Source organism: Coturnix japonica, chromosome 3 (genome assembly GCF_001577835.2).
Source record: "Coturnix japonica isolate 7356 chromosome 3, Coturnix japonica 2.1, whole genome shotgun sequence".
NCBI classification, from domain to species: Eukaryota; Metazoa; Chordata; class Aves; order Galliformes; family Phasianidae; genus Coturnix; species Coturnix japonica.
The window spans coordinates 60,548,128-60,836,485 of NC_029518.1; the positions used below are offsets into that span (position 1 = coordinate 60,548,128).

Sequence of the window (288,358 nt, forward strand, 5' to 3'; positions counted from 1 at the left end):
TAAATGCATGTTATGTTTTCCATAGACTTGAGGGATTCAGGACCAGGTCATCTAATTGATATATGTAAGGTAGGGGAAATAAGAAAGAAAGAAAAGACTTAAATGTACGATGATAGTGAGCAACCCTTGCAGGCTACAGTTTTAACCTGTATTCTGAAACACAATGTTAATTGATCAACAGGCACACCTTTGGAGATTTTGTGCATAAGTAGCTCTGAGGATGCTCTGGGGTTTCCTTTTGTAGAGTAACACACTTCCTTTTAGCTGAGGAAGTAAATTACTGTAAAAGAAAAGGAAATAGCATTTCTGAATTTCTGTTTGTTTGCTTTCTCATGTGGAGAAAAATACGTTTAGCAATAGTTCTACATTATAAATGTAGCACAGATGGGATGAGTCGATTTCTTTCTCTTCATAGATTTTCTAAATTCTAGATTATCTAAATCTTCTTGAAAGAGAGGACTGAGTTTGAGAACAAGAGCTTCTAAGTTCCTCTGGGGCACGTTTTCCTCTCATTGCTAATAAAGACAATTCCTTTTCATAGTTCTTAACTGAGCCCTTCAGTTCTTTTAAGTTTATATTTGTCATATCCATCTTAATGTAAATTTCTCGTGCTGAGCAATGGCTCTGGAGATACATGATGGCTTTGTGAGGTATTGGATTAGAATTCTTATGTCTTAATTGTGTGCTTTTCACAATGATAATTTCTTCTGTCCTACAATTGATGCAGTATTTTATTGAACAGTCACACAGTTGGTTAGGGACGTGCCTTCTCAGTTCACTGAAGAAATTTTCAGTAGTTCAAAGATAACTAAAGAAGATCAATAAGTAAGTGTGTTTGATATTTTCAATCTGTATTTTCAAATGGATGTGAAGAGATGCATTTTCTAATTTCATAGCTCACTTCAATTTATGAAAGTTTCTGTCACTTGGAAGACATTGTAGACAAAAAAATCTCTGTGTCAAATGCTTTGGGCTGTGCCCTGAGTGAGTGAGGGAGAGAATCCCCCCTTCAGGATTCCGGCAGAGGAGTTCCGTATGGGCAGCTTTGTGGAAACAGAAGATGTTGTGACACCTCAGCTCTGGGTGAAAAGGGGGGTGGAGGGCTCACTGGCATTCTCCTGTGTCTTTCACAGTTTATTTTTACCAGCTCCTTACGTGCAGTCGCTTAGGAAGCCTCTGTAGCATGGAGCTCAGGAACATGCAAGTTCTTTGTGTGTGCCTTTCACAAGAGCTCGCAAAATGCAAAGGTCATTTGAACTGTGGGGGCATAGTGCCAGAAAGGCATTTGTGACTGCTAAAAGGAGAGTGTGGATCCATCTTGTACCCTTGTCTAGGTATCTGAAAGATGCTTGTCTGTATCCCACAACAGAATTTCAGGGAACAAATGAAACTCCAAGATTAAAATGGTGAGTAAAGACAAAAGAACAAGTTTATCCAGTCAAAATAAAAACCACAACAAAACAAACCCCACCAACTCATTGACTTCAGTCAAACCATATCTGCACTGCTCTCATCTCTCATGAAGAAAAGTTAGAGCACAGCTGTGTATTGGCAACCTAACCATTTTGTATGTGATTTTGAGCCAGGTGCATTTTGGAAACATGGGGGAAGTACGTGTTCTTGGAAAAGAGTTTATTTAGCCAGAATATTTGGCTGTAATAAATATATGTGAATAATGATTTTTTAACATGCATGTAGCTGCAGATAATAAATACAAGAATAAAGCTAATCACATTATTTAATCCCTACACCTTCATGTAATATAATGAACTTCTAACACTCAGCAGCTGCGTTTGGTGCACGCTTCTTGCAGGAGCTGGGCTGCTGCTCTGGCATTTCCTGTAGATCCCTCCTGCAGCAAAATGCATGATATCTCTTTCCTGTTTTCATATGCAGATGTAAACTGGTATTTGTATAACAACTCATTATGTGGTTACCTGTTTTGCATTTCGGTTGCAGGAAGGATATGATTCTTTTCTGCCAATATTTGTATAAGTTGCCTGGAGCATTAGTCTCTAGGACAAACTTAGTAGTGACAAAAATAGCTGTGGATATTGAATATTGGGTAGGAATTGATCAAAAAGGAGAGTAGATGAGTATGGGGATGACAAAATACAACTCATATCCATTTGGTGTTGTGTGAACGTGAGAACTAAGTGTAAATTCTTGCAGGAATTGAAGTGCACAGACAGCATAAGGAAAATGAGAATTGCAGCTGTCTATAGCCCTATTCTTTTTTATTTATCCTTTAGTCCTTCTCAGGAACCTACTTATTTTCCACTTCTCTTAACTCTCAAATTAGTGCAAGCTGTGCCATGCATACTTTGTTAATCTTGTTTATTCTGATCAAGTTACACCCTATGCTTGGCTTCATCATTCATGTCTTTAATGGCTTTATATGTCCTTGATAGGTAGTTTAGGTTCTTCCCTGAAGGTAATTGGAGAGAGTAGTTTTGTTAAGAGAAATGTTAGGCAGGAGATGATGAAAAACAAAGAATTCAATGAAAGCCTGTTAAAATGCTATATTTTTGCTAATGGCAAGAAATCTGAATCATCTCTGATACTGTTATTGAGAGCACCGAGTTCAGTGAAGCTGAGAAAAATCAAACCTAGAAAGCTGACACCTCGAATGGGAAAGTATTGCTTTCTTAAGCTGTCTGACAAATTAATACGACTGCAAAGAGATCTGGACACAAAAACAGCTCTTCCAAAGAAGTGACTAGCCTAGGTTTATGAACAATCAGAAGTAATGGCGAATTGCTTCCCCATTTAGTGACAGATAAACTCCTCCTGCATTCCTGTCTGACATAGGCTTGGATAGCTCTCAAGTGCTTGTTGCGGGGAAGAAAGGACCCAGCCATGAGCCTGGATGATGGCCCTCTAGTTACTCGTATCGCCTTCTAATGTTTCACTTGGGAGAAAGATGACTTGCTCTGGATGGAAAAAAAGAGCATCACAGGGCAGTTCTTACAAAGGTTCTCTCCGTGGTTTCATTGCCAGTGATGAGAAAGAAAAGCAGTTTTCACTGAGGTAGTTGTGAATGTAGCAAAAGAACTGAAGATAAATAAACATTCTCTGATGAGTATTTTCAACGAGGCTTTTAGATACGGAAATCAGTATTGCCAGTACCTTTCTGATATTAAGAGATTTCTTCCCTGTCTTATACAATTCTCTGTTCTTCTCAGAACTTTGAGAGAAAATCAAGCTGTGCTATTGTTCTGGCAAAATTATTCCTTGTTCTTTTTATCACTGAAGGAAAAAGGTCAGTGATCGTGTGTGTGCACTAGATCATGTCTTTACTTGCATGGTTTCAGAGCAGCTCCACAGGGAGGTGAGGCAGGTGCTGTGCATAGTCTGTGCTATGTTTGCTCTCCTGCTGTGCTCCCAGGCCCCTTGGGGGCTTCCTGCTCTGTGCTGAAGCTGTAGGGAAAAGGCTGCTGCCAGGAGGATTCATGGCAAATGCTGCTCTAGGAGGATGGAGGGGAACTGCACTGCTGACCCTCTGAGTTCAGGCTGATAGTTGTCAGCTGAAATGCCACAGCAACACCATGTGCCCTGCAGTACAACACCCTGCTGTACAATGTTATCAGGACCCTGGGGATCCTGCAGGCAGGTGTGCTTCTGGCTAAGTTGTGTTTTCCTGATGACAGTGCAAATGCTTGCAGGCTTGGCTGGCTGGCTTGTTCTTATTGACCATGCTGACTGAGGTGCCATGTGCATTATCACCACTCTGACTGCCTGCTGGAATCTTACAGCGAGCTCGGGGCAACTTCAGAAACATCCAGTGTGCAGCTAATTGCTAGTAAGGGAGGTAAAGTGGCATCGAGGAGCCTGGGAGCCTCCTATCTGTGCAAGCCAAGTTCTGGCAGCCGGAGAGTGGGGCTCAGCTGTGCCTGGGCTCAGAGCCAGTGCTGGGCCGGACACACACAGCCTGCGGCAGCAGTGGGGCTGGGGCAGCTCTCAGGGCCCACTCAGCCTCTCTTCTCCAGGTACTTCCTCTCCCTCTCCCTCTCTTGCTGTTTTGGTTTGTTTTTTGTTAGCTGAAATGGTGCTCAGTGGGGAGGGGAGGGAGGCAGCAGCCTGCTCAGGCAGCAGCAGGGCCACAGGGCTGCACTGCAGGCCTCAGGGGCTCTCAGAGGTGGGATTGCACTTGGGTATGTCAGGAGATGGGTGAAACAGAATCTGCCTGTGCTGCAGGGAAACAAAACCGATGGCTTTCCTCCGGTCTGGCCATTTGTTCTGGCCACAGAGGAGTAGGAGGGTGGCAGGGGCACTGTGTCTGCTGGCTGGCCATGCTGGGTAAAAATAGCCTGTCCTCATGAGCCCTCCCAGGTGCATGAAGGCAGGAGTGCGAGTAATCATCTGCTCATTGCATCAGCAGCTTTGCTGGGGCCAGGCTGTGCTTGCTGCTGGGACTAGAGTGGCCTTTAGCCTCTGCTTTGCACTCAGTTTTTGGCACATTAGCACATTAAGGCCTGATGTGCTCCTGTCTCACAGCAGTCAGTGCTGGAACAACAGCGTGACAACTGTCCATCGTGGCTGGGCTCCTGTGGGCTCCAGCAGCACCGGCAGCCCCTTCCTGCTCACACTCCTGACAGCTTTTGCAGTGCTGGGATCAGCCGACATTGAACCAGCTCGCCTGAGGAAATCCCATCTGAACCAGGGAGGTTTGCAGTGAAATCCAAACCGCTACTGAGCTGCAGTTCCCTTTTCTTCCCCAGCTGCAGAGAGGTCAGTTGGGAAATTCAATCCCCATCTTAGTCCTGGCCTTAGGGTGCTGGAAGGGCTGAGGGGTGTGGCTTGTGTTCAGAGCAGAATTTCTTCAGACTGGGTTTATGGTGACAGCAAAGTGGGTTGTTAGTGCTGGTTCAGGGTTCACCTTTACTCCTGAGCTGTGTTCTCTTTCCTTGCTGTGTGGGCATTTTTGTGGTTGCCTTGTGAAAGAAGTTGTAATAATTGACAGGAAAAGAGTTAAGCATCATCCCAGAACAGGAGGGGAAGTTGCAACAACCCTGGGCTGTGGTGCAGAAAGAATGCAATGATAAGCAGCAGTGCTTATCCCCCCCTCCCTTATCACACAGCAGGGACATGGCTTAATGGGCATGATGGTGAATGGTGATAAGTTGGCGGTTGGACTAGATGATTTTAGTGGTCTTTTCCAACCTTCATGATTCTACAATTCTATGACATCAAACTTCATGTAATTCTGCTGGGAAAGTGAGCAGCTATGAAGTGTTGTGAGAAAGGACCTTGTAAATATATGTAAACTCACACAGTTGGTCTTATCCAGACTATTATCAAATATGTCAAAGGCCAAGGAATAAAAGCTTAATAATAATGTACTGCATTCATTAAAGATAAATCTGAAGGATTTATTATGTCTTCCTCTGTCCAGTCTGCTCTGGGCTTATTTATTCCCTGGCTTTAGGGAGTCTGCAGATGCTGATGTCCAAACAGTACTGTTCCTTTTTGGTGGCTGAGGGGCCAGTTTTCCCAGAACTCCAAGGGGCACTACAGTACTCCTGACCCCACAGGAAGATTGATGGATACCTCACTCCCTGGGAGTCACTGAAAAAGCCTTACCACAGATTATTACACCAGTGCCCTATGCACCAACTTCTCTCTTGCTCTGTGCTGTGGATGAGGCAGGAACTGTCTGAGTTGGGACATTTCTCAAACATGGGTTGTCGTGCTGGGGTATTGTGATGCTCACCCTCACCTTTGTGCAGTGGCAAGTCTTCATTTAGCTGCCAGAGGTTATGTTGTGTCCTGTGCAGGTGTTTAAGAGGTGAGGATGCTGTCCAGCAGGATGCTGTGCACACTGCAGCTGGGACATGTTACCTATATACCATCTCAAATGCCCATAGGTGCCTGTCTCCACCAGTCCCTACCCCACAGATGGCAGCCCCCAGGGTGGCAGTGGTGGGAGCAGGGCTCATCGGACTGTCCACAGCGTTACGTATTGCTGAGGTGAACCCGAACTGCTGCTCCATCACCCTCCTTTCAGAGCAGTTCAGCCCCAACACGACGAGCGACGTGGCAGCTGGCATGCTCATCCCTCACACCTACCCAGGTGCGTGTGAGCTGGTGTGCCAGCATTTTGAGAAAAGTACCTTTTCTTTCACTCCCACCTGTCCTGTCTTCTTGCTGCCGCCTTTATACTTCTCCTATTTGTGTTTTCACCCTCGTGTGTTTGATTGTATTTGAGTGCAGACACACCAATCCACGTGCAGAAGCAGTGGTTCAAAGAGACCTTCACCTACCTTTTTGCTATCTGCAACTCAGCCGAGGCGTCAGAAGCTGGCATTCACCTGGTCTCTGGGTAAGAGCAGCCAAAGGGCAGCATTTGGCAGACATCTACTGTGTGCTGCAGCAGGTAGAGGTTTTTCTTTCTGAAGCTCAGCTTCATGCCTCTCATGGGGTAGCTGTCATGACCATATTCCCAAGAAGCTGCACTGCAGCTGCTCCACTAGGATATATTCTCAAGCAGAGTTCATGCACTGGTATGCATAGAGAAACCATGTGATACTAGCCTGCCCCAAACTATTTTTTATAATGGATATTTTATGTGTTATCACTAGCTGGTTGCTTGCAGCAGAGGTGATCACAGGAGGGGTAGGACTGCAGGATGCTCTGGCTTCAGCAAGTTGGTGTAGGAATGCAATGGGTGTAATCATAGTATTTTCTTCAGTTCTTGGCATCTGACAATTTTTAATCTGGACACTGAGCCTCTCTCTGGTTGATCCGCCCCAGGGTATAACACTCAGACCTTCTGCCTGTGTGCCAGGACATGCTGCAGAAGTGATTGCCCTTTGCAGAGCTGTGTAGTTCAAATAGGAACAGACTGCTGAATCCTTGGGTTTGTGCTAAGATTGCAGCAATGGGGCATAGCACTAGCAGCTATGTTTTGCAGCTTATTTTTCTTGTGTTCTTTCAGCTGGCAGATCTTTAAAAACCCTTCCGAAGCTGAGGTGCCTTTCTGGTCTGACGTTGTCCTGGGGTTTCGACCAATGTCTGCAGCAGAAATGCAGAAGTTCCCACAGCACAGCCATGGCCAGGCCTTTACAACACTAAAGTGTGACTGCCCCCGCTACCTGCTGTGGCTGGAGAAAAGGTTGGTTTGGGGTAGGATGGGTGAGCAGAAAAAAAGCCCAGGTGGGGAGGCTGGCGGGAGCTCAGTATGCATGGATGAAATTGGAGAAGGGAAAAAGCAGCAAGCTGGTGTGTACATTTAGCCCATGTAAGTACTCCTAAAATGAGTAAATGATAGTCTCCTCTTGAGAGAAAGTGATAGGCTGCAGGCTGATCTCAGGTTAAGTGAAGAGACGTGTACCCATGCTGTGGTACAAATTGCCAGCTGAGCTGATGTCTTGGATGCCTTTCATCTCACTGCAACATGGGACAATACTTCACATTCCATCAGCCAGCCTGGGAGGGAGTGCTGCAGAGCTGAGGGAGCTCTGTGCTGCCTGCTCTGTGCATACACTCTGTCATGTTCCATTGCTAACCAAGTTGGAGGTTGCTGCTGAAGCACAAGCAAGTTGTTAAACTCATTTAGTATCTGCCACATGGTATCTGGTCTTACCTTAATCGCTAGCATAGCCCTCTTATTCAACAAAGAATGTAGTCTAATGAGATGATTAAGCTTTTTTTTTTTTTTTTTTTTTTTTTTTTTCTCCCTGGTGATGAGAAACAAGGACATAATAACATGTAACTAATTCTCAAAACCCTGGTGATGTGAACAGTGTTTATAGACTCTTGGCAAGCTACAAGGAAGGATTTGCACTCACCTTGCTGGTCCAGCATTGGACTTCATGATTTTATCCCTGCCCATTCTCCATAACTCAGGAGTTTCAGCAGCTTTTTATTGGTGTATTTCTTATAGTGTGATGGCAGCATCCCAGTGACAAAGATTAGGTTAGGGTAGTATGGTTAGGTTGCAGTTGGACTTGATGATCTTTAAGATCTTTTCCAACCTGAGCAATTCTATGATTCTTATGAGTTTTCCTAGCACTTTGCTGAGCCAGGGCAGCTGCACCAGACCTCCTCAAATCCCACAGCATCCCCCTTGCACCTAGGCTCCCTGGTGTCAGAAGCTGAGTTGGGAATAGATGTGGAATATTGAAAATGTAACAATAATGACACTAGCATAACTGGCTGGCGATAAACCTGATGTTTTCAGCTTGACTGAGGTGTTAAAGCTTGGGATTCCTACAGGTGTGAGTTTCTGAGGACACGAGGATCTGTCTACCTACGGTCATATGCCAGACCATTCCATGTAACACTGTACCTTTTCCAGCCCAGCCAAGTTAAAAAGTATCTTTGATCAAGCCAAATAAGCCAGATCACAAACAGATACCCCATGGTTCTTTCTTTACTTTTTGTCCCTTCTGCTGTCCCACTTTGGTTTTGATCTGTATGTTAAAGACAATCTCATATACGTAAAGTGCCTAATAATTACATGTGGGTCTAAGTGGGTTCCTTTCTGTCTCAATTCTGAGTTTTTTTGTTTGTTTGCTTGTTTACAGGTTGAAAGCAAATGGTGTCCAGATACACACCAGAAAAGTCACAGACTTATGGGAGCTGCACAACAAGTATGATATTGTTGTCAACTGCACGGGCATCGGAGCCCGCCAGCTTGTGGGGGATGAGCAGCTGTTCCCTGTCAGGGGACAAGTGCTCAAGGTTCATGCTCCTTGGGTGAAAAACTTCATCCGGGATGGGGATGGCTTAACTTACATCTACCCGGGGATAGACAGTGTAACTCTTGGGGGAACCAGGGAAAAGGAGAACTGGTGTCTCTCCCCTGACCCTGACACTACCAAAGACATCTTTGACAGATGTTGCTCCCTTGAGCCCTCGCTACAACGAGCTCAGGATATCAGGGTGAAGGTGGGCCTGAGGCCATCCAGATCAGCTGTGAGACTGCAGAAAGAGGTTCTGAGCCAGGGAGGAGCAAAGCTGCTGGTGGTCCACAATTATGGGCATGGGGCAGGTGGCTTTTCAGTGCACAGAGGCACAGCCGAGGAGGCCGCTCACCTGGTGGGAGAATGCATTGCTGCTCTGCAGGGTTCCTCATCCAGGGCCAAGCTTTGAATCCCTGAACCTCCTTTTTATGACAGGCTAATGCAACATCTCCTTGTAGAACCTTTGGACTTTTATTTCATTTCTGGAGAGAAAGAAGTTAAAACAACTTGTGCCATGGCAGGCTCTTGGTGGTATCTCACCTGGCTTCCCGCAGCCACCTTGGAAAGGTACAATGGGTCCATCCCAGCATTAGCCCAGCTCTCCTTCCCCTCCATCTGGTATCATTTCTGCCCTGGTGATTTCTTCTAGCTTTGTGCCTGGGAGGATACAAGATACATAACTATCCTTCACATAGCAAAAATCACTGCTTCATTATAATACAAATAATGTAAATTAAGCATTTATTCATCCACATCTAAAGCATATTTGATGTACTAGATTCAGTAAAAACTAATTCTCTGCTGTTGTATTAGATCTACTCTAGTACTGTCCTTACTCTGCCACCTTGCTAACAAACTTTACAGTTTGTTCTTCAAAGCACAAAGTTTGTATCTTCAGCACTCACAGCTTTTCTTGCAACAAGTGATGTAAACAAACCAGCCACAAACCAAGAAATATCTTAGCACCAACTGCAGTTGTGTAAGGGAGAAACAAGCCATGTAAGTCTAGATAAACACTGGAAAGAGACATTTGAGCTTGCTGTCAAAGTACAAGATTAATATCTGACTGTTAGTGATTAAACTGCTCATTAGACTGGAAATGGCTTATTTAAGTGTTAGCATCCACTTTTGACTTGTTCTTTGTCCTCGAGATTACAAACCTAACCAAAATTCTTCAAGAAATAACATGTTTAAATTTGATAAATAAAGTTCTAATAGTAGAGCAAAGGTCATCTATGTGGTGTTTTCTTTCATAGACAAGGGGTTTTCTCTCATTCAAAGAGGCCTGATGGAGCCAAGAAGGGCCCTTGTGTAACCACCACATTCATAAGTGCCTGCCAACTTCTGCTACTGGCACAGAGAATGAGGACAGTTATCCTTCGCAAGGGACAGCTGTCGAAAAGGGAATCATCTAAATTAAACTGCAGGTCAGTTAGTGCTTGGGACCAACCTAAGGCAGCCCTGCCTTCAGCCATTTTGCTGCCTTCTTCTCAGCTCTGGCTGCCAATTTTATGCTTCCTCCCCCAATAATTTGTCTTTTTGAAAGGACAGAGCTGCTGCTTTTGGCAGCAGTGTTGATATTGTGCTTGTCAAAGCACGGCTTTGTCCTCAGATAACACAGTACAAAGAAATGCATGGCTGAAACCCGTGAGAATGGGTTATTTTTTCCTATTCTTGATTTTAATCTTAAAAAAATAACAAAGTTCGGCTTAAGCTTGTGCTACAAAAACTAATAATACTCATACCATGAATACATAGCACCACATTTTGAACTTCTGTAATTCCTAGTGTCATGTGATTACATGGGTTTTGTAAAGGGAGTTATTTCACCCAGTTCATGTGCCATTGCACTGCCTGGCTCATTAGGTGGTTTTGCAGCTCCTTGCACTTTACTACCTTGTATAAGACGGTCTTGTCAGCAATCTGAGCCACTCCATCACTTATCAGTATGCGGATTACTACAGGCCCTGCTTTCCCTGTAGGATGCTATTGGTGACTTTCCCCCTGTGTGAAAATGGCTGAGTAATCCTTTCATCACCTCTCTGTCCTGTGTCCAGGAGCTAACTCACAAGAGGATCTTCCCTCCTAGCTCATGCTAGATCAGCCTCTAGCAAGTCCTTGGTGGCAGTTTATGAAGATTTCCCAGAACACAAGCAGATTGTCTTGACTAGGAATGTCCTTGTATGCAGCCTCACTGATCTGTTCAAGGCTGTAAAGTGATGGTGAAGCTTTGTTGCTCCTCACTACAATGTTCTTCTGATTCTTCCTTTCATCCACACAGGCCTCAGAACTGTTCTATTACTGTGGTTTTTATCACTTGCTTTCTATGAGTATCAGACTTACTGCATTTCTCCAAGTCCCTCACAGCACTTAAAGGCAACCAGTGTCACATGCCATTGTCTTTTCTTTGGCTGTTTTAAGTAAAAGGTTATACACCATCCCTTAACAGCACAGTGATCTCTCATTAGTGTTCCTTCCCCCCCTACCCTCAGCGAATAACATCTGCTTCCCATGAATTTGTTACTGTTTCAGCTGTTCAGTCTAAGACCTCATCTAATGTCTCTTCAATCTAAGGCAGATGCTCTGCATTATCCCCTTAACAAATGGTTCTGTGGTTTTGCTAAGCTTGTTTTGTGCTGAGTGCAGATACAGTAATCTATTTAGCTGTTCTCTTAGGGTTTGCGTTTCCCCAGACCCCTTTAGTACCCTGACCACATGCTAGCTGCATACCTGGTCACCAGCAGCCCCTCTGGTGCAGCCCCTGCCACTAATAAGTGAGAGAAAGCTTTTGGTCCATTAGCAAACTATTTCTTCAAAACACTTTTTAGTCTCCCTGTCTGTTTCTGTTTTTAACCTGACAGATTTCATGTTCTTTTCCATTTCCTCATCTAAAAAGTTTTTATTTTGGTTCTTTCCCACTCAATTTTTAACAGGGTATTACAATAAGCCAGTAGTTAGTTGTATTTCTTCTGGAAAGTTTCTGATGTTTCTGTTGGGTCAATATTCATATAAAAAACAAGCATTTTAGTCTCATATCTTACTTTTTAGTCTTGAGGCAAACAGAATCACACATGCATCCAGCCCAATTGCTTCATTTTCTGTGCCCTTTTAAAAGGAGCTTTATTTGGGTTGGGTTGGGTTGGGTTGTACCTTGCCATTTCCTGCTTAATTGTGGTTATAAAGATGTTAAAATGGCACCTGCAAGGTGCCATCAACATCTGCTCTTGTCTGTTTACTCACTTTGTTCCACTCTGTAGTTTGAAACCCTTTTTGTCTTACTCTTTCCCACAGAGGCTTTCTTCCCTGCTAAGGTCTTACCACATACAAGGCTGACCATCTGAAGTTCATTGGGATGAGTTCTTCTCTGCTTGTTTAGTCCTTGGGGTCAGTCTCTGGTGACATCTCATCAGTCACCCCTGAGCATCTGCTCCTCAGCCAAGGTCCTTGCCAGAAGCAGAAGCAAAGATGTGGCCTGTGTGAACCCTTCAGCTCCAGCTGAGGATGAGCTGTCATCCCAGTGATTTGCAAAACTCCATTTTGATGCTAAGTCTGTGTGTTGAATCAGCTCTATCATATTCATCTGGAAATGCCATGTTACAGAAACACCCACACCTGGGAATATGTGTTAATAGAAGAAGGTCATTAAGCCTCCTGGACTTTCCATGGTGAGGAAGAGATGTGAAACTTAGCTGTCACCTGTGGAAAAGCATGAACTTCTTTCCTTACTCACATCAGCCCCAGGGCTCACTCAATGTGTGGTATAATGTCTCCTGCCTTTTCCTCATAACATCTTCCCCTCCGAGGGAAAGATTCTTTCTTCATCCACCTGAAATTCCTGGGAGTGATAATTAGGTTTCAGCCTGGCTCCAGGAACCATCCTTGTGCTGCTCCCAAGCCCCCGATTGTCCACACATAAGCTAAATGGACCATACTTGAGTATTGCCTTCCTACCCACACTTTCTAATTGACATCGAGTATCACTTCTGGCAGATGGCAACCAATCTGCCATGCTCATGATGAACTTCAAAGATGTAATTATGGCATAGGGAAGGAATAATTCTATTTTGAGACATTTTTTTAATCAATCCTTATGATGGCAGACAGCAGATGGGCTGTGTGATGGATTTCAGAAATTGAGCATGAAATAATAGTTTTCTGCAAGAGGGAGTTCTGTTAGTTTTCTTTGCAAAAACAAAGCCATAAAGACGTGGTGTCTTGATAAAGGCTTCTGCCTACATTGGAAACAAATTTGCCAGATTTCTGAAAAATACAGGAAAATTGGTGTGCATCATTCATTCTAATTCTTTCTTAAGTCGAATACAGCTGGAAATACACTTCAATGTGACACATTCAATATTATTTGGACTAAATGTAGTAATTAAAAGGAAAATCGTGGCCTTGAGCGAGATTCATATTGTTTTCACAGCCGTTGTAAATAGCGAATGCTGCACAATGGTTTATTCCGTCCTGCTCTATTCCCTCTTTTCCACCAGAGGGTGATGTTGGATCGAGCAGTTCGTGAGACGAAACCACTTGCTTCACAATGACTGAATAGTGTTGAACTCAGATAGTGGAAGTAGTGATGGCCTGAAGAACCTGTTTACTGTGGAGCATAATAATCAATTCTGTATCTTACAGAAGAGCTTAAAATGCTTTCCTCACCACGCAGTGCAGGACTGGCTCCAAGGGGACTGGGCCTCTCCTCCCTGTGTGGCCTGCAGCCTGATGAGTGGAGCAGTGGGACAACTAGTCTCCTTGAGCATGCAAAGAGTGGTGTTTGGGTTTCTTGTGCACAAGAAAAAGAGCTGTATCTCTGAAATGAATAATCTGGATAAGAAAAAAATAAAAGTAATTCTGACTTTGAGGTGTGATGTGAATGAAAAAGCCCCTCTTGACTTTTGAAGGAAAGGGTCTTAAGCATCTGAGGTCTAGGAAGTGACAGAGAGCTGGGATACCTTGCAGCACAGAGCTCTCAGTCACTCTGCCTCCTGTTTCTCATCAGTGCTGCAATGGGCCAAGCTTTGGGAACATGCTGGAAGCCTCAGGCTCCCAGGAGCACAGAGGTGAGGTGCTGGGGAGATGCGCTGATGATTGTTTCTGAGAATCCCCCTAAGACCCTTTATGTCTCTTGGCTGTGTTGTGAGTGTGCCTGCAAAACATCAGAATTCCAGCAATAATCACAGAAAAAAACCCTGCTATTGAGATTTGCAGAGGTGTAATTGCCTCAAACAGAAGGATAAATACCATTTTTTTCTGGCATTTAATGGGCCTCTTAAGTGAATGGCAATAAACTCTATGCGAACAGATGTTTTCCCTCTTTTTTTCGTTCCCTTGCAACTCATACATAATTATGCACTAAAATGTTCTTGTCTGGCTTCCTGAGAGCAATCTTACTGCAGTTCGTCATAGTGCTATAAGGCTGGGCAGTCCAGTGCAAGGACTGAGCAAGAAGCCCTTGGTTTCATGGGAGGCAACAGGCAAAAAGTGAAACACGGGAAGCTCTCTCTGAGCACCAGGCAGCGCTGCTGTGCTGTGCAGGTGACAGCACTGGTACAGGCTGCCCAGAGGCTGTGGGGTCTTCTCCTTGGGGATCTTCAGGAGCTGCCTGGATGTGGGCCCAGGCACCCTGCAGTGAGTGTCCCTGCTTAGGCAGACATTGGATCTGATGGACCCAGAGGTTCCTTCCCACCTCAGCCATACACTGATGCTGTAGGAAAATTTGTCTCTCCAGCTGCGGCACTGCAGGTCTCAGTGCTGGGTTTGTTCCTGCTTGCTGCAATGCCCTGGACTGCAGCCAGGAGGTTTCTACCTATTAACCCAGTGTGGCTTGGGGTAGCTAGTCTTCCTCAGCCTTGTGGGGCAGGTAGGAGCCCTGTTAAATGTTTCTCCCCGGGCAGTGCCAGCTGGATCACCCTTCAGAGGTACTAAATCTTCATAAACTTACCTCATCCTTCCCGGCATCCCTTCAAAGCTGACCTCTGCTTTCCATGTCCATGGATGCATATTTTTAAGCTGGCCTGCTGCTGCTCATGGACATTTTTGCACGCCTCCTCTCTGCAGAACCTCACTGCTTTTTACCCAACATATCCATCAGAGATGCTGCCAGCCTCTCCCAGCTTCTATTTTATCCTATTGCCTTTAATGAGGCATGAATGGTAGCAACACATGCCAGCGTATCAAACAACATCGCCAGACAGAAAAAGCACACAGCGCATCAGTCATGGCTCTTAATTTGTTTGTGGAACTGCTGCCTGGCTCTCTGCTGCTGAGCAGCCCCAGGGCTGCAGTCCTGCTTTCCCTGGGTGTGCATATGGGAGTCCCTTCACCATCAGGCTGTGATGTCCAGCACTGTCACCAGTGTATAACTTATACTGTCACCCAGTATAAACACTCTGGCATTTGCACATAGTGTAAGCCCATTAAAAACATGCCATAAATTCTTATATAGCTTCTCAAAGCCATAATTTCTACTCTGGCTCTGTTGTGTTGCAGAATTCTGACCATTATGGATTAATCCCTATTCCAAATTACATTTTTTTTTAATGAGAGATATTCATCCTCAAGCTCAGAAGTGCAAAAACGCCTGTAAAATGGATTGTATTGAAATAAATAAGTGAACAAATAAAAGGAGAGAGAAAGCTGCACCCAGAGTATCACCACTGTAATCCTTACAGCATACTGTAATATAATGTTTGTAATAGGAATTTGGGGTAATTTTTAAGCAAAGCCGGACATCTGATTGGCATTGAAGTATGGATACAGGGGTAATGCAGACAAGCTAATACCACAGAAATATTTCTGCAATAGCATGTGAACTGCATATGAGATATGCCAATGTGATTCCGCTGAGCTGAAATGTCTTTAAAAGAAAACAGCATTACCTGCTTTCAGTGTGTAGACTGGCGTCTGTTTGATGAGACTGTCAGACTTTGCTGCTGCTGCTGCAAAGCAGTTTTGCTCTCTCCGAATGATTACATGATTTAGTAACAGGCAGAAGGTAAAATCCCTGTTGTTCCTTTCTGGGAGTGAAATACCGATTGCTAGAGGCAATGGCCTCATTATGGATAGCACAAGGTGGAGACTTGAGTAAACAAAGGTAAAGGCTGGGGACAGCAGAGCTGCAGGAGATCTCTGAAGAGCCTCTCGGTTGCCTTCAGCATGAACATGAGCACACACACAGGTACTGATACCTGCAGGCAGGGATGCCCCAGAGCGTTACTCAGAGGTAAGCCTTGATCTCAAATCCCCTTTTTGAACCATTAGTTATCAAATATCCCTTTCATCATGTTTGAAATTCATGGCCATGTTGTTTGGCTCTCTGTTGTGAAGGAGGAGAAAGTGCTTCTGCCTGTGTCCCTGGCACAGAAATGCTTTTGCTGAGCTGTAAGTGGGATTCAGAGCACAGGGCTCTAAGTAGAGCTCCTGCAAAGGTCTGTCATCTTGTGCATGGATGACTACAACCAGCATTTCCAGCACAATCCAGGAGCGTAGGAGGGAGAAGAAGAAAAAAGGGCATCCTTCATTCCGTCCTGCAGATTTTGGCAAATGGCTCATACCAAATGATGTTGTTAAGCCAAGCAGAAAACAGCATTTTTATACATTCACTCACTTGATAGGAGGAACGTTTTATTTCCATTAGCAGCCCTTGGAGAACCCAGTGAATTCCCAGAGGTGTTTTTCCTGCCTGAAGTTTAGCTCTGCCTGGAGATTTGGGAACACAGACATCATGCCAAGCCAGAAAGCGGAGATGCAGGCTATGAGGCTGGGTGGGGGCAGAAGGTGGATGGCAGAAAGCACAAGGTTTGAGCTGAGAATGGCCATAAGGGAGATCAGCATTTAAGGACTGCTGCAGGGGAGTTGGCAAGGGAAAGCTGAAGGGATTTGTTTTCATCTTGCCTTTCTGGTGTTGTTCACAAGTCCACAGCCCTGGGGCCTCTCTGCTTTTCAGGTTTTCTTATCCCCAGCACAAAATAAACCTTTTCCCTCAGCTGGTTGCAGCTGGTTTCAGCCTCCCATCCCTTTGGAACCAGAAGAGCCTCACCTGGACTCGTTTGGATGAGCCCAATCAAAAAGATGCTGATGCTGACAGTGGTAGTCAGCCCAACAAGTACTTGCTTCACAAGGACCTTTAAGACTCTTTGGACTATGATGTGATCTGTTTGTTGTGTATGTAATGGAGAACTCACCAGCGTCAGCAGAGGTTCTGCTACACAACAATATCCCAGACTAGATCTAAGTTCTGAGCAAAAGACAGAACTGCAGCAATTAACTCCCACTACTGCTAAACTTCTCCCTTCCAGAAGTTTACTGCTCTGTTGCTCGGACAATTTGTAAGTTCCGGAGGAATGTTATATATTTAAAGACTTCTGATGAAACGAATTGAGCTGTGGAAATTTGTACTACATAGACAGAAAGTAAACAGAGCAGGGCTCGTGTTTGATTCCAGTTATAGATCATAGAATCATAGAATGCTTTAGGTTGGAAGGGACCTCAAAGATCATCTAGTTTTAACTTATGGGCAGGGTCACTAACTACTAAATTAGGGACTAGATTAGATCGCCCAGTGCCCTCCAACCTGGCCTTGAACAACCTCTCTGGGCAGACTTCTGCCACCCTCTCAATGAAAATTTACCTCCTAACATCCAATCAAAATCTCCCCTCTTTAAAACCATTTCCCCTTGTCCTATCACTACTCATGTAAATAAAGGCATAACGCTCCCTGCTTTCAGTAGGTATGCCACGCTCAAAGCTAACATTTCTCTTACTCCTTGCAATATATTCTCTGTTGGATCCAGCACAATGTATTTTCCCTTAAGACTATCCATCTTGTTGGGGGACAACAGGGAGGAGAGGCCTTTTGCTGCCTGTCCCCAAAAGTGTGTATTTTGCAGAAGCACTGGAACTTTGCTTGGCTCTGTTTCCTGACAACCATCACAGAAGGGTTGAGATCATTCCCCCAGTCAGACTGGAGCTGAGAACATTATGCTGGAATTTTAATTTCCTTCTCTTCTTAACAGGAATTGCTCACAGTCAGGTGCCTTTGCAGCTGATTCCTGGGGGAAGAAATTAGTTCATAACTCACTTGTCAAAACTGAGAGGATGCAGAGAGGTGCAAGTGATGAAGGTACCACCTTAATTCCCACTGATACTTGTGCTAGCCCAGATAAGGCTTCCTGTTGTTCCCAATATTTCCTCAGATCCTTCTCTACCATTGCACCCTTTTACACTGTCTCCAGAATCCCCATTTTGTTCTTGACTGACTTGCATTTAAAAGAGATGGGGGAGAGCAAGAAGAGATTCAATGGCTGGTTAAAATATAAAAACAAGAATAAAACATCAAGAGAATGTAATGTTCACAGAATGTTCTTTATCAGGGTGGCTTTCAGCAGCATCCTCCCAGAGCACATAAACCAGCACTGTGGGAAGGGAATCAGAGAACTGTAGAATCACCAAGGTTGGAAAAGAACTCCAGGACCATTTAGTCCAACCATCCACGTCCCACCAATATTTCCCCACTAAATCATGGCCTGTTAGTACATCTACAGGTGTGTTGAACACCCCCAGGGCAGCCTGTTCCAGTGCCTGATCACTCTTTTTCTCCTTACATCCAACCTGAACCTCCCTTGAGACTTGTGCAAGGCCAGCACTGCAGTCTGAGCTTGGTGGTGACGAGGGGCTAGATGTAGGGATGGAGCTTTCTGCCCGAGCTATACAACCACAGCAGAACAGCATCCAAACCTTTGTTAGATACAGAAAAGCCTCTTGTCTTCTGCTCAGATTTATTTATTAGAACACACCCTCTTCAAGCTTTCCCCAGTTTCTCAAGGTTTAAACTTTGACAGAGTTTTAAAGTGAGTCCGGGCTCTTCCCACTCTTCGAGCCTTGCTTTTCATACTCCTGCCCTTAAGACCTGCCCCACAGCCTTACCGCCCACCACCCCCTCTCCCGGCCCCACCGCCGCCCCTTCCCCCGACGAGCTTCGGTGCGCGGGGGGCAGCGCGGCCCCTCCCCGGCCAGCCCCGCTCGGGGCGGGGTTTCCCTACTTTTCAGGCCGGCCGCGGGCCCGACCCGCCGGCGGTATGAGCCCTGCGGCGGGGCAGCGATGCCCAAGGAGCGGCCGCTGTGGCGGGGGGCGGCCTTCCGTCTTTGCGTGCTGTCGGCCGCGCTGCTGCTGTGCCTGCAGCTGGCCGTGCGGCGCTCCTGGTGCCCGGAGGAGAGGCCCCGGCTGCCCGCCGTGCCGGCGTCGGGCCGGGCGGTCCCTCAGCCCCGCGACGCGGCGGTGGTGCCGGGGCGGCGGCGGGTGACCTACGTGAGGAGCGGGCGGCGGGGCGGCCGGCCCGGCTGCTGTCCTCCGGGCAGGAAGGTAGGGTAGGGCTGGAACGGGCGGGGGGACCACGGGCAGCCCCAGCTCGCAGGTGCCCCGCTTGGTTTCTGGCAGGAACGAGAGGGTTGGGATCTTTGTGGGGTGTTCTTGGCAGCCTTGCTGCTTCAGGGCTGGTGCTTTGTGGGAAGCTGGTACTGCCCTGTGGGAATCGCACTGCTTATCCCTTGGGTTAGATGGTCTTTGTGGTCTTTTCCACCCTTAAATGTTGTTGCTTCTATAAGGACTACTGGCCTTGCAGTGTGCTTTGATGTTGGCACCTGGGTCTTGCAGTATCAATTCTTCTGATTTTTGAGGCTGAGTTACTTGGTGTTTCCCCAACATCCAGATTTTGAGTGATTGTAACTCCAGGGAAGCTGTGGTGCCCCCTCCCTGGATGCACTTAAGGCCAAGTTAGATGGGCCCTGGGCAGCTGAGGCTGGGACTGGGTGGGCTTTGAGGTCCCTTCTAACCTGAGCCGTTCTGTGATTCTAATGATGGAATAATTTCAGCATTTGTATGAAAACCAATTGTGACCATGTGAATTCAGGTCGTTTTTAGAAAGCATGCACTAAGCATAGCACTGAACACAGGAGACCAAAGTAAAGCATACACTAAACCAACATTACTGTTTTCTTGAGGAAATCCTAAGTTGGGACCCAGCAATATGAGAGTGCTCACCATGTGGCTGTTTGTATCAGCATCCTTCCAGCCATGCAGAAAGACACCTGGCTAGGACACAGAGATTTGGGCTGGGGAAGAGGGGCGGAACCCCAAGAGCAAGGGCCAGCCAGCTCAGCTGTGCCAGGGTGAGGTTGCATTTCACCACAGTTTTTAGATGTTTTTCTGTCTGTTTGCAAAGCAACATCAGTTCATTTCTGAAGTCTACAGAGGCTTCCAGAAGTGTTTTCCCCCACTGGTGGTTTTGTTGCTGTTGGAATATATTGTGATGTGTAAGCCAGCAGGATGGCAGTAATAAAAAATCAGCAAGGGCCAGCTTTGCTCTGTTTCCTCAGTGCCATTTCATTACAGCTCTGCTTCCACTTACATCACTGGCATAAAACAAAAGACCGATGAATGGAATATTTCCATAGGTCTAGTTGAATATGTTATTTTCTTGCCATATAAAAGAAATTGCAGTGACGTGCGGGGAAATTATTGTTGACTACTTGGAATCGTGTTAAAGCTTTCTGAAGCAGAGCTGTAGCTAAGCAAACAGCACCAAAAGGGAGGAAAGCCATACCCAGGGTATGTGCAGGGTCACCAACCACCAGACCAGGCTGCCCAGAGCCACATCCAGCCTGGCCTTGAATGCCTCCAGGGATGGGGCATCCACAACCTCCTTGGGGCAACCTGTTCCAGTGTATCACCACACTCTGTGTGGAAAAGTTCCTCCTAATATCTAACCTAAACCTCCCCTGCCTCAGTTTATTATTCTTATGATTAAAAAATAATAAAACCTTATATTTGGAATTTGAAATAACAGCAAATTCTTATCACAGTGGTTGTGGTGAGAAGTTATGGTAGGCTCTTGTGTTTTGAAATGGGAGGGGAGGAGAACTTTTCAATGAGTCTGGTTTGGAGCAGTTGGATTTACTTGACTTTTGGACAGATTTATTTCTGTGTAGGCGGAAGAAAAAAAAAATGCTTTTACATGGTGCAGTGCAGTTATGCACAAAAAGCAAACAACAACAAAACCCATCAGCTATTAGTCTGGGCAGATGTTTTAGGTTCCTGTAGCTCTACTTGCTGAAGTCTCTACTTGCAGTCTCAGATGCTGTCTCTCTGATAAAAACTGAGGTCTGACTTCTTGCACTCTGACCAGCTTTAGCTAGATTTTGTATTCCAGAGTTCCTTGAATGTGCTCTTGGTTTAATGCTACTAACCCTGGGCTGTAGCCGTAGGTGTATTTTCTGAAAGGGTGCCTGCTGTGAGAATAGAAGCAAAGTACTAAATTTAGTTTTAAAGCTGTAGTATCAGCAGTAAATCTTTGCCTCTTGAAGCTATTGAAAGGTGGGGGAGTGCACTACATGTCTACCTATATACCCAAGTGAACCTGATGTCGTTTTGGATGCTCTTTCACATCTATGGGTATAAGAATATTTGCTTTAAGTGACTGAAACCTGAGAGTTAGGTTTTGCTGCCTTGGATCATGTTTTATTTGGGATCATAATGTGTTTTGAAACATGAAGCGTCATTGCCTAGAACAGAACAGTTGCATGAGGTTATAGTTCTATAGGTATTACTTGTGTGCATTTGTGGTTTTGTTCTTCTTAAATGTAGGCTAATTCATTTTTGTTTGTTGTTTTGCTTTTGTTTCCCTCTCTAAATAGGGATAGAGTAATAGTGCCTACTGCTTCTCTGTAGTAATGACTGCTATGGGCTTGTCTTTAATGCAGTAATATCTGCAGAGTGGTGGGGGAATAAGTGGTTTGTATGCTGTAACTAATATCGCAGGTTCGAAATGACTTCATGTGATTTAGCATTATGTTCATGCTAAAACTTTCCTTTAAAACTACATTTAATTTTTACTTTGAAAGTGGTAATGCTACTTTAGGTGGTATGTAGGGCTTCTGTAAAAAGTCATTTTGAATTCTACACATCTACAAAGCAAATGTATTAGGTGTTTTCATGGTCTACTTGTATGTATATTGTCTTCATGCTGACTTTGTTAAAGATCTATACAACTTTGGAAGCTGCTTGAATAGGGAATTACACTGCATCTTGATGAGCAAGAGCCACAATTCTTAAGGAAAACTTGAGAAGATTCAGAATGAGAAAACTCATTCCAAAGTCAAATAATGTCTGTCACAGAGTGGCTAATGTCTTAGATTTTACAATTTGAATCACAGCTGTGATTTGGTTGCAGAACAGTGGTGCAATGCTGAAGAGCTGGATATTATTTATTCTTTGCATCATTGTTAGTTCTGGACTCTTCCGAGCTGATGACCTCAAATGGAAGGAAAGAATGTGGAGAGGTACAGGAAGAACCTCTAAGGAAAGCCTGAAAGAGCCAGAAGTTGCTTTAAGCAGGAAAAAAAGTAGGTTATAAGAGGCGTGTGCTTAAACTTGTCCAACTGAAAAAGAATTTAGTATTTTGGAAGTGAATAACGACCAATTATTCTATAAGTCCACTGCAAGTGGGACGAGAAGTAACTGGTTTAATTTTCAGGCAAGATGTTAGGATAATATTTTAACTTTCCAGCTGGGTAAGCAAAGGAAAGGCTCGCAGAAAAAGCATGAAGTTTGGTGAGTAACAGCAAAGGTCTTATTTATGCTGCAAGGCACAGAAGTAGAGCTGAGTCTGTCTCCTGTGGTCCTTTACCTGCTCTGCAGTTAGAGAAGCAGTCTGGCAGGCAGAATGTGATTGTCCAAACTGGAATTTAGCCTGAACGACCATCTAATGTCAATATAATAAAAAGAGGTAATGGGGTCTTTTAAGACCGTAAGTGGTCATTGCTTTGGCTTAATCCCTCACTAGAGAGACCAGACTCCACCATAATTGTCCTGTACTGATTGAGTAGCCCCAGAGGAAGGAACATTACTCAACAACTTCTTTCCTCCAGTGCTTGGAGGTCTCTTACCAAAGATAAACTGACCTGAAGTTGCTTAGATTGAGTGATTAGCACGAAGTAGCAGTTTATGGCTTCGGGCTATTAGTACCCGGGGAACAGCTACAAGAGCCTTGGTTTTGGTTCAGCTGTTCAAGCTAATGGCACAGACTAAGACAGGTTATCGTGTTTGGAAGAAAACAGCGAACTTTCCTTGATAGCAGTTTTCAACACCAGACAATCGCATGTTGGGAGCCAGTTGCTGTTGCATGGGGGCAGCTGAGGGCACTGAAGGTACCTAAGCATGGAGACCCTTCCTGAAGTCATAAAAAAAAAGCCATGCTTGTGGCTTTTTCAGCTGCAAATGAAGTGTGTTTATAGTAGATCATAACAAGGAGATGGTCATCTTATTTATCACAGTGATGTCACTTGTGACGTAAAGGATCACAAGAATAACCTTGATTCCTACATGCTTTTTATTGCCTAGATTTGCCCTCCATGGATTTTTAACAAGCAGCTGGGGAATGTTATCTTTCAGAAAGTCATTAGAGCTTGATGAGATTTAATTATATCCAGTGATACAGATTTCTTTCAAATACTTACTCAATATTTTCTCTCTACTGTAAAGAGAACAACGTTTCCTAGAGAGCTGTTTCACAGGAAAGGTGTTTTTTGTTCTTTTTTTTTTAATAATTAATTTCACTGTTTAAGAACGTAACCCAGAGATAGAGGTAGAAATTTCTCCTGCTGATGTTTTTTTTTTGTTGTTACAGAACTGGCTGTTTTAACAGTTGCTCCAGCTTTTCCTTCAGCCAAGCATAATGTATAGGCCTGATGTAGAAAGTGAGACTGTCGTCACAACTGTGGTAGTGAGTGTAGGAAGGAAACCACACTGCCTCAATCCCACTTGCAGTTCTTAGCTCAATCTATTGATATGGGGTTGCTGTCTAGGAGGCAGGAACGTGGTAGCTGGGATAAGTAGAAGCCTCAAGATTGTTCCTATGCATTGCTGACCTTTAGCTTGTGTTTTCTCGTTTTTTCCTTTTTATGTGAAGAGCCTTCAGTCTGGAGCTTGTGAGGGCTTCATCCTAGTGTGTTGTCAACTCAGTCCATATTAGCTGACCAGGATGACCATAATAAAGATTTGTATATTTTTTTTCTTCTGTTTTTTACTATTGTAAAGTATGTATATATGCTGGAACCTGTTACGTTGCTTTACTCACTCTGATGCCGTTGGTGCTTATGTTTCTCTATGCAGAAGTGACAGGCTGTCCTGTTTTGAGTAAACAGACTTTGGAGTGTAATGGAAACTGTGTGCAAATCAACAGAAGCCCTGGGTGACACAAACAGATGCTGCAATTTTGAGTTCACTCTTGTGCTAATACCACAGCAGAAGATGGCTGCAACATTTCCAGCTGCTTATGCAGCCATGAATGGAAGATATTGGCTCCTATGAAATAGCCATGTGTGTTCCTCTCAACTGATCTTTTTCTGTCCTGTCTCTGCCACCTTTTCTACCAGATCTGCTGCTGGCTCAGGCTCCAGCTGCTCCTTGCTCAGACCCTGTTAGCAAATGCTAAATGATGGGGTGGCTTTGGTGACTACTGACCTCACAGAGTGCAGGTGACAAGTCCTGGACCTTAAAGCAATCTGGCTCTGCAGGAACATCTTGATGATTTTCTTTTCCTATAGTTTATGTCCTCCATGACACATTTGTAAATTTTCTCGTCTTTGTGTAAAGATAAACGTAGTAGTTCCAGCAACTGTTACCGTGTGTACAGAAGTCTCTTTTATTACTGATGTCTTCCCCATATGCTCTGCAGATGGGAAGAAAGTGGCTTTGCAGTGCTCTTTGAAATTCGGTAGCTGAGAGCTGTATTGTTTTTATGAAACCTGAATCTGAGAGACCCTTAGGAGAATCCATCTGCCTTAGATTTAGATGCAAAATCTCTCGTCATTAGGTTCTCACAGGCCCTGGATATGAGGTGCGACTTTAGATGCATTACTGTTTATCTTTCTGGAAATGACAAAATCCTGAATGGTTTCCTGTACTGATCTTGTGGTTCTTGCTGACTAGAGGAATGAGACGCTTTGCTCTTCTTGGGGTGTGAATAACAAAGCCTGCAAAGCTTCTTAAAGGGCCTTTGATGAGCCAGTTAGGCAACATATCTCTTAGGGATATCCCTCAAATAAGGGATGCTTAGTGCTTTTAGGGTTTATTTTGATGAAATAAGAGGTCATGTGCTGTTTGTTTGTTTGCTTTGTGACAGACTGGGAAAAATTAGCCTAGACAGAAATGAAAGCAAAGAAGAATGTGCTGGTGATGTAGTGGGCATAGAAGTGGCTGGGGAATGGGTGCAGTTGAAACAATGTTAGAGCCGTTGAGCACAGACGTCCTAGCATCAGATCCCTTTCTGCTTTAACCTCTTCCTGTCCATTCCCAGCCCTCTTCCTCATTCTTGTTGTGGCTTGCCAAATAATTAACTGGGAGCTTGAAAGCTGATGACCTTTATTTACCATCCTCTTTCATGTTTTACAAAGACAGTATTTGAAATTCCAGGGGGAAGAGGTGGCAATGTCTACCAACCGATACAGCATATAATTTTAACTATTATTTGCCACTTAAAGGCCTAAAATGATACAAAATGGTTGAGATCATTCCTGTAGAGTTAGCAGCACTTGTGGTGGGTAGAGGTCTTTAACTTTGTTAGTTCTGATGTGTCTCAGTTTGGACTTCGCTGATTTCTGTTCTGCAGCACTGGAAATTCCAAAGACTGTGAACTTTGTTTCATCTTGAATAGGGCAAAGTAGTCGTCTCTTGTTCATTTTCCCTCACTCTTTTTGAGAAAATTAAACAAGAAGCAATTATGTGTCAATTGGCTGCTGCTGAGTTGATATGTTTCTCTTTAGTTAGATGTCTTGATTAATGGTTTGATCTTGTAATTGTTATTCATTATGAAATCTGTGGGAACTCTGGGTACATCGGGAGTTCATGCTCAAACTGTGTAGCTGATTAGTGCTATGTTCTGTGTAGCGTTTAGAATTGGTGATAAGACATTGGAAAATACCCTTTGCTGAAAAGAAGACACATTTGCCCATGTGTCTTCTGTGAGCTTATGATGTGTGGGTCTAAACCTACTTATCTTGAACAAAAAATACATGAAAATCATCTGCTTTGAAAGAAGCTTGATTTCCTTCTTATAAATTGAGAAATAAATGTGAAATCTTACATTTAAACCCCTAGCAACCTGTAAGCCAGTTCTCATTCCTTTTCTTGGTAGAGGGAATTGATTGCCCAATGTGTGGCTGTGCTTTCTTTGAAAGACTTTTACTTAGACTACTCTCCATAGTCTAGAGCTAGAATCACATTAAAAACAAGCAAGAGAATATGTAGACATTTTAAGCTAGTGTGTATTTCATTCTAGGATGCTCTATCATCTTGTTTTATTAACTAACACATGCATAAAATAGGAAGCTGTTGAAGGCATAAGTGAGGTTAGGCTGTTAGTCTTCCCTAGCTGCCCAGCAAAACCCAGTATGATCAAGTGGATGGGTTGTCTGTTGAGGGACAGAAGCCTTTAGGACCCTGTCATATCTCTTTGTCTGTCTCTTTTAAGGTTTTATGCTGTGAAATCTAAATGCCTGCACAAGTCCTGCAGCCTTTCATTTTACTTGCTTGTAAGAATGAATATTTACTTACTCTACTGTATTACAGGTGTCCAATTCCAGCTTGTTCCCTCTCCTTCTCCCTAGGCCCAGAAGAGGAGTGGGTCCTATGTTTTGCTTATGGCCATGGTATCTCATATTTTCTGACTGAAATTCAGGGCTATATAGATCTACTGATCTTCCACTGGTGTGGATGCATTGCCACCACAGGCTGGTGGTGAAAGAATTTTCTGATGCTCCGAATTGCTCTTTAGGTTGGGAAGTGAGTGGATTGGTTCCTTAAAGACATTTGTACTCTGCTTGGAAGAGGAGGAAAGCTGTGCAAGTATGAAACGCTCTTATTCCTGTGGAATTGTTTTTCCTTTAAATCACTTTTCTTTTTTGGCCAGTCCTTAGCCTCAGGCAAAGCCTGCTGAAGCCAGTGCATAGGCTGCTCGAGACGTCCCAATCTTTACATCATGATTAGAGTGCTGGAATTTGCACAGAATAAACTCAGCTTATCTGGCTAGCTGAATGTTTACTGATAAAGTCTCTTTGTTGTGGGCGGTGTTTTGAATATTGAGATGAAGCCAGCTCAGGGGAAAATAGCTATTTTTTTTCCCACCTCTGTAGTATGGTTTATGGCACCTCTCATTTTCTAAACCAGAGAACTTCCTTTAAAGCTGTTAAGCATGCTGATTGAAACCCCCAGTTCTGACTCTGCTTAGCATAAGTCTGAATGTGACAAACAGTGGCCAGTGATTGCTATGTCTGTTCCTGGCTGTCCTTATCCTTAAGTGCTGGCACATAGGCACTGCAGATAATTCAGTTGATTAACTATTAGACTGTTAGAACTGCTTCAGCAGTGTTGAGAATTTGCCTCCATAAATTTCAGACCATCCTAGCTCCTGCTCTCATCTCCATCAGATGAGTTACCACTCTGTCAGCCACTGGATAGTGCAGGAATACATTAGAAGAGGCACTTTTGTAAGTGCCTATAGAATGACATTTCATCTAGTGCTCTGGATGCCTTTTGTGAGCCATGGGCCTGCTCCCTGCCTGCTGCCCGTGTGTTGCCGGAGCCTGGGTCTGCCATTGGGTTTACAGAGGGCTGGCAAGCTGCTTCCCAACACCTGTGCTCTGCTGAAGCCAGGGGTTCGAGTTGGATTCAGCAGAGCATTAGTCACTCAGTCTTCAATGCATCCAGCCCGGCCTTGTTAGTTTTGGAAAGGCCTCTGAACTTTCCCAAAGCCGTGTTTTAATTCTTTGAGCAGTATAAATTCTGTTACTTAATGGCGGTGCCAAGCATCTTTATTTCTTTGTTTTCTTTCTTTTCCTGATACGTGCTTTTTATATGAGGTACTTGTTTTGGTGGGAAAGGCCCAAAGTTAAAAGCAGAATGTGAAAGAGTGTGGAAGTGGGCTGTACCCTGGGGCACGTGCTGGCCTTGGTGCACTGTAGGAGATGTGGGCCTTGCCAGGCCTGGGGAATTCACAGGACACAGAAGTTGTGCTCTAGGTGCAAGCTTCAGGCCTGGGAAGTGAGCACTGGTGGTGGGCTGTCAAGTCAAGCTATGGGGTGACACTCAGAGCAAGCTGCCTGTGGACTCTGCCACCAGCAAGCAGAGTTAGCAGCACCCCATAGGAGGGGATAGTGCCCAGAAGGTGAGGGAAAGCCAGGTGCATCCTAGGGGATCCCTGTTCGGTATAATAAAACACACCCAACCTGACACACAAACACCTCTGGGTATTAAAATTCTTCACGCGCAAGTTGTGTCAAAACCTCATTTAAATTTAAGACATCTCCTTATTAATGCAGAAAGCGCTTCTGTCACATTGCCATTTTCCATCAGCAGGATTTAATTTTCTAAGTGGCCTTGCTGCAGGGGAGAACCTGCCTCTATTAATTAGATTGCTTGCTCATCATGGCGCAAGGCTTCTATTGCTCAGCATGATATTCCACGGTCAAATCTCAGGATAGAGCACATCAGTTTGATGGCACTGGGGCCCATCTGTGGGATGGACTCTGTATGTGGTCAACTTGTTGCACAGCATGCAGCTGGTACCTACAGGGAACAGAGCAATTCCTCTGTGACTGGCTAGCGAGACAGCTGTGTGCCTGCCTGTAGTGCTGTCAGAGATGCTTCTGCTTTAGACAAACTCCAAAATGTGTAAAAGAAATGAAGATAGAAATAGGGAATTCAAAAGATTTTCTATATGAATTTTTTGCAGTTCATTGTGGAGCTCTTGCAGTTCTTGAAAATTTCACTGTAGGATTTTTTTTTTGTGTGTCTGAGGGTCTGATCTGGGTTTCCTCATCTCTGATGTTAAATGTCTATGGGGTGGATTCATCTCAGCCAGTCCTCTGCACTGCCTTTGCAGTTAATGGAAAGAAATGGAGGTTTCCAGTGTGTGATTCATCTTTCTTATTTTAGGCATCTACTCTGTAGTGAGATGAATCACACCCCTAAAGAGCCTGTCTGCCTCATCTGTCTTGTCAAATAACAGCTTTCCAGCTGACTGTGGGAGTGTGGTCCCAGGCTGTCCTCGCAGTGTGAGTGTTCTTTCACTCCTGGCTCTTCCTTGGAGTCAACCAGCTAATTGCCTCCAAGAATGTGGGAGTTCATCAGGGAACATTCGCTGCTGCAAGAGCTATGCTGCCGTTAGCATAGCAAGCAATGTACCCAGTTTGGCTGCCCTCACCTTCAGCTGCTCTCCCACACATCTCAGCAGCCTTTGCTTTGCTGGGTACATATCTCCTTCAAATGCTGACACTGCTCAAGGAACACTTGAACTGAAAGCACCAAAACCCACAAAACTGTATGCTCAGGGGCTTCAGAGGTAGCCCAAAGAAGATGCCCCAATCCTGTCAGTCATGTCTAGGGGCAGTCGTCTCTAGCTTTCAGGAATGTGATCCTGTAAATACATGTCTGCTTTGTCATTATCTGACACTTGGTAATTTGAATCCTTGAGAACAACAACAGAAAAAATACTGCAAAATTTCACCCAAGAGCAAAAATTGTTCAGCTGTACCCTTCCAAAAGGGGCAAACATAGTGGTTTGCAAGATAAAGCCGGAACAGCTAGAGATGTATGGAGAAGTGTATGTCATTTGTTTCTATGGCTAGCAAATACTTATGGTTATTGATAGAGTTTATTGCCATGAGTGCTTTTCATTCATATTTGGGTCGCTCTTAGTTGCTGCTGTCTAGTCAGATGTTTTTATATTTTTCCCTCATTTAAGTACTGGTGCATGTACTGCCAACTCTTTTCTTTCTTCATTGGAAGCAACAGACTTCTATGCAGGGCACTGGGATTACAAACTTTTTGTTTATGGCTGGTATTTTCTGTTAAATAGGAAGGAGACTTAAAGAATGGAGAAATTAGTTACTACTGGTAATAAAACCAGGGAAAAATTCCTGACTAATTCTGTTTCAGTTCCCAATTCAAGCAGAAAGGAGGGAAAGGACTGGACTGTTTGAGTTACTGGACTGAAACTGTACAGTTGATCAGGGAAGAATTTCATTATTTATACTGCTGTGTTCGAGTTCTGGTTAACCTGTGTTCTGCAGGGAAAAGTAACCACTGATTTTGAGCAGGTAGGTCAAAAAGAAATGTCAGTCTGTACGTGTGAAATAAGTAGAAAAAAAAATCAGACCTTCAAGTGGATCTTCAGCTTTCTTAGTAAAGCAATGGCATCAACTTAATGTGGTTATCTCTTCTGAATGAAAATGTAAGCATCACTCTGGGTAACATCTTTTAGATATCCACTATACGTAAGGGAATGAGGAAGATGGTGTCTGATATTGCTTGTGATAAAGTCTTTCTGAAGACTGGTGTTTTTTCTTACAGTGCTAACCTCAGGTCGTGTGCTTGTAAATGAAACAACATATATAGAGAGATGCTTCAGGATATTTAGGAGGATATTTTTAAGTGGTATTGTAACTTTCCAGGAATAAGCCTTTTTTTCCCAAAGCAGCTGGTTCAGAGGAGCCTCATACCTTTTGTTTGCAGAGCTCATGGGAGCAAATGCTGTAGAAGAGGCTGAAAATCAGCTGAAAATCCATCAGCAAGGGTTACTGATGGAACAGGGAACAGCAGCTTCAGGAAGGCATTTGGTCAGCCCTGAGCATGGCTGTACTGCACTGTCAATATCAGCAGGTTACCCCCCTGCAGGAGACCTGTTTCAAGTGGTGCGCTCTGTTTTCAGCCCCATCCACCATCCCAAATCTTATTGTAGTGTAATGATCGAACTGCTTGGTGTGGGTGTTCAGCAGGTGTCAGAGCAGATCTCTCAGATGTATTCATTAACGAATGGAAATGGGCTTCTTCATTGCAAGGAGCCAGGGATCAAGGGGGGTGTTTTGAAGCTATTCAAAACCATTGCCATGAATTGGGAGCTCTGTTCTAATCAGTCACAGAAGTAGCATTTGTGTGGTGCTCATACATGTAAAGAAACTGATTTATTTTATTATTTATTTTGCATGTGTGTGTGTGTGTATGAAACTGACTTAGTAAGCCACTGGGCTTTTTTATCTTCCTTTTTGTGTGTTTGTTGGTAAGTTTTAGAGACCTACCATTGGGAAGGCAATTTGTCATCTTGAAAATTTTAAGCAGCTGAGAATAAGCCATAGTACTTCTCTGGTAAATGAACCTTACTTGTATGATTAATTAAAAGGGTTCTGTTTTGTTTCTTTTCCTTTTTCTTCTCTGTTCTCACACTGGCTACCCTGTAATTCTGCTTCCTAATGAGGTACTTCTCATACAAATAGATTGTGGAATAACGGGGCTCAGATGTTTAGGTGTCGGGGGTTTCTTTTGCTTGAAAACGATTGTCAGCCTTCATTTTCTTTTCAACTTTCGAGCCTGTTGAAACAGCAGCATTCCTGTCATTGCAAGCGTTATTCAGCCGTGTGAACTGTGACTCATTCTGAAAGATTACACACTTCTGCCTCCCGAGTGTGCACCTATCCTCCTGCTGTGCTAGTTGCTTGCAGGCTGCTGTCTGAAAGCAGTGTCTCAGGCAGGGTACATGCTGCTGCAGAGCTTTTCAGCTGCCTGGCATTTGGCATGGTGCTGTGCAGGATGTAGGAGCCCCTGGCTATTGCAGGCAGCAGGCTTCAGGGTGGGAGATGCTACTTCTGTCTATTTCTGGAAAAAAAAAAAATTATTAAATATCCTTTTCAACATCTTTTTACAGCAAAACATAACAATATAAAAAATAAAGAGCTCACCCTGAAGGAACAATAACCCTCATATGGACCTTCTGGCTGCCGTTCATTCCAGCCTGTTTACTTAGTCTAAAAAATTACTAGTTCATAGTATCAGCTCAAGGCAAACCCCATCGGGTCCAAGGTTCTCTTTTATCATTTCTGTTTTCTGGTTTTGCCTTCTCTTTTTCTTTTCTGTGTCCCACCCTGGTGTCTGAAGGTGCTTTTTGTCACTACCCAGGCTCACGGTTCCCAGTAGGGCCAACTGCTGCCTTCCATCCAGCACTACCCACCAGCCCAGGTCTTGGGCTGAGCTTCTTACCTCTGCCATTTGACTCCACTCAGGCTAGTGATTTGTTACTTTCTTTTTCCAGAGCTTCCTGTTCATTAAGGAAGCTCAGTTAATCACAACTGATTAAAGGAAAGCTTGATGTTACCTGCCTAGCCATAGCAGTGAGCTATCACACTCAAGGATGAAGAACTGTGAGAAATCAGTCTTAATGCAGTACAACTTAACACTGTGTTTGTATTTCTATCTACATGAGGGTAAAAGGTAACACATCTATACTTCCTAACAGGACAAAAGCAGGCAGAATTTGGAGAAGGTACTGCAGATGGGAGTGAGAGTTCTATTGCTATGAGAGTGCATGCCTAGAAGACCTTTTCTGTTCCACTTTGAGAAGGAACTGTTGTTTCATAAAGTGACAAGATCCCTAAGGTTCAGATCTGATGGGCCTCATGGGGGTGTACAGAGAGCATCCACTACAGCTAGTTCCTTGTTATTAAAACGAGGAGTTGTAGGGCTAAAGGGAGCCACACTGGCGTTTTTCTGGGAAAACAAAGAATTCTGGTGTACCTCATCAGTCAGGTGTTGGGTGCTTTATCACAGTAGTTCAAATGCTACTTTATTCTGGAATAACTTTCAATTGCAGACAAGTCCCTAGGAAACTTTTTATTTGAAATGAAATCTCCTTAATTTGTTGGCTCTTGCATTTTATGCTTGTACTGAGAAATTAATACTGTTCCTTTAAGGTATTTGTTTCATTTCATTTCTATATTTATTTTTGCTTTGCAGACTGTAAGGTGGCACATTGAACTGCAGCCATGGGCAAGTCCAACTCCTTCCTTGAACTATGAAGCCTTGAGGTTCCTGAAGTACATTAGCACTTCTCAAGTAGGTTTTTATTTCAGTTCTGTCTGATACAGTCTGTTCCTTTACAGTTAAGGAAGCTTACACCAAACTCTTTTTGCAATTGCTTTTGGATATAAAACTTATTTCTAAAGTTGCTCAACTTTGATCAACATGAATGTGAAGGTCAAAACTTAGGGTAGAAAGTGTCCATGTGAGTTCTTTGTAGAAACATCACTTCTGCATAGCAACATATGTGATACATGAATTTATTTCCTACAGTAAAAGCAGTAAAAGTACTGGAAGGCCACAGTTCTCACAGAGTGGTTGCTTTAGATATTCAGTAATTAGCCCTTGAATGCAGATGTAATCACACCATCAGTTAGGCTGAAAAGCAGCAAAACCCTCAGGTCACCAAAATGTCATTCATAAAAGAATTTCTTTGTCAGAGCAATGCTTTCAAAGCCGAGACAGTAGACTCACCTGAAACATGGCTGAAAATATTCTGCTCCACCCACAATTGGTACCTGCGAGGGCAGCAGGACAATATCTTACCCTCCAGCTTCTGATACCCCTGGCAAAATGGTCAGAAACATAAAGAGAACGTCTCTTCCTGGCACTGAGTGGACCAGGGACAAGAAAACACAGCAAGAGACCTGTGTAGAGCTGCTTGGTTTACAGTACAGAAGTTCAGGCTGATGAGGCATATTAAGCTGAAAACAGCCCTCATCTCATTGACTTAATGAACAGTGGCAGATGCTGCAAAATTCCACTAGTTGGGGCAAAACCTACAAGGACTTCAGTTAGCAGAGAATTGATTGATTCTGACACAGTAATCAAGAACTTTCATTCCCAGAGTAACTGACCCTGGGGACAAGTGTAAGTGAAAACAAAAAATAAAAAAAAAAGAGAAACTCTTGTTTCTGACCTGGCAGATGTTGAAGAATTAACAGCTGAAGGGCTGATAGGAACATTTCTGGAAATGGGATCCCACTTGCGTAGATGAGCGGAGGCACTTGTTATCTTTGTTTGCTTATCAAGTGTCAGCTAATTACTCTGCTGAAGTTCAGGTTCTTACCGTAGCACAGAGCAGATGACATCAGGAGATGCCATGTCAGCAAGTCAAGGTGTGACCACAGAAAGCTTTTTCTTGCCAGTATCTGGTGACCAGATAAACCACCTTATGTGTGCTGTTTTTTGTGTGATAGCTGTGAGTGGGAGCCCAGAACAAGACACAGAGCCATGCTGCAGCATTTGTAAGTCACTCAACAGATGGGTGATGGTACTAAAGATAGGGTTCAGGTCTTTTGATTTTGGGTTTCATTTTAATATCAAGAGCTGTTAAAATTGCTCCAAGTTCTGAGTGTTGAAATTGCTCATAATAACATGAGTCAATTAAGTGGCAGCATTGAAGGATCGTTTTATTTTTCCATAGAGAGTACATTTTTCTTTCGTGTCTTGAAATTAGTGCTTGTTGTCACAGTGCTGTTTATTCCTTGGTTGTTAAGTGACTGAAGGGAAAGGAGTAGTGGGGTGCAGTGCAAATCATCACTTAAAACTTAGTAAATCCTGAGAGCAGCATGAATAGATGCTTTATTAGCTTTTATGAATTTTCCATGAGAGTTTGGAGCTAAGCTGGAGTGGGGAGGTGGTGATGCAGCATGCAGTTCTGTGAATGTAGTGCTCCACATAATTAAGCGTCTTTAAAAAGTCAGACCTTTATTTACTTATTATGAAGCACATGGTGGAGACTGCCTACCGTAGCAAAGGTTGGATTTCAGCTGTCATTTTCACCCCTGCTCTTGTCTCTGCTGTCATAATTTCCACTTTTTGTTGTTTTTGTTTGGCTGGCTGACAGTGCTACCTCCCATCACTGCAGGCACAGTTAGTGCTGGGTTCAGAGAACAATTTCTGAGTCGTGATGGCCTGGCTGGGCTCCTTGCAGGATCTGTATCGCTTCTCCTTCTGCAGTACTTTCATTCTGACTCTTCTAGCATAAGCCAGCAGAGTACAGAAACATATGTTACGATTCATCTGTTAAGTTAAGCACTTGCTAAAATCCCTTTGTTATTGGATAGGGGCTGTTGCAAGGTCATGGTTAAATCTTATTGGGAGATCCAGGACCCTGCAGGTGTGGTGTACAGCATACATTGCAGTGATGCTGCAATCTGTTATTACTGTGTTGAACTGAGACAGGTTTTCAACATGATTCAGAATGCAGAACCTACAGAATGGTTTGAAAAGGGAAAAAAATAGACATTTTAATGCTGTAATAACATCTTGTCATGAAAACTGATTTCAGGGCATAATGCTAATGTTTAATTATTTGCTTTTTAAACTGCGTTGCTCTTTGGGGGATTATGTAATCCTTGAATTTCACCAAGCGGAACAGACAAACAAGGGAAAAAGCGTTCAAGTTTCCATAGCTGTGCATCAGATTGACAAGCAGATTTAAACAAAACTTCTCTCCACTCTTTACCCAGAAGGCAAATTTAGAAATTAAAAGGTAAGCCTTAAGATGAAACGTTCTTTGATTTCAACAGATTTCATGTGAGCACATGAACCTGAGCAGCCTGAGGGGCAACTCTGAAGCCATGAAGAGGCCCTGGTCAGTCTGTCTTGATGAGAGGTTTAGCCTTATCCACCGGCTCAGAAACAAGCAGTGCCGTCTCTATTCCCTGGGGTAAGTGCTCCATTTAACAGACAGCAGATCTTTCGGCGATGCATTCTAACATCAAAAAGCCTCAAAAATAAATGCAGCACAGGTTGCAGCAAAGCTGTCTGTTAAAATACTGGCTTTGTTCGGGTGTGTTTATTGTGTGCTGATGTGCTTCTGTAAACTCTTCTTAGGGAGAAACCTTTCTGCAAGGAGGGGCTTCATTTTCCTTCACTTTTCTGTCAGTATGAAACCAAATTGCCTAATGGCGAGTAGCAAGTGGTAGTTCCAGCAGAAGAAGATGGAAATTAGTGAGATAAACTGAGAAGCGTACAGCATCTTTCCTGAGCAGAAGTGACTTGCATAATTGCCAGGTACTTCAGCAGCATTACTTACAAAACTTCATTAACTACCCCTGGGATGAAACTGTACATTTCCATATGAGAGAATGTTTGCTGAGAGCTTCAGGGGTGATGTGTGCCGAAGTGATAATAATGAAAGCAGTCGTTGGCTTGATTTTAAAATGTTTACAGTGTGGATGTTGTTTACAGCACCTGAGATTGAAGTCATTGCTCTTGACAGAACTGCAGCCTGTTTCCCTGCCGTTAATACCTCTCCCTCCTGGAAGGATGAGGGAGTGGGTCAGGCCTCTGGTGCTTTGCACTGTGCCTCCATGCACCAGTAGGGCCATCAGCAGGACCTGTGGCCACAGTTATGCTGCCCCACACAGCTTTGCTGTCTTGTGAGCCAGCTCTAGCTTGGAGAATGCTGGAAGACTTCATCTCCCTTGAGCCAGCACAGGCTGAGTTGATGCTGAGCTATGAGGGTCAGACTCCTTAGAGAGTGAGGAGCTCTCAGCTCTTATTCAGCTATACCTGTTGAATATTGCTGGAGCAGATAACAGTGCCACACCCCTTAGTTTGAATCCTGTCTGAGGAGAGGGCACTCCTCTTGAGGAATTACTTTCTGAGTGTTTTTTATAATCCATTTCTAATGATGCTTCCTTGGTTTTAATGCAAAATACAGGTGTGTTTTTTTGTTTTTTTTGTTTTTTTTTCTCTCAGTTTTTCCCATTGCTGTGAAAGTTTAGAGAGATACTGTGTTATCCCATACATAGGATCATATTATACTTTCTCAGCTGCAGTACTGGCACATTGCCACAGGCTCCCTCTGGTATTGTGCAGGGAGGGGTGGGTGCATTTGGTTGGAAAATCAGGTAAGCTGAGCAACCTTCTGGAGGCAGCTGTAGCTTTCCTTTGAGTATAGAGGGAGTCTAATGTGACTGCTGACTTTAGATGTCTTGGCGAAGTACCCATTGTTCAGTGGAATTAACTTGAAGGGTAACATCTACATTACATGCTCATTAATATTGGACCTGAGCTCTGGTGCTAACGTGCTTTTATTGATATTTCTGATATTTTGAAGGACATTTTCGTTGTCAGCCAGATAGAAGGCACAGTTGATTTAATTTATTCTGGAAAATGCAGGTTTGACAGAAAACTGACCAGCACTAAGATAACTTGCTGATGGTTGTAAACAAACCTGAGCTAGTGAGTATATTCCAGTACTTTGTGTAGAGCTGCTCTTGATACAGTACCGATGCCAGACTTTCTGTAGCAGTAGTTCATTAGGCTTAGCAGAGATTGAAACCGATGCTGTCTGTCCCATAAATCATCAGGTACACATGTGCAGTAAATAACCAGCTGTGATGTCTCTTGTGAAGCAGCTCAAAAGTAAAGAAGAAATATTTGGGCTTAAGGAGGAGCAGTTTTTCAGCCTTCAAATTCTTTCCGCAGTCTTTAGAGCTTGTTACTGCATAAGTCTTCTGTCAGACTCGCTTCCTTTAGCTTTATGACAGGCAGAAAAATAATTCTGTTCTGAGCAAGACAAAAATCCCCTTTAAATGTTTTTGTTATCTCATACACTTCATAAAGAGCAAATGGGGAGCAGCTGCTCTCAACAAAGAACTTCCTTAGCAGAAGGGATGGATGGAGGACAAATGTGAAAGTTCAGTGTGAGTGTGGTTGGGAATCCTGAATTAAATCCATAAATCATTAGAAATTGAAGAAAACTTGCTGTTTAGACATTGCCTTCATGTATGCTGTAGAGGAGGTTGCTTGTGAATGGGAGTGAGCAGCATCTGTAATTTCTAGAGGTTTTTTCAGATGAGCATTAGTGGCTTCCAGTACTGGAAGGCAGCGGTGTTTGTGCTTGGGGGCGCAATTTCCTGGTGTGATATGTAATTGCAGCGTGCATTAGTGAGCTGTAGTTATTAGTGCTAAATCTGCTTAGATTAAGCTAAGTCCGTTACAAACACAACAGGCAGGCACTCGAGCTGGGATGATATAAATGAATAGGATATCAGAAACGTAACCATTGAGGTTTAAAGAGTCTTACTGCGGTGCCACTTGAAACCTATTTTAAGAGGCTCTTAATGTGTAGGGGCTTTAGGATCCAGGCAGGGGATGCTTCTTTTTGTTATGAGAACTTAGTTATCTGTCTGGCTTTGAATAAAATTAAAAAAAGAGAGAAAACAATAAGATCAGAAAGGGAAAGCCGGGCCCTAATATACATGCTCTGTCCTGTGGTCCCTTTGGGACCTGGAGCACCCCATGGGAACTGCCTGTGGGGACACAAGCTTTCCTGCTCCTCCTGCGTGGGATGCATTTTCTGCTGCTTTTAAGGCTCACCTTCGCCCCTGCTGCAAGGTCAGTCATCAACCCTTGTCTCTGGAGATGAGTTTTGTCTTCTGTTCTGCAGGAAAAACAGGTTTGTGTCCCTACCATTTTTGATTTATGTTACTGGAGAGAGCAGCTGGTCCCTCCTGATGGCCTCTGTTCTTCTGTCATGTTTCTTAAGGTCGTCGTCTTTTACTTATCTTTTTAAAGTAACACAAAGTCTTCCTTAGGAAGCCTCATTTCTTTACTTCTCTCGTGCTGTGTTCTCACTTGCTGAGATCACATATGAGCCTTGCATTTTTCAGATCTTCTGGAGATGACCTTATTTTGTCTTATAAACGTTTGTGATTGATTAGATATCTCTTCAGGCATAAGCTTGATCTGTTGTCACCGTGTTAGATGATATACCAGCACTTTCTTCACCCTCAAGTATTATTTGTTCTGTTTTACACCACTTTGCAGTCCACATGTGAATAACAATCTGCTCAAAGGCAGCCTGAGGTCTGCCTGCATCAGAAGCATCTGGCCCTCTGGATTGCACAAGCTGCAACTGTTAGAAGTGTGTCACAGATGCATGTGTCCATGGGTTGGTAATAGGCTCATTGCTCTAATGCTGTATTTGACCCAAACAATTTGTATTTTGTTCATTTTTCATCCAGCTTTTCATTCCAAAGGGATTACACTGGTCTTCATTCATCTGTGTCCCTTCTGTAGAATGTTGTATGCAAACAAATGTGCCAATTCACTCAGTTAACTTTGGAACATTTTTCCTAATGTATTTTGAATGTATTAGGAAAAAAATCTGCTCTTCTCCCTCCTACACATCTGTATAGGCTGGAATCATGTGAAATATGATTGTTCTTAAAAGCATGTTATGCCGTTCTTGCAGTCTTCATATCCTTCTGCTTGCCCAGAACTCCTAGAGGGGAAATGGTTCAGCGGAGAAGGCCATGCTATTAGTATGGATTGGAAATTCTCAATTAGTACGACTGGTTGAAGCACTGATTAAAAAACTTGATTACCTCTCCCTCACTACCTGTGTGTGTTTCCAGCAGCATGGTTTTGATTAAGTTTAAGGTTTAGCACATTATTTCCACCATGCTTGGTACAATCTTGTATGGGTAGCAGTGAAGAGGGCATCATATTTTACACAGTGGGGAGTGCCTGCAGGCCAGATATCTGATTACGATAGCAGTGATTTCTTGAATCCCATGTGAATCATTTTGCAGTAGGAAGAGGGAATATGGAATAGTCTCATAAAGCCTGTATTTTCCTTGCAGAGACAAAGGAATGCAGTGACAGGTTTTTTCTATACAGTGGGGCTGTTTGTCTTTCTTCTTCTTTGGGGATCTTTGTGAAATTAGCATTAATCTTTCTTTGAGTGTAAAAACACTTCTGCTGTTGGGAAGGAAGTAGTTTTAAATTCATGTTTTAATTTTCTTGTACATGAAGAAAGAGAGAAGTTTGTTTCTTGTGTCCTGTCCCAGCTGTTGGCCATTGTGGCATGTATAGGCATGGCAGAAAATAAGTCTGATTTTTTACAAAATGGTGTTGTAAATGTTTTAATTATATTTGCTCTTCCATTTCTGTTCCTTTAAATTTCTTTTATCTAAGTACTTATTCCAAATCTTCAGCACACATCATTGCAGTCCATCAGCTTTATTTTCTGATAATCTCCTCAGAATTAGGGTTAGACTGTGCACAGCATCATGGATAAATCCAAAGAAGCAGCATAACAGCTTCTCCACTTTGCTTCAGAAACTAACAAGCTGGATTTTTTTCTTCTTGCATGCCCATGAGTCCTCAGGATGTTCTACTCACTGGTGGGTCTTTTTGCAGCATTAATGATTGCATCTTTTTTGTTTTGTAGACTGGGCAATAATGACAACCAGTTCGAGATCAGCATGGCTAACAGTGGATGTGAGGTGCATCGCTTCGACCCCAGCATTAAGTCAGCACACATCCAGGAGGGTCAGCACCTCTGGTATCATCGCCTGTCCGTTGACTGGAGGGATCCCAACCCAGCCATTGCTGCACACAAACTTCACAGCAACACAAAGAAGCTGGGCACGATATTGAATGAATTTGGACATCAGAAGGTAAGGACTCAGGTGGTTTGGTTTTGACTGTTGTGAAAGCTGCAGAGCTTCATTCTAGAGCAGGGGGTTAGGCCAGATGGCCTGCAGAGGTCTCTTCCAACTTCAACCTTCCTGTGATTCCTATTCTCTCAGGAGCTCAGGTGCTTTCCCAGGTGATCTCCTGACAGTAGGTTTTCTTCAGAAATACCTGCAGTGCATTCCTTTCTGGAGTGTATTTTCTGTCTTGCTTTTTTCCTAACTCTGGTAACAGCCACTTTGTTTTTAAATTGCAAGCCATATGTTTAATACTTTCCTTCTCCTCCCTTGCTTTTTACTTCAGCTGGCTGGTGACACTGAGTGTTCATTTTTCCAGTCCTGTGGAAGTTCTGGTTATTGCCTGAGTAAGATTTCTAAACTACTCCTGCTGCGTAGTTTACAAAGAGAAGAAATATGTGTAACAACAATTAGAAATAGTAATGGATGGGCTGTTTACATTTGCAGGGTCACTGATCCTAATTACAGTCATCAACAAAAACATCCTGTTTTGAAATTGGCAGCACTCTGTTTTTTTAACATTTTTTATTTTTTAAAGGAACTGTAAATATACCAGAAATGTTGGGTTCTCAAATAACTATTGCCAAAAGACATTTGAGGAAGTTCCTGACATGCAGGATTAGGTTGCTTTCAAGAGAGATTTTCCCTCAGAGGATATACTAGTATGAATTGAAATGCTAATATACTTCGTTGCCTGCAGCTACTTCTTCATGTCTTTGTGGTTTTTTTTTGGTGGAGTTTTTTTGTTTTGCTTTTTTTGCTTCTAAATAGGCAGCCTAAGCTAGAGAGAGCTTTTCTGTAGGATTTCCAAAGCAGGCAAGCAGTGCAACATTTGTTTGGTTTGTTACTATAAAATTCAAGCTGTACTTTTCAGTTCATTTCTTGCTTTTCTTTAGCATTTTCTTTTGGTTCAGCTCTTCTGATTGAACCATTTTGAAGAGAAGAACAGAAAAAGCAGCTTTTTTTTCTGCTTCTTAGTCATTCTGTAATTGTACTAGGTTGTGCATTAGTGAAACATCTGGGGAGAGAGAGATGACTTTCCTTTGACGTATGCCTTACATTGATTGTTTTGATTGTAGAAGAATCAGTCACAAAGGAAATGATTAATGACCTGATCCAGAAAAAGCATGTGAATGTTGTGATATAGCAGACCTTGCTGGGAACAGCTGATTGTTTATCATGGACTGGTACAGAGTGTTTGTGAGACCTACTGTGAATTACAGGAGTGTAGTTATGAATTCTGAGCCTATAGCTTTTAGAGTGAAAACTGCCTGAAAGCACCCAGCTGGAGGGCATTCCAGAACCAGTGCACACAACATGTGGGATCGAGGTTTTCTGAACAGCAGAGTTTATTTTAGTGTGTTGGCATGTTGTGATCACCACACATGCCTCTTAGTCTGTGATCATTCAAGCTGCTCCCCTGTGCAAAGTTGTGGCATTAGTGAGGTCAGGAACTGACTTTCCCCAGCAAGTGTACAGCCATTACATACCTCACAGTCCTCTGACAGAGTCATAGGATTGTTTGAGTTGGAAGGGACCCTTAAAGGCCACGTAGTCCCACTCTCCTGTAATGAACAGGGGCATCTACAGCTAGATGAGGTTGCTCAGAGCCCTGTCCAACCTGGCCTTGAATATCTCCATTGAGGATAGGACTTCAGCCACCCCTCTGGGCAACCTGTTCCAGTACTTTACTGCCTTTAATGGAAAAAAAAAAATCTTGTATCCAACCTAAATCTCCCCTTCTTTAGCTTGAAACCATTTCCCCTTGTCCTATCGCAACAGACCTTCCTAAAGTCTTTCCTCTTTTTCTCTTATAGTCCCACTTTAGATACTGAAAGGCATCTTTAAAGTCTCCCCAGAACATTCTTTTCTTCAAGCTGAACAGCCTGACCTCATAGTGGAGGTGTTCTGTCCCTTGGATCATTTCTGTGGCCCTCCTCTAGATGTGCTCTAACAGTTCCACATATCTCCTGTTCTGAGGATTCTGCCTGTGCACACAGTTCTCCAGGTGAGGCCTCACCAGCACAGAGTAGAGAGGCAGGGTCACCTCCCTTGACCTGCTGGCCACGCTTCTTTTGATTCAGCCAAGGATATAGTTGGCTTTCTGGGCTGTGAGGGCACATTGCTGGTTCACATGCGACTTACCATCTTCCAGTTTCCCAAATTTCTTTTTGGCAGGGCTGCGCTCAATCTTTTCATCCCTCAGCTTGTATTGGTAGTGAGGGTTGCCATGACCCAGGTGCAAGAATTTGCAGTTTGCTTTGATGAACCACATGAGGTTCTCCTAGATCCACTGCTTGAGCTTTTCTAGATCTGTCTGGATGGCATCCCGTCCCTCAGACATGTCAGCCACACCACACAGCTTGGCATCATCTGCAAACTTGCTGAGGGTGTACTTGATCCCACTGTTGATGTCACTGGTGAAGGTACTAAAGAGCATCGATTTCAGCACTGACCCCTGTGGGACACCACTCATCACTGATCTCCATCCAGACATTGAGCCATTGACCACTATTCTCTGGGTACAATCTTGCAATCAGCTCCTCGTTCACTGAAGAGTCTACCCATCAAACTCATATCTTTCTGATTTAGAGAGAGGGATATTGTGGAGAACTAAGGCACCTTACCGAAGTCCAGATAGAATCTATCACTAGCTCTTCCTTTGTCCAGTAGTGCAGGTATGCCATCATAAGAGGCCACTAGGTTGGTCAGACAGGACCTGCCCTTGGTGAAGCTATGCTGGTTGTTTTACATCACCTCCCTGTCTTCCATGTGCCTCAGCTAGCTTCCAGGAGGATCTTTCCCAGCATAGAGGTGAAGCTAGGTCAGGAGTTCTCTGGGGCATCCTTTCTGCTTTTCTCAAAAAAAAATCTGATGGTGCCTTTTTGCCAGTTACCAGGGAATTGACTTGACCACAATGTATTTTCAGATAAAACTGAGAGTGGCTTGGCAGCTACATTAGCTAATTCTCTCAGGAGTCTTGGATGCATTTATTGGGACCCATAGACTTACAGATGTTCAGATTCCTCAGGTGGTTGCAAACCTGATCTTTGCTTACAGTGGGAGGGACATTGCTCTCCCAGTCCCCACCTTCTGACCCATCTGCTTGAGGGGTGTGTGAAGAGCAGTTGCCAGTGAAGACTGAGGCAAAAATGTTGAGTACCTCAGCCTTCTCCTTGTCCATTGCTAATCAGTCTGCCTTTATTGTTCACTGTAGTGGGAGTAGGCATTCTTGGGTTTTCCTTTTCTGGTTGATGTACCTGTAGAAGTCTTGTTCTTTGTGCCCCCTGCCAAGTCCATTTAGTGTTAGGCTGTGGCTGTCTAACCCTGTCCCTACACAGCCTAGCAGCATCCCTATACTCCTCCCAGGATACCTGTACCTACTTCACATTTGGGAAATACCCAAAGAATTCTACTTACATCATCCCACTTGGTTTGTCTCTGCTTGAAGGGCAGCCTGAGAGGCTGTTTGCATTAAGACACCAGTAAGCTCCAATTTATGACAAGGACATCAAAGTAAAAACCGTGTCATTCACATTTTCATTCTTCTAGTGAATATAACTGGAATGTTCCCATGATTAAATAAGTAAGCTAATTCAAAACAGTTTCTAGAATATTTTCCAAAGTACTTTTTTTTTTTTTTTTACTTAGTTAGAAATTTAAAACACGTTCTTCATTCCATTCTTTGTAATTTTAAAAATCCTTATGCCTACCCTCAAAGCTGCTCTGTTACCACATCAAGGCGGGAATTCCATGCAACGTCATTTGAAGTTAATGCCTACTTTTCTCCTTGCTTTTATTCTTTAAGATCTGGGATTTGATCCAAGACCCTCCAAGTGAATGAGAACATTTCCACTGATGTCAGGGACTTTGGATTGAGCTGTTGAAATGGGGGCAGACAAGACCTCCTGTAGTTCTTGACACTATAGTCTTGAAAAGAAACCGTGCATTTTGGGCAGTTTGAGGGGCTTGTCTTCAAGGACATCAAAGAGCTTCACAGGGTTATTTCCCCACTGTGGCTTGCATGAGAGCACAACTGCTGTTGTTTAGTTGATGCTGGGACCCCTTCAACAGAAGTGGAAACTGTTATCATGACAAGGAACACAAGCAGGTCTTTTGCTGTTAGAGTGGATTTGAGAAAGCATTAAAAGAACTTGATCTTTCTAAAACACTGTGTGACATAGCAGTCTTAGTCCTGAGTGGAATGTAAATAGCCTGGAGGTGGAGGAATCATCTAATACTATAATAAGATGAGATTGAAAAAGGAAACATGCAGTCAGAGTGTTTGGGGAACCTATGTGAAAGAGAGAAGTCTTTTAAGTGCTGGAATAATCTCTAAAGGCTGTAGAGAGTTCTGTTTCCTGGATGTAAATCTAGGCTGAAAATTTAATGGTATAGGATTTGAGATCAGTATTTTATTGGCTCTGGGAGTGATGTGAGGGTAAAGATTAAAGTAAAAAATTGATCTTTCTTTTGCTGCATATGGATGTATGGAATCTCTATAGTACACTGCTGATAAATAGTGAAGAAAAGCCACTGAATGCATACAATTTTGTTTCTTGTTTATGTAGAGTACAGCTACAACTGGCTCTTTCATATTCTCGCACAGACCCTTAGGGTAGGGGTGGTAAGGTACTGCTGTTCCCTTTGGATAGCTGATAGATGAATGGGGGGGCTCCCTTCATGAAGGATCCCTGGACGAGCTATTGTCCTGCTTCATTATCCTAGTTGTGGAATAAGTTTCTCTTTATATACAGTCTGAAATCCCCCAATTTCAATTTGTCTGCTGTCTCTTGTCCTTCCCTGCACTGCTGAAGAGCCTGTTGCTTTCTACTTGGGCACTTCCTCGTGGACTCTCAAGGCTGGTGACCATTCCCCTTGCTCAAAGCCGTCTCCTGCCAAAGTTGAACAAACCCCATTCCCCCAGCCTCTCCTCTCAGGGTAATTGCTCCTGTATACAACCATGCTTGGCTCTCTGTTGAGCTTACCTCAGTTTATCAGTGTCTGTATAGATGCATCCCATGCTGTTGGCCTTCTGCAGGGCCTTTCTGCAGAGCTGCTCACTAGCCAGCCAGGCAGATTTCCAGCCCATATTATCAAAGGGCCTCTTTCCTCGCTGGCTGTAGGACTTGGTTTGTCCTTGCTGAATTTCATTAGGTTTCTGTTGGCCCATCCCTTCAGCCTGCCTGGGTTCCTCTGGATAGCAGCTCTACCCTTGGCTGTGTGTACTGACTGATCCAGCCAATTTGGTGTTAGCCACAGACTTGGCAAGAATGAAGTTCAACTCCTCCAGATCACTGATAAAAGTGTCAACAAGACAAATTTCAGTATAGGCCCTGTGCTTGTAACTGACTTTCAGATAAATCCTCTGAGCCCAACCATCCGACCAGTTTCTTATTTATCTTGTAGAAGCAAAGGGAGTTCATTCTCTTTTGTTTCAGTCGTACATGTTCATTTGTACAAGCTCTTAAATCAGTAGTAGTTTGCCGTGCCTTTTTCTTGATCTCTGCTGGTTAGATTTTGTGCTGCTACCAGTAAGGTTGTGTTTAACTCCTTCCATTCGAGTCCTCTTGAACAAATTGTCTAAAAAAAGACCATATTGTGCCATTGCAGATTATTAAAAGAAATGCAGAGAGACCTTTGAGTCCCAGTTTTGATTTGGAGGCTTTAAGTTAAACTGGCTTCTGCATGAAGGATTGTGTGACAACCTGGCTGACAGGTGTATGTTTCATGTTTTAGAATGGGCTTAGTTTAAAGGTTTCAAAATCCTTCTCCCTTTTACCTGTTATTTAATACTCAACGCAACCTGAAAATTTTACACATTGCAGCCTTACTGATTAATGACCTCATCTCTTCCTATGCAAGTGATTTATCCCTTGCTTCATCTCCTGAAGCAGGTACTGCAGAGTCTACTTCACGCTGCACTTCCAGCTCTTTGAAAATTGGCATGGAAGAGCAAAGATTAAAGAAAATTGATTTACCATTTTAATTTTAAGTCACCCCTTCTGGTACTACATCAATAAATACAAAATAAAAGCTTGGGAAAAAAAGATTTATAACAAGTTAATTGAAAATTAACTCCCCAGATTGGGAAAAACCCACCTTCAAGTTTTGGAGCAACCCAATCCATGAAACTGCTAATTACTTTGTGCTCCTTGGGACTGCAGGGACCAGAGCAGTCTTCTGAGTTTTTGATTCTGCCCTGGGCTCAGGATGAGGAGCCAGGAGCTCAGAGCTGAGTTCTCTTGGCCTCTGCTACTGCAGTTGAAGATGGCCCCGCTGGGCTGGGAGCACAAGTTCACATCGATTCTCTGCTCCATTTAGTGTAGCGTCAGAGAAGGCCAAATGGGACCGGATCTCTTGAATCACTGCATCATGCAGATCCCTAAGTAAATGTTTGGAGTTCTATTTTGAAAGGGCTTCATTTGTTTTCTTTGCTGTACAGTTTTTCCAGAATCTCAGTTCTAGAATGAAGGAAAACATCCTTAATCTGATTTTTAGCTGTGCTATTTTCAGATATTTAGGTTTAAGTGGCCCTTTTTCTGCAGCTCCATTTTACTCCCTGGATGTATTTGAAGAACAGTCTTTGTTTAGTTAGGGTTATCACACCGGCCTCTAAGTCTCCTCTGACAGGAAAGAGCCAGTGTTTTTCATGCCATTTTGTTAGTGTATGGCTGCCTCCCTTGCAGAAGAGGAAAGGCACACATTAGCGCAGTACCCTTTTGCACCTAGCAGACAAAATATCATATGTGTAAGAGCTTATAATCTAAGTGAATGACCTGCTGAGGGGTGAAGAGGTGTGGAGTTTATCTCCACTAAATTAGTGGAGATGGCTGCTCTGGACAACTGTTGAGCTCCTCATGAAACTCAAGACAAATCCTTAGGGTGCAGATCATCTCATGCAAGAGCAGCTGCATAGAACAGGCTGAATGGTGTGAACTGCACATCCTGAATTGCCCATCAGAAGGCCGCCTTCTCTCTGTGGTCTCTAGATGCAGCTCGGACAGCTGCTTTGGGTTTGCTTATCTAAATCTGGGTGAGGTGTATCCTACCTTGAGTGGTTTGCCCCAGTATCACAGAGACACAGTGCAGCTGAGTCAGACAGTTCCCTTTTCCCATTCTTCTCTTTTTCTTAAATAACAACATTTCAGAATGTCATTTAAAAAAAGAGTGTAAGTGCTGAACTGTAAGAAAATTCCATTAGAGTCAAACACTGTAAGAAATTCTTCAGACCTGCAAGAATCACTTTCTCTCTCATCTGAGCCAGATTAAATTGCTGGAGCACCCAGAGGACAGAACGTAGTTCCCACTTTTCTGTCTAGCAGAGAATTATTCCAGCAGCTCTCAGCTGTGATAGCTGGAATTGTTTTTAGTTAAGAAAGCAATTTGCACTTTTGTATTTGCTATAGGATGGTGACTGCTGAAAGCCGGTTTACCAAGGCTGTGAACAGCATTGTTCTGGTGTAGTGACATACACAGCCTGTGTGTATCTGGGCTTGTTTTGTTTGTAGAAGGCAGTAAGAAAATACTAGCAGATGTGACCTGAGCAGTGCTGATAATGTGTGCATGTGTAAAGTGATCCAGGAGAAGCAGAGGGGGAAAGGAGTGGAGGCTTGCTACTGTGAAGTGGGAGCAGTGTGATGGGCAAGCAGATGTGGTAGGGCTGCAAAGGGGACTTCAGTAGGGCACAGAGAGTGAGTGTGTCCTTGAGAATCTAATCTATTGTTTCTTGTTTGTTCCAGTGCCAGTCTGGTATTTCTTTGTGGGACCTGAAAGACATGAATGAATGCTAGAGAGTTTAGGCTGGGCATATGGCAACAGGAAAAGCTGTAGAGTGTGAAAAGCTGTGGTGGTGATTTCTAACCCAGCTGTGCGCTCAGCATCTGTCTGAGAAGTCTTGAGATCCAGCCTTAAGAGTTCTGCAGATGGCTTACACCCTGATCTCTGTTCTCACTGTGCTGAAAGGAAGAGCCCCAGAGGCGATAACATCAGGCAAGCTAGCTAGAAAATGTAAAGTAGCACCTTTTTAAAGCCATGCCATTAAAGCAAAAGCTCAGCGTGCTGGTAAGCATGTCATCCAACAATAAGCATCTGTCTACAGCTCTGTAATCTGATTCACGAGTTCAGGTGAGACTTATTGTCCGTAACACACACATTCGGTCTCACTGAGGTTGTGTTTGTATATGCTTGACCCAGCTCACTGTCAGTGTAACGTGACTGATTTCCTTGGAGTTACACCAGAACTGCAGTTTGAGCCCTGTCTGTACACGTGAACTTTCTGTCTGCAGACACATCAGTGAATTAGGGGATATACTCCTGTTGCTGAAAAATAAGTGGCAATTGAATCGGTACAGCTGTTTCCAGCTGCATGAGGAGATTCTGCCTTCCACAATCTTATCAGGCTTGTCCCTGAGCAATCTATGAGCTCCTGGCACACTGTATCCTGGATGCATGTATTTTTTAATTTCAGTGATAATGAAATCAAGGTAGTAATTGCTCTCTGTTTGCCTAGTCAGATGTGTCTGCTGCTGCGCATGGTATTTTCATTGTAACTAGATTGAAGAGTTTGGCTGCAAGTAGAAATGCCCCTGACAACCTCATATTTCTGCAAGCAAAAGTCTTTGCTCGGTGATTTACTGCTCACCACCTCTCCCACCATCTGCATCATGTGCTAGAAATACATCATCTGCATTCCTGTACAGACCTCTTGCATTTCTTTTCACCTCTTTTAAATTCTCTCCACCAGACCTCAAGATATTGATAGGAGCAGTGGTGTTTCTAGGGAGCAGGTGCTGTTTAGTATGCAATTATCAGGCATGGAGAGATGATCTTTTAAATGCTAGCGTTGCCTGGATGAGATGCAACCCATAGCCTTTTCTTCCCCTAGGAAAAAGGCTAGTGCAGTGTCTGAATTGTAATGAAAAGTATTTCAGTGCTGAACAAATTATTCAGGTTTTCTTTTAAAAACAACAACAAACCAAACAAGAACCTGCAGCTCTCAAAGCATATTATTGTTGCTCCGGTAAAAGCCTGGCACTGCCAGCTCCTTTCTCCCACTGCTTTGCTCAGCAGACAGGTTGCCCTGCCCCAGCATCACAAGGGGTGCCAGCTGCGAGTCACTGGCAGAGCTCAGCCCCATGTTTGTGCTCCCAGCAGACTCGCTATGTTCATTTAGGTACAGTAACATCAGCTGGCACAGATTTAATACAGGCAAAGTGGAGAGCGTCTGCTCAAAGTGACAGTCTGCAACATGATGCTGACTTTATGAGAATTGAGAGCAGCCTCCTTACCGTAAGTAGCCTGGTCTTTCTCCACTACCCGTCTTTCTCATGATTTGCTGATTAACATTAGCAGATTGTTTAGACAAGCATCCTGTCCATAGCAGATAAATGTCCTCTAAAATATGTAACTTTTTTTTCCCCACATTTGTCCCAGATTCCTCCTAGTGGCCTGTTCTCCCTGCTCTGTCACTGCTTACAGCTTCTTTGGGACTGGACATCTTTTCTTTTCACCTTAGTGCCTGGACCCTTTCTGGTCTCAGTTTTGACCTAACATCAGTGTAAGGCATTCTGCCAGTTCTCAACATCTGAAATGCAAAGTTGAAAGCCTCAGCAACTTTCATCCCTCTCCACTACCCGGATGAAGGCTGATGCCCTTGGTGTAACAGTAGGACATTCAGCACATTCCTTTTTCTGCCCCTTGTGTTTTTAGGAATGTGCTGCTATCTTTTTGCTGCTGTTACAAGCAAACAGCAGGAGTGGACAGCCGGGCAAACTTAACTGTCCTCCTTAAGACAGAGGACTTTTTATAAAGGCAGGTAGTGAGTGATAGGACAAGAGGAAATGATTTTAAACTGGAAGAGGGTAGATTTTGACTAGGTATCAGGAAGAAATTCTTTACTGTGAGACACTGGAACAGGTTGTTGGTGAGGTTGGGGATGCACCCTCCCTGGAAGCATTCAAGGCCAGGCTGGATGGGGCTGTGAGCAACCTGGTCTAGAGGGAGGTGTCCCTGCCCATGGCAGGGGGTTGGAACTACATGATCTTAAGGGTCCCTTCCAACCCAAACCATTCTGTGATAATGTAGGAGAAGAGAGGTACACTGGCACTGTGGAGCTCTTGCTCCTCCTGGCAGTTACTTTCCAAGATGGCCGAGGCAGTGGTGAGATTGGAGGATCTGGCGTTACAGTATTTATTCCCCTGAGTACACATCCGTTCCCACAGGCCTCCAACAGTGTCTGGCACAGAACTTCAAAGGCTTGGGAATGAACAGGGGATGCTCCCTGTGGGGTGGGATGGACAGATGTGCTCCTTGCAAAGGGAGCTGTGTACTCAGCTGTGGCTGTGTGTGGAGCAGACATGCCTCCAGCCTGGGCTTCTGGCTGCTGGGGGAATCCTTGCAATATTCAGAATGCTTGTCTGTAAGCTTTGGTGGGCAGAACTCTTGCTGACGATCAGACCGGTAAATAATTTAAGATTTGGGCTTCTGGAGCTGCCTGGTGTGAATTCTCCACTTCAGCAATTGAGCTGTGGGATTGAGGGACTTGATGAGATAGCGTTTTGATCTTTTCAGGGTGGTGGAAGAGTTATGCTAATCAGAAAACGTAGTGGAGTACAGGGATCTACACTTGGTAACTGCTGCTGCTCTGTGCAGGCAAGGAGCTCCCTGCTGTGGGGTGTTACAAAGCATCCATGTCTTCATAGTGACCCGTTTGCTCTGGAGAGGCATCACTTAGAGCAAGTGGAGAGCTGCCTGTTGCCTAATCTGAAAGCTGTTGTCCATTTCATAGAATCCCAGAATCGTTAAAGATGGAAAAGGCCTCTAGTTCTTCTAGTCCAACCACCAACCCCCCCCCCTGATATGCCCACTAGCCATATCCTTCAGTGCCACATTTACAGGTTTTGAACATCTCCAAGGACAGTGACTCCACCACCTTCATGGGCAGCCTACGCCAATGCCTCACCACTCCTTCTGAGAAGTGTTTCCTAGTATCCAACCTGAGTCTTCCCTGGCACAACTTGTATCCATTTCCTTTCACCCTATTTCTGTTCCTGGGAGAAGAGGCCGACCCCCATCTCAATACAGCATCCTTTCAGGGAATTATGGAGAGCAATAAGATTTCCCCTGAGCCTCTTCCAAAAAAGAGATAGAGGAGCAAGGAGCTGAAGGTTTGTGACAGGATTGCCTACGTGTGGTGCTGGCCTGCTCTGTGCTGGGGTTTGTAATCCTGGTCTTTGGGTCACTGCCTAGAAGCCTTGGTCTTGCTAGGTAGCAAGCTGGACAAGATAAGCACAGTAGCTCTAGCTTTAAGGTCGCTATGGCTTAATGCTGTCTAAATCCAGCAGACTTGATTGAAAATCAGCTCAGGTTTTGGGATGTGTATATGTCAAGTCCAGAAAGTGGCTGCCAAGTAAGCTGATGTCTCTGGCTGTTATGGTGCCTGGTGTGAGTGAGGGTGGGAGTCTGCCGAGAATGAATTCCATGGTAAAAAAGGTGTTTGCAATGACTGAAAGGCCACAAATGAAATGTGGCAGCCTCTTGACCAAATGCAGCCAGGGAGAGAAGATTTCAGGCCATCCTGATGCCCTAAATCATGTGGCAGTTGGTTGTCCTCTGGTGAAGTGATGATTGAAAAATTCCTGTCAGCTAAAAGGCCCCTTCTCCGCCTGATCACTGAAGTCAGTGACATGGATTGGCTGGGCTGAGCTGGGCAGATGGGTTGTCTCATCTTCTGTGGTGAGTCTTCAGAGAGAAATTGCTTCTAGGTGGAGCAGGTGTGTGGGAAACATCCAGGCATCAGAAACTGTTGGAGGATGTGGAAAACAAAAGTGCCGGGTCATCCACAGGCTGTGGGAGCATGTCACCATGACATGGGACTGTGTCCTGAAGAGCTGCTGGGGCTCTGAGCACTCAGTGCTGTGAGTGATGGCTTTTGCTGGGCCCCCTGGGTACATCTGCTTGCCTGGGACCAGCACTGCTTGAGCAAGCTTTGCTGTATTGACAACTGGCCAACAGAGACATATAATTAAGTTTTTTGTGATACAATTTTGAAATGTATCCTCCAGGTGGATTTCAGTTTATGCAGTAAATATAAAGCGTCTGTTAATGTGCTGCCCCTGCTTTGCAGCAGTTTCATGAAGGCACATCGGTGAAATTGGGGAGAAAATGTTTCTCTTGAACTGCCAAGGCTGCAGAGGAGCAGCAAGGGCAGAGCCACAAAGCTCACCTTCACTCCCTGCAGGTGTTCATAGAATAACAGAACCTTTAGAGTTGGAAGGGACCTTTGAAGGTCATCTAGTCCAACTCCCCTGCAGTGAACAAAGACACCATAGCTAGGTCAGGTCAGAGCCTGAACCAGCCTCGCCTTGAAAGTCTCCAGGGACATAGCATCAACCACATCTCTAGGCAGTCTCTTCCAGTGCCTCACCACCCTCAACATAAAATATTTTTTCCTTTTATCCATCCTAAATCTGCCCTCTTTGAGCTTGAGGCCATTTCCCTTTGTTCTGTCACCACAGATCCTGCTGAAGAGCCTGTCACCTCCGTCAGCCTGCTGGTCACACTTCTTTTGGTGTAGCCCAGGATATAGTTGGCTTTCTGAGCTGTGAGGGCACATTAGTGGCTCATATCCAGCTTCTCATCCGTGGGTACTTCCAGGTCTTTTCCAGCTGGGCTGTGCTCAGTCCCTTCATCCCCCAGCTTGTATTGGTACTGAGCGTCGCCTTGACACAGATGCGAGACCTTGCATTTGGATTTGTTGACCCTCAAGAGGTTCACCTGGGCCCACTGCTCAAGCCTGTCTAGGTCCCTCTGAATAGCATCGTGTTCCTCTGGTGTTTTACCTGCTGAAAATACACACTTGTACTTAGTGAAAGGGGACCCTTTGCTGTTTCTTTGCTGGTATGGTCTTTAGTTGAGAGCTGTGATATAGAAGGATGGAGCAGTTTTGCACTCCCCTGCTCTGCTCTCTGCTGAGCTGCTGCTAGCAGTAATGTGGCCAAATTTCTTCCTTGACTGCTGCTCTTGATTGACTCTGCTCCACAGGGAGCTTCAAATGTGCCCGTGGGGCACCACAGAGCTGAGATCCTGCTAACCCTGGCGTTCCAGAAATGATGTAGGTCGACAGAGCTCTGGTTTCTACTTTGGGAAATGATGCACAGTCGTAACAAATCATTACCCTGAAAAGAAGAAATGAGTGCTCATACTGTATGTGGTAACTTCCACTAATTAAAACACATTCTTTTTCAGCTGTTTTATATGCTTGGCTGTGCATGAGGAAAGGCCTTTATTTTCCCTAAGTGTGACTGGTGCAATGCTGCGGTATATTTACAGGGGAGCTAAGTATTGAGAAAACATGATTAAAAAGACACGTTTTTCTGCTTCTCAGTGATAAGCTACTTAATTGCTCATGTTTTGGCAGACTGGCTTATATGAAACAGAGAAAGAGAACAAATGTCTTGTAGTCACTCTTGCAATTTGTTTCTGTCCCCCAGCTAACCTAATGGTGGTGAGTTATAGGAGACCCCTGCACCAAAAGTGGAGCCGGCTATTTCATTCTCTGAGCAGGAGAGAGGTACACAGCTCACTCCTGTGAGATCTGATATTGGCCTTTTCTTAAAGGAAAGAAATGTAGGTGGGGGAAGTATGACCCCAAAGGCTGCTAGCCTAACTCAGTCTCTTTCTGACAGTGACCCAGGACCCATTTCAGTTGGAAGATGACAAGCAAACCTCTTTGTCTTTGACAGAGCATCTGTGGCAAATAAAAGGATCCAGCCGTATTGCACAAAGCCTGCAGGCTGCTGAAGGCATCCCCATACCATAAGGCACCACAGGTCTTAGTTCTCTTTCTGGCATGTACCCCTGGGTTTCTCCTCAGAGCTGAATCTAACTGTGCTCCTGGGTGAGCTGGAGCTCTGCACTGAGGGATTTGTGTGGTAATCCTCTCACTAGCACTGTGCATCAACATGCCTTGGAGGTGGCAGTGCTTCTCTTACTAGGAGTGCGTTTCTTATTGCTGGGAGGAAATAAATACCTCTTCATAGAACTAACTAATGTTTGGTGTTAGCAGGATGTGTTTGTTAGGTGCTCAGATGCTCTGACATAAGCTATTTCAAGGCTCATTTTACCTCGTCCACAGCAGAAAATGGAGACTGTGGGATAATGAGGTGGGTACTGTGTCCTGAAGGCAGTCACAGGAGGTTGTGGTATACAGTCTATATTGATCTCTGACCACTTCAGTTCAAGGCAGCTCTCTCTGTCCTACAGACACATTGGTTAGCAGCTGCTTTTCGGGTCAGTTTTGTGAATGCAGCGCAGTGCACGCAGGGTGCCTGCTGATCCGCCCCAGAAGCTTGAGAGAGAAAGCAAACAAACCTGGGGGATGATGAGTGGAAACTGCCGTGAGAAAAAAGATGTCATACCATAAAGCCAGATCATGGGAAAACAACAGCAAACGATTAGAAAAATCTCTTCACAGCTCCTCCCCTGCTACTGCCCCACAAGAGGAGCTCTGAATACTTTGTTAGTCGAAGTTGCCAAAGTATCAGAGATAGAAATGTGTGGCTTCTGGAGTGTTGCAATTGCACCCACATAGGATCAAAAGTACCTTCCAAATTACATTGCTGGTAGAGCCGTGTGTTGCTATCTGAAAAATAAGTAACTGATTTAAATGCATAAAGGGAAACAAGTGAGCTCAACCATGAAGTAGGTCTCAGCTGACTTTCCCGAGCAGGATCATTTGCATTCAGCCTGCTGGTGAACCCAGAGGAGCACTACGGGAAGCCATTTCACTGCCCCACATGTGGGCATGCTGATGGGCTCTTAGTTGCAGTTAGGCAAGGAAGTACCAGAGCTAAGGCATGGCTGTGAGCACTCTGTGCTTCAGTAGATCAGAGCTGGGGCCTCCAGTTGTCTACCTGGAGAACAAGGGAAGGTTGAAGCAACCAGATATAGCAGTCCGGGTTTGGGATGCCATGGCTCCTCTTGTTTCCCTTTGCTGGATCGTGAGCTTGCAGCTGGGAGGCACCGAGCTCTTCTTCCATTGGTTTTCTCTGCCTGACCTGGCCTGTCCTTTGAGCCATTGGGGAGCACAGACTGCAGAGCTTTGGGCATCCAGGTGTGGCCACTGAATGTACTGTAGGCCCACGTGGGTTGCAGGACTTCTATCATAAAGCATGACCTGCTATGCATGAAGCCCACACAGTTACTGTCATTAACTTTTGCATTGTAAGATTAGGGTTAAGTTAGGTTTTGTGTCCAGCCCCAACGTCAGCCTGTTGCTCACTGGGTTGGTTCTGATGCAGACTGGGACTCACTGTAAAGTAGATTTGCCTTGCTTTGTTGTCCCCATTAGTGACAAAATCAGCCCGTTGTTTTAAGGTGGGAATTGGTTGATGGATGAACTAGGTGATCTTGAAGGATATTGATGTGCCTTTAGGGAGGAACCAGCAGCAGTTGTTTGGCCTGAGTTCTGTCTTCTTGTCCCCTGGTAGCCCCCCAGAGAAGCGCAGTAAGTGCAGCCTCTCATAACGGTGGTGTTTCTGTGTACAGCTGTGTTATTGTGCCCTTAAATCCAGGCTCTTCAGCGTCTGCCTCAGCTCACTAATGGCACTTCATCAGCTGTAATGGGGCCTGCCTGCTGACTTGGAACATTTCTGCCCATTTTTCTTTTTTTTTCTTCCTCTTTTTATGTTCTTTTTGACTCTAAGTAAAGTCTGCAGCTTTCATTTCAGACACGCTCTGAGTGTGAGCAGCTCAGGTGGAACTGGTGCAAGCAAACCACGCTCCCCAGGGAGTTGCACCTGCTCTGCCCTAGGGAGAAGTGCCCTTCGGTTTGTGTGCACCTCTGCAGCACGTTCCTTCAAACCAGGTGTGATATTTTGATGAAAAGCTCTTTTTATTAGTTGAAGATACAGCCCCTCCCCCAACTCATCTCTAAACAAAATCAACCTGTGCTTATGCTGAGCTGAAAGAAGTTGGTTTTCCGAATGTAACTGCAGAAATGGCTGTAGCATCAGCATCAAGTACAGAGCTTCTCAGACTAGGTGTCAGAGGCAAGAAGAGAAGGGCAGCGAGCAGGCAAGCATGGAGCTTCATGTACAGCCCTGTCTGTCTTAGCCCATGTGTCCTGAGATGATCAGCTTTAAGTACAAAGTATTGCCTTTAAATACATGAAAGCAGTGATGTGTATTGTAAAGCAGGAAAGCCTGGCTCTGGATCTTGCTGATAAAATTGTTCTCAGATAGAGCAGTGAGGCACTGGCACAGACTGCACAGGGAGATGGGGGAGTCACTGCCCCTGGAGGTGTTCATGGCTTGTGTGGATGGCACTGAAGGATGTGGTTAGTGGGCATGGTGAGGATGGGCTGGTTGGTTGGACTAGGTGATCTTAGTATTTCTAACCTTAATGATTCTATAATGGCAAAGCCAGTCATTTTCACACAGCAATGATGTTTCTGTTGCAGATTGATGTCCTCAAGGCAGACGTGGAGAGCGCGGAGTGGAAGATCTTGGAAAACCTGATCCTGGAGGATGTTGTTGAGCAGATCGGGCAGCTGGTCTTTGAGGTGCACATCCACTGGCCTGGTTTTGAGGTCAGCGGCAATGACAGCACTGTGGTGAGGTACTGGTACAGTCTGCTCCGAGAACTGGAGCTGAAGGACTTCAGGCTTTTCCATACCTACAAAGACTTATCAAAACCACAGATGCTTCTGAAAAAGGAAGCCTTCAATGCCAGTAGCTGTTACACACTGAGCTGGGTGAATACGAGATGGAAATAGCAGAAAGGAATCTACGATGTGAGCCATGTGTCCTGTAGCATTACTGATGAGGACCTTAGAGTCACTGGCTGAAGTTGCCAAATAGCGGTTGCTGATGAAACGGGCTGGCTTTTGTTTTTAAACGCTGTCAAAAGAGCTGAAAGTGGAACCTGATCGGGTGAGGTTCTGCAGCACCTTTTCTAGCACTGCCCGCTGGCTCCTTCTCATGGAGCTCCCTGGCCCTGCTTCTCTCCCTGCGAGGGGCACACAAACACTTGCAGAAGTGGTGGCTCTGGTCTTGGGGATGTGGAAACGTGTCCTGCCCTATACGTGGGCTCTGAGTGCTGGCATGCAAGCTGGGTGAAGGGTGCTCCCAATAACCCAGCTCAGCCATTCCCTGGGAAGCTAAGCAATGAGAGGGAGCTAAAAAGTATGCAGCAGGTGGTTAATTGTTTTGTTATGGATAATTTTGACATTAAACTTTGCATTGAAATACAAGATCACACCACTTTCATGTCTTCCTTGTTCTTTGCAGGGCTTGAAATGCCTGAATGAGTCAGATCTTGTGTATCTGTGTTGGCCATGGAGGCTGCAGACCTTGGGCTTCTTTGGAAGAGGCTTCAAATCCCCCTGCCATGATGATGAGGGCCAGCGTGGTGCAGGACTTGTGGGACTGGAGAGGGTTTGAATCTCTTCAGTAACAGGGACAGACTGGGCCTGCTGGTGCTCCCAGCTGTGCCTGTGTGCTACATGGAGCAGTGCAGGCGTGCACAGGCTCTGGGCATGGCTGCCTGATCACATTAAAGAGCTCTCTTGCACCATATTGGCTCAGGCCATCTGGGACCTTCCCAGACCATTCCTAGGCACAGAAACAGCCCGAGTCAAGGACAGCTTGGACACAGCCACCTTGCATTGGAAGCTCCCAGGGCTAGGAACATAGAGCCACAGGATGGCTGAGGTTGGCAGGGCCTCTTGGTCCATCTGGTCCAAGCCCTGCTCAATTAGGGACACCCAGAGCAGGACATGTCTGGTACTGCTTTGTTTTCTGGCATCAGTGTGCTTGGTCCTTTTTCTGCAGTGACACAGAACAATCCAAGGGAATGTATTAGGCATTAGCAAATACGTCTTCTGAAAGCAAAACTTTCAATAACTGTGGCAATTAAAGAAACTTTATGGAAAATGCAGGATAGATAAAAACCACTTATCATTCCTAAGGCAGTTATGTGATATTATGGGGAAAGGGAACAGCTCTCATTTTATGCTCTGTGCCTTTCTACTTAGCGCCTCTTAAAGCAGAGTTAGCACAGTCGTTCTTTCTGAGCTCTTGTGCATCCACGCATTGGCTTTTATTGGCTTCTTTGACCTAAAGGAGCAAAGCTTAATGAATCCATCTATTTCTTTATGACTGGGCTTTATGTAAAAGGAATGTGGTTTCTTCTGAGCTACGCTGCTGTGGGGCAAAGGCTGTCTGACTGCAGTTGTCACACAGTGAGGTCTGCAATGGCCCCAGAGAGGAGCCCGTGGCAGTGGAAGCTGGCAGTGTACATCACCTGGTCACACACCTGAAGAAAATGCACTCATTCTCTCTGGTGAATAATTCACAGCTGAGACCATCTGGTTTGTTCAGAGCCCAGGCTCTGGGAGCTCCATTAGCTGCTCTCTTGCCCTTGAAGGCACCCTCAGGGTTACTTGGTAAGAAGTCACTCCTGATTCCTTGCCACCTGTTAACACAATGTGACATTTAATTGCTGTCAGTAGAAACACGTTTCAGTGGTGGTGGAAGGTCAGAGCTGACCCACATCTACACTTCTCTCTCTGCAGCAACCAAAGAATATTCAGACTGTGAACATCCTTACTCTTTGCCTTGGATTTCCACTGTATGCTCATACTTTGCTGCAGTTGAAGGTAAGCTCTGTGCTCACAGCACACCTATAGTGCAAGTTGGTTGCTCTGTTTTTTTTCTCCTAGTGTTGCTTCCTAAGAGTTTGAACTCCACCAAACCTCACTTACACCACAGGGGAAGCGTTGGGGTGGTGAATTACAGCAATGGTGGTTGTGGGGTGATGGAGTGGTGGTGCTGGGGGGGCTCTGCAGCTCCCAGAGATGTGTCTGTTGGGGAGCCCAGCAGGGTTCATAGGGCTGAAATTGCTCCCCAGAGGATTTGTGGGTTGTTTTCTTCCTTTGCAAACCAGAGGGCACTCAGCTCAGTGTTGACGCCTCTCGGATTAGCCCAAGGACTGAGCCAGGCCCAGGAGACAAACCCAATACATCTGCAGTAACACCTGATTTTAGCAGCCCCCAGTGATGCAAAGCACTGTGAGTTAACAAAGGCCCAATGCTTCTACATTTAGAACGTTTTCAATATGTTCTGTGGCGTAACCAGGTAACAAGAGGCTCTGAGGTTGGAGTGCCAGGGTACCTCATGTCCACACTTGGGTGAGCATCATCTAAACTTGTTTGTAAGAGCTTTCAGCTCTGCAGGGAGTACACAGTGTAACTGCGCTGTCAGGTTTGCAAGGCTTTCCTGTTTAAACGAGCCTTTGAAGACCGTGCTGTTAAATGGTGAACATCTACCTCTAGCTAAAAATTGGCTTTTTCCAAGGCGATCTTGGAGTCTTCTGGATGCACAGTAATTCAGATGTTTGCTTCTTGCAATGAGGGCGAGGAATGTGCAGCCCTGTCTTCCTGGGGGCTGTTATAGGCTCTGTGTGAGACAGATGCCGCAACCATCTGCCTTGAGAGAGACCGCCTTCCCACCTACTGGCAAGCTGCACCAGGACACGTGGGACATTCCATCCTCTCACATATGAAAGAAGTCCATGAGGAAGGTGGCACGAGGCCAGAATCAGGTTTCCAAGGCAGAACTCCAGCAATGATGGCAATAGTCCACTTATCCACAAACCCCCGCAACTGTAATTGGTATTAAGTGGCAAGACACTGCCACATCATTTCCCCAAGTTAGAGATGCATGACCAACATTTGTAGCAGACCCATTTCTGGCATAATACGAAATGGGGAGGCAAAGAGGAGGACACCATTGGAGCTCATTAGCCAGGAGTCCTTTCCCAGGTGGCTGAAGGAAGCCTGGACTCATCCCATGCGGTCACCCGCTGCCTCTTCCAAGCACAGCAAAATCGCTGACACGACCAGCTCTGGAGTCCACGACTCTGCAGCTGACAGGGAGGAATTAATTATCCTCATCAAAATTCCCCCCGCGGGCTTCAATGCAGATGTGAGGAATTCCACATCGGATTAACAGGGTGACCAACAGCGAGGGACAAAGGAGTTCATCTATCTGCAAGTTCCCAGCGGAATTTTGATCTGAGGCTTGTTGCAAACATTTAATCCTAACTCATTGACTCCAGAATGTAGCGAGTCCATACTTCTTGGTTTTCTTCCCCACAGAAGAAGTTATTTTAGCCAGTTTTCTCCTCAAGCAGTAAGTTCCATTCAGTTCCAAGTTCACTCACAGAGGCCTAACTTCAACAAGTACTCTTTGAAAGAACGGTCTTGTTAATCGGTCCTTCCAGAACAGCAGATTTAAATTACAAATAAAGTCTTAGGGAAAAAAAGCCCTTCCAGTCTGAGATTCTTTGCATCTCAGCTACTACAGTGCCTTATCTCCCGCCCTACTGCTAATTATAGCCATTAATCCTTTGCTATTGTTTAATTGATGAGCAGCTGTTGACTTATAGCAAGCAACGGAGCGTAATTCAAAACTGTAATTAAAACTGATCAATGGCAAATTTGTTACATGCTTTTATTTCCATTAGGGGCTCAAAAGAAGAGCAGACGGTGTTAAAAGGATTTCCCCCTCCCCCCCCTTCCTTCCAACTTAAATTAGTTTTGTATGAATGGGGCAAGAAAATGAGCTTATCTGGATTCTGGTACGACTAAGTATTAAAATACCAAGCAATAAGAAATCTTTCATGTGGGCAGCGGTGGATGGAAGAAGTGAAGGAAGATAAACAAAGTTTCTTTATAAAATGGTTTATTAAAAATAAGTCTTTTAAAGAGGAGAAAGCGTGGCATGTATATACAGTAAATTGTCACAGACTGCATGGATCTTATAGTACAACCAGCCCACTTTGTTGTTTTGTTTGCTTTTTAACATCATGCTTACTGGAACTTAACAGTAAATGGGAAGAGAAAAAACACCTGGTACCTTACGTGGAAGCTGAGGGGTACTTGTAAGGATGACACTTGGTCATCAGCACGATGCAATTGTTAAACACAGGCAAACCAGGCACACCAAGGTTTTATGAATACAGGCTTCAGTTGATTACAGTCTAATTGAGGGCTCTGCACTTCTGATCAGTTCTTCATTTCTACTGTGAATTATCAGACATCATAGGCAACTGATTTTGTGTTCTAGAAAGGTAGAAGTATTTTAGGGAGAATAAAATGCCATCCAAGGAACATAAACAAATGCTCGACTTCCAGCTCTGTCACAGCAGGTACCAAAGATTTCTTCTTAGGAAGAAGATGACACAGTTGCTGGTTTTCTCCTTGAACTCCCCACCTCTCTGACAGCCAGAGCCACAAAAATAGTTTTTCTTAAATCTGTTTTATTTTACAAGAGTATTTTGTGCAGAAGGTGACAGGACAAACCAAGACTTGATGCTGTACGCTGCAGATCCTCACAGCCAGATGGTGCGTTTAGAACACTATCCTTTGAGTCAAGCATTCTGAAGGTTTTCCACTCTCAGAGCATATATACAGCCAGCCGCGAACAGCTGTATGACAACACGTCTACCTGTCCTTACAGCAGAATTCACTGCAACCTCAGATCTCAGGGCTTACAACTTCAGATCCTTGCAGCAGCTTCTTTAATCCCACAGTTTAATGAGACCATCCCAGCCGCACGTGATGACTTTGGAAGTTTCATGCGGATGCCAGACCGCGCCAATGCAGACTTTATCGTGTGCTTTTATTCTGCTGTAGAGTTTTGTGGTCTTCCAGTCCCAGATGTTAAGCTTTCCATCTGCGTCTCCAGATATCACGTAGCTGCAATAAAGGGATTAAAATAAAACTTGCATTCTAACACTTTATATTGAAAAATGGAATAGAGCTTCACCCAGTGAGCCTCCCCAACCTGACAGTCTGAAATCTTCTCTGCCAGAGAACTGGCATTCATGCTGTGCTCTGAGGCACACCTAGTCCTGCAGAAGGTGATGCATCAGCTGTGAGGTAAATGTGCTAACCAATGTGATTACACCCACACAGTGTTACCGGGACTGAAGAGAACACGTTGGGAAAAGATGAAAGTGCCAGAAGTTCATCTGCAAGTTATAGACATTCTCTCTGCTTTTTTCCTCCCGTTTTGCTGAGGTTATTCTCCACTTTTTATAGCAATGCATAGCTTATGTACATACAGTGGTAAACATATGGGCAGGTTACCAAGGAAACAGGATGAAAAAGATAGATCTCTGAACAGCTAAATGAGGATACAGCACACCAGACCTCTGAATAAGAAAAAGCAGGCAGATCTGAATTCCAGGTGTTCCAGACAGGTTCATATGGTGGGAACAGAGCCTGAAGGGCTCTGGGGAGGCTGCTGCTGACTGAATGCAAACAGTCAGATGCAGGTCTGTGCTGCACCAGGGCTGGGCAAAATAAGGGCAATCTCAGGATACTTAAACACAGCAAAGTAAGTCTTTAGAGAATGGGGAATCTGGACTACGCTGGCTGCTTTTTACCTGTTTCTTATAGCAATTGTTGAATATACTTAGTCCAGTCAAACAAGAAGAGCAAACTTTAATTTCTTCTGCTCATCTTAGAGAGCTCTGTCCTATTACTGAGTTAGTAGGATGGCTGTGCATCAATGAATGTTGCAGAGGATTGAAAAAGAAATCTGGTGTCTGTGCTTGTGAGTTTAAGATGAAGCCCTTTCCCACAAAACTCACCTCATATCAGGTGAAAAATCCACTTGACAAGCATAGCCAGCTACCATGTGACCTTTGAAGATCTTCTTTTTGTTCAATCTGAATCTGTTCTGAGCTCCAAATATCAGAATTTGGTTGTCCATTGACTGGCAAGCCAACCATTTCCCTAGAAGTGCAATGAAAGAGGAGTTGACAGAGTGCCACATACAAAGAAAGAGTCTTGGCTGGAAAGCTTGGGACACACACAAATTTTTATGCACTGTGTTAATTCAGATTTTCAATACAGAATCACAGAATCCTTAGAGTTGGAAGGGGCCTTTAAATGACATCCAGTCCAACTCCCCTGCAGTGAACAGGGACATCCATAGCTAGATCAGGTTCCCCAGGACCTGATCCATTTTGGCCTTTAAAGTCACCGGGGATGGGGCATCAACCACATCTCTGGGCAACCTGTTCCAGTGCCTTGCAATCCTCACAGTAACAATTTTTTCCTTATATCCAACCTAAATCTAATCTATCTTATCATGTAATAAAGTTTCTTGGTAGAAGCTGATATTACTTCACAGAATCACAAGGTCTGGAAGATGGCCAACCCAACTTCCACCTGTTATAACTGTCAGAAGGCAGAAAACTATACTTGACAAGATTTGGGATGCCTGTTCCTACAAAATGCACTGAGAACTCTAAAAAGCTCTGCCTGTTATGTTAACCGCACTAATGAATTGATCCCTTTTTAAGCTACTGAGTAAGTTTTTCTGGTGCAGATATTATAAACTCTCAATCACGTAATTCAGATGAAGGGAAAAACAAACAACAACAGGTAATCTATTTGATAACCTTTTTTGTGGGTACCCTAAGATGGTCACCTGGACTTCTTTACTAGGAGAGTGGTTAGGCCCTGGAACAGGCTGCCCAGGGAGGTTGTGGATGCCCCGTCCTTGGAGGTGTTCAAGACCAGGTTGGACGGGGNTGGATGCCCCGTCCTTGGAGGTGTTCAAGACCAGGTTGGACGGGGCCCTGGGCAACCTGATCTAGTAAATGTGTATGTTTGGTGGCCCTGCCAGGCAGGGGGGTTGGAACTATGTGATCCTTGAGGTCCCTTCCAACCCAGATCATTCTGTGTGATTCTGTGACTAAGGAGTTTCAGGATCCTTATATTTTTGAGACTTATTTAATTGTCTGTGTCATAATGGAATATGATAAAAAGGCTTTTCTACTTTTAATTTCACTCTGTATCTTGGCACCGCATTAATTCTTAACTGAGAATCCAGTGAAGGCAATGCATTACAGAATAGTTTACAACAGGCTTCTGCCCTGAACTCTACATATTATCATTGTCTTCCATATCTTATTTGAACAATGACAGAAAATGGGCTGGATTGTCCTTAAATCTGATCCAGCTTCTAGCTTGGAATTAGACAGTTTAGTTCAGCCTCCCAGAGAAATAAATAGTGTGCTTGCCCCAGTCATGTTATTCTCTTCTAGTTTTTATAAGGTCCGTTACAATCATCTGCATTCAGAAGGAAACTGAAAATTTCCTTCCATAAAATTTTCACGTTCACTGTCTTTCTCCAGAATCTTCCTTTTAATATTAAGGCTCTGCCTCGATTGTTAAGGATGAAATATTTACACTGCAAAGGAACTGTAATTTGATGCTGATAGCTGGCTGAATGCGCTGGCTACACAAGTTGATCAGCCACAGCTCAGCGAATTAGACTGTTAACTGCAAATCTATAACACTTCAATAACGTTGGCAATAAAGCTATTGAATTTTGGCCAACACACATAAAAGAGATTTTGTCCTATTAGAGGGATTTTTCACTTACTGCTGGAGGCGTTTAGCCCGTGTCCTCCTGCAGTCTGGTTGTTACCAAAGAACATAAACACCAAGGAAGCATTAACATACAGTAACACTGAGGTAACTCAGAGTTTCTCCTGAGCAAATGCTATTTGTGCTGCACTCGTTTTAAACTGATACAGCTATGCTGTAACAACCCTTCATTTTGACGTATTTGGTCTTCTCAAAACTATTAAATCCAGATTCGGTCTGATCTTGGAATAAAGGCACACACGTCTTTGGGAAGGTGGGGTTGTAGGGGCAGCAGGGAAGTACAAGATGGTAATATTACAGAGCTATCATCAGTGAGACATTTCATGTCAGCTCGGCCTGAGAAGGCAGTGAAGTTGTTAACCCACCATTTGGAGACAAAGTCACGGCTGGCATCGAATGCATACTTGGCTCAGCAATATACTTGAAGTCTACAGGAATGTCCCTGCAAAAGGAAGAAGTATGTGTTTTAGGAAGGCATGCAGACATTATTCCAAAGGGCTGCCTTGAGACAGCTGATTTACTAAGCTACTGAGAACACAGCAGTGCTGTCTAAAGAAGAATGTGGATAAGCTCAAAATTACGGGTGCTCACCTAGAGAACTCCAGCTGTGCAACCATTTATAGGATAACCTCTGGTAGCACGGAATTTACCCCAAACCAAATGACCCACAGCCTACAGCAGAATCCTGACTCCAATTGGGAAACTGTAACACAAAGATACTCTATTGCCTCCAGTCCCTTAAAAAAAACACCAACCGTAAAGAAAGCAGTTTTATTCTACTCCCTCTGACAATGCCATTTTCCTCCTGATCTCCCCAAATGGGATGCCAACCAATTCTTAATGTTCATAGCTGAACTCAGCTGTGAACTCCCCGGTCTCAATTCCATTTCATTTTATTAGAGGAGTACTCAAACAGCTTCATATCAGTTGCCCAAATCATTTCATTTGTTTATCCAATTAGAATTAGATGCAAGAGAAAATAACGTTTTGCACTGCTGAAAGTAAAACACAGAATATAACACCCATGTTAGCTTTACCATCACTGCTGTAAAGATACACTCACATCAAAAGCAAAGCAGGCAAATTTTAAAGCACTCCCGGTTAAGACTCCTGAACAAACTACCAGATCTTTAAGTCTGTCCTTGTGAAACCTATGAGCGTGCTCTGAACTCTCAGGGAAAGGACATTTACATTCTCCGAGGTGAAGCTGCTCACTGTAATGCAGTCTGACATGACGTCCCATTACCAGCTTTGGCCAAGTCAAAGTATTTACAAAACCCGCTCCAAAATTTCTCTGAACAATTGAAACCAAGCAATTAGTCCAGCTTTAATTACTGGCTTTTAAGGCCATATTCAGGTCATAATTACTTTGAAGGCAGCTTTGTTTCTGAAGGGTACTGAAGAAATACTGTGCTGAAGAACGTGAAGAAATACATTGAAATCACCCTAGATTTAGTAACAATTGTCCTTATGAACTTTAGAAAAAGAACATCGATTTGAGTTATGGTATGTAACAGTTTGATATGGAAAGCTGATGTGCTGAATATATTAGGAGTTATAATGCACTGCAGAAATCTGGAGATTGAAATCATGTACATATGCAGACTGGTTACCATAGATCAACTACAGGTTGGGTCCCCTATTGTCTGAACCCTTCTTCAGCATACAGGATGCTCAGTGCAGATTTTTGCTTCAGAAGAAAGAAAACGTGGTACTGTAACAATCAGGTTGCAATGTTCCCATAGCAGAACCTTTCTGCCTTTCCGTCTTTTCCCCACAGAGTGACTAAAATCCACCCACTCCGCTATTTATTTCAGCCATCAACACAGAGCTCACAGAAGAAGGGCAATCCAATCTCAAGGAAATAACAGATTTGTGCAAGTGACATCCTCCTCCCACTCACCAGAGAGGAGACGTTCCTTAGCAGACACAATACTGTAAATACTTTGAGGAGCTCGGTAAATACATGGGTCTAATTACAAAAAGCTGAACAGAGGCTCTCTGGGAGTCACATCTGGAGACAGTGTTCCATGCCTATAAGCCTAAACCTGGGCTCCCAGGCTTTGGTCATTACCACTGCTGCTACTGACAGTGACAGCAACAGATCACAGACACACTGTGGGTTTTGGGTGACATTCAAATAGCACAGACAGTGAAAAAAAAAAAACCCAATAAAAAAAGCTGGGAAGAAACTGATTAGTCACGGAGCTGTCAAACTTGTGTCTGTGTTGTGCAACAGCTTTCGTGAGTGAATGACAAAATGAAACAGATACTTGAAGATATGGAATTAATCATTTTAAAAAGAAGCCTGGAGTCTTAAGAGAAATCTTCAAGTCCTAAGCAGAAGGTCTTAAGATCTAGAATCTTGTGGGAAAGGTTTCAGAAATAGAAGATATTTGTTTTCTTCCCAGTTACATTAAAAATTGGAAGGCACTAAAAATGTTTGGTATGAGTTTTGTTGGAGAGACTTTCATTTTTGTCATTTATTGCACTCACACTATCAGCAAAGGCCCAAAAAGCGGACTACCAGAAAAGCAGAAACAAAGCTACACCAAGATTGTTATCTTGCATGGTGGCCAAATATTAAATAACATTGTGCGTATCAAAGCTCAAAGCATTCAAAAGCTAAAAGTGCCAGCATAATATAAGAAACTTTTTCTAAAAGGGCTTATTTATGGGCTCCTGTACCCCTGGGGAAAGGAGAGATTGGAACAAAGACTGCTAATAGAGTGCAGCATGTTTCAGGCTGACGTGGCTGTCTTGTGCTTTCTTTGGAGGAAGATAAAACTACAAAGTGTCTCAGGAATGAAGCCAGAACAGGTTGGTTAATGTTCAGCAGTGAGATAGGAAACAATTAAGTTTTAAAGATTAGAATAATTTCTCTAGAGATTTGAGAAATATACAGTGTCAAAATAAATTATTAATCATTAATAATATGTAAAGAATAAATACATTCTGATGACCATATAAAATCTGCATCAATAAAAGGAGGCTTTCACAGAATCATCAAGGATGGAAAAGGCCTAAAAGATCACCCAGTATAACCATTCACCTATTACCAATAGCTCCCACTAAACCATGTCCCTCAACACAACATCCAAACATTCCTTGAACACCCCCAGGGTCAGTGACTCCACCACCCCCCTGGGCAGTCCATTCCAGTGCCTGACCACCCTTTCTGAGAAGTAATATTTCCTAATGTCCAGCCTGAATCTCCCCTGCTGCAGCTTGAAGCCATTCCCTCTGGTCCTATCACTAATGACATGAGAGAAGAGGCTGACCCCCAGCTCAATACAACCTCCCTTCAGGAAGTTATAGAGAGTGTGTATAATTACATACACACTTAAAGAAATCTGAGTTCAGCTCTTCCTCAGCTAGCTATAAACTCAGTATGCTTCAGCATCCTATCTGCTGTGCACACTTTTAACAATATGCTGCCATATCAGTTTGTTCATAATATGCTTAAATTTAGTATTTTTAACTTACCATTCCCAGACTCTTAAACTTTTGTCGTCGGATGTACTCACAAATCTTCTATTTTCATCCACAAACACAATGGTGTTGACAGCCCCCAAATGTCTGTCATATTCCTGCACAATCTCACCACTCCGAATATCCCACTACAATTAAATAAGTCAGAGTAAGATGCTGGATTTTACTAAATACTGTATTATTATAATGCGAAGCTTTAAAATAATATCAGGCAAGAAGGCAAATCCTCTAGTAACAGTCTTTGAAAGTAGGAGGAAAAAGTAGGAGGAAAAAGCAACACGATCAACTGGTTCTAGAATTCTAATTGAGTAAGAAAATTTAAGTAAAATTAACAGTTTCTTGAGCTGTAGGCAGAGTGTTTACAGAGAGAAATCAGGAGAAAATAAGACATAAGATAGACATACCTGCACTATTTTCTTATCTGACATTCCTGCAACAAAGAGATTTTGTTTATCTTCATCAGGGTTGAACTTGACACAATAAGGAACCTTCCTGTTTGTGAATCTTGAAATACACTGCCCTGAAACAGACAAAGGTGTTCATAGTGGGTCAAGCCAGAAGTTCTAAGGGCTGATGAGTTTATTACATATATTGTTAGAGACATTCATGAATTTCTCACTTGAATGAGACTACTGCTACTGTTAAGCAAGCTGACGTCTCCTTCAATTATGGAAACTTTTTTCCAACACCCTTAGTTTCAAAGAATACCTGCAAAATTTACCCCGTATTACAGATTACATTTTGGTCTAAAGCATGATTTCATTGCTTTTTTATGTCTCTAGATGTAAATGTATATGTAAGCAATTTGTCACAGTGTGCACAGCTATAGGCCTACCTGTTTCAGTGTCCCACAGTTTAATATAGCGGTCATATGCAGCACTAAGAAATCGAGTGCCAGCGTTATTAAAACAGATGTCTCGAACGGCTTTCCCATGTCCTACAACACAGAAAAGATGCAATAAACCCTTTCATTTGTGCTTAGAATTACGGGGTTTTTAGGAAAACCTTTTTCCACTTAACTGCTATAATCTTCAGTAAGGCAAAGAGAAGAAGGAAATTGCTCACTGAAATTCTTCCTGAGTACCAGCAAACCTGATTTCTGCACAGTGATTCAAGTGACAAAGAACTCCTGACTCAAGTACCTCATGCAGACTGATGAGAATTAAAGCAAACAAACAAAAACAAACCACGAGCACATATAAACACTGGAGAGAGAAACAACCGTACTGCACAGAAACAATGTGCAAATCAATGTTGACAACTAAGGGAAAAAACAGGAGACACAAACACTACCTGGGATGCATTTGAAGGGGAAACATTTAAAATGAAAAACAAAACAATCAAAAATCATTGGAAATATGAGGGTTTCTGATGTTCATCTTGCTATCCTCACCCCAATGCTTCCAGCTGGTCATTGTAGCTCTCTTTAGTTAAAATACTGGCATAGAAACTATACACAAAAAACATATGTAACATATATAGAAAACATGTACATAAGTAAGTATGTGTATATATGTTTATCAGACTGCAAGAGGCTTTTGATAGATATTGAAATAGCGAGTAAACCTGGTTCATGTCAAAAACTTTCTGAGAACAGTCAAACTGTTTGGAATGAGTTTGATTATTTAGAGAACCTTTCCTGAGTATTTCTTTGCTACGCTGCTGTCTTCAGAAATATCAGATAAAATAACTTTGTTGTTGTTACTCAACATATATTCACTCCAAGTGCATTCTAGAAATGCCCCCATCTCAAAAGAAGAATCAGCTACTTCTGTGCTGCATTCAAGGCTGCTGTGAAGTTCATATATTTTTCTCTCAACCATCTGCTTTAAAAAACAACCTGTTGCATAAACAAAAACTGCACCAGAACCTAACAAAATAAGAAACAATTCCCATGTGTTTGCACTTGAAACTCAGCACACAGGAGACCACTTTGCTAAAGGGGGATTAGCAGAGCACGAGATGCCCTCCCTATAGAGGAGCTGCTGTTCTCAATATGAAGCAATTCAGTTTCATAATTTTGCCTTTGGAAAGAAGCTTTGCATGAAGTATTGATGAGCACAGCACACTGATACCTTGTTTTAAAGGGCTTAAAGAGTCATATGTTGACATTAAATTTCCTGGAATAATGCCAAAGGTTCACTAAAAAAGTTGCACCTTCCTCAATTCTCATTGCCAATATTATAATGAATACCATTGGCTTTGGTTGCTTACAGGTCCTCCCTAAGATAACACAATAAGGTAACCTGTAACACATCAATTCACACAGCTGTTTTATATGTATATTAAGAGCACAGTTTAAAAATAGCATGATTACCAATAAATGTCCGTAGACATCTTCGATCTCCGTATACTTCCCACAGCTTGAAAGAAAAAAGAACAAGAAGATGAGGGGAGAAAATATGTCAACAGTTAAAAAAAACCACACCCAATGATGCTGAAATTAAGTGCAAATAATTATTACGCCAGTTTAACTAACTACAAATTTAAGACATCTACTGATAAACTCCATATATCTATCCAGCCATTTACAAGAACTCCATCTTGTTAGAAAGAAAAACCCCAACACAGTACAATAAAAGATCTAATTTAAGTTTTTCAGTATCTAAGTCTTTGCTATTTAGGAAAATATTAATCAAACTATTAGTTTTCTAATGTGACATTGATGGACTAAAATGAGGTTAGTTTGAAGCCACAAATATTTCCAGTCAACTATTTGATGAAAAGCCTGTTGCTAGCTGCAAAACTAAGCTTCACAGCAAATTATAACAATAGCAGAGACAGTAACCTGAGCAACTCAAGACCTCCTAAATTCTATTACTAAGTGTTACTACACTGTTCTAACACCCACACCATCTTGTGTATTATTCTATCTTTGTTCCCAAGAACTTATAATTTAAAACTCAAGTGAGAAAATATAAGAAACAGTAACTTGGTAGAACTGCCAAGCATTTACATACTCTAAATGCAAAGTCTGTATTCAGTGCTAGAATAAAATACATAAATGAAAGTAGAAAAATAACTCACCTTAATTTTGCAATCCATAGAGCAAGACAGCAGCAGATGCCCAGACAGAGGAAACAACCTAACGGCACTAACTCCCTGTAAATAAAGACAATTAAACAGTAAGTGGAGCATCTATGTATTCTCTCAGTTCACTAGCCCTCCTCCTGTTTTTATAAAGTTTTATTGCATTGTAGCAACTTTATAAAATATACAGTATATCTAAAAGAAATATCCTACCATTCCACTTTAAAAACAGACGCATTTTTAACAATTGTTACAGCCAACAAATTGATTCACTTCAATATCTGTACATACATACACCCGAGAGCTTCTCCACAGTCCCTTCTCAACACTCACACCATTACTGTGGTAATCACATCAAATAAATTGTGGGTTAAGGTGACTGCTGTAATGGAATCCTTTCCTGCCAACTTATTCTCTTTGCTATATACTTTTTTCCAAACAAGTCCTGTTTTGTTTGTTTTAAATACAAGATGGCAGCAGTACCATCATGGCAGCAGTGCCATTGGTGTATTAATGTAGTCCCTGAGGCCACTTCCAACACAGGCATCCCCAGAAGCATTCACAGGTTCTGAAGCTGCAAATGCAGTAATCTCAAAAGTAATGAGTGCTACTTCTCTAGTAGAACAAAACAAAACAAAAACCCCAGCCAACCTGCCCTGCCTAGTACATATGCTTTAAATTGACAGGACTATGCAGGTTGACAGCCCTGGTTTTTTTTGGTGTTCCTGTTTGATTGTTCCAACTAGCAAACAGCCCTTTCAGGTGAGACATGTGGAAGTATTCCACAGAAAAAACTCTAGCCAGCTCCACTTATTACATATACTGGCTTGTAGCCACTGAACAGCGAATTCCCTGGGCATAGTATCCTCCCACCTGTCTGTATTTCAGGTCATCTTTATGAAGGACATCTAGAGAACTGCCAGGTACTCATAGATTGACATCTCTTCCTTCCATAACACATCAATTACTCTATTCTTATTCCATCTAGTTCCTCCCACTCTGGTTTGAGTTGCATTCTATATCCCTCCTTATCAGTACTTTCTTATATCCCGCAGCTTTGCTATCTTTCTCAGTCCTCCTTCCTTTTGTTTTTCTCATCCATTCCATTGTTTGTCTTGGTTATTTGAAGGAAAAAAAGCACAAAACCTATTTTATGCATCAATTTGTTCTGACAAGATAATAGGCAAATGAGTGACTAAAGCTTTGGAGAGAAGATGTTATTCTGGAAAACACTGATACCTGTAACTACAAGTTCTTTGATGCAGCAGTCACTAAAGAAAAATACAGACGTTTGACTCAACAAAAAAAGGCAAAAGCCACGTCTCCTTTCTTCGATCTTTTGGGTATCATTAAGGCGCTGCCCACTGCAGCACAGCATATTCCTTGACATAATACTGAAAATTAGAGATGGAAGAAGCAGCAAACTGAATCTGGCTTTATGAATCTGATCAGTGAAACAAGTTCTAACGTTACAAATATGTGTTTAGGTACACTGTCTGAAAAAGAAACGATGAATGTGAAGCAACATCAAGGAAAACTGAAAGCAAGTTAATAATCATGTTTAGGAATCCTGTTATGTATTACAATGACAAAACCTATTCAACTTTTCATTGGTTTGATGTGAAATAGCATTTAAGTACTTCTAGTCTACAAATGCATTTTCTGTTATCTCTAGAATTAGTCTTTCTCTTATTCACGTGGCAATTTAGTAAATAACTCAAAACCCCGCAAAGGTGAATGAAGAATATTCGTTCCTTCAAAAGATGTGGGGATGCTCATGAAAAAAGTTTATACAGATATCACAAACAATCATATCTGACCATGTGAACACCTTGTGCAGGTGTATAATGCTGCCAACTGTGTGCACGATGTCATAAACGAGAAAAAACCTCTGTTTCTTCTACCAATGATTCAGTTTTATATAAGTTCAGATTGAAAACAAAGTGCATTTTTATGAGGTACATTCCAAAACTTCCTACCTTTGTATGTCCAGACCATACATGGATTTGTTTCTTTGGAAGATAGCACTTCTCAGGTGGCATTGTGGAACGGAGATTAACTCCAACATCTTGAGGAACATGAAGGTAAGATCTCCCCTGATAGTCGTACATTTCTTTAACTAAAAAGGTAAATGGAGAATTCAGAGAATCTCAGAGATTGTATTTTAAGGGGTAATAATCTTAGGAAGATTCAACTAACACATATTTAAGGCTTTTTTCAACACAGCTGACTTGCTCTGAAGAAGGGTGGGAAGAGGGATGATAAGAAAATAAATCCATGTCATAGGATATGGATTCTGATGAGTTGTACTTAAATGAAGCCATTTCAGCAAATCTGATTGGAAGCTGATAATTTGAACAAAACAATCTCCCCCTTACCCAGCTTACCTCAAAATGCCACAGTGTTCCTGAAGACAATAGGGGTTTGCTCGCACTAACTCCACACAGTTTATAACCTGCACTCTAACTCTGGCATTTGCTTGCAATTTACATTCCACCGGGCTCTGTGCTTTAACAGTCATTTCAGTAGAATTGCAAATCAGAGAAAAAAAAGATCCTTCATCAATATGAACCAACTGCTCCACCAATAGCAGTCAGCAGCTAACATCTGTTCTTTAACTAGATTTCGCAGAAGTGCCTGGATGCTCACACATGCAGGGTGCATTGTCCTGTAAATTGATATTCCAAAGTAGACTCATCTGTTGACATTAAGATGTGCGCTGATTTAATTAATTTATGTTTCTTGGGTATTGATATGACTGTTTTGCTTGTACAAATGACCTTCTGCTCAGCATCAATGTCTGAAGGTGTCTACAGAGCAGTGTTTTTTTCTGGAAGGCTTCAGTTTGAGAAGATTAAAATTTATCTTGTAAGGACTTCGACTGTGAAACTTTAGGTGATGGTACACAGACAGGTGGAACTACCTGTGCCAAGTGTTGCCACGTAGGACAGTTTTGCATACAGACAGATGAAACAACAGTTTCCAAAAATCACTTAATTTTACTTACTTTATTTTCTCATGTTTTTCTTTGAGGTTATCGTATGCTATAGGCCTCAACAGGGTAATCATTTGATAAATAATTATTCATAGTATGATAGCAAGAATGTTCACATTAAGAATGGAGGAAGTACAGGGTCCAAGTGATTTTCTAAATGTTATGTCTGTAATTCAAAGCACTACTTGCTGATAAAAGTACCAAAAGACAAAACTGTGGTCATTCCGAAGCTCAGGCTAAACCAAGCACATAATCTCACCGTTTTTTTCCTTTCTATAATATGAAGAAGATATGCATACCTACTGAGATTAAAAAGAAATAAATAAAACCAGTACCCTGAAAGATGACATTTCCACGCTGCTCTTCACAGTATGATGTGGAATTGGTCCAAGCTTATCTCTTTCCTTGCCCTTTATGCTTATGCCTGTGAGTGCTATTATCTCCAAAACAGAAACATCAAGGTGCCTCAGCAGTTTTGCTGAGGCTGTCTGCCATCCTTACTAATTAACACAGCAGGCAAGAAAACACGGTGTGCAGGAAAATGAGAACAGGCAGGAAGATGCCATTACCGTGTAATATAGTCTTCTCCTCTCCAGGTTTATCATCTTCTAGTTTTCCTCTCTTCTGCCTCTTAGCTGTTATTTCATCCAACTCCTTCTGTTCTTCCTGGAAAAATAAAACATGATCTTGACTTTTAACAAAATAAACGTTCAGAACGATTTAACAAAATCCAAAACTGCATTACTGTTTATTTGCTATTAAGAATACACATATTGCTAAGTGAGATCAGAAATATTTCTAAGCATCAATAGAATACCTTTATCAAAAGCAGATTAGCTTGAAAAGCTAAGTACACTGAAAATAATTAAATATAATCATTTTATTTACAGACTATGGCTAAGCACCATGGACTCAATGTGAAGGACATTTATTGGTTGTGTTGTTGCTTTAAAGAAAAGAACAACAACAAAAAGACCAATCTCCCTTTTCCTTAAAATAAATATAAATTTACTTTCATTTCTTTCCAAGTTGCTCCTGTTTATAAGGATCTTTCGTCAGACTCTACATGTAACACACAGATATAATTCATTCTATTTCCAGTCTTTCAATACAATGGAATGCACAACATTCAGAACCCCCCTATTCACCGTTAGAACTGGGAATGTTTCTATCACCCTAAAGCACACCTTCTGGTTGAGACACACTGGATCTCTATTAAAACCACCACATAATATATTATTGCATCACGATGCACTAGCAGTTTGTGTTTACAGTCTTAAAGCAGTACTTACTTCTGAAGGTTTGGCTACTTCTTTTTCGTCAACGTACTTCGCCCATGGTCCCAGAAAACCATCAATGTTAGATGCATCATTCTCCTTGAATTTCTTCCTTTTTTCAATTTTCTTTTGTCCCGTTTCAAACACTGTTAAACCTAGAGAAAGAAACAATACACTGCTTAGCTGCTCATACAGATAACATGCCTCAGCATCATAGGTCTCATCACAACAATCTAAAACAAACACCACCACCACCACACAACAACACTATCACCATCACTCCATCCAACACACACAGGAAAATGGAGAACACACTTAGGGGCCAAAGCACTGCTGACTTATTAAATTATGAACACTGCTACATGTACAGTAACAGGAGAGCCACTAAAAACTAGTATTTCATCAAATATGTGCCCATGCATTTGTATCACTACGTCTGCAGACTGCACGAATGTATTGATTTTCATACTTTAAATAGTGCAGACTTGGAAAAATTAGAGCTCCTGACCCCCCCCCTCCCCACCTCTGTCAGTTTTAAACAAAATCCACAAGGAAGCAAAAAGAAAAATTAAAAAAAAAAACAACAAAAACCAACAAACAACCAAACATAAAAATCTCCTCAAATCTCAATTACAACTGCCTGCTGTAATTCAGTTAAAATTCAGTTATCTATTTCTGAACACCATCCTACTCTTTCATATAAATGCCAGCTTATCACAAATTCTGTGCCCTAAGAACTTCATCCATCAAAACCAGCGTGCATTTTTCACATAATGCTTTCCTACAGCATCAGTAATACTCCTCTAGGGAAAGGGAGACAGAAAGGATTTTTTGTAAACAAAGAAAATAGGCAACGTAGAACTTAATAAACAATAGCAATATATGAAAGACTGGTACAGTGCAGTCAGGAGTCTTCTTAAAATAAATGATAAAAACTGCAGTAACAAAAGAATCTATTTTACTTCTGAAACAATTTAGTCTTAGCCATTTCTATCTAATATAATTGCTATATCAAAATAAGTCTATTTTTGTCTGCTTTCTTTGGAAGGAATTAATGAGGTAACCTTCTACATATACCATGGACAAGAACAAATAAAGAATCTTTATATATATACATGCAAATAAGAAGTTAAAAAAACAAAAAAACAAAACACGAAGTCACTTTCATTGTTAAATATCTTTCATCAATGCATTTATTACAAGCCCCATGCCTCTGGTAGCCACTTCTTTCAGTGGAATGCTATGCCTTTACCATTTGGCAACTTTCCATTAGCTTCTTATTTCCAAACAGTTTAACTCCTCTTAGCAGAGATAACTTGCAATCCCCAAAAGGGCTGCTACAGGTGGCTCACAGAGCCATCAGTTGGCTACTGAGTAGCGTAATTTAAGTGGTTAGCTAGCATAACATACCAACATCCTAATGCAGAAATGCCATAACCTGGATCAAGACAGAATTGAAGAGGACCAAAAAGCTCTGTTCCATATGTGTGAATTGGTCCTATTTGTTCAAAGGCACCTGAGAGGTTCCAAAGATAGCATGATATATTTGCTGCTTCAGGAAAACATATTTCCCCTGTATCTCTGATGAGCAACACATCATCATTGGTAATTATCTCACAATTCCTTCCTCTGCCAATACCTACTCCATTTCTTAGTGAAGAAATATGGAAATAGCCATCAATTTATATAAGATTCTGAAATACCTTGATTTTTTTCAGCTTCTTCTACAGAGCCAATATACTTGGTAGCAACTTCAGGGTTGTCTATAGACGGGTCTAATGCATAACCTGAAACAAGAGAAACGAAATAAATGTTATTTTGGATCTTTGACTTTTGTACAATTGTTTGTATGTTCTCCCACCATGAAGTTATTTTTCCAGTTCACACTCAGGGAGCTCAGAATGAAGAAGGATAATATTTTGAAATCTCATTCACTACTCACTTGACTCCAGTACTGCAGTTTCTACAAGGTATTACCATAGAATGGCCTGTACTGGAAGGGATCTTTAAAGATTATCTAGTCTAAATCCCCTGCCATGAGGTCTCTGTGCATGCATTGTAACCAGAATGCTTAAATCTGTAGAACAGAGAATACACACAATAAACAACAGTTCACAATGCAAGAGTGAGGCCTCAGCATCTTTCTGGCCTCCCAAGAGGCCTCCAGCCCAGCACCCTGCTCCAAGCAAGGTCAACACTGAAACAGGTTTGCTACAATACAAAACATTACTTTCTGGAATGTCATAGCAGCTTTCTTTTGTTTTCTGGTGTAAAGGAAAGATTTAACTCCAAATTTACTGCCAGCAATGCATGATTTTAATTGGGTGCTGCTTTAGTTCAGGACAAAGGCAGTAAAGTTACACTGAAACCAGACAAAAGGAAAAGGACAGGGATACAAAAGAGGAATGGAAGAAAATGGAAGTTTTCTGGGGTTTTGTGCGTATTCTGTGTCCCCCTGCAGAAATGATTTCATCCTCACGTCAAGGCTGGGAAAGCTCGATCCTTCCACATGAAAGCAGTTGCTTTAACTAACATGGAACACACCAGAAGCAGCGGCAATAGCCCTTAATTTTTAAAAAAATTAAGCATTTACATAATAATTTCCTGATTACTGCTATTGAGTCTCGTTAAAAAGAAAAAAAAACAAAACCTGCTGAATTTACTCCTATAAATAATTTATAAAATGCATTAACATTTTTGTAGATATTGAGGATAATTCACATTTTTTATATTCCAAGGTTCTCATTTTAATATGCATCTCTTACACTTTCTCTCCATTTCTCCTGAAGCAGATAGGCATGAGCTTCCGTGAAATACAAATAACCTCATGTGGTTTCCAATGTAGAGAGGTACTGAAGGTTTGGTGACCATTGTGGCTTTTTTGTTTTAAGACTGCACCCTGGTGGACACAGCACCATCTTTTATTAAACATTACTCAAATGACAAAGTGCCTCTTGAGAACCCATAGAGATCTCCTCTGTCTCAGAAAGAAAAAATAAATAAATAAATAAGGAAGAGAAGCAATGAAAGAGATAAAAAGCAATGAAAGAGAAGCAACTTTTACCACCGGCAGAAGTAGCCACACACAAATCCACAGGAATTGAGAACCTTTCAACACCAGCCCAATAGCCAAAGGAGACCATCCCCAACCACTTCTCAGACACACTGGTGTCCTAGAAGATTTTTACTTATGTGGATAACCAAACTGAGCAGACGCTGTAATCAGACTTACACTAATTTAACTGCCTGCTTTTATTAAGGCAGTATATCAGTGAGTTCTTTTCCAAGCTTATAGCTTGGTTTCTATTAACAGCAGAGAGATATTACTTTGGATTTGTGTCAAAATCAATACAGTGGTTTTCTTGTCCTCCAACTGTATTGACAGACTCTGGGACTCTATTTGCTCAGTACTTATAAAAGAGGGACAGTATTCTAATGAATAAGGGACCCTGGGCCAAGCACAGCTTCCCATGGAAGTAGAGACTTCTTATAGCTGGACTGAATTTGGTCCAGCATCACTGTCATAGAAAAAGCTCTGAACAATTTCTACTTTCTAGTGGGTATGTGAAAGAGAATCTTTTCTTTCTGGCTGAGACTCCTAAACGCAGCTGCAAAAGACAGCTTGCTTTTATCCTACTCAGCTGGTATATATAACGTGCATTCACTCCTACATCTCCTCCAGTTTCATTTAGGAGGGAGATATTTCATGCTACACTTCAGCACTGAAAGGTACAATTCCACCTACATCCGTCACTTCAATGCATCTGAAAATGGTTGGTTAAATAATCGGGATTCAATGTGCATTCCAGAATGACAGTTAATTCAATTAAGTTTACATTATATTGTGCAGTGCAGCACAGAGGGACTCAAGGTAGCTCACACACATGAAACCATATAGCTGGGCTGAGTCTGACTGAACTGCCCTTGAGAATAAAGCAATCTGGGAATAAAATGTCTACAATTGTAAAAGCCAACAGTGACTGCAGGGACTGCATGAGAGCATACAAAAAAAACCACAGAAGTGTAATTTTCAAGTCATTTTAGGCTTAACAGTATCAATCTTACTGATACACTAATCCTTTTTAACACAGATACAGAATACTCACAAAGAGCTTTGAAATTCACAGACAGAAGACTGCTTATTATTTAATAAGACATTAATATCTTGTGAAAGAGAGGCTTTAGAATACTAAATGCTACATGAATGAAGTAGTTCAGTTCTAGCATAACTACAGAGGCTGAAATAGGTATGAAATCATTATTATTTTTTAACCATATTAAGAATAGAACAGAATTGTTTCCCAATGCCCATCTGACACCCCCCTGGTGCAGCTTTGTGCCATTCCCATCCTGCCATTGGCACCAGGGAGCAGAGCCTCTCTCTGCTTCTCCTCCTCAGAGAGCTGCAGAGAGCAGTGAGGTCACCTCTCAGCCTCCTTTCCTCCTGGCTGGATAACCCAACATACTCAGACTCTACTCACATGGTATGTAAAGAGAAAAAATGACAACTCTATATATGACAACTCAACACTGAAAGCATATATATAAACTGCAACATGAATAAGAATGGGCCTGGAGGAAGGCCTAGCAGAGACTGACAAAACATGCTCGTCAGTCTAGAAGGGGATGAAGAGAGGAAAACAGAATGGATGGGCACAGAGGTAGTTTTGATATGTGAAACATTAAAGGCAACAACGACCCATGGCTTGACAGGACTACTGATAGAAACGTAAGACGGAGTTAAAGTTTGCAGCACAGAAGGCTCAGGGTGGTATCAATAAAACCTCTACTATTATACCATGAAAAAAAAATAACCCGGAAAGTTTGTAGATTTTAAAAACATGAAAAAAAAAAAACCACACAAAAAGAGTATAGAAATAGGACAGACAAGTGCACCATGAAAGCAATTTTGACTCAGATCAAGAGATCTGACTAGCTCTCTGGTTTCAAGGTGTTTTCTGTAGATAACTGACCTGTGCTTCCCCTGACTATTTTCAGGGAGTTTGAAAGATAGGAGAAGCAAACCTGCACTATGAATAACCTCCTCAGTTCAGGGGTAAAATGTCAGCTTAAAGATCCATCGTGAAGAAAAAACAGAGAACCACCAAACCAGCCTAAGACTTGATGTTTGCTATGGCATGTTACATGGCTGAACTACAGCATTCTGTATTAAAAAGACAGGCATCTGACTGCTAAGCCCTGTTATCATAGAGATATTCTTGATAAAGAAGCTGAAGTCAGCTCAATCTGTCAGAGATACGGTTCTGTCAGAGTACTGGGGCTGTTTAGTCTGGGGAGGCTGAGGGGAGACTCTATTGCTCTCTGCCATTATCTGAAAGGTGCTTACAGTGAGAGAGGGCGGGGCTCTTCTCACTGGTGACAGGTGACAGGGCGAGGGGAAATAGCCTCAAGTTGTGCCAGGGTAAGTTTAGGTTGGATATCAGGAAAAACTTCTTTACTGAAAGGGTTGTTAAACACTGGAATGGGCTCCCAGGGAGCTGGTTGAGTCACCATCCCTGGATGTGTTTAAGAACCGTTTGAATGAGGTGCTCAGGGACATGATTTAGTGGAGGGTTGTTAGAGTTAGGGTGGTACGGTCAGGTTGTGGTTGGACTTGATGATCTTTAACATCTTTTCCAACCTGAGCAATTCTGTGATTCTGTTCCATCTGAGAACTTCATTCAGTATATTTTCCTGGTTTCCATGGGCTGCAGAACAGTGTCTTGATTATGATTATAGCATTTTTTTAATTAAATTCAGAATTGGTAGAACGATATTGCCATAATTGGACAGAAAGCACCCTCAAGCATGTAAAAAATAAGATGGTCTCAACAGCAGGGAAAAACATGCTACGTTAAAGAGAGGTTAAAACCAAATCAGATTAACAATTTAACAGCGCTAACAAGCATTAGAGAATCCTTTGGACTGAAATTCCAGGCTTAGGTAGTGGCAAGTAAAGTTGCCAGGACATTGGCATGGACTGCTCAGACAGAAATGACAATAACCATGAGATGGTAAGAAAGGTGTTAGGCAAAGAATCACAGTGAAAATAAATAATTATTACTAAAATATCTCTGGTACCTTTGGCACAGTATTGGTTAGTGCAAATGTTACATTAAGATGGGCTGAAAACAATATTCTTACTGCCCTGCGAAGCAGTCGTTTTAGAGATTCACAAGAAAAAGAGTCAATTGAGCAGAGCAGGAAGATTGAAGACATTTTTACTAAGGATACATATTTCCAAAGTGACTATAATACAGAATAAATCAACATTTTTGAAGAAGCAAAGAAAGCCATAAAAACGTTTACTACAATGATCTTAAGCTCAAACCAGGAGAGCTATACAAAACAGAGAAGGTTTTTAAAAGGAACAGAAAGGAAGCCCTGAAGGATAGGGCCTCTTCTGAATGCAGGGACATTTCAAAGACAGAGTGTTGGAGAAAAAGAATTACTGCCTGCAAGCTATTAAAAGACTTAAAAGAGATGAGAGGGAAGTGAGCACAACTGAACAGTACTGTACATAAAAAAAACTATTAGAAGGTGTTCTTCAATGAGCAGAACTTGCTTCCAAATATGTGCAAAACTAAGAACCAAACTCTAGTAGCTTTAAAGTAAAATCTATGGGAAAGCGGTTCCCACTTCCAACACTTCTCCCTCCCTAGCAAAGTGAGAAGCAGATCACATAAGGAATAAGAAAATAACACATCACCCTTTGTCACACGGGTGCTAGAACCTTTCTTTATGACTAATATGACGAAGTATTACCACAGAGTGTAATGTCAGGAGACTAAAGAGTCAGATGAGTGTTAAGAACCAGGACCAGATGGCATTCACCCAAGAAATCTAAACCCAAATCCCAGTATAAAAACTCACACCTAAGACTGACTTAATACACATCCTCATAGACCAGGTTGCTCCAAGCCCCATCCAGCCTGGCCCTGAATGCTTCCAGGGAGGGGGCATTTACAACATCACTGAGCAACCTGTTCAAAGTGTCTCACTACCCTCACAGTAAATGGTAAATATCTCTATGAAACTGAGTTAGACTGATTACAGGGTACCTCAAAGACACTTTGACACTCCTTCATTTACTGTTGTAGATTACCTACATGCTAGCCATTGTAGATTTAAGGCCTCCTGCCTTAATGCAGTGCCATCAAGTGGCTTAACAGGCGCCAGAGCCCTCAAGATCTCCAGCTTCCAATTAAGAACTTTACTTTCTGTTCTATCAATATGCTAAGATTTCGTCATTACAAACACAAATGCATTAAATTTATGCCCAGCAACTATACTTGTGTTTCTGTACGTTCTTGTCTTTTTCAAGAAGATACTTACAACTTCATTTTGAAATGGAAAAGAGAATGTCCATGTTTTTAATAGACAACATTTTGACGACTTAAACAAACACTATTTTTAAATAGCTCACAAAAGACCTCCTAGTGACCCAAGAAAACACCATCATTTGCTGCACATTCTATCTGAACTTTAGCTTCTCAGTGCTAGTTCTTGCAATTTAAACCATCTCAGCCTTTTCAAAGCTCTATTTTCACTCTACTGAGATCATTATCTGCTGAACATTTCTAGAAAGCTAATATGATAGTTGCACAGTTGCCAATGTTATCTGTCTAAAAAATATTTTTATGCTCATGTAACAAAGGCTCTAAAAAAGCTGCTGTGCACTATATAAATATAAATCAACAGCAAGAGCTTTGAGCAGTTTTATTAGTTCTACTCTCCTCCAAACTAAACTTTGCAATGCTTGCCCTCCCAAAAACCCAGTTGATTAACTGAGCAGTACATGCCAACAGACCCTTTTCCCCAATATGTATTTAAAGCACACACAAAACACACAGCCCACACAGCGCAACATATAATTTCAGTGACTAAAAATGAACCTGCCTGAGACCCCAAGTAAGCTCCTACCTGCACTGCCTGCCAACTTCAAACATCAACATGGAAGTAAAGTAACTTAAATTTATGCTACAGGAAACATTCATAGAATCATAGAATTACCCAGGTTGGAAAAGACCTTGAAGATCATCAAGTACAACCACAGCCTAACCATAGTACCCTAACTCTAAAAACCCTACACTAAATCATATCCCTGAGCACCACATTCAAACGGCTCTTAAACACATCCAGGGATGGCGATTCAACCACCTCCCTGGGGAGCCTTCATTTATTAATATCTGCATTTCGCTTACATTCTACATCTGAACAACCAAGAATTACTTACTAGCTAAAACTGTGTAAAGAGTGTAAAGATATAAACATAAAATGAAATAAATATATTTTATAGTTAGCATTTACCGGATAATCTCTAATAAAACTCAAATACAAAGAGAAACTGATTTTAGGTAGTTCTTTCCTTCCAAATTTAGGTGTAGTACATGGCTCCCACTGACGCCAGCAATAAAGGGAGGAGTTTTTCAGATATGAGTCTGCAGGGAATACTCTGAAGAGTACAAATACAAATAAAAAGGAAAACCACAAGGTTTTTTGTGCCCCCAAGTTGACTTTTGTGACACTGTAATCTACACAGCAACTATCAGAACTTGCTTAGAAGACAGAATTTGAAGAACACAAAGTCAGACTTCAGCTGAAAACAAACATTTATGTTTGCAAGTCAAGCATTTGTGGTCAAGTTTAAAGAAAAACAGAAATAAAAGCTTGTAACCTAACACAGAAGAAAAATTAATCACACTTATTTGTCAATACATGGTTGTATTTGGTCATGGCTGTGCTGGAAACACTCCAGCAGATGCACTCTCACTTAGTCCAATTCCCATTCATCCAGCTTGTATCTACAATAAGCGACCACTGAAGAACTATACAACTTAATATGGCTTTCTTTTAGTTTTGCCAGAAACTACCTTCAGTTAGAATCACGTGAAGAAATCTATTTGCATAAAAGATCTTCAATTATTTCTCACATTAAAAGCATGAAATTTTGATTTGTTTTCTTTACACCAATTCAGCTAATAAAGGGATTCACTAAGAGCATTTTTGTAGAAGATTGTGCACTTGATTTCAGTTTCAAAGAGAACCACAAAATGTGATCACCCAAGCAAATAGTACAATCTACAGCAATATGGATTCTCGTTCAAAGACTCTTCCCCCATATGGAATCCACTGTTAAGGACTTACCATAGGTTACAAATGTCCTTCGTTGTTGCTCAAACATGAAATCATTGATGTGAGCTGGTTCTGCATATCCAGAGAGCATATTTCGAGGTGCAGCCATTTGCTGAGTCCTAAATGGGTTTTCTGGTCCAAACTACACCAATAACATTAAAAGAAGTGAATCAGAGTTAATAATTTATTATTTTTATGCATTTATTTTGGGGAAAGAAAAACAAACAAAAAGCATCAACAACAAAACAGAAACACTAAAAATGGGGAGAAGAATAAATTTTGTCTTTCAAAAAAGGTAATGCTAAACCACTTCAGCTTTCTTTTTCTTCCTATTTCTTTAAGTCCACTGAATCAGTCTTAGATTGTTATTTTGTACAGTGATCACTGTCACAGCCTGAACAGTTTATTTTATGATTGAACTTTCTAGCCTGTATTACCATTGCAGAAGACGAATCAGTATCAGCTTCTCGACACAAAAGACTTCTGTTCAGTATGTGGTCAGTTCAAGTACATTTAGAACACAAAACTACAGTGTAATGTTCCTTATAAGGATGAGATATCAAGGAGATACCAAGTCCTATAAAACTCTTGTAGCTCATACAGAAATTACACTTCCAACAACATTTTCATGCATGCAAAAAGCAACAAGGGACTTGCTGTACTATTCTAGAATAAGCAATTAAGAAACTGTCTTGCTTTCTTCTTGCAAGATGATGAATGCTAAGGGCTTCTTGAACATACCATGAACAAGCAAAAGCATTGAAACCATGAATGCAAACACATACAATACACAGACTAATATCAAACTACATTTAAATGTAAGCACTGTGCTTGTCAATCACGTTCACAGCCACCTGAGACTGTTCCACATTAGGCCTCTCTAACACTTAGACAAGGTAAGATTGTAGTAGTTTTAAATCAGTATTTCTTTCCTTACATATCTTATGGATTTGAAATGACCTGCTGGAAGTTGCAAAATGATACCCTGCTATGAAAGGATCATTTCATGTGATTCCACAAAACGTTCTCTAAACATGAAGTACAAACGATGCAGAAATTTCAGATTGAAGCATGGTCATCTTAGACAGCATGAATAATTCAAGGAACAGACGGGCTTTTATCTACCTGAAACGCAAACCTCTGATCTCACAACAGACAAACTGTACAAAGAAGTTAAATACTGCAAAAAAGTTAAATGCCTGAACAGCTATTTTTATCCTTTGGATAGTCTCTCAGTTATAAAATAGAAAGTGGTTCACATAGCACTAGGCTATCCACCTTAAGCCTAAAGAGGCTTTCCACCCTACACATTAGAAAATCTTAACTTACTGAAACAACACTAGATGCAAATAGTTATACTAGAAGTAACTAAGATTTTGATTTCAAACTTTATAAACACTATTTCTGCTAGATTTATAACAACTTATTTTGCTAAGTAGTGTGACGAGTAAATAGGAAAAATGTGAAAATGGTAAGAGACTATTTCAGTGCTGTTCGTTTTACTCAGTGCTTCCATAATGTTTTCCAAGCCTTGTCTTTAAATGTTCATAGTTCTCATCCTGATAATCCCTGTTTTTTAGAACTATTTTCTGCAGAATCTTAAAATTCAAGCATTAAAATTAGCACCTATGTACCTATCTATATATAATCTTCCTACAGTTTGCCCAGACTAGATTCCTAACTACAGCAGGCAGGCATTCAAAGAATATATGTCTTATTTGACTTCCACATGAGATTTACAGAGCCTCTAAGTGAAATACATTTCTGCTGTAAATATCACCATCACTTCTTACCTCAGGTGCAAACATAGTCTCATAAGTAGGATTGTACTGAACCTCCTTAATAGAGGGATCAAGGTGGACTCCTGTTTCCACATCTTCCTGTAATAAAACAGACATAAAAACATCATTTTTCATATTCAGATTTTAACATGTGTGTTACTCCATTTCAGACCAAATTAATGCTGGATTTCAGGCGGACGTTTTCAGTGCTATAGGAGGAAAAATGCTGTTTGGCCACAGTTACTATTTAAAAAAAGAAAAATTGCAAAAGAACACTTTCAGAAATTTTACATGTCTATTATTTCCTTAAAAGAGTTTAAAAAAGAGAGAAGGAGAGAAGGAGAGAAGGAGAGAAGGAGAGAAGGAGAGAAGGAGAGAAGGAGAGAAGGAGAGAAGGAGAGAAGGAGAGAAGGAGAGAAGGAGGAGAGAAAGATTTCATGCATACACTTTAAAGATAGTAGCAAGATTAGAAGCAAGCTTTCTTTTCCCCAGGATGTTTGAAAGCCAGACTTTCTAAATAAGGATCAGGTAAAATGGTCAGCAATTTGATATCAAAATCTGAAAGCCAGATTTCTACAAAAGGAAAATGGCGGAAGTCTGGTAACTGCTTTGAGAAATAGCTGGAAAGGCAAAATCAGACACCAGAGCAAACATACGTACAACAGCAAGTTTTACATAATCCAACGACCCCTCATCCCCAAGTTTTTACCAAAAGGGATAAGTGTAATCCAGTTTCAGTTTCAAAACATGTCTCCAAGCCTGTTGAGACAACAGTTTCAGTAGACAGATGAAGAAAGAGGGGCTAACCAGAAGCATAACTTCTCAAACAACTCAAAGGGAAAAACTCACAAGTACACACGCAGCTGAAGTGGAAGACAAGAGATAAAATGGGAAAGCAAAGTCTGATTAGGTGGCAGCGCTCAAAGAGACTTGGCTTCAAAGAGTTCTACAAAGGCTCATTTACTTTGAGCCTAAATTGATGCTGCTTTCCCCCACCCCCTAATTAAGGGCTAAATTACACAAAGGAGAATGTTATTCTGTGGCATTGCTACAAGCATTGCTTCCTGCATCTTTACTCCAGAATAAAGGCATTCATAATGGGCTTGTCTATTGATAATATTCCTAACAGCTATCCTGAAGGTTGCCTGGCATCAATATTTCATCAGTGCTTAGCTACAACAGGATACAGAGGCGTCTGCAAGTCACAGCTTCACCCTTACCACATAGCAATTATTTTTACAGGCAGGTCCAGCCATTGTGCTGCTCCCACTGGAGCCACAGCACTGCCCGCTCTCTGCCTGACCCCCTTTCTGTTGTCTCACAAACTTCCTGATTCACTGGGCCTATATAACAATTCCTGCCACACTCACAGCCCTGACGTTCAAACGTGGTGAACTTGCCCAGAAACAGCACAGCAGGCCTAATCCAGTCATTCAGCAACATGACAGACAACCCCTCCGCACCCAGCTGGAATAGGAACATTTCAAAGCCATTTCCCAACCCGCTATACCTACACACTTTTATTTCCTTGCACAGCTCCGCAGCCCGAAGACGTTTTTCCTGGGTAACTGTTTCAAGTCACATCACAGAGTTTGCTCTGCCACACAGACTTATCCACTGGTCTTATCATTTAAAATTAATAATGTTGATAATATGGCAAACGTATCTGGCCAATTGTCAGTGACATTTAAACAGCTACTAGGGCACTAGAAATTAAGGCATAGGGTTTTTTTCTTGCTCTTTCAGAAGTCAAAGAAATCCAGTTTTGCAAAAATGCCAAGAATTGTTCCATTCTGCTATTTTTCCTCCTCCTTTCTTTATGTTCAGTCCTATTACACGCCGTTTGGTAAATGAGAGAAGAAACAGATTGTGCCTTGAAAGCTGATCCTCTGCTGGATGATTATAGCAATTCTGGTTCTCCCTCACTGCTGGTGGAACAGCGCTGAGTCATTTGGAAGCTGCACAATATGTTCACGTCGAGACCACCACAGGCGTATCCCTTCTGCCTGAAAACCACTGAGCCTTGAAAGCAAAGCATGTGTCAGAGTTATCAGAGCTATGCTCACAAGAACCTCCAGCCTTATTCACGTTTTTATACTTTTGAGCACCAAATGATGATTTTGCAACTGTGCTGCTGGGGCACATCACTTGTCTTCTTTTGTGATGCCATTTCCTTTTAAGTTGTATGACAGTTTGAAAACGTCCCAGCCTCCCAGCTTCACTTGATCAATATTTTAAGCAATGGAAAGTAAAGCAAAGTATTGGCACAACGTATTCTGAAATTTTAGCTTAATTGAGGCAGACAAATTATTCATTCTTTGGTATGATAAATGCCAACCTCAGCAACACTATGGGACAGTCACATTGAACATGTGTAGTGTCAAGGCTCACCACTGCTCACTTAGACCACCAATCATTTCACAAAGTGACAAGCAATCAGCATTGGGGGTGTTCTTTCTAAGGAAGCAAAGAATGTGACAGAAACAAAAAGCCCCATCCCCTGCAGATGGCAAAGATCACAAGGTACACCTGCATACCTTATTTTAGCTGAACTCGTCCTTCTGACACTGAGGAAGTGGGAAAAGTTTTAGGGAATTACATTTTATTGAATATGACTTTTTGAAAGACATAACACAACGGTGCTGCAAACTCCAGGTCTCCATGTTCTCTCTGCCTACCTTAGTGCAACATCAGGTTGATTTATAGTTCAGATGCTATTTCATTAGGTATATAAAAATGCTTTGATTCTTAAATGCTTTCCCCTTTCACCTGTTCTCTGCCATGTTTCATCTCACAACACTACATCACATGCTGTCAGAGGAAGGGCACTCAGGGCTGAACTCTGGAGCATCAGCATTTCCTGAGGAATCTACCTGGAGGCAACGTGTTCAGAGGAGGGCTACGAAGCTGGTGAGGGGCCTGGAGCACAGGCCTTATGAGGAGAGGCTGAGGGAGCTGGGATTGTTCAGCCTGGAGAAGAGGAGGCTCAGGGGAGACCTTATAGCTCTCTATAACTGCCTGAAGGGAGGTTGTAGTGAGCTGGGGGTTGGCCTCTTCTCTCATGTAATCAACGATAGAACTAGAGGGAATGGTTTTAAGCTGCACCAGGGGAGATTCAGGCTGGACATTAGGAAGTATTACTTCTCGGAAAGGGTAGTCAGACATTGGAATGCACTGCCCAGGGCTGTGGTGGAGTCACCGACCATGGGAGTGTTCAAGAAACGTTTGGATGTTGTGTTGAGGGATATGATTTAGCTGGGAAGTATTGGTGATGGCTGGACTGGATGATCTTCTAGGTCTTTTCCAACCTAATTCTGTGATTCTGTGATACAGAAGCTAAGCGGAGACAAGCAAGTGCTTCACTACAGCTCCCCAGAGATCACAGACTGTCTAGCTGCTGCCAACGTGTCCTATCTAAATCCTACCAATAAAGACCCTCTGGGCCCTTTAAAGGCAGTGGAGATAAGAGCATGGGAAATACATGGGATTTTCAACTATAAATATAGTAAACCGGATTAGATTTCCTTTCTATGGGTTCCTTGCACATGTACACAGTCCTTCTTCAAGAAAAACATACCTGAGTGCCACATAACAAAACCATTACAATCTGTGAAAGACACTTGATTTGTAAAATGCAGGATAGCTCAATGATAACAACAACAATCTGGAAAATGCATGCTAAGTTTCTTGTATAGGCTTGCAAGAAAAAAAAAATATCCTTGATTTAAATGCAAATCAAATCCCTTAAGAATCCATTGAAGAAAAATCCTAAATAAAAGCAACAAACTATGGTATGGGTGCAGCTCATTTTTTCCTTTATAAGAAGATAATGTTGCTTAGTGCAACCCACAATCCTTTTAATCCACAACATTTTTAAGTTTCAGCCAAATGTTATAATCCCCACTGTGCTACCATGTGGCTGCCTTCAAGTTCAATGAGAGCTGTCAATGTATTTAAGAAGCAGAATCTGACAATTAAATTTCAGCCATTTGTCTAAACACCATATTTAATAGAAGCAAAAGTCATAGCTTTTCGGTTTCATATCTTCTAAGCAAGAAGTTGTGATATGAGAGGGGATTTGATCCAGGTTTATAAATACCTGAGGTGTGGGGGCCATAATGGCAAGGTTGGTCTCTTTTCAGTAGTGCGTGGGGACAGGACTAGGGGTAATGGGATGAAAGTACAGCATAGGAAGTTCCGCACGAATGTGCGGAAGAACTTCTTTACAGTGAGGGTGACGGAGCACTGGAACAGGCTGCCCAGGGAGGTGGTGGAGTCTCCTTCTCTGGAGATATTCAAGACCCGCCTGGACGCCTACCTGTGTGACGTGGTGTAGGGAGCCTGCTTTGGCAGGGGGGTTGGACTCGATGATCTCTAGAGGTCCCTTCCAACCCCTACAATTCTGTGATTCTGTGATATATAAATGAATTGTCTTTTTTTGTTGGACATTTTACACAACAAACCTCACATTTCCTTCTCTCCAAGTAAATTCACTGCTAATTAGCCAAATAACTAAAATGTACAGTCCACACTGCACAGAATTTAATTAGCTTAATTATTTTTTAAATTAAAATGCACTGGATTAAGTCCCCCATCCCACGAGTTGCACAGGCTTAAGCAGTTTGTTACTTATCCATTCTTACATAAGTCGCTTGGGCTGTCAGGTAAACAGTGTGCTCTCTTCCCATAGATTTTCAGATTTATTACCAAGAGATGAATGACATTTACAGCAAGGCACCAACATGAAGCTTTGATTTTTACCAGCTATTAATGTGTGTGAATGAATAAAATGACTAACGGTACATGTTCAGCCCAATGACTTGAAAATAATAAAATTAGACTGGCAGGAAAAGCAGATGTCAGATGGTTTAGTTGAGCTATGCTACATATCCTGCACCTTGCAATTCATACAACATATTTTGTGACAGCAGAAAGAAAGGAAAAAACAAAACACAAAAACATGTTAAAAGAAGTTAAGGTGTTCCTAACAAATCACACCACAAGTCACTAAACTTCATTATTGCTATCCCACGGTCATACAATGACTTTGTGCCTTTCTGTTCCACAGCTGGGGAAGAATTAGATTTTCAAGAACACTAAGAAATGTGAATGAAGTTATATTTTTCTGGGCACCTGCATACTGTCAAAGGTAAACCAGTTTCAACAGAAGAAAAAAATATATAGACCTGAGACTCCCAACCCCTTCTTACATTAAAAAAAGAACTTCCAGTTTCTGCAGTGGCTCAGCTCAGTTGATTTCAACTCGCTGAGCATCCTTCTCCTAAAAGCAGGGAATGAGACACTGTAGATAAATAAGGAACTGTTCCCATCCAGGTCTCACCTTGAGCCGATGTGACAAAGAATAAATAATCTCTCCCAAAGCAATAGTTGTAACTGCAATATTTCATGTAAAACTGATTTCTTCAGGATGTGCAATTTCCTACATTTCCTTCAGCATTTTTAATTGCCTAATTTACAAGTTTGCAAGCAACCATTAGATTATTATTTTTGTATCAACAGAAGCTGGTGTTAAAGACCAAGTAAGTGAGCCTCTGCGTTCAACTGCTTCACACCACATTCTTAATTCACCTCATTCACCCTATCCCAAAAAGGCCAACACAGACACCATACTTAGCCAGCTTTTGGATATCTAACAGAAGATGGGCTCCAGATCATCAGACTTCCATTAGAATCATAGAATTACCCAGGTTGAAAAGACCTTGATCATCAAGTCCAACCGCAGCCTAACCAGAACCCTAACTCTAAAAACCCTACACTAAATCATATCCCTGAGTACCACATCCAAACGGCTCTTAAACACAACCAGGGATGGCAATTCAACCACCTCACTGGGGAGCCTATTCCAGTACCTAACTACCCTTTCTGTAAAGAAGTTCTTCCTAATATCCAACCTAAACTTGCCCTGGAGCAACTCGAGGCCATTTCCCCTCACCCTGTCACTTGTCACTAGTGAGAAGAGACCTGCCCCACTCTCACTGTAAGAACCTTTCAGATACTGGAAGAGGGCGATAATAACGTAAACTTCTGGCACAGACAATATTACTTGGTGCTGGATCAGCCCTACTAAATGCCACTTGAAGAGCTGCACCCCTTGTTTTAAAACTGGCTCCTACCCATTAGCTTAGAGTTCCTATACTGGAAGAGGCAATGAGTATTCAATCCCCTCTGCCATCAAAGGTCACACTTTTCACCTCAGTCATCTCGCACCCAGTTTCTCCTGCTCCCTAACCCCTCACAAAGCAGCATGAACTCCATTTAACCACGTTGTTCTCCTACAAGAGCCACTTTTCAGATGAGTTCCCTTTGAGGATGCAGGCTGCCATGAGGCCTCCCCACAGCCTCCTTTGCTCTGGGCTTCATGAAACAAGGCACCTCAGCCCCTCCCCATATGCCATGTATACACTCCAGCACCTTCACAGCCCTTTTCTGGCCAGTCTTTAATACTTTTGTGTCCTTCTACATCCTCTTTATGCCCGTGAGGCGTCCAAACCTGCGCACCTCAGATACTTGATAAGGAAAGTAACACACACACACACACACAAAGCCCAGAGGGACAGACGGGAAGCTCTCATCGCCACACACAGCCGGCATCAACCCCCCAGCACCATCCCACCCTCTGCCCCAGCCCCCGAAGGTGTGCTGGGCTCCCTCCCTCTCCCGTACCTTCACCGCCACTTCCGGGGCCGCGTCCACGGGCAGGGCCGGTGGTGCGGCGGGCGGCGGCCGGAGGTGCAGCACGGCGTCACGGCTGGCCAGTACGACGGCGTGCTGCGGACCGGGACCGGCATCGGCTTCGGGCTCCGAATCGGGCTCCGAGTCGGACCCGCCGTATGAAGCGAGCGCGGCGATGGCCGCCGACATCTTGGTGCGGGGGTGGAGGGGACGGCCGGGTCCTGGCAGCTACGTGACTCCCGTGGTGAGTCTTTTACCCAGAGAGCGAATTGGGTGGAACGACGCGATAAAAGTTACCTCAGTAAAAACACTAAATACGTTTTACAGTACGGAGCACTGTGCTTTATGGAATATACAGCTGTCTGGGGAGGGTTTAGTCTCTTTTTTCTGCTCTCTATTCTTAATCTTCCAGGACCGGCGGGCGGGACTACAAAGCCCAGCATGCAGCACGGCCCGGCCCAGCAGCACGGGAGGGGGCGGGGGGGAGACAGGAGACAGTATCACAGTGTCACAGTATCACAGTCTCACAGTGTTGTGTGGGTTGGAAGGACCTTAGAGATCATCGAGTCCGACCCCCGGGATTCGAGCCTCTGTGCAGCAGAGCGGCACTTGTACCACTTGCGCCACAGGGGGATTCGAACCCAGGGCCCCAGTGTTGCAAAGTGGCGTCCTTAACCACTGCGCCACCGAGGCACAAGCGGACGGCTCACGCCGGGGCAGGACGTTGGTTTCGGTGTTGCCGCAGGCTGCGGGCGGCCTGACGCTTATTGTGTCCTACCCCGGGTCACGGCGCCGCCACGCTCACAGGGGACCGGCCCGTCACCAGGGCACAGCCGCGACGCCCCGCCCCCCGCTGCTGATTGGCCGCCAGCAGCCGGCTTCTGCTACGTCACAATGACCGGTACCGCCCACCCCGCCTGTTTGGGGGGGAGGCGAGGGGCCGGACCGTACCACCTGTCGCCCGTGTGGGGGGGAGGGGGCAGCGCGCTGAGCTCGGCTCCGTGCCGCGGTGCGGACGGGGGGCGGCGGCGCGTGGAGCGGCCCGAGCGGCGGGCGGGGGTTGGGGCGGCTCGCTCCGTCCGCCGGGTAAACAGCCCAGCCTCCAGCCTCCCGCCTGCCGCCCGCCCCGGCTCAGGCCCCTCCTCCCGCACGCGCTGCCCCGTGCCTATTGTGAAGGCTTCGGGTCTCTCCGCACCCCCGCCGCATCCCTCGCGGCGGCGGCGGCGGCTGAGCCGAGGGCCCTCCTTCACGCCCACGTCTCCTCGCGGAATGGCCGTTTGAAGCGGCGGCACCCGGCGGGGGAGCAGCGGGGGAGCGGCCGGTAAGAGGAGAGCGCGGGCGGTGGGCTGCTGCGTGCGGCCAGGTGCCGCTCCGGGCGCCCGGTGACGTCAGCGCGGGCAGGTGCGGGGAGCGGGGGGTCCGCAGGGCCGCGGCTTCCAGCCCTTCCAGCGCCGCGCCCCTCGGCCCCCCGCAGGCGTTGGGAGGGGGCGGCCGGGGCTCCGTGGGCTCGCGGGAGCCGCGCTGCGTGCTTTGGGGCCGGCTGCGGCGCTCCGGGCTGCTCGGCTGCCCGCTCTCGAACAAGTGCTGTGTGTGCGCGGGGGAACTTGGCCGCTTTTATAGAGAGATGCGAGGGGTGAATAGAAAAGGCGGCCGTCGTGCCGCTGCCGTGTTCGCCGTGCCTCCTCTTTGTATGCTGGGGTCGGGGCTGCAGGTGAAGCCCCACGTTTCCGACCCTGAGCCCGTTCCTTTGTTTGCGGACTGAGCCGGGCTGCCGTGAACTCGTGAGGCTGCGAAGCGCTGTCCGCTCGCACCTATGGATGGGGATGGTGGGTGTGCACGGGCACGCCGTGCCCATCGCTCAGCGCTGTCAGCAGCGGATCCTCCTCTGCCGCCGGTTTGTCGGTGCCATCGTTAACCGATTCCATATGAGCGCATTCCTTTTTTCCTCGGCGTGCAGATGCAGGGTACTGCCTGAAGTTGGAACGTGCGCCTCCGAGTGCTGCGGGGTCGATCTGCGATGCTCTATCTGCAGAACTGCGTTGGAAAATGCCTCATTCTGCTCGGTTAGCTTCAGTTCTGAACTGAATGAGTTCTGTTCTGATGAGGCTGTGGTAGTTTGCTTAAGCACTTTAAGCTCTGTTGTGTCCCAGCATCCCCGATTGCTCGCCAGTAATATTTAATCATCTCAGATTCTGGATGTTTTCATGATAGAGCCTATGACAATAGCTGACTGCTTTAAATTAGTTGCCTTTCTGGTACCATCAGGGCAGTAAGCACACGAGGATACAGGCAGCGCTTTGCTGAAGTTTCTATTTGCTTAAATTATAGAGAAGATTATTTTTCAGCTAGCAGTGATACGACATCTGATTTTGAATATGAGATGCTGACCTGATTCTGCTTTAATTACAGAAAAAAAGTGTAGAAGGATAAGATACATGGCCCATCTAAAATCTAGTTTTGTTGAAAAAGTTGAGGAATTGCCACTTGTTATTTCTATCTAGATACTGTGTTAACCCTTAGCAATCACTAATTGGGTGTTCTTGGGGTTGATCAGTATCAAATCAAGAGCGACACAGCTTATAAGAACAAGTCTTACTAATTATTGTACGCTGCGTGTATGTTCTATTTTAACCATGTTCTCAAAACCGTGCTGTGTTTTGTGCTGGAAGAGGATGCTGCTGGTTCTGAATGAAGGCAGCCTGCAGTGGTGGGTGGAAGATCTGGGATGCCCAGCTTCTCTTCCATTCCTCTCTTTCCGCCTCTTTTCTCCTTGAGGTGGCTTTGCCTCTCTTACTTCGATTTCTCCAAAGCGAGATGTAAATGCCCCACTTTCTGCAGCATTCTCGCCTTTGCAATGAGCTGTTTGACACCTGGTGCTGACTGCATGTGGTGGTGAATGCTACACCAAGTGCTGTCGAGCCTTCCTTGTTTCTCAGGTGAAAGAAGTATTTTAAAATAGTTCCTTCAGCAGTAGAAACAGGGCTTCTTTCCCTGTCTTAAATCATGCGTGTGTTTGTAAGGTCTGATGTTTTGTTGGTATTATTTTCTTGGTTTAAAGCAAAGAAAAACTGGCTCTGGTAGCACTGGAACAGGCTGCCCAGGGGGGTGGTGGAGTCTCCTTCTCTGGAGATATTCAGGACCCGCCTGGACGCCTACCTGTGTGACGTGGTGTAGGGAGCCTGCTTTGGCGGGGGGGTTGGACTCGATGATCTCTAGAGGTCCTTTCCAACCCCTACAATTCTGTGATTCTGTGAAAACATTTACAGTCTTGTGCTTTTGGGGGATCATGCGGTGTCTAATAAGGTCTTAACACATATGGCAGCCTTTCCCTTGGTCAGGATACTTGTAGCATCTTCGTTTCACAAACTTAATGTTTTCTTAAGCAGAAACCTCCTACCCTTCTGTCAGAGCTGTTTGAATTCAACCAGCCATTTTCCAAGCTACCTGGAAACACATGGGGGACCCCCAGCCTTCCCACATTAGACTAATTTCCTTAAAAAGCTGGGCTAAGGTGCACTAAATCTTACCTCATTATTTCACAGTTTCTTCATTCCTTACAATAGATAACGAAATCTGTTTCTCTATGTTTTAATGCTTTGTCCTACTTTCTTTTCCCTTCCCAAGCATTTTCCTAGCTCTTCTTCCCACGATGGGTGTACTTTGTCTCATACCCCGTGTTTTCTTCTGGCTTTCTTTCCCCCACAGGAGATGCTGCATATATTCCCTCTTGTTCTAGTTTCTCTATAATTTTTTTTAGCACCCTTAAATTGCTGTCAGCTCACTTGCACATACAGTCACTTCTCATCCACCAAGATTCGTAAGTCTGCAGTTTAGAGGAAAAAAGAACCAACAACATTCCAGATACTTATCAGACAGAGGACTGAACTAGAATATGAGGCTCCATTGTCTAAGGGAAATACAATTTGAAAGAAAACCATTTTTTTTCTTCTCTTCCCATGCTCTTTGGCTGCTGAAAAGTGGTATCGTGATGGAAGTCTTATCAGGTTCATGTTACTGCCTTCTGACTTGAGCTTTTTCTAACCTGCTGCTATGTCTGAGGCATCTTAATGAACTCTATTTAATTTTACTGCTTGGAGGGTAGAGCATCTTTTATTACTCATGCTTTGCTTTTTCTGTCACCTTGGAGTCTCTGACTGCTGCAAGGGTGGTAATACCTCTTTTCCACTTCTTGGTTTTCTGGACTATGGCCCGGATTCCCAGAGATACCAAGGCGCCAGATTGCAATAGGAGTTCTGTGTTCCAGTACATCTGTGAATCAGTCTCTGAAGTTTTTGGGGAGGAATCTTGAGGTCATCTGACAGAGATTACAAGCTATGCAATTTCATATTTATCAGACTTGGGTTCAAAGAAAACGAGATGCAGGATGGAACTGGAGAAGAACGGCTTAGACTGTCGTGCTTATTTCAGATGTCTTTGCAAACAATTTTTTCTTGTTCTGCGGAGCCTTTTCTTTGGAGGTTGGAAACCTGCTGTGTAACCTCTTCAAGCTACTCAAGTGCTTCCACTGCGCCGTGACCCACATCTTGTAACACCAGCTGAACAATGAACGTCTTGGAGAGGCAACAAGATATTAATTACAGGCTTCCAGGAAAATAAACTAATTAGCATCGTTAGAAACTCTCATATCTTTAGTATTGGATTCCTTAATTCTCTGAAATGGGTTAAAATCAGTTAAAATGCAAAATGTCATCAAAAATATGCACATGTCTAAAAAATATTTCATAATGTAGGTGCTTGGGGGTGGAAGCTGAATTAAATGGTAACTTGCCTGGGATATCGTCTCTTTCTGGTAATTTTTGATACCAGGTAACTGGTATAGAATAACAGTAAAAGTTACATTTTTAACAAAATACTTAATAGCAGAAATAATGGATGGTTTTCAATGACTTTATATCTGACCATTGATTGACTCTTTAGTTAAAAGCAATCGCTGTGATGTGAATTTTAGTCTTCAGACAGTAGACTCCACACAGGAGTAGATTATGATGAATGCCACAACTATCTGACATTTAAAGCTTATTAGGAAACAGAAATCTTTTCGAAACCCAGGTGGTTTTTCAACATCTAATAAAAAGCATTAAATGCTGTTGATGCATTTCTTACAGTTAGGATATTTTTAGTGTCTTTCCACCCCCCTCCCTCTTTTTTTTTCCTGCTGTGTGGTAAGCTGCATCTATTTACTGGGAGTATTAATAAAATCTGTTTTCTCTCTGGCTCTTGTTTTCCTAAATGTGGAGACCCTCAATGTGTTTAGTAGAAATTGGTCAATATAATATAAAGTTACTGAGCGGTAGCTTCCAAAAAATGATTAAGTGATCCCTTAAAATTTGAAAATTCTTGGTAGCTCTTAAAGAAAACAACATTGCCCACATGATTATCATCACTTACAGCTGCAAGGTCCTGTAGCTAGAAGTGGGTGATGGCAGCAGACTAGTGGCACGCTTGGCAGTACTAACTGCTATTGGTGACAGAGATAGTTGTGCCTTGCTGATCTGGTAGGAGTTTTGTTTGCACTAATGGCATAGCAGCTGCTGTTCTAATTGCATTTTAACGTTGTCCTTTCTTGTGTATTGTGACTTATGGAGGTGTATGTGAAGGTTTTTCATACCTGGCAATTAAATAAGGAAGCAGTGAGGCAACGGGTAAAGTATTGTTGTGGGTCATAGCCACTTAGAGGAAATAATGGAAATAAATAATAAGTTCTCATAGGCAGAAGGTTTTGCCTTAAATTGGGGGCTGTTTAATATTAATGATCTCTGGAAGTTGATTTATAAAGCAACTTACTCAAAAGTTGTTTAATCGTGTTCAGAAATACTGGAAAGGTCATTGGAGAAGTCTGAGCTATGTGGAAGGATGGCAGGATGACAGGTAAAACTGAGCACTGGTGTATGCGGGACTGTTTTTTGGAGGCAGAAACCACTTATATCTCCTAAAAGATACTAAATTAACATTATTAATAACAATAATATTTCATCATCACTGCAGATTGCTGAGGTATCCAATACCCAATTTATAGCTGTAATCAGAAGTGGAGAAAAAGCATCGTGAAAGAGGTGTCATTCTATACGAATTCTGTAGTTCGTTTCTGCTATTCAAAACATGTAATTAACCATCAATTGGTTTTGGAAAAAAAATAATCCACAGGATTGTAGAGAGTTTGATACAAAAGATGGGGCAGAATTTTTAGGGCAACTGCAAAGACTGGAAGTATTTACTGCAGGAAACAAAGAGCTGATCAAACAAATGGCAATTAGAAAGTTATAAAATAGGTGTGAATTTGTGCTGTTCAGCAGCTGACGTGAAAGGGGAGAAAATACTGTACTTGGAAAGTGACAATCTATTGAATTTGTACTTTTTACAAGGAGAAGGGAACAGAGAAATTTGCCCTGCTCCCGCGCAATGTACCTGTGTTTGTCTTTGAGTATGTATCTATCATCCACTGTTAGACTGTTTCTCTTGAATACACATAGCCAGCTTAACAGCCTTGCTTTATTTGCTTTAAACCAATGCTTTGAACTTTACTCTTTCCCATCGGAGATGACTGCTCAAATAAATTAATATTCATTGGAGTGAGCTATTCTCGGTCTTCTGCATCTGAAGTGAATTTTGTAATTTCAGTCATTGCCTGACAGTTTGATGTAATGAATTGTTTCATACAAAATGGAACAAATCAGTGGGATAATGAAACTCTTAAAACAATATGTTGGCTATGGCTCTGACTTGTAGCCTGGGGTTCACTGATTTGAAACCAGCCGTGGATGAAAACTGATGTTTGAAGAGAAAACCTCCTAGGTCAGTCTAGCGAAGTTCAAAGAACATCAGAGGTGTAAAGTACAGGAGTGTGGGGGTCCTTTTGTGAGGGTATTCTTCTTTCAAGTTATTTCTTTTATTTAGTATCAGAGCATCTGAAATAGATGGACGTGTTATTGAAAACTGAAAGTTCAGTTGATGCTGAGGTACTTTTCTGATTGTTGCCTGTCTTAAATAACATGTTACAGCGTCTTGTGCAGCAGCAGCTATTTGCCATAGAATAGCTTGGGTTGGAAGGGACCTCAAGGCTCACCAAGCTCCAATCCCCCCCTGCTGCAGGTAGGGCCACCAATCTCCATATTGAATACTAGACCAGGCTGCTCAGGGCCCCATCCAACCTGGCCTTGAACACCTCCACAGTCAGAGCATCCACAACCTCTCTGGGCAGACTGTTCCAGCACCTCACCACTCACAGTAAAGAACTTCCTCCCGACATCCAACCTAATTCTTCCTTCCTTCAACTTAATAGCAGGATAAGGGGAAATGGTTTTATCGCCCTTTCAAAGAGTTGACTCCCCTTCTGTTCATAGGCTCCCTTTAGGTACTGAAAGGCTGCAATGAGATCAGCCATCTCCAAAGTAATGAATTATGATCATAATGAATAATGAATGATCACAAATTAGCTAAAATCACAGTTGTCAGCTGTATTTCTGCAGTGTGATGTGTAATGATGTTTGTGTTTTGAGTATCCATGAACTTGTACCTTCAGCCACATTCAGGATGATGATGTGGGTTCTGATAGGTCATAGATCCAGCCAGCTGTACAAGGCAGGCAGCATCACTGCTGAAGAGCCATTGCTGGTAGCAGAGAGCATTTTTCCACAGATGGTTGTCATGCAATAACACAGCACCCTCTGCAGTGATTCTGGCACAGCACTTCAAGAAATTCTAAGGAATTTTTAGGAAAAGGACAAATACTTTATAATTTGATAATAGATGTGAACTTAAGTAGTTCAGTCAGCTATTGTAAAAATGGCATGCAGACTCAGCTGTACAGTGAAAAAAGGAATTGCTTAACTTGTTAAATCTTGTTCAGCCAGTGGCCATTGAATGCGTGCACAGAAGTGCTTAGAGAGGTCTTTTATGCTCAGCTGGTTTGACCTTTTGTTGATATTAGAGAAGAAGGCTATGATTAACAAAAAAATTAGCCAAATTACAAGCTGAGTTTGCTATTTCCTTGGAAGCTTCATCAGGGATGAGGACTGCGGTTCTCGCTAGCTTTAGTCATCTATTTAAAAAGTAAAATCTGAGTTTTAAAGGGGTTCTCTATTCCTGCGGGAATTAACTTCAGGGAATTGCCTTTCAATACATTTCCTAATGGGGGAGAGGTTCTGTGTCATACGGTCCCAAAATGGTGTGCTTTCTTCTGTGATGTGGGAGATTATCTTTGGCTTTTTAAAAATTCATTTGATTTCTAACTACTAAAATGGTTTTGTTTCTCTGTAGAAAAAAAAATAGCAAAAGGGTTAGTTTCTTCTATTTTTTTTCTTGTTGGAGGACAGCTGGAGCTCTGTTCTGTACCTGAGGCAACATTGCAGGTAAAAACGTACATTCATCATTCTGGAATTAAAATACGTGTCCTTAAGCTCTGGACTAGTTTATGTTACTTTTGCAAGGTTATTGTCTCCACAATCTGCTTGAAAGGTAAGAGGGGCTTCACAACCTTTTACAAATACAGCAATGTTAGGTTGAAGGAGAAGACCTTATGACTCCTCAGTCACAGAATCACAGAATGACCCGGGTTGGAAGGGACCTCAAGGATCATGAAGTTCCAACCCCCCTGCCTGGCAGGGCCACCAAACATACACCTTTACTAGATCAGGTTGCCCAGGGCCCCGTCCAACCTGGTCTTGAACACCTCCAAGGACGGGGCATCCACAACCTCCCTGGGCAGCCTGTTCCAGGTCCTTGACCGATGCCTTTTATATCCAGCTCACTTCTACAGTTGAGTTAAATGAAGTGGTTCTCAACATCTGCCATATTTGACTCTTGAAGCACTAACATTTTCATAGATTATTTTGTGTTGAACTCTAGGGATCTTTGTAAGTTCACTGTCTCACACCAATGTGCTACTCTATTGAAACTCATGGACCATCCTTTTGAGTGTCTTTACTTAATATGGCACAGCATGTTATACTTTGAAGCAGCTATTTGTGTCAGTCAGCGTGGTTCAGTGCTTGGACACCTCAATGAACGCATCTACTTCTGCAGGTCTATCATTTTTCTTAATGTTGAACTTGATAGCAATTGAACTCTCTCTTTGACTAGTATTTAGAGTATTCTGATAGAATCATAGAATTACCCAGGTTGGAAAAGACCTTGAAGATCATCAAGTCCAACCACAGCCTAACCAGTACTCTAACTCTAAAAACCCCACACTAAATCATATCCCTGAGTACCACATCCAAACGGCTCTTAAACACAACCAGGGATGGCAATTCACCCACCTCCCTGGGAAACCTATTCCAGTACCTAACTACCCTTTCTGTGAAGAAGTTCTTCCTAATATCCAACCTCAAATAGAAGGTAGACAATTTAATGCTTTCGAAATGTGTACTCCAGGAATTTCTAATATTGTTTTTTTTTCCTGCAAGTCTCTCTGTCTTGCAACAATAAGCTTTTCTTATGTGTCTTGCAACTTTTATATAGGCTGTTTTTGAAGGTTAGTCTTTTGTACTAATTTTCAAGACATTAATGTCATTTTAGATCCCAAGGCACGTCTGTTAGTAGTACGTTTAGAATACTAAGCTAGCTCTAAGCTTCAATTGCAGAATAATTGATAGATGGCTTTGATTTCACGTTGCAGTGTGAGGAACCCTTTGGACGTTATTGTTGAAAGGACTGGAGAATAGTCCTTGGGAATAGTACTTCAGTTCAGAAGTGACGCTTCAGAAAAATATATCGTCAGAGCCTTTTATCTGTAAGACTATAGTAATGTTGAAATGCAGTTTTGTAGAAAGAAAATGCATGTCCAGCTCATTGTGGGATGCAGGAAACAGACAACAGCGCATTTGAATGCAATGACGATAACTGTGCGGCTTAGAGGTGTGGGAGGATTACTTGCCTTTTGATTTGAACTTAAAGAAAGCTCAAAACTGGCATGTGGTGTGGTCCCACAGTAGTGAATGTGTTAGATTTTTGGTAGAATTACTATCTTTTGAGGTGAAACATATCTACGTGTCACTTACTAAGTCTTAAAACTATTCAGTCACAACTTAATTTCCAGATTTAATTGATCAAAACAATGGCGATTACTGATGTAATCATGTTCTTTCTGTTACAAACGCTTTGGGTTTTTTTTTTTTTTGCTGTATTGATGTAATTACAATCTCAGTGCTTCAGTTCACTTGTTGCCCAAAGTTACTGAAAGTTTGTTAGTGGGGAAAAAAGCTTCTTGCCTGCTTAGAAAGTTTAAGTATTGCTGATGCTGTTTTCTATTTGTGCAGCTGCAGGGATTTTTAGAAATACATATTCTGTTTAAAATGGCTACTATAAAAAAAGAAATTTGCCTATTAAATACAGTTAGCTACTGTGTGAATTGGGCAGATCAGCAAATATTTGACTCTGACCAAGGCAAACTTAATATGAAGGCTGCTCTGAAAGTAATGCCTTCTATTTTATTACATTGGTCCATGATGTCAAGGGTGGATGTTGGTGGTATGGCAGTTGAGGTTGAACCTGCCCACCAGTGTTCATGGAGAGAGAAAAACTTCAGGGACCTTCTTCTCCAAGAACAGAAGAATAAAGGGGTAATAATGCTTGCTATTGTGAATCTTGGATTGTTTTGTGGGTAGTAGAATAACTGCAGTGGGAAGGTGAATAGCACCCTGATTTGTTTGCTTATAGCATCTTTGAAACTGAATCTTCCTCCTGGAGGTAGGAGTTATGATTCTGGGCTCCCAGGAAACCAAGGAGGAAATCTGAGCTTTGAAGGAGGCAGATCAAATGTCAAAGGTGGGCATCCCTATCTCCTGGTCATATTTTATAATGGAAAATAAGGACATTTGATTTGTTTTTTAAATGAGTGTAAACAGTTGTGTTCATCTTTAGTGGATAAATAAGCTTGCTTGTACTTTGAATCTAACAGATGAAATCTAGAAAAGGGTTTTGAATATAAGATCTACCTCTCTTCATTTTCATCTGTCTATTTCTGGGTTATTCTGTCTCTGTGTTACAGCATGTGGGAAGTCTGGAAGGCCGAGCATAAAATGCGGCTGAGGCTACTGAGTTTGCTTTGTTTTCTGCTGTCTGCATACATATACACTATGTTTTTAATTAGATCTGAGGCTTAAATAAGATCTAACTTTAATGCAGAGTTGCTTGATTTTGTGTGTGTTTGTGAGTCTGTGTGAGAGTAAAGCTGTGTATGCAGTACTGAAGAATATCTTTGCTAAAGGAGAGATGACACAGTTGTATCTGTGTAAATGGAGTAATTCTTAGTTCTTAGTGCATTTAATGCAAAACAAGGTATTTTTGCTACCTGAAAATAGACGCCAGTATTTTTTCCTTTTCAGGGCATTTCAGTGTTGAGTGAAGCGAAGTTCTTAGATGCATTTTGGTCAATTTAAGTTTGTTTTCTTAATATTGAATAATATTAATGTTCTTGAATGTTGTTTGGGGACAGGTAATCAAAGTAGAGCTGAACAGTAACTGTGGTATCATAGTTTTGCAGGGAAATCAGAGCTGTAAGACTGCAGAATTGTATTTGACTGGTGATTACAAATATATCTTTGTCACCCAAAATCAGAAAGATTGTGTTCCTTCCTGGATGGATGAAGCTTTGATTCGCACCATTTTCCTTCCACTTGCAGAGGAGGATGAATTGATGAAAGTGATCTGTTCCTGTAGGCAATAGAAAAGCTCTGAGCAGAGAATTCAACACTTAGTAGTGCTGTTCCATTTTTTCCAGTGTCTGTTAACTATAATCTTTTTTCCCCGAGTCTTGTGTTTTGCTGTAAACCTCCATTTCTGTAAGTCAGCTGCTAAGAACATGGAGTGAATATCTTCATAAAGCAGTGGTTTTCAGTCCCTTTTCCTTGGAGCTCTTGAGCAGTCAGTGTACTGCAGTTGCTGTAACACCGACTTGGTTTGTGTGGTCCTGCCCTGTGCACAGTACCTCTGTGCTCACCTGTAGGGCATAGGTGAGGACAAGCAATGCAGGGAAGCACTGGCTTCACTGTCTCTCGGTGCTGGGAAGGAAAAGGACCTGAAGTTTAGCTTTTCTGAAGGGCAGCAACGTGCTTCCCCTGGAGGATGTCACTCTGTGCTTTTCTTGCCTTTGCCATCTGCCAGCCCAAGGTGGCCCCAGACACTTTTTAGTGAGAGAGCCTTATCTGCAAGGAATCAACTCAATAACATACTTCAGTCTGGCATTGAAGGCCCTTCGGATTGATGGCTACTCTTTGAAAGATCTCTGCAGATGCTGTGCGACTGCTGCATTTTTAAGAGTACAAAAACCTGCAGTTGCTTTAATGTTCTGTTGTGACACATTTATTATGGATATTCTGTAGAATTTATAAGTCATTCTGTGTCAGAACATTTTGAACTTCAGGTACAATAGACTAATTGGAGTGAGTGTTTCAGTCCATCCTCTGCCGACCTCTGCAATGCACATTACTGCTTGGGATGGGAGTTGCATTCATTTGCTGGTTAAACAACTTCAAAAGCTGTGTTCCGATCTCAAGAGTGCAGTTTTCTTAATGGGATTTTTTGAAGATGGCCATAAAAGAAAGACAATAGCTGCTACTGGAGGTAATAAGAAATAGTATGCCATGTGAACGGGCTGCTTTAACTCACCCTTGAATGCAGTTTTTCTTCATTCTTGTAAAAATAACTTTCCTCCCAACATTAAAATTGACAAAAGTTTACAGCATGTGTTAGCAGACAGTGATGAAATGTTGATTTCTGCTTTTCTGAGTGAGCATTTAGGTTAAAAAATAAAACAGATGTAAGCAACACAGTAGTACAAATTCTCAGTAGTTGTTGCTGCTATCTTACATTGTCCTTATTTTGTCTTAATTTATTTTCCCTCTCATTTCACCTTTCTCCTTTTTCATTTTTTTCTGCTGTATTTTTTTGCTGAGAAAGTATGTGGTTTGGGCAAGGCACAGTAGCCTAAGTTGGAAAGTAAGTTGCTGTTGATAGGTCCTGCCATTTCTCTCTCCTCTTGATATGTGAATGTGTACTTAAAATGCTTTGTTCTCTTCTTGTGGTAAAGGTGAGTATTTTGTGTGTGAGGAAGGAGAGTGCTGGACTCATTTCAGTGTATGCAGATACTATGCATATGCCAGTATACTCTGATTAGAAACTCTTGAAGCAGGTGTCAAGCTCTGCTTCTTCACATTGGCAGGGCACTTTGATGTAAGTATGTGGAAGACAACTTAATCATTGTAGCAGACCATAATGCAAGTTGTAAATTTAAGATTTTTGCTTGGAATTCTCTTTTCGTAATTGCTAGAAATTATAATACGTAATTTTATTTATGTTATTTTAGTTTACAATATTAAACATGAGGATTTATGAATGGAATATATTTGGATGCAACTTGAAAACTTGTAGCTTTAAAAAACAAAACAAAAGCCACAGTTCTCTCTTAAACTCTCCTTTTAAGTCCCTGACCCCCTTGATTTTGGCAGGAATATTCTCAAGGTTTTTCTGTAATTATGTATGTTCATATGGTGCTTTTATTATATAGAGTGTTACATACAGGGAAGAGATTATGTTAATAGGACAGCGGAGAGGGATTAAAGGCCAGAAGTTGTATGGGGGGGGGCGGGGGGGGGGGGTTAGGGTTAGGGAACTGAATCTGTGAGCTAGGAAATGCACAAAAGATAATTCTGGTGTGTGTAGAAAAGGCAAGGGGGTTTTAGAACAGAGCTCTAACACCCTGCAGTATGCATTTGAGAATAAACAGAGAGAAACAGTAAGGGAAAAGAGAAAGGAAAATGCCTTATGGGAAACAATATCTTATATACAAATATAATTGGTTGGGGGGGGAAAGTAACTGAAAACAGAAAGCTGGAGGAGTACGTAAGCAGAGAAAGAAGGGTGGGGGGAAATACAATGAATGCAGAGGATCAAAGTGCCTAACTCTAAGCCACAGGGCCACTTAAGAAAGGAAAAACACATGAATTTAATTAGTCTTCTAAAAATATGAGAGGAGGGATATGGGATACAGAATTAGGTTAAACTTCAACTCGAGTTTAGAAATCCTATGTAGATCTGAGTGATGTATAGATGTCACTGAGAGCTTCTCATGGTCTGTATTTGTTTTATTCACAGAAGCATCTAAACAGACCAACATCTTGTTACAGGATGAATAAAAAAAGGCTAATTCTGAATATCAGTCAGGCTTTCATCTTTCATTCTTAGAGATGTTCTTTGTCTTAAAGACAGCAACACAAGATTCTGTGGAGCCAGTTATTTAAGTGTGGGTATGAAGCTTCGGTACTGTACGTTTTGTTTTGCTAAACAAGCTAACAATCTACACAAGGCCTCAGCAGTGCCTGGTTTTGAGAACAAAATCTGAAACTTCGTGGCTAGGCTAATACTGTGTTGTGTGAAGTTCTTGCCTTATTGATATTCTGAAATTGAGGCAAGAACTTTGTCTCTGTGTCTTGTTAATGTCCGTATTTTTAAAAGGAATGGTTTTGATATGGATTTCTTTTTATCCTGTCGGCTCAGTGAGTTTTAGGAATACGCTTGAAAGAGTATAAGTTGTCAAAAAAAAGTCTTGTGGTATCAATTTCAATGTGCAGCACCTGCGTATCATGTCAACCTGCAGATCTGTGGTCTTAGGATAGACTGGATTAGGTACTTATCCAAGGTTCTTCTGTTTTTTCCTTTTGATAGTTTACTTCTAACTTGGATTAATTTTCATTTCTTGTTAGTTCTTAGACAACCTTTATGGCAGGGGTGGAAAGCTAGGGGAGGAATCTGCAGGAATGCTGTCTTTGCTGCTTAAAAAAAGAGTAGTGACTATTGAGTTACTGCAAAGTTTAGCAAAACTTTATTGCGAATTCTCTTCAAATGTATTTCTGCACTTAAGAAATTATGGGTGCTTTGCAATTTCAATACAATCAGGCTTCCTATAAAAATGAGTGGGCTACAGTAGTCAGAAGACCACTGAGGTTTCTTTTTCAGGATGCAGCCTTTTCTCCTGTCTGTTTTCAATCACAGCTTCCTTAGTTTTACACCAGCGGATTAAGAAAATAAGGCATCCCTGTGGGTTTGGTAATGGATGATGATGAGTATTAGTTGGTCTTCTGTTAGAAATAACTCTAGCGAGTATTCTATGCAATTGTAATATTGTTCCTGAAATTACAGCAATAAACAATCCTTATTCTTAAATTCAGATTGTTCCACAATAAAATAATTATGGGAAATATGCTTTTTCCAAGCTTGAATTGTCCAAGTCTGAGAGTTCCTTAAATTAGCTTCTTAATTGTAAGTGCAGCGTTATAGATGGGGAAGCTTTGTTGATGAGCTGTGGGTGTGAGGGAGTTTGGAATAAAATAGGCATTAAGGGTGGCAGTTAAAATGCAGTAAGACTTTATGCTGTCAGTTCTGTAAGCAGTAGAAGGAGGCTGTTCTAAATCAAATAAGCAGTTTGTGTGCATAATTATCAGTAATCTAATGCCATTTCAGTCAGACTTATTTAATTGTTTATTTTTTCAGGAGAACAAATATGAAGTTTATATTAAAAAGTTGATGGGCTGGGGAGGGTTTTTGTACGGCACTCTTCCCATAAAACAGTCCCTTAGTTTAGCATCAGGAGTGGTTTTAGTTATCTGCTTCAAATGAAAGGATTCATATTGTTTTAGTGGTAATTCCAAGCTTCCTTCCCATTTCATTTTGTATTAAATACCACTGTTTAGGGGCAGTTAGTTTGCTAATTCTTAGAAAATCAGGTTCATTTTTCTGTATCTGTCTCCATCTATTCTTCTTAACCTTATAACTATATTAATTTCTTTCATAAGACAAAACTGTGGATGTGATGATTAGGGAGTGTGGTTTATCAAGCCCAGCTTCCTGCTCCACTCAGAAGTAAGAAATCTGGCCAACATGAGGCCTGCCCACATCTTTGTGGGAACGAGTCTTGAATGCTTACAAGAACAGACCCCAAAGATGGGGCTTTTTAATATTTGTCTTTGGATCTAAAAAAAAAAAAAAGGCCTATTTTTCTAAGGGGAAAGAAGCATTTGTGTTTTAATTTTGATCTTTATAGTGATGCGAAGCAACTGGTACTGAAGAGCTGTGTAGCAGTAAGCCTGGTATCTCTTAGTAGCAGCACTAGCAGTAGGCGTGTAGTTGCTTTGCATGGTGTTAGCATGTGCTGGTCTTCGAGGATGTCCTCCCAGTAGATTGTCAGTCTATACTACGTGTACTGAATCTGTTTTATAAAGGAATTAATCCCTCTGTTTCAGGGATGCAAAAATCTTCAGCTTTCAAAGGCATTAGTTGCATTGAAAGGATGGCAAAAAAGGGCAGATATTTCAGAAATAATGGTACATTTAGAATGTATCTGCAGTGAAACCTGCTTTATAGCTACATATTTCAAATGCAACTATTGACATATTTTGATCAGTACAGTTAATATTGGAATTTTTCAGCGTAAGTAAGGAGATCACACTAAACTTCTTTCCTACTTTTATATTTAAGTCTTTCCTTGGAAGATATAATTGGAACAGGAGGTGTGGGAATGAGGTTTGATGTATTTGTGTTTGAAGAAATTCAGTTTTGTTAATCTGTTGTTTGTTAAAATTGTGAAGGGGGGAAAAAAATTGAAAGCTTGCCTGGCAACCTGATTTAGTAGGTTATTTTTTTGATATTACAGATGAAATTAAAAACATCCATCACAGTGTTGTGGACAAGAAAAATAACGTATTCCTCAGAGTTGTCATTGCAGTCTAATGTCAATCTATTAATAAGAGTGAATAGCAAATAATTTGAAATAGTTTATATTAATGAAATTGAGATGAAGAATGCAGCTGTACTTCTGTGTAAAAAAAGTAAATAAATCATATTAAGATGTACACAAATATATTTCTCTTGTGTTACTCAACTCTGATTTTGTTACCAGTTTGCCAGCTAGGACTGCAAGCTAGGTCCTAAAAGGCTTGTATCCAGTAGCTATACAACAAACACTGGTAGTAACAATGCAAGCCTCCTGTGCACATACCAGATGTTCTTTCTTTCTTTAAATTCATATCCAGGATAGTTGTTTTAAAGGTGTAAAAAAGAAGCTGGGTGTTCTTTCTCTGAAATTGGTTATCTCCTGCCTTTGACAGCACTTAATTCTGTGTTTTAAATTGAAAGTGATCAAATATGGGTGATCTCTATTGCATTCCAGAAAACTGTCTTTCTGAATCTAGTGAATGCAAAGTGGATGACAGCCCCATCCCTGGAGGTGTTCAAGGCCAGGTTGGATGGGGCCCTGGGCAACCTGATCTAGTAAACATGGAAGTTTGGTGGCCCTGCCAGGCAGGGGGGTTGGATCCTTGCGGTCCCTTCCAACCTGGGTCATTCTTTGATTCTGTGACAGAAGCCTACTGTGATTTTTCTGTACTGCTACTTGAAATCTGTGGTGAATTTTTAAGTCTTTTTGCTTCGATACACTGGTAGTATATTGAAGCCAAAAGGCTGGGAAGTGTGGTGCTTCTAATCCCAGGCAAGGAAAACTCCTGATTCATAGTGAAGGCTGCTTTTCCTTGGCTGGAAAGAGTGTCTAGTTGTGTGAAGCCCAGGAAAGAAGGGATGGATTCCCAATGTGTTGCTAGATTTCAAACAGAAAAACCCAAGCAGAGTTGCTTATCCATCTTATGTTTGCATTGCCTTTACCGTGAGCTGGCCAAGTTAAACAAAATTGTAATCCCCCCTTAGGTATCGTGTCACTATTGAATGTGGAAATGGGTGGTAGGACACTGGGATGTCTGTACTTCCTAATTTTGACTGCAGGATAAACAAATGTGTTTTGGTTTTTTTAACTTACAGTTAGTACACCTGCTGAAATGCAGGGTTTTTCCTCAGCACTATTGCTCTGTGACAAGAGCGTTTTTGTAATTTTATTTTCTCAGTCAGAAGAGCAGTAGGAGGAATAATTCATTTAAATATACCAAATCATATTTAATTTGTTGCTTAGCAGCTGAAGCAAATTGTGGAAACCTCAGAGATGGATCAAATAGTGCTGTGATAAAAGGGATTTCAGATCAGTTAGCGTACTAACTGCTGTTGCTCTTGAAACTGTTTTTGTTTAATATTACACTAAAGTTTGCACTGAGGGGTATCTTCCCCCAGCAACTCACATTCTCATTAGCCAAAATCATTTTAATGAAACCTGGAATGGCAGCAGGAGAGAAATAAGAGTTAAAATAAGCAATGATGATGACAACAACAACTAAAGGGGGCAGGAAAGAAAAGATGGGGTAAATAAATAAATATAACGAGACAACAACTGTGCCTTCTTGTAGGCTCAGCATATGGGATGACTGGGGTACATGGATGAGAAAAAGTAACATATATCCCTAGCCTGGATGTTTAGGAATTCTCTTGAAGCCAATTGAATTTACAGGTTATTTCACTGTGGAAGTTCAAGTGTATGGAAAATCCACTAACTAATTTTTGTTATTTTGAAGGTATGACTGATTGGATTTCATGCTGTGCATAGGGGAAGCTATGTTACAGCTGAAGTTTTTATCATTTGGTCTTAATTTCACCATATATAGTTGGATACGAAGGGTAGAAATAACCATAGCAAAGATGAACAAACTTTGAGCACGGGCGTTTCTTTCAGTGTTTTTGTCTCCAATATTTTGTGCAGGAAGAAATTACTAATAAGTGTTCACTGCTATGGGCAGTGGAAAATGGTCTATTTAAATGTACCTCCAGATTGATTCAGCAGTAAGAAATGTACAGAACTGTGGAATAAAAAAGTATGTGAAGACTTTAGCCTACAGCTGAGCATTAGGGTGTTTTCAAATTATAACCAAACTGCTCAGGGTTTACTGAGGAGCAGACTGAGCTGCGCAGAGGATGTTCATATGCGGCATTAATGCGAGACCATCTGAGGAACTGCTGTATCTGTAAACAAATTCCAAAGCTTATGCAGTGAAGGCGGTGTAGGCTGCAAAATGTTTTTATGTTTCGTGTTCTCAAGCACGTTGTTGCCATGAATGATTCTTCATAAAAGCTTAGAACCATTTGGAAAGAACAGTCCTTTTGGTTGGGCAGTTGATGTATGCTGATCTTTCTCCCCTTGTTACCCAGCTTGCAGCCCACAGTCAGTTTTCTTTCCTCATCACTAAGGAGTTAGGAGTTGAAGCTCTCATGTGATGACTAAAAGGGTGATTTTTGACTTTGACTGCCTCCAGCATTTCAGGAATATTTTTTCTTCTTCAAATTTGTTTTGGTACAAGGATGGCACTTGCTGCTTTTTTACTGTTTCTCTTTCTGGTTGAAGTGAGTAATCATTTTGTGTGGGCAGCATCAGTTTGGAGGGGGCTTTTGTATGTAGGTAACTGCTGGAGAGGGAGGCTGAATATTTATGGAAGTATTTTACATGAGCAGAATATTTCTTACCCTAATATAGAGGAGGAAATGTATACTTTTCAAAATAGGATATAGAAAGTGGTAACAGTGTTTATCTCAGATTCTAATTTTACGAAGAAAAAACATGAATTCAGTACAGCCTGATTGTTTCTTTTCTCTTTTGGAGTGAAACATATCTGCAGTTCATTTGTCTTCTAAGAATTCTGTTTATGCAGCATCTTTTTGTTTAAAGGTATTTATATACTTCAAATCTTAATTGGATTTAGTAGCACATGTGAGAAGCATGGGAACTATCTATTTTCTTTCATATTAGAAAGCTTAAAGGGATAGAGAATCTTTGTGGAGTATTTAAAACTAACACTGTAAGACTCTTGGCAGAGGGGCCAAGTCCCCAGATTCCTTATATCCTAATCTCAAAATTATTCCTTCTCATTTTTTTTTTGGCATCCAGAATTGAATTTCAAAGTCTTATTTTAGACAGTTGCAAAAATGCAGGTTACAGAACAGTGCAGACTTAAACACTGTACTTGTCAGCTTTTGGTGTTAGCATCCAACCTAGACTAGGATGTTGGTTTTTTTTTTGGTGTGTTTTCACAGACCTAGGTTCTATTGTTGTAGTCAACATCTTCAATGGTAAAACAAAGAAAAAGATTGAAAAAGATGCTGGGAGCATCACTGTATTTCACTGGAATTCAAAAATAATGTTACCAGTCAACAGTGGACATGTAATGGACAGTTTGTTTACTGAGTAAAGCATTAAGGGAGGTAGTCTGCAACTAAGCAGTGAAATCATCAGAAATGATCTGTTAGGTGATAGTTCCTGGTATGAAGTATAAGACAAACTCCTGTAGAGGATGTCTGTTCTTCTCTAAACTTATAATCAAATAGGCTTTTCTGCATGTTGTCTTTCATATAAGCCATAGGCTCATAGGCCAGAGGAATTTAGGTTGCACTTTTCTGTCATAGTTCCAGAACTGTGTATTTCTGACATGATCAATACTTGTTGCAGATGTGCAGTACAGCAAAGCACCAGCATCAGAGTGTGTTGATGCTGAGTTAGACAGGTGAGGTCTGCTTCCATCTTCTTTCTCCCCTGCAGCTGTACAGTGTCTGGTATAGGACTGGCTGTGTGCCTCACAGGGAGGGAATGACATACAGGTGTCAGCGAGGAGCAGGCTGTATTCACAGTGCAGTTGGGTTCTTCGGCAGCCCCTTTCTCCCACTGTGCTTAATAACTCCTAAATAAAGTGTGGACTTCATGCCAAACCAGTAGGGATGATTGGCTACAAGTGTATCTTGAAGTAGGTCATTCAGGAAATGGTTGTATTCCAAAGAGGCTGAAAATATTCTGGTCCTCATGCTTTTCTATTTGGTGTTCACCAAGCAAGCACAAGATTTGCTGTGTTGAGATGTCAGAATTGAGTATATTCTAATTTAGCAAAGCACTTGGTTCTTGACTGTTTTATGCTTAGAAGGGAAGTGGTTCAAATTACTCTAAAATAAATAAATATATATATATTTTTCCTTTGCAGGGTGTGGAAATAAACCTCCATAAAATAAATAGTTTTTGTTTGCGTTTCTTTTTCCTGGTCAGTGTAGAGAATAGGGAGGGGACATGGAGTACCTGTAGAGAGAGATGACCTGTACTCCCATCCCAAGAAACTTCCCAGAAGCTTCCCTGCTCTTTCAGCTTCTTCCACCTGAGGAAATGTTAATTTGAGAGCCTTACCTTTACATACCTAACTAAGCCATTGAGGTATTTGGAGACCATAGTGCTACAAACTTTAAAGTCAGCATGTTTAAATGGGTCTGGGGATTTTTAGGGAGAAGAAAAGCTCTATTATGATCGTCTCAATAAAATTCTATTGAAATAGACACAACCCCATTTGTTGCTGTCTTTTGGCTTAGTGCTGACTCTACACATAAGCAGAGAAACTACTGAAGTGTTTTTACACATCTGTCCCAATCTCTGTAACAATTTATTGAACCATAAATATCTTGTGGTTCATTGAAACCGTGTATAAAACTGTCCCTATGCTGTGCTCAAGCATACGATAAATTAACTATAATGTCTAATGACGGTTATAATTTGTTTTATTTAATAGATGGATGGAAATCATAGAAAATGTAGCAAGTGCTGCTCTGAATGGCTCAGTGTTGGCTATTAATGTTTGTTTTCATTGTGATTATTACAGAGTTGGGTATGTGTGCTCTAAATGTTCATGACAAAGTATTTTATGATATGAACAAAAACCACTTGACAGATAGATGAGGTGGTAGTGCTGTTGTTGAGGGGGACTTGGGCAGGCTGGAGAAAGAGGTTGACAGAAAACTCATAAATTTCCAGAGAGGAAGTTCAAAGTCTTGTCTGTACCTGGTGGGAAGAATTACCTCAGGAACCAGCATGTGTGAGTCTTAAGTGGCAGAAAAATAGCTTGGTAGAAAAGGAACTGGGGTTCTGTCGGAGCATGAGCGAGTATGTCATCTTAGCAGTGAAGAAAGCCAGTTGTGTCCTGAACCAAGACTGGCAGAGAACCTCCTGTAGGTCAAGGGCGTTAATCCCCCCTCATACACTACAGCTGGCTCCACTTGTGGGCTCCTTACTGCAGAAGAGAAGTAGACATCTTGGGGTAAGTCTAGTGAGAGGCCACAAAAACTTTGAAGGGATTGTAATACTAGAGAGTGAAAGAGTTGGGATTGTTTAGTCTCTTAGAAAAGAGAAGGCTAGGGCTATCTTAGCAGTGTGTGTAGAGGGAAGGGAAGAAGATGGAGCCAGACTCTTCTCAAACAACACTGAATAATCTTTTTTTTTTTTCATTCTAGCTGCTTAACCAGCTTTTGTTTCAACTACTGTCACGTTAGCTGTTAGATAATGCTAAGTTTTCTTGTCTTTTCATGCCTAGGCTAGGTACAGAGCTTGTTTGTTTAGCTTTAATGTTGATTACCAAATGGAGGACAGTCCTCACTCTTCTATTTTCTTTGAAATGGATGGGATGTGGGGAAGGAAGGAGTAATGGGGCTGTACTGAAATCTGTGTTGTAGTATGTCATCTTTTAAGTGCTTTTGGGTTTTGTGCATCTCAGGAGAGATGTTTTCTGAAGTTGATGTAATTCCACGCAGCCAATGAAATTACAATCACTTCTTTGAGTGATCTAGTTGCCTTGCTGTGCACATACTTGCATGTAAGTCTGTGTTCACTTCAGTAATAAGTATATTACATGAGTATACATTCTGAGGTAAAAGTCTTAAAAATATATTTTTATGCTTAAACACAGAAATTATTTCTACTAAGTAGAACTTCAGGCAGCTTGCATTGTGCACAGCTTTTCTTAAAGTTGAGGCTAGTTTAAACAGATGCAGGGCACGGGAATTTGAGCAGTTTAAAAGTTGGTATCCATGTATTATAAACCTAAGTGTTGCTAGTAGGAAAGCAACTGGTGCCTTTAAATAATCTTCCTTTCTTTTCCACGTTTTAATGAGTCTTCATGTTGGCTGTGGAAGCTCTGAGGTCACAGACCTGAGCTTCCTTTTTAATTCCTCTGCCTCTCTGCGTGAGGTAATGCATTCTCTTTGCCCAGCAACGTGAAACTTTGTGGCAACTGGCAGAAGGGGCAGTCAGCGATCCAATATGCCAAACTGAATTGAAATGCAAAGGAGAGATGGTTTATTGAACTAAATAAATGAAAACTAAAGGAGGGAATACACGGGGATATGTGGTGAAGAGAGAAATTGGTGTAAGGATATGGACAATGGAAATCAAGATAATCTGATCTCAAAGCAGATTTGTCATTTTCAGCTGGTGGATATAAAAGAAAAGGAAAACATCAGAAAAAAGAATCCTCTTCCCTCCCTGTTGTTGCTATGAGAAACTCACTGATGCATCTCATTCTTCTTATAGGTTATATAGTTCCTTAGAAATACAAGAAGTCTCCCCAAACCAGTTTTTAAAAACAATTATTAAGTACATACAGTCTCTTCTTTTCATCTCCTTTTGATAATATCCAATAAAATACTTAAATACTAGTTTAATGGCTTTTAGGACATAAAGTGAGAAAACTTACCAATTGCATGTTAAAGCATACTTTATTGTCTACTAAAATGGTTTCATTTTCAACTTCATTGCAGTAACTGAGGAGTCAGAAAACTACGTTAACTTTATAATGTCAATATTTCTCAAGTTATTTTGAAAATCAGCGAATTAGTTGCATAGTTGAAGATCTAAAGTGGGCAAAATTGCATGCACAAGGAAACTATTGTTTTGGGTTGCATAGAGCACTTCAGTGATATTTACATGCAGTAGTTGAACTGGGAGGAAAGAGTGTGTTACATGCTTGAGCACAACAAAATGTGAATACTTGTTTGCAACTTATATGCAGGTATGTTTTAGATGTTTTTATTTTTTTGAAGAACGTGGGTATGGAAATTATGAGTTTTAATTGTGCCTCTTTACTGGCAAGGCTCACTGCTTTTAAGGGAGAATAACCTGATATGAAAAAGCTGAACTCCTGCGTAGACCAAAGGCAATAGTTTTGATTTTGATTTTTGCACTTGCAGCCAGTAGAAATAACTTGTGAAATACCATGATGTTCAGCATGACTTATTTGGTTGTAGTTGAATAGCTGAATTCGTAGTTATCTGAAAATCTTTGTGGGGGGAGACATGATGATTTAAAAAACATGTTTTTTGTCTATTTACAGAAGGGTGGATTTAGCATGTGAGCTTTTTTTTTTGTTTTTTTTTTTTTTCTTATTTTTTCAAGTCTGATTTTGAAGACCATTAAAGTTGCGAGGAAGAGGTAAGCCCGTGTTTCTGTTTTGACCACTTGTGGAAAACATGACATGCTTCCATATGAACTTGCTTCTGGTGCTTTGATAAGCTTATATATGGAAGTGTTTAGACTTATTGAGCAGTAATGGAGTAGAGAAGTCTCTTAAGGGAAATAAAGAGTAATAAAAAGATTTTTTCTCCTGCCGCGTGTGTAAGAGGAGTAAGATAGTTGTCAAAAAAACCAACAACTTTGTCGAGAGGTGTGTCATAGTTGTGGTTAAAGCACAGTAAAAATGCAAACTGCTTTGCCTTCAGGTAAAAAGTAAGAAAAGAACTGCTACCTACTACCTAAATCTCATGGAGGAAATCTGGATAACTGAAAATAGGAAAATTTACCCCCCTTTTTTAACCAAAATAAAACCCTATTGTTATTAATGCCTGGTATGCACAAAATAAAGATTCTGTTCATCTTGACCACAATATTATTCTTTAATTTCTTCTGTCTTGAGTATATTTATCTGTTTTGCTTTTGGCCTTGTTCCTGGGAATTATTTTGATGGAGTGGAACTACAAAAGCATTCCTAATAGGTCTGTTTTTAGGGTTGGAACTTCCATGGCCTTTTGGGATGGAGACTCTGTGAGCTGTTATTTCTAAATTAGAGGCTTTCAGTCATTGTAGTAGATCATGAGCTTCTGTTATTAAGAGGACAGTTGAGTTCTCCTGTTCTTTTTCTTTCTTATTTAACTAATAACTGAGTTAGCTGAAGTCTTTAATGCATATTTGCTAAGAGGAGAAAAGGAAGAAAAAAAGTGAGAAGTCACCTGCTGATGTAACAGTAGCAAACTGGAGCTTTTCTTTTTGTTTCCCTTGAATACATCTCCTATTTTTATATGGCATAGTAGAAATTTCACAGAGTGGGATTCTAAAAATTGTATGATGTATAATTTTGTTTAATGATGATTGTCATCATGTTTTTGACTTAATGAGATTGTACTGATAATGTTGTCCTAGATCGGTTTTGATTCTGCGTGGCAACACTGAATGGCAGTGTTAGTGATTTCAAAAAGGGCACATACAGCATTTGCATCTTTTATTCTTTATATAATACATCTGATAGCAAGCTTATTATTATCATTTTTTAAAAAGTAATAATTGTAAAAGCAGTTTTACATCCACAAATGTAGCAGTGACATTTCAAACTTCTTTTCATTATATGTTTTGTTTCCTTGGCTTTTTAAAACTTATGATGTAGTCATTTACGTGCTCTTAATCTGGCTGCTTGGCATGATCACAGTCATCCCATAACACTAAGAATTCTATATACATATTTATAATAGCAGTTCTAGTGTGTATGCCATTTTTCTGGTTTTATTCAGCTGAAGTGGCACTCATAAAATGCTCTGTGAGCCTACCCTCCAAATGATGTTGGTGAACATCATCAACTGGCATTCTAGAACAAAATTTAGCTAAGCATTCATATCGATGACAGAAGATAGCCGCTGTGGTAGTGAGATGGGTGCTGGTGCCACCTACTTAAGGGAATAATTGTCAAAATAAAATCTGCACCCCCGTCTCTGAACCTTGTTCAGGAAGGCTTAGAAGCAGCATTATTTCCTTTTCTTCACAATTTTTTTGTCTTTACTTTCAAGATTAGTTTAACACAACACTGTCTTTCAGTGCTGGTCTGTAATGGTGTTTTGTCTTGGTACCATCAGCCAAAGCAAGGATGAATTGACATTTTGTAATTAAATGTATTATAATCTACATGGAAGAAGAACAGTGTGGTTCCTTTGGAGCTCATGTCTCCATGATAAACTAATTAAAGTGGGGTGACTGGTCTTTTTGTAAAGAGTTGTCAGAATCTGTATGTTAAGGTACTGTTTTTCAAGCTTTGTTGAGTACATTTTGCTGAGAGTGGGAGCTGCTGTCTAAACCGCAGCTCTGTGTTGGACTCTGTACTGTCAAGGGTGGAACATACTGTAAGAGCTATGTGCATAATTACTTGGGATTTGCTGTTCTAGAAGAGACTCCTTCCACAGAAGGCAGGTTGAAGAACACCTTGCAAGCCCTACAGTGATCTAAATTGTGCTGAAATAACCCTTATCGTCTCTCATTCACTGTGTTCTAGTTCTGCTCTTCACAGAGCACAGGAACAGGCTGCCCAGGGAGGTGGTGGAGTCTCCTTCTCTGGAGATATTCAAGACCCGCCTGGACACCTACCTGTGTGACGTGGTGTAGGGAGCCTGCTTTGGCAGGGGGGTTGGACTTGGTGATCTCTAGAGGTCCCCTCCAACCCCTACAATTCTGTGATTCTGTGTATTCTGTTTAGTATCATCTGATAATCAGTGCTTTTGCTGGATCCTTGTCTAGCATGTTGATAAAAACTTCTTCAAAATACATGCATTATGTATGTTTTTTGGAATGGTTTGATATTAGGATTCTGAATTTGAAGTAAAGATAAATTCACTTTTTTTTTAAAAAAAAAAGCTATAAAACCATCCCATACTCTAAGTTGTTTACAAGTTTGACCAAGTACTGCCTTTAGGGTCCTAAACTAACAAACAGTTCTTTTGCCATCTGCATCCCTTGGATCTCTGTGCGCTCTGGCAGCCCGCTCTGGGCTCAGTGCGCTCTGGCAGCCCGGAAAGCAAATGGGATCCTGGGCTCCATCAGGAGAGGGGTGGTCAGCAGGGATAGGGAGGTGATCGTCCCTCTCTACTCTGCTCTTGTGAGGCCCCATCTGGAGTACTGTGTCCAGGTGTGGAGCCCTCAGTACAAAAAAGATATGGAGATTTTGGAAAGGTCCAGAGGAGGGCCACGAAGATGATCAGGGGGCTGGAGCACCTCCCCTATGAGGACAGGTGAAGGGAGTTGGGTTGTTCAGCTTGGAGAAGAGAAGGTTGCGGGGTGACCTCATTGCAGCCTTCAGTACCTGAAGGGAACTTACTCCAGGAAGGGAGTAAAACTCTTCGAAAGGGCTGATAATAGGCAGGACACGGGAAATGGTAAGTTGAAGGAGGGAAGATTTAGGTTGGATGTTAGGGGAAAGTTCTTTACTAGAAGAGTGGTTAGGTCCTGGAACAGGCTGCCCAGTGAGGTTGTGGATGCCCCGTCCTTGGAGGTGTTCAAGGCCAGGTTGGACGGGGCCCTGGGCAACCTGATCTAGTAAAGGTGTATGTTTGGTGGCCCTGCTAGGCAGGGGGGTTGGAACTACATGATCCTTGAGGTCCCTTCCAAACCCGGGTAATTCTGTGATTCTGTGATCTCTCCTCTATAAAAGACCCATTTCTTAATTTTCTCCTTCCTTTCCTCCTTAGGGTCAGCTGGTGCTTTACTGCCAGAACTACTGAGAAAGTTATTTCACAGAAATCTCCTCTAAGAAGTCTGAGGACAGAGTAGCACTACTTCCTCAACCATTAATCAGTGGAAACAGCTTATCAGATGCAAACATCTATTCCTTTTTCATTGCTGAGTAGATACACAATGAATGTTTAAGCCAGAGTGGTCAAAATATTTATTCCATTAATGCTGCTTTTTCTGCTAATGCTTATTAAGGAGACGCTCTATCTTTAAAGTGCTTGAATAGAACTTTTTAAGATTATTTTTTTTTTTTTTTCAAGAGTATTAAGCCGGATTTATTTTTACAGGATGTGCTGCTGCTTTTCTGCAAGGCACAAAACAAAAATATTTTAACATTATTTGGTGATCTACAGTTGAATGAAGTGATAAAAGTGAATAATAGAACTTATTTTTTACTTCTAAACAGTAAATGGTTATGGTAGTCGCCTGTGGGGAAACCTCCGAACCAGTAACAGAGTGGCACTTTGGGAAGCAACGTGATGAAGAATTTGTGGTTTGCTTGTTCTGGCATTTATTTCTTTGTTGTTGTTGGGTTTTTTGTTTCTTTGTTTTATAATTCCAACTTAGTGAGTGCTTTAAGAAAGTATAAGCAGTATATTTTAGGAAAGTATAAGCAGTAGAAAATTGACAAGCAAGACCTGCAAAATAATATTGTATCTTAAGAGCTTCAATTCAGAATCATGTTATTGTGTTGTGACAAGAAGTCCATCTTTCATCTGATTTTGCTTGTGTGCACTTGTGTATGTACACTTGCATCTCTTTTCTATTACATGTTCTGTATTGTAGAATGAGGGAATGCCCTGTAGTTGTAAGGGCACAGCTTTTATACAATAACTTATTATTCTGCTGTGATTTATTTTCCTAGGCCTTAAAAATTCCTTTATAGTGTAAAGGTTCCTGTATGGTTTGTCTGATGATAGTAAGCTCTGAATATTTCTCTTCAAAAGGAGGCGGGAGGAAGGAAGAGTTCTTATGTGCAGCTGTGCACAAAATACGTGTGCAGTCTTGAGTTAAAATAGAGGTAGTCACAGAAACTGTCAGAAGAAAGTGTATGGATTTGAGATGTGCCTTATAATGGGATAATCCACTGTGGTGGGAAGGATTAGAGGACTAAGTGTATTAAAGATAAATGGCACCTAAGAATTCTAGAGATTGTGTGTAGGTGTATCAAAATGCATATGGTCTTCATAAGGCAATAAATTAATATTAAGGACAGTGTGATGCTGAAGATGGCTGCTTTATACACATACTTAATTATCATAGTTGGTGACGACTGGCTTCTGAGGTAATAAATACAGATGTAATTTATACTTGTAATGCTTCCTTAACTGAAAAATATTCTCTTTCTGGTCAAAATATTAATTTTGAGGTTGTTAATGCAGAGGAACAGTTGTATTGGGAAAGTTAACAGCAGTGTTAGGAAAAGCTTAATTAAACATGCAGTTCTGCAGGTGGAATATTCTGCAAGGCATGGTTGTGTGAAGGGTACACAATAAGGGGAGAAGTGTTGATGTACAGAGCCAAGCTGAAGCAGAGAAAACCAATTTCAGACTCTGTCTATGGTGCTGGCAAAGAATGAGAATAGGGAAGGCATGCATACAGCTCTTCTCTAAGATACCTGCCCAGCTTTCAGTACTGGACAGTTTGCATGGGATTCAGAACTTCTGAGGTCAAGAGAATGATCTACAAGAACACAGCTGCTTAGCTGTCACTGCTGTATAAAGTTTTGAGCAAAAGCTATCATAAATTTTCAAGTCTGTGTGAATCTGGAGATGCAGCTGTTAGCTTACTCAGGTGCCTGAGGGCTGCTTGGTAACCATACGTGCACATTCTTGCTACTCAGTTTTCAAGGGTTCAGCTGAGCATTTCTGATGTGAAAAAAGGAGGTTAAGCCCAAACCACGGCTTTTTCCTCTTTGCCAGTTTTCAGAGGGAGAGATAGTGTACCAATGCCTGTATCCTGATCGTGAAGTTATTCTAGAAAGTGAGAAGGATGGATTTGAATAGACAGAGAGTTTCTGCTTAGTGAATCAGTGAGCTGCTCTGTGAAAAATGAGAAATAACATCAATTCATCCACTTGTCTGGATGCAGATACTGTGGTGGAAAAAACTGTGGGGAAATGTTTAAAATAGTTTGAGGTGCTTCCTTCAAGTGTAGCTTAGGTAGCTAAATCCATAAAAGAATTAACATTTCAGAAGTGCTTTCTCTTGTGCTTTTCTTTTTGGCTGCTATAGGTTTTTACTTAGGAAACTCGGTACTGACTACTCTTTTTCTATATTTGTGACTCATGCTCTTTCAAGAGGGAACGAAGGTGCTTAGTGCAGCCTGTGAGTTCAATCTCTGTAACTAGCTGCCTTATTTCTTATATTTAGGCTTTGAGTTCTGCGCCTGATTTGGTTCTGACCTTCGCATTCCCTTGAACAAGAGCCGTTAAAGCCAGTACAGTTAAAATTCAGTGAAATCACTCTGCACACATTTATTGATTTTGATAGTTCTGTGTATAGAGAATAAAAGACTACATTTTTCACTTATATAAAAAGTGATTTAAACTATTCTGAAAACAACTTTATCTTTGATTACCAATGAATGTATCTTTAATGGAAAATAAATGAGCTATGGAAAAATATATTTCAAAGGGTCTCAGTGCAGAGTATAAGTTGGGTAGTGTATGCATGAAGAAAACTTTGCTGGTACAACTTGCATGACTTGTAATTCAGAACTGTACTGTATCTGATAGTAGGCTATGAAGTATTTCTGAAATAGCTAGAAATATAATAGTGCTGTTTTATGAAACACAAGATAGATCTCATAGTCATGCATGCAGTTAATGACTAGGAAGAGGATGTATTTGGCAACATAAATTAAAGCTGTGAAGCTTCCAAGCATATTCTTTACAAACAGAAGTGTTGCAATCTATTTGACCATTCTTTGTATGAGAATTATTCATACTGTATGTTGTTCCTGTTCTTGCACAACCCTTTCTACTTTTACTCCCTCTAAAGGTGAGAAGAAAACATAGATTTATAAAATGTAATCAGATGACCTTTTTCTGTTCTATGCTCTATTCCTTTCTCAGTATGTTCTCATTTATTTTTATTTATTTATTTATTTATTTATTTATTAAGTTCTCTTGTTTGCTTTTTCAGCATTGCCAGCACTGCTTTCATGGAAATTTCCATGCTACCTTCATTCTTCTACACCATAGTGTTGATAGTCCCCTCAGAGCATCTTGTCTTATATATGAATCTATTATTTCTCTTCTCTATATGTATCTCTTTGCATGTATCTAAATTGAATGTCACTGGCCATTTTTCTTACCTGATCACTCAGACTGATTAAGTGTTTATGCTGTTCTTTGAAGGACTCATCCTTACTATTTTGGATAAGATTTTACCATCACTAGATCTTTTTCAACTTGCTGATGTCTGGTGATATGTTTTTTCCCTACCCTTACCATGTTATTTACACATGTGTTAAACAGGATGGTTCCCAGTACCTGCACAGGCACATAGGTCACTCCAAAGCTAATGTCTTCTATTTATTTTGATGGAAATTGCAATGGATACAAAGAATACAATGACAATATTTGATAGTGCCAAGTCTTGGCTATAAAAGCCGTATCGACTCTTCACAGATGCAGCATATTTAGCAAGTTATTTACTAATGTGTCCTTCATTACACTTTCTGTTGTCAGATCTCAAACTTACAGAAATGGGTGCCGCAGAACTTTCTTGTTTCTCTAGTTTGTCATCATATTTGTTAGCTCTGGTGTTTAGGTAGAAAAGAAAGCATAGTCTTGCAGGTGCTTCATCCTGTATTTCCTCAGAACCCCCAGGCCATGGCATTACTCAGTGTATGTTTGTACTGTAGATCCTTCTACGTTTATTTCTAGTTTAAACTGGTTTTGCTTCATGACTTAATAGTTTAGATGTGTTAGTCCCGTTAATTTTGTTTAGTCAGCTGATTTCACTTTGCCATGTACCAGCTTTTGCTTTAGTAAGCCGTGCATGCTGGCACCCTGCTTGTGATGTAAAATCATCTAGATTGGAAAATACCTCCAAGATTACCAAGCCCAACCATCAGCATGTTCTACCAAGTCCCATCACCAAACTGTGTTCCTTAGAGCTGTGTGCAACACTGCTTTTAAACGCTTTCAGGGATGGGGACTTCAGCATTTCCCTAAGCAGCTCATTCCAGAGCTTGATGACTTGATAGCCTCCAGTAGTATCTACTGCTACCTGAAAGGATTAGCTTATTTTAAGTGTACCTTTTAGCATTTCTAAGTCATCCTCAGTGTGGTGACTTTCCTTGGTCTTTGTTGTTAGTACACATACTGATCCACAGTGCTTTATAGACACTGAATTGCACTTTAAGTGTGAGATTTCTGGACTGGCTGTGTGCTTTACTCCATGCAAACAAGTCATGGATTGTATTTCCTAATATGTACTTGCTAATGATGAAACAATGACTGGTAGGATCTAAAAATATCTTATTTAGGAATTTAGGATATTGACTCCATCTGTATGCCTTAATACAATTGAATGTTCTGCCTTTGCTAAATCTCCAATGTCTGTTAGCAGATGCTGCCTCTCTGGTGATTGATGCTTGGACAGGTTGCAGTATGCAGCAAAACTTTCCAGTTTCTACCTTGAAGTTTCAATTCACACGCCTTTTCTGTTAGTCAACACAATGGGTATTTTATGACTTAGATTTAGATTAAAACTCTTTTTTAAATATATAGTTGTGTTGAACAGCTAGCACGATTTCCTCCATTAACTGCATGTTCTGTGGTCAAGTCTTACATTCAGTTTCCAATGTGCGTGGTACATTAAGTTTTAGTTTAGGACAAGAAATTGATCTAAAATGGCCCTTTGGAATTTTCAGTGCATGTTCTAATGCTTAAAGTATAAATGTATTCTGAATTATTAATGCTTTCCACAAATATTGAGACAGTCATGTTAATAATTTGATAAAAATATGCGCTTGAAACATTTTAAAGTTTAGTTATATATAATGAAAGAAGAAGAAAAAATGGTACTGAAAAGAACAAAATGAAATGTCTTAAGTGCTATGTACTAAAAGTATGAGCTGTATAGAACATGCTGTCAATGTAGAAAGGCTGGTAATATAGAAATATGCAAATGTGTGCTTTTTCCAGCTATTCTGTTGGAAGTGCAGAATAATAAAATGGAACAAAACGTCGAACAGATCAGCTGGAACTGTAACATTAGAATGATACATTTTACAGAGTATTTTGTGCTAAATTTATTTACCCCTCATCTTAAGGAGGAAATTATTTAATTCAAAAGAAGAAAATGGGATTATTACTTAATTAGTGAAGAAAAAATAGTCACATAATCTGATATCAGAAAGATGATACTCCATTACTGGATGAGTCTAGTACCTGCATGGTCAGTGTTCCACAGCTATTTTGATTTCTAAACCTTAGATAGGTCTTCAGAGCAGTAGTAATAGCTTTATTCAGCATCCAACCCTAGGGTCTCGACATGCTATTGCTTTAAGAATAACACAAGGAAAGAAATTTTCCAATTTTTATGATTATTTTATTGTATTTTTCCTGTGTTCTAGCATGAGAACCCACAAAAAAAGTATTTGGGTTTTTGTTTTTGATACATTTTATCTAAACTTAACACCCTGAAAAATGTATAATTATACTAGCAGAATCTGTAGCGAGTGGTCTTTGCTAATAAATCCATATTTAGAACATGATGCTCTGAGGCAAATTCCCTGTGCTTGAGCCAGAGATGTTAGATGAAACTTCTTTAATCTGTGTTTCAGAAGACTTTTCAGCTGATCTGTGAAACTTTGTGAATACTTTGAGAAACCACCCTCATTGCAATAATCAACATGAGATTTAGATATATTTTAGCAGTTCGATTGCCTTATTTTATATGTTTATGCTCTACTAATGCAGGAGGAAATCTTCTGTAGGACATAGGAACAAATTACTTCATTTTTACTCAGGGTAAATTTGCTCAGTTTTTACTGCATCTTGGAAAAGTCCATTTCAGTACTGGGAAAAAAAAGCTTTATTTAACATAGAAGTGTTCTAATATGTGTCCAGCTAAATACAGTCATTTAAAAGGCATTAGATACTGACTATAGTGTTTACCTTATATACTCTCTGATAACAACTTGAGTTTCTCAGTGCATTTATACTGCTTAAACTCTTGCTTGTGCTTAGCTTTGCTGTGAAATTTGTTCGTTCTTTGCTTTTATCAACAAAGAAATGTAACTGAAGAATCCACTCAGCCGTTTCAAGCTGAGAGTTCATTATGTTTTTTTATGTACAAAATATTATTGAAATTCACCTTTCAAGTGATATTAGTTTTTGAAATTTCATAGATGTAAAACTTAAATATTTTAAAATATTGTGTTGAGGTACTGCTTTATCTGCTTTTAGTTATTTAAATGAATCCCTGAAAGTTACTTAGAGTATTTTTACCATCACTGTTTCTTACTTTGAATTGATTTCATTACAATTGAGAAAGCTATCTAGGCCTTGCATAGAAGAAAACACTTCTTGAACTCTGACACCTTGGGGCTCTGCCCACTGTCCTGTGCAGCCCGTTCCATGCCCACCACCCTCTGGAGCTGACCCTTTCCATAACCCCCACTGCCCCTCCCCTGGCACAGCTCCATGCCATTCCCTCGGGTCCTGTGGCTGTCAAACAGAGCAGAGCTCAGCGTAGCCCCCTCTGCTCCCTGTGAAGAGCTGCAGCCGCCATGAGGGCTCTCCTGTTCTTGACACGTGTTTCAAAGATTACAAAAAGTTGTGTTGTACAGACTCATCCAAACTCCATGTTCAAGCTGCTGCTGCAGCAGTCACCCAGCAGCAGCTGAGTGATGGAGTTGTTTATTATAATGTCAGACTGAGAACCGGGCAGCTTATTTCTGTGACAACAGTGCCAGATAGTGTTAAGTGTGCTTGGTCAGGAATGCACCAATTTTGACTTAACAGGACGCTGTGCAGTGTGTAACTATGCTTGACAACAGTATCTTTCTGTCCCTGTTTCAGTTTACAGAGGTGAAAAAAATGCATGTGGGTGTGGGGAACGATGGCTGTATGAAGCTTTTCAACTCATATACTGATAAAGTCAGAATTGAGGGAGCATCCAATCATCCTCTGACTGAGGGCAGCACACAGCTGGAAATTAGCACCAACAGTGGGATCACAGGTGTAGGAAATGATCTCAAAAATCAAACTCCTCTTCAAAGTCCAGAAATCCTTCCTGTAAAGACAGGCTCAGTTTGTTCATCTGGTTACTTTATTTATATATTTCAGAGTTAGGTTAGAATCTTCATGTATAAGATGTTTATAAGGCATGGTAGTTGGTGAAGACAAATGTCTTTATAGTTCCTTGTTTTCGCTGCCCAACAGTTGGTGCATCAATGTAAGGAGAGTCAGCCAAGCCGAGTTTGAGCTGTGTCTTTGATCTATGGCTGAAAATTATTGTTTTACTAAATAAACTATTTTTCCTATAGGGAATCTCCTCCCGCACCTCTTTCTTTCTCCTGGGTTTTCCCAGTGTTTTTACTTGGTTGAATAAGATTTATTCCAAGCTAAATTGAAGAATACTATTTCTCAAATATGCAGCTGACCTGTGTGTTTCATGAAATATTGCAAAGGCTTTCTTTGGGAGTTTGCCAGTCTTTCTGAGACACCACTGGATTTTCGAAGACAGGTTTGATTGATCATTTGTTAGCAATAACATACAGGTAATTGATCCTTCCTTGGAATGAGAGAATGGACCTCAGATGACCTGGAACTTTCCACGCTCTTGTACTCAGCTTTGTGATTGTTCAAGTCTTTTAAAACTACCTTGAGAGCTCTCTTGGGATTTGCTTGTTGTGGATTCCTGCAGTGTACCTTGTATGATATTTTGAGTACTATTTCAGCAAGCATGACCAGCTGCTGAAGGGAGACTTTTCAAACCAGTGTTCCCATCTATAGTTTAGTTTAGAAGGAGTGTGTGACTCATAAGGAAATCTGAAGTGACAGGTAGGAAACAGGGCCTCTTGAAGACATAAAATAGCAGTTTTGAGGAAACTTCAGTGGGCTTAGGAAACTTGCTATTAGAAATCACTGGAAAATGGTGGCAGTGATTGAAAGATTAGTTTTAGATGAAGCATTGTCAGTTAAATATCTTTGAAGTGAAATGATGTGTTTTCTGTAGTGACAGATTCCTGTCCCTGGAGCTTCTTTGGTTTCTGTTTAGCTGATACTCATCAGTTACCTTGACTGATAACAAAACATCTTATTCCTCTCAAAGTTAACACTTAACGTAAGTATTCTGTAATTGTTTGGTTATTTATACACAAGTATGCTGCAGTATCATCTCATTGTGTGATAAGATGCTTCTCTTTCATCAAAAAGTAGTAGTATTTTTTAATTTCAGCAGTAGTAGGAAATATTCCTGAAAAAGGAGGCCCTCAACCTCCTTTTCCCCAGACTAAACAGCCCCAGCTTCCTCAGCCTCTCCTCATAGGGTTGATTTTCCAAGCCCTTCATATTGGCCCATGCCTCTTGGTTTATTTATTTCTATTTTCTCTGCCTGGCAGAAAATACATCCTAGTTGGTAGTTATTTCTTTTATTTCAGGGCACAGCATTGATGCTGTTTACATTCTTGAGCATCAAGTATCTCTTTGGTGGTATATAAAGTGTAGGCCTTTTCTCTATATTAGTCACCCTGCATATCACTTTGGGATATTTAGTAAATATAAAAAGAAATCTTTACTAGCCCCTATGCATCCCATTGGAGAACCATCAGAACTGTTCTGGATTTCTTTTTCACCTGTTCTTACCTTCTACAAGCTGTGGTTTGTGCTATGGATATTTTCCTCTTATTTCTTGGGATTCTCAGTTCTGTTCCAATCCTGCATCCGAAGTTCTCTGAATATCTACACTTGGCATATCTTAAATGCAGAGTAAATTACTGAAATTAATGATTTATTTCATTTGTGTCTTATTTTCTTTGGAAGCAAATGAGTATCTTCATTATTTGGTAATTAAATGTAATGACTCAAAGTTTAACAGTACTGAGCTATCTTATTCAAAGCTTTGTGTAGAGAGAGACAGCTGAAGATAATTTCATTTCTACATCCTTGTTTAGTCACTACCTTTCTTTGGCTAAATACGTATTTATAAGAGAGAAGGAGTCAGTTTTCTTAACTGGGTCTGCCCCTCCTCTTGGCTGGCTGAGCTAATTGTTTAGCTTTCTTGCAGAGAATAAACAGATCCACCACCTTCTCTTTCCTTTTCTGTATCCATAGTTGCTCTGGTTCCTCAGGAGCCAGGAGAGAGTGCCCGGTGTTCCCTCCTACTGAGAATATTTTGATGGTTACATGTAACAACATGGAGGGTCGTGGATATTTTCCTTGCAGACTGAGAACACCTAATTTTCCCTGATAAATACATATACACTATTATTTGTTATAGTGGCTTAATACTGTTGATGTCATAGGCACATACCCTTACCACCTGTTTGTTAAGAATAGTGATTTAAGAGGAGTGTGCGACTGAAAACAGTCTCCTGACCTGTGATTCTGTGACCTCATAAAGGTAAGATTCCTTGCAAAGCCTCCAACTGTGTACTGAGGTGGCATCTCCAGTTTAGCAACTGTAGCTTTCATTCCAGGGTATTTTCTATTTCCATGCTCAAATTCAGTTCAAATCAAGTAATAGAGGAATGCATGAATATAGAAATGTTCTTACTTCATGTTAGTGTCTCCTGTTATTTAAGTTAACTTTCATTAAATACAGTTTGAAACATAGCACTAAACCTAGTTATTTTAATAGTTTGCAAACCTGTTGCAGTATTGAGGCTCAAGAAGGGGAGGCAAATGCATTCATTCTTTGTGTGTTTGTCTACGATTTCTATTTCTTCCTAATAATTTGTTAACTGGTGTTTGTTTTGAGCCAAATTTTATAGGGAAACGTATTTGAAAGATTCTTAAATTCCTGCCCACGCTACAAAAATGTGTATCTTTGTAAATGTTAATGGCAGTGGAGAGGTGACAGTGTTAGCTTACATGTAAATAGATACAGGAAACTAGAGAGGAAAGGCATCTTACAGATATCCTGATTATGAGAACAGCCTTAGTTAAAGCTCACAGTCAACCATGACGCTAAAACCTTGAGAGGACTTGCTTTAATTAGTTCCAGTTCACAAAAATATTAGTTTTCTATGTAGTATTTATTCCTTTCCTGACATGGATGGCTTCAAAACTCAGCCATGGAGACAATGAAAGTAAGTGCTGGCAAGAATTAGTTTTTAAGCTAAAGAGAAAGCTATACATGTCTATATTAGGTATCTAATTGCTTGTGAAATTATGAAGAACTGTATTTTTTTCTGTAAGATGTTTTCCCTTAAAAATATAAGCTTTTAGATTGTTGCTTAGAGATTATGAAATATTAGAATTGGTTAAAATTTGTGAAGTTTTAAATCTTCCTGCAGGTAATCTGTACTTACTATGTAAGTTTGCTAAATGAATAGTGTTTCTTTTGTAGGCCAGAGAATGCAGCACTATACATCTTTTATCAGAGTATAACAACAGAAAGGCAAATGATGTGATGTTTCTTGCTAATAAATATTGGGATGTGTAGTTCCTTTGGCTTTTCTATTCATTCAAGACTATTCATTTGTTTTAAGCCACCTAATTTAGAGCTAAGGGGAAAAAAAATTACCTATTGCTGTTTCTAAATGTCATCCTGCAAAGATTTCATTTTAATTCAGAATAACTGGCTGCTTAAAGAACCAGGGGCTTGCAAGTAGGGACCCTAGACCCTCAACCTGCAGTCAGCACACAAAATACAAGCTTAACTGGGAGAAAAAACACCCAACTTGCATGACTGCATTTATACAAGGTTGAGGCTGCAGTTGATGATATCAGCAAACAGTGGCATAACTGAAAGAATTTGTTACGACGTTTAGACTTATTTTAGATAAGATCATGTAACACAAATACATCCAAAATGTCATTTTCACTTTGGAATACCACTTTACTAACAGAATACTGATAAATTAGATGATGCTTGAGTAAGACTAAAGCATTACTGGACTTAGTGACAGTTTGAGTCTTTTTTCCCCCCATAAGAAAGAAGAAAGCTGGAAAATGTGTTGTCTTGGACATCTCAGCACTGGCAGATTTGAATACTAGGGGGTTTACTTAGCAAATGTGCTACTGGCTTTAGTGGGGAGGTTTGACATGATAATGAGCAAAGGATCAAATGATCACTTTCTAGCCTTAAACAATATAAATTAGCCCCGTTTCTGGACTGCTGAATATTTAATAACATCTCTGTTCAAACGTAAACAACTTCTCTGAATGTTAATACCTTTGTTCTAGCAGCGTGTCTGTTCAAATATGTTAAGTAGCACAAATGGCAGTAGGTAGTGCAAAGCATTGCTTATGCACATACACACCTTTAACATCAAAGCCTCTGTGAGGAATTTTATCATTCACAAAGAGGAAAAATTAATCTGCAAAGAAGCTCAGGCAGTAATAAGGTGATTATTTTTGCATCTGTACATATAACTTGTTACCTGGCAGATCTTAATTCCTCCTTTAAGACTGTGAAAGAAATATCAAGCCCAATAATCTATTGTTCCTGCTTTGGATTCAACAGCATAATATGCATTAAAAATCTTCATGTTTTGTGTATGTGGCTTATTGCACAAGCTTGCAGAGCTCACATCACTTCTTCAGATCTCAGGTAACGTTTTGTGGCACGGAAAGCTTCTGATGGTCATGGCAGCTGTTGTTACCAGGTTAGTGAGTACTGGTTAGTGTTCTGGTTATTGCTGCTGGGTTATTGTGCAGCAACTGTATAACTGGTTCCTGTAATGCTGCCATAAATTCCTGACATTATTTATTATTTCATTAGGATCCAGTTTCTTTCCTTGATTCATCAGTAAGGTCAACACAACGAAAGGCACAGACTGTCATATTTCCTCTTCCTTCCTTTCTTCACCCACGCACAACTACTCATTTCTCTCAGTTTTGGCGTGTCATAATTTAATATTTACCAGCTGTAGCTTGGTACCAAAGGAATAATTATCTCTTAATCCCTTTGCCTTTAGGGGGTTCTCTTGTGCCAGCAGGAAGAGAGAAGGCTTCAGTCAGCCAGGGCCAGCGCTGTGTGTTATCCCCATAGCACCAGTGCTATTGTTAAGGCAAGGCACCGTGCCTTGAATTCTAATACCCTGCATCCTAATGCATGTGTGGAGGGCCGGCTTGTATCAGGGCAGGTATAAGGCCTGCTGGCAGAGGCTGTGGTGTTCCCAGGGCTGGGACGCTTCTGCCAGCAGGCCCAGAGGTGGGCTATGAGGTGCCACACTAGGGTGGATGTGGCTTATCTGCCCCATACCTGACAGCTTTGGGTATATTTTATAGCAGGTGTGAGGTTCAGGTGCCTTATCTTCCACTGTCTATCCCCGACTGCCACACCGTTCCATCCCTTCAAAAGCAGGTGGTTGTGTGTGTGTAGCAGTAGCAAACTGGGCATTCACTTAGATTTGGGAATTTTAGGTAATTAAGTTATAAAAAATCTGCATTTACAGTAGGTGTTCCCTTGAGCTGGTGAGGAGGGTAATTGTGAATATATAAAATGTACATCTTCAGAATTAAAAAAAAAAAAGCTATGATTTGTTAGGAAAGATGTGCTAAAGCAACAGAAGCTCTATGTACAGTTGTGGTATTTGGATTTTAAATTAACACTGGATTAGTGATCTGTCTCTGTCAAGACTATAAAGAGCTTTTGTTGCAATCCATCACACAGCTTTTGTGTCCTACTCTGTATGTAGAAGCTGTTAAAAGGAAGATGAGATTAATGCTAAGAGAAAAAATGTCATCAGATAAACCATAGGTCTCAAAAAAGCAATTTCAAATCACATTGTGTGTTATGCACTCATATTTTAAGCCTTTGGGGATGGAGGAAAGCTTGTAATCAAAAAATAATTTGGGCAGTCTTGGTTGTACCTAAATTAGAACCCAGGATACTTCCAAATAGTCCGTAATCAAATGACCTGGCAGCAGCTCGCTAGGAGGGAGAAAAAAATGAGTGCAAGGTAACCTGAATAATATTTAGTCATGCTGACAGCAAATTTTACAGCTCTTATTTCAATTCTTTTATGTAATAATTTGAAAGATTATTATTTAGAGCTATCATTATGTATGTACCCCTATATATAATGCAATATGCATGTTTAATTACACACATATTTTGTATTTTTAGAAATAACTGCTTAAAAGTCTTAATGGAAACACAAGCACAGGAAGAGTGAATGATGTTCTAACAATGAAATGCAGTATGGCTCCACATGGCTTAAATATTTCTGCATTAATATATGAAAACACACAATGGATTTAATTTTTCTTTGCTTGGATATCAATAGAGCTTGCAACTGGTTGAGGACAATGCTTCTCTTCTGTGAACTATTCATAAGACTGGTTTTGTGAGTCTCCTCTGTAGCTTAATGCTGTAGTTTCAGTACTGGAAACTACAATTTGTAGAAGCTTTTAACTATTCAGAATTGCAAGAGATAAGCTAGTACCAATTCATTCTACTCTAACACTTGGTTATCTTTAATTTCATTATTTCTATTTAATGTAATTTTTTAAAATAAGAATTTTTATTCTTATGTGTATTTCATTACTTATATATATTGACATTACGGTGTTGTGCACTTTTAATTTTTGTTTTTACTTAAATTATTTTATGTAAACTACATTTGTAAGTGTTAATTTTTCTTGCTGTACACCTGCTTTGTGTCACATCTATCTCAGTATATTGAACTTTGTCTATGAGCCGGAAATGCAACTGGCTTGGAGCCTCATAGTCCCCAGTAGCCCGTTTGTTTAGGGTAGAAAGTGTTGAACTTGACATCTTGCGATAGCTGTTCATTAAATTAGTTTCTTTATTAAGACAAGTGGAAACATTTTTTGTAGTTATTAATAAGATTGACATCAACTAAATGTGCACTTTAAATGGTGGGATTATTTTGTGTGTGTGATTTAGCAGTGAATTTTTAAAGTTTGATATAAAGAGTTTACATTTGAATGACTTCGACTGTAGCAAGATGGATGCTGTTGGTGGTGGGAAAACTGATGTAAACAACATGGCTAAGACAACTGATGCTTAACAAATTGACTAATCAGTAGGTACTGGTTTATGTTACAGTAAAAAGGAGGTAAAAACAAAGGAAAAAAACGAACTGTGGGAAATCAAGCTGATTTTAGGATTGTAGGAAGGAAAAAAAAAGCCACGGTTTGCAAACTGCTGTACTATGAATTGTGTTATTCATAGTACTGAAGTTTAATTCAATTTAACATAACGGAAGAGTCTGGCTAAAGTAGCATGTGATTTATGTAACCTTCTTGTATTTTGCACCTGTGTTGGGAAAAAGAAGCAGGTATTGAGCTGAATGTTTTCTCCTTGTATTTAAGATTGCTTATGGTTTTGCTCTTTACACGTGATCAGCATGAAATCTTCCATTAGGGCTCGAAGGGAGGAGATAATTGTGGAAAAAGGATGGTAAGTGCCAGTGCCATCAGCATGTGGAGGCAGCCATGGTGAGCAGTAGCCCAAAATGAGGGTGCAAGAAGCCCCCACTGCATGTTTAGTCCTGTGGTTGGGCCCAGCCCTGTCTTGAGGAAGCCTGCACTCAAGTAGTGGGCTAAGGTTTGGTTCAGGGCTTACCTGACTTAACAAAAGAGGAAGTGATCAGAGTCCTAAGAGACTTTCTCCTGGGCTCATTCAGTAGAAATGTTTTGCTGCCCGCTGTTGTGCTCTGTTTTGGGACATGCAACTCATTGACGTGACTCAAAGTGCAGCATTTCTGTCAATGAAAATCAGCTATTACCTCCTTTAAAACTTGAAATAGCCAATGTATTATGAGTTGCTATGTCCGCTTTCTACCATGGAAGCTTGCTGCTGTTTCTATTAATGAAGTTTCACTTCCCACATCAACAATACTACTGCACTGTTACTGGTGGTCTGATATTTTCCAGTGTTGCTTATTGCAGGGCTTGCTCTCATCACTAGAGTTACCTCAGTGACAGTAAATATTTAAGAGTTTTGGATAAAACAAGTTTATCACAGGTGAAACCTTTAAAAATCAGCATACACATAACTCATAGCTCCAGTTGTTCTCACTCATAAGGTGACGCTTAAAGTCATCTAGTCCAGCTGCCTTGGGGGGCTTCCATCACCCCTCTAGGCAACCTGTTACAGTGCTTTGTTATTGCTTTAGTCATTGCATCACACATTGGCTGAACGTGTACCAGCTATTTGGAACTATCTAGAGTAGGACTCTCCAAAGAGAAAAGTCTTCAGTTTGGTGATGTAGTTCATTATATAAAGATTGCAAAACTGTAGTTTTAACAGTCTTATGTTGAATCACCAATTCATCACGAAATTGATCAGATGGCAGTTGATATAACCTGCATAGGAGACATAAAATACTTCTAGGGTTTTAAAACCACTGCATTGCCCTGGTAGTGTCTGAGAGTGCCCTTTGCTGAAGGACCTCATGATACTGAGGGATCTTTGGGGTTTTACCTGCATGTCGATTTTGCAGTGAGAGCTATAGGGGAACAACCTGCTTGAGGTCTTTGCACGTTTGCTTGTTCATACCAGTGGTGTATGTACGTCTTATTTTTTCTCCATCTAGTGTAACAGTAGTGATAGTATAATTCGAAGGAACTCTGGCACAGAATGAGCTTGATTTGTATAGTTTTGGTACTTTACCGGATTCATTTTGGTGTTCGTTGATTTTCTTGATAGTGTTGGAATGTTTGATGTCAGTACAGCCAAACCATGGTGTCGCAAGCAGTGAAACGTATTTGGACCAAAATCCTTATTTGATTTTCACTTCACAGTTGATTTGTCTAAATGTGTTTGATATCAGTTTTTTACTACTGTGTGGAATGACATTCTTTTAAGAGATCAGATTCAAGAAAATTCTATCTGAATGGAAGAAAAGTAATTGAAAACCAACGTAAAAGTTATAAGCAAAGATGTGGGAATTTGATGAAAATTAGAGGCTGGTTGATTAACATTTATGAAATGAGTTAATGATTTTCCAGTGGTAGCTGAGGATGCTATTGGTGCGGAATATTTTTGTGGAGACTTAATTATGGAAATGCTGGTGATAAAGCTGGCAGAATTTTATAGTAAGTTGAAGATATGTAAGGGAGTGAGAGAAGGATTTTTATTAGCTACTTTGATTCTGTCCTGAAGTCTGTCTGTTTAGCATATATGTGGTTAGTACATGACTACATAGGCAAATAGAAAAGCTATTGCATGATCTGTTTCTTCTTCTAAGGAGGGAAAAAGCACTGAATTGATTATTACATTTCAGACTGATCTGTTCTGCCAGCAGCTGGAATGGGATCCATTAAATCAAGGAAATGAAAGGCACTGCTGTTGTACGTTGTTAAAGAAATTACAAGTATGGTAATACCAAGCTGTAAAGATACATTATAGAAATGGTTGGAATTAAATTTAACCCCATTAAAGCAAGGGCATTCAGTGCTGCATTATTGATATACATAAAAATTACAAGGACTGTTTTTCATTACTGCTAAGAAACTAAGTTTAGCAATGACAGAGTGTAACTCAATCAAAAGTAAACTTTCATTAAAGAAGATACTGTGATTGTGAAATCTTAGTTTTCTGGGCGATTAGTTACCTACTTTTACCCACTTCAGTGGTGTGCTTTCATTCTAGGTGGTCTCAATGTACTTGTTGGAAAACCTGAGTTGTCACTGTGGTAGTTGACACTGTGCTTTCTATGAGCTACTTCTGGTTTACCATTTCCTACACATCCTGCTCTTCTGAGATGTCTCCCTAAAGCAGCACTGAAGGGGAGATGATAGTTTCTGACCGCAGTGTCACTGACTGGCATTCATCCAGCAGTGTGGGGCAGGTGCCCTGTATCAGGTCTCTTCTCTGCAGCCAACACTGAGTAGGCAGGCTGGGAAGTTGGGTTCCCAGCTGGGTTCAAGGTGCTTCAAAAGATGTATAAGGAACAAGGGAGAAGAGTTTTCAGAAGTGGATCTGTGAGAGATCTACATCTCTCTGTGAAGGTGCACTTCCTATTAAGATACAGAGCAGAGTGCTTGCAGTATACACCATTGCCAGTGATTTAGAGCTGGCTTGCAGCTCTGCATGGGCAAGCAGGGAGAAGGGAGAGCCAGGCTCTGAGGGTAGCCTGCCCAGGTTCCTTGGTTGCCTCCTATTGTTATTGTGGGGAAGAGAGGAATATTCTATGTCCAGTCTTTGTGTAATTTTCAAACATGAAGCATAATTTCGAAGGCATCAGTTTCCTCTTCTGTCACCTGTTTCCTTTCCAAGTTTATCTGTAGTTAAAGCTGGTGCCTTTTACCAGATTTACTGTTCCCTGCGCAGCCTTTTATTATTCTGCAATATCTTTGGGTAGGACAGCCAGTGCTGCATTAGTCAGATATTAGAACAATGATATATGTGTCTGTGGGAGGAAAAAGGACGACGAGTGAATTCTCTGCTAATTCTGAAGAGGTCAATGCAAAAGAAAATAATGAAAATCTGTTGTCTTAAGTAGACTTTTATTCAGGTTCAGAGTTGGACATTCTGAGGGCCATGGAATTCTGGTCTTTATTTTTTATTTTTTTTTTGATTCCCTGACTTCTTTTCATGCCCATTGGAGAAAACATTTGGACCAGTATCGCATCATTTCAGCTTTTTTATTAAATGTTCTGTCCTAGAGGTAAATTAGTTATTTAACAGGCACCACATACATGTTGTTACTTGAAATCTATCTAGCCATTGATTTAAGACTTCTTGTTTTTATGCAGTTTTATAAAGAATTTATCACTTTAGTCTTTGAATATTTATGATCTGCATATAATAATATGCATTTTTTTTTTAGGCAGGATATAAAATAAAGAAGGGAGAGCAATATTTTCACAAAATACTGTTTTGATTAAATTATGCAGGAAAAAGCACACTAGACATTAACTACTTTCATTCTGTATTGTTGTTATTTCTTTTAACTCTTGTAATTCATAGCTGTGTTAGATAAAAGGAGGTAAGTAAAAATAGACATATAAAAGAAACTGAAATAGGTCTTTTTCTGTGCACGTTTGGATCTCCCTGTAAAGGCTTACCTTCTTTGCTGTTTATACAGCAGCATCACTGAAGTAGTAATCAAGAAAAGGGCTTAACTTTGGCATCAATATTTAATTGCTTCTGTAGAACATTGCTCACGTATCACTTGCTGCATTACTTTCCCAGCGACAGAACAGTTCGTTTATTTTCTGTTGGGGTGCTGTGATGATGTGCCTGCAGCTCAGGGTTTTTTGTGTGCTCACTGTTCCTCAGGGCTCTATGCTTCGAGGATTGCAGAGCTCAGCTGGTGGGGCCTGCTCAGTCTGCCTTGCCTCGTGCTGCTCCTGCACATTGCACCTGCCATGTAAAGACTCGCTTACACTGTCAGCACCTTCTCAGTGCCTCCGTCGGAGGCTGTATTCACATTTGCACTTTTTAGCTTGTATGTAGCAGCTAGCTTTTTGGTAAGCAGGTATTTTTGAACTAGAAGGATTTGGGATATTCCTGGAAACTAAAATCCCTAAAAAGCATGAAATATTTGATATATTCTGAAGAAATTTAAGGAAGGAGGCACATTGTTGAAATGCTGTGAATTATGTCTAATCGGATCCTGGAAGCAGAGGGGACTTTCTTAGATGGACTTCAGGATCCTTCCTGGGTCCATCTGATACATGCTTGACCTTCAATGAGAGAATAGGTTCCTGCGAAAAATGACAAGGAGAAATCTAAGCAGTGAGCAAGGGGAAAGAACTCCATTACACTCTCCTCTGACTCTCATAATTCTGTATTGCATTCTAGGTCAGCGAAATTTCAACTTTACCACCACTAACCCTAATGTTATTGATTCATATCACCAAAAAAAAATGGCTTCATTTCAACCAAGAAGGTTCTCATGGCTAAATATATGTCATAGGAAAGATATATTTTGTGGTGCAATGTGAAGCCCTCGCTTCAAAGGTAAAACCTCTAAGCAGAGTCAGATGATCCCACTGAGGGCATAAGGCCATACAGTGCCTTGTGGGTGACTTGTCCTTGAAAAGAGCAGTCTCTTCTGCAGCTGGAAAGGAGGCTGAGTTGTGCCAATACTAAGTATATCTGCTTGGTAGATGTCGTAGAATCATAGAATAGCTTAATGGCTTAGGTTGGAAGCGACCTTCATCTAGTTCCAGCCCTTTGTCATTGGTCATTCAGAATTGCACGCAACAGATCACTGAAGAATGTCCATCTTAGGAAATCTATTTTTCACAAAGTGAAGATGTAGTGCTGATTTTTACGATTGCATACTAATAAAATGAGATGATACCACATATGTAACTTGCCCACTTGGAAACCCTTTCCTGTCAGTGCCCTGGGTGCAGAAAATTGCAAGCGATTGCAGATCTGTTGAAGGCTTTTGATTAATTAAACGTGGATTTGAAGAGGTGTGCAGGGGTAGGGTTTCTCAATGATGGAGGGCTTTGCACTACAAATTTACTGAGGAGACTTTTGTACTTGAGGAGGCATCCATAGCTCATCTGAATTCATTGCCACGAGCAGCTCTGGTGGAAAGGAAAACTCTTTTTCCTTACCTTGGTTAGGCATGATTTATGAGTGGTGTATAGACAAGGAGGATGATTCCTGCTAGTAATAGGACATAGTATAATGAGCGGATCATATCTGCCTTTCAGATGGAATAGGAAACTACTTCGACTGCATAATAAATGGAATGTGTTACTGGACTTTGCTTGGCCTGAATAAGGAAGTAGTCCATCAAGAAATAAATGTGGGGTTTTTTACTGTGATTTTTTAAATTTTTCCTGAGGGAAAAGAAAGAGTATTTAAAACAAACAAACAAAATAACCTCATTTCACTGGCATCTGGCTCAGGTAAAGCTTTAAAGATAGAGAATGGAATAATCTTTCATTGTCTGAAGAAGAGAAGGTTTATGTACTTAAAAAGCAATTAATTCCATTACTACTGTGGAGGATTAGTCAACTTCACTTTAGCATAATCTGAATTTAAAATATTTTATTACAGTATTTTGTCTTCTTTCTTTACAGGTTTGCTGGTCCTCTGATACATTTCAGAATGCCTCTGGTAAAAAGAAACATAGACCCCAGGCATCTGTGCCACACAGCTCTGCCCCGAGGAATCAAGAATGAGTTGGAATGTGTCACCAATATCTCCCTGGCAAATATAATCAGACAACTGAGTAGCTTAAGTAAGTACCTTGTCTCAGGACACCTGAACTGATACATTTTACACTCACAGCTTCTGTGGTTGAAATATGGATGCCTTTTCAAATTCTTGGTAGGAAATTCTGGCTGATCCTTCGGTTTTCTCCTTTCTGACTAACAACTAGCATTTACTTCTGTGGAAGGAATTGTACAAGTAGTATATCTCAGAACTGTTGAGTTGTATATTTCTGATACTGGTGGAAATGACAGAATACGATATATGGTAGTTAATAGAGTTATTAATTGGGAATGACAGAATACGATATGTGGTAGTTAATAGAGTTATTAATTGGGAATTTTGGAATAATTATTGAGAAAGGAATATGGCATAATGAGGAATATACCACTTTTTTTTTATGCTCTTGCTGTCACATTAGTCATGTTGTGGTCATTAAGAAAAAAGTATTTGTTGTAAAATAATGAAACCAGAATCATAGGATATCAAGCAGCTAAAAATGTTATTTCCTCCTCTTATTTGTTAACAATTTTTCCCTCAGTGCATTTTTAAAGGATTGAATACTTCTCAGACCCTGAAGTCTGAAGGAGTTCTTCCGCAGAGGCTGGTGTTTTGTTTTATTTTCTTAAACTTAAACAACTTTAAAAACATGCTAGCTTTACCAGCATAGTAGTGTTTTGAATTTCCAGTACTGCAGTTCTTTTTTTAATCACTAGGACACTAGTATTTTCCAGCCTACCGACACATTAAATATTAAAATGTGCATGCATATACATCCATAATGTGAAAAGCCTTTCAGCTCCATCAATATCTTAGGACAATAGGTGATGTAGCCTAATTTGTTAATTAGATTGATTTAGTCATTGGTTTGAGGGTATACTGTAGAGTGCTGTGCTTTGGCAGCCTTTCAAAACTGTTAGTCTCTTCAGCCTAATAGGACACTCACTGAGGACACTGAATTATGTAATTGAGACAGGAATGCTTCCAGCACATACATATGAACATTATTAGTGTAGCTGCTTCAACAACAAAGAAAAAAACGGCTGTTTAAATTCTTTTCGGTGAACCAAGAACATAGCGGATTGGGATTCAGTAGATGATCACTATGCATGGTCTTAAACAACCAATCACGTAGCTTTTCTGTTTTAAAGAGCACCAACTTCCAACTCAACAGAAGTGGTATCAGTGCTAATCTTTTTGAAATTTGGCTGTGTTTGCTGTGGTTTCTTGAGTCCAGCTGTAAGTCTGCTCTGGGGCTGACCCAGCAAGAGCAGTATCTGAGTGCCTGTCTAACGCAGATAGGTACAGAGCATCAAACGCTTCTCTAAGAAGTCTGTCTAGTGTTTAACTACACTTTTGGTGTCCAGAATAAACCACTCATGACACAGCTCTGTGCCATTCCCGTCACTAGATACAAGTTGTCTCTTACATGCTTTAATCCAAGTAACCAGTATGTACTTTGTGTTTCACTGTTACTGGTATATAAGGTGGCCTGTTGACATGCAGGTAAATTTTAGTAGCCATCTGAATCCTAGCAGAGTTTTCGTTAGTGAGCTATCTGAGGTTTATATTTCTGCACCTGAGAGCTTGACCTTGAAAGTCTAGGCGAACTGCCAATACTCCGGAATATTTGTAAACTTTGAGCTCTGCTATCTCACTACTGAAGAAAAAGGAAAAAAAAATTGTTTTTTCTGGTAAAACTGCTTTTTAGGGGACTGCATGCTCCTCATCCCTTCCTTGTATCCTTTATGCAGTTTTTGAATGCCCAGTGGACCACACTGTCAATCGTATTAATCTCCCTGAATTTACTGTTGGTTATTTTAGTAATCTCACTCAGTATCTGGACCTATAATATTTGGAGGAAGTCTTCCCTAGAATCAGAGAATACTGAGTGGCAGGGAGTGTGGAGAAACTTTGGAGAGACTTTTAGAAGACAGACATCTTTAGTGTCATGGAGCTTTACTCCTGAACACTTAAAGAATCCCGAGAGTTTGATCACATATTTGAGGCAGGAATGTTGTGGCTCAGACAGATCTCAGGAGGCACAAATGATTTGGGGCCTGGCTAATGCTTATCAGGCCTTATTCAATACCATTCCAGAGAGGGAAAAAGTTTTTGAAGATCAGAGAGAGAGTCTCAGAGCTGAGATGGAGAATCTCAGAGCTGAGAGAGATGACCTCCTATATCAGCGTGACACCCTCCAGTCCGAACTTGATGCCCTCTGGTCCAGGCAAGATGCACCCCAGTACGAGCGCAACACACTCCAGTCCGAGGGTAACAACCTCCGGTCAGAGTGAGGCCCCTCCCTGAACCCAGCCCCCTGAAAATAGTTTTGCAGCAATGCCTTGGCAACCAGCTTCTCTGCAGTCCTTCCTGTCTTGTTTTCTGTTGTTGACAAAGCTAGATTTCTCTCTGAGAGCTGAAACGCTGTGTTCTGTAGGGCCTCATCTTCTTTAAACTAAAGCTGCTTTTGCTTTTGACAGTAAAGTTATGTGAATTGAAATGAATGTTCTTTAATCTGATTGGTAGGTTTTCATTTCTGCCTCTAAGATTTTTCTGTTACTGACCCTCAAACAGGATTAATCTCCTGCCGTTAGACTCTCAGAACCAAGCATTCTTAACCTTTCTTCTGATATGATTTGGACAAATAGCACTATGATGAAATCAGAGGTTTCAGTGCTTCATATGATACAGAAAAACAGTATTTAGAAAAGCCAAGTGTAGAATTCTGCCATTTATGCAGTCTAATCTCTGTTCCTGGAGCTGTTCACAATAACTCAACTGGATTAATCCAGCAATTGGATCTCATTAGACCTACTTTTCTACTTAGTGCTGGTGAGGCCTCGCTTTGGAGTACTGTATCCAGATGTAGAGTTCTCAGTACAGGAGACACATAGACCAGTTGAAATGCATCCAAATGACCTGTGGAATTGAATTCCTCTCCTACAAGGGCAGGCAGGGAGAGCTGAAGCTGTTCAGCCTGGAGAAGAAACTGCAAGGTGACCTGATAGCAGCCTTTCGGTATCTAAAGGGGAGCTACAAGAAAAAAGGCTCTTTAGAATGGTCTGTGGTGACAGAACAAGGGGAAATGGCTTCAAGCTCAAAGAGGGTAGATTTAGGTTGGATATAAGGATAAGTATTTTATGGTGAGAGTGTTGAGGCACTGGAACAGGCTGCCTAGAGATGTGGTTGATGCCCCATCCCTGAAGACTTTCAAGGCGAGGCTGGATCAGGTCTGGGCAACCTGATCTAGCTGTGGTGCCTGCATTCATAGCAGATGGCCTTCAGAGGTCCCTTCCAACTCTAAGAATTCTATTATTATTCTTTGAGGAGAGTGTGGGACCAGCTGACTTCCAAAGGTCCGTGCTAGCCCTCAACTATTCCCTAGTTTTGAGTGCTGTTTGCAAGTAGAGCATGGCTGCAGAAACAGTACCTGTAAAATGACTGCAGTTCTGTGGGTGTTTGTTTGCTTTAATATAAAATGAAAAGAGCTTTACATCAGCATGTGCCAGCTGCTGTTCATCTCCATACAAATTTGTAATCCTTTCGTGGTTTGTTAGATGTATTGCTTTTAATTGTCCAAGTTGAGAAAATTTTTGGCCTTAAAAAAAAAAAACAACAAAAATCAAACAAACAAACAAAACAACGTAGAAATGAAAGAACATAAACAGTAGTATCTACTGTGAGTGAGAAGCCCTGCCTTTCTCCCTGGAGCAAGAAAACACATCAGTCTGCCTTGATCCTATAGTCAAAATTGCCAGCAAGTAGTTTTTTTCTCCTGTGTGTTCCCAGCTTTCTCTAACTGCATATAAAGATCTGTCTTCTGACAGCCTTTCTTAGTGCGGCGGCAACAGAAACTCTCTGGACTGCAGCAGCAGCTGTCTGTTTCCTATCTGTTCCTTCCTGTATTTCTTGCTTTTTTGATCATATCTGCTTTAGATTAGCGCTTACCTATTTTTTTCAGCAGTATTGCCGATGTGTTAGTACTCCAGTACTGCCTGTGTTGATGTATGTTGGTGTATGTCAGCCTATAGCATCTATCATGCGTGAAGCATAACTGATATCACTGTGCAGCTGTGCCATTGTTAGAAGATGGATAAATAGTTCTCTTGTGTGCATGTAACTTTCTTGTTCCATTTGCAACTTTCAGCCAATCTTGTTCCTTTTATTCAGCTGTTCTCTGCAGACAAAATGTCTGTACCACATAAGAAATATAACTGATAGTGTGTTCCCAGTCTGACACTCCCATCTGGGGAGTGAAGCATTTCTTGTTTTGAGTATTTTATGTATGTTCGCATTACAAATGTTGATATTGCATCTATCCAGACCAGAGCTTCTATTCAGTTATAGCAAGCTGTCAGTTACCTTTTAATCTTCTACATGTGTATAAAGAAAGAGGATGCTGCTTAACACTATTTGCTAAGCTGGAGTGCACTTTACATTAGTGAAAAGAGTTTTTAATTAAAGTTGGACTTCAGTAGCCTTTTCCCTTTTCCTTTCTTTTTATTGTTTCCCAGTTTTACCCTGTTGTCCTAATTAGTTACTTCCTTTCCTCACCCCTTATGAATATGTTTCCGAGGGTAAAATTCTTAATTTGAGCATGTTATTTATCTCCCATTTCTTTCTCTGCTCAGAATCTGACCTGCTCCAAAGTTGGCCTTTGCCTGTCTTTGATACTTTTGTTGCCCTGGTTAAGTTGTCTGATTAATGCCTGGTTCAGATTTGCTAGCTGCAGGAACCAGGTTGTCTCTTCATAATCAGATTTTCCCACTACAATCCTTACAGTCAGTCCGTGTGGACTGCTCTTACATCTTCATAATGATAGATTCCTAATTAGCACAGGTAAACTACATGTAGTATGTGGTTTTCCAGACCTTGCTCATCCACAGCCACTGAAGTTTTCAAGGAGCTACCTTCTAATCTCTAATCTCTAACCATCTAATCTCTAAGATATAAAGACAGTTCAGTTTCTTAACTTACATGCTGTCTCCTAGGCCAGATTGGATGAGGCCCTGGCCCTAGTGCCTGATTTAGTGGTTGGCAACCCTGCCTGTGGTGGGGGGGTGGATCGAGAGGGTCTTTGAGGTCCCTTCCGACTCAGACCATTCTATGATTCTGTGACACTAAGCTGAGATTGAAATGATCCTGATGAGAAGCAAGCCAAGAAAACTCTGATACTCCTTGCTTTTTGCTGAAACATTTAATTAAAGGGAATTAATGGAGTGAAGATCTGAAGCTGAATTAACAGCCAATGAATATATTACATTATATGTCAGAATTAATGGAGAAAGAAAAAGTACATTAATAGAACAACTTTCTTCTTCTGCTATATAAAGGGAACCTGATTATAAATTCTGTGGCTTATGTAGTAATTAATTATCCTGAAAGACTATTTTCTATACTAAATTGTGTAAGAAGGGACTGTTCAGTATCTAGTGATATAATTCCGCTTCCTGTGAAATATTGGGAACAGATAGAGAAGTAGGACACGGGTTTTTACTTCTGTTTTTGCTCTATGCTTCTCTTTTTCCAAAACTCATTAGACAAAAGCATTGCTTATTGTGAATGATAGCACATAATTGAGTAACAGGCTGGATTTTAAGCTTATTCTTTCTGATATTTTATGAATTTCTACATCCTTTTCAAAAATCAAACAACCAAACCTATATTTTTAAACTGTAGCAATAGTTTTTATTTTAAATGCTTTTATATTTCAATATATTAGCATACTTAACATTTCAATAACGCCTCATTATATATTGCATTTAATAGTTTATTTAATATATCAGATATGACGATGTTTATAACTCAGTTCTGACAATATTTAGGTTGGATTAGATTTGGTTTGCGTGTTAATTTTCTTTCTTTGTGCAGAGCTGCGGAAGTTTGCCAGAGTAGTGAAGTCTAAGTTAATTAAGATCAATGCTTTTGTCAACAATGAACAGTTGCTTCAGTTTTGATTGTCCAACTTGATTTAATCTCATGCTGGCCTGAGGTTTACTAATAATCTTCTTGTATTTCCAAATATGGTGTAGTGTTATGTGTTGAGCATTTTGAGCATATTGAGCACTTAAGTGCTCAATTTATTTATTCAGGTAACTACCTAAAATTTGGACTGTGGTTCCTTAGGCTGCTTGCATCATAACCGATCTGAGGGATTCTGTTTCAGCTTAAGGTGCAGTTGAAGGGTCTGGGACATCTATACTATCCTTTTGCATTTCTAAAGAAAAGAATTGGCTTCTTCCACAACCCCTGTGTAAGGATTCAAGTCTCTCTTCTCTGAGAGCCTGTAACTCCATCTGATGGTAACTGATCTGGTGTTGTAAAATGATTAATTAAAACACCCTTTCCATAAGGTTTACTAATGTGCACCATGAAGAATACACTAATTCAGGTGAATTTAAGGATTGGAATTTTGAGTGAGACTGATAATTTTTACCCTGATTCAACAGTATACTTAAGTGGTTCCATAAGAATTTGCATAACACCATCTATTACTTAAGCTAATTTAAGCAAATAGAGGTCTTTAATTAACTTGAAATATGTTTCAAAACATTATGTGGACACTCTAGTTGATTTCAGTCCATCTGATACATCCCCCAGTCTTAAGAACCAGACAAAACCAGTGTTTCTTATTCCTTGTTATCCATTCTTGTTGTATTGTCTTTGTAGAGATTATTCATTTGTGCAGAGAAGCCAGTTCTGGACAAAGGTTTAAGCAATTATCGGGAAAAGCTAGGAGAAAAATGGTGAAAGATGAGAACTGTAAAACTGATCCATAGCCTTTTCAGATTTTATAATCCATTGTATACTTACTGCCATAATGATGAATAGGAGTTGATGATGCATGTTTTGGTAGGTTTAATTTAAAGTAATGAGGAAGGCAGTATTGTTGTTTTTATTCTATCTCAGCTAGTAGCTACTAGCTAGAATGCTATTTTCAGCTTGTAGATCTGTTCTAAATGTCAGGAAAAGAACTGTCCAAAAAAGGTGATGAAAACTTGTATGCCTTCTTGGAGAACAGAAGGACTATATGTCCTGGAAGTGACATTTTATTTGTCTGGCACAAAAATGGACATTGACACCAGAGCTGCATTCTGGTGTCACATTCTTACTGCAGGTTATCAGGAACAGAGCTGTTTGTTACAAGAGAAGTTGCAAAAAAATGTAAGTGTTTTAATACATTCCCAAATTAAAGATTAATTAATATTCAATTAATCAATCCTCTTATTTAACTGTGCTGTGTTTATGTATGGTAAAGTGATAGACTGAGAACAACAGTAAGTAGTGATTGTGGTGCTGTGACTTACCTTACAAAGTCACAAATTTAAATATACTTCTGATCAGTTAAGTTTTACAAATACAGTAAAAATAAGCTTTTCACAGATGCTGGAATAATTTATTTACAGAAATCTGTTGTCATTTAATAGGCAAACAAATCACTGGTTTTTTTTTAAAATCTGGTATTATGTACCCAGCTGTGACCAAGACCCCAAGGCATTATTATTTTAATTGTCATAGTCGTCTGTCTATTGTACTGCATGAAACATGAGTAGTGCTTTTGAGCAAACAGTCCCTTAATGATGTAAGTGTTCTGCTGTGTTAACAGTACTTTGGTAGTACTAATTTTATGAAATGGAATTAGTTTTAATTCCTCACTATTCTAACCCATCATCTATATGTTAAGTGGAATTTGAGCAGCTTTTTTGGTCGTTGTTAAATACTGGATATCCTACTTTTGGGTTTGAAACAGTGTATTTTTTGTAGGTTTTTGTCATGCTTTGTTGTTGTTATCACTTATATCTTCTGTAAACCATTTGAAATTGAAGATACATTCAAATGGAATACACGAGAAAGAACAGTAAAAAATACTGTATTATAAGTGTTGTATACATTGATTCATACATAGTACTCTTGAAAGGAAGTTAAACATTTCTCTAGAAGCGAACATTATTTTGCTTTAAGCATTTAGTTCCATATGCTTTAGGCTTGAAAAAAAAAAGAATAAAGTGGCCACAGGAACGTAGGTAGAGACATTATAGTTGCCTACCCCTTCAAATATGATGGGTTGCTTTTAATGTATTTCCCATTTGAGGATTAATGTTCGTAAGCATAAGCAATTATTCTGTGCAATATGTTTATAACTGTGTGCAACATAATAAAAAGATTTTGAGATGTGATTTGGAATTGGAGCTCATTAATGAGAGAGAGGAATTGTAAGCCTGATGAAATGATACACATAAAACAAACTAGCCCTAAAACACATGTGTAAAAAGGAAGTCAATTTTAGAGCTTGCAATTTATTTTTTATTTCCTACATAAAATTTAATACTTGATTTTAATTTGTATGTCTCTGAATATTACATGAGTTGTCTAATTAAATTGAGTAATTAGGTATATCTGAATATATTATCAGGAATACATTAAATCTGCTTATAGTAAATTTGTATTTAAAAATTTAGTAGTCTTGCTCATTTCTCTTGCTTTAGATACAGGTTAAAGAACATAAGCTTCTCAGAGTTTCAAGACATATATTAGAAAGTCTTGTGTTAAGTGAGTTGCTAGCTAAACAGGCTTTATTATTAACTTTCCATCTCTCTTAATGTGATTTAGTACTTAAGGAAATATGGTTCCCAGAATGGCTGTGCCTTTGGTCTGTTTCTTACTGTGGCTAGTAACAGATGCCTCAAGAATTATAAGAAGAATGTGTGATGCTTTTTTCATAGAATCACCAAGGTTGGAAAAAACTTCCAAGATCATCCAGTCCAACCAACCACCTACCACCAGTATTTCCCCACTAAACCATATCCCTCAGTACAACATTTAAATGTTTCTTGAACACCTCCAGGGATGGTGACTCAACCACCTCTCACGTGGCATATTCCAGTGCCTGACCATTCCTTTTGAGAAGAAATTTTTCCTAGCATCCAATCTTAATATCTCTGACAAGGGAGATGGGGACCTTGGGCTATAAGGTCTCCCTTAGCCTCCTCTTCTCCAGACTAAACAATCCTGGTTTCTTCAGCTGCTCCTCATAAGAGTTGTTCTCCAGACCTCCATCCATTTGGTATCCTTAAATAGCTGACAAACCACCTGTGGCAATTTAACTTTTCCTTTTAATGTCCTTGTGTCCTCATTTTTATTTAGAACATTACTAAGCCTTTTCTCAGACCTGAATCTCCTTATCTGCTGGACTAAAAGTGATGTCCATTGAACTGAACAAAAGGAATTCTTATTCTACTTCAGTGTAAATTAGCCACTTACTAGAATTTTGACCTTTCAAAGTATAGTGTATTATTCTAATGTGCATTTTTGATTAGGTTGTTTCTAATAAACTTAGAAGTAGACGTCTGATCTATCATTTTTGAAAGGTCTTCTGAACCACAGGAGTGGGAGCTGTGCTTTAAGAAATGTGATTGATTTCACCTGGAAAGTTCAGTTAATGCTCATACAGAGGCAGCTTTAAAAGCTGTAGATCATCCTTTTATGCAAATCCAAGAAGCTAGTTGGTCTAGCTCCTTGGATATCTGCATAGTTGGGTCAATTTAAACCAGCTGAATGTCTGTCGTGTAATGTATGAAATAATTTCATTTATGATAAGTAAATTAATTTCTAATTTTTAAAAATTTTTTTTTAGTAATTTCTACTATTTAACTTTTATTTACATTTTTGAAGCATTCTGAATTTGCTTTGTAAGTGTAGGCTGTTGGAAATTGTAGTCATGCACCTGAAATGTACTTATTCTGTAGTTATCAGAAATCATTCTAAAGGCAAGCTTGTCTTGTGGGGTATGCCTGCTTATCTTTTTATTCTTTTCTGTTTTAGGTAAATATGCTGAAGATATATTTGGCGAACTTTTCAATGAAGCGCACAGTTTCTCATTTAGAGTCAACTCCTTACAAGAACGTGTAGATCGCCTGTCTGTCAGTGTTACACAACTTGATCCAAAAGAAGAGGAATGTAAGTTAAGACCTGTACTGAAGGCTTCTTATTTTGTCACTCAAACATCGCCGATACATAAAATAGAAATAATAATAAACTACATTTATAAGAACACAGGGCAAAATATGACAGTGATGTTTGTTTGAAAACGTGTAACTTTAGTACTATTGTGATTCATATTAATAGTAGTGCTTTGTAACATTATTGGAAATCCTGGGAGTATGCCTTCATTTTATATTTTTAACCTTCCTAATGATTGCCTTGGTATGTAATTGTTTGTCCAGATAGGGTTTTTGCATTTAACTTGATAGCATCTTAGATTGTATGTAAAGTTATATACTATTCCCCCAAATTTTTCCTAAGTTGCTTTAAGTAATACGAAGATTAGTGGCCCAAAGAAAACAAGTACTTCTGACACTCAATAGGATGTAGCTTGTGCTTACAAAATAGAATTTTTATTGGATTTAAATGGTATGCGAGCTTTGTGATGTGTCTATATGACAATAAGATTAGCTAATACTCAAATAGGAAACTTTTTTGCCTTCCTAGATATCTCTTGGTTACATGGGGAAATAAGGAAAGATCCTGTAACCCCAGTTAGTAGGGTATTCTAGGCTACATGTTTGAAATGTGGAAAATAGAGCAGCATCTGGTTATGAAAAATAACTTCTGATGGAATGTGGTATCCAATTCTAAAGTGTAGAAAGCTGTTTCAGTTCTGAATGTGTAGGTATGATAGTGGTGTGTCATTCAGGAAAAATGAAGTGTCAGAGCAGTAACGTGGTCTTTGGCTGCGTCCTTTTACGTATGTTGAAATTTCACTATTAAGAAAAATCAAATTAAGGAAATTTAGATTCTGTACTTTGCATGACATTTATTTTAGAGCAGGTTTCAAAATACAGCTGTTAACAGCTAGTAGCAGATTTTCCACAAAACCATGGCTTGCCTAAGGGAATTCTTACATAAATGGGATTTTCCAAGTCTCTTGACAGCTGAGCATAAATCATACACACTTCTTTTTCCAATAAAATGCCATATTTACTATGATTGGATAATGGCAAAAATCCTTTTTGTGTACAATAATAGATTGTCAGCAATTGTAATCCTTTAATGGCTATAACACACCAGATTGCTAATGTCACTTCCACATTTACCCTGAACGACATAGTTACTGTTATAATCAGAGTGGCATTTGTGTTGATACGACTGGTCTGGTATGGCAGCCATTCGCATTCCTGGTTTAATTTGGAGACTATACAGTTAAAACGTCTTAAGGATGTCACAGGATAACAAGATGGAAATTTGTACTTTCCAGTAAGTGGCCTTTGACAAGTTTGGTTGTAGGTTTCATTACTAAATATTCAAACCTATTTGATGCTAGAGAATTGCTGGAAGTATTTTTAAAGACAGTATATTCCAGATGCACTAGATTATAACTTTTCGAAGTGCTGCATATTTTGTGTGATATATTTATTAAAGTGTGTTTGTAAGAAAAGGGGCAGATGTTGCAATTCAAGAAAACTGAGCTACAGATAAGTCTGCTTGATCCAGGCCAGAGTGACTAAATGTGACTTGAATCTGATACCCTGGATTTGTCTCTTACTCTATAAGAGAGCTGTGATGGTTCATGCATCAGAAGAACACATGCAGTCCTCAGTGCTGGGAGCTATTAAATGACTCCTTTTATTAACATAAGAAGTCCTTGAGCCATACCCAGTGTTCCTTATTCACAAATGTCTGTCCTGGATGAGTAACCAGACGAGGTTAAATGTGATGAGTAGAAAACAGTATATTTTCTCAAAGAACAGGGATTGGGAAACCTTTTCACTTTCAGTATCCTCTTTTGCACTCAAAATTTACAAGTTTATCACAAATGATCTTGTATTAGCCCTGGTCTGTGCTAAAATGTGCTAGAGAATGGTAGTGCTTAAAGACTGGGGAAGGCATTTGAACTTATCTCGCATTTTCCTTACTCTCTGTGCAAGAATTAAGCAAATTTCAGTATTTCTGTTCAGCTAACAGCATGTGTAAAATGGGCTATACTTACAAAATGAGTCTCATTTGATAGTTCTTTGCCAGCAGGCAGTAATAGAAGATGTAATGGGTTCCTTTGGGCCCAGTGCTATTACACAAGGGGAAAATAAAAAGATTCATTTAAAGCTAAGCAGCATGAACAAGCCCAGCCCAAGTCAGATTCACTAAAAAAGGTGCAGATGCTTGACAGGTGTTTCTGATGGAGTTAAAGAAGGAAAAAAAGCTCTGCATGTTTTGAGTAGTCTGTGTTTTCTCGTATTTTCAGTAATTTTAATAGCTCTGTCAAAGAATAAAATCAAATTAAATTAAGGTTAGGATTGTCTCCTGGAGAATCTGACTCTTTGCACACAACAATCCTGTCACAGAAAAGCAGTGAAATGAGTATGGTGTGTATACTTACGGAAATTGGAGACTAGGTTAACTTCCAGATCAGTGTAGCCAGCCCACTGTGAGACCCAGAGCAAAGGATGCAGTAAATTCCATTTAAAGTGGCAGCTCACTTAGGATCTCCAACCTGCTTAAGAGGAATTTGGTGAATTGTTCTAAACTCTATTATATTTATATACAAGGAACACATGAAATTCATCCAAGATGTTACATCCGTGTAATGTGTTAACATGGAGAATAATACTACTGTGAATTAATTCATAATTTTGACCAAAGTCAAGTAAAGAAAAAGACTGTTAAATTACATTGCATAGTTGCTTCCTTTCCCTGTAACCATGCAACTGAATGTTGGATATGAGCACTTGTCTGTCTGATGGCTGAGTTCCAGCTGCTTTCTTTTTTCTTCTGTTTTTTTTCTCTTCCAGTTCTCTTAGTCCTCAATTCATTTTGTGTGTTATTTTGTAAGTAAATCAGTTTTAAATTAGTGTGTCCAAAGCTCAATAACTCAGTGTCAAAGCCATGATTTTGCATAATTCAGGGGAGGTTTTTTTGTTTTGTTTTCAGGGTGTTTCTTTTTTTTTATATAAAGAAGCGTCTGGACAGAATGTCATTTGTTAGATAATGTAGGGGTTTTGTTGAGACCCACCAGCGGATTCACTGCTTGATGCAGCTGGGTGATTGTGTTCTCTCACGTGCTGCCCTGGGCTTCCTAGTGTTGTGTGCTGCATTTAAAGCAACCTCTGAGTCCTCTTAAAATGATTTCTATAGCATTTATGTCTTCCCATTATTTATTTGTAGTAGTTAAGCTACATAAACTCCCTTTCCAAAGGTGACTTAATCTGTTGCTGTTTTTAAGAATGTAAGAGAATATTTTACTCATCTTGGGGGTAAACCCAAAAGCGGGCCAAACAAAGACTGTGGTGCTATTTAGATGTTAGACAGCTGGACGTTTAAATTTACTGGCATCAAGTTAAATCCCCAAATCACTTTCAGTTCTCTCTTCGGTGTCATATCTTTCCTCACCTGAATTCCTATGTACAGTTTGTTTGCTCTCTTGCTGTGCTAATTTGCCACTCGACCAAATCTAAGTGGCCGTATGACCAGCGATGTTTCTGTGTTTTTCTCACCCCAGAGGGAAGCCACATGCATGTTGCTGCTGTTTCTTAGCCAGCTGGCAAGCTACGTGGATGGCTTTGTAAGCCAAACTGTACACAGCCTGGGGTTATATACAGTGTTCGCAACATGTGATTTAGCCTATCACTTTTTCTATATGCTAGTTAGACCAGTGCCATAATTCTCAGTATTTTATGTTGTGTGTTGTTGCATTTCCTTCATAATGTAATAATACATTTAATTGTGTTGAATGATGGCATGGAATACCTTTCATTGAATACCAGTGCAGGGAATGCTTTTGGCTATTTGAAATTCAGTTTTCTCTGAAGATGTTTGCTGTTTAGCCTCATTTTAGAGCACAAGTAATCTGCACACACTAGGTAGGGATTGATTATTGAGTTTACAAACATTGGAAATTAAAACAACAAAATGCAGAATATGAACTTGACCAACTGCATTTGCTCACTTGGGAATTAAGTAAGGAATGTGAATAAAGAGTTTATAGAGAAATATATATTGCAGGAATATGGTCCTGCATACCTTGTGTGCATTTTAATATTAAAAAGCATAAATGTCTTTATTACAATATGTTATTTTTTTATTGCTTTTAGAATATATGCAGGTTCTAAGAGAAATGTAACATTTTTTTTTATTATTTTTTAATTTATTTTTTTTTTACTGGCATAGTCTCAATAAAAGGTGGATAAAGACTTGTGGTATTGTCAAGCAACTCCAAACACATACATTTTGTGAAATTTGTAAGACCAGCAACCTAAAGGAAAAGCAGCTGAGGTATAAAAGAATCTAAGAATGACATTGTAGATTAGGCAAACCCCAGTCTTTTATTTTAAGTATAAAAACTTTTGGAAGCAAATAACAATGTGCATTTTGTGACAGGTACAAAATATATATTGTTATTTATGAGTATAAACATATCTAAAGAAACAGAGCCTCCTCGCTGACATCCGTACATTACGATACTTCCTTCATACATGTAAAAAGATTTCTGAGCAGCAAATTAAAGGGATTAAAACAATAAAAGATACAGAAATGAAATAGAATCTAAGGATAAAGAGAAGAAACAGTTTCAGCACATGCAACCTTGCCAATTACAGTGAACCTCAGACAGCAAACTGAAAATCAGATAAAACCTTTAGCCTAACAAACAATGCTGCCAGCATGCTTAGGTAAGAAGAAAGAACATGCTGGGGATAGTAAACCTGATGGAAAAAAATCTTGCCCCTTTTTGATCATAATGTAGAATCCTATCTGTATATATGCATATACACTTCTGTGTGTTTCAGGAAAGAAGAGCTAAAGCAGCTTTCAGCTTAAACCAGTGTGATCTTAGAAAAACAATTAGTGAAGGTCCTCATGATTTTCTCTAAAGCAGTGAGATAGGGATATTCTCATCTTGAGTAAACAGGCACTACAGTCAACATAGGTGGGTGTGTGTGTGTGTGTGTGTATTACATTTAGCGAAAGTTTGACACAGGCTGCAAAATTCATTTTGAGAGACACCAGTAACTGACAGTCGGGAAGGAGGGGTAACATAGACTGGGAAGGTACACTGTTCCAGAAATGGAAGGTGTGAGTTTCGTTGATCTCAGTCATTTTCCCATTATTTTTAATCTAAATTGTAATGATTATGAAATAGAAAAAGAGGTAGGAGCTTTAACAACAGTAAATCAAATCACTGTTTAATCTATTGAATTCACCTGGTGTTAGTTTTTATTTGAATCTTGCATAATGATAATTGATAAGCGCTTAAAAACTCCAAGTGACTCACCTGAATTAAACAGAGTAGCCTTATCTCAACTATTCAGTCTGATAAAAGCCAACACTTGACTGCTTTGATGTCTTAGAACGCAATATCACTGCTCATTAAGACTCTCTGATATCAGTACAGTGAGCTTATGTGATTTACCAGTTTGGCATCTCAGTTGGCCTTCTTAAGAATTGCTACCTACATGCAAGGGAGGGAAATCCTAATGACAGATAACGGTAAAATCTATACTTAAGATAAAGGCAGTTTTTATCACCCAGAAGAATTGTGAAATGCAGTTGGTAAATGTTATTAGGTCCTTTCAAGCTGCAGAATTATTACCTTGGAGAGGGAAAGAGAGAGAGAGAGAGGGTTCTGATGATATGTCAGGGTAAGCAGAAGTTTCCTGCAAAACTAAATTAAGAGTGATAAGCTAGAACACTTCAAACATGTTTTTCATGTAGTCTGACATCTTGCTGTGATATTAGTACTAGATTAAGTTGTACTTGCTGAACATGCATTTGTGCAGGGTATACAGTATTAGTAGTAATGCTTAATACTGATGTTAGAACTAGCATTAAGCAATTCCAGATTAAACCAAATAAACTATATTCAGCTTTTTTCTCTTTTTACATGGCCGTATCCCCTTTCAGTGTCATTGCAGGACATTACCATGAGGAAAGCTTTCCGTAGTTCCACAACTCAAGATCAGCAGCTGTTTGACCGCAAAACTCTGCCTATTCCTTTGCAAGAAACTTATGACATTTGCGAACAGCCTCCTCCTCTTAACATCCTCACCCCTTACAGGTTAGTTAAAATAAAATAAAAAAAATCAAAACTAATTTCTAGCTTTCTATATGTAGTAGAGATTCTATATACAGTTGTCATGCTCGTGTTGAGTAGCTCTGTAAGAGCCACATTGAAAAGCAGGGAAGCCACTTGGGAAGTACAGACAGCGGAAGACTTTTAAAGTGTTAAAACCTTATTCTAGTTTACTCAAATTTAATTCTAATCTACCAATGAGAAGAAAAAGTAATTTTGATATCTGTACGTATTAAGGTGCGTAATGCTCTTGAATGAGAACAAATGGTTGAATTCTATGTAAAGAAATGTCTTCAGTGGAGATGCATACTCTTTGCTCCATCCAAGTCACTTTGGATCTATAATTGCAACAGTAGCCACTCAGATTTACAATTGGGTTGCTGGACTGGGAATTCTCTTATTAAGGACACTCATTTTATCTACAACTTGTATTAAAGTCACTTCTCTCAAATTTGGGCCTCGATATGAGGAAAGATGATAAGAAGTGATGTCATAGGAGATTGGTTTTTGACTTCTAAATGTTCATCTGTGGCAAAATGTTGCCAGGCATGAGATAGTACATATTCTTTAACATGCCTTTATTTTTTGCCTTAATATTTGTTGTCAAAATAAAAATTATATCCTGTTTGGGTGACTGTATTTCAGGGATGATGGAAAAGAAGGTTTGAAGTTTTATACCAATCCTTCGTACTTCTTTGACCTGTGGAAGGAAAAAATGTTACAGGATACTGAGGACAAACGAAAAGAAAAGAGGAAGCAGAAAGTACGTACATCATTAGCTTTGTGGAGTTGGTTGTTTTGTTTTTTTTTTCTTCCTGGTAATGGTTTAATTGCATATATGGTGTACTTTGGTTAGGGTATTAATAACAATCCAAACTTCAGAGAAATAGTTATGGTCATCTTCATTCATCTGAAACTACTTGTGTTCATTCAAATTCCATTGATTTAACAAATATATAATAGTAATATGAATGAACCTACAGCTTTCATCTTGCCTTAAAGTAACTAAAAGCAGATTTGTCAGAACTTGTAAGTCTTCTAGCAGTGACTCAATAAGAGGAAAAAAGAAATGAAGAGTTTTGCTAGACCACTTCTTTTTATAGTACAAACCCCCCCCCCAAAAAAACCCCAAACAAAAAAACAGCAATGCAACCTAAATGAAATCCTTATGTGTATTTGTACTCTAAACAGGGATGAAATTAGTAGGAATTGAGCAGTTTGTATTTCTTAAATTTCTTTAATTTCTTAAAATTAAATAAACAGTTTAGAAAAGATGGTGCTACTTTTTTTGTTTGTTTCTTAATGATTCTGTGTGTTTCTTACATAAAAGCAGTAAGTATAACTGATTCAGAATTTCATTTCAGGCAGTATAAAAATCTTCCTAGGCAATTATTTTTCTGTGTCGTATGAGTAACTTATGCATTAGAATGAAGCCTTTTACAGTGCTTTTTGGTTTATATATTTGTGTTGACCGAAACTTAATTTTTTTGTTATTTCTTCTTGCTCTTAAATTGGGATTGTTTTTCGTTGTTTTATGCATGATGTATAAATGCAACTAGTTGAAAAATACTGTCTTAGTTGTTAATTTTGTTTGCACAACTCTCCTACAGCAGAAAAATCTAGATCGCCCTCATGAACCAGAAAAAGTGCCAAGGGCACCTCATGACAGACGGAGGGAGTGGCAGAAGCTCGCCCAAGGTCCAGAGCTGGCAGAAGATGATGCTAACCTCTTACATAAGCACATTGAAGTTGCTAATGGCCCAGCCTCACATTTTGAATCCAGGTTTCTTTTTTTTCTATCCTTTATTAAGTATAGATACGTGTACTATGCAGCAAACATGTTCGAGGAGTGATAGGTGATGAGATGCTACTGCTTTTCTTGAAATACACTGAAAATTATTGATTCAGTTCTATTAAAAGTCAGTTTTAAAATTCTCAGTCAGTGTATCTGTACATGAGTTACTATTATCCCGTTATTGAAGTCATCTGTCTGTGACTTAAAGGAAGTATAGTCAGTACATTCGAGTCTTGACCTACAAAATCCCTATTATTCCAGTCTCTTGATTTTACTTTCAGCAGAGACTGCCAAGATTATATGGTGGGTGTGATGTGAACAAATGTCCATTTGGAACTCGAATGAGATCGCTGAGCTTCTCTTTACTCACGAGCAAATCCAAGATTTGATTGATGTTTCTGGTTACAGTCTATTACAAAATCCAACCTGTTGGATTTTCATTTCACAGCACAAATTTGCAGGTGGCTAAATGCAGTGTTTTACATGATTTTCTTCCTGTTTCTTGCTGTTGCCTGTGCAAAACCAATTCTGTTTTGTCAGCTGAGAGAATTGTGATAAGAAAAAGGGTGGGCAAGTAATGTCAGCAGTTTTGGAGGTGTGTTTTTGGTGTGATTTGGTTTGCTTTGGGTTTTTTTTTTTTTTTTTTTTTTTTTTTTTTAATGTGTTGGTTGTATGTTGCCCTATAAACCAATTAATAAATGCCCCTCATCTTTCACTGGCCAGGTATTTTAACTTAGTAGGGCTTTCAAATAAACTTAATAGTAGCAATGGATAACTACAGCGTCTGTTGGAGATGGTACTCTGTATCTGAGAAGTGGAAAAACCTACTTATAGAAAAGCTAGCCCTTTGAATTCATAAAGGAAAAATGATCTCAGTTCAGTCAGTAGGGTACTACTTAAGCTATGGCAGAGTGTTTTTCTGGGAACAACTTTGTAGTATCTTATCTCTGTAAGCCAGTCTGTTAAAACATCTGCTTTCCTGCTGTCCTTTTCTTTTGTTGTACGGGATTCCATATTAGACACACTTGTTGCAGGTCTCCTTTTATATCCAGGACCCTCACCAAGACCTTGATTATCTCAATAACAGTAGTGAAATTATGAATAATGCAGTAGTGCTTGAAAGCGCTGCATGTGCAGAAGATGTTGTTCAGATACTGAAGAACAGAGTGCTTTTGAATGACAAGCGTAGAAGTTTTGCCCTCTAATTATTTAACAGGCTTGGATATTACACTGTTAGGAGTACACATAAAGGTGAAATATTACTGTAAGCATTGGACAGTGTTCTGCAAATGCATTTCATCTTTATTTCATTGAGACATTTTGACAGTTATATATATTTTTGTTGAGTGGTTAATTAAAATTTTCTAGCTGGTCGGGTCCTTAAAGGCTGTCTAAATGTGCTGGTTGGTCTTTATTTGCATGTAGCTGTATTTGATGTTACTACTCAATAGTAAATCTTCTTTGGGGTACCTTATTTGTATCTATTATATAGCTACAAAATACTAGATCTAAAATAGTGCGTTCTCTAGCACGGAGAATGCTGGAATACAGATTAAAATTCTGGAATGAAGATCCTCTGTCAAGATCAATTAAATTATTCAGTTATAAATTCTACCACTTGATGGATGTTATGAAAGAATGTTATAAAATAGTGTGTTTGCTCCTGTGTCGTGTTTGAGGAGCTGAGACTATTGCAAATACAATGCCTGCTGCATAACATACTGTTAAATGATTATTCTTGGTTGTACTGGTATGCTTACCTAAATCAAAGTAACGTGATTCGTTAGCACAAAGATCAGACATATCATGTAGAAATTGTCTGATATACCTGTCAAAAACACTAAGCCTTTGAGTTGCTAGAAGCAGTGGCATGGGAAGTTGGATATGTTATTAAAAAATCATTAAATATATAATATGCAACATTAGTGAAGAGAAGACCTTGGAATTCAGAAACAAAACCGAAATATAAAACAGTAGCAGAGAGCAATAATACTTAGATTTAATAAAGGATCATTTTTCACTGTTTTCTTGCAGATCTCAAGCATATGTGGACCATATGGATGGATCATATTCTCTTTCTGCGTTACCCTATAGCCAGATGTCTGAACTTCTGAACAGAGCTGAAGAGCGAGTGTTGGTCCGACCACACGAACCACCACCACCACCTCCAATGCACAGTGCAGGAGATGTGAAACCTGTGCCTCCTTGTGTTAGGTAGGCAAAGAGCAGTCAAGTCACGTACAGTCCTGTTGGGAAATTTTTCTACTACCCCACTAACAGTTATTAGCATTACTTCCCTGCAGTCCAGGCAGTGCACACATTCTGTGTCAGTCCATTAACCTGACATCTCCACAGCCACAGGGCCATGTAGGCATGTAACCATCTCAATGTTTAGCTTTGGAGTTTTGAAAGTCTGGAAATCTGACATTTGTACTACTGAGCTGTGTTTCATTATACACAAAAGGAAGAACATACAGTGGTAGGAAGGTTAGCTGACAAAACTACACATTCATTCCATGTTCTAAATTACAGTGACTTTTTTCCCTCTATTATTTTTATTTTCATTTCTCCACCTTTTCAGAACTGGATACATACTTAAAATATTTTCACACCTCTGGCACTTTGTTATCAAAAATCCTGGTTTAGGGTCAGCTATGTACAGTTTGGAATAAAGAACTGTTAAGGTGTTTCATCTGTGAGATGTTAATCTCTCAAGAAGGACGTCTTTTTACTGCCCAAGAGAATATATGTGGAAATGCAACACTTTTAAAATTAATTTCACTGCAGCAGCTGAAAGAAATCCTCTGGTGGTCTTTCAGGAAAGTAATTTCACTATTCCTATTTGTATTTGATTCACGTATTGGCTGCACTATGATGAATATATAAAGAGGTGTATATTTATATGCTAGGTAAAACTGATGACCTTTAATATAAGCCTTACTCACTCTGTCCTCAGACCTTAAATACATATTTCATTTTTACTCATTGCTTTTAGTGTTCTTGGGGGTTTGGGTTAATTGGTTTGGTTTAGGTTCTGTTGGTTAAAGCAGTTAATCAACCACTAGTTCCCTTTAGTTAACTAACTTCAGATAAATAACTTTGATTTACTGAGAGTCAAGAGGAGAGAATAATACTCGCCATAGGAAACATCTAATGAAGATGCAGCTTTATATAAACTTGATTAATAGTTGGATGTGAGCAAAGGTCTGTTGAAAGACTGATGCATATTGTGTTCTGAGAATTACATGCATTAACATAAGTTACCTTGAAATCGTCATAGTACATAACACTCTCTAATGGCCAGTGCTCAGTATTCTTAAGTTGTAGAAATTAATCTATGACTATTTTTTTCATGGTGCAACTCTAATAACTTTGTCTTCTTATTTCAGTTCTACTACTGGATTGGTAGAAAACCGTCCTCAATCACCAGCGACAGGCAGACCACCAGTATTTGTGAGCCCCACTCCACCTCCCCCCCCACCACCACCTCTTCCGTCTGCTTTGTCCACCTCATCACTACGAGCTGCGATGACCTCCACACCACCTCCCCCAGTCCCACCTCCCCCCCCACCTCCCACTGCTGCTCTGCAGGCCCCAGCCGTGCCACCTCCACCAGCTCCTCTCCAGATAGCTCCTGGGGTCCTACATCCAGCTCCACCTCCAATTGCCCCTCCCCTGGCACAGCCCTCCCCGCCTGTTACTAGAGCTGCACAAGTGTGTGAAGCAGTACCGGTCCACCCAGTTCCTCCTCAAGGTGAAGTACAGGGACTTCCTCCACCACCCCCACCTCCTCCCTTGCCACCTCCTGGCATTCGGCCCTCTTCTCCTGTCACAGTTGCAGCCCTTTCTCACCCCACTCCTGTTCTTCATCCTCCTCCCACGACCATTGTCCCTGGCCCTCATGCTCCTCTCATGCCTCCATCTCCACCATCCCAAGTGATTCCTGCTCCTGAACCCAAACGCCATCCTTCAACTCTTCCTGTAATCAGTGATGCTAGAAGTGTGCTGCTGGAAGCAATACGAAAAGGTATGGAACAAAAAGAATGATCTCAGAAACTTAATGAATCCTCGTTGGCTTTGAAAGGTGGAATATTTAACATAGAAGAATTTTGTATAGAGAAATGCATCTTAGCTGTGTTTCTGTCTTCTGTTCTTTCAATGTGGAGGCTGCTAAATAGATTTTCTTTTTTTCTGTTTTTAATTGCCCTTATCAGATCTTTAGTTTGGATGGCAAAACTGGTTCTCTGTTAAAGTTAGATTGAAAGAAGTGTACATGAGTTTATCCACGATCTTTGGAGATTATCTCTTCATTTCTGTCTGCCTATTTCTCATAGCCCGCAGATTGCATAGAAGACGAAAACATTTATTATCACAGATTTCTAGATAAAAGCAGAACAGTTCACTGAACATTTTGATCATATTATCGATGTATTACAGTAACATCTAAATGGAGTTCAGAAATTACTGCTAAAGACCTAAAGGTGTTTAGTTTGTAGTCTGAACATGTCTCCACACAGTGGTGTTGAACAGAACAGTTTCACATCCCCAGCTGACAAAGTGTAAAGTGAATGGCAGAGACTCAGGGCAATGTTTCCTGGTCATCCAGGGGAAGGAGTTGTATCTACAAACTGACAAATCCCTGCTGCACTCTGAGTGCTGCTGTTGGACTGTGTGGTATCTTTGAATACTGAATCTTTCTCGAATGTTCCTTGTACTACATTCTTTGCTTTTCTGTGCCTCTACAACACATTACAGAATCTGTAATGTACTGTAATGTCCGTAGATAGTCTGTAATACTAATCTGATTTTTAAAGCATCTATAAGCACACGAATTGATAACATTTGAGTAGAGTAGTATCTGTACCAACAGTTTTTGAATACAACAGTAGTAGGGGACATCAGCAAAAAAACTGAGGTTGGCCTGCTGATAGAGTTTAGCTGATCCCTGAAAAAGCTTTTGACTGAATCTTGCATAAGAAAGAGGCCCAATTACCATAGCTTAAATTCCACCCAAGCACGTGTGCTATCACCTGACAGTGGAGGGGGGGACTATTAAGTACAGGATTTAGGTCAGTCTACAGTGTCATGAATATAAATCCCCAAATACACTATCTCTATCTTGTTTCTCATTATGTTACTAGCATTGAGCTTTCTTACGTTATCAGTATGTTATTTCAGCTTTGTGTTTAACACTTAAGTAAAATTTTATGCTAAAACAGGCTATTGAATGATCAAAACTGAGTTACAGGAAATTGTATCTTGGTAGGATACCCAAATAGCTTTAACTTTTAATTGAAGCCATTAAGAGAGAGTATAAAAAAGTGTTTGGAAATGTGAATAGTAGAATGGCTTTATCACTTAGAATGGTGCTAAAAATATGGATGCATCTCTAATGGAAAATCATAATGTTCTAGTAGGACTGGTGGTCCTACCTGCAGCAGTAATTCTGACATTCCCCTCTCTAAAAGCTGGCAGAGAACTTCCTCCTGGGGAGGACAGCGTCCTCTCAGTCTTTGCTTTGCTGGCAAAGCATTCAGTGATTTGTGAGCTAAATATTTGTATGATGTTAAAGCAGGACAGTAACACTTCTGTGATTTGATGTTCTTCAGGTATTCAGCTGCGTAAAGTTGAAGAGCAACGCGAACAAGAAGCTAAACATGAGCGCATTGAGAATGATGTTGCTACCATACTTTCTCGTCGCATTGCTGTGGAGTACAGTGATTCAGAAGATGATTCAGAATTTGATGAAGTGGATTGGTTGGAGTAAAATTAATGCATTGCTGTACGCTACAAAGTCGAATGCTAATGTCCATTGTGGTGCTTGTTCTTTGAAAGTTTGATGGTCATTTCTAGTGTTTTTTGTATTCTTTTCTTTACACGATTAATCCATGTTTTTCTACTTTTCGGTTTACAAACAATTCCTAGTGCATCTTTTGAAACTAAATGTTTTACAGTGGCTTTTCTTACACATCTCTTTCTTTGGAAGAACATACTTCGTTCCAATAGACCACTAAGTATTAAGCATGGGCAGCTGTTGGTAGAGTAGCAGTTTCAATTTTTTGGCATATCTTAACTGTGCACTTTGTGAATTTTAAGTTAATGAAGGCAACTGAGATTGACATTCCGAGGGCAGCTGTATGTACTAATGAGCCTTATTCCCCTTCTGTACTGTTTTAAAAACATTAAACCTAGCTATTGAGATATCACTGCCTCAGTTACATCTGTACAATAGAAGTACGTATAGTTAGCAGCACTGAACACACTGAAAGGAAAATTGATCTTTTGGGGTTTTATTATTGTTTTATTGTTGTTTTAAAATAATTATGGCCTTATTTGAATGTTTAGAGATTCCCTTTCCCTTCTTCCCTCCCAGGTACATATTGTGTGGTACTATTTTTGCCTGCATAATACGAGTTTAATTTTTTTCCTTGTGAATTCTTCTGACTTAAACATGCTGTGTAACTTATGTAACTGTTAAAATAACAGTTTGATTTAATAAATGGTTCATTTTAAATGTTCCTGGTTGTTGCTCCTTCAACAAAGCCTGCTTTCTACTGCTGCAACTGAGGCATGCCTGGATATCACAGATTGAATCTGTGGCCTTCGAAGGTGCAGTAAGTATTCTACACTTGACTGAAGGACTTACCACAATGTATATACTCTTATCATCAATTGATAAAAGATGAAAACTTAATGTGATCCATTAGTTTAAAAAAAGAAAAGCGGAGCTTGTGCCCTACGTGAATTAAGTGGTTGTTTTTTGTTTGTTTGTTTTTTAAAGCTTTACCATTATTGTATCTTGAGAAGTTAGAGGTACAGCGGTCAAAATCATCATCAGTGAAAGATTGCTAAGAATATGGGTGATACTGCAAAGTGATTTTTTAAGTACTAAGAGTGCTGTATATGTTGAATAGTTACAGGGATTGTGTGTTTCCATTCTCTGGAACAACTTCTTCGAGTGCGAGCGTAAAGTCAAAACTCTTTATTTAGTGGAAGCGTGAGAGGCTGCAAGAGTGCTCTACCCTGCTTAGTCCTGGAAAATGGAATTACCGAATAGTGGGAAAACAACATCTGAAGTTTGAACAAGATTTCTGAAGGTGAGGTATGAGATGTGAAGAGGGTGGGTTTAGATTACATATCAGGAAGAGATTCATTACTGTGACACTGGAACTGGTTGCCCAGTGAGGCTGTGGATGCCCCATCTGTGGAAGCATTCAAGGCCAGGCTGGATGGGGCTGTGAACAGCCTGGCTTAGAGAGAGGTGTCCTTGCCTATAGCAGGGGGTTGGAACTACATGATCTTAAAGGTCCCTTCCAACCCAAACCACTCTATGATTCTGTGTTCTGTAGGATGGAGAGCAGTTTGCGGAGGGATGTGGCTATTAGGCTGCTTGTGGGACTGAGCAAACCTCCACAAGTGCAATCAAGTAGGAATGCAGCAGCTCTTCCAGCTTCACTGTCACCATCAGAGGTTATGCTGTAATTTTATCTAATTGAAGAATTTTTTCCACTGCAACAATAATGCCTTTGTTACATTTGTGGTTTTCCTTTTGGATATTCTAGATGCAGCCTGTACTGTCACTTGAGCTGAGCATCATCTTGGTGCCTTGTCTGGAACTGCTCAAAGCTGTTGGTCTCAGTGTGCTGTCACATCTGCCCTGTAGGTGTGCTGGCTGCATCTGCTCTCTGTGAGCTGTGTGTGTTGCATAGCCTCGAGCAAGCAGAGGGGCTAGTGTGGGGAAAAGAGAAACCGTACATAACCGCAGTTACCACATACTTGGCTTAAATATATTAAAGGTCCTGATTGATAAATGGTTGCCATTGGCCTGTTTCACTGTCCAGGTGATTAATAGTACCACTTCCCGACTGGTTCCCAGGGCAGACAAAGCACTCATTTCATCTGACGGAGTCACAAAGTAATGAACCTTGTCAGAGAAAAGTCAGGAGTTAAATTCAGGCAGGATTTCAAAGACAGGATTCTTGGCCTTCTGCCATCGCTACAGCTTTCTGCCATAGCAACTGGTCTCCAGACAGCGATAGCATGATCCACGAGGACTGAGAGCTGATTGTTGGATTTGAATATTTGCATGTACGGATGTATTCAAAGCGAGGCCTCTGCAGTTGCTGTGATTTGTGGCCCTCTTAGTGGAGGTTCTGTCTGCCCTTCTCATTTGGTGGTATGCTGCTTTTGGGGGCTGCTTGTGCCAGCAATTAGCTGCGTAATAGATTATTGATCGCTTTGTCTTGGAAGCTGCAAAATCAAGTCGCCCATATCGAACTGTTTACAGGTTCTGTTGTTTACCTCTGTACATTTACAGCACTTAGTTAAAATCAGAGGCTCAAGGTCTGTCATGGAAATGTCTTAGAAGTGCTGCTCAATGCAAGTGAAGAGAAACCTTTGTAGAAGTTCACACCTTCCTTTCTGTAAGGGGCAATAGTTAAATGTTATCTCTCTTGGAGAGGAAAAAAAAAAAAGAAAAGAGGGAAAGCAAAGAACAAAATAAAAGCACAGAAAGAAGCAGTGTAAGATACCGGGGGGCAGAAATGGAACAGAAGACTGCGGAGTTACAGAATGGGGATCGTTTAGGTTATATCAGAAGGTAAAGGAACAGTGGAGTGGTCATCAAGGACACGCTGAAAATAAACAGATGAATGGATGGGAACAAGTAAGTACTGAGGAAACCAGAATGACAAGGAGACATCATTCTGATTCTTTTTTCACTCAGAGCTGTGTCAGCTCTGCATTTCCCAACCAGCCCAACATAACTCAGCAAGCTGCCCAGTCCCCTGCCCTTAACAAGAATAGTGTAGGGCCAGGGTGTTTGCATGCTCATATAGCTTAACGCTGACTCTTGGGCTGAACATCCCTTTATGTTTTGGCAACCTTGCCCATGGCAGGAGGCTGGAACAGTTTGAGCTTTAAGGTCCTTCCAGCCCAAACTATTCTGGTGTTTTAAAACATGATTGGTAGGTAAAACTGAAGGGGTTCTTCCCACCCTTGCTTGTGCTCATTTATTGGGGCCAGCCACCACTGCAGCCCTGGTAATACCAACTATGAGCACAGGTGAGGGCTGCAGCTGAGGCTGCCCTGGGTGCTCACAAGCAGCCATCCAATGTCCTGGCTGTGCTTGGCCAAACTTCCCAGGATGCAGCCCATGAATTGCTCTTGTCATTCACTTTCCAATGGGATGCTGCGTGCTCTCCTTGTTTTAAATTGTTGTTGTTGTTTCCCGAAGGTTTAGCAAGAAAACAGTGGGAGACTGAAAAATTAAAGCCATAAAGTAATCTGCATATTATCGGTCATTACCATGAATCAAAAAAACAACTTCAGCTGGTTATTATTTCCCCGATAACGTAATTCTCTGTGCTGAGAAAGGTAGGAAACATTTTCACCAGAATAGCAAATGATTTCCTGCTGTGAGCATAATACTGTATTATCAAGCAGTTTAGTGACCACATAAACCCAGCTAATGAAGTTGGCATGAGATATAAGGGCTCTTGGAACAAAAAAAGCCTCAAAAGAGTTTGTGTGTGTGCTGGGAGGGAAGAAGGACTCCAAGTTAAGCACAACTCCCTCAACCTTTCTTCATAGGAGAGGTGTTTCAGCCCTTTGGCCATCACTGTGGCCCTCCTCTGGTCTTGCCCCGACAGCTTTGTGTCTTTCTTTTGCTGGATGTGGCCTCACAAGGGCAGAATAGAGGGGGACAATCACCTCCCCCTCACTGCTGGCCACCCATTTCTTAATGCAGCTCAGGATGCTGTTGGCCTTCTGGGCTGCAAGCACACACACTCATGCCCAGCTTCTCACACAACACAACCCCCAAGTCCTCATCCTCAGGGCTACTCTTAAGTGACTTCCAAATCTGCACTTGTATCTGGGATTGCCCCCACCAGGGTGCTGCATTTTGCACTTTGGTTCATGCGGATCCTCTTCAAAAGACGGAGCGTAAACTGTACCTTTGACAGAAAGAGGACCATGTGGTTTCTCAACCACTCAAGCCCACCTGAAGCATCTCCACCCCTCAGCAGCCCTGCAGCCTCCAGTGTGTCTGCCGCCTGTCGGGCAATGCTGACCCCGCTGCACCGCGGCAGCGCACTCCGGGCCGGACCGGGAGAGGGCAGCAGCACCCTACAAGCGGCGAGTCTGAGGTCGTGCCGAGCATCTCATTTCTTTGCTGCGGTGTTTTCCTGTATTTCCAAATATACCGACTGAAGAAAATCGTGAATGCTGGGAGGTTTGCGAGCATCCGCGCTGCTGATGCGCAGGCAGAGTCCGGAGCGCACGGGGGGCTTCTAGAGGTGCGGATTGCTGTGTTCACATCAGGCTGCTGCTCTACATGGCTGTGGTGGTTCTGCAGGGGCTCTAGTGGGAAAGATGCACGAGAAACGCAGGGTGTTACAGGTGTCATTCCTCGCGTGTCGGTACCATCCTTATGCAGGCTTCAATAAATCAGACTGGCTCTGTTGGTTAAATTTTTGGGTGTTCTTTCTGTGTTCCCACAGCCTCTTTGTGAGCCCTCACTGCCATGCCCTGCCTGTCTGCCCCAGGTACAGGCAACTCTATGAACACCTTCACACATTCCTGCTGCTGAAGGAGCCTTCTATCTTTCCATCTTCCCTTTCTCCCTTCAGTTCTTGTGTTGCTTTGCACATTTTGTCCATAGGATGGAGCTCACATGTTCTTGGAGAGGCAAATCCAAGTTACACTCCTCTCAATGAGATTGTTCTGCTACCACACGCAGCCTTTCACTCTACGGATATTTAGGATAGTGAATGAGTGCAGTTTCTGCGTGGGGTGATCAGCTCCTCCTGTAAGAGCCTGAATATCTTATCCTCAGTGCCTGAACCTCGATGAACTCTAGCAAATACAAGGTTATACAAGGCAGTGCAAGCCTGTAAGGCTAAAGAAATCCAAGCACTAACTAATGCAGCAGTATAAAGTAAAGGAAGTCTTGCAGTTCCTTGTCTTGCATAGCTCCATAGGTATTAGACAGCATTTGGTTTATTGTACTTACTAAAATACATCCTGTATAGGACCTCAGAGGGCCCAGAGGACAGAATAGTTGAGTTTTGTTTATCTAATTGAACTCAGTAGCATGAACTTCCGAACAAACTGCCTCTCTGCAGATTTTCTGCAACTCTTTGTCCAGAGTTGCTGTAATTTAGATAAATGCCTACTTGTATTCACCAAGCTTATAGCTTTGACAAAAGCAACTATTGATTTTGCCTGATGTGATCCATCCCATATGAACATGCTCAGCTTCTCATCAGCTTGTTACCTGCTGCATTATTACATATTGATTTGCTTATTGGCTCTGTATGTACCACCTGTAGAAGCTAGTTGAGTTGTTTGCCAGTTTAGGGGATTGATCTTCTCTCTTTCACTCCAGCTTTCTCATAGCAAAGCATTTCTGCAGTCTCTCAGAGAAGCGGCATTATTCTTTGTTGGGTCTCATAGGTTTCACGAATGACCTGAGCAGAAAGAGACTCAGATGATCTCTTAACATCCCTCATACCCTGACCTCTCTCAGAGCCACAAACCCAGTCTTCTAAGGTTACAGATGCTGACTTGTGCACATACACACATGCACACCCACCTTAATTCTGCTGCCAGACACCATTACATTACAATTACAGTTGATTAAAGTTAATGGGAGTGCCCTAATAACATGGACTAGAATTTGACCCCATTTGTTTATCCACATCATTCCTGATTCAATTTGCAGGCTCTACAGTGTGATGCTGGTTGGGATAAAGCACGTACAGTGACCAGACCTGAGCTTCTCCAGGAGATTGCCTTCCACTTCCTTATCGTTTTGCCAGTATTGGTCCCTGCCCAGCAAGTGACCACTTACTCTGTGTGGGTGGGAAGTGCTCAACCCAGCAGCAGTCACCCTCCCACTGGTCATAGATAACTCGGAATAAAGAGCACCTCCATGGAAATTTAGGGAGATTTAGGTTAGATGCTGGGAGGAAATGCTTTGCTGAGGGCATGTGAGGTGCTGGCACAGCTGCCCAGTGACACTGTGGGTGCCCCATCCCTGGAGGTGCTCAAGGCCATGTTGGGTGGGCGCTGGGCTGCTGAGCTGGTGGGGGGCAGCCCTGCCCACAGCAGGGATTGGGGCTGGGTGGGCTTTGAGGTCTCTTCCAAACCAAGCTGTTCTGTGATTCTATGACTCTATGACCCTTATTCTATGATTCTTTGTTTCTATAAAATCACTTCAGACATTTTTCCTGTTTGCCACCAGTTTCCAAACTCAGCTTTAGCTAAAGGAGAAAGTCTGTTCATGCCATACATTTGCACAGCGTCTCCCAGCAAGCCCTCAAGCCCAAGCAGCGGTGCTGCAGACACAGCTGTCCTCAGGTGACTTCACTTGCTCTGCGACAGCCTGGAGTTCATCTGGGTGCAATCGTTAATAGGAAATGTGGCAGAGCCCCTCCTGCTGCGAGGGATGATTGGTTGCACTGCACCCTAGTGCATGCAAGGTAGGCCAACAAAAGGAAACTTGATTTGAAAGGATACTTGTGTATACACACACAGACTCAGAGTTCAGTGTTTGATTAGGAGGATGCTGACACACTGAAGGAAATGCTTCAGGGAAAAAAGCCCTCACTATATTTATTCACAGGCAATTCTGCACGTATGGACTTTGTTCTGGAGTGTAGATGCTGTATGAGCTGGAAAAGAATCAGCACCTGGCATACAGCTAATGACAAAGTTCCTACAGAAGCAAAGAACTGTAATATCTAAGCACTTGCCATTTGCACTGAGCAAATACAGAACAACAGTAAAGTATGTTAATGACCGCAACAGTGACCCAGAAAAGCATCACTGAAAGAGAACACTGAAACAGATTTACTCAATCTGTTGCTTCCCTCAAGCTCACAGTGTTGATCCCAGGAGACTTGGGTGACTTGCTGTGGAAGGCTGCTGGGGATGGCTCTACAAAGCAACATTTTCAATAGTCAGAGGTGGCAACCACAGGTTTACAGCACGAAGGAGCTTGTGGAATAAAGGACATTTATGTGATGAATGAGATGTCTCTCACTCTGGAGACATGCAGCTTGATGGGGTGAGGAGGGGAATGGGTCAGGTTGACCATGACCCTGTTGCTTATTGACACCCAAAGAGCTGGAACATCCAAGAAATTGTTGTGATGGCTTTAAGGAGGGTTACAAATATATAGATATTAAGGCAAGGCTGCATGGGAGTAATCTGAGGAAGCAAGAGCAGCAAATTTTCTTCTGTGTAGAAACAAACAGAGGTGATGCCAGGACAGAATGCCTGAGTGTCATAGGGTATTTGAGAAAGGAGTGGAGGCGGAATGATGTAAAAGCTGGCTTGGATCATTGAAAAATATGTTTATTTTGCCTGTGGGCAAGACAGTCATGGAGGTAAGCGTGGATATCTCGGTCTCTGTTTCTGATTAAGAAAAACAGAAAATTGCAGACAACAAAGAGAGACTGTCTGAGGGTGATTCACCTTTACACAGGAGTGAACATGGAGAAGTGCCTTGTGTAAGCACTTCTCCACTGGCAGAATAAGTCTGCATCCATCTGAGGTACCCATCTGTGTTTATGCCTAAAATGCAAAACTGGAGTCTTCAGGGACATAACAGCCTGGAATTACTACAAAAGATCCCTGCTGTTGTGTCTTTTCCTTTCTAGGGGCTATCCAGACTGACAACAAAGGTCACCAGTAGCTCACGGACTCTTCTAAGAAGCAGCAGGAGATGAGGAAAGCTACAGTTACGATGAACTCCGTCACTGCCTCTCTACCGGATGAACTCACACAACCCTCTTACAGTGTTCCCAGCTGCAGCAAAAGGAGAAGTAGAATAGAAGTGCTAAGGGGATCTGTTCCCTGTGGGGTGACATCCTCTCAACTCCTCACAAGCAAAACCCCACTGAGAGAAGCAGGGTAAGTGTCTGGTTTGGCGTAAGGACACCTCTGCTTCCTGTGTGATGAATGAGCTTCATTGACACCAGATATTAGACACACTCTGGTAGAGCTGCGAGTGGTCATTTTAGTCCAAGAACAGCTGGATGGAAGTGCATTATTAGGAAGCTTTTACCAATACGGCAGGTATCCTACAGTTCGGTAAAAGGTCTCAGTTGTAATGACTATGAAGGCAGAGCCAGAGCATTTCCTAATTTCTAAAAATGCCCTATGAAAGAAGAAAAATGGAGACTTTCTGGGTGGCACAATAGCTGCCAGCATAAGGGTGAGGCTCAGCGCACAAGTGAGCAGCTGGACATTCACCTAAATAAGGTTAGAGGGTGGCTATGTTTTGCAGAGCTGCTGGGCCTTTATTTCCTACTAACACATCTCACAGCTGAGGTAGCCCACAGAACTGGTGCTGCTTGGCAGCATGGCAACTGCAGCCAAGTTGGCTAATTTTTCAGGTTCCATTTCAGATGAAAATATGCAATTAGCTGTTCTAGTTCACAAATAGGCAGCATCCAATTACTCTTACAACCCTCTCTTTAAGCATTGTGAGTGAGACCTCATGCAATGGGTTGCTCTACACAGACCTGTCTCCTAGAATACTGTCGTTGACTGTAAGGAGCAGATCAGGACACAGGGGGAAAGGAGCCACGTCGAGCTGAGAGGCTGCTCAAACTCTTGGGCTTGTGCTTGGCACACTGATCACATTTCATCCCCAAATTCTCCCTGCAAAAAGTCTTTCTGATGCGTTTATTTTGGCAGCATAATTCAATCAACTTTATTGTTTTTTGTGGGCCATTTATAGAACACCAAGTGTACAGAAAGGTTGAAACCTGAAGTTATTTGTCTCCCATTTTCCTTATTTGCCACCGCACAAGTACATTTAATACAAAATACTCCACTGTTTTGAGAAATCACAAATACTTTAGGAAAAATCTAATGTCCCACAGATTAAGAAGAATTAGCATGATGTCAAAATTCAGAGGCTGCTATTGAAAAGGAGAGCGGTCTGTGGATTCACTCTTACACTTGTCTTTAGTTTCCAACAGAAGTAACTTCTTTTGACAACACCTCAATATTACCTAGATGTACTTCTTTCTATAAAAAGCAACACCAACTAGAAGTGACAAATTATATCTGCCTGCAGGTATAAAATCACTTCTCACCGTGACGCAAAGGATAACGTGTCACTGAAGGTGATGATTAGAAAAAATCAATCATTCAAAGCGTGTCATAGTTCTAATTACATTTTGTAGAAGATTCAACCTTTATTCAAACAATCTTCATTTTGGAGAACGCTTCCAGAACCTCTCTTTCTGCCTCAGTTTTAAACGTAATTATTAATCTGCATGCCATTAGCTTGTCAGTGAGGATGAGAATACGGATCCATACAGAATATGCCATATCTCAAGAATGACAAAAGTTTCAAGCTTACTTTCAAGAATTTTTTCCAAACTTGCCCTGAAGAACCTCAGTCTTTCAAAGCACCAACAAACTGAAGCAACCAAGTGACAAGGAGGCCACTTGGATACACCCCTTCCCAGGAACAAACTCTGTATTAAAACAGTCTGGGGGTAGAGAGTGAGTGACAGGAAAAGAACAGGAAAATATTCCCTCAGTTATGATTTTTCCTTTCTTTCCCTGGAGCCACTTTACCTTCTGATTGGGCCCAGGCTGCTATCAGCAACCCTCACACCCATGTGAGGGGCAGCCTGCAGGCTGGTACCTGGCCCCAAGTGCTTTGAGGGTAAAAGCATGAAGCAAGCCATCGCCTTGGTACTTGTGGCCAATAAGAAAGATTTCTGAGGAGACCACATTAAGGAATAGCCTTGAGAAAAGAAGGCTGAGAGGGGATTTGATCCAGGTTTATAAATACCTGAGGTGTGGGAGCCATAGTGGTGAGGCTGGTCTCTTTTCAGTAGTGCGTGGGGACAGAACTAGGGGTAATGGAATGAAACTACAGCATTGGAAGTTCTGCACGAATGTGTGGAAGGACTTCTTTACAGTGAGGGTGACGGAGCACTGGAACAGGCTGCCCAGGGAGGTGGTGGAGTCTCCTTCTCTGGAGATATTCAAGACCTGCCTGGACGCCTACCTGTGTGATGTGATGTAGGGAGCCTGCTTTGGCAGGGGGGTTGGACTCGATGATCTCTAGAGGTCCCTTCCAACCCCTACAATTCTGTGATTCTGTGAATACAGATACTACAGTTCTTATTCTGATTCCGATCCTAAGCATCTAATTCTTACTTTTATGCACATATTCATATTTAAAAGTCTGGCCCTTGGGGCTGCCATCCTGCAGATTTTACATAATAAACAAGGGAAATTAATAACCCTCTTTCCCTTCTGAGTAAAAGCAAACATGCAGATGTGTTCAGAATCAGGAACTCAACTCACACAGCACTGTTCCTTTTTCTTGATTACATAACCATAACCCCTATTTACATGTTTATGATTAAATACAACTTAACTATCAAGAGATACTTCTACCAAGAGATAGAGCTCAACTCAGAAAGTGTTCCCGTAACACTCCCTGAAATTCATGGTTTCCACTCAACGCATCTAATACTTACGTGCACTGACAGCAGGCAAAAGCTGTGAAGCGAAGTGCATGCAAATATTGGCAGATGTTTTCCCAGGTATTTTCCTGACATGACCATAAGGCAGATTATGAACAACTGCACAGCTGTGAGTGTGATCAAAAGGAAGCTCACACTGGATAACGCTTCTGAAGGGAAAAGCACCTCCAGGAAATGCTCCAGTAACAGAAATATCCATTACAAAATGTAGCTTTCTGGAAATGTAGACAAGAACTATAGCCCAGATCACAACAAGCAGTATGGGAACAGTCTCTTGGTGTGGATGGCAGAAAGCACAAGGAAAGATGTGGAAAAACCAACAAATATGAATAGGATGTAACCAAGATGCCAACAACATCTCTTGTTTTTTTGTAGTATTGGGGCATTAGAATTATTTTTTCTTTATTTTAATGATGTGGGTCTTTTCTATAATCATCTATAATCAGTCATGCACTGTGATTGAATGTGGAATGCTCCTGCCTGGGGCCCGAATATGTATCATAGAAACACAGAGCCTGCGTTTCCTTTGTTCAAAAACAAAAGGAAAACATCTGTTCTTAAAGAAGATGTGAAAGGACCGTGGATTGTGGTAGGTAACAGCACTGTTCTGCCCCACACTTTGTGCCATGGGGTACAGAGAGGTAGGAGGAGTAGAATGGGATCTTGGCTATATGTTATTCCTTTACAAGGCTCTACAGTAAGCTGGCAGCTAAAGAAACCTGTCTACAATTACAGCTGTCCACACAAGGTGTCTAAGACAACCATAGCATGATTCTGCAATGAAGAAATGCCTTTGGCTTCCCTTGCGCAGCGCCAATACATTACTGGAAGGGTGCACCACATCTAGCTGATGTGTCCATCCATGTTGGAGTATGGGGTACCTTGAGCTACTGCTCTCCTCACCTAATGCAGACACAAGCACGTTCTTTTCTATTTCTCTCTTTCTCCCACCGCTTGTATTATGATGCCATCAAAGTAGAAAGAATAAAAGAGATGTTAATCTGCAGGAAAAAAAAAAAAACACAACCAAAAACCTTTGCCAGCAGCCTTTGCTGTGGACTCATCACACACAGACCACGCAGTGGCCATGGCTCCCTCCTCTCCCTCCTCTTTCTGTGTTTTTTTGCAGCAGAGCTGTTGACATGGGCAGGCAGACACAGTGAGTGTCACTGATGGCTCAGTGCTTACAGCTCCCCAGGCACTATTGGTAGCAGCTTGGTAATTCTGATGCAGGGTTACTGCCCTCAGTAAATGCATCTTCCCCTGGGGAGTGTTTTCCATGTATGTTCAGAGGAAGGTGGTTAAACACAAGGAGGGCACTGGAATGTGAGCTGGTTTGCCACCCAGGGGAGCTTCAGGAGGCACTACGGAATAGCTGACATGAATCCATGCCATCCCAGTGAGAAACCTGCAGTGCAGAGACACCTCACAGCCCCATGTTCCTCACAGCATCGGCCCCACAATGAAGAAATTTACTCCCAGCAGTGAAATCCAGACGTTCCCAGCATCCTGGCAGAGCTGATACACAGCTGCTCAGCTGCTGCTTTCCCTCCAATGTGCACATTCCCTGCCATGAAGCAGCAGGAAGGAGAAAATGTGGTAGTTCTTCTCCTTGTGTTTTCCCTTTAAAGTGAATGTCAAGAAAGATGGCTGAAGAACTTAGAAGCAGCTGCACTATCAGCAATTATTTGTAGTTCATTAAAAAAAATAAATCCTTTAAAAATTACTGCAGCAGAATGGAGATGAGAGCTTCTATCACCTCGCTGTGTGTTATTTAGTACCTGTGGTTCATTACATTCATAAAAATAAGCACATATTCTGTTTTCAGGTTTCAAAGTGTTTTGTCATTTTGTTTGGTTAGCTAAAAAAGGGGTTTTGTTTGACCTGTGATTTTGAATCCTGCTGTTTTTTTTTAATATACTGTGATTCATACACAGCAACCTGCAGAGTCGTTCTCATTCCATTTGCAGTGGTGTTATACCACTGATTGCAGCAAAAACCCTACAGGAAACCAAGTGCTGTGTGCTGCTTTCAGACCAGCTTCAGACCAGCTCCTGCTCACTAAAGCTGTGCTGCTCTCTGCAATTACTCCCACCAAAATTATGGAGCTGAGCACAGGGAGAGACACTTCACATATGTTCAAATTGCCAGAATCTGGCCTTTAGAGACACTGCTAGTCTTACATTATTTTCAAGTTTAATAATAAAGTATTGGTTTTTAATGAAAATTGGAGCTGAGGCTGAGGACTTCCTGTCTCAAAATTGTATGGTTTTCAGTGAGTTGCTGTCATTATGATACTGCCATTATTCTACTATAATCTTGGCTCATTTGCAATAGATAGAAACCCAGTTTTAGTGAGGGCAGGCTTGTAACTTTTTGACTAATGTTGATATTATCTACCTCAGAATAAAACAGTGGAGGACTTTAAGAGTGTCAAAGTTGGAAATTTCAATTCCTTTTCCAGCCAAGACTGTACATCATATATCATTACCAAATGTTGAGCCTGATTCTTGTACCTAACTCAGCACACATTTTCTCCCCTGGAAGATAATACCATTGAATTGAGAACATGAATAACAGTAAGCACATGGGCCCACAAGTACAAGGAAAGATCTGTGCTCACTGTTGGTAACAGCAATTACTGCCGCAATTGTGAAGCCCTTGTGTAGATAAAATTGCCCATTGACTTGTGGAAATACAAGATCAGACACACAGTACGTGATTGTCCTCAGCGGCATTACAGGCAGTGACAGCAGAGGGGCAGCCAATTCCATGTTAGGTCTGTGTGAGTTTTAAGGGGATGTGTCTTGCAGTGGACTGGCCATGGTGATTCCAGGAATTCTCATTTTTGTCTTCCAAGACTCATTTCATGAGCAAATTAGACTGTCGTTGGTCTGACAACATGAGAGTTTGTGGATGCAGATAACTCTAATGTAATACCATTTCCTCTGATAAATGTCTGTTGTTTCATTTGTTGTTGTTGTTTTCAATAGAAAACTCATCAATGAAAATATGGGCATCATGCTACACAAAATTCTAAGGCTTGTTCTATCAGGAAATGTGGATACTACCAGGGGCTGCAGCTCCTCTTTTTCAGAAGTGAGATGTTACACAGAGAGACAGATTGTGTAGTCTACTTTCTCTTATTCTGCTCAGTTACCCCTACAGATTAGCACTGCTTTTGGAAATGAAAGGCTGTTTTTACTGCAACAATGCTGATGTCAATATCACTTTTAGAGATAACCAAAAGCCAACAAAATGCCTTCTCCCTTTTCGCATTAGCCTTTCTTAGAAATTATGAGACAGCAAAGGCTTTCTGAAGAGAGTAAGGAGAAAAGACGAATATTTGTATTGTCCCACTAAAATGAATGGATAACCTTGCTGAAAACAAATTTTCTTCCTAGTAGAGGGGAAGAATTCTCAGGAAAATACCTTGAACTTTTTGTGTTTTTAACAGGAATGATTCAACTTTATTTTGTAGGTAGAATAAATCATTGGGAGGAGTGCTAAAATAAAAGCATGGTCATGTTTTTAAAATCAAATTAAAGACAGTGTATGCTGTGTGAAGCAGTGGAAAATCACATAAGTTTTCAAGTCTTGGATTAAGTCGTTTATTGACAAAGTAGAAATCTAAGATTTCTATAATTAATTTTTACATGAGTTGTAGCTGCTTAATGGATTTGTGGCAAAAGTAAGTTCCTGGTAAGGTCAATGGAGGGAGGTGGACATCAGTGCTTTTCTCCAGCAGATTTTATCTCCTTTAGTGCTCAGAAGCAGACATGAGAAGTTTCCTTGAATAGCTTTTTCTTTTGTGACAAATACATATGAAACTAAAGCCTAGCAGAGGGTAAGTTTTCTAGTTTTACCAGAAAATTTGATCATATTTCACTAGTCCTAAGCACTTATTGGTTTTATCTCTCAGCAGTTAACATCGATGGTAAAATGTCTTGAGCCAAGTCTATACAAGTTGCTAGAGAATGGCAAGGATGAAGACTCAAGTGTTCTCCACCATCAACTTTGGTCAAGTTGCCAATGTAGTGCATTGCACATGCCAGAGGATGCTTCCAGTTCACATCTTAGTCACAGTTACCCCAGTTTTGCAGAAAGAAAAATATTCAGACATGTTTTGTGACACTTTGCTGCAGAGCTAGAAGCAATCTTTGCTTTGTTTCATTCAGTGGTTCAGATCTATGAGATAAAAAAATCTGGAATTTTGTTGCTTTTGACAGCTGGAAGGAGAGAGAAAATATTGTTTCTCATTAACAACTTTACAATTATTTATCTGATCAGCATTTGGACTTGTCATAAGATCTGTTTTACGTCACATCTGTAACAGCACTGCAAGAGTGTCCTGATGAACAATTGCAGAATCATAGAATTGAAGAATCATTTGAGTTGGAAGAGACCTTTAAAGGCCACCTAGCCCAATTGCACTGCAATGAACAGGAACACCTACAGCTTGATCAGGGTGCTCAGTGACCCATGCAACCTGACCCTGAGTGTCTCCGAGGATGGGGCATCCACCACCTCTGGGCAGCCTGTTCCAGTGCTTTGTCGCACTTCTCATAAAATTCTTAATTTCTTATATCCAATCTAAATCACCTTTTTTGTTGTTGGTGTTTGTTTGTTTGAAATAATTCCCCTCCTACCACAACAGATTCTGCTAAATTCTATCTGCTTCTTTCTTATAGCCCCCCCTTTTAGATACTGAAGGGCAGCTACCAGGTCTCTCCAGAGCCTTCTATTCTCCGGACTGAACAGCCCCAGCTCTCTCAGCCTGTCCTCATATGTGAGGTGTTTCATCCCTTTGAACTTCTTTTGGCCCTCCTCTAGTTGCTTTTAACAAGTCCATGTCTCTCCTGATGGCTGAATGTGCCTAAATGCATTCATCAGTTACATTGTCACATTTGTGATTATTTGAACTGGTAAAAACAATGGGGATACTTGAATCTGGAATACAGTTTTCCAATCAGATCACCCCAAAAATGAAATGTCTTCATATTCTCTGCTAAATTTTACTTATGTCATAATACCTGTTTTCACAGAAGTACAGTATTACTCATTCACAGCCTTTCTGTGGTGCTGGCTGCTCCAACAGGGAGGTGCTTGATGTGTTGCCACTCAGAAACTGGGAAACCCACTGGTCCAAACTCTTTATATAGCACTATGCATATTACATTAATCTTAAATACAAACTGAAATGAGAGTGACAAGATATCACGTAGCCATAATGGGAAATGTAACTATAAATAAATAAGAAATAATATTGCTTTTGAAATACACTGCACATCTTGTTGCTTCAAACAGATCTGTTGCCTGTGAATTTGAATTTGAACCTGAGTGAAGAAATGTTTTCCAAACTCTGAACAGTATTGACCTCTGATGGGCTCTTTGAAGCCGCTAGCTATGGGATTATCTGAAAACTGTGTACTGCTCTGAGACAGGGAGACAGCAAAGATGCACTTAAATGATTTTTTCTACAGTGCACAGTCAAAAAAAAAAAAAAAAAAAAAAAAAAAAGGAGGGGGAGGAACAATTCCTATTACCCACAGAACTGCAGATGATAAGGAAAGTCAGTTTATTATGGTGTTATACAGGCTTTTAGGAAAGGAGACTTTTTTCTTTTTTCTCTCTCTCTTTTTTTTTTTTTACCCTGGAATGTTAGACTATAAAAAGAGCACAGCTTTGAGTTTGATTTCCCCCTGTAGTTTAATAACTTTTGAATAAGACATTGTCATAAATGGCTAGCTTATAAATTGAAAATGAAAGCTACAGGAAGCCTGGAGAATAATTGTGATTAGTAGCCTACTTACCTGAGTCTTTTGTTACTTTTTCAGTAGAGAGTAAAAGTGAGGTTGTTCTCTTCTTTGCTCTCTCTTTACCAGAGAGAAGAAGAGAGCAAACAAACACGCAAGCAGAAAGGTTCCTTTCTTGGTACAATATTTCATCTCCATAGTAAATGATGATGTTTTTAAGTGGAATTACATGGTAAACTTTCAAAAGTAAACAAAGGAACTTTGCTTACCTGGAAAATTTTCCATCTCGCTTATTTCTAAAATCATATGAACACACTTTTTGTTTTATTATTATTTTTTTAATCTTAAACGTTTTTATTTGTGTACAAAATGTTATAATTTATCAATATTATGCAGCAAGGTATTGCACACGTTCACACATACATTCCCTCCCACCAGCACATACATAGGTACAAATATAACACAAAAAACAACTTTCTTTCTCTCTGCCCTTCAGAAAGGCAACACTGTTTTGGCAGATCAGCAGCTAGAAATAAGGTGCTATAATTAAGCAGTATCAGAACATTTTCACTTTACAAATGTGATGTGCAAATTTATGTACAACCACATTTTTTTTTTCTCACAGAACTGAAAAGTTTATACCCTGAACACTTTCAAAGATACAAACATGTATAAAGTGCTAATATTTAAGCATGTTTTCAATGACTTCACAACAGAGTTTGAAGTTTATAACAGGCACTGTAATAATTCACTAAGTGGATTGTCACTTGGTGCAGTACTACAAAAAGAAAAGTCACTCAGACATCACTAGGGGACCGGGAGCGAAAGGACACTTTAGACTGAAAGCAGCCACAGAAGAGAACCCACATGGACCTCTGAATTTCTTGGTTTCTGTAGGCATAAATAATAGGATTGATCATAGAGTTGTAGGTAGCAGGTAGAAGCGTGGCGTAAGTGTACACGGAAGGGTAGTCGGGATCCCCAACCACACAGTAGATGGCAAAAGGTAGCCAGCTTGCTCCAAAAGTCCCAAGAATTATAGCAAGAGTAGACACTCCCTTTTTGGTAGCAACATAGTGTGATGCAGTCAGAAAATGTTGCTGGAGAGCTATCTGATGGGCATGTCTGCAAACTATTTTACAGATTTCAATGTAAAGATGGAGCATGATGATAAAAATGAGAAAGAAAGAGGCAGACAGCAGAGTCACATTGCTCTTGGTCAAGGGTCTGACAACGCTGCACGCAGCGCGGTCATGGAGGCAGTTCCAGCCCAGGACTGGTAGCAGCCCCAAGCAGAGGGAGACCCCCCAGGTGCACACCAGCATAGTGTGGATGCACAGCACCGTCCTCTCTGAGTAGTAGGTGAGAGCATTGTAGAGGGAGAGGTAACGGTCGACCGTGATGGCTAGCAGGCTACTCACAGAGGCGGCGAAGGAGGCAACGAGGAAGCCCACGGTGAGGAGGCTGACAGTCTCAGAACGGATCACATACTGAAAAACAAAGTTGAGGATGAGACCTATCCCAGCCAGCAGGTCGGCAGTGGCCAGGCTTCCGATGAGCACAAACATGGGGGTGCGCAGGGTGGGCGAGTAGCAGATGATGGCCACCACGATGGCGTTCTCGCAGGCGATGGCAGTGCCGGAGACACACAGCATCACGTCCCAGGGGTTGATGGCTGTGGGCGCGGGGGGCCGCGACGCCAGCTCCAGCGAGGCGTTGCCGGCGCGGGCGGGCAGCCAGGGGACCGCTGCCGAGCTCTCGTTCAGGGCCGCCGTTGGCTCCATCGCCGCCGGTGCCGCCAGCGCAGGGCAGCAGCAGTGAGCGGAGGCGCGGCGGGGCGCGGGGCGCGCATGCCGGGCGGGGCCGCCGCCCTGTCCGTGGTGCTGACCACCTCTGTCCGTGGTGCTGAAGCGCTCTGTCCGCGGTGCTGAAGCGCTCTGTCCGCGGTGCCGCGCAGCTCCGCCCGTGCGCTGCTGCGCCGCCCGAAGTTTCCCCGCCGTCCCGGCCGCCGCCGATCCCCGCGCTCCCTCTCGCTGCGGCTTCGGCGGCGGCTTTGGCGGGAGCGGACGGCCGACGGGGCGGGCCGGGCAGCGAGGGGCTGACGTAAATGACGGCCCGCCGCCGGGGGCAGGGCGCTCGCCACCGGCCCGCCGCCGGCTCCTGAAGGGGCGGGGGCAACTGCTGCCGGGGGCGGGAGCGGCTCGGCGGGAGGCGGGGCGGGGTGGGGTGCGAGGGCCCGCCGTCGGGGGTGGCGGGCGCTAACCGGGGAGGGCAGCGGTACTGCCGTGGAGTGCACGTGGGGAAGAGGCAGTGAGGGCTTCACCGTGCAGCCCTGGGTTAGAGGTTCTTCACCGTCGCAGTGAAAAAGAGACGCGTTTAATCACAGCTCCCCTCCGGCTCTGCCCTCTCATGAATGTACAGAGGCTGCTGAACTACCCCTTAGGCAGCAGTGACGTCGTCCTGGTGTTCCCTCGCGTTTGCCTTGCACCCCGTTTTTCTCTTGTGTGTTAGTGCTCTCAGACCCTCACTCTAGAAGTTTCAGCACAGAGCTAGACTGGGGCTGTGGGAGCGCAGGAATGAACGCTTGCTGTTGCGGCTCGCTGAGAAGGAACAATGCTCCTCCTCTCTTTCATTTCCCTCTACTTCTTTGTCAGGATGGTTCCTACTTCTTTGTCAGGACTGTTCTCTGCTTTGAAAACTAGCTGCAGTGTGTTCATAGGAAGAATACATTGAGTTTTACTTCTCTGCAGTACTTACTTGACTGGCTCTGAACCTGGATGTTAGTTTTGTGTGCTGCTGAACATAAATATTTAAGAATAGTATTTGAAATTGCTGTGCATGAGCACCTCTACCCCAGAGTTAGCAGTTTGTTTACTGGCACAAGCACCTGTGCTGCTTTCCAAGGTACCTTCTCTGAAGCATCTTGATAGACGAAACCAGAGTAACTATTCCATGCCATGCACTACCACAGCCAATAGCAAACACCCACAGTGGACAGCTCACGTCTGTGACATAATGGTTTTTTTTGTTATTAAGGGAACAAGCCAAAAGGTACCCAGGTCTAGAAGAACATGTCCTATACTTACCAGCCAGAAGAATGTGGAAATACAATTACATCTCAGTTATTGGAACACCATGCAAACCATTTAGACACGATTTTGAAAAATTCATTAGGAGAAGATGTGCTTACAGTCTTTGACAGCCCAAACAAACGAGGCACACAGGCCTTGCCACATTAAAGGCAAACACTTTTCAAGGGAATTAGAATGTCAGTTTCCATTACATCCAATACTGATCTGCATTCTGAAGGATAAATACTATTATCCAGACAACCTGTGGACACTTGGTATTTCTGCAGACACACCAAGGCATTGTTTCCAAGGATTTCTCAAACACAGTCTCAGATAATTTAGTTTAGAAGGGTCTGGTCTGTGCTATCTAACATTTGGTCAAATCTGAATATCTTTGAGGAAAGTTGGGCAGCCTTTCCAGGCAACCTGTTCAAGGGCTTCACCCTCACTATAAATACTATTTCTCTTTTTGTGTAGTTGGAATTTCCTTTAATATAACATGTGCACACAACCCTTCCTCCTGTATAGTGTCCCACACATTCTACCATGTCCAAGCAAGTGTTACAATATTATTTATAACTGCAGCAAACTGGCTGCCAAAAGGTTTAATACAGATTTGCACATCTACATGGCTAAAGCACTTAATCATATACCCACACTACAGTACAGAAAATATGTTGTTACCTTATTCCTTTTGCCTTATAGAGGACAAAATCAACATCAGCTTGGATTGAAACTAAGACTGAGAATGCTGGATGCTACAGAGCAGAGTGACAGGAAGCAAAGTAACATCTGAGGTAGAGTACAAATTTGGAATTGCTCAGAGGAAATCCTTCAGTCTAGCCCCCAAACAGAAATGGCTTCTGGTAACATGAATTAAAATGACTACAACAGAATAAATTACTCCAAACAAATTTCAATGTGGATTTTAAAACATACCATTCAAACTTAGCAAATAGGTTTGCAAACATGAACCAGGCAAATTCCAAAATAAAACAGCAAAACCTGTAGCATTTTGTGGCATTCATAAAATGAAGAGAGAAACACATAATTCATCTACTTTTCAGTAATGAAATGTGGTGTGAAACTTCTTGGTTGTAGGTGATTCGTTAGATCTTTGAACAAACTATTACTTCTGGGAAACAGATGTGTGATAGATACTTTCTGCTGTAGACCATATGTTATAACAGTGTGAAAGTACAAAGGAGGTCTATGAAGATGTGGAAGGGTCTGGAAAGCAGAATGTGTGAAAAGAGGCTGAGGTCTCTTGGTTTGTTTGGCCCAGAGAAGAGGAGGCTGAGGATATTCTGAGTTCATCAGACTCTTTAGCTCCATGTATCTCTCTGGATTTTAACCTTTTCAAGAGGAGGATACTTATACAGCTTGTGTCATGTTCTTATGCACTGTGCTTTGTGAGCACCACTCTGCATCTTTCCCATCCAAGTTCTTCACTGTGTCTGGTATCATTTGGGATGAATGTCAACCAACTCCTACTTAAATAAATGGTTATATTTCTCCAGGAATTATGTTTCTAGACCTATTGCTAAAGATCTTTTATCTTTCTAGTGCAGCTTCTTCCCTCAGTCATTCCAAGATCACTCATCAAAAGGCGAGCCTCTGCTGTTGTCTTAATTTTAATTGTTTGTAGTAAGAAGGGGATTCAAAAAGTAGGTGAAGCTGTCATAACATATCCAGGTTTTGAGCCAAGTGCATTTCATTACTGAAAACAATAATATGAAGTTGCAGTGGGCAGTCATTCAGAATAACAGCCTATAGAATAAGTACAGAAACAAAATACTTCCTTACTCCTTAAGGCTATCCCATAGACAAAAGGAGGGTGAGCACACGTGGGGTACAGATGAGATTATCCACCCAATTTTTCCTGCAGTTGCATTCATACACCAACATCAAGAGAAGAGGAGAAAGAAGCTATGTTTTGACAGTTCCCAGCTATACAGAACGTATAGTATAATTAAAGATTTATATAATAAAAAATTTATCTTAGAAATTTTCTGAAAATTTAACAGTATTAAAATTTAAAAGTTGCTGAAATAAATAGCCTAAAAATCTTTGCTTGAAATCTTCCATCTGTTCTTAAAGCTGAGCAGTATTGCAGCATAATTTTAATATGTGATTACTTAATTTCAGTTAACTATGGATTATTTTGATAGCTGATATTCTTTTGGTAATTAATAAGTAGGCTGACCAAATGTTAAGTATTACTAAATGTGCTTTACATAGCATGAGTTGGAACAAAAAAAGCCCTTTAAAAATGTATCTTTCCAATAACACGCTGAAAATATTTAGAAGTCATTTTTCTTCTGGCAACATAAAGAAACCTTAAAATAAAAGAGGGAAGAAAAAAAGAGAGAACGGCGAATAACACAGATGGCAAACTAAGCAGTGCTGACATTTTAGAGCTTTCCATACAGCTGGTGTGAAAAGATGTTTTAAACACTTAGGAATGCAGTAAGGCACATCTACAAGTTTATCAGTTTCCCGACTTGGCAAACTCAGCCATATCACCTGGTATTGCTGATGATCTCATTAACATTACTCCTATCTGACTGGTCAGATTCAGGCAGACATCCACCTGCAAACACTTGGCAATTCAAAAGCTACTGACAAAATAAGTTGCAGAGAGATTCGGGTGACTTGTATAATTTAAATTTGATCCTACATAATTCTCTTTCTTTTTCTCTTCCACAGATTATGTTTTTCATGTGGTTCTTGACTGTGCTTCTTGCTGAGAATGCGCTGTACCCTCAGTCCTTTTTGACCAGACTTCAGCTGTTTGTCTTCTTTGGCCTTTATCCAGGTAAGGTCTAGGAAAGTCAGTCTGCTAACATGCCTGTAGAACTGTTCTGCTTTTGTGGTGGTGCTGTACATGAGCACAGAAACACAGCTGTATGGGAAACTGGTGATCACAGCCTGAACCTCTGATTAATCGCTGAGGCAAGTGTCGGTCAGCTGTGGGAGCACAGGTGAGGGCAATTCAGCTGTGCTCCCGGAAGGGGTGGAGCTTGATTCTACCTCTTCTAGACTTCATTTAAGGGCTGACCACCCATAGGCAGTGTCTTTTTGAGACTGCTCCTCTGTGGAGATTGCCTCAGCATTTTCCTGCCAGACTGAAGGCTTCTGTACTGGTGAGTTTTTCCTATAAATAGCCTTTTGGATATTTACCATCATACTTCTTGTATTACTACTATCTTTGTATTATTTTCATCTTACACACAGCTTTGATGCTTTCATCCCTAGCATGTGCTAGTAAAAGTCTTATTCAGTTGTGTTTATGAAGCTGTGTTTACTCTATGGATTTTGTGGGGTCTTTTACGATGTTGTTCAGTCTCTGAATCTCTCGCAGAAAAGAAAGGGACAGAATTCATGTATACAGGTCGTATCTACTTTAAATAGAGTAATAATGAGTTGGACTCAATCTCTTGAGGTCTCTTTCAGCTTATGCAATTCTGTGATTATGCGGCACAATGAATATGCAAGTGAACCATACCTCTGCACTGCATGCCACACATCTTTCAGTCTACTTCATCAGGCAACCAGGCTAAGGGCTTCAGAGGAACTGTCTTCGTTTCCAAGTAATATTTGTAAGTCAAATGTGGATGCTGAAAGTGCTGCCCATTGGTTTTTACTTAGGCCATTAGGTAAAGCACAATGTAGTTTACATTTACTGAATAACATATTCTCTGTTCCACTCTGTGTATTTCTGTGGATTAGTGATGAATATACTGAAATAAAATAAACATGTTTTGCAGCTTTTCCTTCCCCTAGCTTGTTTTGATGAGAGAAAGAAACTATCAGCAGTGAATCACAGAATGGTTTGGGTTGTAGGAGACCTCAAAGCCTACCCTGTTCCAACCCCTGCCATGGGCCTGGCTGCCATCCCCCAGCTCAGCTGCCCGGGGTCCATCCAACCTGGTTTTGAGCATATTTGGGGATGGGGCACCACAGTTTCTCTAGGCAGCCTGTGTCAGTGCCTTACTACCCTAAGATCTAAGTTGAAAAGGGAATAAGCTCAGTGTGTACTTTGACCTTGGTTGGACTGTTCAGGGATGGGATGAGGGAAGCAGTGCTGCCTCAAGACAGCAGAAACCCCTGAATGCATAGGATTTGTACCAGAAATCTCTCCCTAAAGCCAGTATTTTTTTTTTTTTTAAGGCCTAAGCAGTGCTGCTTTTTTATTTTTTAATAAATCTAGAAGGGAAGATTAGACCAGATGCAGCCATTTATGTACTCACCTACTGACTAAACTATTCCCTCCCATACTCCGCAGCTCTCAGAAGAATGAATACTACACACCCTACCAAATATCTGGATCAACAGCTGCGTGGCACTGAAGAGCTATTGTTCATGTAGAAGCAATCCTTTGAGAAGTGACCAAAATTGGTATCTTTCCTCATCTTAAAATGTTGCAGGCATTTTTCTTTTTCATGTGCTTGCTCTGGCCCTTCTCCACACAGTCTAAATATAAAATAACCATGATTAACCAATCCCTAATAGCTGAGTGTGCAGCTGGCCCTTAATGCCCTCTGTGCTAGAGTTTCCCTAATCTCCATAGGCAATTTCTTTCAGGGCTCAACTAATCTTTCACATTGCTACATTTTATCCAAGAAATGCTGGCTGGGTGGTCATGTCTCAATAAAGTTTACAGGAGCCATAAGCATTCTAGAGAGTTTTTGTACTGAAAAGATACCACAGAAAACATAGGATCTGATAGTGGTAGGAAGATGGGTATGAAACTACTGAAGGAAGGAAGGATGCACTGGCAGTAGAGAGTTAGAGAGAAAGCACCATGCTTTCCAGTGGGAATAGTGTTCAGGGTGCTTGGTTTGGTAAACAGGCACCATGGGCACAGATCCATGCAGCACAGCCAAATATATGTCAAATTAGACATTACCTAAAGATATTAATGACTCATATTTAAGCCAACAGTACCTATGATTCTTATGATGTTTCATCCTCTGTGTATTATGAGTGTTTTAAATGTGATAAAGGTTTGTATTTCTTTAACGAGATCTAACTTCATTTTTCTTGACATGCCTGCTTGACAACACTTAGCAAAGGCATTTCTTCCAAGAGAATGAATTAAAGTAACTTCAAACCAAGTCTGCTATTGCTCAGCAGCTTGGGCTCCTGCCAGCAAGAAACAAACTGATGATTCTTCACTTGAAGTAGTAAATGAGAATTGTAAATTCTCAGCAAATGTTGATTTGGTGTGTTATTCTTTTACTTATATATATTTTTCCCCAGTGGTGTCAGTTTTAATATAGAAGTGATTTAAATGTGAAAGTGGTAGGGTTGGAGTCATGGTGTTACAGGGCAGAGCTGAGGGATGTGGATAACTGCATTTCTCAAGGCAGAAGGAACAGCTGTGAAAAATCCACAGGTAAAGCAATGCTCAGATTCTGGCATGCAGCAAAATCCATTGCCCTCTAAGTGGGAGTGCGCTCAGCTTGGCTCAATAAACACAGCAACAGAACCTCATATCCATTTTGCCTTATACGTGGCAGTACCCTTGTCTCGTCTGAAAACGACCCTCCCTCTTAGTGATATAGATCATAAATTAGTGGTTGTCTAAGAAGAAGGATGATTGCTATTAAGCAATCCCTGTATTCCAATAAAGGGGCCTATTTCCTGTGATGATCACTAGAATGACATTTACCCATATGCTATTAGAGGTCAGTTTTCACTGGTTTATCCTAAGTCTCTAAATATGTTGGCAAAACAAATTGGAAACACCAAGTTGGAATATAGAGAGCTTTAAAATGAAAGTATGTTTTGAGTAATTAACAAAAATGACAGCTTTGAGATCAGATAGCAGCGAAGTTTTCTGAAGCAGCAGTGAAGATATACAGTGCAAGGTGAATGTCAGTGCTCTATGAGCTGTTCATGTATGTGCTAATTGGTAGCATCTAGTTTTTATCTAATCAAGGAAGTGTGAATATGTGCCATATAAATTACAAATCAATTGCTTCCTGCTATTGTCATGGAGATAGCAACATGGCAGGAGGCACCTGAGCTGCTTCTCTGGCACAACTTCTTGGGAACTGAACCTCTGCAGAAGTGGCAGAGACTCCAAGGCACTGTTCCCATTGCCAAGATCCCTGCAGCAACCAGGCAAAAATACAGCAAGTTTCACTTGCATCCAGTGTCAAAAAATGACTCTGAGTATCTAAAAATAGCAGGTCCTTTTTTTTTTTTTTAATCCAGAAAGTGCTATATTCAGCAAGAGATAATTTAATGGCAAATTACATTGTGACAAAGAAGAGTTAATCACTGACCTAAAAATTAGCTGTTGCCTAGGTATCCCTGGTCAGGCTCTGTTGACATTTATGTTGTGCAAACAGAATGCAATACCAACCAGGCAGATATATATTTAGGGCTGGCCATTTTATGGTTAGTTTTCCAAAGGCTAAAGTAGTGACTGGGAATAGAAACTTAATGGTGAAAATGCTGATGCCACCTGGATATAATTCAAATTTACTTTGTGGTTGCCCTTGAGGATTCAGCTCTACAGACATTGTAAAAACTCAAAAAAACAAACAAACCCAAACTGTGCACAATACATTTTTTGTTAGGGAGAAGCTATCTTGGTTAAAGGAAGATTCCATAAATCTATGGTCGGGTAGGATGGAATCCTGTGCAGCCTGTACTGGTGGCTTGTGACCTTGTCCATGGCTGGGGGGCAGGAGGGGTTGAACCAGATAATCTTTAAGGTCCTCTCCAACCTAAGCCATTCAATGATTCTATGAAGATGAAAAGTTAGCTCTGTTCTCTGAGTGTGACATGCTGAAAGCCTATCTGATTTGGGTAGTATGGTTTCTCAGAAGGTAAATCACATTATGGAAAACATCCAATTTTCCTTTTTTTTTTTTTCTTTTTTTTTATGAGACGTGATGAGGTGGATAAGAACCCCTGTGTAGGAAAACACATTTCTCCAAAGCATTTGACTTCAAACTGCTTGACATGATGTTCAAATATTTGCATAATATGGTGTTAACTGGGCATGCAGTGGAGGGCTGATAAACAGGCTTGCTGTCTGATGGCAACAAGGAGTGCAGGGGTGAGGAGGGGAGAGTCAATGGCTTTTGCTGGCATTGATGTCTCCTAATAATAATAATAATAATTATTATTATTATTATTGAGTCATGTAATATCAGCAAGCCAGAAAAATGATAAGCAAAAAAAAACAAAACAAAAACAAAACCAAACCCACAACTGGTAAAGTTCAGAGGCAGCATGAATATTGGTACTTTGTTTTTCTGCTCATTACAGATCTACAATTCTAGGAGGAGTGGGATCATCTGATGGAAAGATTGCAAGCTGATAAAATGAATTTCAATTACAATTAAAGGCCAAGTGAGCCATTTGGGAGCAACTTGAAGAAGCTCAACCTAGAGTAGGAAGCCTTGTTAATGGAAGATGCAACTCAGAGAAGTAAGGAGCTGTCACAGCCTCATTTATATCTATGTTATGGGGAACAGATTGCATGTTAAAATACAAATTAAATTCATTTTAAAGATATGTGATAAGCCAGGCTATAAGCAGCATGGAGGAATTAGTAGGACTAAATTAGTTGAGTGCATTGGTGTGGAGGGTCTTTCCAGCTCTTGAGTTTCTTAAAGAACCACCTGGGTGTGGGTCGAGGCACCCTGCTCTGGGTGTCCCTGCCCAAGCATGGCAGATGTCCCTGCTTGTGCAAGGTTTGGATAAATGGACCCAGAGATCCATGCCAACCTAAGCCATCCTATGATTCTGAGTCACTTCATACCTTTCCCACCAGCTGCAATGACACTGATGTGACAGAATGCTCGGGTAGCTTCATTTCTGTATCAAGGCAGTTGTCTTCAGACTTCACTCTACAATGTTTCAACTGCTTTCAGCAGGCAGCTTTTCTTTCTCCAGAGCACAGTCTTAAGGAGTTATATTTCCCTGCTGCATGTCTGACTTAATTTTTTGTTATTACTCATGAATCATTATTGAAGTGCTAGTTGTGTCCTCTGAGATGACATAATGGTGGTCAGCCATGGTCCCTTGTGGTAGAAGCATAGCTTTCTATCTGATTGTAGGGCAGATGTGGTTCATGTGCTGGAAACATCTTCCTTTGTCAGCCCCCTGCTGCTACTGGAGGGAAAGCTGACATGAGGGATTTTACTGCCTTTTATTGGGTTTGTGAATGAATCACTGCTTGCTTGCTGATTACCTAGCTGCCTGCAAGTAACAAGTGCCTAAGTCTTCATGATCAGACTCTTCAGGTGATGTTACTTCCAAAAGGGCTCCCACCGGTGGAGGGAGAAGAGGGTGGGCAGTTTATTGCCCTTTCTCCACCCAGCCTAGAGGCATGGGTTTGGGGGCAGAGACCAGAAAAGTATCAGTGCTAACTGTTTCCAGAGAGTGTCAGCAGCATTTATGACAATAACTGACAAACTTGCAAGTTTCTGATCCTTTGTGGGTTTGGAGCTGGGTTTTTTCTCCCCTGCTCAGATGAACTTTGAGATGTGTCTTTGTGTCATACTCTCACTGTCCAGTTTGCTTAGCCCTTACCTCCTTGAGGTGCAAGCCTGAGTGCCAGGTGGTGGCTTCACATCTCAGGTATAAATGCTGGTTAGTCTGCATGCTGATTCCAAGTCAGTTTTTTCCACTGGCTGCTTTGAAAAAGAAAACACGTGCTTGGTAATGTGCTCCTGTGGAAGTGTTACAGTCTACATCTGTTGTATATACTTGCTGTGTAAAGGTGTATTCCCATAGCAACAAGAATTAATTTAATAATGTTATTAGGCCCTATTTACACATACACACATATATTATATACACACTCACATGAAGGAAAAAGAAGTCACAGAATCACAGAATTGAAGTCATCTTACTTCTCAAGAAGAGAACTTGAAAATACACTGTGAGAACTTGATAGTATACATGAATTTCATCATGACCTCAAGACCCCAGTTTTTGACTTTATAGATGCAAACTCAGAAGCTGACAAATCAGAACAAATTCACCACTACATCAAGGCCCATCACTTTGGCAGCATTGCAGTGGGGAGCAGAAAATCATCAAAAGGAATCCCACATCTCCCAACCCCAGTGTGTGAGGTAAGGTGTAAAGCCCCACTTGGGTTCCCTTGCACTTGTCAGTGTTTTGTCTGCTTCATCTTATTGCCAGTGTCTCTTGGACAGCCTGTGTCTCATCATGAGTAAGGGGTTTCCATAACACCCAAACCACTTCTTGTTTATTGCCTTTCTAGCAGTTCCGGCCTACATTACACATTAGACAAATGAGCTTCAGTTAGAGCCCATCTTCCAACTGCATGTTAAAACTCTAATATTCAACATGAAATACCTCACAAGTATCAATTTACAGTGCTAAGGGTAGCATCACTTACTCAGAAATCACTCTGAACAAATTGTTTGGAAACTTCAGATTCAGGCTTAGTTTATATCTTGTTGTGAATTCCCAGTGGGAGTTAAGATATAGAAAAACAACTTCTTTGTCTTTGTAGTAGCCACTGAAAAATGACACTGTTTTGACATATTTTAAATGTGGCATGACGATGCTCAGTGAGTTTTATCCTGCCTGCCAGCAGCACTCCAGCATACAGGCACTGCTGTGAGTGCATGTGCCCCCCTCAGACCCCATGGTCACATTGATATGCCCTATTGATATGCCACAGGGAATTCCTTTTGTGTGGCACTGCTAGTTTAAAACTGTATTTTCTTGATTAGCTGTAATGATTAAGACATTTTTTACTGTGTTTAGTAAGGATTGCAACCAATCTAACTTCAGTTCATTAGGACACACCTCCATTACATGTCTGACAGTCATCAGAGTGGTGGTCCCAGAAATACTCTTACAAGCTATGATACCCATTACACGCTTCCATTTCTACCCACTCAAATTCCCTCTTCTTCCTGTCTTTTGCAGCACAAGAAGCCTTTAAAAAAATCTGGAAGTGAGCTGCTAAGTGATTTGAGAGGAAAAGGCAGCTGCTGAACATGGGGATGAGGGTAATGGGGAAGCAACTGGGAAAGATGAAACCTTTTGCTCCCCATGGGGATGTGTGCTTTTCCCCTTAGGTTCCTCTCTAAATGCAAGGACTGCTGCCTGGCAGCTAGTGTGGATACAACTGCCTGAATTTCTACAGCTTCCTGAAAGGATGTTGTGGTGAGGTGGTTGTCAGCCCCTTCTCTCCACTAACAGTGGTGGGAAGAGAGGGAATGGCCTCAAATGTGCCAGGGGAAGTTCTGGTTGGGTATTATACCAAAAGAGTGGAGATGGCCAAGGGGGGATGCTGTCTTTTGAGTTTTCTTACTAAAAGATTTCCAGAGGATCTAGACTGAGCTTGTTTCCTCTTATAGCAGTGCCCCCAACCCAGGTGAACCTCTTTTCAGCTTGCCCCAGCCAGAACACAGGATGCTAAGGCAGAAAAGAAGGGATCATTTTCACCAAAGCAGCTGATACAAATTTGGCTTTAGTTTGGTCACTTTCCCAATGTGCTGTTATCTCTTTTATCCTCTCTAAATCGAGATTTAATACTTGGAATGTATCCATGCTCCAAAAATATCCAGATACAGAGAGAAAAGCACTGGATGAGTCACCAAAAATCCAAGCTGAAGAATTTGAGAATACATTTTAATTATGCATAACAATAATTGAATGCTACCTGCAATGCCTTTAATTACACAGTCATTTATTTTTAGCTCCAAAATGCAACAAAATAGACTTTCATTTATTTTGGAGTACTTTGTTGTTAGCACATGCAGTATTCAAAAGGGAGCTTGAGCTGTAACCATTATGACACTATTTGAGATTTTATTGTTCCATAAGTTATGTTGGTCTTTGCAAGGTCAGAGATGGATGGGATGCTGAATGGAAGAGTCAAAGTGATATTTTTTTTTTAATTTTTTTTTTTTAAGAGATTGCTATTCCTTCCCAGCACAGCAATATCTGAGTGCCTCAGTGCTCAGAAATGCACTCTGGTCCTCACTCTGATTAATAAGAGACACCGTAAGGGGTAGAGGCAAAACTGCTGAGTGTTAAAAAGCTGTTTGCAGGTCATGTCCGTTTCCAAAAATCTACTTTTGAACATGATGGCTTAGCAAATATTCATCTCATATTAAATATCCCTTTCAAAGACTTAATGCTGGAACATGAAGATCTGATATGGCTGAATATAAGCACTTAAAGGTTATTTCCTGGTCTGCAGAAAAATAGAAAAAATCACCCACGTGGCAATAGGGTAGCAGTGTTAAAAGATGCTGAATGAACTTATTAAATGCTGATCTGGTGTTCTGCTCCCCTCCCTTAGATTGCTGCAGGCCCATCAGTCACAGCCTGCTCTGACACTGTACTGGGCAGACCTCTGGAAAGTCCTGCCACACTTAGGGGATGCCTGGCACCTACTCATTGCTTTCCAGTGTTGGGCCATAAAGATTATTGAGGGCCTGGAGCATCTCTCTTGTGAGTAAAGGCTGAGACATGGGACTGTTCAGCCTGGAGAAGAGAAGGCTGAGGGGGTTCTTATCTCTTTTCAGCTGTGCCCAGTGATAGGACAAGGGACAATGGGCATGAACTGGAACACAGGAAGCTCCCTATGAATGTGAGAAAGACGTTCATTACTGTGAGGGTGACTGAGCTGCCCAGAGAGGCTGTGGAGTCTCATTCTCTGGAAATATTCAAAACCTACTCTAGGTTCTAGCACAGGAGTTGGAGCAGATAGTAAAAGTCAAGTTATAAACCATAGAATACCCCTCATTGGATACCCATAAGGATCACAGAGCCCAAGACGTAAATCCTGATACTTATAAAGTTTATTTAAACAGAGACACGGCAGCACCAATAGATACTGACAGTAGGGCTGCAGTGCTCCTGTAACTATGACATAAAGCACATTACTTTAGGAAAATAATGCTTTACTATCTGGTTCTTTGTTCCATCTCACCTCTGCTCAGGGCAAGTAGCAGATTACAAATATGGGAATTAAATGTGGTTAAGCACAGCCCACCCAAAACACATGTTATCTCAGGCCCATACAGTAAGACACTTACCAAAAGCCCTTTGAGGCAAAGCAGCCCCCAGAGGGGCCCTTAGATGATCTCCAGAGGTTCTTTCCAAGCCCTGTGATTTGTGATTCTGTGATTTCTGTGGTTTGGGCAGGTTGTGGACTTCTTAACAGCCACCTTCAAGTTACTCTCTATCAGTTAATCGCATAACTCTTTACCTACCCTACAGGCAACTTATGAGTCTATGCACTGATTTCTAGTTGTCTGCTAAACATACGCTGCCGAATCCATTGAAATCAATGTAATTTCTAGGATGTAAGGATGGACTAAGGAGTGTAATGGCCAGAGAAGTCACCGTCTGAGGTGTTCCCATTTCCTGTTGGTTGGTGTGGTCTCATTCTCTCTCCTTCCCTTTCATTTAAAAAAATAAAGCTGAAGAACACAGCTGAGCTCTGTCACCTTTGGGACTTGGTGCCAGTGGGAAGAGGAAGATGCCTCAGCACAGCTGATTCATGAGTATTTCAGTATTGTCATTGACAGACAACCCAGAGGAGGCAACTCGACAGTAAGCCCTCAGGATCCTAATCAAAGCTGAAGGACGAGCGCAAGATCTTAAAATGCTCTTTTTTTGACTTCCCCACAATGCTGCAAGAATTGCCCAAGTCAACTAAAGTCATTCTACTGAATGACAAGTCATCTGTCTTCTGTCTCAGGTGGGATACAGAAAAATCGTGTCTTACCTTGCTTGGGTTATAACTATACTGAAGGGTCAACTATGCCTTCACTGTAGTAGACAACAATACACATGGAAGAACTGACAACAAAAAAAAACCTCTACATTTTTTGCTGCTCTACCATGACAAATTTCAGCCCAAACAGCAAATTTTAGCAAAGATGAAGCAAATAAAAAAAGGGCTCTAAAAATAATCAGGGAAAGATAGTGGTGGTCCCTCCCACCTCTGTTGCCACCAAGATTCAAAGCTGGAAATACAGTCACATGCCTGGAAGTGTTTTATAAGTGCACACAATTTCTGGGATAAATTTCAGGACAAAATGCAAAGGTCTGTGATGGACTGAATGATCTGGTAATGGTTTTGCCTGTGCACACCGTATATGATGGATGATAGATAAGCTGTCACAGGACAAACACTCTAAGTCAGGCTCATTTTCAGCTCAAAGTAAGTGAAAGGTAAGTCAAACCACTTAAAAAGTAAACCAAACGTAGGTCCTTGCTTTTCTATTGAGTAATCTTAAAAAGAAAATGTCATTTCTGTCATTAGTTCTTGATGATTCATCCTTAACCTGGGCTATTTCATACTGGGTTTTGCTGACATTTTCCACAATGGCCTCTGTCTGGTTCTGGCTAGGTCAACAATGCCTCTATTCCCTGAAATGAAGTGTTAAACTATTGACCAGACACTATCTTCACTACAATTTCTAAGTCACTAGAAGTCGATTTATCTAAGCAGTCTGGCCTTCAGCAATAATAGAACTAACTCAATTTTAGGGAAATATACTCCTTTGCTTTCTAAAGTTAACAATTTTTGTCTCAGATCAATGTATGGTTTATAGAACTCACTGCTTTGAGAGAAAATACAGTTCTTTATTGCCTAAGCAGAAAGTTATTTCATGTCAGATATGACTGAGCTGTGACTCTTTGAATTCAAATAACTATTCTGTCCCTTTAGTATTACAGTTACAGGTCAGATGGGAAAGAAAAGGGAAATTTCTCTTGGAGATCCATCCTGGATTCCCCATCAATATAAATGCACAAGTCAACAGCAACGGTGCCTATTTTTGTAGCTGTGTGCTCTGTTGCAACCAGCTGAAACCGAGTCAGAGACCACCCTACTGTTCTCTGTGCCCTGCACATTGTGGCAGTCCCAGCTTATCAGTGCACCTAATATTTGCCTTCTCCTCCAGCCCACCCTTTGAGGAGAGCAGGAGGGGCTGGTTGTATCACCAGCAGCTGAACCTCCCTCCCACCACGTCACTAAGTGTGGTTTCCATTTTGTTTTCAGCTTATTGAAGCTTAACTCCTTTTCTTGGGGAACTGAGGCATCACTTGATGGGGAGGTAAAGAATAGAAAAGAGGAGTTAGTTAGGATAAAAGAGTGAAATGTGGGTTATTAATATCAGACAGATGAGAGAAAGCCATAATGAGAGGAGAGTAGGGAGAAAAGTCACATCCCATTCCCACCAGAACCAGAGGAGACTGCTTATTTTGATCAGCATTTGGGTTTGATGCTGTATAACAGCCTTCAGTATGAAAGACAGCTTGTAGATAGCTGCTTTGTAAGTGTGCATAGATCATAATCCTATTTGATACCAAGAGACTTTATCTGTTTTCTAGGTCACTTACAGTCTCTCTGTAACAAGATGTAAGCACTTACATGGAATTCTTTTCCATAAGCTAAACCACTATTTACAGACATAGAAACTGATGCAAAGTGATTTTATCCATGCCTGTAAATAAGCCAGCATCAGATCTGGGAAACAGAGAAGATCCTGAAGCTCTAGCCCAGAGCCATCACTGGACCATGCTGTGTTTGGCAGGAATTCCACCTCAGTAGCATTGACACTGAGTATCCATGCTCTCCACTGGTACAAAAATAAAATATTAGCAGAAAGTCTAAGATCTGTAAACAGCAATACAGGATTCGTTTAATCCCATGTGAACTGCAGGCACAACACTCAGGCTCTGGGCAATGGCTTTTGTTTCCTTCTGTTTCCTACCCTGTTTTTCTTCATGCTCTGTGCCAATGCCTAGAAATGACAGCTTTGTTGTCTGGCTACCTTGCTCTGTCCAAAGGTGGTCATTGCAAAGCCATTATTTTCAGATGTAGAGGTGGGAACCAGGTGGACAACAGAAGTACACAGAAAGGAATTATCAGACAGTCTGAGTTCTGGCGGCCAGGAAAGAGTTCTTTTACAAAGATCTTTCTTAGGGAAATTGTTGTTGGTGGTTGTGTTTTCTGCAGCACTAAGTAAATGAAAGACAGGATTCACAATATATTCTTTTGGTTATTCTTACCTTTGAAATATCAAAGCTTTTGCAGCAGACAAGAGACATCAATAGTTCATGAGATTTCTGGTGTTGCTACAACGATGCCCCTGGTTAAACAATAACCTCACTGCTGTTCAAAGCAGTGCTGCTGGACAGCATGAGGAAAAGAGCACACACACTGTATTGCATAATTCTACTGATGTTTTACAAGCTTTTCATGCTAACACTTTAGGGCTTCATGCTATTCTCACTGAACTCAAAGCAATATTCCCACAGCGTTCAATGTGGTAAAGACTTGGTCTTAGAGACTGGTGTCCTTAAAAATTATTTTTATCTATGAACCAGAGACAGATGTACTCTCATACTTTCCCTCTGCTATCCTTTTTCCAAAGCTGAAGCTCCATGGCAGTCTTTGCAGTGAAGCAAGAGGCAGCCCTTCATGTTGGCGTCACTTCACATAAAGGATGTTCTGTCAGGACTGAGCTTTAAGCAACAGCTTTTAAGCACATGAAAGTGAGTAGCAAATCTCCAAAAAGCCCTTTAGGTTACTGAAAAAAGGATCTGAAACAGAGTCTGAGGAGAATGGTATGGCAACAGGAATAAGCTGCTGTAGGGGAGAGGAAAAAGGAGGGAGGGAGGGAAAACGTGAGCACAAGGAGTTTTACCAGCTGCATGGGCAATAAGCAAGCAGCCAGCAAGGAGGATGGTGGTGGTCCTGAAGCTGAGATTCAAAGAACAAGTGCTACAGAGTAGCATCATGAGTATGTTCTACCCCACCATTAAGGTGGCAAAGGAAAAGGATACAAAAGCCTCAGATCAATTCTTTCCATGGATGAAAATGGAAGACTCCCTGCTTATCTCCCCTTCTACGCATGTTTTGAGTTACAAACAGGTCAATATTCAAAATGACCCTGAGTCAAATGGAAGCATGTTCTTAAGCCACAGCACATAGAGGAAGGGCAGTGGCAAACCTGTTTTTACCAGCAAAAAGAAAGGAACTGAGAAAGAAACAGAGAAACATGTATTCAATATCACAGAATCACCAAGGTTGGAAACGACCTACAAGATCATCCAGTCCGATCATCCACCTATCACCAATAGTTCTCACTAAACTATGTCCCTCAACACAACATCCAAACGTTCCTTGAACACCTCCAGGGTTGGTGACTCCACCACCTCCCCGGGCAGCCTGATCACTCTTTCAGAGAAGTAGTATTTCCCAACATACAGCCTAAATCTCCCCTGGCACAGCTTGAAGCCATTCCCTCTAGTCCTATCACCAGTTACATGAGAGGCCAACCCCCAGCTCACTGCAACCTCCCTTCAGGAAGTTATAGAGAACAATAAGGTCTCCCGAGTCTCTTCTTCTCCAGGCTGAACATTCCCAGCTCCTTCAGCCTCTCCTCATATGGCCTGTGCTCCAGACCCCTCACCAGCTTTGTTGCCCTTCTTTGAACATGTTCCAGGGCCTCAATGTCTTTCTTGCAGTTAGGGGTCCGATACGTCCAAATCCTCTTAATTTCTTTACAGGGGTGCCTGCAATTGCTCCATACGTAGAAGCTGAAAAACATACTGAACTTAGGAAAAACACACACTGAGGATAGTAAGGGTTCATGGTTTGTTTGTTTTTTTATAATTTATGGATTGATCAAATAATTAGCTCAAGCTAAATGGTTTCTTTGAAATAATTCATGCTGTACACATACTCTATACTTTGTAGAATTGATGATGCTTTGATGATGTTTTTATTTTTTACTGGAAAAATACCATCCATCAGAAGATAAAAACACTAAACTTTAGGGGATTTAATGAGATCACAGAATCATAGAATGGTTTGGGCTGGAAGGCACTTTAAAGAACTATTCAGTGCCAGCCCCCTGCTGTGGGCAGGGACATGTACCACTGGACCAGGTTGCCCAAATCCCCATCCAGCCTGGCCTTGACCAACTTCAGGAGTGAGGCTATGTTCTTTGAAAATGCCTCCTGTCTTCTGCTGTTACCATCCACAAACCAACACAAGCTGCTGTTGGGATGAAAAAGCCTGTCCACTGGCTGTGCCTTGAAATAGACTCGTCCAGAGACATGGCAATGCTTAGCCTAAAGTATGATCATACATTTAAGAGGAAGAAGTGCACTTGAGAACATTTCTGACCTTCTGCAGCACCAGACAAGGGTACCCACCTCCTGGTGGATCTCCTGGAGAATGAACATCTGCTGGTGATTTCACGTGGCAGTATGAAAAAGCAGACATTTCCTAGAGACAGGTCTTTGGCAAAGTTACGGGAAGATAAGAACTGCTTTGCATTTGAGACTTCTTTCTGAATAGCCATTTCTCTTACAGTGATGCAGTGAATTGTCCCTAAAAGGGATTTCAGGTCATGCTGCAATTTGAGTCATTCACAACCTTTGAGAACAAGGAAAGAGTCTTAACTGCCTTTATTACCTGCAGCTTCCATTTCTGCCAGACAACGTTAAAAGCAAAATCACTGGGCCTCTGCTGAGGAAAAGAAGAGACTAAACAAGGAAAATACATGAGGAAATACATTTAGGTGCTTAATTTCAAGTCAACTCAAATCTGACATGCAGAAACAGGTAAGCAAACTAATGCCTACAGGAAGAATTAGAAAGAAATGCATTCTTGACTAAACTGCTTAGCTTCAAATCTAGAGCTACAGAGCTGAGAAGGTGAAGGGCAATTCTGTGAACCCTCATAACAGAAATGATGGCCTGGAACCATCATATTGGACATGTGGAGAAGGATTTACAGAATCAGCAATGGAGATGATATGTAGAATGAAAGCAGGTGAAAAGGACAGCCAATAAGTTAGAAGTTATAAGAGAAGTAAAGAGACCATCTAGGAAACAACTGAACCAATAAGGTGTGTGTGCTCTCCCAAGAACGCTGCTTATACAACATGCAATAAAATGGGAGAATGAAGCAAGTGTGCAGTGACAAAGTAAACCAAGAGATTCTGTGATCTGTTGGATACATGCAGTATTGAACATCTGAAAGTAGGATATGCAAGGTACAGGAGGGGTCCCACAGCATTTACATGGTTGAGAAGTTCCCCAGTTGTGACCACTTCTTTCTTACCAAAGCTGTAACTAGCAGTCTTTAGGCCTTGTGCATCTTCACATGCTGGTGGCAGAGTAACATTTCCATGCACAAGTGAATGGGTTTTCTCAGCAGGCTGCAGTGAAAACTAACACACTACTCAAACCCTGTCTTCAAGGGTAAAACATTTCAGGAGTGGGAAGTGGATGGGTCTGCAGGTCCTCTAATGGCATAAAAGTTACTGGAAAAGCCATTTCATAGAATAGTGTTCATCAAAAATCCAAGCCAAGGCAGCAAAAGGAGAAATATGCAGGCAGTAGGCAGAGGAGATGTACTAAGCTCTGTGAGTCCCAGGGTAGCTGGGGAAAACTGGTCCCTGGTTAAGGCTGCTGGTGTGGGTAGTGAAATGACTGCTGCCCAGCAGCAAAAGAGACATTTTGGTTCAAGTCACTGGTCACCGGCAAACTCTGCTGCCATCAAGCAACCCAGTTGCACTGGTTGGTAACAGATCACAATTCTCATGTACTCCTGGCAACTCAGGGTGGCCCTAAAGTGTCCTTCTTTTGGGGAGGTGCTGGTACAGACACAGGTTCCTTCCTGTGTCTGAGACTCGGTACCTTCTGCCACTGTAGGTACCACAGCCTGCTCTGAGGACATTGCATAGGATCAGCTGGAGAAGCTCATTAATGAGAATGCCGGTACATGGAGAATGACAAATGTGACCTTTGGAAATTCAAATCAGGCTCAGCACGTGTATCCTCCCAACACTGCTGTGACTCCTGCCAGCATTCATGCGGCTCTTGGGCATGTCTCAACTGCAGGCTCTCTGCTCACCTCACACGTGCTACAACCCAGCTTCCTGCTTGCCCCACATGTCCCTGTGCATGTTGGACCATGCTTGCATTCCCAGCAGGACTCGGTAGCACAGCTTGCTCCGGGCTTTGTAATGCCAACCTGCCCACTTGCCTGACAACGTGAAAGCAAATGATGTGCATGTGTCCGAGCTCATGTACAGCTTGTCCCTCAACGCCTTTCTGCAGCTCCTAGCAACTAAATTGCAGTTGTCCTTGCTGCTCTTCCTTGTGCTGCCTCGTGTTTGCTTAAATATCCCTCACTGAAGTTTAAACCAGACAACTCAAGCTCTTCCCTTATTTACCCTTTTTCCTTCTCTTGTGTCATTGAGATACATGCCCCTGGTGTAAAGCCTGCTGTATATGCTATTTATGGGGAGAGAAGGAAGGGCTAAAGGAGAAACATGTAGAAGTTCACCTAGACCATGTGGAAAGGTTATGGGGAGATTTAGAGGAAAAAGGATTCCCTCCCACATGACAGGACCAACTCCTTAAAAAGCTGCCTCTGTTATAAGAGGTTTCACTGAGAAGGTGAGGAGTTCTTGGTCCCACAAAACACACTTCTGAGCTGGAGAAAAGAAAAGCTGACCTCAAATGAGCCTTAAGTCCAGCACCATGCTTTGCAACTAGAACTTGTGAGCGTCTGGAGTCTGTTATCCAGTTACGTGAACAGGGAAAAACTGGGAAAAGAGTGACATAGAACATTTGTTGTTGCTATGAGGTATATTTAAGTTCAACTGAGAGTATAAATCTTACCCTTTTTTCTTCCCTCTGTTTCCTTCCCTTCATTCTCATCTGTGTTCTATTTTCAGGGAAGTATTGGGAAAACTAAACAAACTTTAAAGACTGAACTTGCTGACATCAACTCTGGATATTTGAATAGTAAAACAAGCAATGCAAGGTATTAGAGATACTGATTATACAAAAGAAGTGTATATACTGCTCTCTGTGCCTCTTTACCACACTATCAATCAGAATAACACCAGATTATGTTTTTACTACCATAAATTACTACCTCAGGTCTCCGGGGTTGGAAATCACAGAAAAAGCACACGTTGGCACCATCTATTTGCAGACGGGCGAAAGGATGACCGAATGAAGCAGGTCTGCTGCCAGAAACCCACAGCTTCTGTCCAGTGGCTGCAAAGTGTTGATCTGAGCTTCCCTGCTTTTCATGCTGCTGATGCTCAAGGTTGATGATGTTTTATTGCAATTTGTTTTTAGACTTGCAGAAAATATTGCAAGGCAGGTACTTTTTTTTTTTCTTTTTTTTTTTTTTCCTAGGTACTTCAGCAATTGCTCAGTAGTTGCTGCTGCAGCTGGGGTTCACAGTATGAGATACTGACCACAGCAGCTGCCGTAGGCTGGTGTTCCACCATGTATCAATGAGGTGGACAGTGCCCTTCAGATTTTGCATGGTCACACTATTTTCTATTGGCTTCATTGTCTGTTTCAGTGCCATTTAGGAACTCTGCTCTCAAAGAGCTTACAGTTATTGAAGCAGAATATCCTGACATTAAATATGCAAACAGTGACTCACAGACACAAGTTTTGAACGTGTTAGTAACAGGCAAATAAACGCCCTGGAGTGAAAGTGGGGTCACAGGTTTACTTATTTAAGTTCTAGATTTACCATCTCACTGGCAGCTTTGTGTGGAGTGTGCCTGCAATAATTAGGAATGCTGCTCTGACCAGGAATGCTCACAGTGAGTATTCACAAGGCTAATTGCTCACAGGTTTGTCAGCAGCTGTAGGAAACAGGGTAACCACCATGCACGCCTGTTGTCATAGACCTCCCAGGTCTGCAGCAAGAGCAGATTTTCACTCAGATTATTGTGGTGCACATGTGTTAAATGTAGAAGCAGAGTGGTGAAGGACATGGTATGGCAGGACCAGAGGGGATCAGGAGGGACTGCTTGAAATGCCCTTTCTCTATCAGAACAGCTCTTGGCTTTCTATGCAGGGAAAGATTGAAGCAATGCCTACAGTTTGCTTAAGAACTACTCACATCTTGTACCCGAGCAGAGCACTCCTCGCAAATATGTTACTGAGGCACAGAGAGCCCAAAAGAGATGAGACACGTCTGTCACCACTGCAGGAGGCAGGAAGGCAGGCAGGGCGGGTGATGGCAGAGGAAGGAGACAGAGTGCTGCAGAAAGCAACATGGCTTTTATGTATTTTTTTTTTTTTCAATGAAAGAACACAATTCAGGGAGTTTTACTTCAGAGGGTAAAAGGAAGAGAAGAATATTATGGGAAAACTGGGGCTTGCGGCCCAGTTCTGGGTAAGCAAAAGGATTCTGAACCATTGGCCATTAAAAAAAAAAAAAAAAAAAAAAACTTAAAAAAAATGAGGAAGGGAAGTACAATTAAAAAAAATTTACACAAAAATAGAAAACAGGGTGAAAAAAGACCTTATATCCTTATGATAAAGGAGTACCTAAATTAATAAAGAATACTAAAAAGAAGCCTCTCTGTAGGCCAAGGGTTTTTGAAGGGATATGAAGGCTGCATTGCACACACCATCTCATAAATGCTGTGTGCTGTGCGGGGATGATGACCATAAGCATGACATGTAGTGTGACTGCAACACCTAAAAACCACACTGGGCTTTAGGCACAAGCAGCACAGCTATTCCTTGATGGGGAAAATGTGTATGGGCTGTCCCAGAGGGCTCATTATTTGCCTTGAACGTAACCCCTGAATTACATCTGTCTGAATCTTATCCCCCTATCTCTATCCTTCACAGATGGATATATTCAAAATAAAAGAATTCAAATGTTATATACAAAGCTCAGACAGATATGGCAGCAAGCATGCATTTCTCCTCCAAAAATACAGCAATTCCAAAGCTTGCATCCAACATCTTTTCTCAGTACCCTTATGCCTGATTCTAGTAGGTTGATTAGCAGCTGCAAGAGATTTCTTTGTAACACTCAGATTCAAGAACTCCAATATGTAACTGCTGAATACCAATACTTGCAAGGGCTGCAATTTTAATTTATCACCTCACTTCATAACATATTGTGCTACTTTTCATGTTACTTTTACATTACCACCAAGAGTGGTAACTTCAATTAGTTTTGTTAAACACATACAAGAGAGAGGGCAGTCGCTCTTAAGGGCAGAAGCATCAGCAGTATGAACAGGGTCACAGAATGCAGCTTAAGCTTTGGGACTGGTATTAAGAGACCACTGGCTCAGAAACAACAGAGCTCTAACCCTGTGTCTGAGCCTCCTGAATCACATGAAATCATGCAAGAAAAGAAACCAAAGCCATTAACTCAATGTGTACGTTTTGGTATTCTATCTCAGTGTACCCTTCAGAAACACTGAGGCAAGCAACTTTTTGGGTGAAAAATAAAATATTTCTCTGAGAAATGTGGTACCTGTCCATATACCATAATATTAAATTAGATCATTATTAAATAAAGTCAAAAGAGACCACGTTACTCTTCACAGCCAATACAGCCAATTCCTTTTGTTTTTATACTAATTTTACACATACTTTCCTAAGTTTCTGAAAGGGAAACAGATGCATCTCTTGAGAACTGTTAACGTGGCTGAGCACTGAATCTTATTATCACAAGTACAGAATAAAGCAGGCAGACTTACAGGCAGCATCTTAGGAATCTTTGGTACAACTGGATTTGTGTAGGCAATACTAATCAATTAACAAAAGTGAATGGAAACAGACACAATCATTTTTTGGTAGCCTGAGGTACCACATTCTCCCACTGACCATACAGTGAAGCACACAGGCTGCACACAGAAACCTAAGTCTTTTCCCTTTATCCACTCTGTCTCTTCTTTTGCTTAATTACTGACAGAAGTGCTACTTACTGCAGGAGATATGCAAACATATGTGAAATATGCTTGCAGCGTGCAGCCAAAAATCTGAGGCAGCGGCCTGCAAGCAATTAACTATGAACACAAACATGTTCTCTACATCTAGTACATGCAGTTGGCTGACATTCCCAAGATAAGTTATTCGGAATTATTCCAGAAAATCCTGAAATACAGATTGTAAAAGCACGTGGAATAACATCATCTGTCAAGGACGCTACTGTTGCTGTCAGTATTCTTCAAGGCAAAAGGCTAGAAAGCAGGGTTGGAAATCTTAGCTTCTAATTATAAATCACAGGGTTTCTACATTTTATATTTCATATTTGAGAAACGCTTTGATCACAAGGCCAAAGCAAACTGCCTACTTCAGATACCTGCTTCTCTTCATTCTTACCTAGTGCTGGGCATGATGTCGCCTAAACCCACCTGCTGTGTATGATCATCCCAGCTGATCCAGGCTCTATACACCGCTTACTGATTTCCTGGGGAGGTTGTAGGTTTGAACTTGCAAGCGCCTTACAGAAGCACAAATATGGGGAAAAAATACAGTGCAAAGGGGTGACACATGTCATACAGTAAAGTGACAGTGTGGTCTCGGACCTCCCACCTAAGTCCAAGCAGCGCTCCCTCATTTGTGATGTCACTGAGAGGCTCACCTCACAGTCCTACTAGAAGCCCATGATGATTCTTCACAAGCTGTTCTCACCGTCTCTGTAGCACGGATTCTGTAGCCACTACCACTGGAAAGGTTAGTTTTGACACAAATTAGACTTAGTCTCTGGGCAAATTTTTATTAAGACAGAGTTTTTTCTTTTGTTTAAGAAAGCAGCAAAGTACAAGCACACATTTTGTTAAAAATCTCAAGAAATACCAGAAAATGCTTGGTTGAGTTGTTTCCTGTAATAGAAGAGAGGAAGAAAAGTATTCTCTTCTGATTCATATGTACAAATCATTTCAACTTCACTAGCAAACACAAGGATGTAAGAAATTAAGACATAACCCTAAAGATGTGATATTTCTTTGCCATAAATCACTACATACTTTCCAGCAACTGCAAGTATGCTGATTGTTCACTTAATCTCTTAAGATGGACATTTCTCTTTGAGATGAAGAACAAGTATTAAATCATTTTTTTCATATAAAGCACGATCCTATAAATGTGTAACAGCAAACCAGTAAACAGAATTGTAAGGTAATTAATTCAAGAAAATAACTTTATTATTGCAAACTAACAAAACTAGAGCTCCTTTCTAAAATTATTATCACTACTGTAGACTCGATGTGAGAATCCAGCTTGTATTTAGAGGTATCTGTTTCGAATGTACTCTCTGTACATGAAGAAGTCATCTTTTCCCAAGGGCTGCATGTTTCCTTTTCCAGCCTGAATGTGTGCATGAAAAATCTCTATTGATTTCCTATCAGCTCTTGGAGGCTGGACTTCATAAATATTATCTTGAGAAAAGGAGGAGATCGGTATTCTGAAAGAAAACACACAGAATATTTGGAACTTCAAGTAAAACAAAATTGCATAGTTAAAGTATTTATTTCCCTTGAAATCTATGCATGAGAGACAAAGGAAAGGTAACCTGGCAGTCAATAATCCATTCACCTAGATTGTTACCACTACTGCAGGCCTGGTAAGACCTGATTTCCAAGTAGGGTAATTAGGTAAGATGTCACTAATAATGTTACAGGATACTTTCTGTACTTCCCTCACTCTGTCCTCATTTTTTCCATCCTTCCTCAGATCTGCTATCATTAGTAGGCATCCGAGCTGATCTGTGCCATACATCACAGCAGATAATGGGAAAACTTCATTGAACTACCCACTCAGTAACAATTATAACAAGCAAGAGATTACTTTCTAAACCAACAAACAGAAAGGATTTATCAGATAAGAAATGTCCATCTATCTGTAAGGAAACAGATGACTGTTGGCAACAGCACTTTGTACACTGGCACAGCTGATGTCTCCTGAGCTTATCTTTTAAGTAGCTTCATACAGTACACGTTCTCTTTGAATCCTAATATTTACACCTACTCATCTTAGGAGAAATACATGCAGTTTGAAAGTTTCCAAGAACCTGAGCACACCAGAACTTTTCTAGGCACTGTTGTAAAGTCAGACTCAGAAGCTGGCCTTCTCACTACAACTCTGGAAAAATGCATAGGCAGCAAGAACTGACTGCGTCCCCCCTGTACTCTGGACTCATAAAATAAGGTCTGGAGCACTGTGCCCAGCTTAGGGCTCTGCAGTACAAGGCAGATGCTGAAATACTTGGATGAGTTCAGTAAAGGCCATCAAAATAATTTCAGAGCTGGAGCACTTGATGCAGGATGAGAGGCTGTGTGTGCCAGGTTTGCTCAGTTTGGCTTTCTCCAACTGCCTAATGAGAGGTTATAGGTTGCATGGAAGTAGCCTCTTCTTGGAGCAAGTGATAAAAGGACAGATTTCAAAAAGGGCAAGAAACAGCAATGTGGGATGTTCTGACCACATTTAAGGGAACTTTCTTCCATTGTGAGGGTTGTCAAACATTGAACAAGTTGCTCAGAGAGACTGGAGACCCCCACTCCATAAGGACACTAAAAACTCAGGTGCACGTCATCCTAAGCAACTTAATTTGGTCCTTCTTTGGGCATGGGATTTGACCACATGGCCTCTGGCATCCTTTCAAATTTAAAATATTTGATGGTTCCAAGCCAAATTTTTCAGTAGCCATACATTCTCCAAAATCAACAACAAAGTAGCAACAAAACTATTTACACACAATATATAATAAATTAATGAACACAAAGTATATGTTTAACAATTTCCATTTTTAAAGCATGTAGCTATTATGAAAGTAATATTCATAAGCAAAATGTATATACAAAAGCAAGTGTAGAGTCTTGCACCTAGGGAGGAATAATTGCATGCGCCAGTACAGGCTGGGGGAAGACCTGCTGGAGAGGAGCTCTGCTGAGAGGGACCTGGGCGTCCTGGTGGACGACAGATTGACCATGAGCCAGCAGTGTGCCCTTGTAGCCAAAAAAGCCAATGGCATACTGGGGTGCATTAAAAAGAGCTTGTCCAGTAGGTCTAGGGAGGTGATCCTCCCCCTCTACTCTGCTCTGGTGAGGCCTCATCTGGAATATTGTGTCCAGTTCTGGGCTCCCCAGTACAAAAAAGACAGGGATCTCTTGGAAATAGTCCAGCGGAGGGCCACAAATCAGCTCTCATATATTTATAGTTTTTATTTCACCTGGAAAAGCTAATTTAACTCTTTAGATAGGCATGAGCAAACTACTGCTTTATAAAACTCTCCGTAAACAAAGCTGCCCAAGCATTCACTGCAACAAAGATTTAAACACTGCAGATACACTTTCTTATCACCATATACACTGAACACTTTTATATATCAATACTTTTCTTTGACCTCAGAGCAAAATTTCTTGACTCCTAGGATCCTCTTTCATGAACAACTGGTACCAATGCTCGAGAATATCTTATTAAAACAAAACAGGTACTGAATAACCCCATCTCTGGTATACTTATCAGCCACGGCAACCAGAATGTAGGAACTATGTGAGATAAAATAGAGAGATAAAATGTGAGATAAAACTGGACTACTGTTTCATGGAAAGCATTTACCAAGGTGTTCACTCATTTTTCTACCATCTCTCTGAGACACACAGAATCCTCTAGGGAAAAGTTCTACTACTTGGTTGTGTCTGATATGACATTCCTTTGATTTGTGATTACATGCCTCGGTTACTTGTAGTTCTTAAACTGGAAGAAATGGTGAACAGTCATCCTCTATTTGTCTCCTCCGCATCACTATTATACAACCAAATGTATTTTCTCTCTCCTCATACGTTAGCTATTTTCTGATCAACCTCATCATCTTGTCATTTATGAAGAGTTCCAAAGCCTACTACATTCTCTTTGATAATGCAATGAACAGAACTGACTTTAACACCACAGATTTTCTTTAAACTAGCTTTTTCCTTTGCCGCCTGGTACGTTAGCCACTGAAGGCAAATTTTCTAAATACCTTACATTACTTAAAAGCATACTGGAATAACAACCAGCATCTGAAAAAGAGAATGCTATTGTTAAATACCATATCAGTATACGCACACATTTTTTGTACTCAAAACTTCTCAGCTAAGAAATTACAGCAGCAACTTTCTGTCAAAGTTGACTATTTTCAAAAGTGAGCATCAATCAAGCCAAGAGCAATGAAGATTCATACATAATGAATCTTGCTAAGTTTCACAGAAACTATGACTGACTATCTAGGTGCTCCTTAAGAAATAAGTTACTTCTGAGTGGGGAAGGTCCTCTTTAAAAGGGAAAATACAGGGAACTGTGCCTTCAATGAACTGTAAAATTCCAATTAAGGCAAAGACCTTCTATATACAAAATACAGGAACGTTCTTCTAGCTGCACTATGAGCAGCTAGTAATGCTTGCATGAGGTAATGCTTGTAAGGTCAATATGGAAAAAGACCCACTGATTCTTAATCAACTGGAAGAGAAATGTGAAGAAAGATTTAAGTACACCAGCAAATAGAATATCAGACGTTCAAAACTACATGATATTCACAGTATAACAGCAACCAGTTGATTTCCAGAGATGACAAATAACAAGGCTACCTCTGAATTAAAACTTGGTCAAAACAGACAAATGTCAGACAAAAAAATCTATTAAAACAAAGATTTAACTTCATCTTTCAAACTTCCATCACATAGACTGTATGTCTGAGTTGAAGAGTTGGATAATTAGATTTCTTGCAAAAAATAAGTCCATATGAAAATATTTTCCTTCTGTACTAAAAGAAGACATTTTTTTCTACTGTTTTCAGTTTCTAAGAAAGGAAAAGTTATAGGTAATCTATTACATCTAGAATTACCTAAAATAGTGTGTGCACCGGTGGTGCAGTGGTAGGAATGCCGCTCGCAACACTGGAGACCCGGGTTTGAATCCCCTGCGGCTCAAGTGGTAGAAGTGCCGCTCTGCTACACAGGAGGCTCGAATCCCGGGGGTTGGATTCGATGATCTCTAAGGTCCCTTCCAACCCACACAAGACTGTGATACTGTGATAGCATGGTTTAAATTCATTATTATTTTTAAGAACTTAAGCATAAATTTTTCCACTTATTTGATACATAGACTCAAAGGACAAAGTCAGAAGAAAAAGCATCAAAACTTCTGATTTTAAACAAGGTGAGACTACAACAGAAATTCCCTTTCAAGCCCTTGTGATCATCTTCCCAAACTAATCAAATAACTTATACCTCCTGACTACAACTACAACTTACCTAACAAAATTATATATATATATATATATATATATAATTTTATATATATATATAAAGTAAACTAAAATTGCAAAGATTTAATATAATAATGCAAATAAAAGGTTTTTCTGACTATCTGGACTGAGGATACAGACTGAACTCACAAGAAGTTTTGATGCCTAAACCACAATCCTTTCTGATATTATTGAGATTTCAACAAGTGTAGTGCAAAGTTAGAATAAATACATTTGTGTTCTTCCTTGGAGCTTGGCTGAATGGCATGGATTAACTGTCTAGGTATTTCAACTACAGTACCCTAAAGATGTCACATCTAACTGAAGTCAAAGCATTCCCCAATCCTTACTGTTATTCAGTGAAAGCTGCCTTAGACGGTACTGCACTCTTCATTTACAAACATTAACATATCCAAAAAGTATGTAACACAATTTCAAATCCAAAACACAGCTTTGATCGGTGATCTGGCCCTCAAATTTTTACTGAAGCTAATCATGGAAACACAGCTATTTCAGATTATGACCAGCTAATTTAGCAACGTGTCAAGAAATCCTTTTGACTTATGTTGTACTTTAACAGTCAAGGGAATGGTTGCTACCTGAAGGCATCTCTTTTCTGAACTTTTAATGATAAACTTAGATTGGATTTAACAATGAATCTTATCAGACAGACTGTAAAATGCCTTAAGATACAATCTGTTTCTTCCCATGCTATTTTTGTTTAGTATAGTGGTTCCCAACTTTTAAGCAGTTTTCTGAAAACTGTTACTGCTTTATACCTCCCTGAATCCACCCCTTAATATCTTACATATCACCACCCCTTCAATTCTTTTCCCATTAATTTAAGGGACTTCTGTCATAATCTTCCTTGCTTCCAAGACAAGGTCTACAACCACAGCTTTCTTGCTCCCTTTGTAATTTAAGGGTGGATACTGATAACTCCTTGCTATTTATGACACTCTTGCTGGCTGACAAAGGGGAAGTGCTGAAAGTAAGCCAGACCGGCTCACTCATTTTAAAGACATTCAATAGTAACACATGATGATGCACATTTCTTTGGGATCTTCAAAAGAGCAGAGAAGCATTTGAGCTGGCCAATGCCAGTTTAGTTTAGTTCCTGCTTAGTCTGGCACTGCAAGCAGCATCTATACCACAACCGTACTTTTCACCAGTTGTTCCAGCATTCCAGTAGTTAAGCATGCAGTAAAATTTCCTGCTTTGCTTCGTGTTTTCCATATAAAATATTACTTTGTTTTTGAGGAGTCTCTTAGCAACATTATAGTGCCCTCAGAAAGGTAACTGCAGCGTTTTAAAATGAAAATGTAATTGCCTGTTTTTCATAATGTAATTACTAAATAGCGATCAATTTAATTAAAAATTTGGTAAGGGCTTTTAAATTGCAGAGTAGTGCACTTGCTTCTATAATCAGTATTAGAATTGTTCTTTTGATCACTAACTTCTGAAACAATATATGTGAAATAGTGATAAAAATGTAAATTTTGCGAAGAAAAGCCTCTTATGGGAGGAATTTCAACAAGTATCTCTTCAAGGGCGAATCACATGAATTCCTAAGCAGATAAAATTGTGATCCAATTTTGAGCACTGAAATTTAGTTCCCTTTATCTATGATTACTGCAGCTGAGAATACAATCTAAACTTTGTTTCTACTCTTAGAACTCTATTTCTTGTAGAGAGAGAATAAATGCTCACCTTATAAAAGGTAAAGGATAAAAACATCACAAATTCCTGGTACTGCAGCCAGTCATTTCTGAAAAACACAGCCAATGCATATTGCTTATGTCTGTGTTATGGTAATATAAAGTCACTGGTCATCCACAGAGTTTGGCTGCATATCTAAAATCAAGTTAAATTATATTTCACCGTTGTAGACAGAATTTGCTATATTGCATCAGATTTGGTTCTTCTAGAATTAAAGACATATAGCTCATGAGATTGCAAAAATCTTATTCCACTGACAATATTTTTGTTCTTCCTTATTTTAAATTATTGTAATTCCTGTTGAGGCTTCTTAATCTTAGCATTCTGTGGTACTACAACAGAATGTAAATTAATATTAAAAATGCAAGTGAGTTACCTGCCTATATGATTAAGATAAAATTCAGAAAATGCTTGCTGCTTTCATGCTTCTCTTAAACAACAAAAACTCTTGCTTCAAAAGTGATGAAAGTCTTCTGAAGAGCTCATGACTCACTAATATCCTCTCACCAGATCAGCATTTTATTTTCTTAGTGGTAGTTGTATGGACAATACTGTAGAGTTTCAACTTTAACTTCTAATATTTTTTTCCCCCAACAGTGATAGTTTATCCTCAGCATCTCTATCATATACTTCTAGTTGATTATGAACATTACAATAGGTGTTTTCAGAATTGGTATCACATTCTAGTCCATCTGAATTTATATCTAGATGTTTGTAAAGTAGATATTTTTCAAAGAATCCACAGCTTCTGTAGTTACTTATTAATCTTTTTTAGAGCATTTAAGCTGGAAATCTAGCAAACAGCATTTGAAGCTAACAAACTGTACAAACTTAACAATGTCACCATCTAACATTGAAAAGATGTCATTTAATCAAATGTAGCTGGCCTGTAGAGTCCACTAGGAAGTAAACAGCAAAAACCAAACCAAAACGTACTACAGTAATTTGATGTCTTCTCTATTTATTGATTTGTTTCTAAAGACATGACATTTCTGAAGCACGAGTGAGTCAAGTCATTTCCTAAGACTTGAAGAAACTGGGACAAAGCAAATGTCATTTTGACCATTTAGTTACTAAATTTCAATTTTCCACCTACTTGCTTCAACATATTAAAAATATCCTGAAAGAACTGTAGGTTCACGTATGCCAGTTTTGATTACTAGACACATATTAAACTGTAAATGTTTACAGAATGCTTGTACAATCCTCTCATTTAATAACAGAATTATAAAATCACAGAATGGCCTGGGTTGAGAAGGACCATAATGATCATAGAATGTCTCTTTACACAGTTAAACACTTCAATAAGAATTTCACAGTCTACATTAGGAGTAGGTTCTCTGTGGTGCCAAAAAGGAATCTGAGAGAAGGTGAGAACATCTCATACAGAAGGGTGATCTCTGAGGAGCCTTTTAAGTAGGGATGACTTAAGCTGACCTTGCTGATTCAACATTTAAGGATTATATATAAAGGGATCAGGAGGTAGGTCATGACAAAAAAAAGCAACTACCCAAAGAACACACACAGAGGGGTGGGGGCAAAGAAAGGGAACACTGTGTTTGGTTTTGGAAAGGGAGAACTTACATCAAGCATAAACATTTAAATTCTGGTGTTTTTAGTTTTTTTAATTTAAGCAGACATGCATAAACAAATGGAAAATGATGATTAAATCAGATAAATGCTGATGGCTTTATTGGCAATATAACATTCAGCATCTCAGATGACAAGTCTACCAAAAATGCTAGTCTAATCTAATCTAGACTTTCTATTCTGAAAAGCTCAGAGCTCAGTGATGACAGAACAGATGAAAGAGAAGATTATTCTTCCTACATACATGAGGATCTGAATCACATGGACTTTAAACTATTTTCCCGAAGTCCCTGGGAAACAAAACCCAAACTTAACAGCAACTAGATAAGAAGTCCTTGTGAGTTAAGTATAGTGTAAACAAATAAAAATGTAAAGTTTGTTAACCTATGTTTTTATAAATATTTATAAGAATTCTTTGACTTGTGAATAAATGTTTTTATTGAAATTCGTGAAACTTTATTCTATCTGACATGAAACAACAAATTAGGGTGCTAATTTGAAGTACAGAATGCAAAAAAAGCACTGCCTGATCAAATTACCGGCTTGGTTAAGAAGCCATGACAACTAGTAATTTTCAGAGTCACTTGTTGACTAATTATGAATGCATTTTGATTTGCCTTTGTTTCCACAGCACTGCCAAGAAACCATTTAGGATACTTAGCATAGGTTTAATGTAAAAAAAATCAACCTACTAAACCAACTACAGATTATGTATTCATTTACTTCTGCCTTTCAACAATAAGGACCCCACTCCATCCAAGAACTCCTAGAATTTGAATACGCAGAATGATGAACAAGCTAAACTACAACTGTTTCTTTTGCGCAATTATAAGGAAGTGATAATGGCATGTTTGCTTAACAAATATAGCACAACTTTTTTCATCTAATCTTCCAAGAAATAGACCTTATACTAACAAATACATAAGGAAGTACTGAATGAACAAGAGAATTTCTCCAAATGGATGAAATTGTTTCCAAAAATAACTAGGGCTGTAAAACACTGAATGATAATTATGTGTTCTGCTGTATTTTTAAGTTTCTACATGATATTAACAGGTAAGAAAGGCTCAAGTAAAACAGTCAATAGGCTAAAAGAAATGGAAAATGCAGGATGTTTCATTGCTCATCGAAATTTTCCTCATTTCCTTTACCTGGACACAAGCAGTAAAAAAGCCCATGAAAAACAGTAAAAACAAAAACCACAGTTAAACAAAAAGCAGTTAAAAAAAAAAAAAAAAGTAGTAAAAACAAAACAAAAAAGCAGTAAAAAAGCTCCTTGAGCAAAGTTAAAATCTAACTCGCATATAATAGTTGCTACTCAGTATCAGTCATGTATGATCAATACAGGTGTGATAAGCAGAATCTAAGCAGTCTTGATTTAAAATAAAATTACAGATCTAACATTAAGAGAATTTAGAAAACATGGACAATATAGCTTTGAAGATGGTCCATTTTCAAAAGCTTAAGGAGAACACAGCCCTAGACCATCCTGCAGATATCGCTGAATTTTCCTCCTGCTTGAGCTTCATCAGCATCCGAACAGGGCAGTGGATATATCTGGATTCATTAAGGTTGCTGCAAGTATTACTGCTGTTCTGCATGGCCCACAATACATGCAGGCACTGAAGACGCCTTGTATACCAATGTATGCAACCAGCTAGTCTTTACTACAAGAGAATTAAAGCAATTCCACAGTCTTCTCCAGAAGAGCTACAGTGAATCAAAACATCCCATTCCTCATTCAGGAGGAAATCAGATTTCTTGCACTCCTAGATAAATATAAAATCACTTGGAAAATGATTGAAAGTATGTTTTTCAACAGAGTTATTTATAACAGCCTGCAAAGAGCAGTAGGAAACCAGGTACAGGTACATCATGTGAGCCAGAAGTAATTATACCACGGTACTCAAAAAACCCTCTCTCTCTTCAGATGCATGGTACTACAGTGTTCTCAAAGAATCACTGTGGTCCTTGTTCAAGTGTCCATTTTGCTTCTAATCCAGAGGAGGTGCATACTATTTTTAGGTTATATGTTTTAATGCATGTTCACAGTACTCTAATCTTAGTATTCTCTGAAGAAATTTCTGGTTCAGAGCACCAATTCAAATGTTAGCACACAGAGAGAAAGCTTCCTTTCCCCAAAACTGAACAACATGCTTTGAAAGAATGGCTCCATTTATGACCTATGTTGAAAGAAGATTCTGTCACCACCTGAACAGTACTTCAAAGTTTTTAAAGCTTTTAAAATGTAGAACTGGCAGAGAAAGACAATCTCTATGATTTCCAGAGGAGTAACAGCTTTGTGTGCTCTGTGACTTTTACACTTAACGCGACTCAGAAACACATGGAAATTACTCTAGGGAAAGTTAAAAACCAATTGTCTGAACCTGCCCAAATGCCACCACAATTATATGCACAGATTCTCTTTAATGTGTTCATTTTACAGCAGCATAGCATGGGGAATAATTTAAGTTAAGGGGGCAAGAAAGGGATGATTATCTCCTACAGCTGTCACAAGCACGCTGGGAGGATTTGCAACTACACAAAAAGAATCACCTCTACGAGCAGCAAAAATATTCTTCTTATTATAAAATGATTTCTTAATAACCATTTCATTTCAAAACACTCAGAGTTGTCCTTTCATTTTAAAAACAGTTTTACATTAAAGTAGCAAGCTGGCAAACTGTATTCCATTATGAAACTACAGATGCATTCATTTACAAAGTGTAAGCTTATTTATGACAAACCATGCACAATGGTGTCATATTTTAAATGTACACGTTATCAAATGACTATAAACTGATGTTAGACAATGTTAAAGTTTTTAAAACTGATGAAGTTTTAAATCTGTTGTCTTATCCTGCTCCCTCAGCCCCTTTTAGACACTCCCAGTTCTTTATCCCTGACTGGATGAGTGCCATGTTGAGAGTTTCCCCACTTATTCAGTACAGGAAACAAAGCGAAGGTGACTGTAAATCAATGGATTGCAGTACTGGTCTGTAGTTCTATGGAGCAACTGTGTTGACAGGCAGAAAATCACATACGTCAAAACAGAAGCAAAAAAAAAAAACTAGCATAGGAAAACCTATCGTATCAGGAGGTATCAACTGTGAAGTCAGGAGCTGATCATATAAATATCAAGACAGTATGATATTTGGATAATATCACAATCCACTGTTTTTATCATTACGAAAAGATTCAAATGATTCAAAGTCTCATTAGAAGATGTTACTGTGCAGTGATAGCGACCCATACTCTGTGTACAGTGATTCATAATCACAGCTACATTCCTTATTTTGGTATAAATTAAATGGATGCATTTATTATAACTTTAATTTGTATTAATGGAAAACTAAAAGAATAAAGGAAACATGGGATCTATTCTATATGGCAGATAATCCTAGAGAGTGATCCTCCTGCCATCCTACCTCAATTGTCTTACTTTGTCGAATGTGACCTCCATAACAAGTCTTTTGGCATTAAATTACTCAAGAAGTATTTTACTGGTAAGAAGCATTTGGAGTTTGATTTTCCTTTTCAACCTACCTACCTTTTCAGAGCAAGGTACAAACAAGAAATTTACCTGTTATAACAAATAATCTATTAAAAAATATGCCTCACCAGCTCTAATGCATGGAATCATTGTATAACAAAAAGCAGACAACCATAAAATCCATGGAGATGCTTCTGAAGAAAATGCAAACTCAACATGTTCTTTACTTAAAGTGCACAGTATAATGATTTAAGCTACCACATATCTGCTGACTTCACTGACACAGATACAAGTGTGAAACAAAGCAGAAATCCACTCCTCGTTTGCCCCACCCTCTCCAACACTGGGTCATCCATTAGAGAAAAACAATAATATCCCATTTGACCTCTCAAGACTCCATAATTGTACGTTAAAACAAATATATGGCATTCATAGCTTTCTCAGAACAAACTCAGATGTCTGCAGTCTAAAGACCGAATTGGAGTTCTCAGTTTTTTTATGAAGTATACGTAAGTCAATCAACCTCTTTTAATCTATCTCTTTCAAAAGCAATCACAGCAATAAGAATTGTCTTTTACACTCTGTGACTTCAGCTTTTTGCATAGAGATAACTGCAAATCATGACTGGTAAGAATTTATGTCACAAGGGAGAAGTCAGGACCTGATTCTTCACACTACGCACTGAATCCTCAACAGAAGTTTGACTCTCTAACAGTCTAACATAAATTTTACCAGACAAACTTCTATAGGTCTAATGGAAAAAGTAAAAAGAAATAGGCTAAGGGAAAAAAGAAGAATACTTACAAATTTATAACCCTATCCAACTGATGTTTGGAACAAAATTGCTGGTTGCTCTTATCTTGCTTGTGTTGACTCTGTCCCAGCTGAACAAACCTGTGAGAAACAGTTGATAAGAAAACAAATCAAATGTAAAAGCAATATCTCCCCAAATGGCACAAACAACAAGTCTTTAAGTAGTGATCATAATCCACTTCTGGAGTAAACAAAAGGGATTTTTAAAACTACACAGTAGGTGTATGTGAGAATTCTGCAGCTTCGTCTAGCTTGGAAAAGGTTTGCCTATTAGTTGCTGTCATGTAGTATTCCATGGGGCACAAGAGGAGACCGAGGGGTGACCTCGTTAATGTTTATACATATGTAAGTGGTGAGGTCAGGGGGATGAAGCCAGGCTCTTCTCAGTGGCATCCAAATGATAGAGCAAGGGGTAATGGGTGCAAGCTGGAACACGGCAGGTTCCACATAAACATGAGAAAAAATTCATTCACAGGAAGGGTAACAGTACACTGGAATGGGCTGCCCAGACAGGGTGTGGGCTTTTCTTCTCTGGAGACATTCAGAACCCACCTGGGCACATCCCTGTGTGACATGATCTAAGTGTTCCTAGATCCTCCTCCACCCATTTCATATGTACTACTTTCAAATTACACACCACATAAGAAATAGCTATAAAAGGCATTTCAAAGCACAAAAGAGTGCAAGTGAAGTAACTATTCCTAAAGAGAATAATTGTCAGGATTAATGAACTGTCATCAAATCAGAAAAGATCAAATTGAAATAGAACTGCCCTCACAAAAAGAAATAATAAAGCTACAAATATATGATAGTCACTGCTGTTACACATTAGATAACAAAAACAAGTGCACAGAAGCTCACTTCATTGCATGCTTCACAGCTATTCCCTTTAACATACTGTTTTCTTCTGAGGTGACGAGGTTTTCTTGAACATTTTTCAAATCCCATTAATGCCCTAGTCTGATCAGGTGTTTGAAACATGAGTTTATTAAGCTAATATAATCAATTGGCACTCCTGGTGTCTTGCATAAGCAACTGCTCTCTTGGCAACAGCATTTGCTGTTATAGTTCATCTGTAACTGAAATCACTCTAGTTCAGTTTTGGTTAATAAAATTTCAGAAGTTTCAAACTCATTTCTGTCTCAGGAGAAAAAGATATGAACCAGATTCCGTTTGGTTTCACTGTTACTTTGCAAAATTGAGAAGTAAATATGAGAACAATAGCTTAAAGGCCTGTTTTTAGAATAACCATCACATAGCCTGTGTTATACGTGAGGTTACACAAATTCAGAGCCAGAGCTCCTGATACTACAGAGTCTTTGTATTTCACTGGAGAAACACACTAGTAATTTACTCGTTGCTCTGTGGGAGTTGGCCATTCAAGACACCTGCAGGCACAGTCACAACTACCAAATATAGGACAAAAGTCTGAATTACCCTTGAAATAAAAGCAGAAATTTCTGTAGCTGCTAGAATTTAGTTGGAGGTGGGAGGTGGTATCTTGATACTTGCACAGCTCCCATCTGCAACTGCTCACAGTAAGCCAGCAGCTCCTGAGAAGATCCTGCACATGCTGTGCAGCATGCTGCCTCACATTGTAGCACTTTAAAACAAAGTGCAGGAAGTGAGAGGGAACTTGCTGGACCGCCTGAAGAGCTGTATTCTGTCCTGCAATATGCTCTATGTTACTCTCATCTCCTGTATGTATGGTCCAAGATCACAAAATGATTTATTAAGAGCAAGTGGCAGCGTGATGCAGTTCAAAACGCAGAGCACAATATTACTACACTTCATGCTACATATATGTATTTATATATAGATACATACACCCACATCACATGAGTCTGTATGCTGCCATTACATGTAACTTACATAATGGCAACAGCTAAACTGATTGCTGTCCTCTCCTTGAAGCCTATAGTAGAATGGCCTGTCATCTGAATACCCATGCCCCTACAGCAAGTTACCTACTTTCTTTGACTATTTTACTGCTGAGACCCTACACCAGGAATACTGCTAGTAATATATTAAGTAACAGATACTTCTATTGAAGTATCTTTCATTTAAGTTCCATGTTGCATTTGAAGACAGTGGCATTACTTCCACGGAATTCAGAATTGAAACAGACATCTGAAAATAATTTGATTTTTAAAAAAAACAAAGCTATTTGGATATAACCAAACCACAGAATCACAGAATCACCAAGGTTGGAAAAGACCTACAAGATCATCCAGTCCATCCATCCACCCATCACCAGCAGTTCTCACTAAACCATGTCCCTCAACACAACGCCTAAATGTTCCTTGAACAACTCCACCATCTCCCTGGGCAGCCCATATGTCTAAAACATAAAATATAAATATGTTTAATCAAAAGAAGTGCTTCTGACAAGATTTTTTTAATCACCTCAAATCACCTTTTAATTATTACAAATGGAAATGTATCTCACCTAGCATAGATTGTGATATCATCCTCAGAAGGAACATCTGAAAGATTAACTCCATATATGTCTCTGGTAGACTGAACTACATTCTGAAACATAAGAGCAAAGATTGAGACTGAGGACACTGTAGCAACTTCTAAACACAATTCTGCTTTCAAGAAAGAAGTTATTTCCAAATCTGACAATTCAAAGTGCAGGCAAAACCAAACAAGTTTCTCACATACACAGTAACTTTAGCTTGTGCAAACTGTATTAAATAAAAATCACTTCCTAAAAATATTCTCCAAGACACTTGCTCAATAAAAAGGTAAAACACTCTTGAAAGATATCCTGTCAGAAAAAAAAAAAAAAAGAAAAAAAAAAAGAAGGTATCAAGAATTTAAATTAATAGAGCACATAAAGATGTATGTATTATGTGGAAATTCAATATAGAATGAACTATATTGGTTTAGATCCTGCTCCCACACTTCCTTTCATATTTCCTTTTGTCAATTCTGAAATAATTATAGTCCTCAATAAAACAGAAAACTATTTTTATTTTACAAGTTACGTTGTCTCTCAGAAAGCTATAATGAGAAGTCAATACCTATGAATACCTCTCTATTGTCAGTGGTAAGCTCAGGGGGCTACTGATAAGGCACATGCAATTGCAAGCGTGTCAACTACAAAAATAGGTAACTTTCTTTTAGTTAAAAATAGGAGAACTAAACAGAGCCTAACTCAATAGGTAATCCTTTTCAGCACTACCATTTTAGTAAGCAAAAAGAAAAATCAGCAATGTAAATTATAAGTAAAATTTGATGCATGAAAAGTTGCAATAAAAATGGAAAATATGTCTTCACATGCATTAACAAAAATCAGAACAATTCCTCCAACTGTAAGCCACTAGAAGCCAATGCTACCTGCTAATTGGTATTTAAATGTATCCTTCATGTAAGCATCTTAAAATTCTTGAAGACGTATCTGAGGTATCAGCATTAAAGTGCATTCAATTTATAGATGGAAAATTTGAAGAGAAATATCTTGTTCAGCCATTGAGTAGTAAGAATCATGAAGAAAATAGGGTTGGATTTCTGTTAAAGCAATCATCTATGAACAATGTGTATTGCTGGAAAACCGGTACTCTGTTTTCCTGCCACAATGGAAAGTTTTCAGGTAACATTGTACTTACACAGAAATAAATGCACTTCTATTGGCCAATTGGCCCAGAATCTCCAAAATTAATACCAAACAACTTCATAGTTATTTTATTGTAAACTTTTCATTATTTATTTATTCATTTTTTCCCTAATTCAGGCCATTTAACAAAGGAACAATTTAAAATTCTGCAGATAAATCAGGGTGTGATTTAGTCAGACTGAAGGCAGAGCTCAGGCCTTCAGATCCATACTGTGATATGAGTCAAAGCATGGTAAGGGGCAATGATCAGAAGTATACTACCACTTTGAACTAACTACTGCCGTTCAATACTACAGTAGATATATCTTGTACGGACTACACCTGACCTGAGCCCCTTTCAAGTACTGTAAGTGTCCAACATCATTTTTCATTCTTTATAAATGCTATTTTCCTCTTTAAGCTGTGTGAAATGTGTAGTGCAGGTGAAGATGCTTACACGATAATAAGAATAGCAAAGTCTGTATCACCAGTTTTGCTAATATCTACTGGAGATCATTTAATTTCTCTGTGCCTCACTTTTGTTTGTTCTATACTTCTTACTGCTTATAAAATATTAAAAAATGTGAATTTTAAATTCAGGTTTTCTTGCATACCACAATATTTCTTACCTCCGTGATTTTGGTGTTATCTCCTGCATCAGTCACCTTTACCGGAGTAGAACGTTGAGAAACAGCACCTTCATCTTCTTTGTCTGTCCCAGAATCATCTTCAGAACTACTAGACACTGCCTCCTCACTTGGGGGTGGGGGAGCACTAGCAGCTGTTTTGCGCTGCAGTACAGTTTCCTCTCGATTACTTTTGTTCCTGTAAAAGATAGAGGCTATGAAATTAGGAGGACATTAATAGTAAGTACTTGAAATTCCTAATTTTGGTTACTGGCTTACTTGAGGAAAAGAGAATTTCTACCCTGCAGAGCAACTTGCTGCTCATCTTTTGAATCCCTTAATTGATTTAATTTTCTTCAATCTCTTCTTATTCTTGAGCATTTGAAGAGTGCTCACAGGATTATGCCAGCTTTTCTCTGCCAATTCTCCATCTCTTTACTTAAATCCTTCTCCCCTGCTGTCACGTTAAAATGTATACATAAAAATTGAGACATTTTTGGTTTTGTTTCACTTGCTGACTAAGGGGATGTACTTCACTAACTTTCTTATTCTCCAGCCTCAAATCTTCATCAGAACCTTATTTTTTATCCTACCCATAGGTAACCCTCAATTCATTTCTCCCTCACAGAGAGTGCAGAGAGAGCACTTAACCTTGACATCAAGATGTCTTGCCAATACAGATCCTTGGTAAGTGACTAATTGTTTCAGGCTTTGTTAGCCTTGCTAAGATCACATCTTAGATTGACTGTAAGCTTTGTTAGCTTTGCTAAGATTGTATCTTCAATTGACTGCACACACACAATCCTGTAGACATAAACCATTGACCAAGTCTGGGACTAGGAGTGGATTCAGCTGCACCTAGGCTCCTTACCTGTGTGGTTCAAGGAGTTCAGAAAGCAAGGGGGTCCACTCTGAACCTTGTGACTCAACAGGAGAGCCTCTTGCATGCATATGTTTAACCCTACACTTTATGCAGTAAATAATCAAGTGTATTCAGTCATCTCAAACCTGGTTAAGTTCATAGAATGAAAGAATTTCTCAGGTTGGAAATAACTTTAAAGATCATCAAGTCCAACTGCAACTTAACCATACTACCCTAACTCTAACAACCCTCTGTAACCCTAGGTTACAGCTCTAGTGTTCTCAGCAGCAAAGGCATGGAGGTCACTCGAGTTCCACTGGAGCTTTCTATGACTGTCATAGAGCTGTACATTTGCAAACTCATACAGTGATTTGCCTCTGTAGTGAATTAGCTAAACTTCCTAAGTTTTAACTACACATGTAAACAAGAGGCCTCACGAAAGTTACTGATCCAAGATCACCCTTTGCTTGATCCTAAGTACATTAATGCATGAGGATTCTTACAGCTGGAATGAACACCTTAGAGAGAAAAAAAAGCCCACAAAGGTAAGTTTAATTTCTGACTCAGCAGTAACTGGTATCTGCTTAAAGAAAAAAAGTACAGAAAGTTACAAATACCGTGTTCTTATCAGAGAAGCTTAAGTAGGTTATCTTCCCTGCTTTTCTAAGTGAGGTGAAGATCACAAAAGAGCAGAATGAAGCAAGTAGCCAAACACTAATAAGAGTGATATCCCCATCCCACTGCCAACACACACACAAAAGAAGGCCGAGATCTAATTTTCCTGGGGACAGATGAAAACAGACTATTAAATCTTCCAGAAAGATCACAGCAGATCAGAAGGTGCTGGAAAAAAAAAACAACAACAAAAAATAACAACAACAACAACAACAAAAAAAAAAACACAAAAAAACAAGGCCATCCCTAGAAGCCTTTTAAAACAAAAAAACTCTTTGTTTCAGTTTTATTTTAAAACACTGAAAAGCCCATGCAATGGAGTATGGCAAACTGTTCACACAGTATGTAGGGAATGTGGTGTGCTTGGCCAGACAGATAAGCCTAATGGAATATTAATCAACTTAAGAACACTGCACTGACATGTTTCCTTTGACATGTACATTGCATCTTGTGGGAAACATCAAGCCCTGTGCTTTCAAATAGCTAGAGTAAGCTTCCCCACATAAGAAGTAGCACCTATCATTACCAACATGGGAAACAGAGGGAAGTAGAATGAGACCTGATGTATGAAGTAGACTTTAGTAGACACTAGTGTCAGGAGAGCAACACTACAATCTAATCAGTATCCCTAAAGCAAGCCCAAACACACAGCAGTATGTGCAATTTCAAAACAGGAATTCAGGGCTGCAACTCTAACTCCTAGATACTGAGATGGAGATAAATGGTACTTCCTTATGCTTACTCTGATTGAAAAATGAGCCAGAGGAGGATCATAATAGATTTGGTTTATTCAGTAGTCTGGATAAGCTATTACTGAAGAAGATATCTAGATATGGGTAAATCATTTTCCTTTTTCTAGTCAAGAACCAGTAGCATCATCTCTATACAAAGGCTTCTAGTACAACGGAGGAATCAAACAGGAGGACATGGAACTACAAAATTCTGACCTATTATAAAACAAATGCAATTCTGGTACCACAGCCTGATCAGGACATTTAGGCACATGTCCCACATGCCTGGAAAAACACAGAATTCCACTGATAAGTGCTGTGAATCTACTGATGTCAGTAGGACCATTTTACAAATACAGTTGTTTGGGACTTAAGAAAAGCAATAATATCACTATGTTATACAGTTCTTAAAATAATGAAAAGGCCTCTAAATGTTGCTTTGCTTTTGTCTGTTTGTTTTGTTTTTTTCCTTTTTTTTTTGCATTCACATCCTCTTTAAAAAGTGGTGCATTCTTTCATTTAGTAATAAATTCTCTCTCTCTCTCTCACATAACAGGCATCTCTAAGGTAAGGTGTAAGTCTTAAGCCACATTTTACTCCAGTACACTAACCAATGCGTGGCAAATCTTATGAGAAATACCCAGGGAGTCCTGGAACATGACTCTGACCCAGCTGACTGTCCTACCACAATCCCTCAAAGTCACAGCAGAGAGTTCAAGAAAAAGCTTGAGAAAGATACAAAAGATTAAGAATGTCATGGTGTATCTGGAGGTAATTTAGTGCAAAATACCAATATTAATCCAAAAGAAAAGAACAAAGCTTGACTTCAAAAGCACCCACACTTTCAGAGTCCATTGGAGAAATGAACTGGATAACTATAAGACAGTCTTTCTCTTTATTTCCAGGAAACATTACTAGAATTAAATCACGGTCTCCTAATGATAAACCCAGACCACTCAATGTTTATTAACAGTGAGTCCCTCAGGGTCAAAGCATGACAGATGTTATTTATCACAGTCAAATTTTATAGCTTGTAACAGAACGTTAAGTTTTCAGAAGAACTTACTATACTGTGACGGCACAGGTTTAATCATTACTGACAAAAGGCTTCCTTAATACGAAGTATCTAAGGGAGAATGAAGTGGCTCAGGGATAATCCTCATAGCCCTTATGTGATATTGCAAATCAAACAAAACAATAGAATACATAGAAGAACAAAGCAAATTCAGGATTCAAAAGCAGCTACATGAGACATTCATTTGTCTCAGTAACCGTTTTGGAATTGTTTTATATCAATTTGTAAATTTTATATACATGTTTTAATAAATATTTTTCTGTAGCACTTTCACATTTTTAATCAAACACTAAGAGGAAACTGGCAGTTACTGCTGTTTGAAGATAGTATCTGTATCTTTTAATAAGCCAGTTTAATGAATGATAACTTACAGAAGCATTTTAACTTTTTTAATAATACAACAAAACACGTGATGTTTGACAAGTCTCTCAAACATATGGTTTGACTTTTGAGAGGTGCCAGTGGTTGGACTTCATTATCCCTGTGGTTCTCTTCCAACTTGGGATATTCTATGATTCTATATTCTATTTATATAAGATTTATTCAATAATAGACAATAATGGTACCAAGAGATGATCAAGTTTGAACAGCTTCTGTATCTTCATTCTAGAGAAAACTAACTTACAGGCCTCACTTAAATAGAAAAGATTAAACAAGCCTGAATAAAGAATTCCCAGCATTAAGTACATTAAGTACAAAACTAAAATTAGGTATGATTAGGTACATTTCCACAGTACTCCGACAATGATTTTTTTTTTATTTTTTTTTATTTGCCATTTAGAAGAGAATACACTGCACACGGTGTTCAATCATTTTGTTACAATTTCACTATTATTAAATCAGAATAAGATTTGTCATTTCTAACTTACCCCAGCACTGATTTTCCAGTTTCATCAGGTTTACGAACAGTAAATGGACTTGGATCAATCCCCACATTCTTAGGCATAAAATCCCTGGCAAAAGAGGAAATAAAATCTCACAGTAAGTAAAGTTCAAAACAAAACCAGTACATTTTCTAGAACAGCCAATCCTAACATCTACCTTTGAAATAAAAAACAGGCATGAAAAACAATTCACCATTACAAGTTACATAAACGTAGAACCCCTCAGAATTTCAAAGATTCTCAATGGCATCATTTAGCTTTGTGAAACAGCTGCATATTTTGCCACTTGCCAAAGAGGCTAGAGCAATAGCATAATCCTGTACTGAAGAAGCCCTATGACTCACATACGTTGTTTTCAAAATGCTGCCAACACTCAAATTGGGTCAAAAAGCTACGTGAAACATAATCTGTCTGGAAGTCATTAGCTAAAGCGTGATTAAGATTATGCTTAGAATATCTGTCTGATTGCTGCCAACAAAAATTATCAGGCCAGCTTTAAGAATCACATGAACTGAAAAAAAGCAGTTGTAAAATTCAAGCAGAACGATTTCAAAGCAATTGCTTTGGAGGTACCTTCCATGACCCAATGAATCCTCAGAGAAAAGCCCGTTTCTCAGCCTTCACATGCCTAAACATTAGATGCTGCAGTGGAAAATAATTTTAAATTAATTAAGTGCTATCCTGTCAGAAGTTTTGAGCATGGTTGAGCACCGCTTTTCCATTTTAGCATTATGATTTAACTTCCAGAATTTTGCTAAATTTGAGGCTTAAAAAAGAAAAAAAATCTAGCATGTCATCCAGGTTTAAGCAAATAAATGCACATTTAATTCACACCAGATCAACTTCCAGTTAAGCATTTATAATCCCAAAACAACTCAAATATACCGTGTAGAATTGGTCATTGCTAAGCAGAAGGTCTCATCAAAGCTGCTCAATTCATATGGCCGAAAAAACTCATTATGGATATCAATTTCTTCTTCATACTTGTGGAATTTCTTCACTGTTAATTTGCGTCTGTTTTCAGCACATGTCACTGGGGAAAGGAAAAAGTAATCTTCTTTTACCAACCGTGACTGACTCTGCAGTTGTCTGATTACTTATCCACTCTACTCAACATTTTTCTACAGCCACAGTCCATCTAGGACAAGAAAATACGATATAAAAGAGATGCAGAGCACATCTTTAATAAATACACATTATCAATCACCATAAATTGACGTTTCTTGCTGAAGACAATTCCTCATAAAATAGCCTCCAAAGTAACTTAGAGAAATAAGACATAGTAGTTAATCCTTATCTACAACAGAAATATTATCACCAACATAGACTATATATACATTTTAATAAGAAAGGAAAAAAAAAACAGGAATAATGTTTGTCATAAACACATAAACATATGGAGGTCAGGTTTTAGACACGTTTGTATTACTTAATTATTCAACTGTAGAGTTAGATATCTCTTGCATCCTGCATCCCATTGTTCATCCCATTGTTGAGGAAAAAATACATAGTACTTAAAATGAGTTACGAAGCATTACTGACTAAAACTTCCTTAAGATACTCCTGAAGCAAGAAGCAAATAAAGTTCCTACCTTCATCAAAAGGAAGAGGTAAATGCTTTAGCACACCTGTCGTCCACCAATAAGTATAGCTGTATGGGAAATGCAAACATACAATTGATACAGATTCGGTCTTACATCCAATCTAAACATTTGCACATAGCAGCTACCCAGCCATACAGAGTCACACTGGTAAACAGTTCCTTATAAATCAAATGTGAGAGGAAGTAAAGAATTATCCTCAGATGGATGCTCTCAATAGATTCCTACCCTATGACTTTGCACCAAGGGCATGAAATATAACCACATGAAGTCCAACCCAGAACTGAACTAAACGTAATTCAAGTGCCCTACCTATAGTATTGAAAAACCAAGCTCCTAGAACATACAGAAGATATCTGGAGGAGAAAAGAAACAACAACAACAACAAAAGAAGAAAATACAAGGCAATGTTGTAAGCATACTTTGTATGCTGCGTTTTTGTTTTTTTGTTTTAACCTGAGCAAGACAGACTTCAAACTCGACCCAATCACTAGTTGTTATTTAGATCCTAAAACTTACGAAAAGAGAAATGAAAGCCATTTATCATAATAAACATAACTAGAAGATTCTGTAACAAGTAATGTGACTAAAGAGAGCCTCTTTTTCCATCTTCACTGTCCTCTCATGTGAATTGCAAATAATATAAAAGTAACGTGCGAAATCATGAAATCTTTTCCATCTGATACAGAGGCAAATGCAGTATAGGAAAAACAAAGACTATCCAGTAAGCTTTCAGTGACAGGAAACATCTTCATTCTCTTCCTATATCCTTGTTTTCATTATGAGATTTCATTATTTCCTTAGCTGCTCCACCTAAGGACTCCATTACACAGACAGGAAGAAGTTATCTGAAGGTCTTGCAATATAGTTTAATAAAAACAAACACAATTTTTTCCCCCTTGCTCTCTGCTTATTATATTTGGTTCAGATTAATTCATTGACATACAATAATGCCCAGAACCCGTTATGTGTTTCTCATATCTAAACTAGCACTCAGTTGCATTGCTAATATGAGCTATCATCAGCAGAAGATGAAAAGGACTGAAATATAGAAACTGTCGTATCACATGCTGGCTGCCACGTGCATTAATGGAATAAGCAGCCAACCAGGACAGAGCTGGACTCTTCCCTGGACAAAAATCCAAATGCAGATATTCACACCTATCATTTGTGATATGGAACTCACAGAATGAACAGAAATATAAAGCAACAAAATTCATAAAACAGATAATGTAGTAACAAGTCTAGTGCTGTCCTTAGTCTTAAAATGGAAAAACCTTTTTAGACACAGTATTAACAATCCTTGCTTAAACCATTTTCATGTTCTAAAGCAATGCTCTAAAAGTTACTCTATAATTTTTGTGCTTTAGCTCTATTATTTCTGTATGCTACTGCACAACTAGAACAGGACGCAAATGAAAATAAATAAATAAATAAATCATCAAAATAGACCAGACATGGCTGAAAGGAAAGTAACAAATAACAGGCTTCCTGGTAAACACATCTGCAGTCCAAGGGCACTGCATGAGAATATAACCAAAGTTTGTGCTGATTAAGAACACCAAATACCATACTGACTTAATAAATCTAACCATCGAAAAGACGCCTACACACAGTTTAATAGAACACAAATAGCTGTACATCCATATAATTGTGAAGTATTTCACACTGCTGGACTATTTTGTATTAAATGAGACTTTTCCTTCAGTACAAGAATATAATAGGCTAAAGCAAATCCTTCAAAGCAGCAACATCTGACACTTTGTGTAATCTCCTGATGAAGGTTATTTTCTTTTGTTGTTGTTGGTTTTTGTAAAATGCTTGCAAAAGCTTAAAATTCAGTAGTTATTTGGAAAAAAAAAAAAAAAAGGAAAGTTTCAACAAGCTGATTAAATTATTTCATTAGCAGCACGTATCTTATTAGAGCTACACCCAACAAAAAACAGAACATCAAAATACCTTCGCCTGGTCTGTGACAGACTGAGAGTGTTCTTGTGATGCAAATAAAAATCAGTTGGAAGTTCCCAGAGATGAGGCTTTCCTTCCATAGGCTTGAATACTCCAAGGAACAGATTGATAGATTCTTGCCTGTCTGCATCTGTTAGATAAGACGTACAGTTAATGACTTGCAGCGCTCAAGCCCATTGAGGCATCTGCTTACTTGTTAGATTTTCTCCTCACACAACAAGTAAATCATTCCTAAGACTCCTACAGAGACCTCTGGGCTTTAAATCTAAGAAGACTTCATGTAGACCTTGCTTTCTGCCATATAGCAGTGCACATGTAGCTTGTTCCATGTCTTTCCTTGGCTTTCCTAACAAAGACGAGACAAAAGCTGCACCTTGGCAGAAGTAAGGCTCAGCCTCCCCCTTGTTTATACAAGCTACCTTAAGCTCCAATGAAGTAGTGAGTGGAAATCTCATCTCCATTCTTGTTAACACTTCACTATTTATCAGACACAGAATAGTTCAAGACTAGAAGCACTCTGATGGCACTGCTCCATCAGCTTTTTCCATGTTACAGAAACAATATTAGGAGAGGTCAATGCCCCTTAAGCAACACACTACATCAAATGGATAAACTGAAATTTCAGTATACCAAGAAGCAATTAAAACAACAGGCAGAATGCACAAAGCAGTGGTCTGACAGCAAGGACGAAGTTGGTTCCTGGTCCACCAAAGTCTCAGTCAGTACCTCCTTTCTCCTAAAATCACACCATCTCCTCCCTCCACAAAATGATGTTTTTACAGGGAATTAGACACATGACCAGAAGTTCCATGTAGAAGGAACCCCTGTTCCCCTGTGCTGTTTGGGGGAGCAGGTAGAAGAAAGCAGATAGGGAAAAGACATTTTTAGTTCACTTTTAGTTCTCACTGCAATCTATTGTTACAAATTAGTAATAAATTAAATTAATCTTTCCAAGGCTGAGTGTGTTTTGCCTATGACGGTAATGGGTGAGCAAAATTCTTGCCTTCATCTCACCTCATCTTACTTTTCTCTCTTTTACAGAATGCAGCGCTAAACAAAATCAAGGAAAGCAGCCTATTTTGTGCATAAAAACGAGAGGAACCCAAAATGCAAAATAAATTAACAAGAACAAATAGGTTAAAACTGGTGGGATATGTAAATGCTAAAAGGCAGAGACAAACATCCTTTGTTCATTTACCATTGTTTTACCAGCCAGGAACAGGAGGTATTCTGAAACTGTTAACTAAATCAGAGTGAAACAAGATAATTCAATTAAAAACTGTGTCACTACTTATATGACAGATGCTAAAATGAAATAAAACAAAATAAAATTTCTTCTGTGAAAAACAGCCTGAATTTAAACCCATACCAACTGAATTAACCAGTTAATTATCTGAAATGTTCTATGGCAACAGTTCATTAGAGCATTCTTACCTTTCTTCTGTAGCAAAGAAATGACTTCTGTTAAATGTTACACAGCCAAATGATACAAACTCTCTTTCACTTTTATTGTTTCAGCTGTACAGTTGTGTTTTAAACTCAATAGAAATACAGGACATTTATCAGAAAATGTCTCTCCACTGTTTCACTTTTCAACTCAATTTCAAAATAGGTAATAAAATATACCATTAAAAATGTTCTGTACGTAAGTCCTCAGGCAAACACAATTACATTTGTGAATATGACTTGGGAAGCAGATAGTTAACTGAAAAGGAGATAATCCTTTCACTCCCCACCGTCTTACTTTAAGGTTTGAACAATTTCATGACTTAATTTTCAACAAATATAATGAGAGCTTTTGTCTTTGAAACACTGTCTAGAGAAAAGAGGATATTGAACTTCTCAGATCAATTTTCTTATCTTGATGGAAAATCTCTCATTTCAAAAATAAATATATAAGAACGTGTCAATACGCAGCGGAACACAGACAAAAGAGCAAACAGGTTTTCTCACTTCATTGTTAGCACTGACTGTTATAATTATGTACAAGTAGAAAGACTGAACCGATTTTTCAAAAGATACTGCAATGTACGTGTATACTAGCACATTTTAAGACCATTTGAGAAAACAGGAACTGAAGGGGCCATTTAATTGAATTAGCCAAAAATAATCTACTGCTCTCAATCTGAGTTTGTAACTGCACTACATGACAAATTACTAAATCATGAGAGATTCAACATAATTGGGACTATAAGATCCCATGACTAAAAGGGTATAGTAATTAAGTTTATTTTCATACAACACTAAAAGGTAGTTTACTATGTCCAGCCGTGTCTGTGGATAAACAGATTATTCTAGATTCCAGAAGCTTATTATGCATGTTGCAAATCCAGCACTGAAGAGCACAATGTCACATTATTTTCTAAGAGGCATAAAGCTAATGTTTTTCTATTTTCTTTTTTTTTTTTTTCCTATTGCAAATGAAAGACAAATAGCAGAATACAACAAATCTGAATGCCTGCCTGAGATGGTCATGAAAGAACATCTAGTTCTTGGCTGGATAACATTCTTATTTCTGGTACAACTTACTTATTCGCAGCCAAGGTAATTCCAACAGCTGAACACCCAAACTAAACTGCACCCTATACTTTTTTCAAATGCTAGATTCAAAAACATGCATGCAAAAAAAAAAAAAAAAGACAGATTTTTTGCCTAAATCCATAGTACATTTTCAAGTTACCATAAAAATCAATTGTCCCATATTTTCAGGAGGAAAACTTGATTTTCTATGTTTGAGTCTCTAACCTGATCTCGAGAACATTTTCAACTCTTCACTTTCTATTACATATGCAACATATTGCAAATTCACAGGTACAGAAAGAAATCTATAGGAAAGCTAAGCCACACATCAAGACCTAGGTTTAAACTGCATTTGGTTATTGTTCTTAGAAGCCCAGGCTTTATCTAATGCATTAGTAGCTCCAGGCAAATCTCTTAACCATCACATTTCACTTTTTTTCTCATCTGTTCAACTTAATTAGTAGTGATTATCCTAAGAGCCTTGGGGTCAACAGAGGAATCCATGTTCTTAAAAAGTGTAAATTATCATGGTAGGTTTTTTTATGACAAACAAACAAAGCAAGCATGGCTACATGGTTTCTCTAGGAGACACTGTTGGCAGGCCTTGTGTGATCTTGTGCTGAATCTGATACACTGTATGACTTCAAGTCAACCACTGACATTTTCTGCTACTACTCAAAAATAATATTAGTAAACATTATGAAGAAGTTTCTCACATCAGAAACAAAAGAAGTGCAGGCTCACAAACAGGATAGCCCTCAGAGTTTTGTTTTTATTTTAAAGGACAGATAACGAGAGCAGAATACCAAACCAGAATGTTCTTTTCAATATCAGAAACCTCTGCTTTTTGAGAGGTAGTAGCTTTTCAACAGGTAGTAGTTTCTACCAATGTAAAGCAATTATTTTTACATGAGAGAATGCTTTTTGTCTGAAATCCCCAGAAACATCACATGCAAAACAAAACATCACAGTCAGTTTTAAGAAATACTCAATTTGAAGCTTTCTATTTTGTGCTTAGAACTTACATTTGTCAGTTTCCTTTTCTCTGTTGAAGCCGCTCTCTCCAAGACCTTAACAGCTCTGTAACAGTTACCTGCTTCTCTACTAAGCTGCCAATACCACTGCAGTGGCAGATTCAGTGCTACCTGTGTACATTTGCAAGAGTTCTCATATCTGTTAAATAACATTACAAATACAGCTGCATGATACAACATGCATTTGCATGGGATACTCCATAAACACTCCATCAAATCAGACTATCCATTTGATGCCATCTGATTTTACTGAATTATTTTGAAATTATAGTATGGAGAATCTCTGCTGTAAGATCATGATAGCGATTATTGAAGCACAACAAGAAGTTTTCTAAATTATAGTTCAAAAGAAAGCATTGAAATGTACCTGAGAAAGCGTTACTGTAATATCTTGAGAGTGTTTGCATAATATCTTTGGAATGCTGAGTCCATGGTGCTATCTTCCTATAGGTTTTTACCCTGTGGACAAGCTGAGAACCGCCATATTGCAGAGAAAGCGTATCTCCATGATCTTCATATAATTCTTCAAACAATCTGAAGGGAAAGAAAAACATGATATTTGTCAACCTGCTGAAAAGAGCTTTTCAGAAAGAAAGAAGAATAACATTCAGAATTGCATTCAGAAGTCAAAGCACAACAGAACATTTTAGATACCTTCATACATACAGTTGCTTCACTGCATAACAAGCAATACATTTTCTTCTCCCAAGTACTTCTTCCAGTTTATAAAAGAAGTATTTCATTAAAACTTGTTATTAATAACTAGTTAACACTGAATTTCAAAGCTATGTCTTTATTCTTTATTCAGATATGTATGTGAGAACTACATTCAGTTTTAATAAGCAGATTAGATAAATATTCTAAGACTTTCACCAATTCATAACACATCAGAATGCATTCACTCCACAGAAAACGCACTTCTGTAGATTCAGAAAGAAGATTAACACATCACATTAGACCATAGAGAGTAAACAAACAGCACAGCATCATAAACTAAGGCATTTTAAATATGCTAAATGGGACAGAATGTGCCAATATCTCAAGGCTGTTTTCTATTAAGTTCACTGAGAATTAAGTCCATGTAACTTTCCAAAATCTACCTAACTATAAGGGCTCAAAGGTATAAAAAGAAAGAACATGACTGTGAGAAATATGAAGGGCAGTCAGTTACAATTTGCTGGAGCTGAAAAAGTATGTGGTAAGAGGGTAGAAACAGTCAGCTGCTACGATGAACAAGAACTGGCTAAAAGCAACGTTGTTCTCAAGAACCAAGACTTCAAATTGAGAGCTGTCCAAGTAACAAAAACAAACAACCATCAAAAAGCAGCCCCAGCATAAGCAAAACAAATCATCTCAGAAAACAAGGCCAGAAAAGAAGGTTATCCTAAGGAGGTGGCACCCAGTCTACGATAACAGATTCTCAGAAGCGAGCACTAAGAATATGTGTAAGAACCGCCTGCTTGTTTCTTTGGTTTTGGTATATTACTTTCTTTTAAAACAAGTTAAAACAAGAAGAAAAGCAGAAAACCCTGGTCAGCTAAAAGCTAAAAATCCCCACGTGTTCAAGGCAACAACAGCCAGGAGAAAGGATGACACATCTCAGAAATTTCCCAGTCAGAGACAGGAGACTTAAGAACTGAGTTGCAATGACCTTGCAATAAAGGTTCACAGGAAGCTGACAACCTGAAATTCATTGAGGATGTTGATCCACTTGACTTGGAAATAACTTGTAGAATTAAATTAACCTTCCACAGCCTCAAACTATTAAGCCTGCAAATAGACAAAGACTAGTCTTCTGTGGGGAGAAAGGTAGTTAAGTATATACAATCAAATAAGCAGCAAATGTACAAATGGTCTAAGAAACCTCTTAGATGGGACAACAACTACATTAAAGGAATTGTAAAGAAAAAGAGACGCTTGCAGAAATGGTCCCACTCAATTAAATCGTTAAAAAGAAAAATCCTACTAGACATAATTAGACTGTTCAAGACATATGGGCTTTTTTTCATCCTTCAGACTAACCCAAATAAAATGCTAACTTTATAAAGCTTAACAGAGATTCAGGATTGCAGACTGTGACACCACATGAAAAAATCAGAATTAGTATGGTGGACACTCAAAACTGCAATGAAAACAATAGGTAACAGTTTTCTAGACACACTATCTTGATTCAGGATAGCAGTGTGCTGAATATTAGTCTCTCTGGTCAGCCAGAAGAGTGTAAATTAAGGGGGAGAGTATTTAGCAATCAGATACTTCTTATGGGAAAAAGAATGCAGTACATCAAAGTCAAAGACTGCACAATGGAGATGCATCATAGCACACATTTCAAAATTTATTGGATTATGAATGCAATTTTGTGGTATTTCTGAACACGGTAATTTGGAAAAAAAAGTCTTCACAGATGAGATGTTTCAGAGGGGTATACATGGATGATGCTATGAGATATGTCATAACTAATAGCTACATTTTAGACAGATTATGAAAAACATGATATCAAGAAAATAAGAGGAATCACCTATTAAAATCCTACTAATTATGGCAAGAGATGAAAATTTTGGTGGCTGGAAAGTGGAGAGGGAGCAAATAAGAAAGAAGTTAGACAGAAAACATGAGACAATTGGAATAGGAAGCAAGAGATGAAATTTTGGATCCCAAAACAGGGGTGGAAAGGGGAGAGGTAATAAAGCCTAAGGAATGCCTGAGCTGATGAAGTAGTTGCTGGAGAGGACAATATACAAAGGTATAAGAGATCTGTCCACCTCCTGATCCCCTCTGGTTAGAACCCAGCAGATCCAATTGCCAAGTCCCTTGGGGGTTGCACAGCAACTGGTAATTGCAGCAGCAGTTGCTTCCCAGAGGTAAAGATGCAACAACCAGCAGCTGGGACACAGAGGATGAGAAGCATTGTGAGCACACTGTGGAAGCCACCTGGCCTGTGAAAACACCCTACCCTTCAGACAGCAGCCAACAGCCACTAATTGCACAGTGAGCCACCACGCTGTGGCACTGCTCCTGGTACTGAACAAGTGCTGGAAGCTAACTGAGAAAGGGCAGAAGATGAAGGTACATCTTGAGTAAAGTGAAAGGAAGAGACTGGGAGAAATGCATCACCCAGGACTTGATCTTCTTTTGAAACACGAGTTACTTCTTCGCATTCCAAACCTAACAAACCACTAGGCAATAACAGCAATGAAGCCATGTTTCACTGCCATGACTGTGGATTTGTCATGAGGGTGAATAGTGACAGGACAAGGGGGAATGTTTTTAAACTAAGACAGGGGAGGTTTAGGTTAGAAATTAGGAGGAAGTTTTTCACACAGAGGGTGGTGATAAACTGGAGCAGGTTGCCCAGGGAGGTTGTGGATGCCCCATCCCTGGAGGCATTCAAGGCCAGGCTGGATGTGGCTCTGGGCAGCCTGGTCTTGTGATTGGTGACCCTGCACATAGCAGGGGATGAAACTGGATGATCATTATGGTCCTTTTCAACCCAGGCCATTCTATGATCCTATGATTACCGTATAAGGAATAAAAATTTCAATTTTTTTTTCAATTAAATGCTGATTTTTAATTTATTTTTTAATAGTTTGAGAATGCTCAAATAAGTATCATTGCTACCCAACTGGAGACAACAGCTTTGCCAAAAACTCCACTCTTCAATAAAGCAAAAAGCATAAAATTTATCAACAGAAATGTAGGAAATATCCAGGTAAGATGCACATCTACAAAAACATCAATTTGGCATTCTGCATAAAAGCACAAACCTATTTCAGGTTTTATTCTTGATTTACACTTTGCATCAAGGAAATGAAAGAAGTGCTATTTTTATGTTACATTTACTTAAGAGGGAAATGCTTTGGTCTGTGTTTAGTTTTATAAAGAGAGTGAAGCCAAGCAGTTATTTAATAAGAAGCCAAACAAACATTCTTTTACGGAATTGGAAATTTTCAGTGTGACTGGATTTTCTCAAAATATCTGAAGTATGAATTTTTAGACTTAGCTGAATAACTACAAAATCATTCCAATAGAAAAAGGAATGCACTTTTCCTTTATATAAGTAATACTTTACCCAAGTCGCTTAACATAGATCAAACAAACAATGACAACAAAAAAAAAAACAACCCACAACACAATTAATGTATCTTACCGTACAGCATCTGTATCAAACTGTAAATTTGGCTTATCAATCAGTCCCAACGAATAGAGTTGGTATGCCAAAGCACATTTTCCCACCATAAACTGGGCTGTGTTAGTGCGATCTAAACAGTCCACACAATTGGTTCGGAGAACTCCAGTCTGGTAAAGCAATTCAAATAAGAGATATTATTATTATTATTATTATTTTTTTTTTTTTTTTTAATTAAGAAGCTACCATATTCATTATTGTTTTTTTCCTACTGTCCAACTACTTGTCAAATTTCACATACTGGATTTTATGTCAGTTCACAAAACTTCAAGCAAAGACTTCTTAGGTCTAGCAATCTACGTTACTGCTGTAAGGTCCCCTTTCAAAATACTCTTCCTTCTATCATTACATGAACTGAACAAGTCTTTCAACGCAAAAAGAATCCCAAAGTCTTGCCTTAGAAAGAATGTGTTATATTGGTGAAGGTCTTATTTTCAACTACGCTGTATCTATTGCACAAAACAAAGCACACTGTCAGCTTGCTGTGGTTCTACTACAATGGTGCTGATATTATAAGCTTTCCATATCTTGTGCTTGCACCTCCACTCTTCAATTTCATAATGCACACAAAGTTATAACATTAACAGCTGCTAGACACTCCCATACAGAAGCATGGGGGATTCTTCTGCTCAAATGTGGCTACATCTGTGCTAGTTATAGTCTTAATGAAGAAGTACATTTTGAGTGTGACTCACAAATTGTCTATCCCAAGACAAGATGAACCATGATGGAAATGCTTTCATAGAACACTTACAGTGACTACCTCAAACATTTAAGCTTAAAGACAGACAAAAGAAATTGTATCCCTAACATAGTTAAACCTGCAAGGCTAACACTGAGAAATATACATAGCACTTACATGCTTCTTTGTTTTAGAACAGAACACATTCTAGTGTTCAGTTAATAAAGGAATGGTCACATCCTCTCCAACTTAAGAGAACTTCAAAATCATGAATGCCAAGTCAAAAGTCATTAATGTTTCTCAAGAAATGCCCAGTGTTCAGAGTATATATTAAGGTATACATCTGTTACTCTAGAATTTACCACATTGCACTTTTCTGATGGTAAAGAAAAAAAAAAAAGTATTTCTGGTTGTATTTTCCTTCAGTGGTAGAAACTGCAATGATGTACAGAATATTCAGCAGTGGAGAAACTGTAATTGCTAATTTTTATGTGTATGAATGAAACAAAGCTCAAGAGTGCTTATTCCTCACCCCTCCTGTCTAATACTGTATTAAAAAGATTGTTTAAAAGTTTCTGTTTTAAATTTTGCTTCATGGCTACTAATATAGGCTATGTAAGTAATGGAAACTAGTTCAAAATCTAAACATTTCTCAGAATACATTCAGCGAAAATACAAGATCTTCAAGCACTATTTCCCTTTTAGGTTTCTTGCACGGACTTAAATAATACCATTTATTTTACTATAAATATCACTTAAAGAGAGTAAGCAGTTAATCATTCATTAAGTATGTACGCCAAGTGTTTCACTGATGCTTTGAGAATGAAGATTTAAATCCCTACATCTTTGAATTAATAGAAGTCTGTCATCTTCCTACCTGCAAGCGACCAGTGGAAACAACACAGCCTCCCAGTTCATTCCATCTAAAAGAGAAACAGAATAGAACAACTTTCAAATAACTTTTAAAACAAACAGGCCATACCACATATGGATCTGCTCAGTGAAAAACAGTGGCAATTAAATCCTGCTGCAAGGCAAAACTGATATCACTGAGCAGCAGAAGGCAGTGAAAGCTCCGTGCATTAGCAAGATGTTGTACTTAAACTGCACTGCTAAAAACAAAACCTAGCCTTAAAGTAGGAAGTTTTCTAAGCCATATAGAACATTTCCTCCCTAGAAGACAGAGGACAAGCCATACAAGACGTGCTCCATGATGTCCTCAAATCAAAAATAAAAAATGGTACAATGCCAGTGACTGCAATGACTAGAAGGCAGAGGCAAAAGGCACACTGTAGCACAACTGGTTGATTTAATTCTCCCCTTCACACTGATTCCAGGCATACATGCTATTTATCACCCAGTTCTTGTTATTCTGTACAGACCATATCTGTACCCAAGAGGCAAAGAAAATTAATTTGAAATCAATGACATTTTGAGGTAGGGGAGCAGTTACGCTTGATGCAAGTAATCTCTGAACAACTGAATATTTTCAAGTTAGGAGCACAGAACTAAACAGACTGGAGAAATGGTTTGGCAAGCTAACATATACTACTTTTAAAACTCATTAGACTACTTCTACAAACCACAGCATTACGAGGATGGATCATTCACACTATTTTGCAGTTGCTATGTTTGCTGTAATGCATGGCAGAGAAGCTCTAAAAGAGCCTCAGAGTTTTACTTCAGATTGTTTCCAAATTAAGGTAGACCAGAAAGGCAAAAACACACTTAATGTAAAATAAGAATGACTGTTTCAGTAACGATGAATTAGATCCCTGTGATAAATATTTGGAAAAAAAATACCAACTTGTTGAACATTTAACTTGGAAACTACATTATTTCTTAATTTTCAAGGGCTTGAGAGGATTCTGCTAACTGAACCATTGTATCTCCACAGCAGCCAAAACAAATACTGTTCCTATAATTTAGCAACAAAATAAAAACGCACAACTTTCAGTTTTGTATGTATGAATAAGAACCAATTGGAAAACACTGGACTACCTGACACTTCAGTCATAAACATATTTTTCATATGCCTTAAAAGAAACCTCTTCCCAAATTCCAAGTGTTCTCGTTGTTAAAATTTACCCTAAAATTTAGGATTCCTTTGGTTAACAACAACAACAATAATAATAATGTATATATAATTTTTTATAAATACAGACAGCACAGATTACAAGTTACAAATAATGGTTTGATGTAGGAATTCATTATAAGTGGGAGAACAGCAGCATTATAAAACAGACTAATTTTTTTCAGTGTATTAGCATTTCATAGTACATGCCTCTGACTGCAATTCTTCTAGTTATAACTCAATAACAAAGAGCTTATGTTAACTGAAGCCTTAAAATAAGAAATGAGCAGTAGCAGAAATTCCAGACAACTCTCCAACCAACAGACGTTACTTATCAGGCATATGTAAAATTATACATACTTTTCATCTGGTCGCAAGACACTGCAGTAGGAATCAGGTCGATTTACAAAAAATCCAGTTTTCTTTACTACACTTTCTGCTATCACATTCAATCTATCAAGGACATTGCAAAGTTTGCTGGGGAGACAAAAAGGATTACATAGTAAAGATAAACTAACAGTTAAAAATTTTCACTGTTAGGAAGTCTTTTAATAACAGAAATAATTTAATAGAAGACACATCACAGCTTTATTTATCTCACAGCAACTACGCCTACTCTTTTCCTATAGCTTACAGACTTAGAAAGAAGCCACTGAGCAATTTTGTTCACTTATTAACAAAACATTTTACATAACACAAATGGAATAAAACATGTAAAACTCCTTTTTTCCCTTCTGAAATTTCTGTGATTCACAAAACAAAAATATGACAGAAATTGATAAATAGTTTCATTAAAGTTTATGCCCCCATTTTATTTGAAATGTATTGTCACTCAGTAACATTTATTTCAGTGTGCAGTCTTAATACATTTCTGCATTGCTTGTTCTGACCAGGTCATCCATCCATTAGATGAAGCTTGAAATGCAAATACTTTAACAAGGAACTTTAAAAACAAAGTTATAAATAAACAGTTAAGCATTATTTCTTTTTTTTTAAGCGATTTCTTACACTGAGATTGAAGGATTAATTTGAAATGTTTCTACAGGAACTGCTTTCCAGAAAATGTACTTTGGAACTACATGTTAAAGCAGAACCATTTCTCAGTATTCATTAAAGTTCCAGTTCTTTTGGTGGATATATGTATTACATCTCATTTGCATTAAGAATTTATCTTCAAAGCCCACAGGTATTTTTTTGTATGGGTACTACGGTATCAATATAATAATATCTACATAAAGAAATACCAAGCTTAAAGCTAGAGGAGGGATTTTTAGTTATCTAGTATCATTCCCCATACTGGATAGACAGTAAGCTTCCTTGGCATTGCTTCATACAGAACCCAAGAACTTCTATCTAGCATATCTTCTGAATGGAAATTCAGTCTTATTTTGAGATTTGCTAATTAATCATAAAACAAATTGAATATAGACCTATCTGTGCATAATGCCATTTTAGAATGAAAAATGGAGTGTGAAACCTGGTCAAATTTAAGGACTCATCCAACATGAGCCATTCTACAGTTCTGTGAAACAAACAATGAGCTTTCCTACCTTTTTGTGTATTTGGCCATATCCCAAGGAATATAAATAATTGCATGCTCTGGGGGCAAAAATTGGTTCAGATACATCACAGCAGCAACAAGTTCTTCGCTAAGAATCCTTTCATGCTTTCTTTTCTCACGTTCCTTTGGCAAAAAGAAGAGAATGTCAGTACTATCATCAACAACCATCTGTAACCTGTACAGACACATATATAGGTGTGTGTGTATTATAGACTGATATTCTCTAACATAAACTCTTTAACCTAGACTTCAGTATTTGTTCAGTATTAGTGAATTATTATCTTATTCTTCTCAACCTAGAATACCTTAAATGACAAAAGCTACTAAACAGTTGTTTAGTTGTTTAGTTTTAGTTGTTAGCAGTAATTAAAAGTGGCAGCTGTAACACAGCAGGCACTTCTGCAAAACAAATCCAATTGCAATTGAAAAGACAGCAAAATCTAAATATTCTGGCTTTTTAGCAGTTGATCCCTATTTGTTAAAACGTCATTTATCTCAACTGTGCATAATCATCTGCTGAGAAACTGAATCATGTAAGAGTAAAGAAGAGCATAAGGAAACAAGAGTGGTAAGACAGATAAAATGGATGTAGACGAGGCAGGTGGAAATAAACGGGCAGAAAAGAGAGTATCCTGTTAGCTTCTGGACTACAAGGGGACTCAGGAGAATTCTCTTCCATTACCAGCAGAAGATGGGGAACAAAAAGCTTTGCAAGAGTATGAAAACATTTAGAACTATATAGCTATTCCCTGAACTTACCAGGTGTTTTGGCACTCTATGTTAATATGGCTTTTCTCTCAACTTAGTCCAAACTAAAACCTGCAATGAACCTATATAAGATCAATTTAAACTCTTATATAAAAGCAGCCATAAATAAATAAAGAAAAAGCAAGCCTAATGCAGTTCACAAATTTCTAGGAGAGAGAGGTAAGGTGTGAAATAGATTTACATTTCATCACCCTGTAAGAAATCAAATACTAAAAGTACAGAGACAGAAATACTTAGCATTTGCGTAAAAGAAACATCAATATGCAAATAAGGCGACTTATTTATTAAGCTGAACATAAAATAAAGAAAGTGTTTTAATTTTAGCATTTTAATACTGACAAACTACTAAGAGGGAGAGAAACAGACGCATTTGGTCAATGCAAATTACAGAAACATTGTATTTGGTCAGTATCTCAGAGAGAGTCTGAATTTTGGGTGGTCCTACATTGAGCCAGGAGTTGGACTCCATGAGCCTTGTGGGTCCATTCCAACTATGGGTATTCTGTGATTCTATGAATTAATGCAGCAATAGAATAGCTTCCCATATGCTCACTCCTGCTGCCTCTGGCACTGTCTGTTAACAAGCACAAGATGCCTCAACTTTCTCTCCTGATCATAAGTCCATACCTCTATCTGATCAAGCAAAAGAAGGAGGGATATGTCTTTACCATAATATTTCAAAGAACTCAGACATTTGTGTCAAGCAGTCTATAAACGTTACTTCTCATAGAATCACAGTTTTATAGGAAGTTATAGGAAAATTTAGTGGAAAAGTTACTTTGACTCACTCCATTTAAGGAGGAATAGCAAGAACCTGAAAACAACAGTTATGAAAAAGTTGTAAGAAAACCATAAAAATGGGAAACAATATTTTTGAAAGACTGTAGTGTAAGCAGTTAGCAAGTTATGCGTTCTCCCGCATAGCATTAAATTTATGAAGAAAATATGCCACTTACAAGCTAACATTAGTTCAGAGCACAAACAGAAGTACACAGAGATTCTACAGAGGTTTGAAAACATGTAGAAAATATGCAAAATAGTGTACCTTTACAAGATTCAAAATAATAATGGGAGAGCCGAATCTCTGAAGCATTTGGTCAAAGTGAAGAGCAGCAACATGTGCAAAAGGATCTGCTTGGTCCACTGCAACAGATGCATATATTCGGAATTATTTTCCCCTATAAGTACTCTACAAAAAATAATTTCTAGTTCTTTATAATGATATAATTACATAACTCTCATTTATTCATGCAAAAGCTATTTAAAAAAAATAATCCTCCTTTCTCAAGAAAAGCGATATCTTAATCAAAAATGTCATGAGATAGTAACAAAGATCAGTTATTTTGGTATTCTGGCCCCATTAAAATTAGTCCAAATGCTTTCCATCCTTTCCAACAGGTAGAAATTATATCCAGAACCCTTTAAGATAAATGTAGCTAACTGCACACAAATGAATAAGCACAAAGAAAGCTGACATCTTCAACCATAAGTTTTTTGTATGGCATTTCTGACTTTTAAGACAAGGATTTTTATTTTTTTTTCTACTTGATATCAGCAAATGCAGCTGTTCATATGGGTGAATGTTTATATACCATGTTTATCATAAAGATCACTGTTTTACCTTAAATTACAGACTCCCAAAGAGCAAATACATTGACAGTTTACTCATTTTCACAAGTTCAGTTTTCACTTACACTCTTGGGTGTTGTGCTAGTCATAATCTATCACAGAGAATAATTATTACGTACGTGTAATGGGTGGCTTAGGCATCATAGTTGAAATATCTTGAGACCAGTAGAGAGGGACAGAACCTCGAACCTGAACATAGGAAGAATAACTCCCCGCAGAAAATGACATAACTGAAGCATCATAAAGTATTTGTTCAGTTTCCACTTCGTTAGCAACATCTCCCTACAACAAACAGAAATACACCTACCGTGAAAGACATGGCATTTCAGAACTGTGTGCATCACGGAGAACTGACAGTTACAGACAGAGTACAATTAAACCGTAAGACACCAAATCATGATACTGACAACACTACCAAATGCTAATTCTTATTTGTACCTAAATGTGCTTTATCAGATTTTTTTTCCTCTAAAAAGAACATTATCTATGTAAATAACATCTTAAGTGCAAGAAAGAGCTTCCAATATTTGACTTGTTATTTTGTTTTAAGAACAGCTTTATTAGCTGACTTAAATATTTATAGTTCTGATAACATTATCTAATATCTTAAATTACTATGAAAGCCACAACAGTCCTCCCAACATTTCAGTTCACTGGTCAGTCAGTTTCAAGCTTTCCATATTATTAGCAGGCCAGGGAAAATTACCAATATATCACACCAAACTGAAATCACGTTTGATTTACCTCACAGTTGGCTCCTCGTTTCAGAAAACGTGTTCCAGCAAATTTGCTTGATCTTCTGGCTATCAGAGTGACGTATATAGGGCGACCGTAAATTAACAGTTCTTGAAAGAGAAGTTAAGGGTTACATATCATACACAACTTTTTGTCCACTTAGCTCACGGAAGCAAATATAAACTCTAAAGAAAAACAATCAAACTAACACAAGAACAGCACATAAAGCACCTGTTCTACTAAGACCTCCTTAACAGAGATCAATTCTTCTGCCATTGGAAGAGGTCATTGCCCTTTACAACAATCATTTCTGAAGCACTCTGAAAAGAGAATCTACATTACTATGCATCAACCTCTCTTCCCAACATACAGGAGTATTTCTATAGTATGAAGTGATGATAGAGGTGAAGTAACCACAAGACTGCTTTTGTGAACACAGGGATCCAAGTTTAGGAACCCCTATATTCAGATCAGGTGCATTAGCCACCTCCTAATTATTTGCCTTGAGAATCAGATAAATTTGCATCTACATAAGAGGCAACAACTGAAAGCCAAGCAGCTACAGAGGTAGTGGTGGCTTTTTTTAGAGCTTTTTATTTTTTAGTTAAAAAGTTAAAGACAAATTGTCTAGCATGACTGTACCACTTTGTGCTACTTCATTATCATAAGAGAGACCCAAAAAAGAGGGAAGAAGTCATCTTCTCATCAAATACTCACTGTAAAGATTATTGTCACTCACAAGTGCCTGCAGGCATAATGATGGTAGCTGGGTCCACCCACACCTACCACTTTAAGTAAGACCACAGATGAAAAAGGACAGACATACCTTTCTGTCTGAGGACCAAGCCAACGATCAAAGCTTGACAAGCATGAAAAAAGTTAAACTAAACTTTGCAAAGGCAACTCTAACCTTTGCTTCATAACTGTATTTCCTTTCCCAAACATTTTGTTAACAACCTGATATTTGGAATGAGATATTAGTTTGAGATTTTTCTCCTATTACTACTATGTACATAGACCCATTTAAAATAACTCCACGGTAACCATGAAGGTCTAACATCAGCATCAACAGACACTGAACAATGACAAGAATTTATGCAAATCTCAGTTATTAAAATATATTCTAAAGGAGATTATTAGGAGAACATTTCTTTGTCAGAAATTCAGTTCTGCTGAGCTTTTCTTCCCTTCCTGAAATATTTATGAAAAACACAGTCAAGACTTAAAATCTACTCCTCATTACTTATATCCATGCTGAGAAAAAGTGCCTCACTGAGAATACTCCACTTGTGTCATGGCCATGTTTTAAGAACATTACCATATTTAGCCATAAAACCTAGAAAAGTAACGAAAATTAAAGGCAACCAATAAATATATGTAGGTTACTCAAAGTAATGCCTCCTATTTACTTACATTGAAACTACAACAGATACAAAGAGCAATTCTCATTCATTTCATGGAGCAATTCTCAACCAAAAAACACTACTTTTTCCACAGAGCCACAACCATTACCTATGCATTTTAGCTACTGATGAACAAGAGCCTGCATGCCAATTCAATGTATTTCACACTGTCAAGGTTTTTTAAATGATAACTGCCATTTGATTCACGAGCAAAAGGATACTTGATTGTCCACAGAATCCATGAATGATATACAGCAGCCAATCACGATGCACAGTATTTTTTACTGCCTCCAGAAGCTTCCCATTCCACACATACTTTTCATAAGGTTTACTGCAAATTCCAAAAACACCTAGGGAGTTGTTACAATGCAAATGCATTAGCAATCGAGAAGCAAACTCAAACACATAGAACTGTTGTAAAACATAAGTTCACTGCATCTTTATTTTGATTTTCCCTTGGCTTCAACTCATCATAACATCTACTCATGTTCTTGAAGCTTGCCAAATGCAGGTAACTTCAAACACTTGCTGAAGCTCTGCATTTATTGAGATTTACAATTTTTCTTCAGCTGCCAGCCCCTGTAGCCCCTGTAGCTTCTTTTAATGGACTTGACAGAATTTTCTGATAGAACTTCATGACATTCTCAACTCTATGTGAGTTCTGGAAGACTGTGCATAACCACAGCCCCCCCATAAAAAAAAAAACCAAAAAAAAAAACCAAAAAAAAACCAAAAAAAACCCAAAAAAAACCCCTAAAAGTATTTCTTTCCCTCTTCCAACATAAGTTAGTCTGGTTTTCTTAATATACATCAACATCAAGAAATGCAGCTACTATTGAGTCATGTATTAAAATTCAGTTTCTGATGTATTTGGAACCTGAGTCCTCACCCATGTCAAAATTAGTTACTATATGTTTAAACAAGGGAAAAAAAGGCGCGCTACCACTATTTATTGACAGTGCTTTCAGATAATCGTTATTAATCACAGGACAATAAATCCTAGAAACATCAACTGAATGAAATTCAGTACTAAGAATTCAGGGGAACAGGTTTTCTGTGGGCTGTTTTTGTTTTTATAGAGGGGAATTGCAAAGCATAAGAGAGAAAAAAAAATTCATTTATGACTAGTCATCTTATGAGCATTAGGTGTATTTGAGATCCAAAGTAAAGGCTGCAATTTTCAAATGAAATCAATTTTTATTGGGCTTCCTGACAGTGCTTAAGACATTGAGTTGATACTCATTTCATACAATTAGTCTGTCATCACTATTTTCCAAAATGAAAAAAGAAGGTTTATTAGTACTTAAACAGTTCTTGATTCCTATTATGTTTGCAATTCATTCCTCCTGAGTCCTACAAGTCAGTTCAATAATCAATTGCTGGAAAATGTCAACATGTTCAATTATCTGCCTGAGTTGCAATATAAATTACCAAAATAGCTATTAATCACCTCTAGAAATTGTATTGCTCAAATGTCTAATTGATGCTGTATATAATCTTTTGTTAATTCACAATTTATGAGAGCACCGATCAGTATAGAAGAGGTGAATGTTTCTAGAAAGTAGAGTGGAATATTCTAATCATTACCAACAATATTTTCTTAGCTAAACATATTTGCTTACCACTTCCACGCTGTGTTGAAAGTCCTTCATCTTCAAATATATCAAAACTTTCTTGTCGGGTCTGAGTTGTTTCGGTTTTTAATGTCTCAAGTGGCATTCTCAAGATAGTAAGATTATACTGAAGAGAGTGAGACAGATCATAGCTGTAACTGATAGACAGTTAACATTTATTAACAACTGTAGAAGAATACTTGTGTTTTTTTTTAAATCCTTACTCCCCATCTATGGCTTTATTTAACACAGAACTGTATTCTCCATTCAAAATATATATTTACACAAAACACACACACTCTGATTCTATATTGCCAAATGGTAGAGATGGTTTCCAAAAGAAACTTCATGAACATAGAAACTGCTCATGCTAAAACAGTCTAAACTGTATGTTCATGTTATATTTGAAAACTGAACATGCCTTCCAAAAGAAAGCATATCTGAAATCTTTCTTCGCCATGTCCCATAAAGCAGACCAGAAGATCAAAATTAGCTATTCCACTAGAAATATCCAAATATGTTACAAACAATATAAGATTTATTAAACTTAAATATCACCCTCTAACTACTGCTATAGAAAAAAAATAATAGAAAAAAAAATTGGTCCACAAAAACTTTGTCCTCAGTGTTATGACTATGCTATAAATACACTCTAATAGTGGAGGCTGAGGAATAAGCAAAAGTTTGTTGTTTTTTTTTTGTTGTTTTTGTTTTTTTTGTTTTTTGTTATGTTTTGTTTTTTAAATCAATTCCATAACAGTAACAAATTCTGCATCTCATATCTTTTATACTGAGAACACTATACTAGTTACTTTATAATGGCATACTTTATATTTTATATGCCATTAGGGTTATTTTCCCCACAGAGAAAATACAGAGAGACTTCCATTTTAGCCTAAGGCACCATCAGTGGTTATTTGCTCTCTAGTAAGTTCTAGATATTCATTAACGATACATAACAAATTAGGCAAATATCACTGCTGCTAATAACATCTAACTCAAACATTCACTGTATTTCCATGGACAATTTAAATCAAACTGATAGATGTGTTTATTGGATACTTTTACATGAAACCTCTCCTATCGCCTCTAGGCAGAACCACAGAAACACGTTCTGATAATCTCCAAACTGATGAAAAAATGGGGATGTTAAATTCTAGGGCTCACAGAGAAGAAAACAACAGTTTTAATGCTCTGAGGGAAAAAAAAAAGCCTTCCCATGCAAAACCATGAAACAGACATGAAACTTGGGTAGGTCTCTTTTCACAAATATAGCCATGACACAAAGTCTTTACTCTCCAAGAAGATGTTCTAGATGTTAAATAATTTGATGCTTTTAAGAGGACTTTTTAAGATAATGTCTAACTACTGCCAGGTTGAGTACCACCTTTTCCTAATTATTCTACTGTGCCAAAAATCTCATGTATGATAGTAGCTGCAACTAGACACAGGAACTTGTCTTAGGTTTGGCAGCTATGAAAGAGTAGGCAAGTGAATCAGTAATGTCAAGAAAGCCTTATGAATGGTATACTCTGCACTGGGTACGTCTTAGATGAGGGATCTATTTGTATCTTTGCTCTGGAACCAAAGCAAAGCTCTATTTCTGGGAAATGTGATCAAGAAAGAAAAACTGACAGGACAAGCAAATGACCAGAAATACACTACTTTCAAAGTGAACATTATTTACTTAACTTTTATGGTAAGCAGAATTGGGCAAAAAGAAATCATGTTGTCTGAGCTGCAGAACCATATCTATTTCAGTTCAATGTACTTATACTTACAAATGCAAGAAAACAGTGATGCCGCAGCTCCAATGATATTCTACAACTTGTTAGCTCTACAATTCTCTCTATACTACAGATTCCTCTCCAAATTCATAGATCTCCACATGGTGCTCATGTGCACACTGACCAGGCTGCATGTCAGACAGAAGAGATTACTGCTGAGCACACATTGCAGCTTTTCTGTTGGTGAAATACTACATTTCACTACTGACTGTCTACCCTGTCACTAACATCCAGCTTCAGTAGAGGCTCTGTTCCTATTTATTCTGTTGAAGTAGAAAATAGGTTCAAAAGACAGAAAATAGACAGTGTGATCACGTCTGTCTTATTCTGTAAGATAACAAAGTAAAAATGTTGATTATCAAAATCAAGTGGAACAATACAATCAGTAAATAAACAATACTTACCTGAAATAGAAGTTGCTGGAAAGGTCCACATTTTGAAAGATTCTTAAATACCTAGAAAATGATGCAAGTTATAGGGAAAACTATTACTAACCAGAGAGACTAATAACCATTCAGGACCTCAGCAAGTAAACTGGATAGGAATGTCAATTCTTGTTGTAAATTCTCTAGCTATCTTATTGCAATTGTCTTAATAGCCAAGTAATCCTGACAGAATGTCAACAATGGGATTAAATTTGTAGTCTTTTTCAAACAGTGTCTGTGTACATGTATACTGTTCTTTAGGCAGTTTCAAATACAGCTGAAGTTCTATTTTCTCTAAACATGGGTCAAAATTTCTAGGACTTACAAAAGCTAATTTCAAACAGCACTATATAACAGCTACTGATTTTCATAGCTATTCTCCAACTCCAAGGAACAAATATCTGCTTCACCCATCATAAACTTAAGTGCTCAGAAGAAACTGTAACACTACCTATGAAAGATAAAAAGTCTGATACGGTAGGTTCTGAAATCGATTAGGGAATACATTCCTTTACATTTTAAGAGATGGGACTGAGGTCATATCAGTCATATCTTAATGTGGAAACCTTTTTAATAGTTACCATCAGCTTCATTTATTAACCGGCATCAGTTTATCATAGCCTATCACAACCCCTAAGTTATTCGCAGATGATAGAGATGAAAAAGCAGTTTATTGATACCATTTGACTGTTACTTCATAAAAGTCAAGTTATCCCACCCTGATGTAAATCAGCATCAGGCCCAAAATGATTTGAATGACAGAACAGAAGGAAATCCATGACCAAAACATCTAGTAGCAGTTCCTCACTGCTTGCAAAAATATTCAGAAGGTACCTGTCATGTGCCACCATTACTTACCTAGCTTCATCAGGATGAGTGACTCTTACAGAGTCATTTGGAATATATATCATGTTTGTATCTTCTATTTTGTACACTGCATGACCTCCAATATCTGCCATTTTTCTTCTTTTTGTTATCAACACAATATAGTAGCCTTCTAAAAACCTGACAAAACCTGTTGAAAAAGCATTAAGATGCCATTAGTTGGATGTTTGCATTGGTTTGACCGTATAAAAAAGACTGATAGACTCTTACATTCACTGCTACGTAAGTGTTAGGAAATACAGTACACAGACTTCTAGCTATATTCTGATGGGGTTGGGTTTTTTTGTTTTGCTTTTTACTTTTTTTCCCCACCTCATTGTGCATACCTTCAAGATTAGCTAGCAGGGTAAGATTCATTATTCTGAACAAGTTTCTAACTACTTAAGGCTTGCACTTGCTTTTTATAGAACTTGCATTGTTAGGAATGAAGCAAAGACCCAAATCTACATTTTCCAGGGCCAGGGGGAAATCAAGTCTCCAATTTTCTTTTCAGGTTTATTTATCCCCTACTAGGGAGGAGCAGAAAACAAGAAAAGGATTTGAGGGTATGACAACTCTGTTTTCTCTCTCTCTCCTGAACAGCAGGGAATTAAATCCCTTCCAGAATCTCCCCAAAACGATCCTCTCAGAGCATTAAGAGCAATCCTTTCTTGCTGTCTCCTTTCTCAGGAAACATTCTTCACCCTGCTGATGTCTAGAAAATGCCATCTCCAATTTTATTGATTACAATTTAAAAAAAAAAAAGAAAAAAAAGGGGGGGCTTCTGAACACTCCAGACTCATTCTTTCACACTACAGGACACTGTCATACTTTTTATTGAGTTTCTTTTTTAGATGGCTCTTATGCATCATCTTGAAAATGTGTAACAAAACATTAAAATGTACAATACATTAAAATGTATAAATTAAAATCAGAAAGAGAAATACATAATCATCTCTCAATCAAAATTTATTTCTAGTATAAATACAATACAGGCAGTGATACAATGGTATTAAGTTTAGCTAACTAATAAACTGTATCAATAAGCTCTTGGAAGGTTGCTGCTTTGAGGTGCTGCCTCTAAGAAAGGGTCTGAAACTCAGTAACTGCTGTACTGCCAACAAATATATGAATGTGGAAAAGTAATCCTTGCTTGCATTTATATTCAATTTCTTTTGCATTATAACTTTAAAAAGGACAAACAAGCACAGTCATGTTCCTCCCTGTCAGTGTTGGAGGCTTCGGTGTGATAGAATGAACAGCAATTCTTTTGTTCTGCCTTATTATCTCTCTTGTCTGAAAAATGGGCTCACCTCCACAAGATAAGGAAACCCTACTGACACTAGGTAACAAAGACTTCCACTGGAAGCAACTAGGCTATTGACTTTCCCTTGCTAAACAGAAGTCAAAGTTCCTCTTGTTTCCTCCAGGTAGTGAAATCATCTACGTGAATAGTCCTTATCCTTTCAATCTCACTGGATTTTATCCTGAAATCCAACTGGGAACCAAGTCATTTCACTTTTGCCTAGTTCACTTAGCCTAAAAGTGTGCTCTATTTTAAACACTGTATCAGCTCTCCAATCCATCTACATAAACAGTCTCTGGTTAACCAAGTGATCAGACAGCAGAGAAAAATTATCTTTTTTGATTTTATAAAAAACAACACTGCCCCCCCTAACCTTAACCAGAGGGGAGAAACACACAAATGGTTACATTCCCTCAAAAATATAGAAGAAAGTTTGCATAATCTGTAATTTCAGAAATACTAACAATATTTTCTTTTCACTTGGTTGTTAAGTAAAATTCAGGGATGTCTTTTAAAGTAATTCCAGTCTCCACATTTTCTGCTATTTTGGATATGGATATTCAAGTATATAATCAGGCACAATGTATATTGGGGGGCTGTCAGAGCTCACATTACTGTTAACTTTGAATAAATCATTCATCCAAATATTGAACTCAATATCTGACAACAGGGAGGAAAGTATTGACTTTCAGATGATGTTAGAAGCTATTCAATCCTTGAAGCAATTTTCTAAGATTATGGACAGCTGATTGACATTTAAAAACTCAGCAACATACTTGTCAGTTATACCACATAAAAAGAAATAATATTTAACTGCAATTCTTTAACATAAAAATAAGTCATCTTTCTGAACAAAGCCTGATGAAGAAAAACAACCTAATAAATCTGGATGCTTTTTTAATACATATACATACGAAGCATTGTTTTTTGGATTTCTGGAGTTCTAGAATTCAGCGGTCCATTGTCCGTGCTGTTTGTGTAAATCTTCAGTCAAAAAACAGGTAAAACAAGGGAAGGCAGAAACACATACAGTGTGACACAGTAAGCCTCACCTCTATAAGAATACAACAAACAAAACACTTACCTACTATACCAAAAGCAGAGACAGCTCGGGATAACCCAGAAGAGCCCTTTTGACCAATCTTTGTTCTGTTCCCCAAGTCTAAGCGGCCAAGAAGTTCCCTCACCTCTTGTTGTGTATATACATGCTTTAAAACAAAAAGTTACTCAAGTTACTGCTTTGGCAGCTAAATGTTACATTACATCAAAGATAGGTAGAATTCATAAGCCATATTTTTGCCCCATATCTCCTGTTTTGCTCCTATCAGCAAGTACTACAAAATGTTATGCACAGCAACAGTAATATTCACAGTCATGTAGGAATTCAGACACCTCTAATTCTGAAACATTTAGATTTTAAACCATAACCCTCTTGAAAAAGAACCCAAATCTTATTCTCAAGGTTCTTGTTGCTGCTGTTTTGCTGTTTTTTTGTTTTTGTTTTTTTGCTTCAGATATAATATATCGAAAATGCAGAAAAATCTGGCTCAATAGAAATTAAATGCCTTTAGCACTTAAAACAGCATAACCAAACATAACAAAATCATTATGCACATCATAAACTGAAGATCTTGAGAAATTCTGATTAAAGTGAATGTACTTTTTGGAGATCTTATGGCTACTCCCCGTGCTATGTATAGTCATTATCACATTAATACTGTCCAACATATGAGTCTGAGAGAGCAGGCTTTGCAGAAGAGAGTTCAGAGGAGATCTTTCTAATCTCTATCAAAATACCTAACAGAAAACAGTAAAGAGGACTCAGCCAGACTCTGTGGTATCCAGCAAAGGGACAAAGACACAAATTGAAATAGAGGTAAATTCCATTTGAACATAGGAAAAAGCTTATTTTACTGTGACGATGGTCAAACACTGGAACGGGTTACCCAGAGATGCTGTGAAGTCTTTATCCCTATCCAGAAACGACTGGGCTTTGCACTGAGCAATCTGATCTAGTTGTTACTGCTCTGAGCACAGTAGTTGGACAAGACAACCTTCACAGGTCCCACCCAACCTTAGCTTCCTACGACTCCGTGATTCCATGCCATACATTTGTTGAAACAGATTAAATACGCACTATTTAAATACATGTAGCATCTAATATACAGCAATATTTGGAGTAACTGAGGAAAAAAAATAGAGAAGCACTCACCTTATCATCAATTATAACTAAATCCTTTGGTTCAGTGCGATCTATTTTCAAAACACGGTACTTGGTTTCTGCAGGATTACTTCCAACGAGAAAATACCTCTAGATATTAAAAAAAAAAAAAAGTCAGAATATTATACAATATAAAGCAACCAAACCCCATTATAACACATCAACAATGCAATATTTAATATGGGCTATTAATGTTCTAGACATCAATAGTTTGGGTAAGTACATTTATACACAACCAAACTTTATGGCTTAAAAGACTTCATTCACTCCAGTATACAGGGAAGAAACAAAAGTTACAACCTGAAGAAAAGTGAAAACTTGCTTAGAAAGGAAAAGATGAAATTTATGCAAGGCACTGTCCAACTACCATTTGCACCAGCCATTAACTGTCTACTTATTTCCTATGTGGAATTCAGCAGAATTTTATACACAGATGTGTGAAGTCTTAAATTTGATTGCCTTTTCCAGTAGGCTGCAAAAACGTGTAGCTCAATGGAAGTTTAACCAGTGTCTCTCGATGACACTGTTAAACAAAGAACAACAGGAGCAAGCCAGCTAGGATGAGTCAGTGTCCTTCTCCACTGAGACTGCAGCTCAAAAACTCTTACAAACTAAAAGATAAAAGAAGTTAAACTGACAGGAAATCTGATGAGAAAATGCTGGGGAAAAAAAAAATAAAAATGGGTGAAGGAAAGACAATTCAACAGCATTCTGACAAAGGGAAAATTGGAAAAGAAAGAAATATTAGAAGATAAATGGGGGGTGGGAGGACAGCACAAATAATAGAAGCTCTATGTTTCATAGACATTCTTCTGCTGAAAAATTTCAAACAAAGAAACTTTCAATAAAAGGTTTGGTTCTGACTGCAAATAAGAACATGAACCAAAAGCTGTGGGGTGGTCTGTTTATGATTAGGATCATCAGACCTTATTGAAAGAAAAAGCCTACTCTGAAATCAACTGCAATTCCCCAGATAAATCATCTCTAGTTATACAGCTTTTCATTCCAGTTTGCAAGTAATCTGGCCCTTCACACTGGATGAGGCTACCTCACTAAATAGACCATTTAAGTAATGAAGAGATTGAAAGAGTCAGTTTTGATGTGTGATACAGAATAATGAACTGGGTACCAGCAAACTCAAAACCAGATTTCACACTAAAATAAAATTACTCAAATAACACAAAGTAATATTACCATTTTCCCAAAGCTGTTATTCAACTGAAAATGAAGAAACTTCCATAGGTTCCTTGTATACGCATAATACAAAAGCTTTGACCAATGCTGATGTAACTATTTGCATGTACTTCAAGACGTAACACATCAGGCATGTTGTCAATTTGAAACAAGCAACACTAAATGTCCTGAGATTCAAATCCACAGTCACTAGCTGACACAAACATGCTTTCGTACAGTATAGATTAGAGGAGAGCAACTTCATATCAATAATTAAATTGCAAAGAAAGAGACAAAAACTTGTAAGAAAGAGGTCTAATGTGTTGCTTTGATAACTGGAAAAAATGCATTATTTACTTTCACTTCGTCAAACTGCTAATGAAGGATATTAATGCAGTAATCTCTTTCAAAACTTTTAATGTACTTTACATATCTGTTGTCCTGCACTTAACAGACCTTCTGAAGTTCCTTTTGAAGAAAGAAAGTTTCAAGTACTTCAGTAGTGCAGCAGTTACCTGCCTTTTTTAAAATATATATATATACTTAATATATGTATATTTCCCCTGGTAAAATTCTTACCAATGCTCTTCCACAACACAAGCATTTGTTTTGATCAGCAGTGTTGATCAAAACTACTTTAAAACCAACATTTTTTCATTTAAAATAGCAAAGAAAGACTGCAGATGAATGGATAGTATGTCTCATTTAATGGAAACCAGGGACTGCCTAGACTTAAAAGAATTAACAGTAAACGCAGACTGCAGAACTGATTTTGCTATAGGCTCTTCTCATTTCACTAATCCATTTAACCAGTATGGTGCTACCACACAGCAAGATGTAACTCATAAATAATGCCCAGTCTAGGAGGAAAGCATGGCAAGTCCATGTGAATCTATGCAGCCAGCTCTAAACTTCAATAGTCACATGGATTCAAAGGTGTGGGAGAGAAAAATCAATAACAACATTCACACAACAAACAATTTCATAATTCACACAAATTATTTATTAAGAAAAAACACTTGAAGAACTCTCCTACAAAGGAAGGCTGAGGGAGCAGGAGTTTTTCAGGTGAAAGAGAAGGTTCTGGGGAGAACTCATTGCAGCCTTCCAGTACAAAAAGGGGAGATTAAAAACAGGAGGGAGGCATTTTACACTGTCTGATAGTGATAGGACAAGAGGGTGGCCACAGATTATGAATCAATTTGTACTTAAAGAATAAATGCTACATTTCTATTTGCAGAAAAGAATCAACTGAGGCCAAACAATTTTATACAGCAGTACAGGCCAGCGATGTCTCCTTGTGTCCTGCTCATTAAATAAGCATAATTGCTCCTGCAAGTGACATCTATATTAACTGACGTATCATTCTGAATTAAAATATGACAGCACAGCTTCAGCTTGTCCAAATGGGAACTGGACTCAAAGACCATATTTAAAGCTGAAACATGGTACGTGACACCCTGGAAGACAGACAGATGGACAGAGCTTCAAATGCTACTACCAAGGAAGTTTGGTTGGATACTTTTCTGTTTCCATTTTAATAGAAGGAAAAAACATCAGGGAATGCAATGAGAAATGCACCACTCACATCAGCTTGGTGGCTGCTTGTGAGCTTTGCTCAGCTGCAGGGCCAGCTCAAGGTTCCGCTGCTTACAGTGGTAGCAGAGGGATGGATTAGATGAGAAGTAAAGATATCTGCAGACTACTGCAGCTTCTGCTATAACGAGTAATACTTTAAAAGCACTCTTTGAAGTCTTATAAAGACTAATTTACAGAGGTTGTTTCAAATTAGAAAGCTAGTTTGTATAATGTGTTAAGGAAAGCCAGTTGAGAGCAGAATCAAAACATGGATCAGCAGACTTGCAGACATCACCTTCTTAGAAAGCCAGGCACTGGGAAATCTCCATTTAGCATGTGGGAATATTAGACACTGCATGTTACAGAATATTCTTATGGAAATAATAAAGAAGAAAAACTGCAAGAATTTTTGAATCTGGACTAGTGTTCAAAACTAGGAACCCCAGATTAGACTTCTAACTTGGAAAGTTCTGAGGAGTGCTTATAATCAACAACCCCAGAGTTGCCTGAACACATTTTCATGATATATCAGCTCATATTCAACGTTAAGATCTGAAACTTAATATATATATATATATGATTTAAAGACTAACAATTAAAAATTAAATAAACCCAGACATTTCTGGATGATATGAAGCAAAAAATAAAACCCTATCAGTGACATGTACTGCAACTGAATTTTCTATAACGCGAATACTAGGAAAGAGCAAAGAAAAATGCCAACTGAACACAGCACTAAGTATGGATCATCACATATTAATTTCTAAGGTTGCAGTAAAATAGTCAAAAAGTTAATCAAAACTCGAGTGAGTTGTACTGCTCACAACTATTTTGATAAGTCATAATTACTGAAAGAGAAATGAGAATTCACAGATAAACTGCAGAAATCTTTCTGGGAGTTTCTATTTTTATTCTGTTTATTACTCAGTTGAACCAAATAAATGGGAGCATTTTCAAAAAGTTTCAAACAATTGCACTCTAAAGAAAACCTACTGTATTTAGATAAATGAACAGCCTTGACAAAGAACTTTCTCAACAGAACAGTACACAAGGAGAGACAGTGCAGCCCTCCTCATACTGCTCTGTGGGTACCATTCAACCATCACTGAAGATGAACCACACCGTTTCCAGGCTTAGTCTGCCTTGGCCTTTACTGTTCACAAGTGTACCATGCAGATGCTTGCCTATGAGATCTGGACAGAAGCTTCATCTCACATTTATCACTAAGCAACCACGAGATGGGAACAGTCATTAGTCACCTTCACCTGGGACTAAGTTTCAACCAAAGAAATCTAACTGAAAAGCTTTATGCCCTCTTTTATCAATCTTTTGATTCAGCCAAACCAATAAAAATAGCTTCATCTAAGAGGAGCCTAAACACATAAGAGACTCCTTGCTGCAAATTGTTGTTTAAAAAGCAAGATGAGAGTTCTGAAATCAAACATTCTCTTTATATTTTTCCTCTTGTAACAAAATTACTTTGAACTCCTAGTTTTAAAATACAACTTGCTTGTATCTATAGGCTACTTGCCATTAAGAAATGTTAGCACCATAAAGAACTTCTATTTCATTCATCAGTTAGAAAAACCAGAGTAGGTCCTCTCTGTTCTTTAGAAAATGCCCTCCTGCCCAAGCACAGGGTCATCCACAGGATGCAATGTGGAGATCTGCTTCGCCAGGGTCCTCCCCACTGTCTACCTCGTGTTTCTACCCTTTCTTACGTGTGTTCTCCCTGAGGTGCCACCATCACAACACTTCACTGTAGAGGGGCCACCGGAACCGGCTGCCTTGACTTCATCACATAAAGGAGCCCACCAGGCCCCTGCCAGCACCTTAACACCCGCAATCAATATAGGAAGATATTTATGGATCAAACCAGCAGTTGAAAAAAACACGCTGGGTTGCCAGATGAATGATCTTCATATGAAAACTGATGTTGGATAAGCACACCACTGGATCTCTCTGCTTACATTTCTGCTTAACTAAGCAGCACAATGGTAGTCATCTCCTGCTGCCAAACATCCACCTCCCCTTCAGAGCAGACATGAAATTATGCAAGAAAAACTTAGCCTCTTCCTCTTCGTGGTAGTTTAATTACATACTAAACTTGACTACCAATCAGAAAATCTTCATGGTATAAACCAGGTATTGAATAAGGGTAACAAAAATATGGGCTCAACTATATGAAAGAAAGGTTAATTGTACCTAGATATATATGTAAATATATAAATGTACCTAGATATAAGACACAGCAAAAACTGCACTATATTCTACCTTTCTATAGATCCCACAGCTATTACGAGAGTATCTTTGACCTTGTACAGACCGGTGGAATGACACAGAGAACAAAAAAGATGATAAAAAGTGAAAAGATGTACCTGAAAATAGCAAAAACTCAGGTGGCACAATATGTGATTCCCTCAAGCTGTTGAAGTTCTTAAAAGCAAACATTTTCAAGATAGGAACTTTTAAACCACAGCCTTCCAACCCAGTGCAATCAAAGCTTTACTCATTGGACCTTCGGCATACCCACTCCGGTTTGAATTATTATTTCTTGAATGTGGAGGAATAGAAAATGTACACAACATACCATACAAGGACTCTTTATATAGGTATATTAGTATTTTTCATTAAGGACCATAATACAAAAGATCACACCTGCCTTTTTCACAGTTGTGCTTAAGCAGCTAAGCCTCTCAATTTTTCTTCAGATAAATTATCCAGATCTTCCCCCTTTCTTGCTTCTGAATTAATAAACTCCTACAAAACTTTTATGGTGTACAACCTGTCTGAGGTGCATTAAGTTTCTCAGTATACTATTCTATTCAAAATTATTTCTTTTATATACTCCTGAGGGTTATCATTATTTCATGCAATCTTGTGCTCTGACTACCCTAATTATTGGCAATATTTCAGAGCTCACCCTCATTTGAGGCCAAGATCATTACTGTAATTGCTAAAACATATTGGTCCTAAAGCAATTACTTGGAAAAAAAAACACACACAAAAAACCAACAAATCACTCCCATGGGACGATCCCTTATTGAATCCACAATTAACTTTTCTAATAACCCCCCTTCCACTAGGGAAGCTACGGACTTTCCTTGTGGTGCTGCACCTCAGTAGAGCATTTGATTTAAATACATCAGGCCATCTAATTTTTAGATGAAGTTATGCAAAACAATCGGGTTAATCTGCTAGCACCTTTGAAAGTCTAGACTACACTTTATGTTATCTACCTCAATTTTTAGCTACTTTCCTACAGAAAATTATGCAGAGGATTTTGGTGTGGATTAAATATTCCATTTAACATCCAGTCTCAGCATCACCCCTGACTTGAACAACTTGTTGAAAATATTTATAGTTATTCCACTGGTTAGCTAAATGATTTTTCTTCTCTCTCCACACAGGCCCACTTCTCTTTCCATTCTTTTCATTCTTTTCTTACCTATTTTTCTTCATCCTTCCACTATATTTAAATACATCAATTTGTGACCATTTAACCACAAATTTCTTATCATAATGCTATACAGAAAAGTTGATTCACAGTACAACTAGTTCTGTAAGAGCGTTAATCACCTATTGATCTAGTGACTACATTATGATACCCAAGACAACACAGGACAAAAGAAATAAATCATCTGTCATCAAAACAAGCTTGGCAGATCTTTAACAAGAGTTTAACAAGAAGCTTTGTGCTACCACATTTGAGCTTTATTTTTCTCTCCTGAAGAGCACATTTTTTATATGCATACTTATATATCCTTCTGAATTTGTGGTATTTTCATCACTGTTATTTCACCAAATATCTGCTTACATACGGTCCCAGTCCTCACACACACCAGTACATTAAATTTCTATTTTATTGCCCATATACCCGGTAGTACACCAAGATTTTTAAGATGGAAACGATATTTTCCTGAGTTTCACCAAATTCTCTCTCTTGCCCCAAGTCTGTCCTTTTTTCAGCTGTGTCATTGCCAGTCCCAGAATACCATTATAGAGAGAATGGGACAGAGTCCAACTGAGAGGGGCACCTCATTCACTGATGTATTCACTGGAGAGAGATACAGCTTCATAGCAACTTCTAGCTAGAAAATTATGATAGCTAATGGTTGTCTGGGAAATTGCTCATTACTTCTAATGTTTTTCCAATATACTAAATAACCAGCTAAAGAAATAAGTAGCTTTTTCTGTCATATCATTTTCTACAAGAAAGTTTCTCCCATTCAACCTCAGCTTAAGATATCCACATCCTTTATCCCTGTTTTGTTCAAATAAAATCTTTCCAATTATTTTTAAGACAAATAACATAAATAAATAAATAAACAGTCATAGAGTTATCCTGGGGAGTGAAAGGCAGAAAAATCTACAAGTGATTATGCAAGTCACATTCCTTAATAAACTCATGGGAGTCATTTGGATACTATGAACATGAAGGCTGCAGAAGAACCTGATTAGAATAAAGTAGTATTAATTAAGCCTCATAATATTCTGAAAATAGGCAAGTGATGTGACTTTACAAAGATGGCACAAATTGATTTACTCAACGTCAGACTAACTCGTGGGAATAATAATTTCCAATGAACTGGCCTACAGCTTTCAGGTGGGCTTCATCTGAGGGATATACAAAAGATCAGTCTACTCCTGTATAAGAAAATATCTATGTTTCACATTGCTGAAGCATCTTTACTGCCCTCTGGTGTGTATTTCAATGGTAAATACATGCATACAATGAAAGATTACTGACATCGATCTGAATACAACAGTTTCAGTTCATTTTCTTGACTACGTCTAAACAAGCCTTCAACTTCCCTGGATAAGCAGGAGATACAATTTAAATCTCCACGGTATTTATCAAACCAAAGCACATGTTCAAAAGGTCAGTCTCAGCAAGTACCATAAATACAAGTGTTAATGGAAAACACAGAATTTTGGTCATTGTTATTTCAATTGGCACTGTGAATTCAGTTTTTCTCACCTCTAAGATTCTTTCCTGTTTGAGTCCATTAATTCTACTGTATTTTTTTTTCCCCAAAAAAGAAGAAAAACAAAAAGATTTTCTGAACTATTTCTACCTTCTTACCAATTTTGTCTCTTCACCATTCCCAACAAAGGCCTTTACTGGAATGAGATGTACCATCAGTGTTTCTCCCACTGCTCACAACCTAAGCCATCCCTTCCTTGCCTTCTCAAGGTCCCCGTAAGTTATCTGGGGGTATAGTTTCATATACCTTGTATCTCATACAAAGTTTGGTCCCTGCGCTCCTATTTCATATCTTGCATGTGTACAGCCTTAGGGAAAAGCAGAAGAGCAACCTGAACCAGGAGAAAGCTATTGAATTTTATGTCTGGGTGATATTTCCGTCATATCAGTGACTAACTGTCACAACTGGGGATTTCATGATTATTCGATTTGATGCAAAGGAGGCTGCATGGGCCAGAGTAACCCCAGGGAGAAGAAGTGGGAAGTTTTGTTAGCAGCCCAACGTGACACTGAATCATCTGTAGCAGCAAATTTTCCTCTAAGATTCTCTGTGATTCTGCCAAGTCACAAGTTCTGTTTTGAGTGCCCCAGGACAAGAAAGGTATCAGTGCACTGGAGTGAGTCCAGCAGACAGCTACAAACATGATCAGGAAGATGGAACACACATTTTGTTCAGTTTTGCTCTCTAAAATGATCCAGTGAGAAGGCATTGGTAACACAGGGCCAAACTCTTCACAGTGGTGAAGAGACAAGTTGTAATGGATGTGTTGAATCACACAGGATTGTAACTCAGTGTAAGGATTTGATTATTTATTTTAATCATGAGGGTATTCAAGCTCTAGCCCAAGCTGTCTACAGAATCCCCATACATGGAGATAGTTCTAACTCAGTGCCAAGCAACATGCTATAGCTGAGACTGCTTTGAGCAGTGGCTGGACAAGATGATGACCAGAGCTCCCTTCCAGCCTACATGAGTCTGCACGTCAAGTGTTTTCAAACAGTTATTCCCAGATGATTTGTATAGCATTTGGCCTACTCAAAAGAGTACTAGAATCAGAACTTCAGGATTCAAAGCACTGCAGTTGGTATTAGTACAGCAGTTTTTGTTTTTTAAATAAGAGTATATAATCACATGTAGAGGAAACACTCCATCTACATCACAAGCAGTGACTGAGGGAACAGTTTTGAGACACCACTACACAGCTGAAACATTTCCAATGCAAATGCTGATCCACACACACACCACTGCCTCTCACAGCTGACCAAAGCCACCCCCAGCACTCAGGACTGCACACAGCAAAGCATGGGCAGACCAAAGCCTGCCCCATTCAGGCAGATACTGACAGCTCTCTCCCATCAGACATGAAAGAATAGGGTTCCTAAACTAGTGTGATCCCTCCTAAAGGTCTACAGTACTGTAGCTGACAGAACCCTGTCAAACAATACGGCCTCCATAAGCGGTAGGATGTCTCTCAGAGCTTAGCCTTAAAGCACAGCACAATTTAAGCCAGCTACACATGCATTTCAGTGACAAAAAGCTGGACCTTAGCTCTCTGAAAAGCAGTAAAAGCTGTGCTTCAAAAACAGTGAAATTCAGTAATCCAGGACCTCATCGAGGAACTGTATTTCCCATTGCCTTTCACCCATACGAAACACAATATTTTCCAGCAGCAATGAGAAAGATGCATTAAATCAGTCATCAAAATTCCTTCAGGCTTTGGAGAAACACACTGGAGCAAGAGCAGCCTCATCTCCCCCTTTTAATTGGTACCAGTATGTCTGCACGCTTCAATCCTCCCTGGGCTGTGCAGCAGGGAAACAGCACAGCAGTACAAACCTGTCTCCCAGCAAGGCTGTAATTCCTGTTCTTCATGGCACAGGGCTTCCTTTGGGCCTACATGTGCCATTCTGATATATTTTCACGAGGTTACACCACGTCCAGCATGAAATCCACTGTTGTGTTAGCACTACAGGTAACAGAGCTGACACTGCATTTAAGGACAGGTGCCTAACTCCACCCAGAACTATCTCTGATGTAAAACCACCGTATTGACAAACAAAAGCACAGACATTGTGTCGGGAGGCCCAGCCTCAAAGCATCGCTCCCTCGGAGCGCTCACACCGAGCTACTTACAGCCCTGGTCTCGTACAGCACCAGCTTCTGCACTGAGCTGATCAGGGGGGCGGCGGCCGCTGCCGGCATGGCGACCCCGCAGTGCTGGGACCTCGCCCCGACCCCAAGTCCCAGCGGGGGGGCAGAGGGGCGGGGGGCCGCCTGTAGGGCAGGCAGTCGGCAGCTACGGGAGCACTGCACGGGGAAGAGACACCGCAAGGCCGAAAACAGTGACACGGCCCAACCGGCAGCACCGGCAGAAGGCGGAAGGGACGGAGCAGAGCCGCGCAGGCGCCCACTGGATGGTGAGACAGCGCCTGCGCTGCCGCCCGACGGCCGGACGGGGTCGGGGGCGGCGTGGGACGGTGACTTGGGGTGGGTGGGCGTCGGGCCGGGAAGGAGGCACAGAGCTTGTGGACCAGAGGGCGGGCGGTTCAGCACCAAGGACAGCTCCGGGAAGAGACCCGCACCACTCCGAGCTCCGCGTTAACGGGGCGGATAGGAGAAGGGGGCGGGGCTATGGGGAAGGGGCGGGGGGTCTCCTGTTGCCGGGTAACGAGGACGCTTACACGTGGTGCAGCCGTTGTAACTTGGGTGCCCCAGGACTGCTGGGGAGCAGAGTTGGGTGGTGAGTGTCGGAACTGCCTTAGAAAAGGCTACAGGCTGTTGGAGAAGCAGCAGGAAAGAAGTTGTCAACATCTGTATGGCAGCAGCTGGAGATGGGGGTGGTTCCAATGCAGAAGCAGCTCCTAGCGCTTGTACACCCTGTATATATGTATATGCTTTGCCTTCTTATAGCACCTTTTGTTACTAAGCAGTTTGCTTTATCACGTTATTATTTTTAAGTATCTGCCATTTTCAGAGAATCATAGAATTTCCCAGGTTGGAAAAGACCTTGAAGATCATCAAGTCAAAGACCTTGAAGATCATCAAGTCATTTTATTTATATGTGAGCTATATTTTGTAACAAGCTTTTTTTCCTTCCAGTCTCAGGTAACTTATGGCTTCCCAAGAAGAAAAACAGTCTCAGCCCTTCACAGATATCTTCAATGAGGATGAAGCTGAAAAATCCTTTCTGTTGTCCAAGCCCGCGTGCATAATAGTCCTTGGAAAGCCTGTAAGATGTCTGATAGAAGTTAACTGTTTTCCTAAGACACACTGCTAGCAGTTTTCCTTTTCCTTTCAAAAGCATTAGTGTAGGGACACTGCAATAAAACAGGGGGCTACTTTTTCATCATCTCTACTTAGCAAATTCTGCAGACTGAGGTAAAGATTCTGCCACATCTAATGAAGCCTGGATGACTATTCAAGTGTGCGAGGAAGTGGTATTCCTGTAATGAAAAGGCACATATTTGGGGTATATCTGAAGTATTAGAAGTTATCCTAATGGCAACTGGATTGTCTTTGTTATTTTACTATTCTAATTTTCAGTAACTTGACAGGTTTAGGTTAGATATTAGGAGGAAGTTTTCCACACAGAGGGTGGTGATGGACTGGAGCAGGTTGCCCAGGGAGGTTGTGGATGCCCCATCCCTGCAGGCATTCAAGGCCAGGCTGGATGTGGCTCTGGGCAGCCTGGTCTAGTGATTGGCAGCCCTGCATATGGTGGGGGGGTTGAAACTGGATGATCATTGTGGTCCTTTTCAACCTAGGTCATGGATAGGAGAGATTCTCCTTTGAAATCATTGCATTCAGCAAATGATTGATATTAACACTAGACAGATTTACAGATTTTTAACAAAGGATTGGAAATGAAGAATCCTGGCCAAGAGGGCAGAGTTTTAAACATTATATTTTTATGATGCTATCTTTTATTTATATGGCTGATGTGTTCACCTAACTTAAGGTGATTTTTAGTGCCATTGAAGCTAATGGCACTTAAGCATGTATTCTCATTACACCATCACCTCTGGAAGATGTGAGCTATGACTGGACTGTGTTTATTGATATAATGTGAACTGAGAGTTTATTTGTCCTTTATTTCTTTTAGTATTTTTCAATCACAATATGTATCTTGGGCATGTGGACAGTCAAAAAAAAAAAAGTCTTCATGAATGCCCTTGACAAAAGGGCATATTCCTTGTGGTGGAAGCTTGTGAGATATGCAAAATCCTATTGAGGTAGACACACTCATAAAGAACTCATTATTCTTGGTTACGTTGGTTCCTCTGAATTAATTTAAAGGATAAAATAAGGATTTTATCTGTATCTAAAACAGATTTGTTGAGCAACTGGGGCAGTTTTTATGTATTCATTGTTTTAGTCAAAGAATACTATCCGTATGTCTCTTAGAAATAACTGAAGAGATTTTCATCATGATTTGCTTTGAGACTGAAGATAATAAATTTCAGTGTTACAGCTTCTCATAGGAATTTATGGGCAAATCATAGCTGAGCTTTAAACAGAATTACTCACTAATAAAGTTAGTACTGTTACTTTTTAGCTACTCAGCTGCGAAGGGCAGTAGCAGTGAATTAGCAATGCTAGAAAGTGTGAAATAAATGGTATTAAAATGAATGTTTATATTTTTCTAGAGCATAGGTCAGAAGTCCTAATCCTGATGGCTGGTTTTAACTGTTTTTATAATATTTTTCTTTTTAAGTGTTCAGGAAAGAAAACATTGGCTGGAAAACTAGCACAAATATGGAAATGCATTTTAATAGAAGGTAAACAAACACTATGTTTGGAACATTGTATTAAATTCATTATACCTTTTGTTTTAGAAGGAGATACGTGTAACCTTATAACCAAATTACATTCCCAGTCCTGTAAAGTGATTCATGTGTTTCTTGTAGTTAATGTGAGGGAACTGATTGAAGTCCAGAGAGCACAGAGATTTTCTGATGCAGACCATGAAAAAATAGAAGGATCTTTCCCTTCTGTGTTTGTTCTGTGTCTAATACAAGGCAGGGATTGAGGGTGGGTTGAGGGGATCAAGGAGGGAGGAGGGAGGGGAGATGTACTCCAAGAAACAGAAGCATGATTTTATATCAGTGTAAGAAATCATCGGAGGAATGTAGCTGGTACTTTCAAGTTTCTAAAACAAAAAACAGCTCAATGGCTTGTTTCAGAAGTCATATCTAAGCTCTCTCATTATGCACTAGAATACAAGATACAATTTCTTCTTAGCTTGGAAGTGTCCTTAAAGCCTATCTGGTTCCAACCCACTGCTGTAGACAGGATTGCCGCCCCCCAGCTCAGCTGCCCAGGGCCCCATCCAACCTGGCCTTGGATGCCTTCAAGGATGGAGCAGCCACAGCTTTTCTGGGCAGCTGTGCCCAGTGCCTTACCACTTCTGAGTAAAGGATGGTAACATCTAACATAAATCTCCCCTCTTTCAATTTAAAGTTATTTCCCCTTTGTTCTGTCACTCTTAGACCATGTAAAAAGTCAGTCTCTCTCCTATTTATAATCTCCCTTCAAGTACTGGAAGGCTGAAATGAGGTCTCCCCACAGCCTTTTCTTCTCCAGACTGAACAATTCAAGCTCCCTCAGTCTGTCTTTGTAGGAGAGGTTCTCCAGTCTCATCAAATTATCTTGGATCACCTCCTCATCTCATGTGTGCCTTAGCATGTCTTCCAGGTGGATCTGCCTCATGATCTTCTCATGCACAGACATGATGCTCACCAGCTTGTGGGTCCCCAGGTCTTCTTTTCTCCCTTTCTTAAAAATGGGAGCAATGTCTCCCTTTTCCCAGTCACCAGGGTCTGCACCTGAAAGCCATGACTTTTCAAATATGATGAAGAATGGGTTGACAGCCACAAAATTATAAGTCTAATTATATAAAAATCTGATATGATGCGTTAATCTTGATATTATGAATTAACCATTTCAATATCCATTTTCATTACATATTTTCTTTAAAATATACACTCAGTATTTTTCACTGTTCTAATAAAAGCCCTCTAGTGGACGTTGTAACATTTCATGTTTCTGTGAAAACACAGGGTTACTTATACATACACATTTGTATGTGGGCCTGCACTGGCATATCTGTATATAAGATATACATGTAAAATAAATTTGTATTTTACATATACATATAAAATAAATGTTATGAATTGTATTAACTTTATTCTATCTGATGTGCTTCTTCAGCTTCGGAAGTAATTCAAACAAATATTAATGAAGGAACAGAATATGGCCTTAAGGTAAGAAGTGTAATCTGACAGTAAATTTTGTCACATTCTTGGCAAATATACATTGCCTAAGGCTATGTTTTGCATTTTACCTTAGTGTCAAGAATTGCTTTACAAAGGTCAAAGTATTTCTGAAGAACTTGTTACAGAAATGATTCTGAAAAAGATTGAGTCACCAGAAGTTGCACATTTTGGTAAGTCTATTTACAGTCTAAACTTCTAAGGATAAGCTAACCACAGTTTTGTCAAACTTTGCACCTCTTACTGCTCAAATATGTGTATATTAAAGTGTAGCCCCTTTGTTGTGCACCTCTGCTTGTGGAACATCTCTAAACAGAGAGTGTATTTAAGGTTTATTTTACCAACATGGGAGTTCAGAATGCATCATTCCAATCCAATGTTAAGTTTATTTTGAGAAGATGAATGTTAAGTGTTGCAATGACTCTCACTGGACAGTGTTATCTGAATATAAAGTCGTGGGATTTAAAATACAAAATTTTGGCTTGAATACTTCTGTAACAATAAATAAATAAATACCAGCAAAATATTTTAAACATTTAAGATACAGAAAAAACAGAAAAGGTTGTTTGAAGTGTGAGGTTGTAAAGTAGAGAAAGTAGAATATTTTTCTAGTACAGACTTTAATTTGAAGTGTCCATTATAGAAAAGAGTCAGTAATACTGCCAAGAACATGTCAAATTTCTACTGCTATGAAAGCCAGCAAGTTTCAGTAAGCTTTTAAAGTTTTTGTTCCTTCTCTGGACCAAGACTCAACATTCTATAAAAGAAGCAGTCTTACCTGGTGAAGCCAGGCTTTAGGAACAGTAGGCGAAAGACAGATAAATAGGGAGGAAGTAGAAAAAAAGGAGGTGATGGGGAATGAGACATTTGAATGAAGCAGGAGTAGCAAAAATGCTATTATTCTGTAAGGTCAGGACTTTATTAAAAGCCTGAAGAGAAGATTGTGTAATGTGATTTTTTTTCTCTGAATCAGTCTGATGATAAATATCTAAGATGTGTGTATAACAGAAGACCACAGAGATCCTACAGACTGTAAACATGAGGTCAGTAAAGGTTTGGTTCCTGTAGTCAAGCCAATTATTATATTACAGATCCCCAAAATGGGGATGTAGTAGAACAGCCTATGTCCTTGCTATTTTTTCTAATAACTAGACCTCATCTCCAGAACCAATTTTTGTTAAGTATTTTCTAGCTCTAATTACTTTTTATTTGGTAGCTATTATCTTAATATAGGTTGTTTTAAAAATAATGCCTTCTATTTATTTCCATGGAAACTACAACAGATACAAAGAGCCCTATTTGATACTCTATTTGATAGAGAATATTCTCAGCTACAAGGCACTATTTTTCAGCATAAGCACCACCATTACGTATGTGTTTTCACCGGATGAACAAAAGCCTGCATGTCACACTCATAAAAATCTGCACCAGTGGAGATGACCCACTGTTGCTGTCATCACTGCTGAAATGCACCACCCACTGCCTCACTGTGCTCACATCCACTGTTTGGTCTCCATGAACATTCAGAAAGCATTGATGAATGTCACTAGGTGGCAATTCTTCCAAGTGGAAGAATTCAATAACCTACCTTTGCTTCATCTGCATTTCCATGTCAGATTCCATTCTGTCAGACTGCCCTTCTACTGCCATCCATCATACAGCAACAAAACACAATGCAGTATTGGTATGAAAGTTGAACTTCTACTGCCATACCACCAACATCCGCCTCTGACATTGTGGACCAACATAACAAAATAGAAGACATTACTTTCTTGGCTGTTGTTATTTTTTTCTCATTCTAAGGTCTTTCCCATCATTTTCTAATCTTTCATGTTTCTTTTCCAGCTGATTCCTTTTTTCCTCAAAATCTCCTAGTAATCTCCTGGTAGTTAAAGTACTTCCCCAGGAACTTGAAGCCATGTGTGCTAATATTTCTGGGGCAGTGCATACTAATCCTAAGAAAAATGTATCATTATGACTACGCCTGTCATATATAGTCAGTGGCTTTCCTGAAAAGGACTCAACATTGTTGATCCTGATGGTATGGATGCTTGCTGAGTTGTTATATATATGGTGTGCACAGTGCCTCCTCTTGAGAGGATTTAACACCCAGGAGCACTGTGTATATTCCACAGAGGAATTCAGACTCCTTTTATTTCCAATGCAAGCAACGGCTTTTAAAGGCTATTGTGGCTATTTTTGCAATGTCTTTCACAATGCCTCCTAGTGGCAAAAAATGGGCCCCAAAAGCTTATTTCCCTTTAATCACTACAACATGAGTTAGGTACATGAAGTAGATTGTCTGAATCCGATGCTTAATGTCTACATATTTCTTATATTTCACAACTGAGTTAAAAGGCTTTCAGAGTCCTATATTATGTTGAAACCAATACATTTATGTATCTGTTTAATTTGGAGGAGACATAGGTGCATATTGTTTTTTAACAGTGTTGTGTACATGGTTTAAACTTGTGCCACTATGTAGGTGTTACTTCTGAAGGAGGTAAGTAAAACTATGTGTATATTTGTAATAACTTTCTAAAAGATTTGTTAATATGTACTCTGCAGGTTATGTTCTCAGTGGATTTCCTTCTCTCTCAGAGGAATATATGACTGTTTCACAGCAAATGGAAAAAATAAGAAATCTGAAATTAAAACCAGATTTCCTGATTAACATTAAGGTAATGGAACCTTCAATAACTTGCTAGTCATTTGCCTAATTATTAGAAGACTTACATATTGCATAAGTCAGAAGATAGTATTTTTTCCTATGCTTTTGAATATAGCATTTATTGAGAAGTAATTAATTAATCTCTTTTATAGTGGAATGAAATTCCACTAGTTTGTTCTGTTATAAGCACTAATCATGTAAAATAAGGAGTATTTCTTATAACTGAGTCATAGTAGATATAGTAGATCACTCTAGAACAATTAAATACTGTCATTACAGACAAATCTAGAGAAGTTTTGTCTTTCCAACAAAAGTGACAGAAAACCTTCAAAAAAAGAATCGTATCTGACCAAATTTCTTCTTCCCTGTTTCACAATGTGCTATGTCATATGGCAGTCAGCGTCAGCCATAAGTCACTTAGAGTGGAAATATAGAAATGTCCTGAAGTACTGTTGTATTTCAAGGAATACTTTAGGTAATGTGTGTAGTATGACTTTTGCTAGCAATGTGATCTCAGAAGCTCTGTCTCCCTCTGTAGAAATTGACTTTCCCTTTTGAGTTCAGTGACTGCAACGTTTTCTTGTTATCCCAGATTTTTCACTCATGTTTGAAGGATAAATTTTAGTAACTCAGAAGGGAAGAAAAATTATTTATCACATTCTACCTATAGTTCCACAGTAGAATTTTAAGATATCAATTTTAAGGCTACATCCAGATTTACCCATTGTCCTGATTTCTGCCAATACAGTGTTAATAGCAAATAGTTTTTATGAGAACATGAGTTCTATTTTATTTCCAAATCTTTCCCTGATTCCGCTTGGGAAGGGGGGAAGGAGTGATCAAAGAACTCTGTGATGCTTACCTGCCAGCCAGGTTAAACCACAAGATCTGTGTTTAATGTTAAACTAATATATTCTGCAGGGATTTTTACAGAAAAACCCATGCTTATACTTCCAGAGCTTCAAACTGCTGAAAATCCTTAACCTCTGAGACAACAGCACTATGTTTTTGGTAACAGTAAAGATCTACAAGGTCAGAGGTACCTACTAAAATTGATTTAATCTTGCTCAAGTCAAAACCTCTTTAGCACTGACTGCAAGAGCAATCAGAAGCCTGTCTGCAAAAGATTTATTCCTGAACTACAGCTGCAAATAACTTAATATGGCAAAATGTACTCAAGTAGTAGCTGCATTGATGATACAAAATGAAAAATGCTGAAGGGGTAAAGCTTATTAAATATTTTATTTTTGCACCAAGTAACTTTGCTGTTGGTGACTGTTTTTATTTGTCAAGAATTTGTTAAAGAAGAAGTTTAGGAATCCAAGTATTTGCCAAAGAGTTTCCCATTCCCCATATTCTGCAGGTTTAGGAAGCATAATATGATTATAACAGTACACTAAATACGTTTCCCTTTACATATTCCTTGCTAGTGTTCAGACTATGACTTATGTCAAAGAGTATCAGGACAAAGGCAACGCCCTGATTCAGGGGAAATATATCAGAGGAACCAGTGGGATCCCAGTCTAATAGAAAAACAAAAGAAAAATAGAGATCAGCCTGAAGAGGAGAATGAAGAAGATGAAGCTGAAGCTGAAGAGATGGAAGAAGAGGTAAGTAATGCTAATTTCTAAAAAGTGTAAAGTATTAAAATGTACTGCAGATAAAGCAGAACAAATTCCAACATTCTAAAATATCACCATACTAGATTATGAACTAATTTTGCTGAGCTCTAATCTTAATTCAGTTTCTGTTCTTCCTTACTCAATGTAGGGTAATGTTAAAATGATAGGCAATATAAACTTGTTTTCTGGATTTGGTGTTAGACTACTCCAAATAGAATTTGTGTATTTTCATAAAGTAATTCATTTTAAATTTGGGTTGGATTCTAATTCTGGACACAGACTTACCTGTGCAAGTTCCAGTCACATGACTCTCAATTTTCAGGAACTGCACTTCATCAGGAGTAGGATCACTGCCAATAATAACTGGGCACTTGTTGGGGTACTCCAGAGAATTATTATATTTACTTCTGGCTGTAGACAAAGTTTAGTTTAGTACATTATTTCTTTTCTTTACACTGAAATATTTAACTTTTGCTTCCTCAGACTGAGCAAGATTCACTTAAGATGTCAGAAATGATTGATCAATTAGTGCAAAGACCAGAAGACATGCTTGAAAATATAAAGGAAAGAGTTGGCTTGTATAAAGATACAATGCTTCGTTCTTTAGAAGTAAGAAAAAGAAACAAAACCTCATGATGATTCTTAACTTTTTTGTTTAAAATATCATACAGTATTTTGAGTTTTCCTTTGATTGTTTGTTTGTTTGCTTTATTTGAGATATTTAATGGCAATTTGAGACATTTACTGTTGATGAGCACAAGGCACACTTCAACATTTCCCCAAGTTCTGAATCACAGAATCACAGAATCACACAGAATGACCCGGGTTGGAAGGGACCTCAAGGATCATGTAGTTCCAACCCCCCTGCCTGGCAGGGCCACCAAACATACACCTTTACTAGATCAGGTTGCCCAGGGCCCCGTCCAACCTGGTCTTGAACATCTCCAAGGACGGGGCATCCACAACCTCCCTGGGCAGCCTGTTCCAGGGCCTAACCACTCTCCTAGTGAAGAACTTCCCCCTAACATCCAACCTAAATCTTCCCTCTTTTAACTTAAAACCATTTCCCCGTGTCCTTCTATTGTCAGCCCTTTCGAAGTGTTTACTCCCCTCCTGGGAGTAAGTTCCCTTCAGGTACTGAAAGGCTGCAATGAGGTCACCCCGCAACCTTCTCTTCTCCAGGCTGAACAAGCCCAACTCCCTCAGCCTGTCCTCATAGGGGAGGTGCTCCAGCCCCCTGATCATTTTCGTGGCCCTCCTCTGGACCCTTTCCAAAATCTCAATGTCTTTTTTGTACTGAAATCAATGGTACAAAATTTTCATATCTGATTCTTAATTTTACTCTGGAATCTTGAGATTTTTTAAGACATCAGTTCAAAGAATCTTGATTTTACGGAAATCCCCAGTGGTCCAAGACTTTGATATTTACAGGAACAAAATGAGCTTCAATGTCATTATCTGGTTAACTATACTCAGCTGATGAATGTGTCTTTGTTCTTAAACAGGATTTGATGGCTGAACAAGATTCACAGTATCTTATTGAACTGGATGGAAATCGGGAACCAGATGAACTTCTTGCTGTAAGCTATGTACCAACTTACTCAACTTCCACTAGAAATTAATTTCTCAGTTCTGTGGATTGCTTGCTTTCTTAAGATGTTAACATATTTTTAAGTTCAGTATAAAACTCACCTAATTATTATTATAAAGCATCACCTTTGAAATGTGTACTTCTATTACTCTATAGAACAACTATACAATTTGCAGAGCCCCAGGCTTACATGTATGGTACAGGGCAGTGTTTCCAGGTAGACCACAAACCCTTTTACAGTGTATCCTACCCTTTTTAGTGCTTTATAGCTTGCATTAGTGTCAAGAATAAATACAAGCATGTGATATTAAAACATTTTTGGTATGATATATTTACAGAACTGGCTTAACATGCTGATATCTGAAATAATGACAGAATTTTTATGTCTGATACTGTTTTACAGTGTAATTGAGGACTTCATTATTTTCCCTTTGACAGTTCTGCTGAGTCTTTATACTGAGATTCTTAGCTTTTAACTCAGCTACTTATTCTCCCTATTAAAAATGACAGTGATAAAATTTGATGATAAATAATCTTATCCCCTGCCTCAGCTGTAAGAGTTGCTTTAAGTATGAATCTAAAATATAGAGTTGAAAAGGAAGGGAGAGATTGCCTTTGACAGTGTAGAAGGTGAGCTATTCATGTTCGTTCTGCTCTCCTGTTTGAAATGAATTGAGTAACGTTTTGTATTTAAATTTATTTTTGTATTAATTTATGTTTGACTCCTATGGATCCTATGCATAATAAAGAAAAAAAAAAACAAACACCCACATTAATTTGCACATCCAATATATGAAATTTCATCCTGTATGATTGTGAACATCACAACCAAAGGTTCATACTAAATGCAATAAAGTTGCTTAATGCTTTCCAACTATTTTGCCTATGAATAAGGCAGAAACTATTATGGAACTATTCCATGCATGACAAAATTGGTTTTTCATTTCAAGAACTCTTGCATTCCAGCAAGATTATGTTTAGGAAAAATTTCAATTAAATTCATTATCATTTGATTCTCATTAGCAGGCAGGATTAAGTGTCTTTTTAAACACGTTACCCAAAGTTGTATTACTTTAAACTGTACATAGTATCCTGGTTGCCTAATGACATTTTCCTTCTTCTGCCATCCTCTTGGCATGGAATGGAGTTCATCTGAAAACTTCCACAGCTCTGTAGGAAATAATCCTTCCCAGTCTATTCCTTTGCAATGCTTGGGATTCACAGCACAATGAGGAGATAAAAAGGCCGTGATTCAGCATTTTCCACTGCCTATATCCAAATTGCTTGTTAGAGCTCTTCTGAATAACTATCAGTGCTCCAAGCTAGAAATTGGATCTCAGTGTATATGTGACCATGACATAAATAATAAGTTACAATTTAAAAAACACATTAGGGATCCTGTCAGTTCACAAAAGCAGTTTTGATTGGTACTGAGTCAGTTATTTCTTTTCAGTCAGTGGTAAGTCGACTTCAGTCAATGGATGTTCGAAATGGAGCTCCTATAATTAGGCTTCAGAGTCAGCAAGAAGAAATGCTGGAGGGAGTGGAAAATGTAAGTGTGATTTTTCCGAAATGTGATTGACTGCAATAATAATAATATTTTTTATTTTCTGCAATGAACTTACACTATAATGTCTTTCTTTCATTGCAGCCAGTTTGTTCTGCCATACAATAAGGGCACATTTGCATATTTTGTAGCTTCATTTTCTAGAAATGTGAATTTGAGATAATCGTGGATCTGAAATCCACCTAAAACTTTGAATAGAGACCGGCAATTAATAAAGATAAGCTGGGTGATTTTAATTAAATTTTGGACAAAACATTTGTCTTAGCAGTGAAGGAAGAATAATTTGTTAGAAGAAAATAAACAGTCAATTTAATCTCTTTTAGATTAAATACATTCTGTGTTATTGATCATATCACCTTCTTCTGAAACATCACCAGCTCTGTTGCACACTTATTGGTATTTGGGTAATAGAATGCACATGGGAATAAAGAGAACAGGATTTGTGCAGTAAAAAATGTACTTAAATGTTTTTTTCCTTTTTCTAAACATTCAGTTTGTTTTTCTGTTTGCTCTTGGGCATTGATCAGATATTTTTATTGAACTGTGTATTGCAACTTCAAGATCTATTCTTGATTAGGAAGAGTCAGTAAGAGCTCATTATTTTCTACACAAAAATGTTATTTTAATGCCCAGCTGCATAGATTCTGAAGGTCCTTCAGCAGTTCTTCATAGCCAGCTCTAGTCTATACTATTCTGGGTAAATTAGAGAAAACATAAACTTCAGAATTCACTCCACTAATTGCCTTCTTTATTAGATATATTACATTTAAACTTATCACACAATGTTTCCACATACTTAAAAGGAATATTTTGGCCTTGCTATTTCCTGATCTTGGTCCTTTCTTCATCCCTTTTAGAAGAAAGCTTGGCCATTTTCTGTCTCCATCAATTAATGGCTTATTTGTACCTCTTAGTCTTTTTAAACTTCTGGAAATAATTATTGAATCCTACAGGAACTATTTTAAGTACTTGTTGATTAACTGAAATTTAAAACCTGAATAGTTTATCCTTAACATTGCATTACATTTCTGATATATGCATGTATTTTTTAAAATATTTTTTAAAGCATGATTTGATTTTCTGTTCAGATTTGCTTGCTCTCCAATAAAATATTGCAAAGAACAAGACCCATGTCACTTCATACAAAAATTGCATATGCATTTACTTCCGTTTTAATAAACAGGATGAGCTTCTCCGTGTTCTGTCATCATTCAAGCTAATAGCACCCAGATACCGATGGCGTAGAAGCAGGTGGGGACCAGTATGTCCTGTGGCTCTCAAGAATGGTGATATTGTAATGGGAAACCCAGAGCTGGCTGTCAGGTTAGTGGACTTTGGACTTTGGTTTTATTTCTGTTCTGTAAGACAGCTGTCTAAATTTGTTCTCTTCTGCTTAAAGTTTTCTAGGTAAAATGTACGTGCTGTCATCCCCAGAGGCACTGAAAATGTTCATGTTGAATCCGCGCCCTTACTTGTTACCACCAATGCCAATGCCTCCTTGTAAAGTTCTAGTATTTGGCCCTCCACTGTCAGGGAGAACAACTGTTTGTAAACTAATTGCAAACAAATACAAAGGAAAGGTGGGTTTGTAAATGTCTTATGTAACACAAGTATCAGCTGAGATTTAGGAGTCTGTTAAATACATTCTTATTCTTGTTCTGTCATTAACATACATACTGCAAACATTAACAATCATACTGTAAGTATACATATTATGCAAATAATAATATAGTGAAATTCATTTACATAAAGTACCTATTTTTCTCCTCAATGTCACACAAATGTTTGTCAGTTTACCTGAGCAAAAGAGTATTCTGAATATACAGATGTATAAACTAATTAAATGTAATCACAAATTAGAAAACATTTTATGCACACATTAAAAAAAAACCTCTTAAATTATATGTAAATTTTCTAACATTTACAGAGCATTTCCAAATTCATGTCACTGTCCAGCTGTTGGGTCCAATCTTGTACGTGTCTTCTGTACTATTCATATTTCTTCAAATATTTCCCATAGTTTCTTGATATGGCTGAACTCATTCAATCTCATGTGGAAGAATTAAGAGAAAAAAAAGCTGAGCAAGTGCGAAGGTATGAAATAGAAAAGGCTAAAACAGCAGTGGAAGATAGCTTGGAATCTGAAAAGCAATCGGAAGAACCGGGTGAGTAACATGTTCTGTGGTCTTTTAAGCTCTCTTTGGTATAGGTTATTTAACAGAAATAATTGCTGTCACTAACAAGTGCTCTACATTACTTATAAAGTATTACAGAAATTGTTGTGTTTACTGTGTGTGAAATAAGAATCAAAAGAACATGAAGTGCAGGGAAGCTGGGTAGAACTCAATATTTTTGGTATTATTTATAAATATTCTAAAGTAAATGTTTTCTAAGCTATTTTTGAAAGAACAAATTGATTCTGACTGATGCTGGTCAGAAACTTTCCATTAGAACAACTTTCTGAAAAGCTAATATTTGCAAAATTGAAATTGTCTTCAAGAATGCAGCTTCTATGAACTCCTGAACTAAAGATTTTACACCTTGAGGGAGCCTTCCAAAAATGTTGTCTCAGATTAGACACAAGATTCTCTGTCTCTGGTCTTATCTAGACTTCTTAAGCTGCCTACATATCTGTAGCTTGATGAAAAAATACTATTCTGTAGTATTGCTTACAATGACTGCCACGCTGTACTTCTGCTGTGGTTGCATTTCAGTGCCAAGTAGTTAATTCTGATCAGAGGAGAAATATGAAAATTGTGAAGTGCTTTAAAAAAAACTGTTTTGTTAGAAATGTCAGAGTTAACCGATCTCCACCCAGAAGGTGAAGAGGTGGTGGAAGAAGCTGTGGAAGGGTCATCAGAATCTGAAGATACGCTGTCACCTGAAACATATGCAGAAGTACTGGAGAGAGCTATTGCAGAGGTAAAACTACAAGTACTCTACAGAAAAGCGCTTTCTTTCTAAGAGGAGTCTGTAACATTTTAGACATTATTAATATTATACAATATTAATACTAATATTATTAATAATAATTTTATAGTGTATAAGATCAGTCTGGTCTATATCACATAGTCTGAAAGCTTATGTTGAGTTCATTAGATACTGAGCAAGAGCATGAAAGTCAAATCTATTGAAGACTAATATAAAAATAGTATGTATGTATTATCCTACATCTTCCGAAGTCCCTGGGCTACAAACTATCACAGACTGGGAGAATTTTCTCAGAGAAGTATCACAGTATACTTACCCCATTCTTATATATTTAGTCACTGTTAAAGATCTCAACGTCAGACAAAGTGTTTGAAAATAACTGCATTTGCAGGTTTATCCTAGGTATAAATTTGTGCACTGGTTTGTATGTCTTGAAACTGTTACCTAAACTGTTTATAGGCAGCCCTAGAAAATGATTGATACATCCATCTGTCTTTGTTTAAAATATTTTTAACAAATTCATATGTAAAGTTGTAAATGTGTTTTGTTTTTCTTTTACGTGATATTACAATAAAGAGTGATAACATTTAGGTAGTTATTTGTATCGTACAGTCTTTTTAAAGTGCTCTCAGTCTATATCAGTCTTTTTATGTTACTGAACCTGACATTTTATAACAGCTTATGAAGAAGAATAAAGACAGGTTTCCTGGTGCTCCAGAAAAAGGAGGATGGGTAGTGGATAACTTTCCTTTGTCAGAAGGTCACTGGTCAGCTTTGTCAGAAAGAGGACTTCTGCCTGACACTGTTGTCTGTCTTAAGGATACAGAAACTGGTGGTTAGTAGATGAATATTTATTAAACTTAACCTTATCTCTTTTCTTTTACAAATCTGTTTATAGTCTCCTCTTTACAGTCAGCACTACTAGTAAGTAGCACTGGACTCTCACACACTTTCCCTTGCAGGCTTTTTTATTTTGTGTCTGTCTGGTCACCAGTTTGTAATGTGACTTTTTTCTGCCTATGAAATCATTACCCTGCTTGTAAAAGCAGATTATGGGTTATAGACATTCTCTGCTTAAGAGAAAAGTGGGGAGTACCTGTATGCAGGCATATCTTGTTCCCCATTCTGATGACAAAAAAAAGACTGAGGAACTTCCTACCCAGCTTGATACCATAGCTTAATATCCATGAATTGAGATGAAGAGATTTTACTTTTAAGGTTTCAAGCAAGAAGGAAGGTTGCTACCACATATAAAAAACTAAACAGATTCATGTATTACTATAAGTTTTGCTTGCCAAATCATGTCTTAATGGATTAATTGATTTATATCACACAGCAAGTTTAATTGCCCCATGACAATTTATATAATCATTACTTGCTCAACCCAATCCATTATCAGAATGCCTTTCAGTAGTAAAAACTGCCCTTTCAATGACAAAAAGCACCTTAATTTATGTAGGTGGCATGTAATGAGCTAAAGTTAACGGAGTGTTATTCACAGTAATAAGCAGAACAATATGGTGTAATGTTAATAGCATATATGATTAGTTAACACTAAACTGCAAACAGCAGTACAGTTTTAGCCTTTTCTGTGGGGAAAGGACTGAGGTGGGATAGATGCTTTCAAAATTATTAACAAAAAAGATTAATTATTAATCAGAAAAGATTGACTAGTAGTCTTTATATCAGAGAGTCTGGGCATAAACAACTCATCTTGGGAACCATAGTGATACAGGTCATTGCCCTTCTGTTTTATTTTGGAAAGGGCAGACTTGTGGTCCATTGCAGAGGTTTTCATATGAAGACCTCTCTAGGGCTTTCAAAGTGTGTTCTTTTTTTTCCTGCATTGCACACTTGTCTGCTATTGCTACTAGTTCTCAAAATGTACTTTACAGAATTTATTTTTTTTTTTACTTTATTTTAGTGCTTTACATTCAAGCAAGCCATGACCTGTTTCTCTGGTCAGAGAGTTGGCAGATTCCTTAAAACCTAAGTATAAGCCTTCCCATCTAGAAGTGAGACATGAAATTCAAATTTTATGCTCACATCCCTGATGTTACCTGTTTGAACTAATACTGTCATAGTCTTTATATCACATAGCAATAAAGACTGCTTTCTTAATTGGTTGTGTGTTCCATTTGATTGTACGTTTCAGTAGATTTTAAGCTTGTAACAAAATCTACTGTTCAGTTATTGAAATGATAATGAAACTATAGACTAATTTCATACCTGGAACTGTATCAGACCTTTATAGAAATCAATGTCAATTTTATTTTTCCTCCATGTTTCAGTCAATGGTGGGAGGAAATGATTTAACTTTAAATGATTAAATACATATTTTTACTGTTGCAGCCTGAAACAAGTAATGAGCAAGTTGAATACAAGACATACTATTCGTAGTCTACCATAACAAATCAAAGTGAAATGCAGTACTTGCAACAGCAGACTCCGGATTAAAACACTAAAACAGGACATTGCAAGAATACTGTTCTTTCAACCAGAAGTAGATCAGCTGTCTACAGACCTGATCTGTTAGCAAGCTTATTTCTGGTTAATAATATTTCTGGTTAATCTGTTATTAAACTTTTTATTTAATTCTTATTTCTTTCTGTCCCAAAATAATAATGTAGTACCAAAGTTACCATTTTCTACAGCATTTTGAGTCACTACTTTGTAAACTGCTCCCTGAGGTAACCTAAATTAGCATAGCTGAACTGATTGAAATGAATTTCAGCCACGTAGCCATAAATCATAAGTCTGTTTCCAAAAGTAGAGAAGTCAGTAGAGCTCCTACAATGAACAGCACATTCTTCCTTTCTGTCAACCAGCTTTTGTGGTACATGTATGCATAATCTCTGTATCTTTATTTGAATGTTTTTCATTTGTTTCTTCATAGTTTCTTTTGTACACATCCAAGCAAAATAAATGCCAGAGTAATGAATGATACACGGAAGATAAATCCTCTCAGTGCTCTATTGCCTTGCAATCTTAATCATAACTATGCTGTATCTCAGATTCATTTTATTAGGTGCTTGAAATTGAGAACAAAGCTCTAAAACCCTATGAAACAGAATTATAATATTTCAGTGATGCGTATACCTTTTCCAGGCGTTAAAAAGAAGTCATAGAGTTGTTTATCATTTTTATAGCTTAAAGAATTTCTGGCTTGTACAGCTGCATGCAACTAATTATTGTTATACAATTGTATTGCAGGAGGCTGTATATTACGCAGAACATACTTAGCAAATAAAGACGAATTTGATTCTAAGATTTTGAAAAGACTAGCAGAAGAAGCATTAGAAAAGGAAAAAGAAGAAGAAGAGGAAAGGTAAAATACTCAATGCTGGAACATTTAAAATGACTACAAGACATTTCTGGCTTTACTTTGTATTGGAAGTATCAGTGCATTTATCAATCGGCACAAGTGCACTAAAAATGTATATATTAAGCCTGGTCCTGGCGGATATGTAATAATCAAGTATGGGTTAACTTTGGGTTACTAGGTTAACTATGGGTTTGTAGGGTTAACTATGGGTTAACTACTAGGGTTAACTTTGGGCCGAAGATCATTTTGTTAAATTCATTTTCATCAGCCATTTTGTTACAATGCTACAGTAACATTTTAGAGCTTTAGATTTGATTTTTATTTTGCTTCAGTAGTGTTTATATAAGTCTTAAGAGTAATAATCTTTCAATTAAAGAAGAGAAATACCGGAAATGCTGACATCAGAGGAAGGAGAACAATCTCAAGCGGATGCTGAGGAGAAAGGTGAAAGCATTTATCATTTGACTTTATCTGTGTTTCAAATGATTGAGCAAATAGGTATTTATGCAGATCTTAAAGGTTTGATTTTTATTTTACGTTCAGCAGCTAGAAAAATGATTTCATGTTGCTATCTGTAGACGCTTCACTGATTTGGGCACTCAATTTATGTAGTATTCTTAATGGATGCTGCAGAATAAAGATGTAAATTAAATCAATCAGCACAGTTGTATCTTCCATTAAATATGAAAGGCAGAACTCTCTATCTCCTGTCTAGTAACTTAATTTAAATGGGTTATCAATTATCTTCATACTTCAAACTCATAACAAAAAAGTCTGTATTAGAAAACATTTCTAGAATTTAGCAAAACAGCTAATCAGAAAATGGTGAAATGTGCTTAGCCTCCAGAAAGCTCAGCCTGAAGCAATTAAAGTGAAATTTAAATTTCTTCAGTAGTGGGTGTTAACATCTGTTAGGAGTTGCTGTATCTGGTAGCAACAAACATCACAAGTTTCTGAATTCAGTAACTCACTATAGGTGAGGCTGCTACAGCTCCTGTCAGGAATAAGTACTGTGTGAGGAGTGAGATTTTGGAGGCAGGTTAACTGTCACAAACAAGGTGGATTTTTGTCCCTCAGACAATTGTCAGGTTAGAGTTAATTCCATTTAGTTTCAACACATTTTGATCTCAGTAGTAAAACAAAAGAAAGGTTGCAAGGTTGAACTTTCCTTTTTGTCTTCTTTAATCACTGCCAACTTCTTTAGAAGAAGGTTGTTGTCAGACTTGGAGCTGCTCTCAAGATGAAATACCGTGTACAAGAGTCTGTTTCCACATTAGGAACAAGATTGGAAATTTAATAGGATTTTCTTTCTCTGTTATGATGTCCCTGGGTAGACTAAATTATCACCAAAGACCTGGATCTGAAATTAAAAGAATTAGGTTTTAATATAAAACTTATTCAGAGCTGTGCACATCAGAACAAAAATTACTAATGGTAGAAGTAATAAAGTAATGCACTTGTGCTATCAACACGTGCTAAATCCTCGTCCAGAGAAAAATCATGTTTTCATACGCCTACATTTGATTTCAGTAATCAAACACTGACTCACCAAAACACTTCAGTCCCGTTGCTGTTAGCCTAACATCTTTTATTTCACATGTAGTGCCATCAGCACATTGACTGCAGCTTTTCTCCCATGTGACATGCCTTTCTATAAATATAAATGAATTCTACATGGTTGTTTTTTTATAGAAATTATGTTATAAAAATGAGAATTCAAAAAAAGACCTACTCTGCAGCTGCGGTCATGCTCTTTGGATGTCATTTAAGTGTGCATTTCAGTAACTTCAATCCTTGTAACCTCAGTGGGATGTTGAATTATCTGGGATTTGCTTCAGGACTGAACATATTCAGATTTATAGTACTATCTGTGTTTAAGAGGAAAAAGTAATGGGAAAGGTGCTTACCTGTCTCTTAATGAGATTAAAAGTACATAGGACTGGGTAAATTTATGAAATGTAATTAAATGAGTTGGGAAGCAAAGTTCAACACTGAAAGTGCCTGTGAAGCACACACACACACACACACACACACACACACAGAAAATATTCAGTTTCTCCAGCTCCTGAAAACCATTGTCCCTTTTTCACATTTCATTATTCCAAGCTTAAATTACTTTCAGGAGTTTTTATATTGCTTACGTACTTTTCAGCAGCTTTGTGTGAGTATGTACCATAAGACAGCTATTTAACTTCATGAGAATATATTTGGGGCATTGCAAAAGAATTATACAGCTTCAGTAGAGGTAGAGGGACATTGGGTTCATTCCAACCTTCTGGAGATAAAATTTGTGTATATCTTTCCTACAACGTTTCAGCAATAAAATACTCCACACAATTGATCCTGATCATTAAAGCAAACAGTTGTCATCGTTTAAGACTTTATTTTTTGTATTTTACCCATCAACCTTGCTTTTCTGCTGGAAATTATCCCTTCATTCTCACAGATTCAAGAGGAGCAATGTATGCCTGTGCTTCAGTCAGAGATAGAACAAACCCATGTTCAGACTATGAGACCTGGAGGAGATGGGGAGGTTGTAAATACCTGAAGGAAGGGTGCAATGAGGGCAGAGCCAGGCTCTTTTTAGAGGTACCTAGTGCCAGGACAAGAGGCAAGGGGCACAGACTTCAACACAGGAGGTGCCCTCTGACCATCAGGAAGAATTTCTGTACTGAGCACATCTTCTAAGACTGCCCAGGCATTCTGCTCTGAGTGTCCCTGCTTGAGCAGGGGTTGGGCCAGGTGGACCTAGATGTCCCTCCTAACCTTGGCCCTTCTGTGATTCTGTAATATTGATCCATCCCTTTTCTCACATTACAGATGGTGGAGGATTAAATCAATGTCCATCTCTTTAGTTTTTATTGTTTTTGCTTTTTAATCTTTTTGTGTTATTATATTTAGTAAGTCATTATCAAAAACAATGAAAATAAATGTAATGAAGACTGTACTGTGTATCTGTAACATTTTAGGATGCTTTTTCTTTGAGGAAGAAATGCTTTTTGGATTCGGTTTTAATTATTACATTTACCAAAGAGTTGATGTACGCCTCATTATTCAGCCTGTAAATACATTTGCTTTGTTTATCTTGGCTGGCTTGCATCCTGGTTTACTTTTTTTTCTACCTCTGAACTAAAGCTTTTCAATAGGAATAGAGATTGAACAAGGATAATTTATTAATCTGCAGATACTGGAATAGCAGTACACTTGTACCACCAACTTCAAAGCAAGCTGTAGCGATACTAACTTCACAGGAATTGCTTGTTCAGTCTTTGAGAAATATTCCATTGTCTTCAAAGTCACCTTCTGGTCTCCTTCATAAGCTGGACACAATAATTAGTCTAATCAGCATAATAACAGCACTTTAGGCAGAGAAATTCCAGATTTTCAAGCAGAAAGGTCATGAGCAACATTTTCAATTGGATTCCAAGTACTTTGTACAACACTTGTCCATCTGTCTTTCCTGTACAACACCAATCTTGTTAATAAAATCTCTAAAATACTCAGGCACTGTGAAAATCAGACATGCTCAACTTCTCTGCCAAAACTATTTCCAGTGATGTTTCAAGGATTGTTTTTAATTAAGTTATTTATGCACGTGAGGGTTTACATGATGTGAGTATCTTCCATTTTGCTTATACTTTACTGCATGTCATTTTCCTTCTTATGTGCATTATGGATTCTTGATTTTGCTATTACGGAGCAGCGAAGCTCATTTAGTCTGTCAGCATCCCTGTGGATATCTAAAGGAAATAAAGAACAAGCAAAAGATTCTCTTGATTTGATGCAAGCTAAAGGCCATGGGGTTTTATCTGCTAGTCATGTAAGAAAGTGCTTATTTATGGGATATATGAAGTTTCCTGATAGCGCATAAATTGGGAATTCAATTTGCCAAAAAAAGAGATGAACGTGAGGAGAAATACTATAATTTCAGATCTTAAGATGCATGTCTAATAGGATTTGACTTTGGAGTATTTGTTAACATGTTTAGTTATACCATAGTATGATACTAAGGGCATAAGCCAAAGAAAGGCTTGTAGAACAATGGAACATTCCTTTTTGGCCAATTCATACAATCAGAAAAATGGTACCAGCTTTCAGGGCACAAGCCCTCCTTCAAATCTGAAGCACTATCACCCAACAGGAGCTGTTCTGTAGTACGATAAGTGCCCTCTTCTGCAAGGTTATGTTTATGAGCACAGTTAG

The 288,358-nt window shown here is 39.9% G+C and overlaps 8 protein-coding genes and 2 long non-coding RNA genes across 18 annotated transcripts in view; 7 read left to right on the plus strand and 3 right to left on the minus strand.

The window, feature by feature from the left end:
• SLC22A16 (solute carrier family 22 member 16) overlaps window positions 1-1,748 on the plus strand; it is a 28,245-nt gene extending 26,497 nt beyond the window's left edge. Inside the window, exon 8 of the mRNA XM_015858761.2 lies at window positions 1-1,748. This exon is cut by the window's left edge and continues 2,646 nt beyond it. The gene's annotated coding sequence lies outside the window, so the exon portion shown is untranslated.
• Window positions 1,749-4,151: 2,403 nt separating this feature from the next.
• Window positions 4,152-9,919, plus strand: DDO (D-aspartate oxidase). 3 transcript variants are annotated; one of them, XM_032443596.1, is made up of 5 exons: window positions 4,152-4,731; window positions 5,778-6,073; window positions 6,214-6,322; window positions 6,938-7,114; window positions 8,529-9,919. In XM_032443596.1, the coding sequence occupies exons 2-5, from the start codon at window positions 5,899-5,901 to the stop codon at window positions 9,094-9,096; spliced, it is 1,029 nt and encodes a 342-aa protein (XP_032299487.1). In that variant the 5' UTR covers window positions 4,152-4,731; window positions 5,778-5,898; the 3' UTR covers window positions 9,097-9,919. The 3 variants fall into 3 exon arrangements, with proteins under 3 accessions (XP_032299487.1, XP_032299488.1, XP_032299489.1); XM_032443597.1 differs by having other exon boundaries at window positions 4,153-4,731; window positions 5,868-6,073; XM_032443598.1 differs by lacking the exons at window positions 4,152-4,731; window positions 5,778-6,073; window positions 6,214-6,322 and adding an exon at window positions 6,752-6,859.
• An 8,847-nt stretch (window positions 9,920-18,766) lies between these two features.
• Window positions 18,767-57,305, plus strand: METTL24 (methyltransferase like 24). Of its 2 annotated transcripts, XM_015858723.2 has the most exons (5): window positions 18,767-19,050; window positions 32,527-32,625; window positions 35,124-35,263; window positions 39,785-40,013; window positions 56,509-57,305. In XM_015858723.2, exons 1-5 carry the CDS (start codon window positions 18,790-18,792, stop codon window positions 56,821-56,823), a joined length of 1,044 nt encoding a protein of 347 aa, XP_015714209.1. In that variant the 5' UTR covers window positions 18,767-18,789; the 3' UTR covers window positions 56,824-57,305. The 2 variants fall into 2 exon arrangements, with proteins under 2 accessions (XP_015714209.1, XP_032299413.1); XM_032443522.1 differs by lacking the exons at window positions 18,767-19,050; window positions 32,527-32,625 and adding an exon at window positions 35,431-35,610 and having other exon boundaries at window positions 35,152-35,263.
• A 3,471-nt stretch (window positions 57,306-60,776) lies between these two features.
• On the minus strand, window positions 60,777-93,146 carry CDC40 (cell division cycle 40). The gene is made up of 15 exons (XM_015858722.1): window positions 92,913-93,146; window positions 86,241-86,327; window positions 84,460-84,589; window positions 77,016-77,099; window positions 75,328-75,467; window positions 74,605-74,701; window positions 73,020-73,159; window positions 71,038-71,112; window positions 70,328-70,373; window positions 68,846-68,947; window positions 68,415-68,530; window positions 68,005-68,138; window positions 64,884-64,960; window positions 62,709-62,853; window positions 60,777-61,809 (listed from the first exon to the last, which is right to left on the minus strand). The coding sequence occupies exons 1-15, from the start codon at window positions 93,108-93,110 to the stop codon at window positions 61,632-61,634; spliced, it is 1,749 nt and encodes a 582-aa protein (XP_015714208.1). The 5' UTR covers window positions 93,111-93,146; the 3' UTR covers window positions 60,777-61,631.
• Window positions 93,147-93,950: 804 nt separating this feature from the next.
• Window positions 93,951-165,087, plus strand: WASF1 (WASP family member 1). Of its 2 annotated transcripts, none has more exons than XM_015858798.2 (9): window positions 93,951-94,242; window positions 140,579-140,739; window positions 150,537-150,671; window positions 156,606-156,759; window positions 157,420-157,537; window positions 158,385-158,557; window positions 160,604-160,783; window positions 161,959-162,596; window positions 164,179-165,087. In XM_015858798.2, exons 2-9 carry the CDS (start codon window positions 140,607-140,609, stop codon window positions 164,334-164,336), a joined length of 1,689 nt encoding a protein of 562 aa, XP_015714284.1. In that variant the 5' UTR covers window positions 93,951-94,242; window positions 140,579-140,606; the 3' UTR covers window positions 164,337-165,087. The 2 variants fall into 2 exon arrangements, with proteins under 2 accessions (XP_015714284.1, XP_015714282.1); XM_015858796.2 differs by lacking the exon at window positions 93,951-94,242 and adding an exon at window positions 130,620-130,698.
• A 15,553-nt stretch (window positions 165,088-180,640) lies between these two features.
• On the minus strand, window positions 180,641-182,650 carry GPR6 (G protein-coupled receptor 6). The gene has a single exon (XM_015858597.2). It carries the CDS (start codon window positions 182,633-182,635, stop codon window positions 181,649-181,651), a length of 987 nt encoding a protein of 328 aa, XP_015714083.1. The 5' UTR covers window positions 182,636-182,650; the 3' UTR covers window positions 180,641-181,648.
• A 3,848-nt stretch (window positions 182,651-186,498) lies between these two features.
• Window positions 186,499-188,516, plus strand: LOC107311847. Of its 2 annotated transcripts, none has more exons than XR_001554275.2 (3): window positions 186,499-186,740; window positions 187,379-187,524; window positions 188,211-188,516. It is a non-coding gene; the product is annotated as an uncharacterized LOC107311847 (long non-coding RNA). The 2 variants fall into 2 exon arrangements; XR_001554274.2 differs by lacking the exon at window positions 186,499-186,740 and adding an exon at window positions 187,028-187,068.
• Window positions 188,517-207,070: 18,554 nt separating this feature from the next.
• On the plus strand, window positions 207,071-227,056 carry LOC107311848. The gene is made up of 3 exons (XR_001554276.2): window positions 207,071-207,442; window positions 224,462-224,520; window positions 226,658-227,056. It is a non-coding gene; the product is annotated as an uncharacterized LOC107311848 (long non-coding RNA).
• On the minus strand, window positions 207,466-266,604 carry FIG4 (FIG4 phosphoinositide 5-phosphatase). 3 transcript variants are annotated; one of them, XM_015858713.2, is made up of 23 exons: window positions 266,310-266,599; window positions 256,429-256,527; window positions 255,301-255,424; window positions 252,905-253,061; window positions 252,026-252,076; window positions 249,844-249,992; window positions 248,443-248,571; window positions 246,828-246,928; window positions 246,203-246,365; window positions 245,500-245,597; window positions 243,676-243,809; window positions 242,486-242,602; window positions 240,929-240,974; window positions 239,331-239,479; window positions 235,551-235,717; window positions 231,621-231,759; window positions 229,653-229,711; window positions 228,946-229,093; window positions 228,046-228,129; window positions 223,837-224,032; window positions 222,056-222,138; window positions 219,598-219,687; window positions 207,466-208,172 (listed from the first exon to the last, which is right to left on the minus strand). In XM_015858713.2, exons 1-23 carry the CDS (start codon window positions 266,376-266,378, stop codon window positions 207,995-207,997), a joined length of 2,730 nt encoding a protein of 909 aa, XP_015714199.1. In that variant the 5' UTR covers window positions 266,379-266,599; the 3' UTR covers window positions 207,466-207,994. The 3 variants fall into 3 exon arrangements, with proteins under 3 accessions (XP_015714199.1, XP_032299213.1, XP_015714200.1); XM_032443322.1 differs by lacking the exon at window positions 266,310-266,599 and adding an exon at window positions 266,013-266,129; XM_015858714.2 differs by lacking the exon at window positions 207,466-208,172 and adding an exon at window positions 213,606-213,759 and having other exon boundaries at window positions 266,310-266,604.
• Window positions 266,605-266,815: 211 nt separating this feature from the next.
• Window positions 266,816-286,974, plus strand: LOC107311846 (adenylate kinase 9). 2 transcript variants are annotated; one of them, XM_032443323.1, is made up of 18 exons: window positions 266,816-266,916; window positions 267,276-267,405; window positions 268,891-268,954; window positions 270,387-270,439; window positions 270,525-270,621; window positions 273,017-273,129; window positions 274,550-274,729; window positions 275,225-275,350; window positions 276,247-276,321; window positions 277,786-277,884; window positions 279,083-279,222; window positions 279,299-279,479; window positions 279,920-280,064; window positions 280,688-280,821; window positions 281,509-281,665; window positions 284,044-284,158; window positions 284,532-284,599; window positions 286,602-286,974. In XM_032443323.1, the coding sequence occupies exons 2-18, from the start codon at window positions 267,289-267,291 to the stop codon at window positions 286,841-286,843; spliced, it is 2,106 nt and encodes a 701-aa protein (XP_032299214.1). In that variant the 5' UTR covers window positions 266,816-266,916; window positions 267,276-267,288; the 3' UTR covers window positions 286,844-286,974. The 2 variants fall into 2 exon arrangements, with proteins under 2 accessions (XP_032299214.1, XP_032299215.1); XM_032443324.1 differs by lacking the exons at window positions 280,688-280,821; window positions 281,509-281,665; window positions 284,044-284,158; window positions 284,532-284,599; window positions 286,602-286,974 and adding an exon at window positions 280,614-280,642.
• Window positions 286,975-288,358: the final 1,384 nt, after the last annotated feature.

Excerpts from the sequence above, each read along its gene's own strand:
- WASF1 (XM_015858798.2), top strand. The coding sequence starts at position 140,607 with ATGCCTCTGGTAAAAAGAAACATAGACCCCAGGCATCTGTGCCACACA. Across the intron at positions 156,760-157,419 it reads AACATCCTCACCCCTTACAG|GGATGATGGAAAAGAAGGTT; the intron begins GTTAGTTAAAAT and ends ACTGTATTTCAG. Across the intron at positions 160,784-161,958 it reads CCTGTGCCTCCTTGTGTTAG|TTCTACTACTGGATTGGTAG; the intron begins GTAGGCAAAGAG and ends TTCTTATTTCAG.
- DDO (XM_032443596.1), top strand. The coding sequence starts at position 5,899 with ATGGCAGCCCCCAGGGTGGCAGTGGTGGGAGCAGGGCTCATCGGACTG. Across the intron at positions 6,323-6,937 it reads GGCATTCACCTGGTCTCTGG|CTGGCAGATCTTTAAAAACC; the intron begins GTAAGAGCAGCC and ends GTGTTCTTTCAG. Across the intron at positions 7,115-8,528 it reads CTGCTGTGGCTGGAGAAAAG|GTTGAAAGCAAATGGTGTCC; the intron begins GTTGGTTTGGGG and ends GCTTGTTTACAG.
- CDC40 (XM_015858722.1), bottom strand. The coding sequence starts at position 93,110 with ATGTCGGCGGCCATCGCCGCGCTCGCTTCATACGGCGGGTCCGACTCG. Across the intron at positions 77,100-84,459 it reads AAGGACATTTGTAACCTATG|GTTATGCATTAGACCCGTCT; the intron begins GTAAGTCCTTAA and ends CTCTTGTTTCAG. Across the intron at positions 74,702-75,327 it reads AAGTAGCCAAACCTTCAGAA|GAAGAACAGAAGGAGTTGGA; the intron begins GTAAGTACTGCT and ends TTATTTTTCCAG.
- FIG4 (XM_015858713.2), bottom strand. The coding sequence starts at position 266,378 with ATGCCGGCAGCGGCCGCCGCCCCCCTGATCAGCTCAGTGCAGAAGCTG. Across the intron at positions 252,077-252,904 it reads ACTCATCCTGATGAAGCTAG|GTATTTAAGAATCTTTCAAA; the intron begins GTAAGTAATGGT and ends ATCATTTTCTAG. Across the intron at positions 243,810-245,499 it reads TTATTTTGAATCTTGTAAAG|GAACGTGAGAAAAGAAAGCA; the intron begins GTACACTATTTT and ends TTTTTGCCAAAG.
- LOC107311846 (XM_032443323.1), top strand. The coding sequence starts at position 267,289 with ATGGCTTCCCAAGAAGAAAAACAGTCTCAGCCCTTCACAGATATCTTC. Across the intron at positions 273,130-274,549 it reads ATTTCCTGATTAACATTAAG|TGTTCAGACTATGACTTATG; the intron begins GTAATGGAACCT and ends ATTCCTTGCTAG. Across the intron at positions 284,600-286,601 it reads AGCGGATGCTGAGGAGAAAG|ATTCAAGAGGAGCAATGTAT; the intron begins GTGAAAGCATTT and ends TCATTCTCACAG.
- METTL24 (XM_015858723.2), top strand. The coding sequence starts at position 18,790 with ATGCCCAAGGAGCGGCCGCTGTGGCGGGGGGCGGCCTTCCGTCTTTGC. Across the intron at positions 32,626-35,123 it reads AGTACATTAGCACTTCTCAA|ATTTCATGTGAGCACATGAA; the intron begins GTAGGTTTTTAT and ends TGATTTCAACAG. Across the intron at positions 35,264-39,784 it reads TGCCGTCTCTATTCCCTGGG|ACTGGGCAATAATGACAACC; the intron begins GTAAGTGCTCCA and ends TTTGTTTTGTAG.
- GPR6 (XM_015858597.2), bottom strand. The coding sequence starts at position 182,635 with ATGGAGCCAACGGCGGCCCTGAACGAGAGCTCGGCAGCGGTCCCCTGG.